The following is a 211,107-nucleotide window of genomic DNA, read 5'->3' on the forward strand; positions in this document are numbered from 1 at the left end:
TTCTAATTTGTTTAGAGTGAATTTGTGGGGTTTTTTTTGTTAAATGTGAGCCAAAATTATCACAATTAAAATAACTAAAGACTTAAACTACTTCAGTATGTGTGCATTGCATTTATTTTAAGTTTCACTATTTGAGTTGAATTACTGAAATAAACAACATTCTAATTTATTGAGATGCACCTATACAGTGATTTTTTTTTTCTCCTGAAGATAATGTGGTTTGCATCTTTTTTTGCCCCTAAGACTTTTTAATCTCAGAAAAGCATAAAAGTGTTTCAAACATATGATAGTGTAGAAACATATAATCTAAGGAGGAGAATGGGGTTCCTCTTATGGTTCTACATTTGACAAAGGTGCTGTATACTGTAGGTGCTATAGCACTTAAAGTGGTTCCCCCATGATTACAAACCAATTAATTACTTTTAGTGCTATTCAGCACCATTGTGTAAGATGTGAATTGGCCGGTTGTACCAAGTAAAAATAATTAAAAACATATATATATATATTTTTTAAGTGTAGATTTTTTTAATGGAAAATAAAACATGATGTTTTCAGTGAACATACTTGAACACAACATCAACAGTGGTTGGTTAGTTTACATGTAGGTCAAACAGTTTTTTCCTGTTTGTCTTAGCCTGCAATGTTGATTGTTTAGTCAAAATTTAGACCAGAGACCAGAACATAATATCAGTCCTGGATAATGCTATAAATAATAAATAATAATAAATATATTAGCGTCCATACCAACGAACTGTAACATTATGTTTATTGTAAATGCACAATGTCGGTGTAGATATTAAACTTTTAAAAATGGTGGATTCTGATTGTTTTTTAGTGTGTTTATTGTTCATCATATAAAAAAAAAAAATGTATAAGTGTGCTGTGGACGTATTCTCACAGAATATTATTTTTCTCATTCAATTGCAAATTGACTGAAGTGCAGTCAATAGTCTGTTGACAACGATACACATTATGTTTTTTCTGCAAACTGTATGATGTTGACGTCCTTCAAGAATCAAAAAGACCAGTTACTCTCTATTTTGGATACTGTCCAGATAGCTTGTAGTATTACAAAGAGCATCTGTGGATTGTTGAGTGTATCCTGTCTGGAAGATCAGCAGGAGTCTGTCCGAGTGAGCCATTACAAACGCAGCACTTTATCAAACTGATGCCTTCTTGGAGTTGGTGAATGTGACTAACTCTTTTCTGCAACATTAAGGCACATGTCCGACTGAGGCCGGCCGCTGGGAATATGAGAGCCGCCCACACTTTCTGCTCTATTGCCCTGATACTGGAGCTTTTCGCATCCCCACTGCTCTGAGACACTAATGACAAAGTTGTAACTCTTGGTGACTCTGTAAAGGGGCCAAAATAATTTTAAGGATGATAATGTACCCTGAGAGCAAAATCAAATTATGTTTTCTTGTCAGGCACTTTCTTGCCAATTGATTTTTTTGTACTAAATTGTACTCAATTAATCCAGCACTCCACAATGAAACTCTCATTAAAAAATGTGCCAAGGCCCTTTGAATAAAACGTATCATTAATTGAGCTGTCATAGAGCTGGAACACTTATAAAACACAATAGCTTTTGCTGGAAGGCCTCCAGTGACAGAGTTTGATGGGAAGTGAAGTTTTTTGGCATATGTACTCTCATAATAATGAAATTCAACCAACAATTCACCTTCATTTATCTAGTAGATATTACAGTACACTGTGCCAGACAGTGCTGCAAATCTATTGATCCAATGGGGCAGGATTATTATCGTTCAGTTTTTATTTCTGTGTATTTTTAATTTGTCTTTTCTGTTTAGTTTTCATAAGTTTTCAGTGTTCAGTGTTCATTTTCCTTTTCTAGTTGCAGTTTGTTTAGTTTTTATTTTAGTTTTAATATTTTTAAGATCCAAAATTAAGCTTAAATTATATTTAATTTTAAACAGCTAAGGTTTGTGTACAAGGGGTACATTTTCTACCAATTGTCACCCGTTCAATTGGTGACAAAACACATCTGGCTTTTGCTTTCTCTGTATACAGATGTCAATTTGAGGTCATACTTTTGTCATAGTGTCAGAACACAAAAAAAAGACAATCAGCCTACATCATGTCGTCTTTCTGGGTCCACAAAATTTCGTCCACATCGCATGCGATATCCTCCAGTCCAAGGCACCGGGGAAAATATCTCCTTGAATGCCGTATCCAGTTCTGACATGATGCATGGTCAATATCTCCACATGCCTCCTCCATTGCCTGTAAAAGGGCTACCTGTTGATGAGGATGACGATCGTACACTTTCCAGCACCAGGCAGAGAAGAACTCCTTGATGGGATTTAAAAATGGAGAGTATGGAGGGAGGTTGAGTGCCATGAAGGATGGGTGGTCTGTAAACCAGTTGCGGACCAAAGCAGCCCTATGGAAACTAACATTGTCCCATATGATGACATATCAGGTATGCTCTGGTCTCTGAACAGTGAGCATGTCATGAAAGGTGTCCAGGAATGAAATAATGTGTGCAGTGTTGTATGGGGCTATGGTTGCATGATGGTGAACAACATTTTGGCTTATAGCTGCACACATAGTTATGTTGCCACCACGTTGTCCTGGGACATTGATGATGGCATGGTGTCCAGTAATGTTCCTGCCACGTCTCCTATTTTTACTGAGGTTAAAACCGGCCTCATCCACAAAAAGTAGCTCATGTCCCATGGCATCTGCTTCTAGTTCACTCCATCACTCTCTGGACAAGACAAAACAAATGCAACACATCAGGCCCATGCACAGCACTACAGTTTGCACTTCCAAATTCAGAACCAATGACACTATAGCTTACCTGCACATAGTCATATCACAGTTACTTTACAGGTTCTGTGCTTCTCTCGAAAGGAACTCTGTAAATTTGCTTAATTCTTATTCTGTGGCACGCAAGTACACGACTTAGTGCAGAAATGCTTACACTGTGTATATTTTGAAAGATGATGTCATTATCAATTATGCGCTGCTGTATTTTGCGCAGTCTTATCGCATTATTGGCAATCACCATGTTCACTATATGGGTCTCTTTCTCTGGTGTGAACATTCTTCCTCTTCCCCCAACATCTGGACGTCTAGCAATTCTGTAAAGTAACAATTTCAGTATTTTTGCATGTATGGTACTGTTGTGTTTCTCATTAGAGTATGGCAGTACTACAAAGTACTTACCGATTCTCATTTCGAAATGTCCTAATGATGCTTGCCACAGTGTAGCGGCTCAAATTAGGCTGAACCCGTTGGCCAGCTTCCCTCAGGGTCATCTCTGATGTCATCAGTTATTCTATTTCTTACTCTTCTTACCCTTCCTCTTTCACCTCCTCGTCTTCTTCTTGCTCCTTCTTGTCCTCTTCCTCTAACTTCCTCTAACCCTCTTGCTTCTTCAACTCCACGTCCTCTTCCCCCAACTTCTTCACCTCCACGTCCTGTCCCTCGGCCTCCTCTGCCTCCTCTGATTCTCACTCTTCTCACTCTTACTGCTCCTTCCATTGTACTCAGACAGCTTACCTGTGGCTTATTTATAGTGCTTAGGCTGATTGCAAAGTGAACTAATTATCTAAAACAGTTTTCACATGTGAAAGTGTGCCAGACAGTTGGCAAAATAGTGTTAATGATAGCCATACATGTGTATAATTTTGCTAGGAGTGTGTTGAAAATTGAGTGTAAGCAGTGAGTTATGTTTAAAGTTCTGCAAAAAGAGTGTTGTGCAGTGAATTGTGCCTACAGTTTTGCAAAGTGTGTGTTACAAAATTGCAAACTGAGTGCAAAGCAGAGTAGATCCCGCCCCATGGAATAAGGCACGGAAGGAGAGCACGCGGGTGCAGGTGGGAGAAACTGAGCCAGGACTGCTGGGTTCTGCTTCAGAGGAACCGAACGAAATTGTGAGACTGATTCTCTCGGAGCGTGATGACTTTCCTCTGGAGCAGTCTCAGAATGAGACATTAAAACATGGGTTTCAACAGGTCTGCTCCATCGATGGCCAGCCTCTCCAACCTGCCCTCCCGCTCACCTATCCGTATTTTGCCATTTTAAAAGATCAGTTGTATCGAGTGACCCAAGACGCTCGGACAAAAGTGAATACAACCCAATTGTTAATTCCGAAGAGCCGCAGGGAACTGATTTTCCATGCGGCTCATTCTAATCCAATGGCGGGCCATTTGGGACAGGCAAAAATGGAATCAGTGATGTTGGCAACGGTGATAGGGGGGAGGATGATCTCGGACCAGAGGCGAATATCAAACCACAATTTCTCGCCCTGGCTCCAGGTGGAGATGACCTCTCGCCTTCCCAACTCACTGATTTAACGAAATTACAGGCAGAGTTTGCCAACGTCTTCTAGCCCCTTCCGGGCTGTACTAACCTGATTCAGCACCATATCGAGACCGAGCCAGGCGTGGTAGTTCGCAAAGTTCCGAAAACGGACGGCTCAGTCCGGTTCTGTGTGGATTACCGCAAGGTGAATGACGTGTCGGCTCGTTTTTATTCGACATTGGACTTAACAAAGGGTTATTGGCAGATCCCCTTGTCTCCATTATCCAAAGAAAAGACAGCTTTCACAACGCCGTTTGGATTACACCAGTTTGTTACCCTTCCATTTGGGTTGTTCGGGGCACCAGCTACCTTTCAGCGCCTCATGGATAAGATTCTGCGGCCCCATGCTGCATATGCGGCTGCCTACATGGATGATATAATTATATTGAGTAATGATTGTCAGCAGCATATGCAGCATCTGAGGGCTGTCTTGAGGTCGCTGAGGGGTGCGGGGCTCACGGCCAACCCAAAGAAGTGTGTGATTGGGCGTGTGGAAGTATGGTATCTGGGCTTCCACCTGGGGCATGGACAGGTGCGTCCCCAAATTGATAAGACAGCCGCTATTGCGACCTGCCCACGTCCCAAGACCAAAAAGGAGGTAAGGCAGTTCTTGGGGCTGGCGGGATATTATAGACGGTTTGTTCCTAATTATTCGGACCTCACCAGCCCTTTGACTGACCTTACTAAAAAGGAGGTGCCAGATACGGTCCAGTGGACGGAGCCGTGTCAGCAGGCCTTTACCCAGGTCAAGGCTGATCTGTGTGGCGGGCAGTTGTTACACTCTCCTGATTTTTCTCTCCCTTTTCTGTTGCAGACAGACACGTCGGACAGGGGGCTGGGGGCAGTCCTGTCCCAGGAGATAGAAGGGGAGGAACAGCCAGAGCAGTACATTAGCCGAAAGCTCTCGAAGAGAGAGGCTAAGTACAGCATCATAGAGAAAGAGTGCCTTGCCATGAGAGGCCGTCCTCACCCTCCGCTATTATCTCCTGGGACGGGAGTTCACCCTCTGTTCGGACCACGCTCCGCTGCAGTGACTCCACCGCATAAAGGATACCAACGCGCGGATCACTCATTGGTATCTAGCTCTTCAGCCTTTTAAGTTCAAGGTGATCCACAGGCCGGGTGTTCAGATTGCGGTGGCTGACTTCCTCTCCAGAAATGGGGTGGGGCGCTGAAGGCCGGATGGTTCCCCGGCCTGAGATGGGCGGTGGGGGTATGTGGCCAGGGGCCCCCCAATCATTTTTTTTTTTTTTTTTTTTTTTTTTACATTTAAATAACTTAAACAAGTGATATAAATGAATCAATGAATAATGAATGAATACATTAATAATTCAAGATAAGAAAATTCTTATTTACCGAAAACTGCTGCTGTGTCTGCTAGCGTCTGAGTCATGCGCAAATGCGCATAGACACCTCGCATGCATTGACAATTCGCGCCGGCACGCAAGTACGCGTCACTGTAATAAATGATAAGCCAGGTCACAAAAAGGATGTATCCCTCTGGTGCCGAAAAGAGAAAGAAGAAAGGGACATAAAAGTGGCTTGACGTTGGACGTTCGAGATTCTCAAATTTAGGGACCGTCTCTAAAGTTACATGTGATATTGGTATACACTTTTCTAACGTCAGTAGCATTTGAGGAGAATGACTTACAGTCATAAAAACAACTGTAATTGTTCATCTAGGTGTCGGATATTATGCACAATTGAACATAATGTTTAATATTTATTAAAATAAACTGTAAATCATATGTAAATTATGCTACTTTTTCCCATGGGCTCAAACCATATTTGAAGCTTAGTAGCATTTGAACACAGTAGCAAATTAACCATGGTTTTGTTACTTCAAATAAGAATTTACAAATAAGAATTAATATACTGTAATCGTTTTTGTTGTTGTTTTTGATATAAAAACAGACCTATGCCATCAATATCCTTTAAAATTACTTAAAATGCATTATATTAAAAAAAAACTATGATGCAATAATGATTGGTTAATAATAACACTGTTAAAATACATAATGTAGGCAAATACAAATAAACAATTTATCTACATGTTATTACAAATGCCTGCACAGGGAGCCAAATGCCATGTAATTGCTGCTGCTACATTTTTGCCATAGATGACACAGCATATATAATTTCTTCAACAAAAAACGTGCATATAACAACCCTTACAAAATAAAACTTACAAAGTAAACTTCTTAATTTCCTTTTGCATGATTTCTGAATGCTTAAGACTATGAAATAAATTAGTCATAATAAAGTTATAGCCATAGGTAAATGTTGAGAGCTACAATTGTAATTAGTAAATAATACACTTTATTCATTTATTTTTTTATTTTATTAAAGTTCTATTTCCACCCCTATAGTAGGTGTTTTTTTTTCCATCATCATATTTGAGGAAGGGGGGCACAACAATACAATCCTGCTGTCCCGATGTCATCAGTGACTTCGCCTCCTGAAAAGCTAGGACGGAACAATTTTGAGGTCATTGTTGTTCAATTTTCAATGTTGAATCCTAGCTGTTCTTATGTTTGCTTTCATTATTTAAGTTTTTAACTATTTGTTTTAACATTATATTTTTTATTATATTAATGTTTGTCTATTTTGGTTTAATTTAAAAGATTGCACATTTAATGCACATTTGCAATTTATTTATTTCATGTTTTGTGACAGTTTGTATTCAGAAGTTTAAGAGTAAAGTATGTTAAGTATTGATTTTTATTTATTTATTTTGTATCAATACATAACCTCACTGTATTCATTTATAATGTAACATTATAGCGTGACCTTTGTGTCAATAATCTTGATGCACAGGTGACTCCGCGTGGTGGGAGGGGGGGGCCCAAATCAAATTCTGCTTAGGGCCCCCAAGAGGCTCGGGCCGGCACTGTGTGGAGGGCTGGGGGTGCACATGGTGGATGTCTTCTATTGCGCTGTTGGCTAGTGGTACTCTTAGTCTCAGTAAAAGAGCAGCTTCCTCTGTCTCTGATTCACAAGCGTTGGGGTTATTTAGAGAGCAACACAGGGCGCTATCCTTTGCCACAAACCAAGAAGTTGTGAATGCAGGACACCTTGCCTCCTCACGCTCTCTTAGCCAGAACACTATGGGATTAGGGGAATCAGGTAAGAGTTGAACCACACTCTCTGCCGCAACAGAGCCTGTCCTTCCAGTTGAGATGAAGTCGGGGATTTACAGCCTTTACTTTGTCATTCCCAAGAAAAGCGGTGGGTTGCAACCGATCTTGGATCAGCATGTTTTGAATTTTGTCTTGGCATGATTGCTTGACAGCATCTGTTTTGGTATCCTCGTAACACAGTTCCTGGTTGTGGTGCTTATGTCACTGTTGATGTAATATTGAAAGTGACTGACTGAACATGACTGACTGAAAGGGAACGTCTTGGTTATGTATGTAACCCTCATGTCCCGAAGAAGGGAATAGAGATGTTGCATCCCTTGTGCCACAACCTTTAGCTATCGCTGATTGACTGGGGCATCTTCTCAGCTCCTTACAAACACAAATATTATTTTGTGTTCAAAAACAAATGACCTAACAACAAAACAAAAAACAAATGTGTAAATGGAATAAAATTAATAAATGGGGTGTACCAGATCAATCCTATTTGTGAACAAATCATTCTGATCGCATTTAAAGTGATTTGTTTACAAATTGGACATCTCACCAAAGATATCATGGGCGGATGACTGGATTTTGAGTAAATAACGAATGATTGAGTCATGTATACTCTCTCTCTCTCTCTCTCTCTCTCTCTCTCTCTCTCTCTCTCTCTATATATATATATATATATATATATATATATATATATAAAATTTTTGTTACACAGAAGAATGCATACATCTTTGGAACAACATGAAGGTGAGTAAATGTTTTTTTTTTTTTTATTTGTTTTTTTTAAGGTGAAATACATTATCCCTTTACCCATGAGCTACTTTTTGGTGCAATTATTGTTTGAGTACCTTAAATCCAACATGCTCTTTTACCCTCTACTCGACTGTGTCTTTTTTTGTTTTTGTACCTCTAATGTTTACACTTGCCTAAATGTGTTCCTGTGTGCTGAAAACAACTCTCTCCTCACTTACTCATATGCTTGCCCATTTAGAAGATTCAGAGTTCCTCTGATTTTCTGGTTGACTGCAGCTAGTCCTTCCTCTCAACTCATGCTGGAAGTGTAATCACTAAATTTAGCCCTCCTGTTTACGAAGTGCTGAAAACTGAACCATTATTTAAGGATCTCATCTTGTGTGTGGCAGAGAGAGAAATAAGTGTTGACATACAGTTTTCCCTGGTTAGTTTCAAAGAGATTATCTGTATTGGGATCCCCTTGGCCTGTCAGTGAAGAAAGGAGACATGTTTGTGTGTTTCCTTTTGTGTTTTTGAACAAGTGTTTTCTTCGATAAGTTTCTGTATTTGGACACTTAATGAGACAGTTCACATAAAAATAAAAATGTCTGTTATCATTTACTCACCTTTATGTTGTTCCACAGTGGAAGACATTGTTCTGCAAAATATATTTTTAAAAATGCTTGTTGTTTGTACATACAATGAACATCACTAGACAAAGTCTGAACCAAAGCTTGGACCAAAATTTCTTAATTTGGGTTAAAAATTCTTGCCTTTATGGTTGCATAGATATTAAATAAACAAACCTTCTCATTATAGTGCCACCTAGTGTCAGACAGATGTGTATCTGGGCACTTGAGTAGTGAGGGTCTCTTGACAACTTACAGTCAGTGATGTCCAGATATTTGTAAGCTTATGATACATGGGGCAACTTTTTGAGCAATGTTGGCACTTTCTTTTTGAGAATGGGCAACACATTTCTGGTTATTTTAGAACGGTCATAGGCTGTGTCTCACCTGTTTTTCTGTTGATGGCAACATTGCTCAGCAAAATTGCCCAAACATTTTCCACATGTATCATCACATTTAAAGCTGAAAAATATTAAATATTAAAAGAGTACAAATGGGTTACAGCATCCTCTGTGTTTGGTGCCCTAAACAAACTCACAACACACAATGCAACACAGCTAAACAAAAAGTGCAATGAAAAACAAACAAAAAAAATATAAATAATTCAAAGATAACGAAACAAAATACACAGTAAATCAAAAAAGCAACAAAAAGTAAAAAAATAATAATACAATTCTCACCTGTCTGGCCCAGCAAAACAAAAAACCATGCAACACAAAACAAGAATCACAACTCAATTAACGAAAACAAAACAAAAAGCACAATGCAACAAAACAAAATAACAAAACAAAAATCACAAAATGAGAGACACAGCAAAACTAAACAAAAACAACACAATGAAACAAAATGCACTACACAGCAAAGAAAAAGAAAAAAGCAACACAACGAAACAAAACAAAAACAACATCACAACAAAACAAACAAAAACACAACACAAAAAAACATGCAACAAAACAAAACAAAAATACAAATCAAAAACAACAACAACAAAACCCACAGTAGTACAAAACAAAAAACACAATGTAACAATGTAAAAATGTACTCCGTTACTTAACATAACCTCAGTTCCCTGATATATGGGAATAAGTACTGCATCTTCCTAGACACATATGGGAAAAAGCCTTTGTTCTCCTGAACTAAAGCCTTTTCATTCATGCAATGAAACTGTACGGCCATTGGTTCGTGCACTGCATAAAAAATGAACAAATAGCTAGGCAGTGGAGCTGCATGAGCCTATGGGGACGAAGCCCGCCAAGCCTGCCAAAGCCCACCAGAATGGGTGGGGCACTTTGGCTGTATAAGTGGGCTTTCGCCAGAGGATTCTCAGTTTACTTAGACTGAAGTGATGACTTAGTCATGCAGCTATATAGCATGGCTAGCAACGCAGTACTTATTCCCGTATTTTAGGGAACCGAGGTTACGTTACGTAACCAGGTATGTTCCCTTTTTGGATACTACACTTGTACTGCGTCTTGCTAGATGCATATGGGAAAAGTACAATCACGCCCGTGCTAATGAAGTGGAACGATTACGATATCAAACTTCCATGAGCAATCCATTTCCATAGAAAATTTAACAATAATCCAAGGCTAAGATGGGTTAAGCTCCTTTAGGTCACACCCGGCCTGGTTAATTGTTCCAAAGTACTCCTGTCACTTCGACATCCACAGGCCAAGAGGTGACAGGTGAACTTATGCCAAAGACCTTGAGCGTGATACAGTCAAAGGATCTCTGTCAAATTTGTTTATGCACCGTGTGTCACTTAGGTGGAAAGGACCCTGGCCTGTAAGGCCGGGACTTCTAGGTAATAAAACCTTGCAAATGTGGACGGCGTGGCCGAGTCGGCCACCCCACAAATATTCACAATGGTAACACCACTGGAAAATGCCAAATATGAAACAATGCCCCTAGTCAAGTGGCTCTGTACTCCAATGGGGCATTGAAGGCCCAAGGAAGATTATGCTAGTGAGATGGTGTCTGCCATCCATATAGAGAGTCTTTGTTTTGTGACCGGGAGCTCTTTGGTGCGGTTACCGAAGCACACAAAGAGTTGTTCCGACTGCCTATAGGTGGTGAAACCCTCAATATAGATTGTCAGAGCTCAGAATGGGCAGAGGAGATATAGCTCACTGTCCTCTTCAGAGTGAGGATGCGTGGAGAGCATAATGACCTGTGCTTTGAATGGAGTGGAAATCACTTTGAGTAAGTAACGCAGTCTTCAGCGATAGCAACTGAATGCTTGCAGACTGTAGCGGCTCGAGGGCGGGGACCTTCAGGGCCCTCAGCAACGTGAAGAAATCCCATGAAGGGACCGTAGAAGGAAGAGGCAGATTCAGTCTCCTGTAACTCCTTAGAAAGCAGATGATTGCACTGTGTCTGCCCACAGATTGGCCCTTGATAGGGGCACGAGAAGCCGTTGTGGCCCCACATAGACTTTGAGTGTGGATGGGGAGTGTCCCTTATCCAGCAGCTCTTACAAAAATGATAACACCTCTTGTCAAATTGGTAGTCCGAGGGTCCTTGCCACAGATTAGACAGCAAGCATAGAAAATAAACTACTTTAAGGGGTAGAGGGTCTCACAGAAGGCCACCGGGAGAACCTTATGTTTCTGTTTCCTTACTCGCCTGATTACCATTAGGATCAGAGTGATCGTGGGAAAAGCATAAAGGAGGTTGGGCCAGATGTGGGCCAACACATGATTGGTTTTTAAGAAATAAACTGTCCATCTATAAGCATGGACAGTCATCCTATTTGGTTTTTAAGAAATAAACTGTCCTTCTGCAAGCCACCCCCATGACCATGCCCTGTTCCTTCCAATGGGAATTCGTCCAGGGGCCCAGGGCTGTTACACAGGCTTGACTCACCCTGATGTACAGGTGGCCGTGGCGGCATGCATGGGATGGAACTCGTGGTTTCAACCAATACTGGTGAGGCGCATATGAAGCAAACCCAACTGTAGCACTGGCGATGCTGCTGCTATGAGGCTTATCATCCTATGAAACACTTTGAGGGGGAGAGTGGACCTGATTTTGAAGGAAGTTGCCAGCCCCGTATAGCCAGAGCCCATTCCATCGCGACTACAGCTCTCATTTGGGATTAGCCGAAAATTGTTCCCAGGAACAATATTCACTGGCTGGGGAACAATGTGATCTTAGCAAAATTTACCCTGAGACCCAGGTACTCCAGGTGGCTAAGGGGGAGGGTCCTGTGTGATATTAATTCTGCCTCTGATTGGGCCAGAAGGGTTCGTGTTAGGATAACCTGCAAACTCGTTGTTGCGTCCTCCGATGGTAACTGGGAGGAGAGAAATATTAGCGCAGGGAGGCATGGCCGACTTCCATGAATAAACAAGGGCAGACTGCTTTCGTCATAAAAGCAGCCCGTCTGTGAGCACAGCCATAGTGATACACAAACACAAATTTGTAGCTGCTAGAGGCAACATCTGCTCTGATCTACTTTGGAGGACAGAGCTGCTCAAAGTAGGATGGACATTGATCCTACGTGTGAGACACAGATCAAAGCACAGCAAGGAGATCAAGTATGCAGACTCTGTGTCGGCATGAGCTCACTCAGAACCGGTTGCAAAATTCCCAGGCTTCGCTGTTTCTCTCTCCTAGGCTTGCTGAGATATGAGAAACTTGAGATTGGGGCTGTTGAGTAAAAGGCAGACCACGAGTGGAGAAGAACGAGAGTCATGCTTGAGTGAGCATTTCATTTCAGTAAGTGCATAGCTCACTGTCCTTCTGCGGCAGACCCGAGAGCAACAGAGAGAGAGCTTTCCACTGTTCCTCTTTCCGAGGCTCGCTGAGAGTGGAGAAATGGGAGGGTCTGCTTTCAGTGAAAAGCGGACCATGAGTGTAGAAGCAATATTCACGCTCGAGTGAGCATCTAGCCTCAGTAAGCCTAGCCATTGGTTCGTTTTTCAATACAGATTCACTGCGTGAATGAAAAAGGCTTCAGTCCAGAAGAAAAAAGTATTTTTTTCCCATATGCATCTAGCTATATTGCATCAACAAGTGTTCCCAACAGCAGTAATGACTTTATGAACTACTTTACTTCTAAGATCGATACTATTACAGATCAGATTGTAACCATGCAGCCATCAACTACAGTATCACATCAGACAGTGCACTATAGATCCCCCGAGGAACAGTTACAGTCGTTCTCTACTATAGGAGAGGAATAATTTTATAAACTTGTTAAATCATCTAAACCAACAACACATATGTTAGACCCTATTCCATCTAAGCTCCCGAAGGAGGTGCTTCCAGAAGTTATAGATCCTCTTTGGACTATTATTAATTCGGCATTGTCATTAGGATATGTCACCAAAACTGGCTATAATTAAGCCTCTCATAAAAAAAAAAAACCACACACAAAAAAAAAAAACACCACTAGACCCCAAAGAACTAGTTAATTACAGACCAATCTCAAATCTCCCTTTTCTGTCCAAGATACTAGAAAAGGTAGTATCCTCACAATTACATTCCTTCTTAGAGAAAATTGTATCTGACTGGAACACTGCACTGGCTCCCTATTAAACATTATAGTATAGATTTTAAAATCTTTCTTATTACTTATAAAGCGCTGAATGGTTTAGCACCTCAGTATTTGAACAAGCTCTTGTTACATTATAATTCTCCACGTCCGCTGCGTTCTCAAAACTCTGTCAATTTGATAATACCTAGAATATCAAAGGCAACTGCGGGCAGCAGATCCTTTTCCTATTTAGTGCCAAAACATTGTTAGGTAGTCAGATACACTCATGCAGTTTAAATCTAGATTAAAGACCCACCTCTTTAACCTGGCCTCCTACTTCAAGTTACGCCCACTTCAAGTTACGCCCCCGACTTGCAGTCTGCAGACAGACCCTTCTCATCCACTAACGTTACTCAAAATCATTTGCCGGCTTTTTTTTTTTTTTTTATCGTCGACGTTGTCGATAATGTCGAGTAATTGTTTCAGCCCTAGTGTAACGTTATATATATACTCAAGTCAATACTTTACAGAGAGTAAAGCTTTCATGCGCTTTCACATCTCCCAACCACTCAAAATCATCTATTAACGGTGCAGTAAACTGATTACACAATACAAGACTGCAAAGCAAAAGCACCCCAAAACAGGAACTCTAAGAGAAATTAAACACTTTGACTTAACACAAGAAAAACTTTAGATTTTCTTACCTGACTGGTACCTCTTGCTCTCCTCTGCGCCGTCATCAAATGCGTTGGAAATCGTCACTTCCGGTTTTTTTTGAATTACGAAATTAAACACTTTACGACAGTTTAACGATTGATAATTAAGTAAAATTGAAAATGAAACAGTTTAAGTTGATTAAGCACAATACAATTGTGTTTTGGCGGAAAACTAAATATATTTGTGTCTTTTTTAACAAAACATATCTGTGTAAAACGAACAGTGCCACAAATCCATTTTTTTGAGTGTGGTTGGAAAAGCAGCTATGCTAATTATGTCTCTATTTGTTTCTCTGGTAACTAGGATATTCACAAACTTCAGCCTGGATCCAGAACACCTGAGATGAGATGATGCCAACCCCTCAGAGGACCTCTGAACCCTGAAACAACATACAGAACTTCCAAATTTTGCTATAAGTTTGAATGCTGTTAATAATGTTCATTCTCTTTTTGATTATGTACTTAATAGTTTTTTTTCCGTACATTTCTGCCATATGTACATGAAGGATGAGTCACCACTGATAAGCTACTACTAAATATTATAGAAACATTCTATGTAAAGTTGCTTTGCAATGATTTGTATCGTAAAAATAAATATACAAATAAAATAGAATTGAAAAAGTACTGTGTTAGATCGTTCTCCCTGTAAGTGAACATTACACCATTACAGAACCCTCCCTATGTAATACTTCCTAAGCAAATCTATAGGAAACATCTTCACATATCACCTTCCCTTTGGGTAGGATGTGGTCTCTGTAGTGTTCCTTGCTCAAGTGAGGAAGTGAATCCTTCCCAACATTAACAAGCAAGTTCACCAGATGCTGGATTTTTATCAAGATTCTATTATAATGAAATGGCACCCAGCTGACATGGCCTCTTCCATATGTAATACGATATTTGACAATTCTTTAAAGATTAGGGAGAAGGTAGGTCAGTCCCCAGTGTTGGAAGGTTAAAGGAGGGGAGGTGCATTTGCTTCACGCAGGTCTTGTCAGCATTTGTGCCACCATGAACTTGTAATACAGTTCAGCCAGTTGTGGCGTTTAGTATAAGGACCCCTAGTATTGAAACACAACATCAAAGTGACCTACTAAGAGGGAACATCTTGTTACGTTTGTTAACACTTGTTCCCTGAAGGAGGGAAAAGAGACATTGTGTCCGTTATGCCAAAAATGTGAACCACCACTCACTGGGATGAGATGCGATCCCGACTCCTCAAAACAAAACAAGTGTGCAAAAGCCAAACTGGCCTATTTATCCCTGGTGTTCCAGGGTGTGGCCACCTATGCAAATATTGGTCATCAATTTAATTGCCCTTTTCTCAATGATGTCAGAGGTGTTTGTGCTCCAAAGTGTGACCAATAGTGTTGGAACTTCGACACAATGTCGCTATTCCCTCCATCAAGATGAGACATTTTGTAGAACGTCTTCCCTGAAGGAGGGAACAGAGATGTTACATCAGAAAGAGTGACTGAGCAGAACGAGCAGCTCACATTCAAGTCTTTGTTGAGGAGCCGAATCATTGACCCGGCCATTCAGCAGAACAGCGATGTGGCAAGGGGACGTAACATCTCTGTTCCCTCTTTCAGGGAATGAGGGTTACATACTTAACCTAGACGTTCCCTTTCAGTTGGTCACGTTCAACATTACGTCAGAAAAAGACTGACGAATTGGATCCCTACAAAATGTCTTTCAGTGACCCTTGTGATAGCACCCCGCCGTGAGGCCAGCACGTGTAAGGGCCTATGCCAGACACAGAATGCACTGGGTAGCATATTCCATCCAGACATATGCTATCAGGCTGCCTGCTTGCTGACTTACAAGGGCAGGTACCAACCGCATGTCAGTGATAGACATGAATTTCTGAGGTAACCAGCCCGCAGGGTTGCACATGGTTACACATGAACTCTAAAAGGAGTGGTGGGAACTTTGGGCACGCATCCAGGCCGGGGTCTCAAGATAATTTGAGAGTTAGCCGGCCCCTAATTCCAGGCATGCTTCGTCAACTGAAAACTGACCCTGCAGGTCCACGACCCTCTTAACCAAAGTCAAAGCCCATTCGTCAGTCTCTTTCTGAACATCTCAGGTTACGAAAGTAACCATGGTTCCCTGAGCAGGGAACGATACACTGCATCCTCTAGCTCCCTGTCATGCTTCGGACGCAAGCTTCAGACGAAGAAGTGAATGATGTGTTCTCCCGGTGCCTGTTTATAGTCGTGCCTGTAGTGACGTCAGAGGCTGTAGCTGGCCAACAAGTTGGGTCACGATGAGGTGTTCCCCCATAGCGCCCCTAGAGGACGCAGTTCGAAGTTCCCTTGAAAGGGAACGTCTCAGGTTACGAAAGTAACGATCGTTCCCTGAGTAGGGAACGAGACACTGCATCCTCTAGCTCCCTGCCATGCTTCGGACGCAAGCTTCAGTCGAAGAAGTGAATAATGTGTTCTCCCAGTGCCTGTTTATAGTCGCGCCGGTAGTGATGTCAGAGGCTGTAGCTGGCCAACAAGTCGGGTCACGATGAGGTGTTCCCCCATAGCGCCCCCCAGAGAAACAGTCTCTCGTTCCCTGCTCAGGGAACCATGGTTACATTCGTAACCTTAGACGATTTTCTGCTCTTATATTTTTTACATTATTATTATTATTATTATTATTATTATTATATAAGTATCTAGGTGGAAGACAGTTCTATTCTTTGAAGAATAGAAAATCACTCATACACTCTGACCCTAAACATTAAAAAAATTATTTAGGCTTTATAGGAATACTGATAATCACGAAAAGGGAGGGAAACTTGACCTCTATAACTTATTTATTTTGCTATCATAACTAGCCACGATTGCATTGTTTTTTGTTATTGTTGTTTTTGTTGTTGTTTTTGCATTTAGAACAGACCTGTGACTGTGAGCCATTTTGGGTCATAACCCACCAGCTGAGTGAGAACCACTGCTATAAAGGAATTTCTGGAAATATTTTGCGTGAAGCACCTTTTTTCAATTCCCGCCCATTTTATTCTGCCCTCTTTATTAACATGCTATTAAGTCTTGAGAAAGAATTTTCCATTGGCCTTAATAAAAGAGAAGAAAGACAGAAGGACATGAGAGAGAGTGAATGTTTGAATTCTTACGGGGTTGGGGGTGGGGTGTTGCAGACTACGTTCATGAGAGCCTAGTTTATTTAGTAACAAAAAATACAAAAGTTCCATACAGGTCGTAGTACACCACATTGTTACAAGATTCTGTTCAGGGCAATTAGGTTTTATAGACTGGACTGCCAGAGCTCCAATGCCTAAACCCAAACTCTTCTGATAATGCATTAACATGGTTTTCTTCAGCATGTGAAATGCAGAGAAACTGATGGGAAAGTGACAGGGGTTTTGGTTTATCACTAACACTGACATTTAATACTGACCTTTGCTACATGAGTCGTACAGAGAGAAGAAGGCATGTGGGTTTGAGGACACAATGCATCGCTCTCTCCTAAATAATGCAAAGATGAGTGGGAAAAAGCTGTAAATTGTTGGTGTAGTTCTCGCATAATTCTCAGACTGCTGGAATTCATAGTGTTAGGATTGGCCAGACACCATGTCTTGATGTTGCTGGATGGGATATTATTATTGCAGAGATTCATTTTAGGCGGATGGCAGTATAAAAAGTATTTAATGTGAATATGTGTGGAGGCATGTAGGATTGGAATTACAGGAAATGTTCATACAGGAGCAGAGGAATGTGGAGGTCAACGTGACATTTAAAATGCATATGATTATCTACATTTTCCAATAATACATTTCATTTACAAAGCATACATTATCCTAAAAGGCATTCAATTCCACTATAAGTTATTTGTATAAATGTTGATATGTTCAATATAGACTGACATTATCTCAAATGACGACATGTTTAAAGTACATACACTTGTACTTTAGACGTGTACAAATCTGTACTTATCACATAATTTATATGATACATATATTTTGTGTAGTTTATTTATTTATTTATTTTACATATCTATATATGTCTCAATTTCAATGTTTCAAAGATAAAGAAAACTCAAAAGTTTCCAACACAGACACAGGATATTCAAGTCCATGTAACAGTGTGCAAAAAGCACAAACAACAACCAACAATCAACAGAAAACCAAGTGGATATGAAGGAGGTGGAGAACCAGGCAGAGCTGCATAGCTTGAGAGACCAAGCAATGTCGAGGATCCGGGAGACTAAGGTGGAGCTGCGGTAACAAGTGGGCTGAGGTGGAGCATGAGTGCGGAGGACTGCAGTGATGGCATTTTGAGTGAGGAAAGAGGTGGGGCCGGAGAGAAGGAGGAGCCCAACAGAAGCCGAAGTCAATGGCAAGAGAGACGCAGAGGTGGAGCCCGCAGGACGAGGGATTGACGGGCTTGGAGGATCGAGGCAGAGCCCAAGTGTCAACTCTACATGGTGGAGCTGGGGACCGGAAAGCCCACGGCAGATCAGGGATACTTGACCAGGCTGATGATGGAGCTGAGGGACTGAAGGGAGTCAGCGGAGGCAGAACCAAGGGAATGACTGGCTCTGGAGGACCATGCAGGAGAGGCTCCAAAACACAACGTGATGGTGGGCTGGGCTTTGGGCCTGGCTATGGCTGTGTCATGGATCAGGGTAGACAATCTCCAGACACCTGACGACAGCCTCCCTCCAGTAAAGTCCTTGGGTGTCTGGGAGGTCTACTTGATGGTGATAATTTGCCCCAATCCAAAAGAGCAACATTATTTTGTGTATTTGGTGTAATGAAATGTGTTTATGTGGTTTAAGGTTCAAAAAACATTATTTTACATTATTGTATCTCATGTATGCCCTCCCTTTCTGAAATGCATTGATTTTTACAAAGCTCATCGGTCTGATAAACGAGGTGTATGCTGATTAGCCAACTATCCAGTGTGTTGTGATTGGCCGAATACCTCAAGCGTGTGACAGAAATGTTATGCCCCTTAACACCATGATGCCATGTCCCGTTGTATAATAAAATACAAATAATGCTACCTATCAGATTATGGTACCAGCACTGTATTTATCCTACTGTAAGGGTAGTTTAATGTAGGGGTATATCAGCAGTTCTCAATTCCAGTCCTCGCACCCTCCTGCTCTGCACATTTAGCATGTTTCTCTTATTGCTTTAGACGTTTGTTTTATTCGAACATAAGTGCCCTGTGAAAAGGATATCACAGGATATCCCACCATGATTCCAGTTCAAAGGGCACGTATATGTTCTAATCAAAGTACACTGAAGTGTGAATATAAATTGTATTTATTTACAGAGGTATATGATGTCATAATTGAAGATGTTGCACAGTGCAAATCCGTGAATATTTGTTCCGAAGTGAGGTAAACTTTGACAGATTTCCTCTGCTCAGGTGGTAGGGAGCAATAAACACTGTATGGACCATGTCAATGGGAACACAGTTCATGCATGGAGCTCACTTAACGAACTGATTATCTGAATCAGTTGTGTTAACAAAGAGAGACATGCAAAATATGCAGAGCTGTGGTGGCAGCAACAAAAAAGTAATGCCTCAGTATTTTATTTACATATAGCTGTCCTACAGTTACTCATAGCTGTCCCACAGAAAACAAAACAAAAATAAATGATTAAACAATAATTAAATGATGACAGAATTTTGCAATTTAGTCCTGGAAAGTGACATAATCCTTTACAATGACTTAAATATGACACCAGAAATAGTTAAAACGTCACAATGAAGTAAAAGCTTTGGTAACACTTTATTTTGATGGTCGCTTTTGAACATTCTGTTGAAATTAGTAATGTTTAACCTACATGTCTACTAACTCTCATCAGAGTATTAGCAATCTGTTTGCTTAATATCTGCTAAATCATCATGGTCTCCCAACAGACATTCTACTGATTATAAGTAACTTTGCAATTACATGGCAACTTATTATAACCCTACCAGTCTACTAATACTCTAATAACACTCTAATGAGAGTTAGTAGACATGTGGGTGCAACACAGTCAACAGAATATGTTAAAGGGACCATCAAAATAAAGTGAAACCATTGCAGTAAATAAATGTGATGCTATTTAGCATAATTCATTAATTGTATTGATTAAATGAAATATAAAAATGTATTTAATGTATAATTCTCCCAAAACTGAACATTTGCTAAAAATGTGTTCACCCTCAGGTCATCCAAGATGTAGATTAGTTTCTTAATGGGAACAGATTTTGGGGAAATTGAACATTTCATGACTTGCTCACCATTGGATCCTCTACAGTGAATGGGTGCCGTCAGAATAAGAGTCCAAACAGCTGATAAAAACATCACAATAACCCACAAATAATCCACACCACTCCAGTTCATAAATTAACATCTTGTAAAGTAAAAAACTGCATGTTTGTGAGAAACAAATCCACCATTAAGCCATTTTTTTATTATTTAAATTATGAGTACCCTCTTATATTACTGTCTCCAGAGAAAATATACCTTGAGAGAGAAAAATGCATTGACTAAGCATTGTTTACACTTGAACATTTTCTCCAAATCTGTTCCCACAAAAGAAACAAACTCATCTACATTTTGGATGACCTTAGGTTGAATAAACTGTTTGCAATTTTTCATTTTTTTTTTTTCTGAACTAATGTGCTATTGTGTGTTAAAACTGATTCCATTTTATATTCTGGATCTAGATGATGTTCAGGCTTTATGTTCCTGAGTCTATATTATATATATATATATATATATATATATATATATATATATATATATATATATATATATATATATATATATATATATATATATATATATATATATATTGTAAATTTTAATCTAATTAATTTTGTTCATTTATTACATGTTTAGCCGTGGGAAATAATTTCATTTGTTGAGAACAGATGCTTGGCTGGTGTAAACAAATGTGTTTTTGATCAACAACTGTGTGACATGAATCAATTATATTGCTGCCTGCTGTTATTTCTCAACAAACAAACAAACAGAAACTTTCACCATGTTCTCGGGTTGCACAGAATATATTTCACTGAAATTACTGTTTGAGAAATAATTTCATTTCTTACATAACAGCCATTTCTTTGCTGAGTGGCCAAGATTTTCAGTCCAGACTGTCAGACAAGGTCTGATTACACTGAACAAGAAATCAGGGATATTTTATGAAAATTGATGAATACTGCCACTTGAGAAAAATTTTTTTTCTTACATACGTAGAGATGTAGTTGCAAAACATGGCTCTTTATTTGTTATTTTATTCATTTTTAACCAAATCAAAATGCTTTCAAGCCATACATATTATTATTATGTACTTAAAAAAATACATACGTTACGTATATATATATATATATATATATATATATATATATATAATACATTTATATTTATTACTTATATTTACTTATTTATTTATTTATAATAATAATTATAATAATAATAATAATAATAATAATAATTATTATTATTATTATTATTACTTTCCAATCTTGAAAAAAGTGTTAATATTACATTTTATACTGATCTGCCTACACATTCTAGTTCTGCTTAGAAATACATGTTTCTGGATCTGCATTGCTGTCAAAGAAACACTTTCCAACCCCTGTCCCAAACCCAAACCATCGATTACGGCTAAAATCAAAGGGAAATGATAGGTCGATAAGAATGTTGTTGAAGCCTCAACCTCAGCCTTAAACCAACCCAGCAGTTAAGTAGTCCCAAAATATTGTTCCAGAACCATCAAGGATGTTGTCCTACTGGACTAAATCACATTCACCCTTCTCAAACATGATAGGCAGACATTAAGGCCTAAAAATACTCCATACATTCCTTACATTACATTGCAGTTTTCTATTTTAGCACTCAGTTTTCCTCGCTCCTGCTTTAATGCCTCCCACCTGTATCCTGCCTGTAATGTGCAGAACAAGCCCTGACTTCCCACAGGAGCATCTGTACTGCAGTGAATCCTGAAACATAAGCCTGTGATCAGTATGGATTAATGAGCCTTAGCCTAGAGGAGTGCCATGGAACGTGCAGTACAAACATAGCACAAAAATGGTTTTACTTCCATCTATCTATCTATCTATCTATCTATCTATCTATCTATCTATCTATCTATCTATCTATCTATCTATCTATCTATCTATCTATCTATCTATCTATCTATCTATCTATCTATCTATCTATCCCTCCATCCGTCTTACGATTTTAAATATGAAAGAAAAAAACTTTCATCACAAAAATATTTGTGTGCTGATATTCCTGAAAAGTGAGTGATTTTGAATGTAAAGTGCTCTCTCAAAACATTACTCTGTTTGAGCGTCCCAGCTAGCCCAACACAAGGACTGTCTGTTTGTTTGTTTGACCAACAGCAGAAAGTGGGAGTTTTCAGCAAAACCTGTTTCAAAACAATTAATTATTATTGTTATTATTATTTTAACAAGACACTTCCCCATAAAATTCCTTTGATAATTGCAGCAAATGCATGATAAGTAGCATCATGATATCATTTATATGCTCAAAACCTTGACATTACCAATTTTTCCTCTGGGTCCTGTGGCTAATTTTACACAGTGATTACAAAATGTGTCAATTTTTTAAAAAAGTTTTTATTTTATTTAGTCAGTATTGATAATTAAACAATATTTTGCTGAATGGGTTTTTGTGCTAGCACCTAGGCTGGTTTAGGACGGTCATGGATAAATAAATATGACAATATAACTGCCAATAGGTGGCAGCAAGTCCTTTTTTTAAAAAAATATTTATTGAATCATTAAAGGTGCCATCAGTCATGTCTGGCAAAAAAAAATCAAGTCATACTCCACATTCCATACCAGATGGGACCTACATGCATCTTTTGATGCGTGTAGGTCATGTTATGGATATTTTTACCTAAATTTTTGCATATGGCACCTTTAAAATCAAACAATTTGTTCAAAATGGCTAATTCAGTCAGAAACGAAACAAGGGAGTCCATCTGAATGGATTGTTGAATCACTGACTCAGCCAATTCATTCAAAACAAGATTAATTCAAGGAACAGAACACCATGTTGCCCTGCACTGTTGTATAAAACTAAATCTGATATTCAGAAAAGAACATTGCTTGTGCAATGAATATGAAATAAAAATTTTCTTTTTGTTTCATTGCTGAAAAGGGCATTGAAACTGCATTTTAATGGGATTCATCACACGGTGAATGCTTTTGGACTCTTTTTTTTTTCAAAGTTGAATAATGTCAGCTCTTTTATCATCTCTTAGTCTCTCACAGTCTTACTGAACAATAACATCATGTAAGGGGAATGTCTTTACATTTTAATCAAAAGTAATACTTTCTGTTGTCTTCTTTTTAAAGAACTTCAAAAATTGACAAATCTTGCTTCAAGCTTGTGGGCAGCTTGTTAGAGTACCAAGTTCTGATTGGCTAATTGCCATCAATACTTGATCTCTGTCCTCCCTGACCTTGCACAGAGTCTGTGCTATAAGGTTTACTGGGGTAAAATGCATACTTTCATAAGTCCCTGGGTCAGCTGTGCATCCGTGCTGAGAGAACCCTCGGTCAGTCAATACCACAGTGGGCACTAAGTGGATTACAGCGAGGCAAACAGATCTACCTGTGCCTTAACGAATCAACTCCAAATCAGCTGGACTGTCTGGGGGTAAAGACTCCACTCTTCTTGGAGTGAGACCTGACATGAGAGAAAGTCAATTACATGGCTGAGCTCCCCCACCATAACATGAAATGGTGGGCCAGTTGTGACGTACGACTGGAGCGAACATCACCCTGATTGTTGATATAGCCCACTGTCGCTGTGTTATCTGTCCGGACCAGCACCTGCATGCCCTAAATTAATTAGCTAAACCTCATCAGGGCCAAAAGCATTGTCAACAACTCTTTGCAATTAATATGCCAATGCAACCAGGTGCCTGTGCAGACCCTGGAGGCTGCAAGCCTGTGGCACATGGCACACCAGCCTGTCTTGGAAGCATCTGTTATTACAACAATACATCTGTACACCTGTTCTAAGGGAACCTCTGCCCGTAGAAAGGATATGCTCTGCCAATGGCTAAAAGTATGGCGAAACTCTGGTGTGACTCTCATTCAATGTGTGCCACGGCGCCATGCCCATCTCAGGACTCTGGTATGAAGCCAGTGCTGAAGCGGTCTCATATGCATCAACCCTAGAAGCGTTCGCAAACCAAATCTTGTGAGTGAGCAAAAATAAGCCTGTCATTGGGACTTCCCTGAGAGGGGCAAAGGCTGCCTCCATGACTTTCATAAAGACACAAGGAGACAGAGACAGCGTGAAGGGCAGAACCTTGTACTGATATGCCTGCCTTTCAAAAGCAAACCTTAGAAGCTTCCTGTGTCTTGGAAGGATCGAGACATGAAAATATGCATCTTTTGCCTATAGGTCTATTGCCGCAAACTAATCCTAATACCTGACACATGTTAACAAGTGCTTTAGGCTAAGTATTCTGTAAGGAAGCTTTTGAAGGGCCCAGTATAGAACCCTTAGGTCAAAGATTGGCTTGAGTCCCCCACTTTTCTTGGGTACAATGAAGTATGGGCTGTAAAATGCCCTACTCATCTCAGCTGGGGGAACAGGCTTTACTGCGATGACAATCTTCGTTCGAAGAACAGCAGTATCCTTGCCTCTTACAGATGAAGACAATGCCACTGAACTTCAGTGCTTGGTGAACTGAATCACGTAGCCGAGCCTAACGGTCCTTTGGAGCCATCTAGAAGATATGGGTAGCTGTAGCCAAGCATCCAGAAGCCTCACCAATGGCCTAAGTGCAACTACATTTGATATACCTTGCAGGACAAAAGGAACATCAACAGAGGATATGAGATCCTTCCAGGGCACTTTGCGTTTTGTCCACCAGGTCTAGCTAACAGACCACCCATGTATGCTAGAATTTTGGTTTTGTATAAATAAACAATAAATAAAAATGTGTATTAATCTGGAACAGTAGATTTATGTACAGATTTGTACATTATTTACTCTATATGCAGCTGTGTAAATAAAGAGATATGCATATGTATTTACATAATACTTAAGAAAGAGGCAATAATTAAAGATGTATAATGAACTTACAGAAATGAATTACAAAACACAGGTAATGATTCATGTGTTAGCTGTTTAAGCTGGAGATGGCATGGGGGGAATGGCTGTTTTTTATGCCTAGATGTTCAAGTGCACATAGATCTGTAGTCTATGCCTGAGAGAAGAAGTGCAAACAGGTTTCGTCCAGGGTGGGAGGTTTATTTTGATGATGTTACCTGCTCGTTTCTTCACTCTGGAGTTGTACAAGTCCTGAAGACAGGACAGGTGCACACCAATGATCCTTTCTGTTGTCTTAATAGTCTGTTGTAGTCTTCTTAAATCTGATTTTCTGGCTGACCCAAACCAGGCAGTTATAGAAGAGCACAGAACCGATTCCACCACAGCCACAGTGCTGTCCATGATGGTGAGGGGGGTTTCTCCTGAAGTCCACTATCATCTCCACAGTTTTTAGCGTGTTCAGCTCCAGGTTATTGTGACTTCACCAGATAGCCAAATGCTCAACATCTTGTCTGTAAGGAGACTTGTCATTGTCCTGGATGAGGCTGATGCATGTAGTATCATCTGCAAACTTCAGGAGTAGTGCAGTCATGTGTGCAGAGGAAGAAGAGCAGTGGGAGAGAACACAACCCAGAAGAGCTCCAGTGCTGATGGTGCATGTGTTAGATATGAGTTTTCCCTGCATTACTAGCTGCTGCCTGTCTGTCAGGAAGCTTGTGATCCACTGATAGATGGATGTGGGTACAGAGAGCTGTGTCAGTTTATTCTGAAGGATGTCCGGGAGGATGGTGTTGAAAGCAGAGCTGAAGACCACAAACAAGATCATTGCAAGTCCCTGGTTTGTCCAGATGTTGGAGGACGTAATGCAATCCCATATTGACTGCATCATCCATAGACTTGTTTGCTCAGTAAGCAAACTGCAGGGGGTTCAGCAAAGGTCCAGTAATGTCCTTCAAGTAGGCCAACACCAGTCTCTCAAATTACTTCATGTCCACAGATCTTAAATCAATAGGTCTGTAGTCAGTAAGTATAGTGATTTTTGGTTTCTTGGGTACAGGGATGATGGTGGAACATTTGAAGCAAGTGGGGAACACACACAGCTATGCTTTCAGTCATCAGTCACTGATGTAGAGTCATTGCGTGAGAGCTGTTTTTATTAGCCTTTCAGATGAGTTTAACTTTGCCACTCGTGTCTCCCTATTCAGTGTGTATTTGGCCTTTGTGTACAAAGCTTTGTCTCCACACCTGTAAGCGTCCTCTTTGTCCTGGCGAAGCTGTTTGAGTTTTGCACTGAACCAAGGTTTATAGTTGTTGACTGTTAAATAAGTCCTTGTGGGAACACACATGTCCTCACAGAAAATGATGTAGGGCGTCATGGTGTCAGTAAGTTCATCCAGATCAGTAGCTGCAGTCTCAAAAACACTCCAATCAGCAATTTCAAAGAATGCCTGTAAATCATGCTCTGCTTCAACATTCCATCTCTATACAGTTATTACTACAGGTTTGGTAGATTTTAGTTTTTGCATGTAGGCTAGTAGAAGATGAACCAAACCGTTATTAGAGATTACCAGAGATGCTCATGGGAAAGAATGGTATGCATCATTTAAAAAAGTATAGCAATAGTCCAGTATATTGCTGTCTCTGGTGGGACATGTGATGTGCTGTCTATATTTAGGAAGTTCACGGGTGAGATAAGCTTTATTAAATTCCCTGAGAATGATAATGAAAGAGTCCGGATAATGCTGTTACCTGTTTGTGCTGAGATAATGCCATGCTAGACTATATATGCCAAGATATTCGGGGCATGCCCAGCTATGCAGCTATGCTCACCAATTATCATTGGCCTTTTCTCAGTGATGTAAGAGGCATTTGGGCTACGAAATACAAACACAACGTCGAAATGACTGACTGAAAGGGAACTCCTCATATCTTCTTTTACTCTGATCATACACAAAATGTTTTTTGTATGTTTAGTAGTTCCCTTTGAACTCAAAAGAAGAATATTGTAAATTTAAGTAATTGTTTTGACGTTTCAAACCAAATCAAGCACTTTTAGGCAGGTTTGAAGGTGTGACCTATGACCTGTAGTTACTCTTGGTGTTCATCAGCCGTTCTCTACAATTAGTACATTTTAAGACGTGCATATGATGAAGTATGATTTTATGTGGTTGAAATGAGCAATGGCTTTTTGACTGCTATCTGTACTGATATCTGATTAGTGAGATCGCTACTGAGTGAGCCACGCCCCTAAGCAGGGGGTTTTGACACTGTTCGAGTGTTCAGTAAAGTTCAGTTTCGTACCTGCTATGCTGTGTGATCAGTACGCTGTCTCGGCTCATCCCTGAATGCAACACTATCTGGTGGCTTTTCAAATATCCAGGTCAACACTGATAAAACTTTGGGATTATCTTTGGTTACCTACTTTATAATCTGATTTATCAACCTGGTATATGCCTTCTACAGTATATTACTCGTGTGTGTGTGTGTGTGTGTGTGTGTGTGTGTGCACCTTAAAACAGGGATAGATGACTTTAAGCATATGTAGACTGCCAGCAGTCTATAATGTGGAATGGCCGGTGGATTGGACGAAGGAGCGTCCGGGGGGTTGCGGCAACCACATGTGATGACCCCGGCCTGGACTCTGCTTCGTCCAAAGTGAATGCTGATCCAGAGATCCACAGCGCGAGGTTGATGTATTTCCTCAGTGACCAGCACGGATCAGCTCTAGGCATGACAAAGTGGATATCATGCTCTTCTGGAAGGCCAAACAAAGTAGTTTTCCTTTCACATTGAAACATAAAGCTTCTCCACGAAATGGCGGCAACAGCAAGAGTGAAAGGTATGCCTTCTTTCTTTGCGTGAACATTTGTGTGATGTTGTGTCACGTTGGTGTCGTTTTGTCATGTTGGTGACGTTTTGTCTTCCCACACTGTGACATAGAGATGTGGGGGGGGGGGGGGTGTTAAAATGAGCCGTTTTAGGAGGGTGTGGACAAGTCTTAACTTTTATAAAGAATATCTCTTTGCAGTGGTGGCTCCTGCCAATTCTCTCGGAGGGGTGTGGGGGGGATTAATGAGGATAGGTCACCCATTCAATTGATATATTAACATCTAGTTAAAGATGTAAAGATGTCTGAACTACTATAGTATTAATTAAAAATAAACTGAAATTAGGAACCAATCCCTTGTTCTTCGTAGGTTTCTATATGCTTGTTAACAGTTCAGCAGCAAATGAAGACTGACATCAGGATGTGGTTTTTCCCAAAAAAAAAAAAAAAAGTTTTACTTCAATTTCAGTTTAATAAGAAATAGTTAAAGTCACATAAATCACTGTTTACACAACTCACTTATATTACACTCTTCATTTGTATTACACTGCTCGCTTATCAGAATCAGAATCAGAAAGAGCTTTATTGCTGTTAAATTGTTTGTGACATAAGCTTCCAGTACACAGAGATGACAACACACAGACAAAAAAACTAAAACTAAAAAAAATAATAATAATAATTGCAAATAAATAAGTGTATAAACAATTGTTCTATAAATGATAATGGAATAGGATTGAGTAATATATCACATTACTCACATTACACTGCTTACGTAAATTACTCACTTATATTGCATTGCTCCCTTACATTACACTGCTCCCTAATATCCATATGCATCTTTGTTCTTTCATGTCTTTTTACCTTCTCTGAGAGATGATGCATGTCGGTGACACCTGTAGTTGTCCATGCGATGTCCGTCACGCTCTCGGGATGGAACAAAATGCAGCGGTAAATTAGCAGAATAAAGCGTCAGCTACTTCGCAGCCTTAGAGCCCCTTTCTCTGCTCAGACCAAGTCCTCTAAAATACTTGTTTATACAACTTCCCTCCATTTGTAGATAGTTTTTTGATGTTTAAATTTGGACTTGGTGGTCCTAATTCTTTAATTGCCAATTTGTCCTTATTGCTACAATGAATGAATGGTATTTCTTTCATGACACGATAGAATTAATCTGCACTGAGGTAATGTTCGCCGTGATGTCGATCAAGTTCAGCTGGGCATAGCTGACGCCGTCTCTATCTCTATCTCTCTTTTTTATCCGCATTTGATAAAGATATTAAAAATAGTTTTAAATTTTTTCTTGTTGATAAAATTCAAAATAGTTTTTAAATATTATTGGATGTCACTGTTCCCACAAGCCGTTGCACAAGTTAAGGTTAAGCACAATGACGAAAGCATGTTAGGTCTAGCCCTCCCAGAACTCAATTGAGATTGCAGTTCAAAAAAATCGCCTTAAAAAGAGGAGATACTACACAAAACGCGACTCAACGCTGATTGACTATTTAGAGGCAGAACAAACAGTCTAGAATAGTGAAAGCTAGCGTAACACTTGGTTGAATGTAAAAGAAAAAAATCCCTCCCTTTCATGCTTTGGTGGTGCGCAGAACTGACAGAATTCACAGAACAGACCTCAGTCAGGGTAGCCCCATATTTAATTTTTGACTGGAATGTAAACGAGACAGTGTGGGATAGAAGCACATTGTTTATAAACATTTACAAAAAAAAAGTTGTAAGCTGTGAAAATTACATGTGACCTAGGACCTTCATATAGTGCATGCAATTTTAAGTCTCTGTTACAGCCTTACGAATAAAAGAAAAAGTATAAATATTTTGTTTCTTGGGTCAGTGACATTGGGTCCATTTTTATTTATTTGTTTATTCTTGTATGTATTGATCTATAGATAATGACACCTCTTATTTTATTTTTTTAACTTTTTAAGGGAAAAATAAGGAAGCACAACTGTCCTGATTTATTTATAAAAAATGCAATGTACAATAATAGGAAAAATATAACAATAACCATAAAAAAATAAATCTTTGTTAATCTCTATTGAAATAGAATAACGTGCTGCGTTAACGTGAGACTCTTATCGGGCGATAAAAAAAATATCGCCGTTAATCTATTCTCAAAGTTGGGTTTTGAGCTGGGTCTATACTAAGCAAGCTATGATGACTTTCACCTTGATATTTTATATAACCGCCTGGCCGAGGCCCGCCTAAAAAGATGCTCAGGACAGCTACACTGAACCGAGCTCTCTTCTGCGAAGTTCTCCTCGAAGTCCCTCCTGCACCCGAACGAACAAATACAAATCACAGTTTGAACAAACAAAAAGATGTGAAAGAGCCCAATTCAGTACTTGCGGTGTTCTGGTGTTGAGGGCTCATGCAGAGAAAGGCGTCTCAAAACACTTGAACATCGAATTTGCTTATTTTTGCTTTTGTGCCGACAAATACATAAAAAATATGTCAAAATATGCACCTTGGAAATTATGCTCGAAAAAAAAATGTTGAGGAAAAAAATTAGATGTGTATTATGTGTCTCTTAAAGTGACCGCGACTAATTTAGCTACTGGCTGCTGTAATGTTAATCCAAGAAAATGAAAATCACTCACTGAATCTCACATATTCTGAATGCCTTCGGCAGAATTCGAATGAGCCATTTTAATCTAGATTAATCTGGCCTTTATATATTCTAAAGACAACCCATATCAGTGGATTCAAAGTGCTAAGATATGTGTAAATCCTTTTGAACTGTAGCACCACATGACATTTTCATAGTCATTACATTTAAAAATGTTGGCCACTTTTTGTTAATTTCAATACAATTTTATGCTCTAACAGTGCATACTCGTTGAGCACAGTACAATCAAGCTTAAATGGCCCACATTTTTCAAAACTATGTGAAAGTTTAAGTTTAAAGGAATTGTCATTATCTTCATCTAGAACACTATCATTGGTCGATTCTCATGTGATCCTAAAGCCCAGTTAGTCTGTAATCAAAATCTTTACAGGCCATTGATAGTGACAACAACTAAATATTATTATTATTATTATTATTATTATTATTATTATTATTATCTAATTATTATTATTATTATTATAATAAATAAATAAATATATATATATATATATATATATATATATATATATATATATATATATATATATATATATATTATTTTATTTATTTATAATAATAATATTTTTAAAGGAAAATATTTAAAATTGGACCCACTCCTCACACAATGCTATCACATGACCTCAGATGACTTGGAATATGAGTCAAATGCAGCTTCTGCAATGTTTTTGACCTGTGATTAATTGTGTGCTACCTCTTTAGGTGAAAGCTCCCAGCATTACCCTCTGGAAAAAGCAATCTCAGAAGCTCTGAGCGCCACACCTAATGGAGCAGGTTTCACTACAAACAACAGTATGAAAAAAAAGAGGCAAATACTGAACAAGCAAAACAGAAGGAAATGGAAGGAATTCTGTAGAGTTCTGACCTATGTACTTGGGAGAGGCTGGCCAACTACCCAGGGCACATTCTCGGTTTGTGCTGCACAAGCGTACATAATTCTTTACATTGTGTTCAACATCCCCCCTTGACTAATATTATTCACAACATACAATGAGTACATCCTTAGTGATGCTGCTGTGTTTGTTGGTGTGTTGTCAGGGAGTGCAATGATCTTGGGCAATACGGAAAGCCCTTTATTTGCCTTGGCTGAAGAGGAAGCAGGTAATAATACAGAAATAACACAGGAGTATTGCGTTGGTCCCCAGTTCCACCTCAGTGTCACTGTACCTCTGTCTTATTGTACTAGTGTCTCAATTTACCTTTCACCCACTCAGCTTGTAATACTCAAATCCTTGTTGCGTGATTGTGCTTTTGTATGAATACATCTACTCTATGTATTTGGATGTTGTCACTGATTACAATGAGCCTGCGATGTGTCATAAAACATGAACGAATTTCCACAATGATAGCAGTTTATGTGGAACAGTTTGGTCATCCGCTGATGATCATTGCTCTCTGGGCTAGCTTATTGTGTCAGGGGTATTCCAGCTCATGAGTTATTATTTGCATATTCTGTCATAATATGAGAGTTAAATGGGAAGTAAGAGAGAGAAATAAAGTCAGGCAGATTGTAAGAATGAATATGTCCAGAAAAAGCAAATGATTAGTAATTCGGTCAATGCCTAATATGACTGTACATTATAAAGAGATTCTTTAAAATTTCTACTATATAAACTTTTTTTTATTTTCATGTTATCTTTGCAGTTGGTTTCATGTGATTTTTGGTAACACTTTATGATAATGTTTATTTTGTTAACACTTGTTAACTACATTAGTTAACATGAACAATACTTATACAGCATTTATTAATCTTAGTTAATGTTAAGTTAATTTTGCCATTTGCCCCCCGCCATTTGCCATTTGCACTGGCTTCCAATAGCTGCTCACATAAAATTCAAGGCATTGATGTTTGCTTTACAAAACTACCACTGGCTCTGCACCCATTTACCTAAATTTGTCACTTCAGACTTATGTGTCCTCTAGAAGCTTGCGTTCTGCAAGTGAACGCTGCTTGATTGTGCCATCCCAAAGAAGCACAAAGTCACTTTTACAGACTTTTAAATTAAATGTTCCCTCTTGGTGGAATGACCTCCCCAACTCAATCCGAGCAGTCCTTAGCCATCTTCAAGAATCGTCATAAAACCAATCTCTTCCATCTTCTAAATCATACTCTCAGGGGCACAGAAATAAGAATCCAATATATGGTGCAATAATGCTAAAAATGTAATTAACATTTTAAATTATTTTTGTTAAAATATATCTGCCGACATTTGGACTGCCAACCAATCAGCAAACCGCAGCTGACTGTGATCCCAGCAGTCTATGATATAAACAGATAATTTTTTATTGCACATTGCTAGCTAGCAATATGTCGCAGAGCTCCTTTCTTAATTTTCTTTAAGCAAAAAATCTTGGCTTGATGGACAGCCGGACACAAGGCCTAACCTTACACCTGATGAGGATGTTTCTCCCTCCCCGGGCCCAACATCAACAGACAGTGTTGCCAGATTGGAAATGTCCAAGTATTGTACCAGAAGTTCAAAATTATCGTATTTGGAAGAAAATTATTACATTTAACAATTAACTACATTTTGACACGACCTGCAAATTACCACTAGGAGTATGGTTGGACGGAAGCAGTGCGACAAAAATTATATCCCATAATTTTGCACAGTAATCTGACAATAAATGTGGCACACCCAGATTTTCATATGCACACCCAGAGTCTCTTTTCTGGCTACGCTACTGATCTAGTCAAAAAGAATCATGAGCAGAAACATTTTTATTTTGGGTATGTCATTTCTGTCTCCATGCCTAAAATGTGGGGTGACAAATAAAAATAAAGCCTATTTTGTTTTCTTTTCAAATGTAAAGGGTTTAATTTGAAAATATGATTTTACCATCACTGTCATTGTCAGAGAGCACTGATTCATATTCATGATCTTAACCATAATCACCAAACTATTGTTTTCAACATCTTCAAAATTAATATTTTGATCGCTGGCAACCTATTCACCACATCCGCCATCAAATGACATTGAAATGTAGATTTCATTGCGTACAATAATTTCTCTGCAGGAAAGCAATTCAAACCAGTAAAATTTTTGCTGATTATTTTGTTAATGCTTGTGGTAATTATCAGTGAAGCATCATGTCATCATTGTGTATTGTATTGCATTTAGTCATCAGATATTTAATTATTGTTGTGCAGAAAAAAAATATACTTAATGATTACATAACTGCTGTTGCTGGCAATCCTATATATTTATTTATTTAAATTAATGAATTAATGAATTAATTAATTAATTAATGTGCATCTTTGTGTAGACAGCGAATTTATAAAATCCACAGGTTTTTGATTCAATTCAAGAAAATTTTGCAAATTCAGAACGATTCAATTAGATTTGATTCACAATTAAATTAAATACGATTCGATTAGATATTAAATTCAGCATTCTTTAATACCATTCATAGGATTTTTTAAATGCTTTTAATGCTTAGCAAATTACACAGCTGCATTTATGGTTACAGAATCATAGGTTAGAGGGAAAAAAATACTCGTCCATTGCTCGATGTTAGTTTAATTACGGTATTGCATTATATGGCATATGAAGAAATGTATGTAAGCCAAGATAAAAAATAAAATAAATAAATAAATAAAATAAAAAAATCCTTTAAAAATATTATGTATAGGCTAACATTTTGTCACAGGGGTGTAGCCATTATTTCAGAAATGAATGTCAAATAGATATGTATATATAATTATTTATTTTCATTTTAGTTATATTATTATTCTTTTTTTTTAATAAGGAATTATTTTCTTATGTCTTACTTTGGATTTTTCATAAGAAATCAAATACACAGCTGTATAGTAACCAATAATTTATCTATCTTTTATTTTTTTTTTTTACTAATGGCAATTTTATCATGGTTTTATATACTACAAAAAAATTGTATGCACAGAATAAGGTAGAAACTATACTTTATCGTTTCTTTACTTTAATAAATGATATATCAATTAGCACTGCATCATTCATAAATTTCCTTTATTTATTGTGTTTAATGACTTAATGTTTCAGTTCATTCTGCTTTTTATACAAATATAGCCTGGCATGTCTTAAGTTCTATGAGCACAAGATTACTTCTCTTTCAGTGCAAAACATTTTTTGTCTCACTTTCATAGAATAAAATGCTATTGTATTTAACTTTTCCTCTTCATCGGCAAGTGATGATTAATTTTTGAAAGAAAACATTCCCAATGCCTGTTTGCTACAGCAATAAATGCTACTTTCTAGCATTTGATTATCAGATGATAAACCTTGTGCTCTTATTTCAGTGTTGTTGTTGGTTATTTTAAAAGTTTCCTTCGTACATTTGGTTCAATGACACTAATAAAAAATACATAATTCAGTGGAACTGTGCGTATGCTTTAAACACTTAAATTTTTACTCTGTCCATGCAATAAATGTGCAGCCTTTAACTGCTCAGGTAATGTTGTCGTAACGGCCGAGAGTCAAATAAAAAATACAGAAAAGTAAAACTACATAATTTTAGCATTACTTGGCACAAGTACTAAGGTGAGATCAAACATCAGCTACTCAATGTGTCAGTGAGATGAACGGAGCACAAGAAGGATCTTGTGACAGCAACAGTTGCTAAATAGTGCAGCGTGTGAAGACAACAATTCACATTTAATTTAGTTAATTAAAGTTGAAGTTCTAAAATAACTCAAACTGGAAGAGCTCATCAAAATGAATTTTTAACTCAAAAATAAAACATGCCAATCATAAAATGTGTACCTAAATCATTGTATTAATATAATGATTGCATTTTAAAATTATTTTTACTTAAATTTACAATGTCATTGCATTAGATAAAAATCTAAGATATAGCAAATTGCTAACATGAATACTTAGTAATTAGATAAGATGTATTTTGATATCATAATAATCTAACATTTTGCATGCACTGTACCATATATACCAGGGATGTCAAACTCAATTCCCGGAGGGCCAGAGCCCTGCAGAGTTTTCTTCCAACCCTGCTCCAACACACGTACCATTTAGTTTTCAAATAAGCCTGAAGGGCTTGATTAGTTGCTTAGTTAATTGATTAGTTAATAAGGTGTGTTTAATTTGGGTTGAATCTAAACTCTGTGGGGTTCCGGCCCTCCAGGAATTGAGTTTGACACCCCTGATGTATGCTATACTACGTATGATATATTGTCATTGTAATTAAATTGTGTCCATAATATTTTATCTAATAAAATTCATACACGTTACAGCATGGTTTTCATACCCAAAAACGTTCTGGTGCCATTGTACTGTATGTGCCTGTTTGCAAATCTGTATGACCTACAGTAGTCATCCCAGCAATATCCATATCACCATGTTTTACATATGAGAGGGTTTAAGGAAGAGTGAATCCGTGTCAGAGAATGTACAAGGTAAATGAGCAGGAAGAGAGAGAACGTGGGTTGACATAGGCATAGAAAATCTCAGATAAATGTAGTGCATCTCTCTATCTCTTTCCCTCTCAATCTGCTCCATATAGTAGAGAGTGTGGTGTAAAACTCAGGGACAGTAGATTAAGGTTTGTGCTGTGCTGGGGGTAGGAATGGGTTCATCTCAGGGGTATTCTGATCATAGAAAATTGCTTCAACAAAACTGCTCCTGCAGGCTAATTCCCTTTTCCTACACACACCTGCTGCATGGAAAGCAAGATTTGCCAGTTAAGTTTATAACAGAAAGTAGTTTCTTTATGCCCTGTGTTAAAGGATGTATGCCACAAAGTTACGTCGTTGTTTATAGTTAGCATTTTATGTAACTGGGCAGCATTTAAGGCATCATCAAAGAGGAAGAGAAACGTAGCTTCATGCTGCCATCTATACGTTGTTTAATTTTAGATCAGCAATGCATGAATCTTTTACGGCAACGGCGTCCCATAATGCAATGCGAGGTGAGGGACTACATAGAGTGTCAGTGCTTAATTTGTAAATTGTGAGGTCCTGGAACAAAACAGGGTTATGGATCCGGCGTTTGATTAGAGGAGGGAGAGGTAACAGAGTATTCGTGCAATCACATTATTGCTGAACCAGTTTAAGTAATTAATCATGCATCAGTTGCTTGTATTAGGGTTCGTTCAGTCATAACCTGGAAAAGATTTTAAAAGAAAAAATTTTAAAGCTGTGATTTCATTTCACAAATCTATGTATTATAATATTATATTTAATCAGGTCCTGAATTTCAGTGGTGGATTGTGTATACCACATAGTTTTACTCATTCCTGCAGTTTTCAAATTTAAAATAAAGGATATTCAGATGAATAAATAAATCCACACAAAAGATATTTAAGATAAAATCAGTCATTTGAAAACAGCGTGAGCGATTAAGCCGTACCGCGTCTTCTCTATTTCACTCTCTCAAATCAGCTTCTCATTGATGCATCTCATCTGCACCACAAAATCTGCTCCACACTGTGATTCAAAACTTTCACTTGCATTCTGGGACAGTTCACAGAACTGTCACTTGCCTAATTGGGTCATTGTTGCATGACAAAAATATACAAGTATAATTTGCTCATCTTTTTTTAAGTCTTTTTAAGCCATTCGATACTCTGAATAATACTTGCTCTCTCTAGAGTGAACAGATAAACTCATCTACTTGCTAGTCACATTCACAGCCTCTTCGGGGCTATAAACAGTCTTGCAAACTATTCTGACGCAAATTTTTAATGCAAATGTTTTAAAATAAAAACTAAAAGAGCTATCAGAGGCTTACTGATGTGACGTTTAAGTCATGTGACTAGGATGGCTGTTTGTTTATAGACTAGCTTCAGCTTTTTCAGTCAATTGTATTTAGCCTTCAAAATTGATAAAAACTGTGTTCATTGTTAATCGTGATGATTATCATGATGAACAAAATGTGTAAGGATCATGAAATTTTAATGACCATGGAGGTTTATTTTCTGAAAAAAATAAAAAAAAAATAAAAAAAATTATATTGTACAGGAAATCAGAGAGATGCAAACTTTATGGTTGTCCTACAAAACTTTTTTAATATTCAAATCTTTTCTTTAGGCTGCATTAATTAGGAAAACCAGAACCGGGAACACTTCCCATAACACACAATGTCTTTACTACATTGTTTGGAGAATGGCATCTACGCTAATATTAGTCTGTTTCTCTCTTTCGAGGTCACCGTAGCCAACAAATCCGGTCTGTATCCAGATCAGAGGGTCACTGCAGTCACCCAGATCCAGTACGTATCCAGACCAGATGGTGGATCAGCACCTAGAAAGGACCTCTACAGCCCTGAATAACAGCAGGACAGTCCAGGACAATTAGAGACCCAGAGTTGCCATTTGTAACTGACTCAGAACAGGGACACTTCTAGGGCCAAATCTGGTAGCAGTAGTGATTGAGTGCTGCCAAGTTCAGCAGCTGCAAGCATCCATGGCAGCCAAAGTTGACAGTAACTGTAAGAACACTCCTACCTTGCCAGGATACTCCAAAGCCGAACTCTGTAAGTTCCAGGAGACCAATGCAACTCTTAGCATGTTTAGGTAATTCTGGATCCAGAAGAAAAAGCCAACTCAGAGGATATAGTTGTACAAGCAAGTGCTGTCCCTATTAAAACAGTGCAAGAAAATCAAAGAGAAAGATGGACACTTGTATCGTGTAGCTGAAAATGTTCACACTAGAGAGTGCCATCAGATGCTGTTACCTGCATTCTTGATGGAGCAGGATCTGAAAAGTGTATGTGATCAACTAGGGCACCAGGGCATAGGACAAACACTTAGCTTGATAATGTACGATGGTACTACGGTATGTACAAGGATGAAAATTTGGGTGAAAAATTGTCAGAGGTATGTGTTGGCGAAGGTGCCTCAGCCTAAGATCCAAGCACCCTGGACCCCGTTCTTAACTTCATGACCACAGGAAGTTATTGCAGTGAATTTTACTACTAGAATGAGAATGTCCTTGTGGTGAGAGATGTATTCACCCAATTTAGTCAGGCATTTTGTTCCATAACCAAAAGTGTATGCTGAGAGAAAAGCAGCCAACAGAGTGGCACAGCAAGAAGAAATCGTGTATTGCCCAGCAGTGGAGGTAGAACAGTATGTGTTATCACATTATCGACAGATTGAAGGGATGCACAGATCTAACCTCAGTATTTACATGAACGCTAAATAAAGAATAACAACAACTAAAGGATAAATAAAGGAGCCAGCAACTGTCAATGGTGGAGTACGCCCACAATTCGTTACCAGTACCAGTACCACGGGCCTATCTCTGTTTGAGTGTAAAGCCTGTGTTTAATTCCCATATTAATCCGCCTGTCCAAAGGGGATACGGATTCCAGTACTTTGTGGACTGGGAGGGTTACGGTCCAGAGGAGAGAAGTTGGGTTCCTGCTAGAGACATCCTGGATCACTCCCTTATTGATGATTACAATCGACAGGTAAGGAACGCCAGGAGGCGTTCTTAGGAGAGGGGGTACTGTCACGGTTCATGAATTCACTGGTTTCTTCGTGTCCCATGTATTTGTTGTTCTGTGTGTTAGTGGGCGTGACCGCTCATTACTGCTGATCAGCAAGCCAGCAGATCTCATTCACTGCACCAGCTGCTGCCAATTCACTCACCTACAAAAACTCATCGCACTCTCCTCTCTTTGTCAGATCATTGTTTTGGTGTCCACAGTGTTTGTTGTGTGCTGTTCCAGTCCTGTTCCGGTTCCTAGTTCCTGTTCTTTGTCCTTGTGGTATTCGTCGTCTCGTCTGGATGTTCACCGTCACCTGTCTTCACCAGCACGCTGACCATCTAGTCCCTGCACCACCAGCCCACCCAAGCTCCAGTACTTCTCTGTGTCTTATTCTACTCGTGATAAAGTGTTTACTTGCATTTTTGCTTCTGCCTCTTGTATCATGACACCCTGTGCATGTGCAGTACCTTCCATTTTCAATTCGATCAAGTATTTACATGTTCTTTCACACCGATTACAAAAGGAATAAACCACCCCTTAAATCTGATCAACATTTTTGTTGGACCTGGCCAGTTCAATCCAAATTACGTGGTTACATGTGACTTATTTTTTTGTTATTGTGCTTCTAGTCCTATTTGATTCTAGTCCCGATTTGATTGGTAGGGTCCATCTAAATGCAGCTACTGTTGGAAAAGGAGGTGCTGCCACTGGATGTAGAGTGTGTGCTGGTGGGAGGGGCCAATCTCCAAGAGAAGCACCAGTCTTTAATGCTGTCCTGGAAAGACCAGAACCACCCATTGTTTAATCAGAAAATAGTACTGGAGATCAGAGGGAGGCAATGTATGAGGCTCCTTCTCCAAGATTTGAGAGTGGAGAGGTTTCTAATGAAGCTCTTGAAGCAAAGCCAGAGTTTGTTGGATTAAAGTCGGAAGGTATTGACTTACCTGTGGAAGTGCCTATGTTGAAGCCTATACCTGTACCTAGAAAGAAAAGAGAAAGTAGTACCCAGTTAAATGTATCAAGTCTTGAGCCACAAAGGACATGGAGAATAGAAGCTGGGATGCCTACTAATCCTAAAAGGTTACCTATAGCTGCGTTTACACCACAAGAACTTTACCCAGGAACCTGGGACTTTGGGCTGGTACTCGGTATGTTTCCACCGCAGGAACCAGGAACTAAGTTCCAGGTAAAAAAAAATGCCCCTCAGAAAGTCCCTGGTGGCGAGGTAGTACTTTTTCAAAGTTCCGGAACTTTCGGGGGCGGGACTTGGGCACTAAACATGATGATTGGTTGGTTTCACGCAGCATTGGTTGGGTTCAACCACCATTATTCAGATCATTTTCAAAATATTACTGTTATGTGTCATGAAATATAATTTTAAAAGTATTTCATGCAATAATGTAGTTGTTTAAAACTCAAATCTGCGGTTTATTTATAAAGACAGCGCCTATTTAAAAATGTGTTTCGCCAGTTTTGGAGATGGTCAGCTCCACATGATCAACGGGAGCTCAGTGCTCATGTATCCACCGAAAGCAGTCTCTTGTGCTTCTGACATTTGCTGCTGGCTCTGACGTCTCTTTAGTGGTTAAACATAAAATATAATTAGTTTTGGGTAAATCTAACAGGTAATCTTTGGTCTGTATTAAATTTTTCTATATGTTAAAATAAAAATAAAGAGGCAATTGATATAATATCTTGTGTAATTGTAATAGTTGTACATATACACATTTCCCTAAACTAAGTACATTTCTGTGGCTATTATTATGTTTAAATGAAAAATGAGAAGAGGCAGTAGTATTTGATATCCTTTTTAATTTTATTGTAAATATACAGTGAGGAAAATTGCAGTGGTCAAGGTGAGCTGACTGATGTTATCAAGTACGCTGCTGTTTGCAGAATTACCGGATTTGCATCATAGCAGACATCACACTTCTGAGTTGATTGCGCAAAGTCTGAAATACAGAGGATGCAAGTCCAAAATCAGTATACTTTGTATTGAGGAGCGTGTCTTAATCTTCCCGGTACTTTAAACAGCGGTGGAAATGCAGAAAGCAACATGTTTTGGGGGTTTTAAGAGTAAACTGTGTTGGTAGGCACTGAGGACATTGACTATCAGCAGGGGAGGGGAAAATTACCTGATATGTAAATGTTTAAGATAAACAACCTTTCTGATTGGCGCATAACTTTGCCATCTGCTTCCTGGTATGTACTATGGTATGTAAATACGGTATGCATACATTTTATTCTATAAAGACAATCCTTAATACGCACCGTTTTTGAAGAGTGTGAATATGCATAAATGTGACCCGTCACAGAAACCAGTGACACAAGTCGGCCGCACAACTTTCGAGCAAAATGAGAAAGAAGCGTTTTTTTTTTTTTCTAAATTGGTGATTTTCATATTTTTGCAGAATCTGTTAGTTGAGATCACAAAGAAGCCTCTCCGTGTTTGAGATAGCAGTATTCGTATATTTAAAAGCGTACAATTTGAGGTTGAAATCAGGTTGTTTGTCGGAGATTCTAGCACGCAGTAGGGGCGTTTCATTGTCTGTATGTATTTCCATACTGGATAAGCCGGCTTTTGTTTCTTTTGTTATTGCCCCCGCCCTCCGAGGGAAGCGTGGCTACTTAGTATGTGTAGCACACCCTGCGTCTGACTAGAGGTGCTGCAGTAAGTTTTCTGTTTAAATAAACAAGGAGAGACACAGTTTTGCTGCTTTTAGTCATGGAGTCGCTCTTGTAATCATTTATTATAACAAGTCAAAGATTGTATCATTTTTCATATATTTGTTGTATAATTTAATCACAATATCTTAGGTCACCTTGCATGTGACTCAACCCAAACACTAATAAACGTGTTGCATAAGGCTTGTACAAGTTTTCTTACACTCAATCTGTATTTCTGTCATATAACTCAGTATCTCCTTCCTTTACATCACTATACATTGCAGTCTCCCTTGTATGTGCAAAAATGTTATAAGCCACTGTATAACTAAAAAGTTGAGCGAACCATTAATTGCACAATATATAAACATTGAAACTGAATTACTATATAGAGCAAATATACTTAAACGGAAGGAAGATCATTAAAACATCATATCAAAACAATAACAGCATATAATATTTAAAAGGTATATATAGATATTTTAACATGTATGGCAATTGCTCAATACATCACTTTACATGCTACAAACTCAATTATAAGACTATAAACACAATAAACATTACATTACTTTGGGTATTCAGTGTGTTGGAGCCTCTAACAATTTGGATGGTCTTATATTAAAGGCCTAACGCAAAACACCCACGAATGAATCAGCTTTTTCATAAACACAAACAATGGGCCCTATCACGCATCACCATTAACCCTAATAACAGTAAACAACTTTATAAACAGAAATTAAATAATTAAACATATGGGAAAATAAAACAAATTATTCCTGTGACTACAAGTACAGGGTGTCACATATGCAGCCGGCTGTAGCTGATGTCAAAATTCAATGAAGATGTACCCCGCAAAGATGAACGCAGAAGAGCTGAACCGTGGCCATTACACCGAAAATGTTTTGAAGTACTTGAAGACAAGCCAGATGCTTATAAACAAGTGCTCACTGATTCTGAAGACGATCTGAGCGACGATGAAAGCGGCATAATAAGACTGTAATATCCCTAATCTACAACTGAGCGAAGATGATGACGAGGAAGAATGTATTGGACTGGCATCAGACGAGTTGGACCGCAAGATATCAGAGGCTATATCGATAATAACATTCAATGAAGATAAAGACAGAGAAATGGGGAAAATCTATAACATTTAGAGGCAAACAGACGCACAGTGCAAACTTTGGAGATGGTTACATCCACAAAGAAGACCCCGTCAAAGAGAAAGTGTGCCCGAACGACTAATTTGATTGGAGGCATCGAGATCTGTGAGAATACTTCTGTTTCTTATGGGGTGAGTTTCCATAAACATCAAAGTTTGTCGTTTTGTGTTCATTCTAAAAACACGTACACGTTATCTCATTATCTCATATATCTCTTCCCATATCTACATATTGTTATAAGCTAGCTCATCGGTTATCACAGAATCCTGTTAAAAAAGTCCTAATGCTACACAATGAAATTAATTCACCAAGTTTTATGTAGAAAACCAGCAAATAACAAATAAAATTAGCATCAATATCTTTTTTTTTTATAAAAAGATAAAACTCACATATTTCAGCCTCTAAATCATTTTTATAAAAGTCAAAAAAGATAAATTACTGACATTTACAATGCACATTCTCCTTTATTATTAATAGTATGCGGTCTGATTTTTCCTGTTGTGTCTGTCGTTGCTATGCAGGGGGTATGGCTTATCTAAATGAGATGTAAATGAGCCCCATTGTGATTCGCAGCAGTGAGAACTGCACAATCTTCAGAGGCTATTTTCTGCTTTTTGAGCTTTTTTGAGTGCTTACATTCAAATGGCCACAACTTCTCCAAATATTATCAGATTTCCATGTGTTACACATCGTTGGAAAGCTTGGAGACTACACTTTCAGAATCTGCGAATAACTCAAAATGCCCCAGAACCGACTTGTGTTTACTTTCCGTGATTGGTCTCAAATGCCTAAGGCAACCACATAGTATGACGTAAGAGAAACCCTGCGATGAATCAAACATAAAATAAAGCGAAATGACAGGAAACAAAACATTAGTCATCAGGTGCCATGTTTAATACAGCAGTATCTCAAAGATGTTGAATCAATTATTTAGAAGTTATTACTCCACCACATGTGTGTGATGTCATTTACAAAGGCCCTAAATTGTTGATCTAATGTGGTTCAAATGACGGATATGTGACCGTGTTTGGGAAACAGTCATAAATGGCTAGTTAGTTTCCACAACAACACATTGTACTATGGTGGTTAATCAGTGAGTTACATCATTGTACGGGAAGCACACCACAGTATGGTTCAGTACAGTACGGTTAGCAAATATTACCTATTCCATTGTCAGAAGTTGTGAATGTTTTTAAAGTAGCAAACTGTAACGTACCACATTTTTGGGGCCCTTCCGTTGGGGTACACAGCACAGTAGTCTGGTATCTAAATAGTGGAGCTAGACTCACCGTAGAATGTTGATTGGTTGACAGAGAATCTATACTTGCACATGCTACAAGGGGAATGAAGTGTCTCTTTTACTTGTTCTGCCATGCTGCTCATGCATATTCTTAATGCTTGAATGATGTTGTTCGCTACTTTCCACCACACACTACGCCTATCAAGTAAGGGTACTATTGGTGGTGGAAATACAAGCCTTATCATGGTGTACCATCCCAAACCATATGTGACCCTGGACCACAAAACCAGTCTTAAGTCGCTGGGTTATATTTTTAGCAATAGCCAAAAAATCATTGTATGGGTCAAAATCATTGATTTTCGTTTAGTCAAAAATCAATTATATCTAATTTTACATTTTGAAAAATTTACACTTAAGACTGGTTTTGTGGTCCATGGTCACATATTGTCCTGTACTGTACCATACTGCTCAGTGGAAACAAGGCTTAAAGGGGGGGTGAAATGCTATTTCATGCATACTGAGTTTTTTACACTGTTAAAGAGTTGGATTCCCATGCTAAACATGGACAAAGTTTCAAAAATTAAGTTGTACGTTTGAAGGAGTATTTCTGTTCCAAAAATACCTCTTCCGGTTTGTCACAAGTTTCGGAAAGTTTTTTTTCGAGTATGGCTCTGTGTGACGTTAGATGGAGCGGAATTTCCTTATATGGGTCCTAAGGGCACTTCTCCCGGAAAAGCGCGCGCTCCCGTATAGCAGAGCACTGAGAGCACAACAGACTTCACTGATCAGAGCGAGAGCATCGCGAAATGTCACAAAAGAAGTGTGTTTTTGGTTGCCAGGGCAAGACAACCCTGCACAGATTACCAAAAGAGAAACAGCATTAAGGGACCAGTGGATGGAGTTTATTTTTACAGAGCATCAACGGAGTTGTGCAAGTGTTTTTGTTTGTTCCCTGCATTTCGAAGATGCTTGTTTTACAAACAAGGCCCAGTTTGACGCCGGATTTGCACATCGTTTATTTCTTAAGGATGATGCAATCCCAACGAAAAAGGGCCACGATCGTGTGTTGGAACCGCAGGCGGTGAGTAAAACTGCTTAAAATATTTCTGCCTCCTTGTTAGGCAGATATCTCTGCCCTCCATGCCTGAGACCCGGGTTCGAGCCCCGCTTGGAGCGAGTCGTTGCTGCTGCTGCTCTCGTTCAGTTTCAGCCTCTGGATCTGATTCTGGATCATAAATAAACGCCTGAATCTGACTGTAAGCAATGGTTTGTTTTGAATGATGGGTTTTCCCTCACGTAATGTCACAGCTTCCACATGCTCTCAACGCAAAAGCCTATTCGCGCTCGTGATTCTTTAGCTCCGCCCACACGTCACGCCTCCAGCCGGTCGTGTTTTTCCGGGAAAAATCGGTACAGACTATCTTTCTCTTATGAATATAATAAAACTAAAGACTTTTTGGAGTTATGAAGGATGCAATACTACTCTATAGGTACTCAAGATTAACAGGATATTGAGTGAAAACGAGCATTTCACCCCCCCTTTAAGGTACTAATATGCACATTTTAGAGACAAATAAGGTACAATGTTAATAGCACTGTAATAATGTAATAGCATAAGCAATAATTTTGATGTTACACAATTGCAAATGTGATATGAAATGTATACAACAGTTCAGTTATAGTTAATATTAAGTGATTTGTTCTAGACACAATATTGTCTAAAATATTGTCCAAACCTCCACTCCATTTCAATTCCAACTCAACAGCTGTTTTATTTTTTTTAATTAAACTATTTATTTATCACTATTTATTTATAGCACATATTATGCATAGGTTTTTAAAAAGTAAAAGAAAAATACACCTTTGGAAGTAAAATCAAACAATTCATGTTGTATATTCATGTTGCAATTCAATTGTCATGTTGTTTCAAATGTCTTAAATTTAGATGTGATCTATATTAACCCTTTAAATCAGGATTGTTTGTCATGTTATAAATATACACACTGACATTAAGATCTGAGGAGTTTGTGTCTTACCAAGTCTTGTTTGTTAGGGCTTAGCAATGAAACATCCAACATAGTTATATTTTGTTATATAGTGTCATATTTTGTGCTTAAAGGGATAGTTCATCCAAAAATGAAAAACCTCTCATTAATTACTCACTCTCATATCGTTCCAAACCCATACGACCTTCGTTCATCTTCAGTACACAAATTAAGATATTTTTTTTATGAAATCTGAGAGCTTTCTGACCCTGCAACAATTCAACTACCACGTTCAAGGCTCAGAAAGGTAATAAGGACCTAGTTAAAATAGTCCATGTGATATCAGTTCAACTGTAATTTTATGAAACTACAAGAATACTTTCTGCGTATTTTCTTTCTGCAAAGAAAACAAAAATAATGACTTTATTCAACAATTTTTTCTCTTCCTTGTCAGTTTTCAACATGCTTTTATGACAGCACTATGATGCATGATTGTCCATTTCTCTGCTTGTAAACAAGGCACAGCACATCCAGGTTCTATGACAGAATGCCAACTCCTGTGTCAACAGCACGGCACCCATGCATTATCATCTTTGAGTGCAAAAGGTATTCTTGTAGCTTCATAAAATTAAGGTTGAACCATTAATGTCACATGGAACTTTTTAATAATGTTGCTACTACCTTTCTGGACTTTGAACAAGGTAGTGCCCTTGCTGCCTGCAGGGTTAGAAAGCTCTCGGACTTCATCAAATATATATTCTTTTGTGTTCTGAAAATGAACAAAGGTCTCATGGGTTTGAAACAACAGGAGGGTGAGTAATTAATGACAGAATTGTCATTATTTTGAGTGAACTATCCCTTTAAATTCTTCATGTATCAAATCTGGATTTTTTTTTTAATGATTTAGTGCTTACTTTTAAACCCAAATTATGCCCTTAAATTTTGTCTTTAAAAATGTGAGGAAACACAAATATATCCTCATTATTCAGGAGTCACATTGTTAAAGAGAGTTTGAATTAAGCCCTTACTAAAGTAAGTAAAGAGGGAGTCAGTGTTTGTTTGTATTATACAGTAAATGGGAATTACTGCTGTCTATAATTGTAATCTCACCCTAAATTACATATGTTAGGACCTATAAAACCCCTTTTAGCATATTGCATGATTTACTTTGGTGATAATACTTTGGTGCTATTATCATTCTGTTGTGAGCTCAGATGCAGCCTTCTGTATTTCTGTCATTGATCGGTCTGGCAAAACTTGGTTCCCATTAGTGCACTGCGAGATGGAAATTTCTTTGGTTTCATCACGCACTGTCTTCAGAAAGGTGATGATCCCTGACCCTCCAGTACCTCTTTCCTCCAGTGCTGTTGGTGCTCTTCTGATCGCATCCAGATCTTCGGTCATACCCTGCTTGTTGGCACGGAGCTGTTTGGCACGGGAGGCCGGGATAGTGATGAAACGAGTGACAGTGTTGATGTGGAAATTCCTAAAGTCTACCAAGCGAGCCACACACAGATCAAATGCGCGTGTTAGACCTTCATCCGCTTGCTGAAGCACAAAGCTGCGCAGAGATGGTTGACTAGAGATGTTTTCAATGAAATGCTTATGAGAGGGCGGCATGTAGTCCCTCATTCTTCTCAGGAAGGCTCCTGTTTTAAACATATTTAAATATAATAAAAATATTCAAATACAATGGCATGTCTTGATGTATGTAGTAGTAAAAAGCAAACATTCATTTTAAACCTCTCAGTTACATATGTAACCCTTGTTCCCTGATGGAGGGAACTGACATGTTATGTCGAGGTCATCGCTGTTGGAGAAGGTCACCTTACCGTGGAAGAATACATATATGGGATTACCAATAGGGAATCAAGCCATATGGACACCTAGCCCAGTACAGTGGCTGACTGGATTCCCGACATGCTAACACCAGTACTGGTTCTGGCGTCAGACTGCTCCGCCAAGTCTGACTGCGGGGGGTGCTGGAGGATGTTCAACTAGGGTTTGGCAACCAGGAAAAATCTACTGGAAGAAGAAAGGTGCTCGCATCCCCATGTGAAAGGGAGTCAGGTAGAGCTGAAGATCTTTGCCCGTCGGGTTCAGGCTTAATTTCTATCATCTTATGCGGGCTCGGGCCGGGCTCGGGCCGGGCTCGGGCTTGCGCTCTGGTTTGCGAGGTAAACGAGCGGTCATGTGATGTGTTTCGATTAGCGCGAGAAAGATGCGAAAATGAATGCTGAGCAACTGTGACGGAGGCTTGCCTCTGGTGATTATGTTTTGGTTGCACCAGCAACTAAAGAAAACTCCGAGGTGTGGAAGAGTTTTGACCATGTTTATAATGAGAATAATGACGCACCATCAGTGAGCGCAGGAGCGCGCTGAAGACATCTACAGTGGATTCAATAATTTTCCTCCACAAAAACATGTAGACCTAGCCTAATCTCTGCGAGTAAAGGTTTTTTCAAATGATAACTAAATATTAATTGAGTCTTAAATGCATAATGTTGACAGAGTATTTACGCTAATGTTGGCATTATTCTTTTATTAAATATCATCTGCTAGTGTGAAGCACATCCGGCGGTGCCTTTATCTTAATTTCGTTATTGCCAAATACCCATCTTAATTTAAAATGTATCTTAATTTTTTTTTTTTTTAAATTACTCGTTTTTATTGGTGCATTGGTCTATTTATAGGTTAAATGAGCCTATGTTTAGAATGCTGAGATGTTACGATGTCACAGAGGACTTATTTTATATCTTTATTCCAACTTCCAAGTGGTCTTGTTTACGTTAGTTATGAGTACATTGTTTTAAAACATGAATAAAGGACTCATTGTTGACAAAAGGCAAAAGAGCTGTGTGCGTGCGCACATTTGAATAATGTCGGGCTGTAAACGGGTTCGGGCTTTAAAAAAGCTTCCAATCTAAATGTACTTGTCGGGCTCGGGCCGAAACCTGTCGTGCTCGGGTCTTGTCGGGCCTAACTTTTAAAGCCTGATTACAGCTCTAGAATCAGGTTCACCACCTGATCTCGGAAGGGAGTTGTGGGAACCTTGGGCACATATCCAAGCCAGGGTCTCAGGGCAACGTGAGAGCAGGCTGGCCTGAACACAAGGTACTCTTCACTTACCGATAATGTTTGGTGGTCCCCGACCCTCTTGATGGAAGTGAGTGTGATCAGGAGCACAGTCTTGACCAGTCTTAAGAGACAGGAAATATGGCTCAACTGAATAAAGTGATTTAAAGGGACCCCTCTGAAGTCCAGCCAGGACATTAGAGAGATCCCAGGAGGGTACCAGAGGTGTCCTAGAAGGATTCAACCTTCTGGCACCCCTCAGGAACCTTATGATCAGGTCATGCTTTCCCAGGGAACAGCCGTCCACTGCATCATTATGTGCTGTGATATCAGAGACATACACTTTCAAGGTGGAGGGTAATATTCTAGGCTCCAAAAGCACAACTCTAATCTCTGGGGGTCTTCTTGGTGAGAAGAACACCAATTCAGGAACATACTCCACTTCAAGGCATAAGCATGCCTCGTAGAGGGAGCTCTAGCCTGAGTTATAGTGTATACCACCAATGGTGGTAGGTTATCTAGGTCTGCTGCATACCATACAGAAGCCACACATGGAGGTTCCAGAGTTCTGGACGTGGGTGCCATATGGTGGAGCCAGCCACTGAGAAAGGAGGTCCTCCTCAAGGGGATGCAACAGGGAGGGGCTGTCGCAAGGAGCATGCATTCCAAAAACCAGGTCAGGGTGGGCCGGTAAGGCGCAACCAAGAGGACATGTTCCTCATACTCCCTTACCTTGCACAGTGTCTGTGCGAGCAGGCTCACTGGGAAAACGCATACTTGCATAGAGCCCGAGGCCAGCTCTGTGCCAGTGCATCCACTCCCAGCAGGGCCTGGGTAAGTGAATAATACAAATGGCAGTGGGAGGACTTGTGGGAAGCAAATAGGTCTACCTAAACTCCCCCGAATCGGCTCCAGATCACCTGAACCATCTGGGGATGGATGTGGAAGGTGTGCACTGCAGGAAATTGAGCTGTGTCAGACTCCAGAGGAGTCGAGTTGAGATATGCAACGTGATCGTACACCCCCCTGTCAGTTGATATTTTAAACAGCCAACACGTGCTTGTCTAGAAGCAGCGGCCAGAACTTCCGCAAGGCTAGATGCACTACCAGCATCTTTTTATATGCCAAAGCACTCAAGGTCCTGTCCAGCACCCCGAAGCTTCCTGCCTGTTGCACTTAGCACCCCAGCCCATATTAGAGACATCTGTCTTGACAACGACATGCCTGGACACTTGTTCTAAGGGCACATTGGCCGGTGGAAAAGCAAGGGTGTGATGGTGACACGATGTGTACCGTGTATGACACAGAAAATGATTATACATTCAATTGAAATAAAGATAATTTATACATTATACAGGCTGAGTAAGGACACTCATTTGTCCTTTTCCCTGGCCATGCACACCATTTCATCCTGAGGGATCCCAGAGTGTTCTGAGGCCAGCCAAGAGATATAATCCCTCCAGCATGTCCTGGGTCTGCCCTGAGGTATTCCCTCAAGTTTGACATGCCTGGAACCCCTCCACCAGCAAACATACAAGAGGCATTCTAAACAGATGACCGAAACACCGCAAATAGATTTTAACATAGATTAAGTAAGATTAAACACCCATTTAAAGGCCTCTTGGGTTTGAAAAGCCTTGAAAAATGTATATTGCAAATGAAATGATCCCCTGGTTCTTTAAGAATGGACTCCACAAGTTTGGGAAAAAACCTGATGCTATCCAACATAATCATTACTGTAACTATAAGGCAAAATTTTAAACGGGGAACGATCTAATCACAAGAGCAATTACTGGTAGTTTTCTTACCGCTGCTGCCTTCATGTTGGACTCCCAGCAGCTCATCAAAGCAGTGTAAGATACTACTCTGAGCAGCACTGCCACCTGAAAACTCCATTGGCTTCTCCTGAACTCCCTCGTACACGAGACCGTCTGGCATTGATGGATTATCTTTCCATCTAACATACACACACAGAAGAATATTTTCATAGATTCAGAAGAACTCTGAAGGAAATTTAAAAAAAGCAATGAATGAAACCCCACAGTATGACTTACCCGGACAGATAGATCCTAATAATGCCATAGAATATGGAGGGATCTACATATTCTGAAATAGTGAACATTTATTTGCCACTTGAAGTATTTAAACTATTTGAATAAAAATGTTTTATTTTCAATTGAAAGTATTACCATGCATTAGTTTAAAGGCCTGTTTCATGCTGTCTATGGCCTGACTGACAACATCCAGAGCTTTGGTGACCATAGCAACATCATTATAATGGATGCCATTGATGACATCAAGGATAGACTGTGAAAAAAGAAACAGCTAATATAACCAGGGTACAGTGATGTAATAAATAATACGACACTGTAAAGTTATTTTCAAAGTAAATTAAACAATAATGATTGGAGTTCAGTGCAGTACTATTTAAGACTTTCTACATCAAAATGTCATGTCTGATTCAATATGTCACTTGCCATTTTTTTGTAAATTTTGAAACGTAATAGCAATTTCTGAGTGATTGTTTTAAGCCTCTTGTTAAATGTGTATTCAGATTCCATGGTACTGTACACCAAAGTAATGCAATAAATACTACCATATGAAACAAATGCTTGGCTATTATGTTCTGTCTGTGAACTGTGTCTTTTGTAGGGGTGTAAGACCTTCAGGCCAGGAACACCTGCCAACTCCACCAGCAGTGTCACCAGAAAAAATCCTCTCACACTTTCCCCACCAGGCAATGTCAGCAACAACTCCAAGTTCCTTACAGGAAGCAAGAACAGTCACCGTGAAGGACAGATCAATGCTTCAGAAGCACTAGCCACAACTTACATCAACATGTGGTTTACAACGTATTGCAAAGATTATTATTATTTATTTATTTGTTTGTTTGTGGTGTCTAATTCGGCAGAAATTGCACATGCACTAAAAAGGAGTTCACACAAAGCATATTTACATATTCCACACTGATCATAATGAGCTGGCTCCCTCTGCTGGTTCTAAACATCAATAACATTTTACACACATTTCTGTTAATTCATTCATTCAAAATACTTACTCCATGGAAAATGGTCTGGGAACAATCCGTGTCCAGTTATTGGTGAAAAAAAAAAAAAAAAAATTACCATTAGCAGTTAGTTTCCTTTATAATACACATCACATTTCAAATGTAGCTGTTTTTTTTTTTTTTTCTAAATAATCTTTTTTAACAAACCAAACCCTGACACCTTGATACGACAGTATATCATTAGGTCATCCATGTAAAGTGAAAATGTGCAAACTTTGTAGTATACATATTGCAGAAATAGTAAGCTTATGCTGGTGTGATGACCAGGAAGAGGTCATGGCTATGTGTGTTTTGTACAGATATTGTAACTACACTATAACTACAGTATACAATATTACATTTTTATTTGTATGTAATGAAAGACATAGGTTGCACTACATATTTTGATCTATTTTAATCCACATGTCATACTAAATCAGAAACTATTTTTCTAACCACAGGATGAGAGCTGCTGTTCCAACCACACAAGTTTGTGATGCAGTTTATGAATGTTCGTTAGAAATATGGTTTCAGGAATCACCAAATAATTGAACTGTATTAGTAACAACAGAACTTGGTACCATAGCTGGTTAACTTTACTTTGGGAAAACAAACCACTGAGCAACCTTGGGTAAAGTTGGCAGATTTGAATTAAATTGTAGTAGTACTAGGGGTCCTGCACCAGCATTGTGATGAATAGAAATGCCTACTGATAGCTGGTATTGATCCTAATTAAATAATTATTTCTTAGTGAAAACAGGGCACGGGAAAAATATTACCACATATCATAACCCAATAAATTAATATGGATCAGTGAGTTTACCCATCTGGATCTCTTTTCCTCCAGTTGGCGAGGACTGTGTCAGCGTGGATGAGAATCGGGGGCAGACCCAGTCTCTGAGACACCTCACAGAGCGGCACCGACAGACTCCGCGGAAGCACCTGGAGGTTCATGACAAACATAAAGAGTCAAACAGTTCATTTCGGCAGTTCAGTCCTATTAGTGGTATGGAATGCATAAAAAATGATTGTTGTACTTTTACTGTTTCTCTCTCTCCCTCCTGCCATACATAACCCATAGTCATCATGCTCAAAGCCAGATGGGCCAAACGCAGCTCACAATGTGTCCGCAACAAATGAGTCTCCAACAGAGGCATCTGAGAACACAAAACAATCACAGGAACAATCGTAATTGGATTATTAACCTTTTTCAGACCCTGCATCCATTCTCACCATCACCATTTCCTAGTGTTGAATTATTACCGGGTACCTCACAAAAGATTATTAAACTGGATGTTAATAAGTCAGTCTCACAGCAAAATACCACACTGTAGAATTTTTGTTTTAAATCAAGAAAAATAAATAACAATAATTTATTTAAAATTAGGCATGATGGCATGTGTCACAAGGCTGAAAAATATAGCAGAATTGATACTTGTTTAAAACTATTTAGATAATCTTTTTTTTTTTTTTTTTATAAAGCTAAAAGGTGACATTAGTTAGTACACATTAATCATACACAGTTTAACTTGAGTTATATGCTTCCATCAATGAAATTCAAAAACATTAAACATTCAAAATAAAAATAAAAATGTTTTATCTATAATTAATTACATTTACATTCTATTGATTTAAATTAAATTCAATAAAAAAGGATTATCATAAAAATTATATATTTGTGTAAGTGGAATATAATTTGAATCTGAGAGGGTTAAATGATAAAATCCCCATATAGGCTTTGTGGTCCCTATAAATAAACTTAAAGGAAAGAAAGACAGAAAGGAAAATGAAAGTATTTTGTTTCATAAAATTAATATATAATTAACTAATATATACTGTAACAATAGCACAAAACAGTGAAGAATGGTTATATTCTGAACTGAAATGCAAAATAAAAATGTTATTTTGTTGCTTATGACTCTTTCTCTGTGTAGGTAAGACTCTTTCATGACTGTATACTTAGTATGAAAAATCATACATTATGAATACGGAGGCGCAAAGAATGGGAAGAGATGAGATCTGGCATATTTCTGGCAATGTCCATCCAGGGCTTGTAGTATAACGGAAGGTCATTCTGAAACACAATGTAGATATGAGTCCATAACACAGTAATATATATTCTTGATCATTTTTCATTACATTCACTGTTATGCAAATGTGCTTTCATTTAAGAAAATCCTGCACATACTGCATATTCAGTTTACAACAAATTTTATATATATATATATATATATATATATATATATATATATATATATATATATATTCATGCTTTTTCTAAGCCAAAGAGTTAAATACAACAGGGTACAGAGTCCAAAGGTGTCTCTTGAGGTGGTTTCAGAGTTTTACACCAATCACTGAAAGAGAAGCATGACCCCAGATACTACTGTAAATGTGAGTCAAAGTTAACAATTCACTACCTTTGAAGCTAAAAAAATAACTGCACTTGACACTAAATCTACACTGAAATCCTACTAAATAGGTCTAGATAGTTTTCTAAGATCCCATCCGTCTTTCTTGAATATGCACTGCTGATATGATGAAATAGCGTCTTTCGGGAGCAAAGTTTTATATTAACCTATTTACCATTAAAGCAAATAGATGAAGGTCACTCAGAAAGCAAACAATGTTAAAGTCTAATGCTTCATTTACAAACAATCAGTCTTACTGTGTCTAAATATATTGACTGTATATGAGTCCAAATGAATAGTTTAAAAAATGTCGACCAGCTCAGTAACTTGGACGCTTTCAGTATGTTACTAACAAGTAATGAAACAAACTGTAGCTTTACTTGAGAGCAATAAATTGCTTCTTTGTCTAACATTTTTACAAATGCATATTGTACATTGCACGAAACTAACATTGTACTAATATTAGTCATATTATATTATATAAATCATATTGTACATTGCATAAAACACCAATATAATACTTTCTTATTACAATGTTTAAAAACAAAACAAAAAATGTATTAAATCTTATACAGTAAGTGCGATGACTTACCAGAGGTTCAGGAAGAATAAACCCATAATCCTCAGAGATGTGAAACTGCTCCAAGGACATTGGTGTCTCTGTATATTTCCCTTTAGTGTCCATTATTTTCAGTACAATACTAGTGACTTATATTTTGTTTAAAAAAGCACCGGGCATATGCAACTGTCAGCGATCTATGCTAAAAGTGGAATGAACCTCATTTGTCAAGCAACACAACTCTCTCTCTCTCTCTCTCTCTCTCTCTCTCTCTCTCTCTCTCTCTCTCTGTGTGTGTGTGTGTTTCTGTTCTACCGTTGGTAATGACCTTTCCTCACTTCCCCTATCAGAAATCATACGTGTATGCATGAGTAAAAACCACAGGTCGCACACTACAGAAACAGTTGTCATAAACTTCAATGCCAGGGTAATTCTGTAACTGCACTGTGCCATCTTAAGCTAAATAAAGACATTTTTATGTGCGATGGTATATAATCACACATTCAGCAAGGTAATAGGGTTGAGTGTTATACAGTTTAATTTGACTTCACAAGACTTGTGCTAAAGGTGCTCAATTGGTATATTTTATCTTAATTCCATTTTCATGCTGGGTCTCTGCCTAGTTTTGCCAGAGGAATCCTGTTTACCTGACTTCTCCTATTTTAATATTGTCTTGGTACTAATTCTGGCTCAGATATCTGATCTAGTCGAAGTGGACTGTTTCCTGGTTTTGACTTCTGCCTGCCTCTGACCTAGAAAATGAGCCATCTTTGGGTTTGATCAGACTGTCTCTCTGGGTTTGACCCTCACCTGTTGATTTTCACGTTTTCATTGTCAAGAACAAGGTCTTTGACAGAACTGTCTTTTAGTGCCACTTTGTCAGGGCTGATCGTCAGCAATGATCTATTTCTCTATGCCATTCGCCTGGACCATTGCATGGATTTGCGTCACAGTACAATTTAAATACACAATATATTTGATCATAATATGCATAATTATATATAATTTATTAAAAAAGAGGCTTACATAAAAGAACAGGCTTTTGTGTTGATAAAGAATAATTAGTCCAATGTTGCATTACAAAGAGAGAAAAGCTACTATTCTTCTTTTAAATGTCTTATTCCAAGTAATACTGGATTTAGAGGGTGACAAAGCAGCACAACCAAAAGGGCAACTATGGCAAATATATCAGGGGACAACATATAGGGCACTTGAAGATCCGTAAAAGCATTTGACATCAGAATACATTGAAATTTCTCAAAAACAGTATAAAATCAGATGGCTTTCAGACTCACTGAATGGTATCCAGATTCAGCAGTGGCACAGGAATTATTATTTCATGTCTCAGAAAGCAGTGGTAAAGGAGCAGTCAGTAACCTCACATTGTCAGGAATACACAGGATTCAATTGCTGGTAACAAAAAAATTTTCGTCCTCACTGGGCAAACAGGGAAACGTCAACGTCAAACGTGATGCAACATCAAAGTCACATCAACCAGAACGTCATTGGGAATGCAACTAAAGGCCCACCAAACTCAAACTATAGAGTGCAGAGAGGAGCTGGAGTCAAGTCTTGGGGGATCCCAACAGGAAAGAGATGCCAGGGCCGGACGCAAACCAGTCAAGTCAGGATGAGAGGAAACAGTTCCAGATAGTGATGTGACATTTGAACCGAGGCGTCGGAGCTTGTGTCGAGATAAAAGGGGCGTGCCAGATGAAGCCGCGATGCGAGGCTTGTGTTGTTGACATGGAAATCACGTGACTGATGACAAACGAGGCCTCGGTTTGTGTGGACACGTCATCGGTTCGGTCTGAGTGTCTGTTCCTGATAAAGGGGGTTCCAAACTCACACCACCTTGTGGGTGTTGTCAGGAGTAGATGAATCAATTGTAGAGTCAGCGAGTCAGAGTTAGAGTTAGATAGTTGTGTCGTCATCGTTATTGTGTCACATATGTGTTAGGGCTGTATATTATGAAATTATATCAGGTTATATTCGTTATAGTATATTGTTATTATTAATTAAAGTAGTTATGTTATAGTATTGTTATATTAATTAGATAAGATTCTTTGGATTGCTTTGGTTTTTTGGATTTGGACTGGACTGCTTTTTGATTTGGATTGCCCTTTTGGATTTGTTTGCTTTTTGTGACCTCTTCCTTTTTCCTTGTTACGGAGCCAGCAAGAAAGAGGAAATCCTCCCCTGTCTGGGAGTTTTTTGAAATGGTTGGTCACAATAAGGTATGTGTATTATTTTTGTTTTACTGTCCTGAACTTATATTTCATGTCTATTCGTTTATGTTTCTAGGTGAAATGCTCGCTGTGCCTAAAGGAGCTGACATACAACAGTAACACCTCCTCCATGCTCAGGTATTATCGAGCACTGCACGAGCATGCACAGACTACTAACAATCTTTATCAGTCAAATCAAATCAATATTTATCCGAAGTGATTCTCACAAGATCTGAGGATCCACTAGTATATTGGGCTCAACATAAACATCTGTATCCTCATTTATACCAGCTGGCACTGACATTCCTCTGTTCCATGCGAAAGGATCTTTTCCAAGGCTGGAGAGGTTCTGTCCAAAAGGAGGAATCATCTAAGCCCCAACACACTTGAAAAAATAATTTTCCTCAATAAAAAAAATGTGTGATCCCTCCTTTACCCACCCCAAACTGCAGTGTTGCAGTTTGTTCCTCTAAATCCATAGTCCAATAAGCACAACACTGCACTAGTAACAGTTTAATGCACAAAACACACCAGAAACAATTCTTAACCTTTCCCACCGCACACTTTTCTGTTGCAATTTGCATTATTACACTCCCTCCACCATAAGAACTACACTCAACACAGTCTCGCTTTTGTTGTTCCCACTGTCACTATCCAAACAATTTATGAATAATGAATGAACTGTGTGTGACAGTTGTTTCTGCACAAGTAAATTCAGACAGACAGAGAAACATATTTTATTTTATACCCAGGCAATGGACAAATGTCTGCTCAGGTCATTGATTCAGTATGTTTTTATTGGTCTGCTATTTCTTTGCACAGTAACTAGGTGTCACTATTGAGCAATAATGAATGAAGCTTCGAGTAATGAACCTTTTGGTGAAGCAATGGGCTGCGAGGTCTCAGTGGTTCAGGAAGCCTCATTTTGCCATCACTAGTTCCAGACAAAAAAAACAAAAAACACTTGGAGCCTAAGACAACATAACATGGCAGGACTAGGCAAACAAGACAAGCCGGTCACCAGCAAAGCATTAAACAACTTACAACGGTGTGACAAAAGACAGAGCACGAGAGGAACTAAAATAGAGGAGAGCTAATGAGGAAAGAGTGGCTACAGGTGTGACAGAACACAGAGTATTAAGGATAACAAGTGGGGGGGGGGGGGGGAGAAACAACACTGACAGCAGAACACATGAGCTGCCAAAACAAAACCCATGTGTTCAGAGACTAGGCACACAGACAAAAGACAAAAACACAGCAGCACAGACCTGAGTCATGACACAAATGATCCCGTTTAAGGACCTTTTATTACTTTAACAGTAGCAAAAGGATGGAAAAATGCTATCAGGCTGTAATATATAGATGATATTAGGTATTATTAAGTTTAACCTAGGAATGTCCAGGAGATTCTCAAAAGTCAACTTATTTATCCATAACAGCTCTCATGTGATTTCAGAAACCAGTGGGTGAAGACATCAACCAATGTTGATAACAGTTTTGTACAAATTGTTTTCAGGATTCTTTGATGAGTAGAAAGTCCAAATGTCTTTTGTAACATTTGTAACGTCTTTACTGTCACTTTTGATCAATTTAATGCATCCTTTCTGAATAAAAGTATACATTTCTTTAATTTCTTTCCACCCAAAAAAAGAAATACAAAATTAAAATTCTTACTAACCCCAAACTTTTGAACGGTAGTGTATAATATTACAAATTAGATCTTTTTCAGATAAATGTTGTTCTTTTGAACTTTCTATTAATCACAGAATCCTGAAAGAAAAAAATGTTTTCAACATTGATAATATTTAGAAATGTTTCTTGGGCACCAAATCAGCATATTAGAATGATTTCTAAAGATCATGTGACACTGAAGACTGGAGTAATGATGCTGAAAATTGTTTAATATCGTATTATTATTATTTTAAATTGTAATAATATATCATGATATTACTGTTTTTACTCTATTTGGGTCAAATCAATGCAGGGATGGTGAACAGAAATGACTTTTGAACAGTAGTGTATGTCCAACAGAATAATTCTAGCATTATTTACAAATTTATTATCTTCCCTAATAACAACTGGATGATTGAAACTTTGTGATAATAATGTTTGTTCCAAAAGGCTTGTTTAAATACATGAAGCTAGTTTATTAGATATTAAAAATATAAATAGTGACAAGCCTGGCTGTCAGTCTGTGTGTCAACGATTTTAGTGTAGTTTTCATAGTTACGTCCATTAGGTGGCAGCAAGGGACTGTTATGAGTGAGTCTGTCAGTCAGCAGACTATTCAACCATTTCAGTTCAAACGCCTGCTTTATTCAGCAACTAACTATGGCTATCAATATGTCAATCATAGCTATGTCAAGAGTGAGACCCATTTTTCTTTTAAATGTTAAATGTATCATATGATGTTGCTATAAATGAAAATTATTTTATGTATTTGGTATAATGAAATGTGTTTATGCGGTTTAAGGTGAAAAAACAACAACATTATTTTCCACATACTGTACATGATTGTTTCTCCTGAAAAACAAGATGCGCTCTGATTGGCCAGCTATCCAGTGCGTTGTGATTGGCCAAATGCCTCAAGCGTGTGACAGTAATGTCAAGTCAAGTCACCTTTATTTATATAGCGCTTTAAACAAAATACATTGCGTCAAAACAACTGAACAACATTCATGAGTAAAACAGTGTGTCAATAATGCAAAATGATAGTTAAAGGCAGTTCATCATTGAATTCAGTGATGTCATCTCTGTTCAGTTAAATAGTGTCTGTGCATTTATTTGCAATCAAGTCAATGATATCGTTGTAGATGAAGTGACCCCAACTAAGCAAGCCAGAGGCGACAGCGGCAAGGAACCGAAACTCCATCGGTGACAGAATGGAGAAAAAAACCTTTTCCTTACCCCTTACCATATTGTGTTGTGTCCTGGTGCGACGAGACAAAAACAATAAAACCCATTACATACAAGGCATTTGTTGCATCCAGTGGGGATATATTTACTGATTATAATGACTTATACTGTGTTTTACACGTTGCGTTGCATATCTCACTGTGTAAACATAAAAGCATGCCTGCATTTGTGATCGGAGAAACGACAAACAACAAGTGCTACGTTACTCTACACTGCTCAAAACTTGCGTTTGAATAATCAGTGGCAAATTCTTTAAATATGAAAACATACCTGTGAGTCAGGACAGCCGGCAGTGTAAGTGACTCTCTCAGGTTCAGGAAACAGTCCTCCGTAAAATGCGCTGCACACATCTGAATATTTGGGTTGAACTGTTCTGGAACGGTTGTAAATACAACTTAACCACTGATTTCTAGTTGTGTCCTCTTTTGGAAGGCCAAACAAAGTATTTTTGAACAACAGCGGCAGAAATACTACAGCGAGAATCAAAGTTACACCTTCTTTCTTTGCATGAACATTTGGGAGGTGTTATGCAAGTCTTCCCACAGAGGCGTTTTAGGAAGGCATGGACGATCCTTAACTTTTAAATAAGAATATGAAGTCTTTGCAACTTTAGGGATTTTTTCTATTCACAAACAGATTGTAACCTTCCAAAGAGAAAGGAAAACTTGAAATCGCGCATAATTTGACCCATTTAATGAGCTCTGCTGACACCGCTCCTCCTTTCCAACCCGTTCTCTGAGGGACTGTTTACTTTAGCTAATTAGCACATTATAAGGAAAGGTGATTTGCAATGATTCATTAAAAACCTTATAATCATTTCTTCTGTTGTTGAAGCTGGATCATGAATGATTTACACGAACATAGACATATTAAGGTACTGTAGATTGGGGGAGCATTCCCTTCAAAAACAAACATAATCCACTGCGTCTGTCACGATACGTGTTGCTTGAAACACGGCGAGAGAACCAAGTGCAGGTATGTAAGTTTAATAGGGGTAATCCAATCGGGTAAACAGTCCAGGCAGGGTCAAAACCAGAGAATCCAAATCCAACATAAACACGAAAGCAAGACAAGAAGACAAGGCAAGGCAAGAATGACGGACAATGATTAACACTTGACATTAAACAAGGACTTCCGTAACACAGACTAAGACAGACTGGGTATAAGTAGACAGAAGGATAATGAGGGAACAAGAGAAGGGTGGGGCACAATCAATTACATAACAAGGAGGAAGGTGACCAACAGGAAGTGATCTGGTGACAGACACCGTGAGAAAGGAGGACATCTAGTGGAACCCCAGGGAACAACAACCCAGACACTGTGACAGTACCCCCCCTCTACGGAGCAGCTCCCAGACGCTCCATGACAAGACACAACACAGAGACCAGGAGGGAGGCGGACAGGTGGAGGCTCAGGGGGAGGGACGGAGGGCCGGAAAAGAAAAACATGGGGAACAAACACCAGAAATGTAAACATAAAACAGGGAGACCAGGAGGGAGGAGGACTGGAGGAGGTTCAGGGGGAGGGATGGAGGGCAAGACTAACTTAGGGGAACAGACAGAAACAAAACAGAAACCAAGAACACAAAACAAAGTCCAAGAAGGGCATGTTGAGGCGGCCACCAGGGCGGAGCGGATGACCACCACATCTTTGTGGTCGAGGCCGGAGTCCACCAGGGCGGAGCGGAAGACCACCACAGCCATGTGGTCAGGGCGAGGGCCCCCCAGGTCCAAGCGGAAGACCACCACAGCCATGTGGTCAGGACGAGAGCCCCCCAAGGCAGAGCTGACCTCTGTGCGGCCGTACCAACGGGACTACGAAACTCCGGTAACCCCCTGGTGTCTTTACTGGACTCCAGAAGATAGGTGACCTGACCTCACTCTGGAGAGTCAGCGGTGACTAGCCCTGACTCCGGAGAGTCCACCAGAACCTGACTCGACTCCTGAGAGTCCCCCGGAACCTGACTCGACTCCTGAGAGTCCACCGGAACCTGACTTGACTCCGGAGAGTCCACCGGAACCTGACTCGACTCTGGAGAGTCCACCGGAACCTGACTCGACTCCTGAGAGTCCACCGGAACCTGACTCGACTCCGGAGAGTCCACCGGAACCTGACTCGACTCCGGAGAGTCCACGGGAACATGACTCGACTCCGGAGAGTCCACCAGTACCTGACTCGACTCCGGAGAGTCCACGGGAATCTGACTCGACTCCGTAGAGTCCACCGGAACCTGACTCGACTCCGGAGAGTCCACGGGAATTTGACTCGACTCTGGAGAGTCCTCCGGAACCTGACTCGACTCTGGAGAGTCCACTGGATCCTGACTAGACTCCGGAGAGTCCATGGGAATCGGACTCGACTCTGGAGAGTTCACGGGAACATGACTCGACTCAAGACTGTCTGTGGAAACCTGAGACGCCTCGGCTTCGGGCACTGCCTCTGGAATGGCCTCAGACACTGCATCGGGAATTGCCTCGGCATCAGGCACTACCTCGGCCTCCGGAACAGAATTGGGCACCGCCTCGGCATCGGGCACCGCCTCGGCCTCCGGAACAGCATCGGGCACTGCCTCGACCTCCGGAACAGCATCGGGCACCGCCTCAACCTCCGGAACAGCATCGGGCACTGCCTCGACCTCCAGAACAGCATCGGGCACCGCCTCGGCCTCTGGATCAGCCTCGGGCACCGCCTCGGCATCGGGCACCACCTCGGCCTCCGGAACAGCATCGGGCACCGCCTCGGCCTCCGGAACAGCATCGAGCACTACCTCGGCCTCCGGACTAGCATCGGGCACCGCCTCGGCCTCTGGAACAGCCTCGGGCACCGCCTCAGCCTCCGGAACAGCCTCGGGCACCACCTCGGCCTCCGGAACAGCATCGGGCACCACCTCGGCCTCTGGAACAGCATCGGGCATCGCATCGAACTCCGGAACAGCATCAGGCCCCGCATCGGGAACGACCTCGGGCACCACCTCGGCCACGGCATCGGGGCACTGCCTCGGCATCCGGAACAGCATCAGGCACCGCCTCTGCATCGGGCACCATCTTGTACTGTGGCGCTGGACTGACAGACATCTTGTGCTGTGGCGCTAGGCTCGCGGCCATCTTGGGCTGTGGCGCTAGGCTGACGGCCATCTTTGGCTGTGGCGCTGGGTTAGCGGCCATTATGGGCTGTGGCGCTGGGCTGGCAGCCATCTTGTGCTGTGGCGCTAAGCTGGTGGCCATCTTGGGCTGTGGTGCTAGGCTGGCAGCCATCTTGGGCCACGACTCTGGACAGGCGGCCATCTTGTGCTGTGGCGCTAGGCTGGGGGCCACCTTGGGCTGTGGCGCTGGGCTTGCGGCCATCTTGGGCTGTGGTGCTGGGCTGATAGCCATCCTGGGCAGTGGTGCTGGGCTGACGACCACCCCGCCGGAAGAGACAGGAGTGGCTGGGGCATCCCACGGACACCGATGTTGCAGGTAGCGCACGAATTCCCAGAATTCCAGTGTCTCTAATTGCACCATCTCATCCTGAGACACTGGATCATCCAGCCCATCATTAAAATAGTCCTTAAGGACCGCATCGTTATAGCCCATGCCCTCGGCCAGGGACCAGAACACCTGAGCCAGGGCACCCACTTCATTGCCCTCTTGGCGGAGGGCGGTCAACCTCAGATACTTGACTCGCCTCTCCGCCATCTTGGCTGGGGAACGGAAAAACGACATACCGCTGGTTCTCGTGTTGACGGAGTCCTTCTGTCACGTGCGGAGAGAAGGAACCAATTGCAGGTAAGTATGATTTATTTAAGGGATAATCCAGAGGGGTAAACAGTCCCTCCGGAGAGTCCAAATCCACATAAACACGAAAGCAAGACAAGAAGACAAGGCAAGGCAAGAATGACGGACAATGATTAACACTTGACATTAAACAAGGACTCCGTAACACAGACTAAGACAGACTGGGTATAAGTAGACAGAAGGATAATGAGGGAACAAGAGAAGGGTGGGGGACAATCAATTACATAACAAGGAGGAAGGTGACCAAATAAGGGAACAGGAAGTGATCTGGTGGCAGACACCGTGAGAAAGGAGGACATCTAGTGGAACCCCAGGGAACAACAACCCAGACACCGTGACAGCGTCTTCAGCGGCTCAGATGTCAGGAGTAAATGACTGCTGCTATGTTCATTATTACATCCAACAACAGAACACCTCAATCGCTTAGGACACATTCTTGTCTACATCTGCTCCGGCGGTGAAACAATTGAGGACTGATGACAGGTAAGCTAAGGTAAGACACCAGTCCAGTCTGTGCTGTCAATCAAACTACTGTGGGACTTGGAGGGGCCTGCTTTTGTGATGTCACATAGACAGGCATCTGAGATCAGCTCGATTTGAGAAATGGGTAAAGATTTTACACTGACAACACACATTTCAGTTCAAAAAACTTGTGAAAGTGCATGTAGCATCCGATGACTGTGTTTTCTCTGATCAGATAGTTGTCTTATTGTGAAAAGAGGTGTAAATGCCCTCTGAAATGCTTTCAAGATGGATTTAAAACCATTTCTGACAGAATATTAAAGGTGCACCAAGTGATAAAAAACAAAAACAAAAAAAAAAACGGTTTAAACCACAATGTTAGGTTGAGACCCAAAACACACTCGCACCCAAAAAGCAGTAAGGGGTTTGTCTAGTAATGACAGAGAAGAGGAAGCTCAGGATGGATATTAGAAGATCAACTATAGATAGTGAGAGATGGCAGATAAAAAAGAGAAAATTTTTGGAGGAACAAAACATAAAAAAAAGGGTTATGGTCAGGCAAGATGTAGTATCCACGTAGATATCAGAGCAGCTTTCCAGTGGTGGAGAAACCCAAGGAGCAGGAAAGAAATAGGATGCTGAGGTCGCTTTGTTTCTTCTTTATAGGTGAATTACGTTGAATTAGCTTTTTCACACAACTTCTGTGTACTGGCTTTGTCTTGAATATACTTAGGCATAGCAGATTCCACCATTGTCGCTGCCAGGGTTGTTTATGTACGCGTAGTTTGGAGTTATCAAAATAGGGGCAAGTTCCTGTTGGGGTATGGGCTGTTTGTTATGGTGCTTTCAAATATTAACATAATTTGGCAAAAAATGCTCAGTACACCTTTAAGTGATTTACTGTTCTTGTTCTAGTTTGCAAATTGTTCCTAATCCACAAACTTTCCTGTGAGGGTTAGGGTTAGGTGTAGGGCCATAGTCCATAGAATATACAGTTTGTACAGTATTAAAACCATTACGCCTATGGGATGTCCCCACTTTTCAAAACAAACGTGTGTGTGTGTGTGTGAGTGTGTGTGCGTTTGCGTGTGTGTGTGTGTGTGCGCGCGACTACAGTGAATGAGAAGTAGCCTACTGCTGTGTCTGTATGTGTGCAGTGAATGGCCAGAGCTGTGTTGCTGTGCCTGTGTTGTACAGTTCGTACGGTAACTGAGGAACATCAAGAGCAGTCTGTCCGGCCCCGCTGCCTGACAGCCACAGCGAAATTCAACGATTCACCCGATGGCGTTTGAGAAACAAAGAGCAGTTTCTCTCGTAAGCGGTTTGACTGGCGGCAGCAATTCCAAGCCGTGCATTACTGATCCGAAAATGAAGTTTAGCTCCAGCTTTCGTCATTCTCCAGCCACATCCGATGCATTTCTTCTGTCGCTTCCCCAGATCGGCCGAGCCGATGCAGCACTTCCCTGTGATGCGGTAAGAGCAGCCGCAGCCTGTGTGTGTCTCTCTCAGTTTACTTACTGCTTTATGAGGACATCAATTCGCTGTTATTTATTAAGACGACACTTAAAGTGTCATTTGTAAAGGAAACATCAGCGGTTACATAATAGCATGTAAAAAAAAAAAAAAAAAAAAAGAGGCGGCGAACGAACACAGTGTATATCATTCAGAAAATCCAATCGATGTTGCTTTGCAATTTTTCTTTCTCGTAAGAGTTATCAGAAATAAATGTTGTTTATGGCAGATACATAAGTTACTACTGTAAACGGGATAGACCAGATCATTCAGTAGGCTATATCATTCGAGCGAACTAAAACCTATTATGTATCATTAGTAACAGTGGTTTAAGTTAATGTGTCCATCACATACACGTTTTATAAATAAACTCAAATAATTTTTAATTGGTAAAAATACATATTACTTTAATTATTTCAGTAGCCTACATTTAAATATATATATATATATATATATATATATATATATATATATATATATATATATATATATATATATATATATATAAAATATTACATATTAGCGTACTTTCTTTTTATATTTAAATATTTGATGTTTTATTATTTTTAAGTAGCATATTTTAATAATATCTAATAATTATAACCTAAAAATAACACATAATCAAATTAATTTTGTACATAATAATTAAAAAAAAAAACTCAACTAAATAAATACAATTGTTTAAGTGACCACCCTTTGGAAGTTTGACCTTACTATCTTTACTAGCAAATAGTCCTATCGTAAATCATTAGGTAACACTGTGGTAGCTACTTCATAATATATCCATTGAAAGGCGTAGCGATTCAGATGCACTTTGAGGGAGAAGGACAGTTTTCATCCGTCACCGGACTGAGTTTAAGAAGATGCTCCTTCATTATACGCTTTTATGCATTTATGTTGCGATTATTGGAATAACGCGGCATTAATAACAGGGGCTCATGGTACATGAGTAGAGGAGTAAATTCCGTTTCCTTGGAAACCAAAGACTGTGTCGCTATACCAGCCACCTCCATTTTCAAGATACGAGGTAATAATACACCAGCATCTGTTATATAACTTCATATTATTTGTATGTATTTGAATACTTCTTAATGTAGTCTATCTTCGACGATTCGACGTAATCTAGAGTTTGGAATGCTTGTGCCTGCACTATTTTACGGTGATTGTGACAGAAGGCATTAAAGCTGAAGAATAATGCGCTCGTGATTGAATCATTATTTCAGTCACGTGAGCGTGTACCATTGTAACTTGATAACTTTAATGACGAGATGATTAACTGTTTTAATAACACTGAGCGATGGACTAATGCATCCATACTGATTATATAGCTAGCCTATATTTACATTTACATTTATTTATTTACTTTATCCAAAGCCACTTACGAATGAGGATGATAGAAGCAATCAAAACTAACAATATAAGTGCAAATGCAAATGACATGTCTCTGTTAGTATATATGTTGGTTAGGTATACACACACACACACACACACACACACAAAGAAAAACAAGTATCTAGGGGAAAAAAAATAGAAAGCTAGAGTTGGGGGTGCTGCTGGGATTGGGCAGGTCATTCCACCAGGAGGGAACATTTAATGAAAAAGTTAAAAAGTCTCTTTGAGATGCTACAATAATGCGTCGTTTGCTGGTTCAAGCTTCTAGAGGGCACATAAGTCTGAAGTAATGAATTTAGGTGAAGGGGTGCAGAGCCAGAGGTTTTGCAGGCGAAGATTAATGCCTTGAATCTTATAAGAGCAGCTGGTAGCCAGTGCAAAGTGATAAACAAACGTGTGACGTGCATTCTATTCAGCTCATTAGAGATTAATATTTATTTATTGTAGAGGTTGGATAGAAGTGGCTGGAAGTCCTGCCGAGAGAGCATTGCAATAGTCCAGTCTGGACAGAACAAGAGCTTGAACAAGGAGTTGTGCAGCTTGTTCTGAAAGAAAGGGCTGATCTTATATTTTTTACCATGATTTACTGAAGACACCCTTCTAGGCCTTTGTCATTCAGTTGAACAATACTTTCATATACTAAAATATATTTCGAACAAGAATCATTAGATGACATTAAAAGACTCAATTTAAGGACTTAATTAAGGATCACAGTGAACATTTTTCATTTACATTTTAATTCTATACCAATCTTCGCCACTATCCTTCAAACCAATAGGTTTTACCCATTTATCAGCAATAATTTTTTAATCATTTAAAATATGATCAAATTTAATATATACACTTTAATTTATATATTTTATGTAAATACTACTACTATGACTGCTAAATATTATTATTATTATTATTATTATTATTATTATTATTATTATTATTATAATTACTGATTGGTTTATAAAAGGGGTGTCAAACTCAGTTCCTGGAGGGCCATGGTCTTTCAGAGTTTAGATTGAATCCTAATTAAACACACCTGATCAAACTAATCAAGTCCTTCAGGCTTATTTGAAAACTGGATTGTGTGTGTACTGGAGCAGGACTGGAACTAAACTCAGCAGGGCTCTGGTCCTCCAGTAATCCAGTTTGACACCCCTGGTTTAGTAGAACAAGAGAGTGAGTAAATGATGGCCTCATTTTCATTTTTGGATGGACTATCCTTTAGTATTCTACTTTGAGTATAGTACTCAGCCATCTAATGTGTGAAATATAAGGTTATTTTGTTATGCAACATCAGAGTCCAATAGCCCCGCCCCCTTCAGTGGGTAATTACTAGTGTTCAACATTCCACAATACAGTTTTTTTTGTTTAATTATGCATTTAAAGTGCACTTTTATACTTTTTCTTTTTCTTTTCTTTTTTACATTTGAACACACTACATATACTAATTATACTAAAAACTAACCAGAATAGTGCATAAGTATATATTTGGGATGCACCCTAGTTTAGGATGAATTTAGTGGGACAAAAACAACAACGGCAACATCTCATCCCAGCTGAAATTTATCATAAGCATCTTGTCTTCTGTTTTTGTGTTCACCCAGCTGGTAACCCCGTCAGCTTTTTACCTCTTTAAAACCTCTGTGATGGTGATGCTGCTAACAGCTTAGAGTCTAATTAAATATCACTCACTTGTAGTTTACCTTAAAATGAAACTTCTGTCATCATTTACTCATCATATATCATTCTAAACTATTTTTTTTTTTCACAACATTATTATGTCTGTATATCCTGTGCACTCATTTCAATGTAGGCTTACTGAATATGAATGATGTTGTTTTTACTTTTAAGGTTACATTAACTTACTGACCTTAATGAACTCCTTTTATGTGACGTTTTTTTGAAATATTTTTTGAAAACCTACTTTGTGCCTATTTGTGTTGCTGCAAGCGTTTATTTTAGTTGCACAGAAGTTAATAATTTAGTACACAACTGAAATGAAGCCCACTCAAGGGACCAGTGTACCTTACCAAGAGCTTTCAGTGCACTCAAACACACAGGCAGCTAACTTTAAAAGGCTCTGAAGCCTCATTAGTTGCCACTGGCAACAATACAGAGACAGTGGGGCTGTAGTTCCTTTATTGATTTCATATGTTGCCAATGTGATTGCGCAACATGCTAAATCAGGTCGGTTTGAAACTCCACAATTAAAGAGATCACTTTTAGTGGGGTGAATGGAGGAAGTAAAGAAATTAAAATAACTGAGAGTTTGCTTATGGAAGTTATTAGATTGATTTTTTTTTTTTTATGTGACAGGTTCTTACAAAATGTAATTTTTGTATTCCTGGTTTGGTTGATTTTTTATTATATAAAAAAATCAAATATATATTTATAAAATAAATATTTATATTTAAACGTTATGACATTTATTTCTTAAACATTTCAAAGCATGACATTTTTAAGAAAATTTACATTTTGAATTTACACATTTTTTAAATTGAATCAGTATAAAAATGTAATTGCATCCAAGAATTACTTTTTTTTTTTTTTTTTTTATTAGATTGACTGACAAAAAGGACCAAAGGAAAATAAAAAATAATAATCACGTCACTGAGCTGCTTATCAATGATACAATAATCAACCAATATTCACATATCTACTGTATGTCTTTGTGTCTTTTAATAGTTTCTTGGCAATCTTTTTTTTTTCTATTCATACATTTTTCTAAATGTTATTTCAAAAAATATATTATTTAGCTTAAAATATTTTAACATTATATTTAATTATTATTTGTGTGTGTGTGTATAAGGCATCATTTTATGGATTCTGACATGGATTATGAGAGGCCAAATGTCGAGACTATCAAGTGTGTGGTGGTTGGAGACAACGCTGTTGGAAAGACCCGGCTTATCTGTGCCCGGGCCTGTAATGCGACGCTAACACAGTACCAGCTACTTGCCACACATGTGCCCACTGTCTGGGCAATAGATCAGTACAGAGTCTGCCAGGAGGTGAGGAAAGACTACTGTCATATTGTTATTCATAAAAAAAAGTATATGAAACACGTGATGGATGCAACTTTCTACAAAATCCCTGATTTATAATCTGATAAAATTTTTAAAAAAATATGTTATATGCAGTTTCTTGGGTAAATCTCCATGCATGTGATAGGTTATGTCTCTCCGGCCAGGTTCTAGAAAGGTCCAGAGATGTGGTGGATGATGTCAGCGTGTCCTTGCGTCTCTGGGACACATTTGGTGACCATCACAAGGATCGCAGATTTGCGTATGGCAGGTGAATTTGGATTACCTCTATTATTCACTCTATATATATATTTATTTATTAAGTCTTTAATTTATGTACTCTTATGGTGAAGAAAAAGTACACACTTTTGAGTGTGTAGTAGAAGAGTAGGCAAGTTTTGGGATATACTGTCTCATCAAACAATTGCATACAATTATAAATATATATGTTTACCACACTAAATGTTGATGAGTAGTAACTCAATCCTTATTATCAAAACCTCTCTACTTAACTATCGGTCGCACACCACCACCATGTTTAATTCCTCTTCATTTTTAATGCGGTCCTTTTCTCCATATACTTTCTAACTTTTGTGAATGTTTTTGAAGTACGGAGCCCCACACATGGCATGCAGGAAAAAAGTAGGCTAAATAATGTGCGCGATTTACTATTTAGTTCCCTCCATTTATAAATTGTCTGCACGATTTACTAATTCGTTCCCTCAATTTGCTAAATTGTGTACACATTTATATATTTATATATATATATGTATATATTTATATATAATTATGTTTTTTTTTTTTGTTTTTTTTAGCTTTTTACAACAGTACCTTCATTAACATACTATTTTTTTTTTCTGCAAACATGTCAAATTCCACAGAACTGTATCAGATTAAACTTTGCTCTCACTGATAAGCTAAAATTGTGCCGAGGTCAAAGGTGACCCAAAAATGGTTACCAAGCAAAACTGTTTTAACCAGTTAATGAGTTGTGTCTGGTTTCTTAACAGGTCTGATGTGGTGGTGTTGTGTTTCTCCATTGCAAACCCGAACTCACTCCACCATGTGAGGACAATGTGGTACCCTGAAATCAAGCATTTCTGTCCCAGAGCTCCTGTTATCCTTGTGGGCTGCCAGCTGGACTTGCGGTACGCTGACCTGGAGGCAGTGAACAGAGCTCGACGCCCACTGGCCAGGTAAATTACCACAGCAAACGCAACTATTGGAAGTCATTAATGCTAGAAATGCAACAGTTGTATGTTGCAAACCAGTGTTTCCCAATACTGTTCCTTGAGGAACTCCAACGGTACACATCCTGCATGTTTCCCTTATCTGACTCATCTTTTTCAGGTCCTGGAGTCTTTGCTATTTAGCTAATAAGTAGATTCAGTTGGGTTTGTTTAGAAGGAGATTGAATATAGATGTAGACCGATTGTTGTATGACATCAAAGTACCGTGAGAGCTATTGAGAGCAGATGGCTCCTTATGCTTTCTAATCACTTTAGTGGTACTTTGATGTCATACGGCGATCAGTCTGCACACACAGTCCAAAACACCTAATGTGTTGGGGTGCCTTAAGGATCTGGGTTGGGAATTATATTATTAAATTGTCATTATATACTTACCCTCATGTTGTACCCTCAACTTTTGCATTGTATCTTTACATGTCATATAAATAACACATGAATATGATTTTTCGAGCAGTGGAGGAGGATTTTCAGGGATTATTGACTAATATTATAGACTTTTCCTCATGAAACTAATATTATATAACTTATGTGGTGCATGAGAATGAGTAAGGAATAATTATTTTGCTATTTTAACAGTGCTATCTTGTAATATTTGAAGCATCCCAACACCTATGCCAGGGGTGTCCAATCCTGCGCCTGTATGGAGGGCCACTGTTTGGAGTTACTTTTGATTAAATGAATCAGTGTAACTGAGTTATCATTATATCACCGCCACAATGATAAATGACATGAACACCAGTTGACTGAGTAAAGACAGCTGTCCATTGCTGTTTTCATGCAGGTAAGTGTAGATTAACCTCGAGTGAGCCGAGAAGAAAGCATTTATGATAGCCAAATTCTCTTGAGACATATGCTTCCTTTAATTTTTCTTGAGGGAGAGTTTAAAAACAGAAAACACAAAGCGCTGTAAGAAACGGTGCTGAGCACACGTTATCTTCTTGTCTGTGTTTGCACGCATTCTTATTTCTTAACTGAAATAACTCAGACTGAGGAGCCTACTTTCAACCGAGCACCTGGATGTTATTGTTTTTCTCAACAATAACATGTGAAACAATATAAAACGTATGCGTCTGTATTTGGCACAGTCTGTTTTATTTTTATATAATTATATGTATATATGTATGTTTGCACAGGTTGTCAACTAAAATAAAAACTTTAGATATAACATAACGTTGTTATAGAACATTTGTTGTGAGCAATGCCTACTCGGTAGACAGACAGATAATTAGGATTCTGAAATTGCATTTCTATCTCAGAATGAGCAGGCTGCATTGTTTAGCTTTTGGATGCAAAAATGAGAAACTTACAGACAGGTTTTATTGAAGCTTGTTGTAGTTAAACTCTGCAAGATGTTGACCTTTCAGGAGCAGGAATTGACACCCCTGGCCTATGCCACTTTACTTTCTTTGCATGGTAAAGAGTAAGTATTTTGGTTTTCCACAAAAGAAAGCAATCAATGCAGGTTTGTAATGACATGAGGGTGAGTAAATGATGACTGAATTGTCATTTTTGGGAAAGCTGATTCTTTAGTGTCATGCTGTTTTTTGTTTGTTTTTGTTTCAGACCCATTAAATCCAATGAGATATTGGCGCCAGAGAAAGGCCACGAGGTGGCTAAAGATCTAGGTGTCCCTTATTATGAGACCAGCATAGTTGCTCAGTTCGGTGTTAAGGACGTTTTCGACAATGCTATCCGTGCAGCCCTCATTTCTCGTCGTCATTTGCAGTTCTGGAAGTCGCATTTACGAAATGTTCAAAGGCCACTTCTCCAAGCCCCCTTCCTTCCCCCTAAGCCCCCTCCACCCATTATCACCGTTCCCGCCCCTCCCAGTAACATAGAAGAGCACCCTAGCCGCCTGTTGGAGGACCCACTCTGCGCCGACGTCATCTTAGTCCTCCAGGAACACCAGAGGATCTTCGCTCACCGCATCTACCTTGCCACATCTTCCTCCAAGTTCTACGACCTCTTCTTGACTGAACCTCGGGTTCCTGAGGAGACCGGACAGGAGAGAGAACGACTCCGAGGGCCACCGCTTTCTGGCCGCGATTTGCTAATGCGCGCAGCTAGTTTTGACGTTTGTGAAACTAGCGACGATGGAGATAGAGCAAACTTGCGTGCCTGTACCAGTGATGGAACTCTAAAGGGTGATGGTCGCGGTCGTCTGCTCCCTGCCTTGAGTCGTGCTTTTATTAGCATCCAAGAAGAAATGGTGGATGACCCCATCACCATCAACCTTAGAAAAATGACTGTTGTGCACATGGACCCTTCAATGCAGCCCGGTCCATTTCGATCTGTGTTGCGGTACCTGTATACAGGTAAACTAGACGAGCGGGAGAAGGAGCTAATGCAGGTTGCCCACATTGCAGAGCTGCTGGAAGTGTTTGACCTGCGTATGATGGTGGCTAACATCCTGAACGACGAGGCCTTCATGAATCAGGAGATCACCAAGGCATTTTACGTGAGACGCACCAATCGAGTGAAAGAATGTTTGACCAAAGGGACCTTCTCTGGTGAGAGGCATGTGAACTGTATGTTTGGCTGGTACTGTAGTTATTAGGGATGGGCCAGCGTGATAGTCAAGTCAACCACAAAGCAACTAGTTGATTAATGTGGTGGACTAGGGGTTTTATCTAGTTTTCCATGACCACTTTTACATGAAATTACTGTTTTTAAGAGTACATTTCAGGACTGTTGAACAAATGGAGTTGCTCTGAAATTGGTGAAAAGCTTAGAGGCCATTATTTCAACCAAACAGCTATTCAGAATATCAAAACAAAATGTTGCCATTCAAAATGTTACATAAAAAAAAGAATGGAAAATTGGAGTAAAAATTTAAAGCAATGCCACACAGAAATTTCATAATCATTTTTAAATGATCTTAATACAAACAAATTGTTGAAGCAAGGTTTTGAATTAAGTCATTGAAAATGACAGTTTGAAGTGATTTGTCAAAAAAAGAATCAAATACTCTAGGAAACCTAATTGTGCATGAAAATTTCACATTATTCAAGATGCAGCAAAATGATCACAAATATATAATGAGTATTCAATATGATTCGTCTGATCGAATCACACTTGGAGTGGTGTTAGTAGAACTGGAAGGGTTATATTGGTGCCGTGACCCTTGTGGAAGTGAAGTTTAGTTTACGGGGTAAATGTAACGGAGGTAAACTTGTAAGAGCTGTGTGAATAAACCTCACTCCATTGGCATCCAGAGTTGCACTAGCAACTGAAGCTAGGAGCTTAAGTCTTTACCTTCCTTATTAGCATGCCCACCTCCCAATCCTGAGATGTTGGTTTGAACCCCACTTGGAATGGTACGAATTGAACTTATTTGTTGTATTTCTGTCAGTTACACCTAACACCTAGTTGTGACTAGCATTCAGACAACTGATGGAACTCATTTTGCTGTGCTTTTGCCCTTTTGCCCTTTTTCCTGTAAATGTCCCTATTTGTCACCACAACCTTTCTGTGTTGTGTAGAATAATGTCCGCTGTATTCTGAAAAGCAGACTTCTGCGTTTTGGGTATTTGCACATGCTGGGTGTACAGAGTACATCCTAGCGGAAGGTCGCCCAGCATTATTCATAACCAAAGCAAATTTTTCTCAAATGTGAGATGCTCTCAAGCAGAATGTCCCTTCAAGCTATTTTCCTCCTACTTCAGCTCAAATATTCACCCTCAGAGAAGAAAACAAGCCCCCATATTTTGGCAGCTGGATTTCAGTTTCATAATCAGTGCTCTTCTGGTAGTGAGAACCAGTGCGGATGTATGGTGTTTTTCAGCACTCTCAGGGTTTGGAGGACATCAAGCTGTCTTACAATGCTGACCGAGCTTTTCCCTCTCCAAACATAAACACTGAGCATTTCTATTTATTTATCCTTCACTCTAGCAATGCGATTGAGCTTTAGTGGAATGGAATATTGAGGGTGTCATAAAGTGGCTTTAAGTTGTCAAGATGATATTGTCTGAATTTAAGATTGCGTCATGTCCACATAACAAAAGTGGTAGTTGCCCTTGTGTCAGTTTCAGATCTAACAAGGGTGTATTTTAGTGAACTTCAGTAAAATATTATAGTAAATACTGTCAACTTCATTTCAGTGTCGGAATCACGATGTATGCTGGTTTACCAGAGAGTGAAAAATGTTTATGTGAGATTGATATATCATTATAACAGAGATTTGAAAAGCTAAACGTTTGTCTGTTCTTTAATGCAGATGTGGTGTTCAGATTGGATGATGGCACCATTATGGCCCATAAACCACTGCTCATCTCAAGCTGTGATTGGATGGCAGCCATGTTTGGTGGCCCATTTGTGGAGAGCTGTACAAAAGAGGTACAGTGCACTCACATGTCATCTAAACCATTGGGAACACTGAGCTTTTAAAGATTATTTTTGTGTTGTATATTTTAATGGTAACACTGTGTACAATTTCATTGTTTGTCATAAATCTATGGCGTTAGTTTTGTGCCTCAATCCTGAGCGAGTAATTGTACATTTTGAACACAGAGAACTATATTTTGCAAGCATATTACATTATATTTTGAACATTATATTAGTAATGACCGCTTTAGGGGTCATTACTGCACCTTAATATGGATAATGGCAAACAAGCAAATACATTTATTGAGCACAGAATCATTTTTTTCTTTGCTCAAGCAAATTTTTTTTTTTTTTTGCGATTGTTAATTTGTCTTCAAAATATAATGTAATGTGCTTGCAAAATATAGTTCTCTGTCCTCAAAACGTACAATTACTCAGGATAGAGGCACAAAAATAATGCCATATAAATCCAGGTTCCCATCAAAAACTATAGTAATTAATATGTATTGAAAATTGGAAAGAAGGCAAGGAGGCAAATCACTTAGTGGGCAATTTAATTTTGTAGTATCTGGAGCAAGAAGTGATGATGGGACATTTAAGTGATGTTGAACTAAAACAACTCATCTCACATAAAATAAACAATTGTATTTTTTTAATAAAATAAAATGAACCCTTAAACTTATTTTATTTGAGCTGTACCTTGATACTGAAATGACACTAAAATAACTAAAACCCAAATAAGACTTAATAAAAATTAAACGGACAAAACCAAAAAATACATTAAAAACATCAAAATGAAAATATTAAGTAAAAATATGAAAAACTATAATAGTATCTCAGTAATACTGAAACAAAACGTGTTGGACAATCTATTGACTTTTTTTTTTTTTTTTCTAATTAACTTTTTTTGAGAGACAAGCAGAATATTCCTCTTAACGTCTGGATTGATGTAGTTTCAACCCTTCGTTTCTAATGCTGCATATAGTAATCCAAAATAATAATTAAGCTTACCAAGTATGAGAAATCAATAAATTAAATTAGTATTCCCAACATAAATGGGGCCCAAATATCTGTGGCATTGATCATGTTGTGGTCAGATGGTTTTGCTTCCATTGGATCGTGTAAGAATGTAAACATGAGGGTTTTATACAAACTTGATACTTAAACATTTAAAAGATGGAGTGCTAATGAAATCCTTTTGGACTCCCATTGTACAGTATGTCAAAATGTTGACATAAATTATCTACAGAATTCTCAAAGTTGGACTTTAATAATGAACAAAGCTGATTCTAATTATACTGCTCTTGCATGGTAGTGTAAAACTGAGTCCGCATTCCCCGTTTTGAGATTGTTGCTGTGTTTTTTCAGGTGCCGTTTCCAAACACTACGCGGAGCTGCATGCGTGCTGTGCTGGAGTATCTCTATACTGGCTGCTTCTGCTCTCGCTCAGATCTGGATGCCATGGAACTCATTGTGCTTGCAAACCGTCTTTGTCTGCCTCACCTGGTAGCGCTGACAGGTACACAAATAAACCTGCACACACATTGTTTTTGAGATGATGATGCACATAACAGCCTGATCTCCGCAGGCAACCAAATCCTGTGTAAATTTAGACCTTTATCTAGCGCTGAAGAGTGAGACAGTGACTAAACACTGAAGAGTGAGACAGTGACTATAACACTGCGTCCTTTTGTACTGAAATATAATGCAAGTCTTTTCAGACTGCAAATTACAGAGATTCCTTTCATGGAAATAGACTGGCTTTTCTCAATGGCCTACCTGTAACATACATGCATGTACATTTGCCATACAATATCAGAAGTCTTTCAAAAAAGTGACTGCATTCAAGGTATTGTAAAAATTTTATATAGGTTTAGCAGATCTCGTTCAAAATTGAGTTTTTTTTTTTTTTTTTTTAAAAAATAAAATAAAAGCCTGTGGTAAACATAACTTGATGATACTTTGACATTTTGTTGTACAGCGTTTACTGCACACACTCAATTTTAAAGCTGTTTTGTTTATTTTTTTAAACTTGATAAGACAGTTTGGGATGTCAGTTTGTGCAATTTATGTTGTAGAACAAAACATCACATTTTGACAAGTTATGTTTACCACAGGCTTAACTCTGTGATTCTGACGTCATACCACTCTTTAGCTTACATGTTTGTGACAGTTGTGTTATAGGACTTTTTTTGGTACATTGCAAAGAGAAAATACAGTTGACTGATGGTGATGACTGATGCATTTGCACATGGTTTGTCTTTAAACATTAAAACACCAGACACACAAGCAAAGAATATTAAATATTTAATTTTCACAACATGGGGTGTTTCTCTAATGTTAAAAAATGGAACATTTTTGTAAAATGTTAACGAGTCATTTATTAACAATGGATGCAAACATATTCAGTTGTTGTTATGAGTGTTGTGTGTCTGTCCTAGAGCTGTACACTGTGAAGGTACTGACCGAAGCTGCCATGATGGGAGCTGATATAGATGGAGATGTTCTGCTCTATCTGGACATGGCCCAGGTAAACGTACCATTGACTGACAGAATGAGAATGCACCCATGTCAAATTAAATCCTATCCTCTTTGCAATTTTATATATATATATTAGTGGTGGGCATAGATTTTTATTTTTTTATCTAGATTAATCTAGATTAAAATGGCTCATTCGAATTCTGCCAATGGCATTCAGAATATGTGTGTTACCCAAATAAAATTGACGAACAGTAAGTCTTTGAGAAGGGGTTTATCAAGCTAGGTGGTGCATTAGAAAAGAAATCTCCTGTTTCCAAAATGCATCACAAAGTGCTTGAAATTCCACATCGCACAAGGTGCAAACAACATTACGCCTGTTTCACACCAATGTTTAAGTTTTTTTCAAGTTTGTAGCTGTCAAGGTACAGAAACCAAATAATTAAATGTAAAATAGCACTGGATAGTCTTCAATGTAAAAATGAAATATACAATCAAACCTACATTTATTCAGACAAACATGTCTCACATTATTACAGTTTTGCTATATTTATCAAAAATTATATCTGGTGTCTGAATAATTTTTGGTTTGACTGTTAAAACTAAAAAGTAATTCAGTCAAGAGCAGTGAGTGATTTTCTTTTTCCTTTTCTTGGATTAACATTACAGCAGCCAGTAGCTAAATTAGGCGCGTTCACTTTAAGAGACGATGAACGCATCCAGTATAATTCACATCCCATTATTTTCCTCAACTGTTTACTTTCACTTAAGAAATAACTGACAGTTTTTTCGAGCATAATTTCGAAGGTTGATATTTTGACATATTTTGTATGTATTTGTCGGCACAAGAGCAAAACTAAGCAAATTCGATGTTCAAGTGTTTTGAGACGCATTTCTCTTCGCAGAGAGCTCGGTTCAGTGTCGCTGTCCATGATACGCGGCTCTCTCTCCGCGTGCGAACCGAACACAGTGTGCGAGTAACCAGTTACTCTGTTCAGCTTTTCCGCGTCTTGTTTTTGGATGTTTTAATGTTTAAATCGACAAGCGGTAAGGCATAAAAACGTGAAAAAGATCAGCTTTTGTGACGATGCGCAGCAGTGGCCCATCAATTGTCCTGAGCATCTTTTTAGGCTGTCCTCAGCCAGTCGGTGATATAAAATATCGAGGTGAAAGTCATCATACCCAACTTTGAGAATATTAACGGCGATATTTTTTGTTTCGCCCGATAAGAGTCTTGCATTAACGCAGCATGTTAAAGCTGACAACGGGCCGCCACTAATATAAATATCTTTCACTTGACCAGTGTGTGCCTGCTATGCTTTTTTAAGCATTTCACCCCCCTTTAAAAAAATAAATAAAAATCACATGCCAGTATCACTGCACAGGACTATGTAGAGCATGCATTGGTAAACTAGCTAAAAAAGCCAAACTAGACTGTTATTATTGACCTCAATAGACCCGTCTGCTACAAGCAACAAAAGAAAATAATTAAAATTGTTAATTTATAAGTTATGGCAGGCCACTTCTTTTCAACCTCCCACTATGTTATACACCGCGGGTGTGGTAAATATTTACCATCACGGTGTTCAATAGTGCTCTGTGTGTGCTCCCGTCACATCACTCCTTACCTGCCGGTTAGCAGTATTTACGTCATCGTATTTACTTCCGCATTGCAAAATAAAGTGGATACTGTCAATAAGTTTATCCAGTCCTGCGGATATATAAAGTTTGGTACAACTACTGTCACACATCGACAGAACTTAAGTAATACGGGATTCATGACATCTAACACTGAGTGCACAAAGTCAGCAGGTTTGCTCTGATTCTGTGTAACTTGCAAATGCTGACTGAAAACAGGAGAAAACATCTGTAGCTTCTGTATGGGATAACGTACATTCAACCAGACACATTTCAAAATATAACATAAAGGGGTTTATTTTGCATCAGTGGCTGGCTTAATGAATGGCAAGAGAGAGACGGTTTAAAAATGTGATATTTGATAATAATAATAATAAAAAAAATGAACTAACTTACCCTAACCTTAACCCTAACCCTAAGAACTAAAAGGTGAATTGACAGTGTGTAAGTAGACAATGTAACATGAATAAAGAATCTAAGTTTTAGAAGTGATTAAGAACCAAATAGACTAGTTGTTTCAGGGTCCAGGAGGGGAAGCATCTCAAAATGTCTGATTTCTCTACAGTGTTTTCATCTGTGTGCTTGTTCCCATTAGTTCCACTGTGCTCATCAGCTGACGGACTGGTGCCTCCATCACATCTGCACCAACTACAACAGAGTCTGTCGCAAATTCCCTCGGGACATGAAGGCCAAATCTACAGGTAATTTGATTTGCCGTCAGATCAGTAAAACTCTTCAAAATTAATATTGAAACATGACAGTCCATAAAACTGATTAACTTGATTATTATTATTATTATATTTTTGTCACTCTTGAAAAAAAACGAATTTTAACCTAATAGTTATCTCAGTTTTGAAATGATTTCTGCATTAAGCTAGTGTCATGGTCTCATTCTGTCCCACAGGAAACCTGGAGCACTTTGAGAAACATCGCTGGCCTCCGGTGTGGTATCTGAAGGAAGAAGATCACTATCAGCGGGCGCGCAAGGAGCGGGAGAAGGAAGATTACCTGTACCAAAAGCGTCAGTGTAAACGCAAGTGGCTCTTCTGGAATCTACCCTCTTCTCCTTCCTCCAATTCTCCGTCTTCTCCTGGTTCCTCTGCAGTCATCTGATTGGCTCTCAGGATGCACGGCCAACCAAACAACCCTAAATGTGGGATGTAAACACACCACAAGGAATGATAGCCTTTTTCAACTCTATAAGATTACCCGTTCACACTTTCTGTTAAGCAAAATGCTCAAGCCCTGCTTTTAGCTGCTGAAGAACAAGCAAAAATGAAACCGGATGGAGAACATAATTAAAGGAAACACACGGCTTTGACTTAAAGCACATTGTTGAGTCTTTCTACTTTACTGGTTGGATATTTCATCAAATCACATCAGCTTTGACGCTCTCCTGTGACATCACTTCCTGCGGTGGTAGACTGCTGCTCAATTTGCTTTATTAAGGGCAATCTTCACTCAGCATCGGTTCCCCAAACATAACCATATCTTCATCTGTATAGAAAAATCCATGGCAGGACTGCACATATTCCTAACTAGAAATGTTAATAAGTGCTTTTCAGCTCTAGAGGATGAGAACACAGGGACGTTTTAGAGCAACCAGCAAACATGAATTCCTCATTGTTTTGGTAATCTACAATCAAACCATTTTAACAGACCGACATTCTCAACACTCAAATGGTTTAACATCCAAAGGTATTATTAATGTGGCATTTAAAGGGCCGCGTGTGGACGTGACTCCACAGAACTGGATCAGTCCGTAGCCATGTTGCAGGTTCAGTGTGAGTTAAGCTCCATTGATAACATCGGACATAATGCTGATTAACACAGTAAATGATAATTGTTGGTACTTTCAGGTATTTACAATGGAAATAGACAGAGCCAGGAAATAAACATTAAAAATGCACACTGTATGAAAAAAGTACATGACTTAAAGTTGCAGTGAAGTAGCAACAGATATTTTCTTCTGTATTGAGACACATATCTGAGTGAAATGGATTATAAAAGTAGAGCAGGGACTTGGTTCTGGGCATTGGCTATTAATTGGATGGAGGCAAATATTCATGATGATGTTGCAGCAGTAAATCTTACAATATGAGATACAAGATAGATAGATAGATAGATAGATAGATAGATAGATAGATAGATAGATAGATAGATAGATAGATAGATAGATAGATAGACAGACAGAATTTTTACATACACTACAATTCCAAACCAGAAGCTCATCCATCTAGAAAAGTTAAATCATCACAAGAATAATTATCTATGAATTGCTCATACAAGTTCTTCAATAATGAACTTTAGATTTCTTCACATTTGCACCACCCGCCCCAAAGAAATTTATTTTTTGAATCAGCAAGGATGCATTCAATTGATCAAAATTGACAGTAAAGTACATTTATAATGTTCCTAAAGATTTCTGTTTTAAATAAACGCTGTTCATTTGAACTTCCATAAAATAAATGTAAAAAACAGTTTCCAAAAAATAATAAGCTGTACAAAAGTTATTAACGCTTATATAGTTATAAACTAAAATGTTTCTCGAGCAGCAAGTCAGCATATAAGAAAAATTTCTGAAGGATCATGTGACGTTGAAGACTGGAGTCATGATGCTGAAAATACAACTTTGAATCACAGGAATAAATTACATTTTTACAAATATATTTACAGAATACAGTTATTTAACATTTTAATATTTCAGTTTTTTCTTTATCAAATAAATGCAGCCTTGTTGGCAAAAATACAACTAAACAAGCCCAAACATCTGAACAGTCGTGTATTTTCTGTGCTATTCAGTATTATGCCTGTCAATACAGCTTAACTTGTATTGAACCCACTGTGTCTCTTTATACATGATTAGAGCACTTTGCTCTTCATCAGTGTGCATGCTGAATGTTACTTGTGCACAACAACAAAAAAATAAGTACTTTGAGACTCTCTGTTTTTCCTGCACACGGTGTATATTTTTGGCTATATGTTCGACTGAAGCAGTCTATCTTCTCTATTTCTTCCTCTCAATAACTGTAACCTCACATGTAATTAACTGACAAGTATGGAGATGAAAACATTCAACATTCAAATGATTGTAAGTTTACACAAAATCAGCATTTACTGACACAATGTCACGAATTTGTGCTACCAACAAGAAGTAGTCCAGGTTTACATCAAGACTGAAAAAGCTGCATTTTTGTCTCGATAACACTATTCTGGAAAACAGTAACAACCTGTGATATGATAACTAGATACTTCAAAACAGGATCCCGGGTGAACAGTCACACCGCGCTCCTCTACAGGGAATATAAAGAGTGCCTGAACACTGCACACATTCAAAGTGAGGGCACCAGCTGCTGTCTTTACCAAAGTAAGCTCACTTCTGCTTCATAAGGAGGATGACATCGGTCTACCGCGCACAATACATGATTTCAAACTGTCCCAGCTTTCAGATGAGCTTCACGGGCAGGCCTGTGACAATCCCATGATGCACCGCAGTTACATTTAAGCAGTTGTAGAGTGTTTCCTACACCTGCTATATTTCAGTATCCCATTCTGAGGGACGCTTTAGGGTCATATTAATATCTAGTAGTAACTTAGGGAAAAGTATTTATATGACTATTCTAGTACTATAAGGAAATCAATTGAAAAGATAATAATGCAAGACAGTTTCACAATTTACATTGACATAACTATTTAAGGTGCAATGCCTCGCCATACAGGAGAGGAAATCTCACAAGCATGGTCCATATAGACTTAAACCCTTTCCGATTTGAATGTTTCTTATCTAGCACATGCGATAGCCAGAAGCGAATAGCACCTTATATATAGAATGGCTTGTTATAAGGCAATACAGTAGTTTTTATAGAACCAGATTGACCTCTACAGTACAAAAAAGGGATAATAAATCACACTATGAAGAGTGAAAAGCAATCCGCTATGTATTTTCTGCCTGTTGTAAACTAATTAATATTTTTCTGCTTCAATAAATCGGATTAAGAGCTGACTAGCATGTGTAAGGCTGTTGTAGCTGGCAGCAAGGGAATGCTGAGGAATATTGTTTTAATTTAGAAACCCAAAAATATATGCTGAGCTTTGAATGATGGACTGTTAATCATTCAGTGGGACGAGTGGAGATTTTTCTGAATCTTACTAAGCATTTGTAATAGCACCCAGAAACATTTGCTGATGTTTTATGAGGGTGATGAGGTTTTATCGTAAAGAGTAAAGTGTTACAAGAAGTTTGAAGAGAATTTGGTAGAATTTAAGGATGGTCATTGATCATTTATACAAACGTCAATCTGAGGTTTCTACCAGCCATCCTATAGATCCTAAAGACGAGTGTTTAATTGGTGTACATTTCACAGACAATTTCATCATCCTGTTAACATATGATATATACCTTTTTTCAGTTTTTAGTTACCATTATAATAGAGCATTAAGTGTTACATAACACATTTATACAAAGCAAGATGGGAGTGATGATGCTTAATGAAGTTCTCTGTGACACAAATGTATCTGCTAGAATTAAACCGATACACATTAGACATGTTTTAACAAAAGGAAGTGAGATACTCAGAACATTGTAATCCCAATCGGTTGCTGCAGAGAAGATACCCCATGCCTTAATGTAAATTAAACATGTAGAAACATTGCTGATATTCACTGTTTGTATTTGAAATGAAATGACTCCTGTATGTATTATATGTGTTGTGCAACAAAAAGTTGCATAATGTGTGAAATGTGTGTCATATTGTTAGTTTGATGGTTATTTGTCTACTTTAGCCCATTGTAACCATGTTATTTCCACGGTGTTTGTCTCTGTGTTATGTGAATGTGCTAACATACATTGCCAAGATGATATAGATTGCTGAGTTCTTGAATTAGTGTGGTAATCTGTACCACAGATAGAGAATATGGAATAGTATGATAAAAAAAAAAGTATGTACCGAAATGAAAAACAATCAGTGCACATTGTACACCTTTTAAATCTTGAATACCTTGCCATGCTGTGTGCAGGAAGGGCTAATGTTTTGGTCTGCTATAAAAATGGTAAAAAACAAACAAACAAACAAAAAAATAAGAAATATCTATTTTCTTGGGGATGCTATGCACTATGCAGCTTAATATACTGCAGTGCCCTCCAAAGTTATCATGCACTACCAAGCTGTTTCAGCCACTGAAGCATGACTTTTATTTTATTTCACTCTCAGATAAGATACATAATCAGGGGTTAAAGCAGAAGAATATAAGTTAAGAATATAATTAAATAATTTAAAATAATTGCTTTTACTTCCTATAGGAGCCCATTTTAATGAGCTCAAGGTCCTAGTGCCACCACTGCAAAAAAAAAAGCACAAAGGCAGCACCATGATATGTTGTTTTTGCTGCACAATTACAATAATGTAGGGCCAGTGCAGCAAAGAACCCATTGAAAGCCCTAAAAGCGGAACTTGAATGTTCTCTCAGTATTTCGAAGCCTGATGTTGACCATCTGTGTGAGAAACAGGCATCATTTCCGTGAGCTGGTATTGGGGAGGGCGAGTTTGTATTTTCAGGAAACCTACAGCATGTGTTCTTGAAATGTGTAAATAGTGTTTAATAAACGTTAACAAAAAAGTTTGTGGTTTATATTATTACTATTATATATATATATATATATATATATATATATATATATATATATATATATATTTTTTTTTTTTTTTTTTTTTATTATTATTATTATTTGAAGCCGCCCCCTCTTTCTGTATGATGTCTGATCTTTCTTGAAATACACCATGTGCTGTGTGTATTATAACACACAAATTGATTTCATGTTGAGAAATTAATCATCTCAATTTAAAACCATTTTACTTCCACTTAGGCTACCTAGGTCCTGATTGTTACATCAATTTAGATCAGATCTCATTATGAATTGCAGTTTAAATCCATTCTCAGTTCAGTTGGGTGTAATGAACACAGCTCACCCTCCCAAATATGCACTGTAATTATGAATAGTCTCATCATGAATCGTGTTCGAAAGAGAAGGTTTATTGACTTGGGAACCATTCGGGACGATTTCGGGCTGATTTTTCGTTCGTTTTCAGTACATAAAGATACATCTTTTCATTAAAGAGAGACGCAGTAAAAAACAACAAACATCAACAACAAAAAACACACTTTTTTGACACTGATTGATTGACAGATCTTTAGACCACTAAGGTGTCTGCTTATAGCAGTGAAAACCAATGGCAGCCAAGAGGGGGCGGGTTCTAATGTGATTCTCGATTTAACTTTGTAGCCTAATGATACTATTAGCTTACTATTATAGTCGACAGCTAAAAACTGTTTGAAGGTCTAGCTCAACGGCTACTAATATCAAGGGTTTGTCGAGAATTTTAAGTAAATGATACATTTTGCATTCTGCAGGTAACAATTCATCATGTTGTCATGTGAGAACTTCATTGTGACCAATATCGTATTATGATTATTAAAATCTCTATGATAATAGCGTATGTGTGTGTTACTATAGTACTGAACAATAATGATCTGTGTCAGGGCAAAATGTAATTGGTTTAAAATACTGGACATTCCTGTCTGTTTAGCTAGTTATGTCAGTTCCAAAATCGACCAGCATTTTTTTTTTCCTCTTAACATTTTTTTTTTTTTTCTCAGTGAATGCAAAATACAGAAGTTCTATCCATAATCTTAAAATAACTTTCAAATTACTTTGGAGACACATCTCTCTAAATATGTCAAAACACTGCTCTCATTTAAAGCAAATGTGTGCATGTATCTCTTTGCTCTAAGAAGGCTGTCACTATAATAATTACACTGTAAATTGCTATGGGTAAAAGCATCTGGGAAATGACATCTGCTATTTACTGGTTATATATAATTCTGAGAATCTGCGTTATATTTAACAGTGTCTTAATGTAAATATGCACTGTAATTACATATGTAGATTACAGATGTAAAAACAAATCAAAAACATTAATTTTGACCCATAAGTACTGTAAACTATGGGGATTCATTATTTTTAATATATAGTAGCATACTTAATGTGGTATGAATAAAACCCTCTGAATGCTCGCTTAAAGTAAATAAATAAATAAATAAATCACTATAAAAAATGAACAACATGTATACACGAAAATTCCTTCTAATCTCTTAAATAGGTATTTTATCCTGCTGGGATTGGTTCATTAGGATTCCAGTAGGAATCCAGTACAGATGTCTTTTAGCGTTCCTTTAGGAGTTTTGGACTAGGGTTAATTTCCGAACCATATTTCCTTAAATGAGTTGATTTCAGAAGTCTGGCTTGTAGGCCGGTGTGGGATGTGTAGGACTCCCTCGGAGCACTGAGTCATGGATGCTGAAGCAGCCGGTCCCACTCGAAACCCACACAGCAAGCCTTACAAATCTAACAACTTACTCACTAGTTCAACTTCCAGTGGATTCATGGGCTATTTACAGTTTATGACCTGTCATAGGAAACCATTGAGTACTAGACGTGTTCACTTATTCGTAGCTGCATTTTTACATTTTAGGGGAGAATTAAGGGAGATTTGCCTTGATCTGGTTGTTGACAAATGCATGATCGTCCCTCAGAGGATCAGAGAGAAGATCAGGAAGGAGTGGAGGGCACCTCAGTTACAACTGTCAAGCGCTGATGAGGTTAGAGAAATTCACTCCTTGACCTCGTTCTGACCTCTTTCTCACTCGGTCAACTAGTGTTCATCATCATGACCAGACTCACACAGCAGTACTGCCTCAACGGCAATGACACACTTCAGCTTTGAAAGGTTGGTGTAAATTATTGTGTTTCAGTCAAAATAGAAAGGTCTCTAATGCTAATTAGATCTCTCTATCCACTATCTTAAATACTAAGGAGATTCTTTGAACTGTGTTTCAAATCATATTTTGAATTTCATGTCATTCTTGTGTGATGTTATGTATTGTGTCCAGAAGATGGCGCAGGTGTTTTGTAACTGAGGCATATTTGTGCTGAAATTAATTCATGTGATAAAAACCAAACTCTTTTTTAGTATGACATAGAAACATCATGGACATATTTTCTGAAATTATGATTTGTTTTTTTGTTTTTTTGTAAATTAATGTCAGTACCATATCAGTGCTGCAGTGCTTTCACACACACACACACACACACACACATATATATATATATATATATATATATATATATATATATATATACACATTTTAAACCCTTACTCAGTATCATTATTAGTTTTTATTAACTTAAAATCAGTATGTGAATGCAGTCTATATGAATCAATTTCCCACAATCCTGATCATATTCAGAAAAATATATTTGTTATGTATGTTTGCATCAGAATAATTACAGTGAATGGTGATATTTGCATTGGGAACTATTAGGTTTGCCCCAATATCCTTCTCCACAACTGAAGTCTAACTTAAAAAAAAGCTTTCTTTTGAAATCAATATATTGAAATCAATCATATTTAATTATAACTAAACCAATAGTAATAATGATAAGAGGAACTTTGTTTTTAGGCAAACACGTTCTGTTAAAAACTAATTATAATAATTGTTTTAAAATGAATTAATATCATTTAATATCGTCTTTTAAAGGCAACCGTTTCAGATAAAGTAAGAGACAAAGAGGCCATCAGTATGACCGAAGCACCGTTGGATAGCTGTTATACCTGGCAAACTTTAAGTCGCTAGATTGGTGTATTTGAGTTTAGAGCAGCGATGCTGTGCCAGTCATTCTGGCAAAACTTGAAATAGAATCAACTGTAGTGGAGAAACGCAGCAAAGTACCATGCCGCATCTGTAAATTGGAAAGCCACTTCAATTTTAGGAGCTAGTTTATAAATTCCATAGCTAAGCAGTCTGGCTGGAGGATGATCTATCGCCCTCACGTCTCCCAAACCCCAACTGATGTATGGTCGTATTATCTATTATGCTGTCCTACATGATTCTCTTTTATTGCTGGACTTGGTGTCAGACAGCAAAACGGATTACACGTGAGGTCAAATCAATACCAACTTTATTTACCGGCCTTTCAAATGTAATTCCCCCTTTTGTGGTCTGCCTCTGATAGAAACATATGGCAGCTGGAGGTCTGCGCTGGGAATATGAGCAGGCTTTTTCGGAGAGCGTACGTGTGAGTGCTCGTTCTGTGGTCGCTCTCTCCCCCGCCCCCTTGACCCTGCCAATCGACACTTCATCAGCACGGAAATGAGAGGCCAAGTGGCGACGCAGTGGTCACTGGTTGTCGCTTTACCCCCGCGGTGACACCCACCTCACCACCTCCTGCTGGAGGCATGCTGGGTAATTGAAACAGAGCGAAATGGGCAGCGGTCCAGCATGTCCGCCTCTCAATGGGCTTTCATTACCCAAAACAAAAGCAAAGGGTCATGCTAAACAACAGATTTCCCTCCGTCAGCCCTCAAAGTAATGACTCAACCCTCAGCTTGACTTGAACTTGATTTTCACTCAGACAACCATAATGCTTTCGTGCCATTGCCGTCGAGATGTCTCCAGAAGTCATAACGCTTCCATCAAAGTAAATGTGTTTGAGTGAGTGTTTTATCATTTGCATACGGTAGGGATAACGGCCTTTTAGGAATCTCATCGTTTGTTGTGGCGTTGAGGGTGCACATGTATTAGAGTCTGCAGCGTGCACTGTTGTTTACTTCTTCACTCCGCCATCGCATACTGAGAAATTTGGATCTCGTTGTCAAAAATCTTGTTGACAGTCATTTGAGCAATTTCTAAAGCTCTTGTAATTCAAATTATTTTAATCTCAGGCCATTATGGAGATAATTACATGTTTGTCTGGCACTTTGGGTTGCTGTGTCAGAAATAGTTTGTTTACAGTAATGGTTGATGGAGCCGGACTGTTTTTCTTAAAATTGGCAACAAGTTTTCTAATGATCTAGCATATTAATATCAATATTAAAAAAAAATTATATATATATATATATATATATATATATATATATATATATATATATATATATATATATATAATATTAGAATATGAAATATATATAAATAAATATTATTAGATGCTGGCTTTGTTAAAGGAATGACATTTCTGTCATTATTTAGTCAACCTCATGTCATTTCAGACCTGTAAGACTTCTGTTAGTCTTTCAAACACAAATGAAGATATTATTAATCATACCTGAGCATCATATGGCCCCTCCATTGAATGTCCAATAAATCAAATCATTGATGCTTCAGGGAGTGAGGTTGTGAAAGAAAAACACTAATCTCTTCAGAAGACTTGGATTAAACCGCACATTGTATGTGGATTGTAGTATCTTTATGCACCTTTTGAACCACTAAAGTTTTGGTGGATTGGAGTTTCAGTAAACCATTCTTTGTGTTTCAAAGATGAACGACATGAGGGTGAGTGGTGAACTGTGCCTTAGAACCACACCTTATTAGAACTAGCCTAAATCAAAAATGGTTTACAGGCAATAATAGTAGAGCAAAAATGTCCCCTTTAAAAGATGAAGTAATCTTGACAGACTTCATCTTGAATGCCAGTGCGCTTTTTAAATGTATTTACTCTAACTCATGCAAAAAAAGGAAGTTCAGTTGGATTTCATAAATGGTCTTTTATAAATGGGATTTGTTATGTAGGGAATATTCTTTGGTTTCTCTTGTAATGATACCACATGTTCTCAGTTTGGAGAACAGACTATTGGCAGCATTCTGTGTACCAACACTTGTGTTGCAACGCTTGTGCCATTTTCCAGACCCACAAATATCCTTGATTCATGTACATCATCAAAAATGATTTCTTATCTATGAAAACGAGGCTGTGAGGGATAGAAGTACAGTGCGGTTCAGTGGATTGTATAGTTCTTTAACAACATACTAAATGTTTAGCTGATGAAAAGTAAAAAAAAAAAAACCTGTATAAAAGTTTTGAATGGTCTAAGTTGATTAAAATTGTGTGATTTACAGTAGGACCTTAATATGGTGCTTCCCATTGTAAGTCTGTCCCTCATAGCTTCATTTTCATGTATATTAAGTTCAATATAGCATCAGACCAGATTAGGGTCGTGACGCGTGTTCCAAAAGAAAAAAAGAAAAAAGAAAAACTGGTCGCACTCCGAGAGAAGGTTGTTAAAATAAATTTCCTATTTTCGTTTTCAAAACTTGTGTTGGTTGGTCCAATCGATTCGTGCAATAGATTTTCGACAGTCGACACGGTCACGGTTTTAGACTAGATGGGAGAAGGGATAGGAAAAGATCTGGCCATAGTTTTTCCAGAACTTCGTGCCGAGTTAAAGCAGTGTCGAGCTGTTTTAATGAATTTTTTTAGATGTATTATGGTGCCCAAACCCGTATGACTTTGAACAGTGACCGCGAACATTTTGTTTACTGCAGCCGCAGCCATCATTATACCAAGCGTGAACCGTTGACTCTGACTGAGAGTATGAGACGAAGAGAACGCACAGGCCATAGTGTGACATCCGTGTAAACAGATGTCGTCACAGGGGTTTTTTCAAGGAAAGAACGTAGCCTTCCTTTGTATTTAGGCCTTGGCAATTTATAGTTTATAAGTCATTTTTAAAATATTTACTAAAATATAATGAATATTATTTTATTGCCTTTGGATTAGTTGTTTGAAGCGTAAAAAAAAAAATTGGTCAGTCTTAACGCAAATGTATAACCGGCAAGTCAGTCGGAGTCGGTGCTAAATTGACAGGGTCGGTCGGGTTACGGCAAACAAGAATATTTTTAAGGATGCCCCAATGTATAATTTTACATGAGATATCAAATCAAGTTTTGAAGAAAAGTTTCTTAACAGCGTGTCCAGAAACAATGGATCTTTTTTCAATACCTGCAACTTGATCAAATCACAGCCAATCAGAACAAATGTGAAGTTTAATGTACAGGTATGGATCAATGCAAGATTTTGGATCAATTTTAAGGTGGGTGCAGCTACCCAGCACAAAACCACAGAAATAGAATCCAAATGATGCTTGCCGTTGCAACTTTTCCAAGAGTTCTTAAAATGTGTAATTTTTTATTTTTTTTTTCAAATTTGAAAAGTTCCTTAATGGAGATGTTGCAGTGATTCCATATAGAAGAACCACATTGGGTTCCCAAAAAAACCTTTCAGTGAACAGTTTTTGTCATTAGAAAAATATTTAAAGAAAACAAATCCACTTCATAGTGGAACCATGGATAGTAAAGATTCTTAATGGAACCATTAAGAAACCATTAAGTCTTTTTAAGAGTGTCTGTTACCTGGTATATATATGAGTTGGAAATGATCCCCAATGCTATTCCAATATCGACTGATACTAATTATAAGGTCATCGATTTATCACACATTCTTACATTTAAAAGCATCTGTGAGACTGTGTTTGGCATAGACCAGTCGGTGATCTCCAACATGCTGCATGTTCTTGCAGATATCTGGAGTGTAGATGTTTATTTAAACGTCTGCATAATCTTGTATTCAGGATGAACGTGAGATCCGGCACACCTTATTTGCTGATCAAGAAGTATTTCGCATACTAGGAATTTTCAGAACTTCTCAACTCCATCCCATTTCCCCGAGCTCTTATCGGGTGGTATTCTAGGACGTGACTTATTCCTCAAAAATCATGTTAACTTTTTAGTCTGTCGCCCCCCGCAGCTGTCGAAAGTCTCTTTGGCATAGGAAAGCAGTGCTGTGGTTCATAAGGGGACTTCTACTGTTTTATTCGGTGCTTAAGAGAGATGAGCATGAGGTTTCTAAACCATTACAGTGATAAGAAAGCGCCTGGATGTGATCTCCTGAGCTAGCTTACTGCGCCGCTAATATCTCTTTTTCTCCCGCTCTCTCTGTGAGAGTGATTTTGTACGCTGTGCTTAAGACCGTGCGTGGGGGCGTCAAGAGAGGATTTCAATGTGAACCATCCCTCCCTACTTCCTGCTTTTTTTTGGCTTATTTCGGCGAAGCTCTCTGTACTTTTCTGTTAGCTGCCTGTAATGACGAGAGGGGCGGTATCTTCATCGCTAAGCCTGGCAGTGCCCACGGCTGCTAGTCGTCTCAGCTCAGCGCTGCCCACTCACCCACGCTAGCCTTGGCACCAGCGCGCCATAGCAGCGTGCTATTCGACATCTGAAGGTGGGGTTCCTTTCCGGAAGACCCTGAGTGTCTTTCCCAAGGAAAACCCACTCGTCCACCCATGCAGGATTCCTGAAAGGTCTTTCGCTGTTGGGCCTCTTGTAAGATGGAGGAATAGAGGGGGTTTAGAGTTTGCTTTTTATACTTGCAGTGGGTGAACCACTTTTAATTTGTTTGTCTTTAAGAGGAAATGCTGGAGACAATTCATAGAAATTCTCATAACTGCTGTAAGTGTAGTTTTTAGGACTACATTTTGTACTTTAGTAATAAAATGCATTTTCACTATCACGTTTAACCTGGTTGTCACTGTAAAAGAAATAATAATAATTGCAGATTTAAAAAGAAATAATTGTAAAAATGTTTGATATTAATATGTATATTAGATATGTGTGTGTGTGTGTGTGAAGTTTCATTTCCATATAATTGAACATAAGTTTATTACAGGCCTACAACTCTGGTTATCATCCATACAACATAAGAAAGAAAAGAAAATTACAACATTACTTATATATATATATATATATTTTTTTTTTTTTTAATGCACAAAATGTGTATGCAATATACACATTATTATATGTAATATATTTAAATGTAACATTTAATGGACAATGAATCAACATTTTACTAATTTATTAACATTTATTCTAAAATAATTATTTAAAATGAAAACAATTAACATGAAGCAGGCTTACAGATTGAAATTAATTAAAACATGATTGAACGTCTTAAATCTTGGTCTTAAATGGACCGCCTAAGAAGGTTTTAATATAATATTATTTTGTTATATTGAATTAATATATACTTTTATTATAGTATATTATATTTTTCATAATTATTTTCCTTTAAAAAAGTTTTTTTTAATTAACTAAGCAAAAATGTGATCTAAATAATAATAATAATAATAATAATAATTATTATTATTATTATACATTAAAAATATTAATTAATTAAGTAAGTAAGTAAGTAATGCATTATAATTTTTAGAAAAAAACTAATTGCAACTAAACTTGACAGCCTGTGATCAGCATTTTCACTACATAGAGAAGAGCAGCTATGACTTTTTTGGTATCTTGTTGTTTCACACTCATGTGATTTTGGAATGACAGCGTGGTAACAGTTCACAGCAAATTATCTGCAGAAGGTGTGACTCAGATGGATAAATAGAATTTAGCCTTATGAATGTGTGATTTCTGCTTAAGAATTTTTTGTTGTTACCTTTTTTTTTTTTTTTTTTTTTTACAAAATCTTGCATTTCTGGGTGTGGCCAGCTCTGGGAAACTGAATTGCCATGCACTGGAATGGAGCCAATTTTCAAATTCCCAAATTTGCCAAACCCTGCCACTAGATGAGATCCACTGCATGAATGAAAGAAGGTCACTGTTGTCTGTTTAATAGTAAATCTGCCATAACCAGGTGGGCGTCTCGGCCGTGTAGGATTACAGGCTCTTATTCAGGATAGAAATGAGGTTTCTCCCTTTCTCCCCAGTGGATCTGTTTGTCATGATAACAAGCATATTGCTTTGACACTGGACCTCATTTATACAGTCATCATCAGGCGCTCTTACACAATGCCTGTGAATCACACCGGGGATCTGACACTGCCAACATCTGCTGCTAGTCTTTACTAGAGGCGAAGGATTGATATGAATATTCAGTTGAACACTGAGAGAGGCAATAAGCCACATAATCCTGGTTTCCACACACTCCGATGATTTACATGTTGTATAAGGGCTCTACACGGCTCTCAGACTGGATACGTCATGAATGTACAGATTCCATAGTGAGGTTCAGGAAGCGGATCCCGCGGGAAGGGTCTGTGAGGCGCCAGGAGCTTCTGAACTTTGACCTCATAGACATTATACATCTCCATCTCCATGGGCTTCTCCATATACTTTCATTCTGTTTCATTCTGTTTCTGTCTTGCTTTAACTTGCTTAATTTTTCTAGATGTTATTTAGACTTCCGTTTTAGGATTATGGCAAATTTAAGAAAATAAAGTTGCTAAAGCTGTTAGTATAATCAGTATAAAATTATTATACTAATAATAATATAATTAATGTAAAAAATGTAATTAAATAGCATCGAAATGTAGCAATAAATGCAGTCTTGATAAACATAAAATAATTCCTTCAGAAATATAAAAAATATTGAATGTTTACAAACTTCTGAAAGGTTGTGCGTTATTTTTGAGTTAGTATATAACAATATTAGGCCACACGTCCAGTTGCATTTCTATTTTACTATATTTACTTATTAGCTCACTGATTGTTCAAGTTACTTATCTTTCAGTTTTTCCATCAGCTAATTTAAATTAAATTAATAATGCTTCTTTATTAAGATTTTCCAGAATGGCATGCTACTTCACCTTCATTAAAATATCCGCTTTACATCAAACCTAGACCTCAGCAGAGACAGAGAGACATCAGACGAGAAGGTATGGGATACGCATTTGGAAAGATGAAATTACGCCATTAATCTCTCGTTTGTCACTTACAAATCTCATTAAAGTCGAGATTCTACTTTGTGCCTTTTCCCTACATTGACAGATATTTTAAAGTTCAAAGATGCAATAATCCATCAGGCTCGGGAATATGTCTTTGCCGCAGAGGATGCCAGGATAAACATACAGAAATGAAATTTCTATTTATACGAAGCCTGGAAACCGCCGAGCGTATTTTGCCGGAGAATTGATGCTGCACGGAGCATCGGAGGCCAGGCTCAAGCAGCTAAAGTAATTAGCCTAACACTTGTGTTAACTAGATGGTGGATCATATCTGGCAGAACCGTTGCTGAAATGGGGACAAAATGTCACTCGGCTGCAAGCTGTTTAGAGGGATCTGCCCAATCCCATTTGAGGAGTTCTGCGTGTAAAGGCAAGCCTGTCAGAAATATGTAATGCTATCTCTAATGTGAATTGTGAGCTGATATTGTTGCAGGATGGTGTTACCGGGTGTCTGTTTGAGTGGGTGTCTCGTTCACTTAGGTGCAAAGACTGTGACATGCCGTTACAGTGCATTTGATGCCCTGCATGCTGTGCCTTTTCAACAAAAGGTTGAAGTAATGTTGCCTTTTTGGATTTTGGGCCTTCTTGAAGTTAAATCTAGATTAAAGACTTATCTCTTTAACCTGGCTTACACATAACATACTAATATGCTTCTATTATCCAAATCCGGATAAACCGGTAAAACCGGGAACACTTCCCTTTAACACCCGATGTACTTGCTACATTGTTAGAAGAATGGCATCTACGCTAATATTAGTCTGTTTCTCTCTTGTTCCGAGGTCACCGTATGCCACCAGATCCAGTCTGTATCCAGATCAGAGGGTCACTGCAGTCACCCGGATCCAGTACGTATCCAGACCAGATGGTGGATCAGCACCTAGAAAGGACCTCTACTGCCCAGAAAGACAGCGGAGACCAGGACAATTAGAGCCCCAGATACAGATCCCCTGTAAAGACCTTGTTTCAGAGGAGCACCAGGACAAGACCACAGGAAACAGATGATTCTTCTGCACAATCTGACTTTGCTGCAGCCTGGAAATGAACTACTGGTTTCGTCTGGTCAGAGGAGAACTGGCCCCCCAACTGAGCCTGGTTTCTCCCAAGGTTTTTTTCTCCATTCTGTCACCGATGGAGTTTCGGTTCCTTGCCGCTGTCGCCTCTGGCTTGCTTAGTTGGGGTCACTTCATCTAAAGCGATATCACTGACAAAAAAATGCACAGACACTATTTAAACTGAACAGAGAGGACATCACTGAATTCAATGATGAACTGCCTTTAACTGTCATTTTGCATTATTGACACACTGTTTTCCTCATGAATGTTGTTCAGTTTTTTTGACGCAATGTATTTCGTTTAAAGCGCTATATAAATAAAGGGGACTTGACTTCTTGACACCTTCGTTTAGAGAGGACAGGAAATGATGCGAGGAGGATGGATCGGGAAATGACGTGAGCCGAATTCGTCCCCGCACCCTGACGACGCGTGCTACCCACTGGGCTGCGGCTTCGACACGTTACGTTGTTTAATGATCATCGGCGAACGAATTTAGAACATCAGGGCGGTTCATAAACTTCTTTTCCCTCAGTACTTCTATAAGAGTTTTCAAGTTTGAAAAAATGTAGGATTTGCATTCATTTTACAGGAATTAAATGCATGTGTTTCTGAAGATTCGCCATAATTCTTCCCTGCCGCCCCCTCCATGCATGTCTGTCCCAGCCCACTGATTCACCTGGTCCTGAAAGAGCCCCGGAGCCTTTTACAAACTTTCTCTGTCTTCCCGCCATCCCCCTTTTCTCCTGGCAAAGATATTGTTTCCACAGATAAACACGAGAGAACAAGAGAAGCTTGGCAGATCCATAGTTCTGTGGGAACTGTTAGAAAGAAGGGACAGTGTATTTAATGAGACGTGCGTAATCTTCTTTTTTGTGAAACTGCACTTGCAATTTTCTAACTTTTGCAACTTTTGAAACTTGATTTGTCCTTTTTAGTGTTGTATGTCCATTTTACTCAATGAAACTAGAATGGAGAGAAGTGGAGAAATGGAGCATGATACAGTCTAAACTTGAGCTCAAACTTGAATTTCCTGCATGAGCACCAGAGCTCAATGTGTCTGGTGCTTATGCAACTGACAAGCTTTGTTTTTGGAATATTCTCATCAGTGAGTAATAAGATCGAAGTGTGGACCTTTTTTAAAAGTGTTAAGGAAATGTTTACTTTAAAATTAATTAAAAACTAATTTAAATTAATTAAACCTATTTGCAGAAGATACATTACAAATATGATTATTATTTATTTGTATTATTATTTTGTAGATGTAGCGTAATAATATATCTTTTTAATTGCTGCAAAAAATAAATAAATAAATAATTATCAGGGGAGCTTCTTCCTTCCTTCCCACTTTCGTTCTCATTTCCTTTCCATGGTGTTCCTTTTTATTTCATTCTTTCCTTTCCCCTTCCTTTCCACTTTTTCCTTCCTTCTTTCTTTCCTTCCTTCCTATCTTGGTTTCCACTTCTTCCTTTCCTACTCCCATTCTACTTTCTGTATCCATTGTATTCCTCTTCCTTGTCATTTGCTTCCTTCCTTTCTTTCCACTCCTTCCTTTCCTACCTCCATTGCATTTGTTTCCTTTCTTCTTTTCCTCATCCTTTCCACTTCCTTCCTTCCTTGCCTACTTCCTATATTGCTTTCCACTTCCTTTTCTACATTCATTCCACTTTCTTCATTCCTTCGTTTCCTATTTTCAGCTTCCTTATTTCCTGCTTCAATTACAATCTTCCTTACCTACTTCTATTTCACTTCCTTTACAGTTTATTTAATACTTCCATTCCATCCCATTCCTCTTTCTTCATTCTTTCTTTTCCTCTTCCTTTCCATTCCTCTCCTTCTTTCCATCCTATATTGCTTTCCACTTATTTCCTTTCCTATTCTATAACACTTCCTTCCTATTTTCTTACTTCTATTCCACTTTCTTCATTCCTTCATTTTCTCTTTCTTTCAACTTCTTTCTTCAATTCAATTCAATTCAAGTTTATTTGTATAGCGCTTTTTACAAAATAAATCGTTACAAAGCAACTTTACAGAAAATTATGTTTCTACAATATTTAGTAGTAGCTAGTAGTTTGTGCACATTTGACAGGATTTTAGAAAAAATAAAAATAATAATAATAATACAAGACGTAGTCAGCTAGACGATGAACTATCAATATTATTAATTAAGTTATTATATGATTCAGTCACACATTTAGCAATAATTGTTAGTTCTGTTTGTTGATTCAAGGTAGCATCATCTGGGGTCCTCTGAGGGTCAGCATCATCTCTTCTCAGGTGTTCTGGATCCAGACTGAAGCTTGTTTAAATCCTAGTTACCACGGGATGTAAATCCCGTGGCGAAACATAGAAACAGAATACAGACATCATTAGCATAGCTGCTGATCCAACAAAGTAAAATTAGTTTAACCCAAGTTAATGAATAAAAATGCACCTTTGAACAGATGCAACTACACTCACAATTAAAAAGATACATTATTCGAATGCTTGGTGAAAGAGATGTGTTTTTAATCTAGATTTAAACAGAGAGAGTGTGTCTGAACCCCGAACATTATCAGGAAGGCTATTCCAGAGTTTTGGAGCCAAATGTGAGAAAGCTCTACCTCCTTTAGTGGACTTTGCTATCCTAGGAACGACCAAAAGTCCAGCGTTTTGTGACCTTAGGGTGCGTGATGGGTTGTAACGTGGTAGAAGGCTAGTTAGGTACGCTGGAGCTAAACCATTTAGGGCCTTATAGGTAAGTAATGATAATTTGTAACTGATACGGAACTTAATAGGTAGCCAGTGCAGAGACTGTAAAATTGGGGTAATATGATCATATTTTCTTGACCTGGTAAGGACTCTAGCTGCTGCATTTTGGACTACCTGTAGCTTGTTTATTGACGAAGCAGGACAACCACCTAGAAGTGCATTACAATAGTCCAGTCTAGAGGTCATGAATGCATGAACTAGCTTTTCTGCATCAGAAACAGATAACATGTTTCGTAGCTTGGCAATGTTTCTAAGATGGAAGAATGCAGTTTTTGTAACATTGGAAATATGATTTTCAAAAGACAAATTGCTGTCTAATATAACACCCAGATTTCTGACTGTAGAGGAAGTAACAGTACATCCGTCTAGTTGCAGATTGTAATCTACAAGATTCTGTGTAGTGTTTTTTGGTCCAATAATTAGTATCTCTGTCTTATCCGAATTTAATTGGAGAAAATTGTGTGTCATCCAATCTTTTACATTTTTAACACACTCTGTTAGCTTAGATAATTGGGAAGTTTCATCTGGTCTCGTTGAGATATATAGCTGAGTATCATCAGCATAACAGTGGAAGCTAATTCCGTATTTTCTAATAATATTACCAAGGGGCAACATATATAATGAAAATAGAAGGGGACCTAGGACGGATCCTTGTGGCACTCCATATTTTACTGATGATAAATGAGATGACTCCCCATTTAAGTAAACAAAATGGTAGATATCGGACAGGTAGGATCTAAACCAACTTAGAGCCTGCCCTTGAATACCTGTATAGTTTTGTAATCGATCTATGAGTATGTCATGATCTATGGTGTCGAACGCAGCACTAAGATCAAGTAAGACTAGAAATGAGATGCAGCCTTGGTCTGACGCAAGGAGCAGGTCATTTGTAATTTTAACAAGTGCAGTTTCTGTGCTATGGTGGGGCCTAAAACCTGACTGAAATTCTTCATACAGATCATTTTTATGCAGGAAGGTGCTCAATTGAGCAGACACAACTTTCTCTAAAATTTTAGACATAAATGGAAGATTTGAAATAGGCCTATAATTTGCCAGTACACTAGGATCTAGTTTTGGTTTCTTAATAAGAGGCTTGATAACCGCCAGCTTGAATGGTTTTGGGACGTGTCCTAAAGTTAACGACGAGTTTATGATATTGAGAAGCGGTTCTTCGGCTACAGGTAACAGCTCTTTCAGTAATTTAATGGGTACAGGATCTAATAAACATGTTGTTGGTTTAGATACAGTGATAAGTTTATTTAGCTCTTCCTGTCCTATGGTTGTAAAGCACTGCAGTTTATCTTTGGGTGCGATGGATGAAACTGAAGTGTTCGACGCTGTAGAATCTACATTCGCTATTGTATTTCTAATGTTATCTATTTTATCAGTGAAGAAATTCATGAAGTCATTACTGTTTAACGTTGGTGGAATATTTGAATCAGGTGGCATCTGGTAATTTGTTAACTTAGCCACTGTGCTAAATAAAAACCTTGGATTGTTTTGGTTATTTTCAATGAGTTTGTGGATATGCTCTGCCCTAGCAGTTTTTAGAGCCTGTCTATAGCTGGACATACTGTTTTTCCATGCAGTTCTAAAAACTTCTAAGTTAGTTTTTCTCCATTTGCGTTCAAGACTACGAGTTAATTTCTTGAGAGAGTGAGTATTACTGTTATACCATGGTACAGGACGTTTTTCTCTAACTTTTTTCAATTTGATTGGGGCAACAGCTTCTAATGTATTAGAGAAAATAGTGCCCATGTTGTCAGTAATTTCGTCTAAGTCGTGTGTATTTTTGGGTACAATTAGCAGTTGAGATAGATCAGGCAGGTTATTTGCGAATCTTTCTTTGGTGGCTGGAACAATAGTTCTGCCCAGACGGTAACGCTGCGACATATAGTTAATATCAGTTATACGCAGCATGCACGATACAAGGAAATGGTCTGTAATATCATCACTTTGAGGTACAATATCTATAGCAGTAAGATCGATTCCATGCGATATAATTAAATCTAGTGTATGATTAAAACGATGAGTGGGCCCGGTGACATTTTGCTTGACTCCAAAGGAGTTTATTAGGTCAGTAAACGCAAGTCCTAATGTATCATTTGCATTATCAACGTGAATATTAAAATCTCCCATGATTAGCGCCTTATCAACTGTAACTAGAAGGTCTGAGAGGAAATCTGCAAATTCTTTTAGGAATTCTGTATACGGCCCTGGTGGTCTATACACAGTAGCCAGAGCAAGAGATACATTAGATTTATTTTGCATGTCTGACAGAGTAACATTTAGCAGAAGTATTTCAAAAGAGTTAAACCTGTATCCTGTTTTCTGGGTAACATTGAGAATATCACTATATATTGTTGCAACACCCCCGCCACGACCAGTCTGACGGGGCTCATGCTTATAACAGTAGTTTGGTGGAGTAGACTCATTTAGACCAAAATAATCATTTGGTTTTAGCCAGGTTTCAGTCAAGCAGAGTAAATCAAAACTATTATCTGTGATCATTTCATTTACAATAACTGCTTTTGGTGCGAGTGATCTAATATTTATGAGCCCAAACTTTAAAAATTGTTTTTGTTCATTTACTTTACATTTTTCTGGTTTAATTACGATAAGATTTTTTCTAGATCCTACATTATATTTATATTTTGACCTCACTATTCGGGGAACAGACACAGTCTTAATAGGTTTTACAGCGCAAGTACCTTTAGCATTTAAGCGGTTAGAACAAAACTCATCATAATGGTTATTTGAGAATTGTCTTACTAGTCACATGGAGCGAAGTGTCCTGGAGATGTTGTCAGAGAGAAGCTCCGCTCCAATTTTGCTGGGGTGTAATCCATCAGCGCGAAACAGTCTAGGACGCTCCCAGAAAAGATTCCAGTTATTAACAAATAGCAGTTTCTGTTCTTTACACCATGTCAACAACCATTCATTTAAAGCAAAAAGTCTACTGAACCTTTCGTGTCCTCGTCGATACGTGGGCAGTGGTCCTGACACGACGATCGTCGCCGCGGACGTCGTGCTGCGAACCGTCTCGATCAGGCTGCTGAAGTCCCTCTTCAGCGTCTCCGTCTGCCGCAGCGTGGTGTCGTTAACCCCGGCGTGAAGCACGACCGCTCTGGGGCTCTCGCCGTCCTTCAGGATCGTGGGTATCTGCGCAGAAACATCGAGAACACGAGCACCAGGCAAACAATGAGTGTGCACTTTACCTTCGGCTAACGTAGCACTTACGTGTCGGACGATGGAGTCTCCGATGATCACAGCGTCGCGTCCTGTCTCGCGGAGGGGAGCGAAGCGGTTCTGGATGGAGATCTCGAAGGCAGGAGGGGGAGAAGTCGTCGCCCGGGACCCAGCTCGCGTCCTCCGCTGTGGATGCACCCAGGGTCCGTGGTGTCCCGGCGTCGCAGTGAAGGACATCTGGGAAGATCGCGTCCTGGGTGCACCGGGCCTGCGCAGAGAAACACACGGAGTAGACGTGGTGGGACTGTTAACAGCACGCTGTATACTTACCCCGGACTTGTGAGCGTCAGCCCGGGATGATTCCAGCGCGGCTCTCCGCTCTCTCAGCTGGGCCTGCTTCTGTTCCAGGTCGCGAATCTGCTTCCCCACGGCCTCGAGCTCGAGCTGCAAAGAGTGGAGACATTCATCCGCCATTAAAGCAAGTAACAGTGAGTACAGCAGTGGTAATGTGTGAGAATAGAGTATTAGCAATGTAAGCGCAGTTAGCAGCAACCACGCTTGCTGATGCTAACTGGCTAAAAGCTAATAGCGGACCCGGGAGATCAAAATAAAACTAGTGATAGCGAGGCGCTCTGATTGTTTTTGTTGTAGAATACAATAGAGGATATATTCACGCGTTATATAAACGGAAACAATGTTGTGTAAAATTGATTTTTAAGTTAAAAATAGTCAATGAAAAGAATATAGTGACGGAGCTCAAACGTAGTACAGCCGTCAACAACAAACAGGAAGTGAATTAATCTGATTCTTCAAAATCAATTAAATTTTTCCTTCCCTAATTCCATTTCACTTCCTTTATTGTTTTCCACTTCCTTTCTTTCCTACTTCCACTCAACTTCCTTCCTTCCTTTTCATCTGTCCCTTCTCCAGGGTTACCATTTTCTCTTTTTTTTCTTTTCATGCATATTTTCTATTGTTAGATGATTTTTTTTATTACTTACTGGGCATGATGTTGTTGATGTTTTGTGGTCATTACAAGCTGAATCGGATTTTCATTGACAGCAACCCAACTGGTTAGATACTGGGTCCCATATCTTACACCCGGCCCAATGCGGTGCAAGGTGCGGCACAAGTGTCTTGGCTAGTTTCAGCCCGACGCAGTTCTTATTTTCCCGTCCTGCGCCATTTAAAGAGCACGTTGATAATATGCTCCTATAGGCGGGTGCACAATGTGCATACACTTTGCTTATTACACACACAGGGACGAGCAGGAGCACACAAACATTATTAAAGGGGATGGGACTCTGATTAATTGCACGTTATGGCCACAAAACACCATTACTCATTAAGAGAATAGGGACAACCCGTTTAGACCATGTGCCTGGGAGCGACGACCTTTTTTCCGTCATTAAACTAGCAAAAGTGGATTCGGACACACTCTGAGTGCACCTGCGCCATGCGCTTTAGAAATATGGTCCATTGTCTTTTTGATCAGAGCAAATAAGCATACTAGTAAGCACATGGTACATATCACACTTGGAACATAACTCGATTGTATTTCAGATTATTGTGATATCACCTCCTGTGCATTTTACCGGGTGGTTGGGACGACAATTCTCAGTATCTTTAAAAAAAGTGAAGGGAATGTGAATTCAATAAACATGTTCATATGCTTCAGATTTTGGATCCCAGAAGCAAGCTGAAGTGATTCTCTCGATGGCTATATCTTAAAATTGTGAAATTAACTGTGATTGATCTTGACTAGCTTTGTGCCTTGAAGAGAATGTGGTTGACGATAAGACTCAGCCAGTCATCACGTCCCTGTCATGTCACTGATCCTGCGCTTTGGAAGTAACAGAAATATTATGCAAATCATTTCTTAATCCTTTTATGTTATTTTGTTCCATTTCTCTCTTTCATTTTTCACACTCTCATATTTTTGCAACGGCATCTGTACATTTTTAAGCAATGTTCTACCGTCACACAAACTTCAGCCAGTTGCTGCAGTCGCTGTCATTTCGTGTCCTCAAGAAATACGTTTCGTTGATTGCATCACCAAGAAAGCTCACCTATAACAAAACCCTTGATTTGTTACATATAACATGAGAAACAGTAGTATAGTTAATGCTGTATTCGACAGGCTGCGTGTGTACTTACTTTCACAGGAATATGGCAAAAGTAAATCAGAGCTCATCGTCTTTAAGACCTCTTTGACAAAAGCTGAAGAAGACAACCAAGCCTAATTCGGGAGAGAGCGTGGAGATAGCAGATTGTGACCTATGTCTGCCGGTAGCTTTTTGTTGTCCTAAGGGTTGGTGTTTAGAAATAATAAGAAAGAAGTGGGACGGTCTTACATCCAAGAAGCTTAAAATGCTAAATCTCGAGTAAGCCCAATTTTCCTCAACCAATGGCGTCGCGTTTCGGAAAGGTTTTTGTGTTGATCATCCCAAACTGACTCACGTATATCCAACCCTCCCCTCGGAAAAATAAAAACACTAGAGGTTTATGTGGCTTTTCAAAAAAATGTATCTAGACATTTATCCACTTTAATCTTCTTAACATATTAAAGTCATTTGCATTACCCTGAAGTGACTGAGGTTTTTCACCGCTTCTCTCCCCCACAATACACAAGGACTTGGAACACCATGTGGACATTTTGTCTGTGAAAAGAACACAAGTGGGCATACGCATAAGTCAACTTGCTGCCATGTGCAGTTGCCTTGTCCAGTTGGGGAACTATTTTTTAGCGTACAGTATTGTAACCTTCTAAAGTGTTCGCCAACTGTTGCGCCATTTTTTTTTTTTTTCGTTCATATTTATCATGCATGTTGAAAAAAATATATGCACTAGGACTGGATTTTAGCTGGATATTTATATTCACAATAGAGCATGGCTTCATTTTTATAAAATCCATGCTACACAAGAAAAATATTTAAATATGGTGTATCATGTTTTAGCACTTGGAATGCTTTATTGACCCATCAGAAGTCAGGAATGGAATTGTCCGTTTACAGTGTATTAGTTAAAATCCCTGCCACCTACCTGTGCATGATCTTCATATATTTAGACTCTGATTATATTTTGACCAACATTTGTGGTTTAACTGCAGGTCATGGTTTAGCTGTTAGAATTAGTGTCATTTCACATGGTAGAGACGGTGTCTTCTGTTCATTGAGAGAATCTTAAGTGACAATAATAATATGTTTGTGAGGGCTCAGGCCTTTTGTGCTGACAGCTAAAAGGACAGAGTCAGTCTCAGTAAGTGTTCCAGTGTCTGCTTCGCTCAAACTGTTGCTTCAACTTACCAACTGTCGCCTAACCGACTACTTTAATATGCTGAGATTGTTGCACTTTGACTGTGTGTGTGTGTGTGTGTTTGGAGGAATTGGCTTGGTTGCAGAATACCCGTAATTCTCCATAGATTAGCATATTTAGCAAAAACAGTACATGATGTTTGTGAATCACTGTTCAAATGTAATCTTAATGACTGCGTCTTGGAACTTAATAAAGCATTCCTGACACTCACGGTCTCTCTCGCTCTCTCTGCAGTTACAATCAGTGAGTTAAATTAGATCCGTTTTCTTTAATGATCTGCTACATTGTGTTTTTAAGGGCAGCAGACACATTTACAGTAGCAATGTCTGATACTCAGAGTCAGCACTATTCTTTTATCAAAGCCTGTGTTATTAAATAATAGCGAAAAATGCCATATAAATATAACAGCTCTATAATATGCATTTACTCATTGGGAAAACGAGTAATGGGATCATTTAAGACAATATAAAATGCCATTTCCTATGCCATATATTTTGATGTCCCTATCATATAATATCACCTTATGCTAGACAAATAAAAAAGTCTACAATTGTTAACGTTGGAAATCATATTACTTGATTTTCTTTTATCACACCCTATGACAATTAAGTAAAAGGCTATATTTTGAACTATTTCAGCATTTTGGTTTTATTGTCGGTTTTCATTATAGTTGTGTCCCTGGGGTTTCTGCAATTTCTGACTTAATTGTAAAATTGATAATTAATAAATATCAGTTATTTTGATTTTAAGTAATTAACAGCTAAAGGATAAAGATGAAGGAAGCCTTATGCTTGGAGACTTTAGCTAAGTTGTTATGCTTGATTTTATTATCAAACAGCATTCATTTTGCATTCTGCTTGCCTAAAAAGTGTTAAAGAAAGCCACTGAACCAAGAACAAAGTACTAGAACTACTACTCTTGTGTTTGCTTTCCTCGCCTTCAGCGCAAGTCTGCAAACTTGGTCTGGATTCGAAAGGGTTCAGGAAAACTTGATCACCTAAAACGGATGCTTCTTTTTCACACAACTATAATGTGAAGAAATCGATTGCCAAAAAGGAGCTCTTAATTTGATTTCCAAGACTTTCTCTGTTTCGCACAAAAAACAAAACAAAAAAAGTAAGGAAGACGGAGGGAGAGGAAAGATTCCCTAGCACTGGAGAAGGAACGCAAGAAGAACCGGATGGTGTTCTGTGTGTGCAGGAATGTGGATTTCTCCCTTCCGTAAAATCCTAATTGTGCCTGGAAGGGCTGCTAGTATGTAGGGTATCTCAGCTCAGCTTGGCTCAACAGGATTTGTTCTTCTCCGTGTGTATGTTGAGCGTTTTCTTTCAGCGCGAGATGCGGATGTAACCCTTTCACAGTGCGAGGACTGGAGCGCTTGTGTTTGCCGCTAGGCTGATTCCTGGCTCTCTGCTGTTTTGTGCCGAATGTATTCAAACTCTGCTTTTAAAAACACATTTTTACCCTGAGAAATGTGGCTGAGGTTATTGTCCCGTAACTTGCCTTGACAGAGAAGCAGATCCCAGATGCTTCAGAGAATGCAGAGAGTTTATGGACCTCAGGCGTGTGTTGAGACCTTTCGAGAAGGATGAGAGAGAGCCGAGAAACACGAGATGAGGGAAAGCGGTCGCTCTGTTGATGGAGCGGCTTAAAGGCTGCACCTGTGTGATCACACAGCTACATAATTGACTTCGGGCTTTTGTTCAAAGCATTATGAGAATCTCAACATGAGACCCAACCAACAAATTCAAGGACTAAATGCAGAAAACGTGGCTGTTTGGAGTCGGATATATTTCTGGTTCACGTTGCCAATCAATAGGTGTGTCCTTTCAAAGACCTGTGAAGTAATGGCCCTTTTTTGTCTATGTAAATCCCACTTAATCCGGTATCTGGCTGTGGCACAAAAAGCGTCACGTATGTCATGTTTATTTCACTCAGGTGGTTCAAAATGGGATTGTGGCTCTGAGCTGTTGGGCTATGATGGATGGGTTTATATATACAGGATATTGTGTACAGACATACAGCATAAAACAAATCAAAGCTCAACCAGCAGCGTGTTTAAATACTAGCCATTTTCCAGATCAGTGTGATAAATCCAGAAATGTTGCATTAATACGATGTTAATCTAATGCGCCACAGTGGGACCTTCAGCTGCCAGGCCAAGCATGGTTTTGAGCCAGTCAGTTCAAGATCAAGATTCAGAAGTCCTTCGGATCTCATGGAGAAGTAATGTTTCACTCAGGACCCCCTCTATAGGCTAAAGCCTAATAATTGTTCAGAGAGAAAACTGAACAAGTATTTGACATGTATTCCATTTTGGAAATAATATGCGCATCTCTTCAATTATAAGATTTAATATTGGGTCATTTTATGAGATCGGAAAAAATATGATATTTCAATGCATTCTTTGCATTCCCGAGAAACTTTGCATTTGCCCATAAAACTTTTGTATGAAATGTTTATTTTATTTTTTTCCCTGTGCAAGTGATCTTCTTTTGCCGTTTGGACTTTGAATCTGATTGAATGAATCTCATTGAAGCCATTGTAAAATAGCCAACGTACGCACACTAAGATTGTGAATCAGTTTAAAGCGCAAAATGCTAGGTTGTTAGGTTAGTAAATATCATTACTTGGTGTATAAGTTGTTTATGGTAGTTGTTATTTGATTCAACAAACTGATCATAAACTAATGAACCAAATTAGATCCTTCTACTCAAATATCTGTGAGATTAGAGGAGAGAACTACCCAAAAGATAACAGAAAGGCCCCGGAGGAGGAAATAACCCTGGGTGTGGTCAGATATGTCAGCATTATTTGTAGCATATTATCAGCTCTGAAGGCGAGCGGGTGTCTTTACAGCGGTGAAAAGGACAAACCCTGTGACCAGAGAACCCGCACAAGTGCTGATAACACTCACTATTGTGACATCATTACCGCCAGACCACATTAGGATATTTATATCCTCTTACCTACTACTTTCCCATTCTCTTTCTCCATGCCTTACAAACCTTTCCCCCTGCTCCTCCCACTTAATTATTATGATTTTTTATTTCCTTTTTTTGGATCTGCACTAAATAAACAAATCTTGAGGTGAGTTAAAGTCATTTCATTTCAATAGGATAAAATATACTATGCCTGGTGTCTGTTAATATTTCTTGGAGCTTTATGTTTTCAGCGTAATGTAATACAAAGGGAATAATTACAAAATGTGGAGATATAACTTGATTGGATTTGCTCAAAAGTTGCTCTTCCATATAGCTCACTAGGGGTTAATGACATATAAGAGGTTTAAAAATCTATTCTAAAACACAATTTCCAGGTATTTTGCACTTTACATTCATGTGTCATATTGTTTTGCAATTTCAATTTAAATACTTTGAAGCTACATTGACGTTTCAAAGTAATATGTTCCTTGCACCTTCAATACATCTGAATTATTATAGTTTTAAAACTAAATTAAATATATATTTTTCAAAATAAAAGGTGCATTAATTTATAAATTGAGGAACTACACCAATGACATTTTACAACCACAACTAACCTTGCCTTGATAAAGTCAGTTTATATGACATTGAATAATAAAATTATAGTTGTAATAATTATTGTCCTTGACACACCATAATGGAGGTTTTCATGTTTCTATTTTATTTTATTTTTTATTTTAAATAATAATAATCAATCAAAATAAACAGTAAAGTAATTTTTCTATGAAATAATATTTAGAAAAATTTCATTACAATATCAAGGCAGTTGCATCACCATTGTATCTCTGTTTAAATCCACCTCTATCTAGAAGCAATTGAGACGTTAATGAGCTCTAATTTGAGACTTTTCTCTCTTCTGTGTGAAGTGCATGTGGGTACAGCATGTTTCCCAGGCGGGTAAATGTATGCATTCTATGTTCTGTGAACGTCCATCTGTTCTGTTTGAGTCTGGGCTGAGTTGGCTGTGAATGATGGCGATGGTGATGGTGTTTCTGACGTCTTGACTAGGGCTGAGTCTCAGCGAGTCGAGAGGGCTCCCTGACGCTAGCTCTCGCGGATCAGCGAGGTGCCGTTTGTCAGACTGGTGGGCTGGTGAGAGCGGCACACAGACGGCCCTCATCTGCTGCAGATACGTCAAAGAGAGCCTTGGAAGCTTGTAACCTTGCATGTGTTTGGACCCCTCCAATGTTGCCATACTAGCACCTTGCGCGATCTGCTCTTTATATTCATGTTAATTGTATATGGTTTTAAAAATACCTTCTAAAATGTAATGCAGCGTGACCATTGAGTAAAAAGTACTAATTCTATATTTTCTTTACAGCTTGAAAACATATGACAATTTACATAAAAATATTTTCAATATAGATTTTTTTTTGCAAGTATCTTTAATTATTAATTTATTATTAGATTCACACTTGACATTTTACAACCCAAATCATCCAATCTTATGTGTCGCACCACATGAATTTGATTGGCCGCACTGACCGTTTGTATTTGTACTATAGTAAAATATAGGACTAAATCACTTATTTAGCCGACTGTAAAGTTTTTCTTTCAAGAATGTCATCCTTTTAATGAGGCTTTTTTTTATTCATTATAATATCAGGACTATTGTATCACCCTGACAGTTTTAACTTTGTGTGCTCCAAAATATATGGCGTTTCTTTGTCTGCTGAGGCAGTACAGATGTTCCTCTTGTTGATAGCAGAGGAGCGGATCCAGCGAAAGCTTGATGGGGCGATGCAGAATGAAAACGTTTTTCACAAGTCGCGGCAGTAGAGGCAGCGCAACAATAATGTGAATAATCCCACTCTCTCTAAAGCAGTACTAACCTGCAGTTAGATCGATGTGGTTTTTTTTTTTTTTTTCATTTGGTTTATTTTAACTATTTGTCAAAAAAACTGCTGCTTTAATGCAGGTGCAATAAACTGCTGATGATTGAATTTATTGTTACTTAATCCCAATATTTATTTTACATATTCAAAAATATAATTTAATAGAAAGTGAATATCAGTATTTTTATAGTATCGTTCTTGCACATCCAACGCTATCTCACGACCAATTTGTACGTATTTTACGAGGTGGCTTATTCGTACGAATTTGTACGACCTCACTCATACGACCTCACTCGTACGATTTTATACGACCCCAGTGACGGTTAGGTTAAGGGGCGGGGTTAGGTGTAGGTCATTCATACAAATTCATACGAATTGTGCAAATCGTAAAATACGTACAATTTGGCAACAATCATATGAATTTGTATGAATGTGGTCGTACGAATTCGTACGAATAAGCCACCTTGTGAAAAATGTACAAATTGCCGTGAGATCGGGTTGGCACATCTCTTCCTACTCAGTAATTCTGTTATCTAGCTATAGTAAATAATAATTGTGCCTGTCTTTGTTGGCGAACACATGAAAGTCTATTAACACAAATATTAACATAAGTTTGCTTCAGACTAGCATTATCTTTTTTGGCAGATGAGAATGATAAAAGTCTCGGGTCAACTCAAGGCTTTCAAGCTAAGGCTTCCTTAGCCAGACCATTTTCATCTGTTATGTTGCACTGGCAAACCAAATCAGAAATCTCCGGCTCGGCCCTTGCCAGTGGGAGAGCCATTTTGGTGGGTGTCCACGAATGGCGTCAATGTCATCATCCCACACAGAGGAGTGCAAAGAGGACATGACTATGAGTGGCAGTAAAAATGTCCCTTTTATGACAGTCATTCTCACGCGCAGCCAACATTAGGAGCCATAATTAATCCTGATAGGGAAGAAATTCATGGAAGGGATGTGTTCTGTGGTGATACATGCAGTGCCTGTGAATGCTTGTGTTAGCGTTAGCGCTGATGGGCTAACAGGAGAGGTGTCAGAATCAGTTTGAGAGACTTTCTGTGTTTCTGAGGACAGCCTGGCAATCTGGTACTTAAGATTCAAACCATTTCAATGAGTCTGCTTCCTTTCCACATGAAAATGCAGTGAATTAGCGTATATCACTAGGTGTATAAAATGAACATTATCTTTAGGCTGAAGGTTGTGTAAAGTGTTTTTTATTATTTAGGTGGCTAATTTTACTTGAGTTCACCGTACCATGAACGGAAACTGCAACTTTCAGAAATCAAAACTTCTTCCCAGTCTAAAGAGAATTTGGAAAACAGATCCTTGGGATTTCTGACAGAAGAAACCTAAATTCATAAACCCATCAAAAAAATAATGTGAGGTAACAAGGAGGACCTAGGATCAGTATTATTCCTAAACTCCTAAAGATAAACTATTGGTAAACTGTGGGAAAGTCTGTCAAACCTTGTGCTGTTTTGATGTGTGTAGCACCTCCCACTCTGCAGATGCTAACAATGTCATGCTCATTTCAAAATGATATCGACAATTTGGGTGGCACCTTTGTTTTCTGAGTTTGTAATGCAGGCTTTTAAAAGATATTTTAATAAAATGATGGAGGAGCTCAAACTATGTCAAGTCTTAGGATCAGAGATCAAAACAACAGGCAACATTTCCATCCGGATGAAGACTCCTTTTGTTTTTCTTGGTAATCTAGTGAATTTTCCAGCTACATTTTCTTCTTGATGAAGATGAGAGAGCCGTTAATGTAATTGCTTATGAAGAAAGATAGATTAATGAGGACTGCTCACTGATTTGAGACGACTGTAGCATTAGTTTAATTTCTGTCATAATGCAAAGTGACAGCAATTAGTGTATCTGTAGTATAATTACAGATCTTACAGAAAACTAAGAAGTGAGATTGAAAGGCTTAATCGTTTCCTTTAGAATAGAAGCAGAAACGTACACGACACATATGGACTCGTTGTACTTTAGCATATATTTCAGCTGCAGAAATATGTTTCTGCCTCTGAGCCAAAACACTGAGAGCTGACCAGATTGGAAAGGTGGGTTACACTGAACTGAAACGCATCTCACTATTAATTATCTGTCTGGAAGTTCCGCACTTACAATGTAAATGCGCGTCTTACTCTATCCCATCCATTAGCACAAACAAAAAAGTGTTGCCTTGGAGACCACATATAGCTGCCTGAAGTCAAAATAAAATCCCATTTCCAATATGTGTTTATATTTAGAATATTCTCTCAAAGGGAGCTGCGTTTCAGATGCCTTTTAGAGACCTCGTTTAATTGTCTTCAGGCGTTTTTGCGCTTTAAGATCGTAGTGTTCTTTGTAATGCGCAACTCTGGGAGAGTGGCGGAGAAATGGGCAGCCTTTTGAATGCATCTTTTTAGCAGCGCTGTGTGCGAGTGAGTGTTTCTGATGATTTGTGCTCGTATGTCAGTCGGAGTGTGTGTGTTTCCATGTGTGTTTGGGTGTAAGCGTATGCGTGATTTGTGTCTATGATTGTGTGTGTGTGTGTGTGAGTGTTTCTCTGCAGATTCTTGGCAGTGCGAGTGTGCTGAATGTTTGGCAGTGTTCAGGATTAGCATGATTATCGAGTAGTCTCTGTTCTCTTACATATATTATCTGCCTGTGTCGATCACTCAGCTTACCCAACCAGCCGTGTCTCTATCTAGTAGAAAAAAACAGTCCATCTGTGCCATTTGCTTTTTTGTTACACACTTTATAATGCCAGATTTATTGTGACATGCTATTCATACAGTTTTTATCTCAAGCAAATCACAGCTACTTGTACATTTGCTTTGATCACAAGATCTTAAAAAATGTGATTTATGATCATGCATTCCAACATACTATATATATATATATATATATATATATATATATATATATATATATATATATATATATACACACATACATACATACATACATATATATATATATATATATTAGATAATGTCCATATTATAGTTTTTATTAATATGTTATTTATATTTTTAAGTTTAAATTTAGTTTAAGTTAACTCAAGCAAATCTATAAAAAAATTTATATATAAATGCAATTTTAATAAATACATCATTTTTTTGTATTTATTAATATTATTTTATTAACTAATAATAATAATTATTATTAAATTGTATTTTCTTTTATATATATATATATATATATATATATATATATATATATATATATATATATATATATATATATATAATGTGGCCAGTTCCCAGCATGCTTTTTTATTTTTCTGAGATTTAGTTAATTGATGACAAGTTAATTTTAGTTTTTGCTTCAAATATAGATATAACAAACATTTTAAACTAATTCGCTGCGTTTTTCATTCAGCTTCCCCCATCAGGGCTCTATTATTTTATTTCAAAACTGCTATGTCTGTTTCTTGAAGCGTTTCAGTATTAGGGTACTCATATCATTTCACTGAGAGTCTCATGCTTGTCTCGTGCATTTTCCTTGTAATTCCACACCAGTAAATCTTTTCCAGTCTTCTTTTTACTGAATTAATTCTGTAAACCTTGTAATTGTGCAGTAACCTTTGAACTGTTGAAACTGGTTGTTAACTGTTTTCAGAGCCTAAAATGAAGGTTTTGGGATACTAAACACCAAGCCTGGTGAAATACAGTGCACTCTAAAATTCAGCCCGAACAAAATCTAATTAATACTCTACTAGATCATACTTAATTGAAGCAAGATTAAACGTGACTTATTAAAAGTTATAAAAAGAAAAACTTGCTAAGCTATCCCTGCATATTGCAGATAATTCATTATGATGTTTAGTAGTTATAATTTACATTTGTTAGGATGACTGTAAATGAAGTGGCGTAGACATAGGCAAGATTTAAGATGGAATACACTGAATATCTATTGCCAAGAAAATACATTTTATTTTATTTTAATTAACTTTTATTACTGCAAAAAAAAAAAAAAAAAAGTCATTTGTGAAAAATTGTTATGCACACAAGTCTTTTCTGAACTAAGAAAATAATGTTGTTGTAGAAACGTTTCTCGATAGTAGCTTTAGTTTCGGAGCCATTCTGCAATGACTTCTGATCAGCTGGTGTCTTGGTCATCATTCAATCATCTTTCCTTCCTTCCTTCCTTCCATAAATCAGTTCTCATCAATTTAATATTGTTATAACATTTCACAAACAAAAATGTGAGATAATCATTTTATCATTTTAAACGTACAATTTGTATTATTATCATCTGAAAAGTTTGCTTTTTCTTAAGCTGTGCTCATACTGTGAGCATTAGTGCTCAATACTGATTTATTGCTCAGATCAGACGGCTGTTCACATTGTCTTTTGTTAACGAGGACAAAATCTGATTACAGTGTGAATGAATGACAGTCCTGAACTGACCTGCATGTGTGAAAGCACAATAACAAAACATCATGAAGTGTGCTGTCATACTGAAGTAAACACGGAGGGCACTGAAGTAAGCATTTATGCTGTTCATTTATAAGCTGACGTGTCGTGGAAGCCACAAATTTGTGAGCAGGTGATAAGGAGGATGAAGATGAGGAGAAAGAGAACAAAGGCTTTAAATATTTACTGTAGATCTCTTAAGTTTAGCACAGTTCAAGTTACTCACCGTTAGGTATAACAGTTTATGACTATGTCTGCTAGGATACTCACCAAGACAGGCATTTTAACAAAATTTTTGTGTGAATTTGACTTAAGCATGGCTTGAAAATGAACTCAATATTTGCACATGTTCTGAGACTCGGGTTTAGCACTTCAAATGAGCGTGCGCACATATCGTCTCACAGCACGCATGAGTTCTCATTCGCGTCTTCTGGCTTTTTAATATTTAAACTGGCCATGCTTAAATTTATTTAGTATAAATGTGTGCTGTTCAGGTCTCACATGCATGCGTGCGCATGCTATCAAAACCCTGGTGATGACGGCATCAATGACTGGTCATATTCCAGCATACAACACTCGCAATGAAAAAAGAGTGACAGGAGTTAGGGCTGTGCAATTAATTGCATTCGACGGTCGTGTGCATCTTGTGAGTAAAGCCGGTCCTTCCATCACCTGCTTTCAGATGGAGCGGCATTCACTGCAGAGGTTCACTGAAAAGCTATGCGATATCGCATTTCAAAATCAAACGTGATTAATATATGATTTCGAACTTAATATTGCCTAAGTGTCAGTGAACTAAGACTCTGTACAGTGAATGTGCTCCGTCTGAATGCGATTAATTGCACAGCTCTATTTGGATTGACTTCCGTCAATTTGTAATAATGATGAATGCTGATGCTGAGAGATTTAAAAGTCGCATATTGTTTTAAAATTTCCGATATGGCCGTTCAGACAATGCCGCATTGTAATAACATCTGACCTGTATTGGACTTAGGACCACATATGAAAGTTTAACAAATCAGTGGTTTGTGCTGTTTGCCCTTTCATGCAATAAAATGATTTGAGTCAATTGTGAAAAAAAAAAATATATATATATATACATTTTCCTGCTACGTGAATGCAGCCTTAGATGCCATTTGGCTTGATATTTTTGTTAAGTAAGGGATTATCCACATCCAGCCAATGTTATCTGCCATCTCAGTCCCCATGAACTTCTTTCTGAAACACGTCACTAAAATGAACCAAAACTCGGCAAATACTGCACATACACAAGTAAGAAATATATAGAAAACTTAAAAGAAGCGTCTACTTATAAAATAACCATTTAAAATTGCATATTCATATTCTTGGATTATGTAATCCGTATGAAACTAAAGCGAGGTACAGACTTTTCCAGCTCAGAATTCATTATCTTCAGCCATACCTGCGCACATCCACTAGATACACAAAATAGGGGGAAGAAGATTTGAGGAATTTTACCTCAGAAGTAGGCTAAAGCACGATCTGACATGACTTTATTCAGTGGAGGAGATCATTTCTGTATTATTTAACGTCTATTCTGAAACATGATATGCATTCCAGTATATAGGCATATAGGCTAAATGTTATATGTAACGAGGATATACATTTTTTGCTAACATATGATAAGTATATGAGATATAATACGAAATAGATATAATGTAATGTTTAATATTTACACTGCGGCATGATGAATGTTCCAGTCTAGGAATGTTTAGATCAGTGTTCACTGATCTACTGTCAGATGTCAGTGTTTCTATAGTGTGCTAAACAATAAGAATTTACCTTATGAATATCAGAATGTTGCAGACAAGGCAAATGTAAAATGGATGAAGGACAAAATGCGATATGCGATACCTTGTTAAAAATGTGATATTTGATATGTGATACGATATTGCTTACAGTGTGAAAAAGTCTATTTAAATTATATTTTAAAATATTTAAAAATGAACATTATATCACCAATTTGATTCACATTTTTTCTTGGAAAAGAAAGAATCACTACAACTTCTGAAAGTGACCATCGATGCACAGCGCAAGCAGACTCAAACAGAAGTAGAAAGGACACAAGGTGTGTGTTTATCAATAGATTAGGGTTAAGATTATAATATCTGTGAATACAGTTTACAAAAGTTCACGAGGGAGCAATTGGTTTCCCATCTACTGTAAAGTTTTCGCTGGGTTCCCGTCCCATATTTAATGGTAAAATTATGCGTCCCATATCAAATCAAAATGTGACATGATTTGTCCCGTATTTTACATTAGACAAAAAAAAGTTTGTTAATAAACAAAAAGTATTCTGCACTATTTATGATGCTAATAGCAATCAGAAAGAAGTATTAGAGAAGCTCATTTGCACGTTATTTTGACGCCTTTGTTTCCATAGCGACGGAATCTCTAAAGCGCGTGCTGTTAAAGTCCTTTCACGCAAGCGCAGCATTCGGTAAAAAAACCTGTGCAGTTTAAAACATAGGGCCCTATCAAACATCCGGCGCAATGCGACGCAAGGTGCAGCGCAAGTGTGCTTACTCAGTCCGGTGCCATTCGCATTTTCCTGTTCAGCACAATATCGTTTAATTAGCAAAAGAATTTGCGCTCAATTGTGCACCCATGGGCATGCTGGTCTAAAAAATGGTGTTAAGGCGCATTGGTGGCACAATGATATTTTAAGGGGCTGAAAATAGACTGTGCCATAGACCAACTCAAACCTGGTCTAAAGTCTGCCGCAATGTTTTTTCTTTGTTATTTAAAGAGCGTACACGTTGCTTATTATATAGAGGGATGCACAGCAGCACACAAACATGCCAAACATAAAAAATTAAAGAATTGCATTTATATATATATATATAAATGCCTACATGTCATGATGGATAGTCATTGCATGTATTAGAATTTGGAATCAGAATCAGAATCTATTTGCTCACACACAAGCAGCTGCGTTTCATCTCGGAGACGCGTTCTGTCTCTGCACTTGCCAAATTCCTCAGAGCAAATCCGTCATGGCACGGGCACAACTGTCTCTTAAAGGGAATGGAAGATGAGACTCTGATTGGTTTATTGACCGTTACGCCCAAAAATCACCCATTACTCATTAAGAGAATAGGGACGACCCGTTTAGACTGTATTTCCGTCGTTAAAATAGTAAAAGTGGATTTGGACACACCCTGAGTGTACCTGCACTGTTCACTTTACACTTTGCGTTTAGATCTTTAAAATAGGGCCCCTAGAGTTGACATCTGCCCTTTCAACACAAGACTCCAGATATAGGGCTGAATGGGAAAAGTTATCAATTCGCTGAAGGTGGCAACCCTAGGCTCATCACACCAACACTGTTTCCTCCAGTGAAAGTATAGCCCTTAACACATATGAACGCATACTTTATAAAACGATCATGTTGATATTTTTATTAGAAATTTTAATATTTAACATAAAACATATCACAGTGCATGTGGCGTACTACAGTCATTCACATAACTGATTGAAGACACAACACTCAATTCACAATACAGAGATACAGTAGAAATATTATGTGTAGTTTTGGATTTAATTTTGTTTTGTATTAGCCTTAGAGTAAGGGGAGCACAACTCAGGAAATGAGAGCATCAGAGGAGCATGTAAATGCTATGTTTATTTGTTCTTTAATGTTATTCATGTGTTTTTTTGTTTTGTTTTCTTTTTAAGTGTTGGTTCAGGCACCAATTAGGCACCGGTATCGTAGAGAACCCAATTGAAACCCAACCCTAGTAACTTCCACATTATCAATATTTGGCTGATGATCACCATTTACAAAATCATTATACTGTAGTAACAACTGTTTAAAATCTAGTGATCATGGGCTGTCTCATATAGGCTATTGCATATACTGTAGTAATGTGACCGTATTAAGTTTCTTTTTTTTTTTTTTCATAACAAGCAGACTTAAAGTGAAACATGAGTGGATACTGTGGATACCTATTTATTTACTATGCTCAGTAATGTAAAAGAATGCTAGACATAGCATCATTGTTTTTATTGGTTTGTATGAAATAGTCTAACCTAAAAAAATGACTTGTGGATGTATGAGAACACCAACAAATGGGAATAATGCTCAGACTTTCTTGTGGATTAAACATCTCCGATCAGTCCGATGACGTCGCCATGGAATGATTTTATCAGGTTACAAGGAAAGGTAGGATATAGATTTAATTGTGAACTGTTAGCAGGGTACTGATTGAATGATTGATGATACTAGCTACAGAATTCGAGTCCACACGCGTCCAACTAGAAGTGATAGCCTGATGAACAATCTGTATTTCAAGAAGAAGAAAAAAAGAAAGAAATGATTACGTTTTGCTGCCAAAATATCTGGTCTTATCCGGTGCTTTATTATATGGAGCTGTTTGGTAGATCGCGGTCCATCTAATTTGTTTGTCTACACCGTAATTAAAATGTGACAGACTAAAATGGACAGTAAAACAAAGGCAGAACACTGTATAACTCCAAACCGGCACTGTAACTTCATAATGACGTGCGGCTAAACAAAGTCAGAATGAAGGAACTCAATTAGAGCGTTCCAAACAAAGTGAAACAGCGGTAACTGGTGTTATACGGAGCTCTGCCTTGGTTTCTACGGGGCTTTTCGAAGTTATGAAGTAACCTTATTTTTTGGGGGGGAGGGGGGGGGGGGTAACTTGATTGAAGAAACTTATAAACATGATAAAGGATGTCTTGAATGTCTCAAAAATATCAATAGCTAATTTTCGACAAAAATCCTTTATTGCCTTTGCACGTAAGTATTGACATAATTCTGTGTATGTAATTTCTGAAACGTATCTCTGTGTGTGTGTGTGTGTGTGTGTGCGCACTTTGCAAGTGACTGAAGAGATGCTGTTTGATATGCTGTTCGAGATGTGGCTTGTGCGCGCACTTCAGATGTGAGTCAGACAGCAAGACCAGATGGCAAAGAGTTGTTTTCTGCAACTTAATACGTAACTCTTTTTAATGTCAAGCAATTATTTGCTATATGCATCAAACTAAAACTTTGACCTTTTTCAAATGTTTTGATTGAAAAAGCCTATTATGAAAATTATTAAGAGCGGTATTCTTATCGCAATATTTACATTTGTGATATTTCGATAATTTCGATATATTGTGCAGCCCTCATTATGTCACATGAAATATGGTACTAACTGCTTTGAAAAGTTTAATGCTTACAGCTTGATGCATATACCCCTGGTTTCACAGACAAGGCTTAAGCCTAGTCCCAGACCAAAAAGCATTGCTTAGCTGTTTTAACTGAAAGAAACTTGCACTGACATACCTTTAAATATTTCAGTTCCATTGTTTTTCTTTTTTTTTTTTTTTTCAAGATGCACCAGTTATGTTTTCTTCTGGTACATGTACAAAAGTTGATTAAAACAGAGTAATTACATTTGCTAAGTACAGAAGGTCACAATTTTATTAAAATGCTGGTCCCACTTTATATTAGGTGGCCTTAACTATGATGTACTTACATAAAAAAAATAAGTACAATGTACTTATTGTGTTCATATTGTATTGTAAAACACTTTTGCTGCTATTGAGGTGGGATGGGGTAAGGTTAGGGAGAGGGTTGAAGGTATGGGTAAGTTTAAGGGTGGGTTAAGGTGTAAAGTATGGGTCAACAGTGTAATTATAAATGTAATTACAGAAATTAAATGCAGATGTAATTACATGTAGTTTTTTTTAAATATAAGTACAATGTAAAAACATGTATGTACACAATAAGTACATTGTACTAAATTATTAATTAAAATGTAAGTACATAGTAGTTAAGGCCACTTAATATAAAGTGGGTCCAAAATGCTTAGGTATTGCAGTTGTTTTAAAGCTAAGAAGCTAAACTATTCCATATTTAACTCAGACTGAAAGAATTAAGAGTTTAATTTCTATGCATCGATGTTTATATGGTTTTATGAAGTAATGAACAATTTGAACAATTATGTTACTTTCTAGACAGAGTAATTAGAAAAGTAATTTAAATACAAAATTGATAATACATTTCTTTTTAATTAGTAATAAAGTAACTTACACTGGCGATAATAACCAGCTGGATGTACATTATCCTGCTTTTTACACGCCTACATGTCACATATGTAAATAATTAGTAAAATATTTGAACACAAAACTTCCGTGAAGACAGCAGTTGCAAGCAAGCCCCAAGTTCAAACTAGACTGACATTTAAGGGAGAAGGTCCAGTCATACCACTTATTCCACAACATTTTTCCATAATTAATTAAGACAATGAAATATATTGTTTTAAAATCTTACCAGTTTGTTCGTAATCTTATAATCATAGACATAGTACAAAAATGTCAGCAGCAGCTGCATTTGTATGAAACAATAGAACGAGTCTGTGATACCAGGAAGACATAATTAAGTAATTGTACACATAATATTGAATTGAGTTTTAATATTTTATTGTAATTTTAAGATTTATTAGCAAAGCTTCCACAAAGAAAAACTGTTCCTATCAAGAGTATAGTGCAGAATTCAGTTACCTGGATGAGCCTGTGTTATCAGCTTTTACTGTTTGCTATCGAAGGATAACACATTGCGACTGACGAATCAGAATTAAGTGTTCCCAGAGCAATGTAATAATATGCAATGACAACCAGTGTTGGGGGTAACGCATTATAAGTATCGTGATTACTTTTAAATTTACTATCAAATATCTGGGTTTCTTTTGCAAATATGTGACACTGGTTACTTTGTTTTCCCATTTTTTTCACTGACCTTTTCCTGTGTTAAGATCAATTTGGAGTGAGGTGCAGAGACACTTTCTTCAGCTGGAGGCGTATTAATTTCATTTTTGGTGTGAAAAAAGGTGGAAGTCCATACACCCTTGATAAGTGATAAGTGCAAGTCCACTGCTTTGTAGATTACTCCGGTCATCTTGCATGAATAAGCTGCAGCGTGGTTGTAATAAAATTATAAACAATGGTTTCTTTTTTCCCACTGATTAAAAACAGACAAATAAAATGTCCACTTGACACAGGTTTTTTTTTTTTTTTTTTTTTGTAGACACGACCTCTCTGGTTTAGTAACACTGGTGTTGGATCAGCAATAGTTTAAACAAGCTTGTGCGAATTTTGTGCTCTCAGGCCTCTGCCAAGCACTGGAACTATGATCAGATCACATTGTGACGACTGGGTGAAGGAGGAGCTGGAAACAAGTGTGAGTTTAATGAACAATAAACAAGAGTACACTATGCTTGGAAGACGACAATCCAAGATGGCGGTGAGGCGGTAAGTAATCCGGATGGTGACAGTGAGAAGGCAGCAAGAGAGGATGGCACAGGAACTGCAGGGAATAGAGCCGAAGGTAAGTTGTGATGCTTTGTGAAAGTGCAGAGAGTGGATGAGGTTCCGGGGGAAGACACGGACAGAGACAGAGGTTCAGACATTAAACAACGTTCTCACAAACACAAGACATGAGACAAGCCAATATATAGGGAGTGTGTAATGAGTGACAGCTGCTGATGATGACAATTAATGGAGACGCCCACAAACTAATCAGTGCAGACGCGAAACACACAGACTTCACCACAAAAAACCCAGAGATCACAGTTTACCAACCATGACACACATGGGCACATGGAGACAATCAACATAAGGGTGTTAATGTACTTTTTTTAACAAAAGAACAATATTTCACATAGCTCTGTGATTTTTATCGCTCTTGAATCTGTTATTTCATTTTCTTATCATAGTCCAGATGGCGTCTTCTCTACTGGATCCGTTTGAGAACTGTGTGTTAATAATAAATTGGCTTCGCTTTTCTTGAAGTATCTCAGTTTAGTGTTTTTAACAACAATATCCACTATCCCCCCAGAAATTGTATGCATCTATACTCAGGGTGTGTGGGCTACAGAATGGGATAAATATAGTTGTCTTAGGGCTGGAGGGTGAGGTTAGCCCTTGGGAGAGGCTGAGAATCTTAAATAAAGCAGTCAGAGTGAGAAAAGACAAAGAGAGAGTTTGCATATGTGATGTCTGCATGAATTTCACCATGTGTTTTGTAAAGAACTAAATATGCTACAGTTACTTGTGCCATAAAATGCCCACAATAAAGATATTTCTCAGCACATTAGATGTAAATAAATTAATAATGTAAAAATACAGAGTGAATATTACAAAAAAGATTTTGCTATAGCAATGAAATTGCTATAATATTTCACAATATTTGTCTGGGTCTGGATATCCACTATAACATGAAAATTAATAATTTTTGTTATATTGGTCTAAAATTCCATTTCGGTTTTCAAAAAAAAAAGAAAAGAAAAAAAAAAGTGCATTGCGAACTTATATACTCCTTGTTTATCCCCTGCTTCCCACAAGGGTTTTTATATTACCCATTTCATGTTTCCAGGCTAAAAACATGTTTGTTTCTGCATTACTAACCCTTCACTGTGGCATCTGTAATGTTGACTGCCCTATGCGTCCACTTCTGCCCCTGCCATGCCATAGCAGGAAACGAACACTTAACGAACCACACGCATGTCACCCACAGCCATTCAGTAATAACTGTAATCACTTTTCGACGTGCTGCGTTTGCATCTATAGAGCGTTTTTGCTCAAGATGATATGAAGTTCAGGTTACAGCAGTGGGTGGTGGCACGGCAGGACATCTGTTTATGAAAGCCCATGACCATTCACTCTCTCCCACATACACACAAGAGCATTTGCAAATGCTAAAATCATGCATACATGCCGCATACAATCTGCAACTGTCTTTGCAAATGTGGACAATATGTATGACTGTCAAGATTTTGGTTTTTCAAAGGGAAACTTTGTATTTTGGGAATGGATTGTGTAGCCTAATGGTTAAATCTCAAGACTAGATACCCAGAAGGTTTCTGGTTCACTATATATATATATATATATATATATATATATATATATATATATATATATATATATATATATATATATATATACATATTAGGTTTGAAATTAACTTTTTCACTCACCTGCCAATTTGGCTATTAAAGTTAACAGCCATTCATAACATCAGAGCTTCATATATAATTATATTTATTATGAAATCTGAATACCTGCATAATTATTTACATCAAATTTAAGACTTTTTAAGACTTGCACAAATAAAATTAATCCCATTATATACAGTTCAGTTACAGGTTTTCACATAAGAAAAAAGTTTTCAGCACACATTTTAGCCTTTAATCCATTTTTAAGGAAAGGGATGAGTGTAATCAAATGTATCAAATGTCAATTATTACGTTAATTTAAACAATTATTACCAATCAATTATTATATTGATGAAATAACATATAAATATATCTTAAAGGAATACTCCACCCTAAAAATATATATATTTTTTTTTCATTAATGACTTACCCCATGTCGTTCCAAACCCCTAAAAGGTCAGTTCATCGTCAGAACACAATTGAAGATCTTTTGGATGAAAACCTGGAGGCTTGAGACTGTCCCTTATACTGCCAAATAAATAACTGCTGCTCCAAAAGCATCATCTGCTGGCAGAGGAAGAATCAGCATTTTCAACAAGCTGGTGGATCAACAAGAAGAAAAATGAAGACATTAAAGGGTTTCTCCACCTCAAAATGAAAATGTTGTCATTAATCAATTACCCCCATGTCGTTCCAAACCTGTAAAAGCTCGGTTAATCTTCGGAACACAATTTAAGATATTTTGGATGAAAAATGGGAGGCTTGAGACTGTCCCATAGTGCAAGAGGTGTTGATCCACCAGTTCACATTTACAACTAAGTGTTTGCTGCGTAAAAATATGGGTCGAATTTTGCATTGGTCTGCACAAAAACAGCAGAAGAGCTTGTTGAAAATGCAGATTCATCCTGTGCCGACAGGAGGTGCTTTTGGAGCAGGAGAACATAGCAGTTTCCATGGTGAACGTCTTTACAGCAGCATCTTACTTTGAAATGTGCGGCGATCATATTTATTTAATTAAAGGTGCTGTAGGGAACTTTTGTAAAAAAAATATTTTTTACATATTTATGAAACCTGTCATAATTTCCTGACAGTAGAATATGAATAAAAATCAAGCTCCTCTGGCTCCTCCCAGTGGTCCTATTGCAATTTGCAGAAACTCCATCGCTCCCGGTAAAAAATAACCAATCAGAGCTGCAGTCCCTAACTTTGTTTGTGTTCAAAATGTAGAAAAATGTATATAATAAGCGAGTACACCATGAATCCATTTTCCAAACCGTGTTTTTAGCTTGTCCTGAATCACTAGGGTGCACCTATAATAAGTGTTTATATTCAGACTATTTTAGATTGCTTCGGGGGTACCGCGGCGGAGTAACCCAGTACCTTTGTGATTCTTCATGGACATAAACAGAGAGAAGTAGTTCCGGCTACGATGTTCTTCCACAAGACGCAAGCAGTTCTGTTCATTAACCGCTAGAGCGTCAAAAGTTCCCTACCGCAGCTTTAAATCAGAACCTTTTGGAAATTAACCTGTTAACATGCACCTGGACGCTGGTGCACTGAATGTTTTTGAATAGATTAAATGAAAAGGGACATAATTAAACTTAACAAACTATTTATCATTCTAAAGGTCTAAGCCTCAAGCATTGACGATAGATCACTGTTTTTCGACGGAAAGCTTATAAGGAATGTATTTGCTAAATTTGTGTTAGCAGTACACATCAAAACATGCATAATAAAAATGCAGTACATACCAGATTCATCATAATAACGAGTCATAAACATATATCCACTGCTGTAAAACAGATCGTTTCGTTAGACAAGACCCTTATTCCTCGTCTGGCATCATGTAGAGCCTTTTGAAGCTGCACTGAAACTGTAATTTTGACCTTCAACCATTTGGTAGCAATTGTCCACCACTGTACAAGTCCACTGTAAGGAGAATAATCCTGGAATGTTTTATCAAAAGCCTTATTTTCTTTTAAAAAAGAAAGATGTAAACATCTTTGATGACATGGGGGTGAGTAAATTATCAGGAAATTGTTATTTGAAAGTGAACTAATACTTTAATTTCAGACCCAATTTCAGAGATTTCAGATAATATAAAATACATGATGTTATTTTTATATTACTTTTATTGGAAACTTTATTTCAAGGTTTTATCCCAGAGCCTTGAAAATATTGCCCTTCAGCAAGACACTTCGTACAAATTTTCCAGAATTATTAACTGCTCTTTTTCATTCAAGCACTTTTATGTGAAGCACAGAGCATAATTTTACATTTCATTTACATTTCAATATTTTTGCCAAAGTAAGAATATTCTTTAAAATACATTGATTTCAAACCTGGCATAACATCTTTTGTTTTGACATTTTTGAATGATTACCAATTAAACTTGACAGCTGTGATTGGTTATTGTATGATAAAATAATAATAATAATAATTGTTATAATAAAATAATGGATCAAATGGGACATTTAAAAAAATAAATAAATAAATAAAATAAAATAACTTCCAAAAACGAAATTTAAAAGAATGTGATATAATTTGAAGTGGAAAATGATACGGAATTCTGAGAATTCACTGTTAATTTGATGATTCTTTCATTGAAATAACTGTTTCTTCTTAGCCTTTTGTTATCAGCTATGCTCATTTTGGTTTCGTGTTATGTCTAATGTTGTTTAAGTAATGTTTATTGCAGTTTTATTGCATTTATTGTTATGTTATCATTATGATGTTTAGTATTTGTATGTATGAAAAGGAGCACCTTCTATTATTTTATTTATATTTTATATGTATATTAATATTTATTTAAGCTAGTGAAAAAGCTATTTGTGGTGACAAAAATAACTGCATACTGGGTCTGGAACAACATGAGGGCGATTGAAGCTGCTGAAACAAATTTCACTAGCTCTAGTTTTGAGATTTAAATAATATATATATATATATATATATATATATATATATATATATATATATATATATATATATATATATATATATATATTAGTGCTGTCAAAATTAGCGCGTTAACGCATTCGATTAATTTGAAATATTTAACGCGTTAAAAAAAAATAACGCAATTAACGCGGTTGCAGTTTTTTTATTTCCAGTTGTGGCCTATGTGTGTTCAACGTGCAAAGAAATATGGATAAGACCAAGGAAGGACTTTTAGACGGAAAGTTTCAGTATAAAACTCTGCCGGATTACTCTTCAGTCTGCCACAAGAAACATTAATCTTCATTTAGTCTGCCACAAGAAACAGCAACATTAAAATCATGAACTCAAATGTCATTGTTTAAAAAAAAAAAAAAACAATGACTGTAACAGTGCGTAAATCAGACCTTTCTGTAACGCTAACGTTAATAAGCTTAAACGAAAATAACGAAATAATTGTGTAGCGGAGTATTTTTTGTACACAGTGCCGCGAACTGTCAATCACTCCTGTACGCGTGCATCACTGTCCTCCTCAGCTGCAGCAACTTGCGCTCTCTCTCTTCATCAAGCTTTAAAACAAAAAGGGGACAAAAAGATCATATTGTCTTTGTGCATAGGCTATAGATTAATTAGATAAATGAATATCTAAATTTGCGCCTTGCCGTCTACGGTATTTTTTTAGAACTTAGAAAAAAGATGCTGCAGCCAATGAACAGCCAGCGGGGGCTGCAGGACGACTCAACCTCCGCAGACAGTTTTTAATGTTTATCAGACAATAAATACTCAAGATTTTGCTTTAGTATAACTCACAACGAGTTTCACACACCATCTCCGGCCACGTTGAGTTGTTGACACTTAACAGTGGGAAAAGCGACACATGCGCTATTCACTTGTATAACTTAAGGGTGAATGGGTAATGTAGTTTCTGCTCTGGGTGGGATGAATTAGGAAGCTTGCATTGTGAAGGACGCTCTGAAAATCGGCAGTGCAGGTAAAAGATTAAAACCTCTATTAAAACAGATGTCCAAATGAGTGTACCAGTACGCTACAAGCACTTTCTGGGCGCAGGAGAGGTGGCGGTACGCTCAAGAGCTATATTTGGAAGTGGCGGTACTGAGTACCTGTGCATACGGGCCCACTTAAAGCACTGGCAATGACTATACTTTGGAATTTTTTTGCAGTCCACTTAGAATTCAACATGGAAATCATTTTTGTTTTTTATTGGCATTGATTGTTTTGAAATTCAAATGGTACTTACATGCCTGTGTTTTTATTTCTGTAATAAATATGGCTTTCAAGCCAACAGTTAATTTGGAGGATATTGATGGTTTATTGCAGGTATGTTGTTTACATGAGAAAATCTGTGTTACAAGTTAAACAAAAATTCCAATAAACAATCATATTTTGAATTTAAATAGTTTCTTTGTTTTGAGTTTACATTAATTATTTACATTTACATATCCAAAAAGTTTCAGTCTTTTAATTGCGATTAATCGCGATTAATCGCGATTAGTTTTAAAAAATTGTGCGATTAATTAGTTAATTTTTTTTAATCGATTGACAGCACTAATATATATATATATATATATATATATATATATATATATATGATATACATGAGAATAAATAGAGTTCTACAGTAGATTGTTGTACTAAGCGCAGTAAAATTTTTATTACCTCACTATAGTTATAAGTCAGCCAATGTTTTGCTTTTAATAGATGGAGCACTTCCTGGGTTTAGGCTAGGTTTTATTCTTTAGTCACAAATTAGGCAATATACTATAAGGTATACAGACCTGCACTTGCAGTAAAGGACATGTTAACTAACCCAAAACATTCTCTTTTAGTAAGTAAGTAAGTAAGTAAGCTTTATTTCTATAGCACTTTTCACAGACAAAAAAGTCACAAAGTGCTTCACAAAATTAAATTAATTTTAAGACAACTATGTGTGAGTGTGGGAAATGAGTACAGAGTTTAACAGAGGTGTTTACTTGTGTGTGAGTTTCCTGTCCCAGTATAATCTTGGCATTTCCACTGTCCCTTTTTCCACCACAAACTGGATTCAATTACTGCCCCTGCTCTGACCTTAAACCACTGTGACCCCTGAGACTGGCCCCATCCCCTGCCCCGATAGCAACCCATACCAGCCTTCCTCACCGAACCTCTGCTTTTCTCTCCTGTCCTCTTCCTTCGTCTTTTCTTCTTCTGTCCTTTTATATGCTTTTGTATTTTCCCCATACTGTTTACTTAATTGTCTTCTTATTCTATCTTTCTTCTTTTAAATTCATTGTTCGTGTATGTGATTCTTCTGGATTAATCCAGTTGTTTGACCCACTGGGGGTACGTGGAGCAGGAGAGGGGCAGAAACAAAACAAGTCCAAATATATGCCAATGGGTGAGTGGAGGGAAGGAGGAGCCAGGGGGAGGCCAGTTGCATGAGGTGGCAGATATATAGCCAGAGCCCAGCCAGAACAGTGGCCCATGGTGAAGTCATCGGAGGCAGGAGCCATGGTGAAGTTAGGGCTGGTGACACTATTGGGCCCAAAGCTCCATCCGACCTATTGGTTATGGCATTCTGAGGGTGAGCTGAGGTATTTTCAGGGGCAAGCAAAGACAAGGTTGATGGACTAGCTGGCAAGGACCGAGGAGGGTGGGAGGCTGAGTGAGACCCTCTTTGAAGCTGGAGATGAGGAGTTGGCAACGAAGGAGAGCTGGGCAGAACCAGTGGAGATTCAAGAGATGAAAGAGAGATGGGCGGGACCAGTGGGGACAGGAGAAGTAAAAAATCCTCCTCATTTAGCGACAACCTTCAAAGGTGGTAGTGTGGGCTGGGTCCAAACAATTAATCTCCACGAGGACTCCCACAGTAATATAGGTGTTGCTGGCTCACTCACCTGGGCAGACGTGTCTTGAGGCTCTGGCTCTGGGGAGGTGATCTGCTCTGTTGATATTGTTTGCAATAGCTCATCAATTGGTAGCCCCACTCTACATCCAGAGACCAGCAAGACGTCATCCCGCTGCACGGAGCAAGTGCCTGACCCCACTGCTGACAGAGAGCCTGAACTTGCCGTGACACAAGAGCCAGTGCATAAAATAGCGACTGAGCCGATCATCGCCCTGTAGAACCTGAGTCTGAAGTGGCGTCTGACCAGGTGTGTGAGCCAGCTACACCGCACATACATGAGGGAGTGCTCGTGAAGTTTTTGGGCTAGGAGGGAAGCCCAATCCACACTCCGACCGCTGATGGTGAGCTGCAACCGGTCACTGGAGAATATTATGAGGAACTAATGGACTGTTTTAAAAAGGACTTAATAGACTTGTTTGGAGAGGTTGTTCCTAGTTCCCCTGAACCTCCATTTTATCCTGGGTCTCCACTGGTTCCATCCAGCTCTCCTATGTCTCATAAGCTCCCTGTGACTCTTAAACTCCCACCCAGCCTCCCTTTCCCGCCTCCTCTTAAGACAGCCAGTTCCTCAGCCCTGTCTCCACTGGTTAATGCCATTCCCTCAGCTCACCCTTAGTCATTGACATCTGGGCACTCTGACTCACCTCGGAGACATCCCCTGTCTCCTCCTCCAGACTCATAGTCCTGGACTCCACCTTGGTTCTCCGATCCTTTGACTCCACCTTGGCTCCTAGCTCCCTCATCTCCACCGTGGCCTGTCATCCCACTGGCTCCACCACGCTCCCTCATCCCTCCGGCTCCGCCTTGGTCAATCATCGACCATCCATCGCCTCAGGACTCCACTCCTCTGGTTTTGCCTCATCACTCCATCCTTCTGGCTCTGTTAGGCTCCTCCTTCACTCTGGTTCTGCCTTCATCCTCAGTCACTCTGTCTCCACTGCAGTCACGCTCTGCCTTGGTTGCCTGAGCCGTCAGCTTCACCTGTGCTCTCTGGACCTCGGGTGTCATCCAGGATCTCCATCTGCTTGGCTTCACCTGGGTCTCCACCTCCAAAGGCTCAGTCTCTGTCTCTTATCCCAAGGGTGTCATCTAAGCCTTCTCCACCATGGCTCTGCCCTCCCTGGGGCCTCATCCTGGTTGGACTCTGGTTCCTCCTGCACCTGGCTCCTCCCTCCATCTTCTCCAACATGGTTACTTTATCTCCTTCTCCCACTCCCTATCATTCACATACTCTTCTTCAGTCTCTCAAGTTATAATTTATTTGAGCACATTTTTACAAAACAGCATGATAGTAAAGGATACAATAAGAATATTGGTTGCACCTTGTTATTACAAAAATGTAACATTTTAAATGCTGAGTCTTGTCAGCCTCGCCAACACAGTCTAATGACAATTCATAACTATTTTAAATTTTAGCAAATTGGTGGTGAATTTATAAGAATCTGTAAAATTTTGCAGGCCATTTAATCAGGCCCTTTGTCTTCATGATCTACTGATTTGTGTAAAGGAAAACCAGTTAGTTGATTGACACATGCCCTATGAAATGCATTTTATTTATTTATTTTTTGTCTATGTCTCAGAGTCTACAGCTGCCTAAATAAACAGCTCTTTTTGGAATAATTGGTGCATTTTAACAATCAAATTGGGGTCTAATTGCTGTCTAAGTTTGCTAGATTTTGAGAACATGTAAACTTGCATGGACAAGCATGAGTTTTAAGTTAGATGTAATTGTTCTCCATTTTTGAGATCTGTATTCACCTGGTGCTCTTTTTATTGCACCAATTTCCCCCTGTTTACTCATTGATTGGCTAGCCTTGCACTAAGCTATAGTCGATTATTCTTAAGCTTTCTATGTATCTTAATCACAACACAAATACCTGTTAATTACCCAACCAGTTCAAGTGTTTTCACTGCTTAAAGGGATATGGGATTGTTTGCGTTGTGTTAGCTGCTGGCCCTGTGTGTGTGTGCTCATGGTCCTCTGTGTGTGTCTGTGGAAAGAGAGGAAGGATGAAGCAGAATGGAAATTTATAGACTTTTAAATGGACAACATGGCTTGGTATCGGGTCAGGGATAAACCTTGAACTTATGAACTCACACTGGGGCCTTTTTTTCTCTGTAATTCTTTTATCTCTTAATTTTAGCTACTCTTTCTCTTTCTGCTTGTTTTCCCATTTCTTGATTATCTATTCGTTTGTCACAGTTTGTTACTGTAATAACCCTGTTTCCATAATTATTGGCTTTTAAAAAGTAATGCGTAAGTAGTGCCCATGTGCAAAGATGGCAGAATTGTAATTACATTCGTTAAGATAGGCCCTTAAAGCAATCCCACAGTTTCAACAACTATTTTAGAATATCATATTAATTACATATTTTTGGTAGAAGCTATTGATTTAAATTTTCACAATTGAATAAGTGAGAGAAATATCATAGATTTGAGATTGCAACATTGCACTGACTGCCATGACTAAAGTCAAATAGGTCAGGCTACTGTTCATGTCTCAGACGCAGTGCTGTATGTTTCAAGACAAACCTGCTGTGTTGCACATTCTATGCTCCATAATTGCTGTTTCTCACTATAACACGTGCACATCAATCAGCTCCTATCATACTGTAGTCTTTAAAAGACCTCCAGGCAGAAATGAGAACCCCTGATGTGAGCTTTCATTGGTGGTCTGGTGTGATGCCCAAATGTGAACCCATAAATGTTCAGGATTGTCTATAGTACTGTAAAATTGATTTTGATAAGTCTAGTACAGTATTGTTCAAAATAATAGCAGTACAATGTGACTAACCAGAATAATCAAGGTTTTTCGTATATTTTTTTATTGCTACGTGGCAAACAAGTTACCAGTAGGTTCAGTAGATTCTCAGAAAACAAATGAGACCCAGCATTCATGATATGCACGCTCTTAAGGCTGTGCAATTGGGCAATTAGTTGAATTAGTTGAAAGGGATGTGTTCAAAAAAATAGCAGTGTGGCATTCCATCACTGAGGTCATCAATTTTGTGAAGAAACAGGTGTGAATCAGGTGGCCCCTATTTAAGGATGAAGCCAACACTTGTTGAACATGCATTTGAAAGCTGAGGAAAATGGGTCGTTCAAGACATTGTTCAGAAGAACAGCGTACTTTGATTAAAAAGTTGATTAGAGAGGGGAAAACCTATAAAGAGGTGCAAAAAATGATAGGCTGTTCAGCTAAAATGATCTCCAATGCCTTAAAATGGAGAGCAAAACCAGAGAGACGTGGAAGAAAACGGAAGACAACCATCAAAATGGATAGAAGAATAACCAGAATGGCAAAGGCTCAGCCAATGATCACCTCCAGGATGATCAAAGACAGTCTGGAGTTAGCTGTAAGTACTGTGACAGTTAGAAGACGTCTGTGTGAAGCTAATCTATTTTCAAGAATCCCCCGCAAAGTCCCTCTGTTAAAAAAAAGGCATGTGCAGAAGAGGTTACAATTTGCCAAAGAACACATCAACTGGCCTAAAGAGAAATGGAGGAACATTTTGTGGACTGATGAGAGTAAAATTGTTCTTTTTGGGTCCAAGGGCCACAGGCAGTTTGTGAGACGACCCCCAAACTCTGAATTCAAGCCACAGTACACAGTGAAGACAGTGAAGCATGGAGGTGCAAGCATCATGATATGGGCATGTTTCTCCTACTATGGTGTTGGGCCTATTTATCGCATACCAGGGATCATGGATCAGTTTGCATATGTTAAAATACTTGAAGAGGTCATGTTGCCCTATGCTGAAGAGGACATGCCCTTGAAATGGTTGTTTCAACAAGACAATGACCCAAAACACACTAGTAAACGGGCAAAGTCTTGGTTCCAAACCAACAAAATTAATGTTATGGAGTGGCCAGCCCAATCTCCAGACCTTAATCCAATTGAGAACTTGTGGGGTGATATCAAAAATGCTGTTTCTGAAGCAAAACCAAGAAATGTGAATGAATTGTGGAATGTTGTTAAAGAATCATGGAGTGGAATAACAGCTGAGAGGTGCCACAAGTTGGTTGACTCCATGCCACACAGATGTCAAGCAGTTTTAAAAAACTGTGGTCATACAACTAAATATTAGTTTAGTGATTCACAGGATTGCTAAATCCCAGAAAAAAAAATGTTTGTACAAAATATTTTTGAGTTTGTACAGTCAAAGGTAGACACTGCTATTTTTTTGAACACACCCCTTTCAACTAATTGCCCAATTGCACAGCCTTAAGAGCGTGCATATCATGAATGCTGGGTCTTGTTTGTTTTCTGACAATCTACTGAACCTACTGGTAACTTGTTTGCCACGTAGCAATAAAAAATATACTAAAAACCTTGATTATTCTGGTTAGTCACATTGTACTGCTATTATTTTGAACAATACTGTATATAGTATGAGAGGTAATTTGCTTGGCATTGGGTGGTTCTTGGCCTCCACATTGTGGATTAAAATAGTTTTTTTTCATCCCTTACATGTGTGTATGTATATATATAGTGAAGTAGGGCAGGGGCGGTTGAGCGAATGTCTCAAATCCGATGGAGGAGCTCTGAAAAGATGCTTTCTGTTACAAAATCAATCACTGAGGGTACTTCTGAAATTAGTAAGGTTGCTTTAGCTTTCATACAATTCTATTTTGACATAATATTTTGCCCAGTCCATTGTTATGATTATCACCATGTCAATCATGCAATTTCAAGAAGAAATCCCCCATTTATATGTAATATGTTTCTATGTTATATGTTCACCACATTGGTCTTCTTAGTAGCATGAAAAACAAAACTTTTATTTAAATTCTGAATGGATTATCTCCAATATATAATCTAATCACTGAGCTTTATCAGTAATAATCACTGAGCTGTAACTCATTTCAGTTTATCACAATTTCAGAAGATCTCAATGAATATCTCTACACTGCACAATAAATCTGATTGGCCGTTGCATTCAAGAAATCAACAGATATGTCTGTGATTGGCTACAATGTTCAATGCTTGTAAAACACGTTGTAAATAAAATTATTCTATGCTTTCCAGAGTGCAAACACAGAGAGACAGATACACACTGGAGTCCGTTGTGGGGTGGATGCAACTTACTTTCATATTGTTGTTATTGTTGTTATGTTTATTTTGTTATTAAAGTTATGTTTGCTGGTTCCTGCTTCCTTGTAGTAACCTGAACCTTGGACTTTGTTACACACATGTATACATTTTCTTCATCCTGGCAACCCATTTTTTTATAAATTTTTTTTAAAGGTGGCATACACGGTGGGATTTTTGCTGTCGTACGAGTTCGAATGCGATTTTCTTTCAATCGTGTATGCTCGTATGGTCGCAGCTCGTATCATGTGAGAGGAATTACGAGCCAAGCAGAGTTCCTTACCAGAACTTCCCGACCTCCCGATCATTTTTAAACATGTCTAAAAAGTTTGTGAGCTATCGGTTTGAATTCGTGACATGTGGTTGAACGAGCCGAAAAAACACAGAAGAAGAAAGACGAAGACAGCAGCGCCAGGGTAAATGTGGACTATTGACCAGGAAGATAAACTCGCTGAACTCTGGAAGGAACAGCGAACGCTGTATGAGGTTTCTAGCAGCGTGTGTACAGGGCACAGGAAGTGTCCTCATAAACCATGTTTGTAATTGTAATAAAGCCACGTTGTAATACCCATGTCATTATAGACATTTGTGTCCCCATAAACCATAACACACACACACACTAGGGTGACCAGACGTCCCTGTTTCCTGTTGCTGAAATAGAACCAGTATAGCAAACAGTCACGGCTCGTATCAATATTTATATGCAGTTTTGAGAGAGGGAGAGCAGTTATATTAACTTTGTGCGAAATCGGCAGGTAGTAAAATCGTGTCGTATATCACCTCGTCCGTACAGTTTTCAGATAAACTCACTCGTGACATGTGCGTGAACATACGATCTTCCGACCATCCGAATTCGCACTGTGTATGCCCGCCTTAAGTGTGGCGACCCCGGGTTTAAAAAAACAACAGCTGTGCCTTCACTTTTTAATGCCACGTTCACATCAAAATCCAATCAAAAACGATGCATAGAACCAGGTCCCCATCCTACATTTTCTTGTTTCTGAAAATCTATTTCACTCATTTATTTCACAATTTGGAAGAAGAGATACTACTTCTGCTTTTATATATATATATATATATATATATATATATATATATATATATATATATATATATATATATATATGACTCAGATACTCTTTTTCATTGAGACTGCTGCTGGAGCCAATGCCCAACATAGAATTGGGCTGTGGTTGTACACACAACAAAAACCCTGCACCAGTCTCCAAATCCAAAACCTCAAAATTTTGCTGGCCTCGAACACTGGAATATTATAGAATATAATATATAAGTATAGAACATCACATAGTTAAATCTCTTAAAGTATATCACAATCAAAGTCACTTTAACTTTGTAAATACTTAATTTTGAGCATTGGTCTTTCTTCAGAAGGGTGATGTGGAAATATGTTGCTGTGTGATGCGTGTTACTGTGTTCTGAGTGATTTCTAAGGCATGCTGGTCCATTCTGGTTCAAGTCTGGTAAATTAAACATGGATGATATCCACCAACGGTCAGAAGTTGTTAATGAAAGACCACAAATATGATGTTGTTTTTGAGTAAACCTAAGACATACCCTGCCCCAGCTGGTGGGGGGAAGACTGCATCTCTTCACACCTTCCCTCCCTGTTCTCTCTTTCTTCTGCATTTGCTTCCTCCATCTGTCTAAATGAACATTAATTATACACATACACACATATATTCTCTACCCCAGCGACACACACCCACATACTGCATGTGCTTTCTCCACATTTATTAGGGGAAACACTGAAAATAGGTCCTAATGTCAGGAGTGTATTGATGTTACAATAATATGATTGTTGAGACCAGAATAACAAATAAAAGTTTGGACCTGTTCACCATCATTAAAGTTTTGAAACTATACAAAAGCACGAATAATGACGCATGAACATTGAAATACTCAACTCAAATTATTAAAGGAATATTCTTTATTTTAACATTGGCTCTATTAGCAGTATCGTTGGCATGCTGTCACTTATCACAGAATATAATTACAACTTGTCAGTCAGTTTGTAAAAAGCAATTAAAGACACATTTATAGTAATGCACTGCTTACAATTAAAGTTTAGCAGACAAGTGTGCAGCAATTTAAATAAAAATATATATATTTTTAAAATATGCAAGTATCCCACTGTTTTTAAAAGTAAATATTACATGTGTTGTCATGAGACTGAATCTGACCTTACCTGCATACATACTGTAAAGTACACTCAGAATGTACAGTATATAGCTAATTAAACTGCTTGATTTGACTGCCTTATATAATTGAAAAAAGTAAATATATAGCCTTATATATAATGGTGTTGTAATAAATTCAGGCATTTCTGGTACCTGCTGCTTTCAAATGCGTTTTTACATACATATTTACTTGTTGGAGCTTTGAGTATTTTAGCCAATCACAGCCGTTTTTGTAGAGCATGTGAACGCAATGAACAGTCAGAGGCCATTTAAGTCAGAATCTTATCAATACAACGAAGTTGGTTGTGTATTCAGGATTGAATACACAATTTGTTTCAGGATTGATTAACGTATTAAAATGTGTGACTCAATCTGAAATTGCGATAATTGACAGTGATCTTTTAACCGATCTTTGTGCACGGGCAGTCCATAGTAGCGGTTCTGTAACAAGGAGTCAGAGACGTTCGGATCCATATGCAGTGGTTTAATAAAGAGAATGGTGAAACAGGCAATGATCAGAGAAAACAGCAGGGATATCCAGAATCAGCAACAGTAACAAGCAGAGGTTGGGGCAGTCCAAATCCGAGTGCGATTGTTCCCGCCGCCGCCCACAGATAGTTGTATCGAACCCATATACGTTTGCAGTCACCTAACGTTATTTAATTTTAAACAATTTAATTTTGACTTTTAGGAGTGTGTGGAATCAACCTCGGCTCTCTCATGTGTTGAGGAAACAATGATATCGACAGTGTTACACATGCGTGGGTTACTTTTACTTCCTGAACAAGTGTGCACCCGAGTCCGTGTTGCTTGCAGATTCACGCGAACCATGCCACAGCTCGGCAGCAACCGAACTCGTACCACCTTCTCCAGGTAATCTCGAGTCCGATGATGGCGTTCACATTAGTGATTTTTCATTCAAACCGTGCCCCGTTCCGCACTAAACTGCCAGTGTGAAAGCCCCCTGAGAGTCCAAACACAGTTTATATAGGGGAGTCGTAATGGGGAACACCGGGTAGTGATTTACCCTAAGCACGGGATTCTGGGTAATTAACCTCCTGTACCTCCGACCAGAACCCACTGTACCTCCGACCAGATAACAACTCATATATTCACCATAAAGATGGTGTGATGCATCTCAAAGAATTACATGGCTTTTTCTCACAACTCGAGATTCTCATAATGTTGTCATGTTGCTGTTTACCTGCAATCTTTTATAGCCATATTAACAATCTTATTTCATTTGTTTTTATTTGCCACAAACGGTGAGAAATATTTTGTTGCTCTGCAGCCTGAAATGAAGATGGACAAAGTTTTTGTTTTATCCAGCTTTATTTACATTCCAACTTATAACATTCAAGTAAAAGATATAAAATCAACATGTCAGAGAAAAAAAAAAATACCCCCTCCTAAAAATGACTTGTTAACTCAGTCAGGTGTAGCTAATCACCTTCTTAATGGCAAACTAAGGCCCAATCCCAATTCTACCCCTTAGCCCTTCCCCTTTCCCCACGTGAAGGGGTAGGGGTGTATCGATTCTCTTTTGGTTGGAGGGGTAGGGGACCTGGTAAGGGGAAGGCCCAGATAGCCCTTCAAACTAAGATTTTTCGGGACCACACTTCAAACGAAGAGGTATGAATTAGCTCAACATGAAAATAGTTTTCCTCATGCTCCAGAAGGAAACACAATGCATTAATAGCCTGGGATGTAAACTTTTGAACAGAATTAAGATTTGTACATTTTTCTTATTTAACCTAAATATCTTTTAATTCTTTTTTTTTTTTCTCTCATTTAGTACTGCATTAACATTTGAACCTTCTGTAATATTTCCGTTTAGACCCTCATTTGTCCTCAGTGTGAAAAGAATGATCGCAAAATTATACAGGGAAAGGGTCCAAATACACAAAATGCTGAAAAATCAAAGAATTTAAGAGACCTGAAGGATTTTTCTGAAGAACAGCAGGCAGTTTAGCTATTCAGGACAAACAAAGGAACTAAAAAAAAAAAATATGTGGATAATCAAGGTCACAACATTATTAAGAGTCAAGAATATGTAAACTTTTGAGGTCATTTCAACTATCAATTTAACTATATTTTTTTATTGTGGACTATATGCAAACGTCTTTTATGTGAAATATCTTATTTAGGTCAGTACTAAATTGAAAATAACATGCATTTTGTTGTCACGCCCCTGGACTCTTTCAGTGTGTTTTTCCCTCGTGGTTATTGTTATTTTGGTAAAATAATTAACATTTTGCAGATTCTTCAAGGAGTATGTAAACTTTTGACCTCAACTAATTTTATTTTATACTTTTATATTCACAATGTAATCAATATTCTATTTATCTCGGAGTATGAATCTCACCAAGTTAGTGTTTTTAAACATTTTACATTTATTCCTAAATAATAACTAAAGGCAGTAACAATTTGAACAATATGCTTTATTTGTGAACATGTTCAGCTTTTCTTTTTAATAGTTAAAGTGCCCCATTATGGCATTGTTAAGGTTCCTAATATTGTTTTGGGAGTCTCCTACAATATGTTCACATGCATGCAAGGTCAAAAACACTTTTTTTCTAGAAACATGCATTTAATATCACCTTATTTTCCAACGATTCTCACATGGTTCATTCAAAGCAGTTCTAAGATTCAGATTCTCTAAACCCCTCCTTTCCATGTGCCTACTCTGCACTGATTGGTCAGATGGCCCAGTCTGTTGTGATTGGTTTACCATGTACAGTGCATGTCAGACACAATACACCCATTGCCATAGTTCCATATTTTGAATGCTCGATAGAAAATATAAACATCTATTATTTATCAAAAGTACAGGTTGTGATTCAGTGGAGCCAGCTGGCCCAAATAAACTGCGTACTGTGCCGTCTTTCAAGAGTTTTATGAATCCCACATCGTGAAACTCCCTGAGATTTTAGAGAATCAGTCATCAGTAAAATAACGGGAACACTAAAAAAAGGGGGTTAAACTGTTGAGGTACAGTGAAAAAAATAAAATAAAATAAATCCACTGATTCTTTGCAGCTCATCTTTCACAAGTGATAATAACGCAAATTTATTTACACAGTTCAGAGTATGTTGATTCTTTCTTTTGGGAAACACTAACTTTATTTATTGTGCACTTTAGGGTTTACAACTTTGCAGATCACATTCAGATTTTACATGATCACATGTACTGAGATTTACTTCATATTTCACTAAGCTTATTACTAAAGTATTATTTTGATGTAACAAAGTGATTATGACTGTGTTAGTTGCTTGCTTACTTTTTAAAATAAGTCATCCCATTAATTACATTATATTGTTCATTCAGACTGATTTGTGGAACGTGCACAAAGATAAGAGGTTAGATTTATCACATTAACCCATCATAGCTGAATATAACCAGTCACATCAGATCATATCGCGTTTTCTCCTCTAATGTGACTTTCCCCTGTTCATTCTCAATTACCCCCCACTAAACTCACTGCACACTTTAGGGGGTCTGTAAAAACTCAATGGGCTCAGGGGAGGTGAAAATTTTAGATTCACACTGAGGGCATCAAAACTATGAATTAACACATGTGGAATTATATACATAACAAAAAAGTGTGAAACAACTGAAAATATGTCATATTGTAGGTTCTTCAAAGTAGCCACCTTTTGCTTTGATTACTGCTTTGTACACTCTTGGCTTTCTCTTGATGAGCTTCAAGAGGTAGTCACCTGAAATGGTCTTCCAACAGTCTTGAAGGAGTTCCCCGAGAGATGCTTAGCACTTGTTGGCCCTTTTTCCTTCTGTCTGCGGTCCAGCTCACCCCTAAACCATCTCGATTGGGTTCAGGTCCGGTGACTGTGGAGGCGCAGCACCCCATCACTCTCCTTCTTGGTCAAATAGCCCTTGATGCCTTCAGTGTGACTCTACAATTTTCATAGTCATGAAAATAAAGAAAACTCTTTGAATGAGAAGGTGTGTCCAAACTTTTTTTTTAATGAAAAACAAATGATTTATACACTTTTTAATTTTAGAATTGGTAATATTGGTATTGTTTTATTTATTTTTTTACTATACATTTTTTGGAGGAAACGCCCTTGACATACAAATATGTCGCAAGAGTGTTAAGTGTAAGCAAAATAAGCCTGCCACTTGTTCTTTAAAACCTGTATTGTTTTTTTTTTTTTTTTTTGTGTGTTTTGTTAATTTTATTACAACATTTTTATCTTTTTAATGCAGTGTTGTTATACTTAATTTAACAATATTTGAAGGTTGTATGCTATTGATGTATTATTTACTTATAATGTCTACTTGCATTAATAATAACTTATTTATTTTTTGTAATTTTTTAAATACAAAACAAAATAAAAATTATAAAATGGTAACACTAGTTTTTGTTATAGTACCAAAATTCGTTCAGAGATCGGTGAAATTTTACTGGTATTGATTCAGAATACTGAAATCACAACAATCACACAATCTGCTTACTGCACTATAAGGCATTAAGATATTGTTAAAAATTTGAAACAATATGTATTGTGTATTGTAAATTTAACTTGAAATGGTGTGAGAGAATCATTTGGCAAATTGTTCTGCTAATGTTTTATCTAATGCTTCAAGTGATGCCATGATTGTCTAAACAAATAAACCCAGTTACTTTTACTCATTCACTACCCAGTGACATTACTATCTGTAAAGCACTGTTTAGATGTAACTGAGTTCTGCAAATTCCATAACCCGGACAAGCCCCCAATAATGGTGCGATTATAGGTGCATGTAGTGCAACATTAAACACCTGAGATTTATTTAAGTGCTGGTTTAGCATAGTAATCATTTATTCACCTCCAAAGTTTCACGTGCCCTTGATCATGGCAGTTAGGGTCGAGTCACATTTTCGGCAATAGGACTGAGGAGGGTGTTTAATCTGTCCACGGGGGGTCAGATCAGTGAGATCCAGTCAGGGTTTACTCTGACAGCACGTGGAGGAGGCAGCATTGTTCTGCCTGTTCGGATAATGCCTGGAGCTGCTATCACTTAAACTTAAACATCATCCGATTATTAGGCTTATGGTTGTTTGAGCTTACTGCTTTGTGTCAGGTGAGCAGAGGATTTAGACTCTAGAGACCTTAGAATATCAGGGATTTTTATTTTCAGGCTTTAGTTGCTTAAACATAGGCTTGTCTTATTAGAGTTGATTAGAAATTGTCCTTAGGCTGCAGATGACATACGATGTTTCCTGGATTGGCAAAATCTAAATAAAATTATTTAATAAAAAAAAAACAATAATGAAAAAACGTATGACCTCTGTTTAGTATTATACTTTATTTTAATCTATTTAATTTCTATAATTATATATATATTTTGTGTGTGTAATTATTATTACTGTTTTTATTTTACATTTAATATAATTTTGCCTTTTTTATAATTAATTCCTTTCTCTGTATAAACCATACTGGTTTGATTAATTTCAACAGTGTTTCACTTTTGTCCCCATCTTTGTCTTGATGTTGCGGGGAGGGACTATTGTCGCATGGCAACAGTTGTGATTGACAGCACTGTTTTCTTGAGACAGGCGTATAATAGTAACGCTATCATATGGTCTGGCAGATTTTGGGCTCGACACCAGGAATGACAAATGTGCTCATGCAATAATTCAATCTGCTCTCCCAGTTCTTCAACTTTAAGGGGACTTGCGAAGATGAGTAGTTATGGAGCTATTAAGTTGGTCAGTCATTGTTAATGTGTAGCACCCAAAATATCTGCCAAGCTGTTTATGGAGAAGTGTCTTTCATAAAGAGAGAGAGAGAAGGAAAGTAAAGAAAACTTCGCAGACAGATTGGGATTTGGTGAATGTGTGAGAATGGAAGGTGGTCTGAGAATATCAGTAACTAATTAAAGTTTTCTTCTGTACGTCACTTGCTAAAGATGCTGGGATCTCAAGAATAGTTAAAGTAACTGATGTTTCTGAAGGAAATAGCCGGAGGAAAGGGGAACTTGATGATGAGAACAAAAAGCAAAACCTGTAATGTAATTATTTTTAATGCATTTTTATTATTACAATTCTATGATGTAACCAAACTTCAAGACTAACTTTATAATTGATTATATTATATTATATTATTATAATGTTTTTTTTTTTTTATATTGATGCTAAACTGTATGAGATTTTTCATCACATAATTTCAAATAAATTCATTAATTTGTTTATTTATTTTAGAATTATTCATTTGTAATTACTAAGTGGTAATTTGCCATTTATTAAGCAGTATTATAATTAGCTGTCACAATGTAAAGTGTTTCTTTCTTTCTTTCTTTCTAGAAGAAGAAATACACTTTATTAATGGTGGATCCAGATGTTCCTAGTCGTCAGAAACCTTCTCGCTCTTACTGGAGACACTGGTTACTGGCTGACATTAAGGTACCTCACATCTCCCTGGAAAGTCTTTGAAATGTCTCCACCAGTTTTCGAAACTTGTTCTAACTTCATGAATGTTCTTCTATGATATAATGAATCTTCAAGCCAGTTAATACAAGTCAGTGTATTCCATCTGAATATTACCAAGAACAATGCCTTAAAATAAAGGTTGTTTAAAGCAGCGTTTTGGCACGGACAATCCTGGACATAATGTGCAAAGCAAAAGGTGTCAGAAACACTTTGGTGGGCAAACAATTCCTGGATTGCGTGGACCGTATCTGCACCTTCCATGTGCTTCACACTTGTGCTGCGTTTCCGATGAGTTACATAATTACTGAGTAAAAATATCATGTTAGTCATCAGCGCTCCGCTCCGGCGGGATCTAAAGCAGATTCATCAGGCTGTGCATGGGGACGCCGTGTTTAAACAACCGGGGATGAGACGCACTAATTGCTCAATATTAAGTCAATATTACTTCCTCCTTTTTTAATCTCGCAAGCTATTTTTTTCACGTTTAGTTTTTTTTTTTGCTGTGGTCCTGGTTCACAGGGGAGCCCAAAGTTCGTAACTACATCTCATAAATAAATGAAAAATTACTGATGTCTCATATGCAAGTTAAAATTTGTTGTTGTTGTTGTTTGTAAGAATGGCTTTTTTTTTCTTGACATGTATGGGTCTTTGTGGCAGTGGTGTGGGCGAATGGTTCTCCTGTGTGGCGGGAATGATTTCACGTCAGTTCTCCTTCAGACAAGAGAACTAAAGACAAGAATACAACAGGCCTTCTACAACTATTGGCCTCTTTTTTATTGATTTATTTATTACACCTGGTTTTACTGGAAGACTCGAATAAAGGTTCCATTGAACTTCAGTGATTGAAGATGTCTTGATGTGCACATATCCAAATATGACATGGCAGGATACATCACGCCAGGTTTGAGTAATGCCAATGTCATTGGTTTTGAGCAGTGTTATAAATAGTATTATTTAAATATATTAAAATATTATTTTAATATATATTTATAATATATTAATATTTTGAATTAGCTTTTTTTTTCTTTTTTTTCTTTTTATGCGTTAGTCATTTTTATTTCCGTTTTATATCCACTTCTTTTTTAGTTGTTTACTTTTCATTTTTATATGTTAAGTTTATATTTTCATTTTACTTTGTGTTTTGGTAATTTTATTATATATTTTTTCATTTCCATTTATGCTGTTCTTTTTATATTCCCGTATTAAATGTTCACTTCCTCTTCAGACACTGTTTTATTTTATTTTATTTTATTTTATTATTTTGTTTATTTTAATTTTAGCTCAAATTTGAGTACCTCTGTGACTTTAGTTCTTCAACTTAAACCAAGTTTTTAAAAGTTTTTTACAATTTCCAACTAATATTTACATTTATTTTTATTTCAGATTTAATTTAGTTAATGAACAATATTTGAATAGTTTCAGTTTTAGTTAACAATAACAATGCTGATTTTAGGTGCCAAATGCGATCTACAAACCACACAAATGACAGATGTATCTGAGAACTAAGGACTACTTTTTAAATATTTTCGGGTCATCTTTGAAGCCCCAGTCCCCATTCATTTTCATTGTAAGGAAAGGAGCAGCTTCTGACATCTTAAGTTTGACCTAACGCTGTGTAAATTATAACAGACAGAATTCAAATTTTTGGATGGACTGTCCCTTTAGTTGTACCATTTTAGTGTGTTTTCGTGACAGGATATCTATAAAATACCACTAAGGATGATCTTACAGCTACAAAAAGCAACATTCCGTCATTCACCTTTAGTGCAGGCGTTTTACTCATAAATCATCATACAAATACATTTTCTAAAAGCAGCATATGATTACAGTCCCTGGAAGCGAGGCCGTCTTCAGCACTAGTTCAGCCCTGCCCTCCTCTCGCAGGGAAGAGACGAGCCTCCTCCCCGTCTGGCCAGGCGACACATTGTGAATAAACAGATGTATTTCAGGTGCTCAGATAGACAACCTCTCAATACCCTGTCACTGTGTGGGTGGCGGCATGCCGCCTGTCTGCTCCCTGATTGGCCGTCTCGTTGCGCTGAGTGTATGATGAGGAGCCGTGGTTGGTCAGAGGTTTAATGAGGCTGGTGGGAGGTGAGTAATTGCCGCGGTGACTTCCTCTAACCTCGCTGAAGTTATAATAACATCCTGTGTGAATGTGTGGAATTATCTGTCCTGGAATACTCCTGGGCTTCAGACTGAAGCAGGTGCCACACAAATGAACAAGTCCCCTCTCACTCCATCACCAAATTTAGATATCTGCCCTGTAATTCCTTTTTTTAGAAATTAAATTACAACCCTGATTTGACTTGTTTACTCCCCCATACAAGCAAACGTAATGTCTTTTGCGTATTGCATGCAAACACGATAGGAGAGCAAAAGTTGTTTTTCATTTTCACTCTTCTATCCAAACTCATGCCAGTATTGTTTTCCATGCTTACCTGGCTTTGACTCATGGGATGTCTAAACATCTGTCTTAGTTTTTATGAGAAACTAAAAATGGAGGTGCATTAAAAGCAAGAAAAAATCTCATTATCTGCCGTGCAACTATAATGAACTTCAGTGTGTAATCTAACTTGGTTATGCCTGTATAGATTTTGCTGCTATTGTCTATAGTTATATACAATAATTTTTTCTGTGTTTGCTGAAAAATGGCACAGGTAGGATTTACTGAAAATTGTGTTTAAATTAAACCTCTGCTGCAACTTGAGTAGTTATTTCTTGGAATATGTCAAATAGATCTAAAGTTTTTCTTATCAGTGATTCATATCCAATACCTTAATTCAGTGCGTCCTGTTTATGTCCCCTTCCAGAACTCTAGATTAATATTCACATTTAGAAGAGACTTTTATTCAAAAGTGAGAATTTGTCATCGAGCCATCAATATACAATACCACATGTATTACAAGTCTACAGTTGGTATAGAAAAGCCATATTTATTCAGTGCAACTTATAACATGAAAGTGAAGATATAACACCAACATGTCAGATATAAATAAATAAATAAAAACAGAATCACTGAGTTAGAAAAAGGATCACCATCTTGTGTCAGTATTTTGTTGAACCACCTTTTGCTTTAATGACAGCCTTTAGTCTGTTGGGATATGTCTCTGTCTCTTCTAACTTTGCATGTCTAGACTTTGCAATATTTATCCCACTCTTCTTTGCAGAACTGCTCAAGTTCAGTTCAATTAGATGGTGATCATTTGTGGACTGCAGTCTTCAAGTCCTTCCACAGATTTTCAGTTGGCTTTAGATCATGCAAGGATATTCACCTTTTCCTCCTTCAACCAGAAGGTGCAGAGGTTTGCTGTGTGCTCTGGGTCATTGTCATATTGGAAGGTAAAACATCTTCCCGTTGACTACTTTCTGGCAGAGGGCAGCAGATCTTCCTCAAGAATTTGATGGCATCTTGCCCCATCAATCTTTCCTTCATCTTTCCTTCTGTTCTGACAAGTGCTTCTGTCCCTGCTGTAGAGAAAATTGACAAAAAGTGAAAGTGACATAACATTCAGCCAATTATGGTGACCCATACTCAGAATTTGTGCTCTGCATTTAACCCATCCAAAGTGCACACACACAGAGCAGTGAACACACACACACACTGTGAACACACACCTGGAGCAGTGGGCAGCCATTTATGCTGCGGCGCCCAGGGAGCAGTTGGGGGTTCAGTGCCTTGCTCAAGGGCACCTAAGTCGTGGTATTGAAGGTGGAGAGAGAACTGTACATGCACTCCCCCCACCAATTCCTGCCGGCCTGGGACTCGAACTAACAACCTTTCGATTGGGAGTCCGACTCTCTAACCATTAGGCCACGACTTCCCTTAAACACCCCCACAACAGGATATCACCACCTCCATGCTTTACTGCAGGAATGTTATTTGGATGGTGAGCTGAATTGGATTTCTCCCAGACATATAATTTGGTGTTGAGGCCAAATAATTACATTTTAGTTTAATTTAATTAATCTGCCCGCCAGAATCTTCAAGGTGTGTTTTGCAAAAGCTCAGATGTGACTGCATGCGGCCTTTCTTTAGGAGTGGCTTTTTTTTTTGCAACCCTCCCATACAAGCCACATTTGTGGAGGATTTGTGATATTGTTGTCACATGAATACAATAGCTGTGTTTACATGGACACTTTTTGCTTCCATCGAAATGAATTAATTCTGATTAACGAATCCGAACTAGTGTTTACATGGATGCTAAATAAAGTGATGGGGTTTGATATGCACATTTATGTGTTACAAGCTTCTGATCGTATTTACTCTTTTGACATGTGCACAGTTTACGAATATACATAATTTAAAAAGCACACATGATATGTATCTAATTCGGGTCCTAATAAGGTGACGACCAGCACATGAACTGTTGTGCAGTACTGTTTACTTTATAAAGCATTAAAAGTGCCCCTACCCGCACCCAAAACCAGCCGTCCATTCATAAGAGTCCTAAACAAGGACTGGTGGGACGTTGTCCTGTTCCACTTCACAGACGCTGAGAGAAAGGGGAGTTTTATAATAACGGGATACTTATTTATGACACTTCATTCACCAGGAAGAACAGCTCATTCCACGCGTCATGCGTTATTACACTATTTCTGTGTCACTGCATATGCGCAGTATGTTCTAGTTTTCGTAAAATGTTTCGTGAAATATTTTAGTATCCATCCCTTGACTTGTGCCTGTTCTTTAACTTTATCCCGGAGATCTTTTGACAGTGCCATAGTGGATTGTTTGTTTCAGTTGCACTACTGAAGCCCCGTCCACATGGAGACGTGTTTCACTGTATTGGCATACATTTTGTATCATATAGGCTTTTTGTCTACACAGATCCGGCATTTTGGGAGAGTGAAACCGATAATTTTTTAAACCAGGTACCAGAGTGGATATATCTGAATATGCCGCCTTTGCATTTTTGTGTGGACAACGAATCCATATAGTTTCTGAAATGGTGATGTCACCGGCCCACATCTCGCACATAGTTAACAAAAACATGATCAAACACTGAACAATTGTCTTTTTATTAACCAACATTAACATATCGTTCCATGTTCATTATACGCATACCGCACGCAAGATTTATGCGAATAGACCAAGTCTTCTTCTCTGTTTTTGGTGCATCTCTGTGGCAGAATTACATTATATGTCTTTGTTTGCCAAGGTGAGAAGGTGATCAGCTACACCTTTTAAGGAGGACGTGGTCCCTTTTTTATGGTAAGTGCATTGGTTTAAAGGCACAATATGTAATACACAATTTTAAACTTGCTTTACCACGTCATGATGGACTTGATTACAAACTTGAATGATACCTCAAATTGCTTGGTCACGTTTACCATTGATCAATGACATTTCACAGTCGAAATCTTGCATTCAGCATTTTTGTGCGAGAACGTTCCCCATGCAGATTTCACTTGTGTTTAAGTTGGTACCATGCTAACCATTAGGAAGCTGCATGATTTGTAATGTTGTCTGTGCGATTGGTGCTTCATGCATTTCTACACTATTTCCAATGAACAATGGACCGTTTTTTAAACACAAAATTGTGTTTCTTTTGAAAAAAGACCATTCCTGCTGATCAGACAGGACAAAAATGCAATGTACCTGTATTCAAAACCTCTCAGAACATCTTAGCAACCACAGAGAAATGCTCTAGCAAGTACTTAAAACACTCTAGCACTATGGCAGTGACTTTTGCATTGACAAGCATTATTTATTTCCAAATCTCGTTCATTCATTGATTCATTCACCTCCTCTGGCTAACATACAGTTATTTATATATTCTCTTGAATGTAATGTCTTATACAGTACTGTTAATTAGTGATTTTGTCATCAACACTCATTCAAGTTTTGCCTCAACCTTTGTCCGTCTGAAGGAGGTATTTCTAACACTTTATTGGAACCATATTTAGTTTGTCATTTCCTCTGTTTGGCAGCATGTGTGCAGATGGACCCTTCCTCCAGTACCTCTGCCAACTCACCACTCGCAGTCAGTCGCCATCTCCAGTCAACACTCGAGATTTCTGGCACTCATCGCAAACCAGAGAGCCCAGTCCACACATTTGTGTCATTGTGCGGGGCATCTCTTTCTCAGTAACACATCATCTTATGCTCTTCGGCTCTTCATCCAACAGTTACCATGCAACCGGTCTGTGCTCGGGCACTTGAACTGTTCCAGGCTCGGGCCTGACCAGTCTTGCTTCTTCCAACCAGCCATTCATGTCTCTCAAGATCCTCTTAACAGTTGTTAATGGGAATTCAAGAGCTCTTGACTGGCGTGATTGTTTCATAAGTGCAAGGCTTTGGATTGTCACTTTTGATTACAAGATAATGATTATATTTCTTGTAGCGTTCCACTTTTTTTACTGTTGTTTACAATTTTGTTCTTTTCAGTAGAAGATCTCTTAGTTTGCAATACTATTTACTTGTTAAAACAAGCATCTCAAATACTATTGCCTATACTTAACACCAAAGTATCTACTATATTTCCATAGCGAATGCCTGTTGATTTTAGTTTTTTTTTTTTTTTTTAAGGAAGCCGATGCAGATTGAATTGGTAATGAAGTTATTAATTCTGTTGGAGCAGATGGTGATGGAAGAGGGGAATGGGAGCTGAAATGCCCCTGTAGCTGCGCACTCAGCCCGCCTGACCCGTTCTGTCTCTCAATTCCCTCCTGCTCATGGAATACTACCAAAAAACAATCCCCAAACAGCTTGTTCTGCCTCAAACAGACTTTTCCTCCAGATCACAATGCTCATATGTCTTGCTCTGTCTGATTTTAGTATCTCTTTCTCTCACACTCTCTTTCTCTGCACATAAAAGCAGATGTTTTGTTTGCTCTGCCGACAGAAACAAAAGACAGAGTCATTAGCGATAGAGAGTACAGTCGTGGCCAAATGTTTTGGCAGTGACATAAATTTTGTGTTTTGCAAAGTTTGATCCTGACACAAAATGACAGGCTAACATTAATTGACTAGTCATATCAGCAGCACATGTGAAAGTGTGAATGAGTACCAGTCAGGTAAAATCACTATCATACTAATTAAGAGCAGACTGATTGCTATAAAAGGAGGGAAGAAGCGCTTCCAATCATTGCGTTCTTGTTAGCAATGGTTACCTCCAAAGAAACTTGTGCAGCCATCATCGCTTTGCATCAAAATGGCCTCACATACAAAGACATTTCTACAAAGAATATTGCACCTAAAAGAACCATTTATTGGATCATCAAAGAACTTCAAGAAGAGAGGATCGACAGCAGTGAAGAAGTCTTCAGTTCGTCCCAGAGTGTCCATCAAGAGCCAGCAATGAATCGTGTCTCCAGCAGTGCAGAGCTTGCTCAGGAATGACAGCAGGTTGGTGTGAGAGCATCTGCATGCACAGTGAATCGAAGACTTTTGGACAGTGGCCTGGTGTCAAGAAGCCACTTCTCTACAAGAAAGACTGAAATTCTGCAGAAAGCACAAGGATTGGACAGCAGAGGACTAGTGCAAAGTTGTTTTCTCTGATGAAGCTCCCTTCTGACTGTTTGGGACATCTGGAAAATCGATTGTTCAGAGAAGAAAAGCTGAACGCTACCATGAGTCCTGTGACGTGACAACAGTGAAGCATCCTGAGACCATCCGTGTGTAGGGCTGCTTTTCAACCAAGGGAGTGGGCGCTCTCATAATTCTGGCCAAAACACTGCCATGAATAAAGAATGGTATCAAAACGTCCTGAAAGAGCGATTTCTTCCAACAATCCATGAGCAGTTTGGTGATGATCCATGCATCTTCCAGCATGATGGAGCACCATGTCATGAAACTTTTGAAAATAATCCGCTAGGAGAAAAATCCTTATTTACTTTTCACCCAAATAGTCCACCCACAGATTGCAGTACCACATCACCCAAGAGCAGTTGGTGAATCAAACAATTATTTACGGTAATCTTTCAGAGGAGTGTTGCAACATTATAATTATTATTTAAAAACACTTTAATTGATTTCAAGTTCTTTTCTAATCCAAAAAATGATGTATCAGTCTCTTGACTTAATTTCATAGAATGTCTAAACCTGCAAGACATTAACGAGGGCTTTAAATAATAATAATATGATGATCATTTTAAATGAGATTCAAAATGCATTTGTTATTTATTTGCAGATGTCACTTGCTTTGATGTTTTATCTAATGCAGAGCCATCCAGACATGTTCACACGAGTGTCACACAGAAATCAATTTCAAATCAAGCAGCTATCTGTTGGTCATCGTGATCAACTTGAACCTGTTGTGAAATCTGTGTGGGGAATTCCTTCTCCCTGAGATGAAATTCCCAATGACGGGATTTGGCCAGTGAAAATTAGCCAAACAACTGTAAATGTGACCACACCTTTAGCCAGTTAGGGCTATGCTAATATCATATGTTAAGCTGTTGCTTCCTAACTGAAAATAGTGAGAATACCTAAGTGTCCAAATAGTTCTTGGGGCCACTAGCTGTGTGGGCCTGACTGGATGTCATTGTCAGTGTTTTTCCCTTCAGAAGGTCCAAACTGAGCCTGACACACCCGCATAGACTCATCTCTCTCTCCCAGTCACACACCCTCACATTCACTGTTCTCCTTTTAGAGAGCCGGACACGAGTGAGTGCAGATCTCAGTCACAATGGAGTGTTCTGACAATTCATGCTAATCGCTAACAGACAGATATTAAAAGAATGCTCTGGGTTCAATAGGAGTCAAGCTCAGTTGATTGCATTTATGTCGTAATATAAATTTTCTTATTTGTAATTTCAATTTTAGTGTGTTTTTTTTTTTTTTTTTTTTGAAGAAAATTGTGGTGAGAAAAAATGTAACGAAACTGGCAGGGCAGTAAACATTAAAATATACACTGTTTATAGTCACAATACATAGATATTATTACATTTGCTTAATTATTTCGTACAATTACATTAGCAAAATTTCAGCTAATGTTTACTGGCAAAAAGGTCCGGTGTTTATTCTCTGTTTGTCAGTGTGGCAAATGCATGACCAACTTGAACCCGTTGTGAAATCTGATGTAAAATTTCCAAATGTGTAGATTTCTATTGATATGGCTAATGAAAATTCGCAATACAGCAGAAAACATAACAGTCCCATTATTTAGTTAGAGCATTGCTAAACTGTATAAACTGCTAAAAATACTAAGCAAATAGCAAAATGTTTGATTTGAGCATTTTTAGCTTTAGCGATACAATGGAATATGTCATGTTAAAGACAGGGATTAAACAATTTTCACCCAAAAATGTAAATTCAGTCATCATTTACTACAGGTATGTAGCCATATAATTCCATAGTATTTATTCATTTACTATACTACACTATAATATACTAAAGAAGTCAATGGATACGGTCAAGTCTTTTTGTTTATTTTTTGTTAGTTTTTTCTTTTTCGTGTGTGTATGTGTGTGTGTATTCAGCAGAAGAAACAAACTCATACAAGTTTACAGTATCCTGAGGGTCAATAAATAATCACATGATTTAGATTTTTGGTTGAACTATCTTTGTACAATTGATTGATTGATTGATTGATTGATTACGTTGGTTTATATATATAAGATTATTCTTTTTTTCTGTGGTAATCAGTGATGTTTGCCAAATGCTGTTGATGGAGCCAAACCCTCTTCCATCAAATTTGATGCTGGAAGTGGATTGTGTGTGATGGAAGTATGAGACACTGGAGGGAAATACCTCAGCATCCAGCCACTTTAAAGCAACATGACTCTCAGCAGAGAACACACTTCTACAGACAGAGAAACTATTGTAATGCTCTCGAGCAGCTGTGCGTGTTTGTCTTTCGAGTGCCTTTTGGGACGCTCGGCTCTGCCTGTACTGCATGTCCTTTGACTGCTGACTGGATTACATTTCTTTCCCTCAGAGGACTGCGCTTTTCTGGAAGTCAGCGTGTCAAGCGCAAGTGTTTTGTCCTATCCCCGTGTGTTTATGTGCGCATCTGTGTTGAAGAAGCTGTTGAGCTCTGTTAGTGACTCCCTGCCTCTGTAGGGTCACTAAGACAGCAAATCTGTAGGAGTTTGTTATGCCAAGGCAGAGCGGATCCTGTTTTATTATTGTCTAACAGAAATCAGTGTAAGGTCTCAGGAGCCGGCAGTGTATTATTGTCTTGAGAGAGCTGTGTGTCCCATTGCGTAAAATACTTTCTTTTTTTAGGTTTTAAAGTCAATATGGGATGGCATTCCCAAACTATTTAAATTATGTAATCTGACATATCTGATATACATAGCACTTATGTTTCTCAGTGCTTTGTTGCCTGTAACTACTTTGGGCACACCACAACTTCAATTTGGCAGACAAAGTTTTCAAATGTTTATAATGTTTAACTATTAATCATTTTCAAATTGCTACAATTGCTTTATGAAAGAAATAATAAAATAAGATTAGATTAATAATTTAAGTGTTTTTTTTTTTACATTTCTGGATTTTCGGTAAATTTCTGGATTTTTGTCTTTTTTTGTCTTCTGTTCATCAGGGCTGAATTGATTTGATCAAAAATACAATAAAACAGTAATATTGTGAAAAATATTAACATTTTAAAAAAGACTGTTTTCTGTAATAAATTCATGTGATGCAAAGTTGAATTGTCGGCATCATAACTCTTTCAGAAATCATTGTAATATGCTAATTTGATGCTGAGGAAATATTTATTATGATGATAATGAGTGATGCCGAATGAAGCGTAAAATGTGTGGAAGTGTATTATAAATAGTTCTTTTCGGTCATTTAAATAAATTTGATGCATCTTTGTTGTTGTTTTTAAGCCCTTAAAAATGACCTCCAATTTTTAAATGGTAATGTACGTATAAATTGCATTTTTTTTTTTTTTTGATTAATACATCAATAGATAGATCAAAAATTGAATGTCATGTCATCAAATATTGTTATTATGGTTGCACTTTATTTTACAGTACGTGTACTAACATGTACTTATAGTGTACAGTCTATTTATCTAAGAAAGTTCTGGTAACACAAGGTAACTTGGGGTAGGGTTCGGTTAAGGGGTAGGTTCAGGTTTAGTACCTAGTTTTTACATAGTTATTGTAATTACTATAATAAGTACATAGTATGTACATGGGGAACAGGACTGTAAAATAAAGTGCTACCGTTATTATTATTATTATTATTTTTATTATATATTTTTTTATTTTTTTGCTATACATTTTTCGTTAAGTGAATACATTAATGGAGAGGGGAGATAGTGAAGGTAAAACTAAAGGTTAAAGATATGACTAGATAGCTATTGGTTAATATTGTAATGTAATATTGATGAAATATATTTTTTTCAGTGGGATAACACATGCACTGTTTAGTCATTCACAATAAGTCCAAGAACGTGTATTTAGGAATTAAATAGGGTCAATTGACTTTTTCCACTCCATTTGACGTGTTATTGTGTCCAAGGAGACCGACTGTAACATATAATTTCCCACAATCCAGTTCAGTTTGACAGACGTGTCTCCTCGGGTACTTTTCACTCATGACTGTATTTACTCCGTAAGGACCTTTTCAGACTGAAAAAAACAACAACAACAACTGTTATTTAGAATTACTCCTCTGTTGTACGCTTAGACAACTGTTCTTTTATTTTATTTTTTTCCTGCCACACGTTTTCTCTCTTGCCCATGTCTCTGAGCTTCACACCTCTCCGGGGAACATCTGTGACGGCTGGGGGTGCCGATGGGGTGCAGGTACCCGAGTGCATCTCATCCCCGTTAATGATGAGTGTTGCTGCCCTTTCTCTCAGCTACACGAGACATCGTTCGCCACCACTGTTCCGCTCACTTCTCCACGAACACCCAGCCCGACAGATTTACTGACATATGCAGTGCTTGTTGTTTTAGTAAAAAAATAAATAAATCCAGTGAAGTAGTTCATTTGCAGACGTGCGCCACTAACCTTACAAGCCACCTGTATCTTTCCAAGAGACGGTGGGCGCCGCACAGGAGCCTGTTTTTCTACCTTCTTTGTCTAATGTGATTTTAATTCCATATTCAGAGGATATGTAAGGTCATGATGTGTTTGCGAGGTTTTTCCAGAGCTGTGAAAATAAAATGCACGTCAACATGTCGTCATCCATCACTCTCTCTGCAAATGCTCGGTTGAGTCTTAATTAGGATTTATCAGGCGCAGTGAATCCCAATGAGCTCTTGGTGCATTGCATCACATAAGTGCATCCAGATTTACTTCTTTATAGATAGATGTACTATCAATCATATCTGGTTACATTTCCAGAAGGTTTCATTATCTTAGATTTTAACATGAAGCAAATCATTTAACATGAATGTTGGTGTACAGTAGATATGCTCCGCACATCTCTCATTCTCAATTAAGCTGATCAGAAAGTGTGCAGATAAATTCATCTTGTAGATTGTGATCTGGTCACCAAGAAATCACATTTCTAGTGTGCATTATTTGTATAAAGTTCAGTTTTTAACCTATTTTTTCAAACATACATTACAATATATCACAAAATAAAGTCACAGATAGACAGACAGACAGACAGACATTAAATAGATAGATATATAGATAGATAGATAGACAGACAGACAGACAAGACAGACATATAGATAGATAGATAGATAGATAGATAGATAGATAGATAGATAGATAGATAGATAGACAGACATATATATAGAGAGATATAGAGAGAGATAGATAGATAGATAGATAGATAGATAGATAGATAGATAGATAGACAGACAGACAGACATTAAATAGATAGATAGATAGATAGATAGATAGACAGACAGACAGACAGACAGACAGACATATAGATAGATAGATAGATAGATAGATAGATAGATAGATAGATAGATAGATAGATAGATAGATAGATAGATAGATAGATAGATAGATAGATAGACGAACGGACGGACGGACGGACGGACAGACAGACAGACAGATAGAGACAGACAGACTGATAGACAGACGGATGGACAGACAGACAGACATTAAATAGATAGATATATAGATAGATAGATAGATAGATAGACAGACAGACAGACAGACAGACAGACAGACAGATAGATAGATAGATAGATAGATAGATAGATAGACGAACGGACGGACGGACGGACAGATAGATAGATAGAGACAGACAGACTGATAGACAGACGGATGGATAGATAGTTAGATATTAAATAGATAGATAGATAGATAGATAGACAGACAGACAGACAGACAGACAGACAGACAACTACATTTTTTATTTTTAGTTTTAGTTTAGTATAATTAGTTATATATAAACATAAATTGCAAAATAACTAAAAATGAAATAAAAGTCAATCTTATTTCAGTGCTCAAGCTTTTTAACCTTACATAAATTACAATATGCCACAAAAACTGAAATATATAAACTAGTACATAAAACTAAACTCAAACTTAAATGTAATTCAGAACCTTTTAACCTTATTCTTTTTTAACATAAATTGCAATGTATCACAATAAAATGAAATGAGTAAATATAATCTCAGTTTTTAATTCAGAGCTCAAACAGTTTGCAGTTTGTTTTCTATAGTGAGGCTAGGATTGTTGGCTCCCCGATAGGTTTGCACTCAGATGTGTCTATTTATGCAGCGTCCCTATTGGATAGTGCAAGCTGAGCTGACAATAGGTCTTTAACATGTGAGGCCATCTGGAGCTGCTGCTGGAGGGGGTCAGTAACCCGCCACTCCTTCCATATGCACACCTACTCACTCACACACACCGAGGTCAAGCGTGCACAGGCCTTCTCCAGCAACTACAGCATCCCCCTGTCTGTCCATCAGCGCTTCATTGGCTATGTATAGGTTATAACACAATTAAAATATATAACTTTTATTACATTGCATAACATCATATCATAGTTAATTTGTATGTTTTCACATACAGAATTTTGAATGATAAGATCATTTATATATTGTTCAATATTAAGACAAAGTTTTGACACTGTCTGGTTCTCAAACATTAGCGCCTCATGTTCATATACAGTATATTTGGTCTCTTTTTAAGTTGAATTGATTTTATCTGAAGACTTTTTAAGGCCACATGTCCACATGTTTCTCTGCGTATAAACGAGTGGACACTTGAAATGGCTGTTTGCGGTCGTGTATTCATGTGTGTGGAAGTGTAAGGCGTATGGGGAGGCTGTGATCTTGTCATTGTTAGCACACGTTGCTTGCCCTTGTTGTCATGTGGGCTGCTTCGGTTTCTATGATATCGCTTGCTGACTCTCTGTTTGTGTTTTATGTAACAATCCTCCTCTCCGTCTTCCATCCACGCTCACCATTCACTCGCCTCGCTTACCCTTCCAACCTTCTGTTATTGCTATAACAACCACTTTCCTCTCAACCAAAAGCCTGTGTGCTAACCGAGGTGCCACACAGGAAAGGACTTTTGGTACCCCGCTCTCCCCCTCACGATGCAGATCATCCAGCCTGATCTCTTCTCACTCAGACTTACAGCATGTGTGCTAAAAGATTAGTATGCAGATATGTAATGGATACAGAAATCAGTGTTATCTTGCTCGGTGGGACTTTTAAGTCAGTGGACTTTCCAAACTGCTTTGGTAGAATATATTGTGTTTTGAATATAGCGTAATATCATGCTTTTTCTCATGTTTTTATACATACAGTGCCACTGCATTTATATTTTAGGAAGGGGGCTTCTTGCATTTGGGGTGAAAAGGTTTGATAAGATATATATATATATATATATTTTTTTTTTTTTTTTTTTGTAGAGTTGGAATATATATACTGGTTCACACAAAACCTAAGACTGGAACATTGATATACAAAATGTATGGAAACCCATTTCCGCCACTAAATAAAAAATAAAACAAGTTAATTAAAAAAAAAAATAATTTCTCAATTGTGAGTTATAAAGTCAGAATTGCATGATATAAACTCACAATTCCGACTTTTTTTCTCAATTGTGAGTGATACAGTCAGAATTACGTGATATAAACTCACAAATCCGACTTTTTTTCTCAATTGTGAGTTATAAAGTCAGAATTACATGATATAAACTCGCAAATCTGACTTTTTTTCTCAATTTTGAGTTATAAAGTCAGCATTACGTAATGTAAGCTTGCAAATCTGACTTTTTTTCTCAATTGTGAGTTATAAAATCAGAATTGCATGATATAAACTCGCAATTCTGACTTTTTTTCCAATTGTGAGTTATAAAGTCAGAATTACGTGATATAAACTCACAATTCTGACTTTTTTTCCAATTGTGAGTTATAAAGTCAGAATTCCGTGATATAAACTCGCAATTCTGACTTTTTTTTTTCTCAATTGCGAGTTATAAAGTAAGAATTGCATGAAATAAAACTCGCAATTGTGAGTTATAAAATCAGAATTGCGTGTTAAAAAGTCAGAACTGCGTGTTATAAACTCGCAACTGTGAGAAAAAATGAAAGTCTGAATTAAGATAATGGAAGATTATATCATAATTATATAAATGTTTTATCTGATGTGTGGACTGATTCTGAGTGCTGCATGTGCTGAACATTTTTTGTAATGAGAAGTGTTTATAAATGAACAAAAGAGAAGTTTCCCTGCAGTTTTCCACCGAAATAAAATCTGTTTGAAAACCAAAGAAAAAAAAAAAAACGTCCATAAATGTTATAATTGTATTGTTGTTATAATAATAATAATAATAATTATTATTATTATTTAAAATTACAATTATGAAAAACATTAGTATATTATAAATATTTATTTATTGATCATTTTAATTTTAAAATTTTATTAAATAATAGTAGTAGCAGTAGTAATAATAATAATAATAATAATAATTGCAATTAGATGAAATTTGTTCTGCCTGTTAATAAAATATTGCACATTAAAATATTTCAGGATTCATTATACAGCAGATGAACAATACCTGGCTTGCATCGGCTGAGATTCTTATGCAGCTGCTGGAAACTTTGATCCCTCATAATGCCGTGGGATTCAAAGTTTGGTTTTAGCTTTTACACTTCAGGCCTTGAGCAGAGCTGTAAGATCTTCATCACATTCAGCTCAAGTACAGCAGTTCAAATGCAGCTATGTTTATCGGCTTTGAATGCAAGGTGCCACAAGTTTGTTCCAGACCAGTTTTACTCCTGACCATATCACGGTTAACAATTTTGCATGAAAGTGTTAGCAAATAGCAAATACTTTTCTGGCAGCAAGGATGCATTAAATCGATCAAAAGTGAAAGTGACGGCATTAATGTCAAATACATGCTTGTCTTTATGACTTTCTGTTCTTCAGTGAATATTGCATGACTTAATTACATTTTAAAATACAATAAATTAGAAAAGATCATATACAATTGCATTACTCTTTTTGATCAAATAAATGCAGCATTAGTGAGTACTTAAGCAAAATTAATCTTATTGTGTTCGTAATTTCCAATACTTTTTTGGAAAAATATATACACTAATGCATACAAGTATAAAATCCATATTTTAATCGATTTTTTTTAAAGCCTACACAGAGATCACACACTTATGAAATGTGTTGTCCATCACATGTCTGTCTGTAGCATTATCTTTCAGTTCGTGAGAATGAGAGATTTTTATTCTGAATTTGGTTATCATTTTGAGTTTTTTTTAGGATGCAATAGAACTTTCAGAATGGCTTCTCAAGTCATCCGTAACAAGAGCTGATAGGAAGTGCCATTCTGTTTAAATGCCTAATGCCTATTATCTCCTCAGCATTTGAGAGTCCTCTTCCCTTGATCACAGCATTATCCACAGTGAACATCCTCTCCATGAAAACAGCCAGAGATAGGGAAAAACCTCTCAGCAATCCAGACAGCGCAGACAAGCTGACTGAAGCTCATCCACAGCAGGGCTGGAGCTTCACACATTAAGACACCTCGTCTTTGTAAGATTTGCCCTCTTTCTTTACACCCACAACCATTGTACTCCAAATCCCGTTCTACCCTTGAGTAGATTTCCGAGACGTCGCTGCAGACAATGTAACCCCCTCACAGGCTGTCCTTTTTGTCTCTCTCTCACACACACACACACACACACACACTCACAAACAAACAGTAGTAGGGAGAAGAGACTTCGCCTGGATGGTAGGGAGAAAAGCAGAGAAGTATATAGTCATTACTTAGAGGACATGAGTGGAATAAAAAGTGAATTGGTTGTTCTTTCTCGGTTCAGGACACTTAAAGGACTTCTGTGAAAAATGTATCTCAGCTGTTTCACATCGCTCATGTAACACAGCATTAATGCAGCAGCAGGCTTACATTCAGCTTCTGTACTGACAGCATTTGTGCTGAGCATAGTCTGAGACATTATTGAGATCAATCTGAAACTCCAGAGGGTTTGCGGTGGTCTTTTTCTCAGGAGAAGCAGTAGATGTTCCTTTAAGAAAACATTTTCATCTAACTCTCCATTTGCAGTCTTGGAGAAGCAATTAGGATGTTAATAGGGATTGTGATGGCAGCAAATTTCCATATCCCAATTTGTGCTGAAACATTTAGATTATACAGTATTTTCGTGGTACAGGGTTACATATATATGGAAACAGGTTGAAAAGATAATGTTATAAGAAGATATGTATTCCTCTAACTTTTTTTTTCTAAATAATAAAAAGAAACTTGAACAGACAATATAACAGTACGCCATAAAAAAGATAAAACAATGAAAGTGCGCAAGAAGACAACTATAATGAACAATGATAAAGAAAAAAAATAAAGAAACAGATAAAAGATCAAATGTAACAGTATAACAAATCAATATTTATTTCTTAAAACATTTATTAAAACACTTCTCTGTGAAAGCGGGTGTTAGGAAAATAAATTTGCACTGTATACAGCATGTCAGCGTGTTTAATTTACAAGTTGTAAAGAAAACAGATTATCGGACTAGATTTTACAAGTTTTAGTTTTTCTACATTCAAATTTAAATTCAAGTTTGATTCAGTGTTTATTATTTATTATATTTTTTCTGGTTCTGGTTATTTTATTAGTTGGTCTGATCAGTTGTACAATCTACCAGCAATCTTTTTGAGTGAATAAAATTTCCTCCAAATTATTATTATTTTTTTTTATTCTTTTTTCAAAAGCGCCACCTACTGTCAGTGAGTGAAGCGCATCTGCTGTTTTTGTTCAGACCAATGCAACAAACAAACAGATTTTGCACACAGCAAACACGGAGCGATTAAATAAGCTAATGTGCATTTAAAAAAATCTAAACAATTTGAATTATGTATCTACAATTATTAACAGCACATGATAACAATATCATTCATATTCATTTCCACAATATACCATTTTACAAAATAAATAGGCTGGGTAAAAAAAAATCACATTCATTTATTTTTTTATTTTTTTAATTAATCATTACATCTGAATGACTCCGATATGGACTCCTCTGTTCAAAATATTTCAGATGTCCAAAAAAGGTGCTGTGTTGCGAATTAGATGCAAGAAGCATTTTAATTAAAAAAGATGAGTTGGAAACATTGCCCATAAACAATATGTACTTTATATATATATATATATATATATATATATATATATTAGGGGTGCTCCGATCACGATCGGCCGATCGTTAATGTGCATCTCGTCAGTAAAGCCGGTTCTCTAATCAGCGGTTAATTCCATCAGGTGCGTGATTTCACATAGAGCATCTGTTACTACACAGAGCCGTTGTTAACTGAGAAGATGCGCAAATCCACGTTCATTTTCAGCGTTTATTGGCGCATCTTCTCAGTTAACAACGGCTCTGTGTAGTAACAGATGCTCTATGTGAAATCACGCACCTGATGGAATTAACCGCTGATTAGAAAACCGGCTTTACTGACGATATATATATATATATATATATATATATATATATATATATATATATATATATATATATATATATATATATATATATATATATATTGCCAGTTAAATATAAAACAAATCAGATCAAATGTATTCAAAAAATTTATTCAAAAGCTTATGAATAGGAATCACAGTGAACCAGGAAATCTGCATTAATACCCATTCAGCCTTATTTCCTATCATTGTAATATGGAGCGGGTGTGGGTTGAAACTTGCTGCCTACCTCACATATAGGTAGAGGAAGTACTCTTGACCTATGAAAGGAAAGAAGAGAGCGCTGCTTGCTGATTCAGATATCTGTGTTTCAGAACTACACTTTTTTATTATTATGTTTAAGCCAACTTGTATGTGTTTTTTTGCCCTTTTTATTTCTGCACAAATAAGAACCACTCCTAGCTCAACAATTTTTGGGCAGATGAAGCCTCAAATCAGATCTGAACTGCAGGCCGTTCAAATCAGAGTTCATTGCACTTGTTTATGCTGACGGCAAAAAACATAAAAAAAATATCAGAAAAATCAGACAATAAGAAATGTGAGCATTTTAAGTGAGTGGAGAGGGTAAGATGTGTTTATATGTTTCAAAGGAATCAGAAGGGCTCTCATGTTTGGACAATGGACACTGAATTCAGACATATGAATTCATGGAGGTATCTTTAAATGAAAAGAATTCCAAAAAAAAGTATTTCACAGTGATGTCATAAAAGAACCATTCTGGGTCCACCAAACAAACTTTAGTGAACAGTTCTTTAAAAAAAACAAAAAAAAACAAAAAAAAAACACCTTTTTTACTCTGTGTAATGCAGTCTGGAGAACATTTTAAACACTTAGACTTTTTTTTTCTAAAATGTGCACTGAAGAGTTTCTACGGATGTCAAATGTTCTTCATGGAAGCGTCAATGCCAATGAAGAACCTTTATTTTTAAAGGTGTGGATGTTAAAGTTTCTTCATGAAACTTTAGGTGTCAATAAAAGCCTTTAGTTATTGAGATCTATAAAATATTTTTTTGCATGATTTTGAATGATGCTATTTAGCGTCAGACCACTGACCGTCATGAACCTTTTCTCACTGTCTCGTTTTGAACAGCAACAATTAGTCAAGCAACTAGCTTTTATTTTCGCCTGTTGCATTGTTTTTTTTTTTATCTCCGTCTCTCTCTCTCTCTCTCTCTCTCTCCCACTCTATCTTGCTGCTTCGGTATAGATTTCTCACAGCTGATGAAATTAAAAAGACAGCACATTGTGTGTGGTGTTGCCCATGGCGACGAGTTTTGCCTGCGAGTTCACGATACGGGGTTCAGAGGGGAGTTCCTTTGGGGGGGATTAAATCGCTCCCCTCTTACTCTTCCCCCTCCTCTTCTCTTTGCTTCCTCCCCTGCAGCCCCTGCCTCTCTCTCTCCCCTGCTCCCCTGCCTGTCCGACAGTCAAGAAACATAAACAGCTCGCAGCTCTAGATGATGAGGATGTTACTCGTTTAAAAGATAAAAAATGATTTGTTAGCTGCAGACGCAGCAGCATCTCAGGTAAGAATAACACAGGAAGGCAAAGGTTAAGAGAGGCGTTATGCAGCTCAAACGCTAGCTGCACGTCCCCAGGAGATTCACTTCATGTACAGAGAAAAACACTGTTTTTACAGTGATAAACAGAAAGCAAGCAGCCATCACGGTCAGATTGTTAACACTGTGCTGTTGTTATACATATTGTTAGATGGTTTATTTTTATTGTTATAATTATTTGGATTTTAATGTTTTGCTTGTTACAAGTGCAGGTCTTTTGGACAGAAATCTGAAATACCAAAGTTTAACTTTGGTGCACGACTTGCATTAGTTGTGTTCTGTAAATGAATAATGGCTTGTTGGGGACAGATGTTCAGGATTTTTTTCTAAGTAATTAGATTTGATATTTCTTTTAAAAAAATGGACTAATAACCATCCACCTTACCTTAGCAACACATTAAAAGCACTCACAAAATGCACCAAAAAGGCAACAGCCGCTGGCAACTGCATGACAGTGATTTTGCATGGCCGAGCACTTTCAGAAAATATAAAAAAATAAAAATAAAATGTATTGTATGTTTGTAATTATTCATCCTTTCTTTGTACACTTAGAATTTTCCTTTAATATTAAATTTATCTAATTACATCAAAAATAGGCAGATATATATTATTATTATATATTATTAAAAGGTCAGGTACAGTATATATGCCTTTTATGGTAACACTATAGAATAAGGTTCCATTAGTTAATGTTACTTAATGTATTAATTAACATGAACAAACAATGAATAATACATTTATTACTGTATTTATTCATCTTCGTTCGTTGACGTTAGTTAATGAAAATACAGTTATTCATTGTTAGTTCATGGTAATTCACAGTGCATTAACTAATGTTAACAAGCACAACTTTAGATTTAAATAATGCATTAGTAAATGTTGAAATTAACATGAACTAAGACTTATAAATGCTGTAGAAGGATTGTTCTTGCTTAGTTCATGTTAACGAAAGTAGTTAACTAACATTAACTAATGGAACATTATTCTAAAGAGTTACCCCTTTTATATATATTTACATTTGTATTTAGAATTTTTACAGCTCTGTGTTGGCTGTTGCAACTTCCCATAACACCCTATGTACTTGCTACATCATAAGAAGAATGGCATCTACGCTAATATTAGTCTGTTTCTCTCTTATTCTGAGGTCACTGTAGCCACCAGATCCAGTACGTATCCAGACCAGAGGGTGGATCAGCACCTAGAAAGGACCTCTACTGCCCTGAAAGACAGCGGGGACCAGGACAACTAGAGCCCCAGATACAGATCCCCTGTAAAGACCTTGTCTCAGAGTAGCACCAGGACAAGACCACAGGAAACAGATGATTCTTCTTCACAATCTGACTTTGCTGCAGCCTGGAATTGAACTACTGGTTTCGTCTGGTTAGAGGAGAACTGGCCCCCCAACTGAGCCTGGTTTCTCCCAAGGTTTTTTCTCCATGCTGTCACCGATGGAGTTTCGGTTCCTTGCCACCGTCGCCTCTGGCTTGCTTAGTTGGGGTCACTTCACCTACAGCGATATCGTTGACTTGATTGCAAATAAATGCACAGATACTATTTAAACTGAACAGAGATGACATCACTGAATTCAATGATGAACTGCCTTTAACTCTCATTGTGCATTATTGACACACTGTTTTCCTCATGAACATTGTTCAGCTGCTTTGACACAATGTATTTAGTTTAAAGCGCTATATAAATAAAGGTGACTTAACTATTGTATCTCAACAAAAAAGAATTATGCGTACAGATTTATTAACTAATTTTGAATATATTTACAATTATATTTTGTACTTTTGCTACTGGTATCTTTAATACTTATATCTACAAAACAAAGAGAATTGTTTTAAGTAAATAAATCTTATGACATTTAATTTTTATATTTACATTGACATTTAATAATTTAGCAGATGCTTTTTTCCAAAATGAATTACAAATGAGAACGATAGAAGCAATCAGACCAACGAGAGAACAACAACAGTATACAAGTGCCATGACAAGTCTCACTTAGTCTAGTGCAGTACACATAGCTGTTATTTTATCTTATAGAATTGAACAGAACAGAACAGAACAGAACAGAATAGAATAGAATAGAATAGAATAGAATAGAATAGAATAGAATAGAATAGAATAGAATAGGTATGTGCTAGTATTAGTTGGTCAAGTGCTGGTGAAAAAGATGTGTCTTTAGATGTTTTTTGAAAATGACTAAAGACTCAGCTATTCGAATTGAGATTGGGAGGTCATTCCACCAGCTGGGCAGTAGGCACAGTCCAGAAAAAGGTCTGTGAGAGTGATTTTGGAACCTCTTTTGGATGGCACCACAAAGCGCCTTTCAATTGCAGAACTCAAGCTTCTGGTGGGCACATAAGATTGAACCAGTGAATTTAGGTATATTGGAACAGTGACAGTGGTCATCTTGTTGGCAAGCATCAGGAGAGGAGTGTCGTGAAGATTTTTGGCTCATTGAAGACAATTCTAACTGCTGCATTCTGGATCAGTTGCAGAGGCTTGATAGAACATGCAGGAAGGCCCACCAAGAGAGCATTACATTAGTCCAGTCTGGAGAGAACAAGAGCTTGGACAAGAACACATAGAGGTATAATTAGCGTAGCTGCTGTTCTAACCATGCAAAATGTATTTGTTTAACCCAACTAAAGAATAATAATGTGCATTTGATCAGATATAACTGCAGTACAATATTATGAGATGCATTATTGAATGCTTGGCCAAAGAGATGTTTTTTTTTTAATCTACTGTAGATTTAAACAGAGCGAGTGTGTCTGAATCACAAACATTATCTGGAAGACTATTCCAGAGTTTGGGAAGCAAATGCAAAAAAGCTTTACCTCCTTTAGTGGACTTTGCTATCCTAGGTGCTACCAAACGTCCACAGTTTTGCGACCTTAAGGAGCGTGGTGGATTGTAGCGTGTTATAAGACTAGTTAGGGACGTAGGAGCTAACTCATTTAGGGCTTTGTAGGTACAGTAAGTAATAATATTTTGTAACTGATATGGAACTTAATAGGTAGCCAGTGCAGAGACTGTAAAATTTGGGTAACATGATCATATTTTCTTCACCTTGTAAGGACTAGCTGCTGCAGTTTGGACTACCTGTAGCTTGTTTATTGAAGATGCGGGACATTACAATAGTCCAGTCATGAATGCATGAACTAGCTTTTCTGCATCAGATTCAGGTAACATGTTTCGTAGCTTGGCAGTGTTTCTAAGATGGAAGAATGCTGTTTTTGTAACATAGGAAATATGATTTTCAAAAGACAAGTTGCTGATTAATATAAGAACCAGAGTTTTGACTGTAGAGGAAGTAACAGTAAATCTGTCTAGTTGCAAATTTTAATCCAAAAGATTCTGTGTACTGTTTTTTTTTTTTTTTTTGGTTCAATAAGTAATAGGAGAAAATTATTGGTCATCCAATCTTTTACATTTTTAACACACTCTGTTAGCTTAGATAATTTAGAAGTTTCATCTGGTCTTGTTGAGATATATAGCTGAGTATCATCAGCATAACAGTGGAAACGAATCCCGTATTTTCTAATAATATTAGCAAGGGGCAACATGTTTATTGAAAATAGCAGAGGTTTTAGGACAGATCCTTGTGGCACTCCATATTTTACTGGTGATAATTGAGATAATTGAGAATTTAAATAAACAGAGTGGTAGCGATCGGACAGGTGGGATCTAAACCATCTTAAAGTTCCAACTGTTGCTTGTTTTGGGGAGTTTCTGTCTTTAGTCCCCTCTTCAGCTGGTGAAATTAATGTTCAATAGGATTCAAATTTGGAGATTGATTCGGGCAATCTAAGACATTTCTTTCCCTGATAAATCTCTTGACTGAACTGGCAGGTTGTTTTGGTTTATTGTCCTGATCCAATATGAAGTGCTTTCTAATGAGTTTTGTTTCATTTTCTTGAATATTGGTAGCCAAGATGATTTTGTACCCTTCCAAATTAATTCTTCTACTGCCATCATACATTAAGTCATCATTAAAATGAAGGGGTCCTGTTCTAGAGACAGACATGCATGCCTGTGCCATGACAACCACCTTCACCAAGCTTTACAGATGAGGTTGTATGATTAGGATCATTTGCACTTCCCTTTTTCTCCACACCTTTTCTTTCCAGTCATTTAGATAAAGGTTCATCTCTGTCTCATTGGTCCATCAACTCAGTTCCAGAACTCTACTGGCTCACATTTGTTAAGAATCTTGCCTTTCTATTTTTGGTGCTGATCAAGGTTTGCACCTCGCTGTGTAGCGTCTGTAATTCTGAGTCAAATTCTCCTGTTGACTGTAGATTGACAGAACATCACCCCAGCTTTCTGGAGGTTGTTGGTGATTTTACAGACATGTATTTTAGGGTTCATTTTCACAGCTTTTATGATTTGTCTGTCATCAGCTGTTGTTTTTCTCAGCCGATCAGGTCGTCGTTGGTTTTTGATGTTTCCAAACTCTTGATTTCTCCATGCCCTTTGTTTTTCCTATAGTTCTGATTGACTTCCTCTTTTCTTTTAGCATCAAAATTACTTGCTTTCTTTCAGAGTCGGCTTCCTCGTCTTCATCCTGGTTTGTGTGTGTCATCATCAAATTCAAGACTTAGAATGCAGAAGCAATGGATATAACTGATAAGACACATACCTTGATTTTAATATCTGAAGAATTAATGAAACAGGACACAGCTGATCACTTAGAAAGACCTGTGAGGCAACTGTTAGAATACTTCTGCTCACATCTTTGTGTTGAAACACCCAATAATAAAATGTGACATTCTGTAGTTTTGTCTCATATTCATCTCTTAAACATATCTACAGATTTTTTGACTCCACAGCAAACAGAACAATTTGGTCTTTACTGTTCCAATACTTATTGGGGGCACTGTATATATGTATATTACTGAATTGTACACAGCTCTTTTCAATATATTTTCTAGCAAAAGTTAGATGGTTTTTATTTGATAGAGTCTGTCAAAGTTCTCACTTCTCTCATGATTGAACAGTGTAGACCCCATCGATATAATATGCAGGTAACTTTTTCATTCATTGCATAAAACATGTAATATAGTGTGTCACTCACACTTCTGTATGTTTTCATTGTACGATTTCCATGAAAAAAGGGGGAATTAATGAAGAAACATTTTGCCCCTGTAATTACCGTCAAAACAATTATGTACTTAGTTTTCTTCCAACAAATGCATTCAGCAGCATTGTTTTGCCGCAGTGAGCCGAGCGCTGCAAGACTAAAAACCTTTCATTCCCGCAAAGGCCGTTTTCTGGTCACCGTCAATAAAAGCATAAAAGCATTCATTTCCCACGTTCGTCAAATTAACAGCATACTCCATCTCCCAGAGGGCTGCGGGGTTCGTTAACCTCTCCATGAAGTGCTCCTGGTTCCCCAGCAGTTTCTATAACCTCTGAGCTGCTTCTATCTCAATTATAATACAAGAATTAAACAGCCACTGCAGTGATTCACTGAGTACTGCCTCTTTACAGAAAGAGACATTGCATGAGTCGATCCAATTTAGTCCCTAGATTGGTGCATTTTAAAAGACTGTGTGGTGTTATAGTAGGAGTCTTGTTGAAGTGTGATATCCTAATGTCATTTGAAGTTTTGGATATACAGTACTGTACTGCTCCTAACACCACTTGAATTCACATGCTAATATTAGAAATGCTAGTTTTGCTGAAAATTTCTGCTATTTTGTCGAAATCCTTATAGTTTATTTAATAACTAATTAATGTATTTATTGTGCCATTTTGGCACTTTTCCAGGTCACTCATCCTAAAGTTCATGAATAAAGAGAGGCTATGGCTGAACAAAATCACCAAAACCTCCCACAGAGTTCGTTCTTAATGTCCTTTGAAGCTCCTTAAGACATCAAGTGACCTTGAGCTAATTAAGGATTATTACATGCCTGTTGAGTCCTCATAATAGCTTTTAATATGGATTTAATTGCTATTCATTTTTAATTGGCTGGACCTAACCATCAATTTTTTTTCTCTTTTCAACCTCATCCTCCTCCACTTAAAGAAAAGAGGCTGAAGAAATCAAATTTCCACAACTGTACTATGTCAAGTCAAGTCACCTTTATTTATATAGCGCTTTTAACAATACAGATTGTAACAAAGCAACTAAAGCAAAAAGGCAGTTCATCACTGAATTCAGTGATTTCATCATCCAGCTCAGTTCGTTTTAAATAGTATCTGTGCAATAAAGTCAATGAAATCGCTGGAAATGAAGTTTCCCAACTAAGCAAGCCAGACATGACAGCGGCAAGGAACCAAAACTCCATCGGAGACAGATTGGAGAAAAAAATCCTTGTTCAGCTTTGGTTCCCTCATTTACCAGGCATATTTATAGTCCTGATTCTGTTCTATCCTCTGTCAGTTATTATCTTGCATTATGTTAAGCTGTGTGCTCCTTCGCAATTCTGCCTGTGTTTGAAGGTTATTATTTATCTAAGAAAGTTTGAACAGCACCTGCTGTCTTCATCTGCTTTCCTACGACACAACCGTGGCACTGTGTTTAATACTGAGTTAATATAATTATGAGTATTTTACTTGATTACTGTACTTAAGTATTTCTTAAACTGATACTTGATTATATTTCTGAAGTAAAAAAAAACAAAAAAACGTACAATTTCATTTTGACTGGAAAAGTACTTGTTAAATTTTTTGCTGATTATTTTCTTCAATCTTATGCACATCATATATGGTAATCTGAGTAATGTAATTTTCACACGATTCAGCCTCAGTTTTAACTTCCATCAGTGAAATTTCTTCTCTTTTAATACCGTATTTTCCAGACTATAAGTCGCACTTTTTTTCATAGTTTGGTTCGTCCTGCGAATTATAGTCAGGTGCGACTTATTTATCAAAATTAATTTGACATGAACCAAGAGAAAACATTACCGTCTACAGCAGCGAGAGGGCGCTCTATGCTGCTCAGTGCTCCTGTAGCCTCTCACTGAAAACATAGAGCATATTCTCGCGGCTGTAGACGGTAATGTTTTCTCTTGGTTCTTGGTTCTAAATAAATGCGACTTAAAGTCCAGTGCGACTCATATATGTTTTTTTCCTCATCATGATGTATTTTTGGACTGATGTGACTTATACTCAGGTGCGACGTATAGTCCAAAAAATACGGTATTTTTTTTTTATTTAAAGCTACATTTTTACTCAGTATTCACCCAAGACATTTGTTGTTGTTGTTGATGTTGTTTTTGTAATTTTTTTACTTTAGGGGCCCGATCTTTGTACGTCGCTTATTACATCCGAGTTCAAATGACACATCCAAGATGATATCATTGTGCTAATCCTGATCCGGCTAATTGGGTTCTTCGAACACACCTGTTGTGTATGATTAGTATCGCTGGATTGAGTTATCTGAGATAACTGCGCGTTCATGTGTTGGCTTAAAAGGGGATATGTATCGATACTCGAAACCATGATCAGCAGTGCAGCGATTGGCTGGTGGCAAGACTGCAATGTATTGACGTCATATAATTTAAAACGACACCTGACGAAAAACTTGAAAAATTTCTGGACTTTTATAAGGAAACAGCCAAGCAAACAAAACTACATAAATGTTATAATAGATACATGAAACAGATAATAGATGCATGTTTTTATTTTATTAGAATTTTTTTCATGATTCCCAATTATTTAGATTCACAATTTATAATAGTTGTGCAGTCTTTACATTTTTATTTCAATGTAGAAATTATCTATTCATTTCATTTTATATCTGGACAGATTTGTTACGTGACAGCATTAATGAAAGTTTCTTAAGGGTCAATATCATGTTATCTGCATCTCCTGCACTCCATCAAGCCCCGCCCATAATATCATCATCACTCAAAATAATGCACGACTCTATTATCTGTATAGCATGTGTGTAAGACTCTAAAACAATTATGAAGTAATAATTTATGACAAATAAATATTTCAGTGAGTAAAACTGGCTGTCTATAGTAGGCTGTTATGGACTACACAGCATTTTTATATTATTTTTAAATAATTTCTTTAATGATTATTATTTAAAATTATTGTCCCTGGATCAGTACGATACTCTTGTAATAAAGTAGCGGTGGTAGCAGACACATTTTGAGTATCAGTTCTGGTTGAAAAGAAGCGATCTAATCCTGTTTACATGAAATAAGCTGCTCCCGAGCAGGTTTAAGCTAACGGACCTGTTGCTACGACAGCAGCTCCGGGATGAGCTTCGAAGAACCAAATGATTCAAGATCACGCCAAATCGTCAACAATCAAATCCAGCTAACTGAGTTAGCGATGTACGAAGAACAGGCCCCAGGTAATCAAATGTTCTATACACACTTGCAGACCACTTGAACACTTTGGCAAATTACGGGAAATATAAAATGCAAGTAGGCATGTGATCAAAGGCAAAAATCGCAAAAGAGGTTATTGGGGCAAAACCAATGTAGGACAGGACCTTGGTTCAATCCTGTGATTGTTGATTGGATGGATGAAGATGTGAACAAGTGCTTTCAGTTGATTGTAAGATATATATATATATATATATATATATATATATATATATATATATATATATATATATATATATATATATATATATATATATATATATTCATTGGAGATCAAAATTAGAGAACAACCTGCAATTTGGAGGTCACTGCTTAGTCATATTTGAAGTTATCCTAACAGGATTATCAGTGTTTTAAGCATATTCCATGATATAAATATATTCTGAAGCACAGCATAAAAAGCTTAAATGAGATATTTGAAAAAGAACTAGAAATTAGAGAACACTTTCAGATACCTCCCAGTTACTGGTGTCGTTCTAAAGTGACTGAATCCCTATGACAGTAAGTTGTCCAGATGAAGGCCAATAGCAGTCTTAGCAAGAGAAGTTTGTCATTCCAAATCTGTGATTTCTTGAACAGTGCAGCTTTATGATGACATTAATTCATTCAAGTCCCCCAAATACGCTAGTCATCCATGTAAGACAAATACATGAGAGGACAGGATAATGAGCAGACTCTCCATTAGGGTTGGGTACCGATAGGGTTTTTTACGATACTAGTGTATTTGAGTTGTGTGTGTATGTTTTGCACTTTAATATATTTTAATGTTACAAAATAAAACAAAGCAAAGAACAAGTTTCTTATCATTTATTATAAAATGCTGCATTACATGACTTTGTTGTCCGTGACAAACAGTTGTTCTTCCAAGGTACAAGACCTTATGGAGATTGAAAGAATGCCATCTTCTGTTCAGTTGTCTCTTTTTTTGTAGTTTTAAATAAATGGTCTGGATCTGTATCGGCATATCGTGTCTCGACATTTATAGGAACAATATGTACGATTTTCGTAATAAAATTTCCAAAACCACTTGCACGGTGTTAGATATTTCGTGCACTTGCATTATCCCAAAAGTTCCCAGGGATTCGTGAATCCAAAGGAAATATAATTTTAAATAATGGCTGATCCCGATTCATTGTCACCTATCAATGATGTAATATCTGCGCTATTGGTTCCCACTTGTAGAAACTATGGCAACACACATGGAAAAAAAAATGCTGTAGAGTTAAATTAAATCCATTAAAATGAAATTATAAGTGCTGACTGCAGCATTAAAATTAAATCAGCTCAATGTGTGTTTTTACTAGGAGTGACCCTGAATAGTTGACGATTTGGTGCTTTGATTCGAGGAGCCGATTCAACTACCAATCTCAGCTGAATATTCATGGGCTGTTGGGATTATGTCCTTTTGACTAAATGGGGGAGCTCAAATGTCTGATTTCACATAGAACAAGTGGTTTTCTCCAAGTAAGTTAATATACAGCCTATTATGAAAAAGCTGTAAATACTAATATGAAAAGAAAGAAGGTTCAAATAAATAGTTTAAAGAGCGTGAATATATCCAAACACCCCTACAGATTTAAGTTTCACTTTCCATAACCTGTGACTATGAGTCCTGGTGAGTCCTGGCTAAAACACTAGAGTTGTTCAGTCCGTGCTTGATGACTGAGTTCTGCTCTCTCACAAATTCTCTTATCATAATCAACAATGTGCAGCTGCACATATGATCAAAACAGTGTATAGACTGCTTTACTGATTAAAAGGGGAGTGCTTAAAGGGATAGTTCACCCAAAAATGCCCTCATGTCATTCCCAACCTGTATGAATTGCTTTCTTATGTTGAACATAAGAGAAGATATTTTGAAGATTGCTAGTAATCAAACAGTGTGGTTGCCATAGACTTCCATAGTAAGACAAAAACAAATACTATGGAAATCAATGGAAACCACCAACTGTTTGATTACCAGCAATCTTCAAAACATGTTTTGAAGAATTTTCATTTTTGGGTGAACTATCTCTTTAAACTCGTGCTAGACATCGGTCAGTTACTGTTCCTTGACAATGTAAATGTTCTTTGCTTACTCTCTCTGTATAATTTATTCACTGTTTGAATAACTTTGGAAGGTACAGGTAATACAAAAATTAAAAACATTCATTTGGACTGAAAGCGCACTCTGCAATGATCAAACCTCTTATCAGAAGAAAGAATCAAAAGCCTAGACTCACCTTTGCTGAGGAGCACGTTGTGTGGAGATCACTTTAGTGATGAGAGCAAGTTTGATTTATTTGTGTACGATGGAAAACAGTTTGTTCTTCATCAAGCTGGGGAAAGACTGAAGCTTGAGTGTGTAAAGAAGAAGAAGTGTCGTGGTTTAGGAGATGTTTTCTGCAGCAGGAGTTGGACCTCTTATACAGCTACATGGCAGGTGAATGCAAATGTGTATCAGCTCCTGTCGCAACGTGTTTTCTGCAAGATGACACCAGCACAGTGTGAGAAAATAGTGATGTCCTGTGGCCGCAGATGTGCTGAAGTCACTCAAAGAGTGACTTAAAAGTCACACTTAAAAGTCTGAAAGCTATGATGGTTTGTCAATGTTCTTAAGTGTATCCCAATTTTAACGCCTCCTCCACCAATCAGAGCTCATGTGCCTCGCTCTCTTCCTGTTAGTCAGCAAATGCTTATCAGTGTCACTCCACAGCACTCTCAGCTTCACTGTATCGCTCTTATCATCTGTGCAGGTATGACTCACACACACACACACACACACACACACTCAGGGTTTCCCCTGCTGCCTAGGGGATGAAATGCCAGCGTGTGAAGGACAGTGTGTTGCAGTCGTGTGGGTTCGGTGTATGTGTTTGTTTTCTGATGAAGCCGGGGGTGTGCAGGAGTGGGCAGTCGCAATGTTCCAGGATTCCCTCCAAATGAGTCAGGCTTCAGTCGCCCCCCGCTCTGCCCACTCTCCTCAGGGTTACCTAGGGAACTCGGACCGGGGGCTTCCCTCATCAGCACAATCATCTCGTTTTCTCTCCTACAGCCATGAAACAATTCACAGATAACAGCTACAAGACAGAACAAGAAGGGGCGGCATATAAGATGATTACATAAGTGTGGATAGATTTTGCAATGTGTTCTCAATCGTTTTTGAGACCTTTTAAATGCACACAGGCATTTCCATGTGACAGAAAGGATGTTTTACAGTTAAAAATGTGAGATGTGGGCAGTTTAATGAGGGGGAGATTCGAAGACTTGAGAATTTGTTTTTTAGAACAGAGTATTGGCTGAAAAAAATGAAAACTAATATATCGATAGAAAAGACACAGCAACTTATATTTTGAGGAAGAAAAGAGTTGGAGTTTGAGAACTTTTGCAGAGATTTTGGAGTTGCATATATATATACATGAGCGCAACCGTCAAATATGTCCATCTAGTGTATGTTTACATAAGGAAAACTATGGAAAAATAATGCAGTGTAATGTAAAAATGCATTTTATGTGAACAGCCCCTTAGTTTTCTGCTAGCATGTTTTAAGAACAATTTGAACGGTCCCAAACTCCATCAAAAATTATATGTTTAGTTATTTTTTCTCTCTTTCAGGAAATTCCAATTTGAAGTAATAAGCCACTTTTTGCTTGCAGGATACGTTTATAAATATAAATGAGTTCTTAACTTCTTATATGCTTAGGATATAACATTTATGCATTTAGCAGATGCTTTTATCCAAGTGATTTTTACAGTGCATTCGGGCTATACATTATTATTATTTTTTTAACCCCAGTATGTGTGTTCCCTGGGAATCAAACCCACTACCTTTTGCGCTGCTAACACAATGCTCTACCACTGAGTCAAAGGAACATGTTAAATGGGGAAAAGGTGACAATGGCATTTCAACATCAAGGACCATTTCTTTAAAACCAAAATGTGTATAATTAAAATAAGAAGGCCCATTTTTAGATTGAAATTTGTGTGCGTGTGTATTTAAAATTGTGCTAAGTAGTAGAGAAAGTAAAGGTGGCAATTGAACAATTGCATATTAACATCAAGGATGGTCACTCTTATCAAAAACTTCTTGTCTTCTTCACACTCCCATATGCAATTGTATCATCATTTTCAGCAAGTGTCAGGGACATTTTCATTATATTTATGCAATACAATTGGGATTACAGTATGCATGTCTGCATCAACCATTTAATCTGTAGCAATTCAGAAAAGTGTTCATATATATTTTGTAATATAACTAGAGTGCTAGAGATATAGGGATCAAGATTGGTGCGGCACCACGAGAGCCTAATTAGCATTTATTGAATTTTCACAATCATGATCCTCCCCCACCTCATTGGCTTCTTTACTAGTAACTCATTCTCAATGTTCTCATTGCTCTGAGTCCAAGCATATCCTGCCTCCTTCAGTTAAGTAATGTTTCGGCATTTAGATTAAAATTAATCCTGCTCAAGTGGGTCATGGGTGATTGTTCCTTCAGCTAGTATGAGTAATAAAGTACCTTTTGGGTTAATAATGAGGCTCACTCAAGCCTGGCCTACAGATATGTGTGTGGGTTTTGGGAAGTGTCAACCAGTCCAGTGCTTAATGTTCTTACTTAAAAACTCACTTCATGAAATGGACTGTTTGCATTATCAAACTCATCTTATTACCCACACTAATTGACTTTTTCTGGCCACAGTAGATTAGCTTATGTGGTTTGTTCAATTCAATTTTAGTTTATTTGTATAGTGCTTTTTACGATAAAAATCATTGCAAAGCAACTTTACAGAAAATTAAGTTACTACAATATTTAGTAGTAGCTTATCAGTGGTGACTGTCAGTTTATGTGCATGAAACATTAATACAAGATGTAGTCAACCAGACAATGAACACTATTAACAGCAATTATTATATGATGCAATCACACTTGTAGCAATATTTGTTAGTTCTTTATGTTGTTTCAGGGTTAGCATCATCTGAGGTCCTCTGAGGGGTCAGCATCATCTCTTCTCAGGTGTTCTGGATCCAGACTGGAGCTTGTGTACACCTATTTATGGCAAAACAGAGAAACAAATAGAGACATAATTAGCGTAGCTGCTGTTCCAACCAAGCAAAATTAATTAGTTTAATGCAAGCTAAAGAATAATAATGCGCATTTTATCAGATGCAACTGCAGTCACAAATTATGAGGTGCATTATTTAAATGCTTGGTTAAAGAGATGTGTTTTTAATCTAGATTTAAACAGAGCGAGTGTGTCTGAACCCTGAACATTATCAGGAAGGCTATTCCAGGGTTTGGGAGCCAAATGTTAAAAAGCTCTACCTCCTTCAGAGGACTTTGCTATCCTAGGAACTACCAAAAGTCCAGCGTTTTGTGACCTTAGGGAGCGTGATGGATTGTAGCGTGGTATAAGGCTAGTTAGGTATGCAGTAGCTAAACCATTTAGGGCCTTATAGGTAAGTAATGATAAGTTGTAACTGATACAGAACTTAATAGGTACCCAGTGCAAAGGCTGTAAAATTGGGGTAATATGATCATATTTTCTTGACCTGGTAAGAACTCTAGGACACTGCATTTTGGATTACCTGTAGCTTGTTTATTGGATGCAGGACAACCACCTAGAAGTTTATTAGCTTTTCTGCATCAAAAACAGGTAACATGTTTCGTAGCTTGGCAATGTTTCTAATATGGAAGAATGCTGTTTTTGTAACATGTGAAATATGGTTTTAAAAGACAAGTTGCTGTCTAATATAACACCCAGATTTTGACTGTAGAGGAAGTAACAGTACATCCATCTAGTTGCAAACTGTAGTCTATGGGATTCTGTGTACTGTTGTTTGGTCCAATAAGTAATATATCTGTCTAATCTGAATTTAATAGGAGAAAATTATTGGTCATTTTTAACATTACATTTTTAACACACTCTGTTAGCTTAGATAATTTAGAAGTTTCATATCTGGTCTCGTTGAGATATATAGTTGAGTATCATCAGCATAACAGTGCAAACTCATCCCATATTTTCTAATAATATTACCAAGGGGCAACATGTATATTGAAAATAGCAGAGGTCCTAGGACAGATCCTTGTGGCACTCCATATTTTACAGGTGATAAATGAGATGACTCCCCATTAAGATAAACAAAATGGTAGCAATCAGACAGGTAGGATCTAAACCATCTTAGAGCCTGCCCTTGAATTCCTTGTATAGTTTTGTAATCGATCAATAAGTATGTCATTATCTATTGTGTTGAATGCAGCACTAAGATCAAGTAAAACTAGCAATGAGATGCAGCCTTGATCTGACGCAAGAAGCAAGTCATTTGTAATTTTAACAAGTGCAGTTTCTGTGCTATGGTGGGGCCTGAAACCTGACTGAAAATCTTCATACAGATATTTATTTATTTTTTTGCAGGAAGGAGCACAATAGAACAGACACGACTTTTTCTAAAATTTTAAACATAAATGGAAGATTTGAAATGGGCCTATAATTTGCTAGTACACTAGGATCTAGTTTTGGTTTCTAAATAAGAGGATTAATAACCGCCAGCTTGAATGGTTTTGGGACGTGACCTAAAGATAACGACAAGTTAATGATATTGAGAAGCGGTTCTTCGGCTACAGGTAACACCTCTTTCAGTAATTTAGGGGGTACAGAATCTAATAAACATGTTGTTGGTTTAGATACAATGATAAGTTTATTTAGCTCATCCTGTCCTATATTTGTAAAGCACTGCAGTTTATCTTTGGGTGCGATGGATTAAACTGAAGTATTAGACGCTGTAAAATCTACATTCGCTATTGTATTTCTAATGTTATCTATTTTATCAGTGAAGAAATTCATAAAGTCATTACTATTAAACATTGATGGAATATTTTAATCAGGTGACGTCTGGTTATTTGTTAATCTAGCCACTGTGCTAACTAAAAACCTTGGATTGTTTTGATTATTTTCAATGAGTTTGTGTATATGCTCTGCCCTAGCAGTTTTTAGAGCCTGTTTATAGCTGGACATACTGTTTTTCCATGCAATTCTAAAAACATCCAAGTGAGTTTTTTTTCTCCATTTGCGTTCAAGACTACGAGTTTCTTTCTTGAGTGAGTGAGTATTAGTGTTATACCATGGCACAGTATGTTTTTCTCTAACCTTTTTCAATTTGATGGGGGCAACAGTTTCTAATGTATTAGAGAAAATAGTGCCCATGTTGCCAGTCATTTCGTTTAGTTCATGTGTATTTATGGGCACATGTAGCAGTTGAGATAGATCAGGCAGGTTATTTGCGAATCTGTCTTTGGTGGCTGAAACAATAGTTCTGCCCAGACGGTAATGCTAAACCATATACTGTAGTTAATATCACTGATACACAGCATGCACGATACAAGGAAATTTCCATTTTATTTTTGTCCATGTAGAAGTCTATAGTAACCAAAATTATTTGATTCCCAACATTCTTCAATATATTTTCTTTTGAGTTCAACAGAAAAAGAAACTCATACAAGTTTCGAATGACATGAGGGTAAGTAAATGCTGACAGAATTTGGGCATGTGTGTGTGTGTGTGTGTGTGTGTGTGTGTGTGTGAACTATTCCTTGCTTAATGTTTGAAAACGTTTGCAATTCTTTTAAATTGCCCACCAGTTTTGCTTTGTGAATTCTTCGTCTGCATTTCAAATATGACTGAATGAAATCTGCTAAATAAATGTGCTCTAATGGATTAAAGAGCCAGTGAGGTGAGTAATGAGGTAATGGTTGTAATGATTATCGCTATAGTAACTGTTGCGGTCCTGGTTCGGGAGGTCACATGGTCGGGTTGCGAGTGGATTAAGACACCGGGTGAGTTAATTTAGAGACATGGAGAGTTATTGGAGCATAAGCTCACACTGAACTGTTTCACAGCGTGCACTTGGGCCTGAAATGGCACTCATTTCAATTACCGCTGCGAAAACTGCACTGGGTTCAGTCTTCATTTAATACAACTGCTTCGAAAATATAATGATTTAAAGTACGCAGACTTTGGAAGGCATCGTATTTGAATGGTTTTGAATGGTTTCCTTGCCAAGATAACATCTTTTGACAAAAGCCAGATAATCCTCTAATAAACCCAACAGAAAGAAGATGTAAGCTATTTACCAGCACAACACTGTGATGCCTCTAACCTTTTTAAGAACTGAATTAAATAAATGCCAGAAAGCTTATTTTAACAGCATGTGCTGGGATTATGTAATTTAATCACATGACCTACATCTACGAGTGACTCTACAACAAAACCCAAACGTTAAATCCGGATGAATGGAAGAATGGTGGCTTTTTGGAATAGATTAAATATTGAGGCACAATGGCAAGAAAATGAGTGTCAAAGGGAGACGAGAAAATGTCAGAGGTTCTGAAGGCACGAGTGAGGGAGAGCGGCGCGTTTAGAAAGAGAGAACTAGAGAGAAAAATGACGAGAGGGGAGCGGGCTCATGGTGAAGGTCCAGTATCAGAAATAGAGCTGTGAACACCATCTGCCATTCTCTCTCTCTCTCTCTCTCTCTCTCTCTCTCTGTCTCTCTCTCCCGTCTGTTACGCTGTTGCCCCAGCAGGACCTCTTCTCTCTCGCTGCTCAAGAACTGAACAGGAGACTCGCTGTTCTCGGGTGAATCTCAAGAAACCTGTCAAGAACATGTCCGGGTCATATTTCACCCCTAAAATGAAAAAAAAAAAAAGATGAAGTTTTGCTCAATGAAAATGAAAACTATTTCATGAACACCAAAAACTGAACACATTAATTATGAATTTGGAGGTTGGTGGGGTCTAACATTCTAACTAAGGCTTAAAATCCCACAATTAAAACAAATGGTTTAGTCGACTTAAAAAAATCATATTCAAAATCAGATTTAATCCTGTGTATTTCATAATGGAATATACAACAGTGCTTTCAAGTGTTTTCGGAATCATATGTTGTAAGGCATTTGCAGATCAAGCCGTTTTGTAGCATTTTCCTTTAAATGTTAATGATCTCTGCTGGCCCCGCCCCTCTCTTCTAAGCTGCTCTGAGGCCATGTGCACACGTGCACGGGTATTTTTATAAACTACGTTTTTCCTTCCGTTTTTAAATAAATCTCTGTCCGCATGAAAATGCAAACGTATGCTGACGCACTGTCAAGAGCGTGCCAAACCAACAGGTGCCAATATAATCATAAACATATAGCCATGTTGCCCAATCAGAAGCCTGAAAAAGTTTTCCATAGGCGGAAATAACAGCACTGACACCGATGTCACAAGCCTAAACACCGGTTTCGCTGTCTACACGATAACACTGCAACAGGAGTTTTTTGAAAGTCTTAACCTTGGCAGGCGTTTACAAAAATGTTCGGTTTCAGTGACCTGGTGCTGCGTTTGTGTGTGGATGAACAGGCAAACTGCGTAGAACAAGCTGCAGTTTTAAAAATAACTGAGTTTGTGTGGACAGGGCCTCAGAGAGACCGCATTCATCGTGAAACTTGCTAATTACCACATTATCAGGAAAGGCAATTTCTAAAGATTCATAAAAATAAAAAAAATTCTTATATTCACTTTTTCTGTTGATTGAGCTGGACCACGGATGAACAACAAAACACCTCAATCGCTTAGGAGTCATTCTTGTCTACATCTGCTCCGGCGGTGAAACAATTGAGGACTGATGACAGTTCACTCAGGACGGGTCTAAGGTAAGGCCCCAGTCCAGTCTGAGCTGAAACACTCCTGTCAGTCAAACTATTGTGGGAGGGGCCTGTCTGTGTGACATCAGAAAAACAGGCCTCTGAGATCTGCTGGATTTGAGAACAGGCTAAAGATTTTAGAGGATTAAAAAAAAAAAAGATTTTTATCGTTATAGGGTGGTTGTGTACACACACTGACCACACACAGTTTGCCAGGCTTCCTCTGTAAGTCCATTGTAGAGACATATCAAGGAAAACGTTTGCATAACGTATACTTTGCAGACACTTTTATCCAAGCGAAGTGTGTGAGGAAAAACACATGCCACATAAAGTCAATTTCAACATCAGTCCGAGGGAGCTGCTTCACTCCTAAATGAAGAATGGATAGTGGAAAACATTTCAGAGAAATGCTTCCTTGTTGTCTGTGTAACTTTAGGTACAGTAGTGTGCACTCAAACAGCTGTTATCTCGTGAAAATATTTCAGCATCTAGTGTTTTCTGATCACAGTGGCAGCAGATTACATCTGCACTCGTCTGCCTGCTGGATCATCACACCAGTAATTATTAACTAATTAGTCAAATAGACTAACATTCATTATGTAGCTATATTTATCACTACATGCCGAGTAAAACACAAGCTGGTTTCAGCAGGTGTGATTTCTGAGCTGAATCGGGCTGAGACTGAGAACAGGAACAGATTTAGAGTTAATGAGACTCAAGCCACGTGCACAAAATAAGACTGAAACTCTGTGCATATTTAAAGACTGCTGATTTCTTGTTTTCTGTCATGTTTATGTGCACTTTACACAAGCAGTCATTGATTACAAGCTCACTCTCCTCCCCAGCTATAGCTTTAACCTCAAATGTCATTCTCACAGCAGCTCCGACCAACTGGAGAACTTCTCGCATCCTTCAAAAAGAGCAGTTCACTCAGGAACAACACTTAATGGAGTCCGTAAGTTTCAGATTGGAACTTTATTACTGGAAGTTTGTTACAGATCCTAGACAAAAATGGTCATTTAGAGACTCCAGTTTGCTGAGGCTGAAGCATAACCCCCCTGAGATCTTCTGGGTACGTTGCCTTGTCTTTTAAAGCACCGCCTTCTTGTGAATTTAAATGTCCTGTAGGACCTGCTAGATCTTGAATGGCAATTGTTCTGAACTATATCATAAACTGTTGTACAGTATGTACTCCTCCTGCACTATGTGGGTTATTGTGATGTGATTAGTAAGTTTATTGTTTTAAATGACGGTTGATTATAAAAAAAAAAAGAAAAAAACGAAACCAGACGTTAGACACAAGAATAGAGAATAGAGGGCCAATCAGCAGTGACACAGAACACAATAGCAGCCGCATAACAACTCTAAAAATCATGCCTTTTTTTGGTAAACCTTTGCATCAAAATCTAAACCAGCACTGGAGTTTTTATTCTCGTTATCTTTAAAGACATAGTTTTTTTTTGCTTTGGATGTGAGCTCCACACATGATCGATGGAGGGTGAAGGACGAGACGAGGCTGAGTTCTGATCAGATGCACAATCAATCTGGTTGTTTTCCTTTCAGTGCTTTACAGGATGCTGTCTCAGTTCATTCTGCGAAAGAGTGAATATTTTCTTTGTTTAACTGGAAGTGTAACTGAAGCCAGTGATATTGAACTGCGCCAGCAGGAATGAATAGAGGCCAACTGAGGCAATATCAGACTTTCAGAACATGGATTTAATGTCACTGACTGCTCCCCTCACGTCTGAATAAAAACCCTCTCCTCAACCTGTGAACCAGAACAGAAGATCTGACTAACCGTACGGGAGTAAGACGTCTGCCCCGGTGCCCTGCTGCTTTGTTGAATATGTGTGTTTCAAATCTTTTATGTTCACAATCTGGCGATGTGCTTTTATGTTGCTTCGCTGTGGAGCATTTTAAGAGTCCTCAAAAACACGTACTGAGCGCAGTGACTGAAGTAGATCCGCCGTTTACTGATTTGTAAAGTCATGCACTTTATTCATGATGTGAATGATTCCCCAGTGCTGTAATTTTGATTCAGATCAACTATTATTGAGGATACGTATACACTTGTGTTTGTGTTGGTGTTGTTTATATTCACTGTAGCACCGTGTGAATGGCTTTTATTTGAAACGCACACTGCCATTGGATTCACACTGTAGTTTTAATCCAGATTAAATGTGTACTGTATGTAATAGGTCCTTTTAATTAAACATTTCCCCCAATGTATCAATACTTTTAAGGCAAGACACTACATGCAAAACTTTTTTTTTTATCCACTGGTAATTTTTATATATATAAAAAAAAAAAACATTTTTTTTTATTTTGTCCTATTTTGCTTATACATAACTTTTCTGATTTCTGAAGCAGTCTGAAACTATTAAAAGGCATCTTGTGAATCTTGAAATACAGAGTCAAATGGGCCACCTTTTTTTATATAATTTAATGCAGATTTGACATTTCAGTCTGTATTCATTTTCATAATATGAAAAGAGCAGCTAGGACATTCTTCCAATATTCTCTTTTTCTGTTTCACATAAGAAAACGATTCATACATATTTGTGAGTGATTCAATTACAGAATTGCCATCTCGTCTAGTCCTTGGAGCATTCATAACTCGATGAACAAAAGTGCTCATCTAAGCTTTCAACATCTGATGAGAACTGACGTTCGAGTTCATCTGGACTCCTCAGTAAAGCTTGACTACATTCACTCAAATTGTCAGCACTTGCAGTTCCCACATCACGTCTCCTCCAGGTGTAAATGTCATGAAAAATAGGTGAGACTCTTTTCCCTCCTTCTCCACTGATGTGAGGCTCAAGCGGGTCAAGCACATTCTGGCTGCCCGAAATCTCCAGTCTCAAACGTCCCCAGAGACTGTAACGCTCTTCCAGAGGTATAATGCAGCAGGGTTTTAATGATGTCCGGCATCCTGAAATGGCTCTTCGTGCTAGTAATGTACAGTAGCATGTTGCCATCTGTGCACAATATGTCCATCAGATCACTGATGTTTAATATTTCTTAGCTTGTTGCAAAGTGTGAATATCACTCTCCCCAAAATATATCCGCACAAAGGAGCGTTAATTTTCTGTAACGGGGCGAGTGAGAATATTTCAAGCAGATCGAGTGGGAAACCAAAAGGAGCGCTTCACCCTCCCTGCACTGTTGACGACCTGTTGCCATGACGACGGAGCTCGAGAACACTTCGGGATTTCTAAATAAAGCTGCTTCTTACTTTGAATCTAATTGTTGCAAATGAAGCAAAGTGGCTTTGTGAAGTTCATTGTCTTTGACAGTGTTTTCGCACCGTGTCTCATTTCCTGAAGGTCATTATGAAGCATCACCTTACACATGCTGCACAGTGACCTTCATTTGCATTTATAACTAGATGCAATACATGTACAACTCATATTTATGTTCAGATGTAGTGTGTGTGTGTATTTATCAGTGTTATTTCAGTTTATTATTATTTTATTATATTATTATTATATAGTATTATTTTATTAAAACTATAATTAAACTATATATAACTATAATTTACAGTTTTAAAGTTTTAGTAATTGTTTAGTTTTTTCTTTTGTATTTCTACATTTCTTACTTTTTTCTTTATATTAAATTTTTGTATCTTTTATATTTACTTTTAATTGTAAACTCTATACATCTTTATTTTAGTTTGTGTTATTTTAGTACAGAAGTTAATCAAAATCAAAATGAGAAATAAGAATATGAAAAAAATGATTTTTGTATTTTCTTTTCAGTTAACATTATTTTTATTTCTAGTAACACATTTTTTTTTATGTTTCATGTTAAATGTTGACTTAACTGTCATATAGACACCACTTCACTGTCCAATCAGTTGATAAAATCAACTTTTTTTTTTTTTTCGCATGCAAATGCATCAAAATACAGAAGTAAAATGCATTGCCATTAAATCTTAATGAGCCTAACTTGATTAAATAGTTTTAAATACATAAGTATAGCTTTGGACAGTTGTTTTACTGTACATCATTCACAAGAGACAAATTCTTGAAGCACACAACATTTATTATACATATATACATTTATACATATATAAAATGTAGTAAAGAATATTTCATAATGTTTAATGCATAGGCCCACATTTATAAAATTATGATGTGAACAACAACTGAAAGTGGTACAAGTACAGTATTACACCTAATTTATTGAATCCCGATCCGCCTGAAGTAGGTGCGCCCTGTCCGTGCAGTTCCTCGGTCCTCCTGTAGGGGGCAACAGAGAGTGGTGTGTTTCAACAGCAGAGTCTGCTTGATTGACAATAACAGACTGCTGACACTCTGACAAACCATGCTAGGTATTTATCCGCGGGGACTTCCCGTTGGAAATTGGTTTTGAGTATAATCTCAGTGTATTTTATTATGCTTCTTTATGTTATTTTGTCTTTTATCTCACAGGGCTACTTCATGAAGCAAAGCAGTCTAAACTACAGTAATCTACAGCCTCGGCACAGATGAATCAGATCCATTAGACATTCCAGTGGGCTATTTACAAACTGTGCGGCATTAAATCTGCTCGAGGATATGGGTTTAAACAGACAAATATAGGAGTGCCCTTTGGGGGGAACAACTCAACTCATAGAGAGCTCAGATTGAATCTCTGTTCCTAGGCAACGGAAACTTAATATGCAATTAATAATATGCTATTTTGAAATACAATCACTCACTTAATTTGCCTGGGAATTGGCTTTGTCTGAGGATATTAAGTCCCGTCATCGACAGGTTTAAGCCGGGTTCGGTGAGGGTCCTAATCCTGAGCCACTGTGAAGCTGTGTGGCCCTCGGTGATGAATGAAGGAGGAAATCACAACACACTGGTGATGGTGTTGAACATGAGACAATGGTGCGTACAGCAGTGTCTCTCATGTGTGTCTTTCTTCAGGGGGAAGCTCTAGAGAGGGGAGATGCCAGCGCTGTTGAACTATCCGGTCAGTGTTTCTTTCTTTTGCATGTACAGTTATTGCAATTGCATGTTTCAACTAACCTCTAATCCTAAATATTAGACTCAGGATCTTTTCAGTTTCGAGTAGCCATAGCCATATCCTGTGATAATTTCCTCTTTAAAAGTGCTTGTTGTATCAGCCTGGTACTTTGTTTTCTCAGCTGATTCATTAAGAGCCTATTTGTCCCTAATCCTGGAAGTTGTGTGAAACCAGCCTAGCAGATTCAAGTATACAGAATGAATATGAGGTGCATCAGAGGAACAGTGAGCAGACTTTGGGCGACCCGTCTGCGGGGTGTGCCATCTGAGGCTGGGTGTGCTCAAGTAACATCCCAAAAAACACCCTACTTTAGCATGTGCTGGAGAAGCACTGCTCTCACATGTTCTTCAGCCTGTTCTTCTGACGTAAAACATTTGAAAATAGATTTTAGTAGGTTACAATTAAACGAACACTCATTAGGAGTTCTGAAACAGATTTGTTCTTGTTTTTTTTTTTTTGGTCTTTAGTATACACCCGTCCCACTCCACCCCAAGGCACTGGACTCCACCGCTACCAGTTCCTGGTATTTGAGCAGCCTGAAGACCAGAGCTTGTCCCTCAGCCCACAGGAGAAGAGCTCACTGGGTAATCACACACACAACCCACACACGGGGTCATCATGGGGTCATTTGCTCACCCTTAAGTCATTCCCGATCTTCCTTTATACAGTAATACACAAAAATTGTGCTAAATGTCTGCTTTTATGTTCAGAAGAAACAAATTCACATGGGTTTAGATTTTTTGGTGAACAATCCCTTCAATATATCACCCTTAATTTGAAATACAAGTCTATAACACACACACACACATACAAACACTTGCATACTGTGTGACCAGCTATTTTTGCTTTTCCTGAAAATATCGGTCTTGCCATTCAGCGTAACTTACAATTAACATCTCGACGTGAAATGACAAATACCACGGCGTCAAGACATTGACGTCTGCCTCTAATTTATATTTTATGTAATTGCACTGTAATTTAACATTTATATTTAAATGACGGATCGCATTAAATGAGGTGAATTGAAAGGCGCCAATAATACTTAAGGCCCAAATACACCCAGCAATATATTCTTACCTGTTACATTTCAGCACACCACAGTCTATTATTATTATTATTATTATTATTATATGCATCATACTGCTTTTCACAAAAAGAATGCAGTTCGCACACTTAAAGAGACACTTACTTTCATGACTGGCATAATCGAATGATTCTTCTCTCTTCTCTTGATGAGCAGAGCTACATCAAGTCAGATTTGTCAAACAACACCATTTGTCACATTCAGTACTTGCACCCGCCACTACTTGAACTAGTTTTCTTTGTTACTAATTATGCTTTTCCACTGGTCTCTGTACCTATTGAAAGGTTCTGTAGGTTTCAGCTGCCTATGTGGCTTCCTGCACAGATGGCCTCATGAATTATAGGACGTGTTTGATCTTTGAGAGCCAAGACAGTTTCCAAAGCTTATCGCTCTTAAGTGAGTCAATTTAATCAGGGAAATGTAAATGCATTTGGTGTGTCTGCTTTAGGAACTGAGTTTCAGTGTTTATCCAGCAGCACACACCTGCCCTTCCACTTCTGCTACCACAACTATTCAGTGATGTGTATGCACTCTTTTTAACGGAGGGTTGTTTTAGCTACAGGATAATTCATAAATAAATAAATAAATGCGACTTTGTATCTGACAATTTTGCATTTATTTAAAAAAATATTTGATGCATTTCGGACTTTTTACCTAACTCTGAATATATCTTGATGTAGAATTCAGAGGGGACAAACAATTGTGAATTGGAAGAAAAAAACATCGTACAATTCTGACGTTTTTTTTCTTGCAATTCTGAGAAAAAATCTGAATTGATTTTCAAAAATGAGACTGAACAAAGTGCTCTGCAGCAGAAATAGAAACTTAAGCCCTCGACACAAATTCCTGTCTCTTGTTGCTTTTGCAAAACATAGATTTCCGTGTAAAAGATGACTTTTATTGAGTGCTCCCTTGAGTCAGTTGTGGTTAGGAGACAGTGTTACCCCTGTTTTACAGTCACAGCTTTTCTCTTTGTCTTGATTTTTACTTTTAGTGCTTAACCTTCACTGTGCAGAGAAAGAAAGTAATAAAAGTCCTTTGGCTCTGACTAAACAGTGAGTGGATATGATATGAATATAATCTTTCGGTTTCCTTGTGATTGGCTCGGTTCGACGAACCAATCAGGTATTTAAGTTTTTGTCTTTGATTTATATTTGAAAAGTTTTTCAATAGTGTACAAGAAAAAATTCAATCATTCCATACATGCATACAAATAAATAAATAAATAAATTATATATATATATATATATATATATATATATATATATATATATATATATATATATATATATATATAATTATTTATTTATTTATATATAATAATATAATTATATATCATTTTTTTTGTTTGTCTGTTTGTTTTTTTTACTTTTTCTAAGTGGAGAGGACAGAAAATGCTTTGTAAAGAAAGTGTAAATGTTAGATAGAACTGATCTTGTTTTTCTCATATGAGCACTGAAGCGTCATGTGTTTGTGCACATGCTAACTGCAAGGTATTTTTGTTTATTGGCCATTTGGACTGAATTACACATAGTATCTCTAACGGGATCAGGACATGATGCAGACTGGAAGTCATCCTAATATTAATTTAAAGCATTGGGCTCTTTAAAATCTCCTTTCATTAAGTGTCCTTTGTAGAATCACAGTATTTAAAACTAAAATGTGCAAACAAATAATATTTTGTTGTTGTTGTTGTTGTTGTTGTTCTAATCCCGTCTGAAATCACGTCTGACTTTGCCAAAACATATATCGTTATCTTGATGCCTAATTTGATTTCCTAATCATTTTCTCATTAGTAGTTTTCATAGGCTCTGATCAGGCCACAATGATGTCATCTGCGGACCCCTCCAGTCATTTCCTGTATGTCTTCTGTATTCTGATCAAATTGATGCAATGGCCTCTTTGTATCAGCCCTAAAAAGTTAAATTAGAAGATATTACAATCCCTACTCGGGCATAATGTATACTAATAATAATCCTGCCCAGCGATCTTTGTTTTTTTCTGCAGTCGACCTGAGATTATAGTATTATTCGATTTTTGTCATTGAGTAGAAAGACTTGTGTGTGATGTCAAAATTTTAACTAGATGTTTGCAGAAGATATGAATGGTTCTTAACATGTGTGGTTCCTCACTGGCTTAAGTCAAGGAGTTGTTGCTCCTTGAATGTAAAATCGAAAGTAAAATTGTCTTCTTTTTTTTAGGTTTCATTGTATAGGCCAAAATATCAGCTGATTGCTTAAAAAAATTCCCAGTTTCCAAACAAACCATATGATTTGAGGAAATAATTAAAACCATGAGCAGTGTGCAACATGAAGCAAGATTCAAGATGAAGAAAAGGATTCAGATTACCTGGGGTTCGAACCATTTCATTTGTGTTTACCCGGGTTAACCATTAATCCTGGATATTCATAAGACTGCATTTCACACTGTGCATTCTTAAACCCTGAGTTAAACAGACTGTATTTTTAAATATTTTGACTGTACTAAAGCATACACATATCATGATATGTTTGCAAGTTCACATACTTGTTTCTTGAAATGTTTTGTGACGAGTGGGGCGGGGCCAAGAGACGTGGGGACAGGAGCGAGGCCGGTGGAGTGATTGGGAAATGAGCGGCACCTGCTCGACCCAACGGTCTCGAATCCCATGGAGGAGATGGAGGGATATAAAACTGGAGCGACGACAGTGACAGACGAGAGAGGACCAGACCTTGACTTTATTTTGTGTTTGCCTTTTATTTGTGCGCAACAGTCATCCGCGAGGGGCTGTTGCGCTGTTTTGTGTTTATTTTTGATTTTAAAGTTTGTATTTTGATTTGATTGTCAGCCAGTTCCCGCCTCCTTCTTCCCGATGATTACGAAGGTTATATTATTACATGTGTTTTGTGTCAGAATGTCTGTTTTTGCCTGGTTTGCCAGTTGCTGGAAAACACATCATACGACCTGGGTCAGCAATCACACATTCTAGCTGATGTAAAAAAGCCTCGGCATCCAACTAAAAAACCTGAGGCATATTAAAACATGGATAAATCAACTCATTAACTTACAGTTTAAAGCTGTGGTCGCACTACACTTTGAGCATGGAAAATTCGCTCAGACATTGCAACGGTCGGGATGTGACGTCATGCTCTGCAGTGTATTTTTTTAAAACGGAAGTTCAACACATAAACAATAATAATACACCTAAAATGTAAAAACAAACAATCTACTCCGCTTTTATATAAATGAATATTCTTTTAATTCAGATAGGAGGTGATGCTGTAACGTATTGATCTGCCATTGGTCACACAGTGTCACGTGATGCAAATTCAAAGGCCAGAGCTCACAAACTTTGAACTGCAGTGAAATGCGAAAAACTTTATGCACGGGCTTGCGTTTCCAGTCTGACGCATTCACATGTGTATGAATGGAAGTCAATGGAACGAAAAGTCAAGTGTGACAGTATTTTGAATTTGGACTGAAGTACCTATTTTAACTGTTAGCTGCCAACATGGGCGACATTTAACTTTTGAGTCAGAAAAAAAAAATGGCTAAAAAAAATTCTCAAAAAAGTTTTTGAGATAAGTATCAAACCAATGTCCTACCTTATTGCACCACATCAAAGCAGTCAATACAGCATAGTCAATAATAACTTGAAGAGGTTGCCAGAGTTTACTAAACTATGGACTAATTTTGACTCTTGCTGCTAATTTGAATGGTGATGCAATGTCCGTTTTGACTCGTTGACACCAAATGCGAGACAAGTCAAGAAGAAGAAGAAAAAAATATCGGTAACACTTTAGTATAGGGTCCAATTCACACCAATAATTAGTTGCTTATTAGCATGTCTATTATTAACATATTGGCTGTTTATTAGTGCTTATAAAGTACATATAACACATGACATCCCTAATCCTACCCAATACCCTAAACTTAACAACTACCTTATAAACTATTAATAAGCAGCAAATAAGGAGTTAATTGAGGCAAAAGTCATAGTTAATGGTGAGTTAATAGTGAATATTGGACCCTAAAATAAAGTGTGACCAAAATATCAGATGTGGGACTATTCAAGCCAGTCATATACTGCTGGAAATGAAATTACTGGTTAATGTAAACAGATCTTAATAAAGTTTACACACGTATTTGGTAATTTGAACTGGATCTCGCTCTGAACACATGCTGTCTGTAGAGGTCTGGCCAGGCACAGCTCCAGAATTAAATAACTGCACCTGATGAAAAACTCTGATCAACTACAACGGTTCTGATTGGTCGATGCATTCAAGAAATCAACAGATACGTCTGTGATTGCTATATTGCTTAATGCTGCAAAAAATGTTGTAAATAGTAACTTTTGATACTGTCCAGAGACCAAAGACAAATACACATGGGATAGTTTGCCAGATCTTCAATTGATCCTTCGCAGTGAGTTTGATTGACAGGGGATCTGACCAATCATACCGCTGAATCTGCTATTTTATCTGACACTCGTTCCATATTACATTGGGGATTCTATGACTACTGATATGGACGGAGGCATCTGCCCTCCTTGTCCTTGCTGCTTATTAATAGTTAGTAATTAAAGATTGCATAAAATTAAAATGGACTTTATTTACTATACTAGCACACATTGCTAGTCTTGATGTGAAAAATAAATCTGTGCAAGTTAATTTTTTTTTTTTTTTTTTTTGTCTTGGTAATCTTTAACCAAAATCTGACCATTCGCTTCCGCTCTGGGATGGCGTTCCTTTTCTGATGATGTCAGTTTGACGGCTCGGGCAGAATATCCTTAAACACACCCCTCCACCGTTAGGTTGCTATGAGTGAGAGACAGAGAGGAGGAGCGCAAAAATAAAATCACGCCCTCTATTTAATATTCAGTTTCATCTGGAAATACAACACTACACTGAAATAAAGTCAGCAATAACTTCTGGACTTGAAATTTTAGTATGGGGTAGGATTAAGGGATCTTAAAATACAGTCAAGCAGAATAAAACATTAATATGTGCTTTGTACAACCTCTCCTCCAACCAATGTACTCGTATAGGTCGTTTGTCCAAATCCCAGAAATACGACCCATCAGAGCGTATACTACAATTGCGCCCCTATCGGCAAAAGGTCGTTTTCATATGGACGTTTTGTAGTCTTTTATTTGCCCTCTGGTTTGCGTTTCGTGTAGCTCAGTTGGTAGATTATTACGTTATACCTTGATATGTAATCATGCTATCATGGGTTCGATCCCAGGGAACGGACGTGCACGAAAATGTATATGCTCAATAAATCATAATTTAGCATGATTTCTGTGAGGGTTAGGTTTAGGGCTGGGGTTAGGTGTGGTCATTCGAACGAATCAGCCACCTAGTAAAATATGTAGGAAATACTGTGAGATCGGTGTAAAACGCCCACACATTGCATTTAAATAAACGTGCGTTTTGATTGGTAATGACGTTATACGTCATTTCATGACGAAAGACGCAAAGCAATACTGTCATTATTTTTACGGCCGCTAGAGAGCGCTTAACTTTAAAACGTAAATATAGATCGTAATAAGGTGCACAAATGACCTATATGGTCGTTTTTTGTTGGAGGACAGGCTCGCTTTGTAAGTACCAACAAACAGCCGGTATGCTAGTAATAAGCATGCTAATAGGCAACTAGTTAATAGTGAGAACTGGTCCCTAAACTAAAGTGATAGCCTGATATTTTACTGTTCATTGATGTGAAGCTATTCGGAACAATCTGTAGTGTATAAAAATGTATATAAATAAATGACTAGTAAAGGTGATGCTTGCTTTAAAAAAACTCCACTAATAAGTATTAGCACTGAATGCATCTGCATCCATGTAGTGGTCCCATCTAGTCTCAAAAGTACTGATGTCAGAACTGAAATTTTACAAATGTGACGATACCAGCATTTCCGGCTGCCATTTTGAGTGCTGTTGAGCGGATTCTTAAACCGCTCTGATTGGCCATTGTGTTCTCGCGCTCAACAGTTATGTCTGTGATTGGCTATGATTGATCATCGGTTCAAAAACTTGTTGTAGATACACGTCTTTCACACTCTTTGCCGAACACTTCCACAGGTACACACAGAGGTGAGTGTTTGAAAGCTGTGTGAATCAGAGGATCCACGTTGGTACTTCTGACTGTTCACTGGTCCCATCTAAATAACGCTTGTTTGATTTGCGTGTGGCCTGTAACCGGTCCCCATCTTTCATGTTCTGCTGACATTCATTGACTAATTGATCTAATTGGAGGGTTTGGAGCATTTGACTGTGGGTGTGGAGACATCTAATGATCATTTCCCACTTCCCCGACTCTTCGCTCGACACACAGCGCTCTAATGGTGATTCTTCATTTCCCCTGACGCTGAGCTCAACTCAATTTCAGCTCGGGCTTTGATCTTCAAGCGTACAGGGAGAGGTGCACTTCATGCCTGCTGTGCGGCCTCTGCTTTGTGTTTGTGTGTGGGTAGGAAGAGAAATGTGGGTCACGGAAAGGACAGTGACAGCTGGTTGTTACACAATTGGCGATGGGTGGCATGCGGGCGGCAGTGGGCATGAGAGATGTGTGTTGGTGGGGAATCCCCACGCCTCCTCTGCGTCCCGTATCCTGCTCAATAGCCGTCTCGGTGCCAGGGGTTTCACAGGCCACGGGTCAAGCCAAGCGGAGGTGGCAAATGGGCACGTAGGGCCCAGAGTCATGAGCTGCCAGCTGGCTACGCCAGCGTCTGTTCACACACTTTTACCCGTTGGCCTTCAGACTCAAACACAGGGCGTACAACCCACTGCTTTGTACTGTCCCTAAACACCCTCCCACCCACATACATTCACTCTCTCACGCTTCCCACACACACGCATGCTGGCAGTGTAGTTGTCTCAGAGAGAGGGATATTTTTACTGTTTCTCTCGGCGTTGAGTGTGTGGGAGCCCTGCTTTCATTCAGATGCTTTACCTGTGACACATGAGTTGTGATTTGAAAGATTACGAACTTATGAACTCTTCGTTGAAGTGTTGGGTTCTATTTTAAAATGGCACACAGCTGTTCATAATAATGGCAAAATAATTGTTTAAAGATAAGTTTACTCACTGTACTTGTGAAGAAGAGCTAAAGTAATGTTTCATCAGCAGATTTTTTGTTTGTTTTCCCCATGTGTGTTTATCTATACGTTATTATTGGAATTTATAGCAAGTAAGCAGGAAATCCGCTCGGCAACAGCAAAGAATATGACCACAAGTAAACTGAGGGGATCAAACCACCTTATATCTGTGTCATTCTGTTTCATTTAGCTTTCAGTTATCATTTATAGAAAACAAAGCATAATTAAATGAATGAATGAATAAGAAAGAAAGAAAGAGAACGAAAATAATTAGGGGGTGACAATTTAATGTTCAGATAACATATCTTTAATGTATTATTTTAATTAATATGACATTATTAAAATATAAAGTTATTAGATATTAAAATACTAAAAACAGAGCTACTGTATTTAAAACTAATAGTGCCATATAAAAAATGTTAACTACAAGTGAAATTAAATTAATAAAACACATATCTATCTATCTATCTATCTATCTATCTATCTATCTGTCTATCTATCTATCTGTCTGTCTGTCTGTCTGTTTTTTTTATTTATTTATTTTTATTTTTATTAAATTATATGTTAAAGGCATCTAACATAAATTGTCAATATAAATATATATAGCAGTAGCCCTTTATTGTCACTAGTCACAAGTACCAGCGAAATTAGCCATCAACCTGTCCACACAACATACATACAATGGGGTAGACAGAACAGGAAGACAGGGAATTGAGGAAGAAATACAGCATAACATTGGGAAAGTGAGGATAAAAAAAAGAACGAGTCTTTGAACCTGTGTGTATGCCTACTGTGAAATGACCACATCAAACGTGACGTGCTAACATGGATGCAGCTAAGATGCAGCCGGGATTGCTTCAGGGATTTTTTTTTTTTTCTTAAAGAAGCTTCCCAATGGAAACCTCGACAAGACACACGCCTGTTTCACACATACTCCGTCTGCAGTGTGTACGCAGTCCGTGTGCGTTTCGTATGTGGTGCAGAAGCAGCATGGACTCATACTAATTGTGCTTTCACACAGGACGCGTTTGCAGTCCGCTACTCGGTACGTAAACGATCGCTGCACTGCTGCAGACGCAACGCTCCTGGAACGCACTGACAGACCACAACCGCGTGAACGCTAGAATCCTTTAACATAGGTCCATAGAAAAATATGCAACGCATACGCACTGCAGACGGAGTATGCGTGAAACAGGCGTAATGTTGTTTGCACCTTGTGCAATGTGGAATTAGTTTACAGCTTTCTCAAGCACTTTGTGGTGCATTTTGGAAACAGGAGATGAGCCCCTGGTCTAATGCGCCACCTGTCTTGAGAAACCCATTCTAAAAGACTTACTTTTAGTCATTATTTTATTTGGGTAGCACACATATTCTGAATGCCTTCGGCAGAATTCAAATGAGCCATTTTAATTTAGATTAATTCCAAGATTACAGTGAGAATAATCTATATATATATATATATATATATATATATATATATATATATATATATATATATATATATATATACACATATACACATATTTTTTTTAAATATAAATTATTTCTGTGATGCAAAGCTGAATTTTCATCAGCCATTACTCCACTCTTCAGTGTCACATGATCTTCAGAAATCATTCTGATATGTTGATTTATTATTAGAATTACCAGTTGTGCTGCCAAATATTTTTTTATATTTGAAAACTGCGATACCTTTTTCAGGATTCTTTGATGAATAAAAAGTTAAAAAGAACAGCATTTATTCTTTTCTAACAATATAAATCTTTGCTATCACTTCTTAACAATTTAACTTGCTGAATAAAAGTTAGAATTTCTTTCAACAACAAAAAATAAATAATAATAATAATAATAAAAATTTACTGACCCCACACTTTTGAACAGTAGTGTATATTGTTATAAAATATTTCTATTTTAAATAAATGCTCTTCTTTTTAACTTTTTATTCATTAAAGAATCCTGAATAAAAGTATCAGTTTCCAGTACTGATAAAAACTCGGCATATTATAATGCTTTCTGAAGGATCATGTGACACTGAAGACTGGAATAATGATGCTGGAAGTTTAAAATGCCTCGCTGGGACTTCATAAACACTTGATGCTCATGAATCGCTGAATCTGTGTTTTGAACTAATTCATTTGAAATATACAATATAGATTGTCAAAGCAGATTTACAGTATTAAACAGGAAAATAGTGTCGATAATGCAAGAGGACAATAGAAGATACTCCGTTTTTCAGTTTAAAGCAGTTAATCATTGATTCAGTTCAGATCAAATAGCGTCTATGCAATCAAGTTAACAATATTTAAAGAAATTAAGTGTCCCAACTAACCAAGACAGAAACTATGGCGGCAAAGCACCAAATCAGTGACTGAAATGGAGGAAAAAAAACACGATTTTAAAAAATGATTTTAAAAAATGATTTTAACTTCGCAAATATATTACTATTTCCACAAATGTTGTGTAAATCATTTAGTTTTAAAGCTATCCTTCATTAGAATCTTAGCCTAAATAATGATCCTTAATATTATAGCAAAATTCACAATGTTGTTTGTTATCCTAAATGTCCAGCTCCCAAAGTGAATTATGTGAGTGCAGTGACGTGTGCATATGTTCATTACACTTCATGAACTCTGTGAGGATATATTAATCACAGCTACAGCGGAGAACACAGGCTAAGACAATGAGAGCCGTGTGAAAGCCAAGCGCTGGAGTGCTTCAAAAGCGTGAAGTCGGTCTGTAATCAGTGCAGCACATCTCAGAGTCAGCACTTCTTTGCTGCACAGATCATGGCCTACACACTGACTCAGATCTGTTCAGAGAGGAGGACTGGGAAACTGAGAACATCTGTGTGTATTGTACGTATGAAAATGTGACAAGACATTCATACATCATTGACTATGCTAACGACTATGCTAATGTTTGTGTCCTACTCATAAATTCATTTCAGGGGACAGGTATTACACAGCGTGGGAGAGAATTTTACTTTCAAAACTAACATGTAACATCACTGCTGAACTCCTGGTAGCACTTTATTTTACAGTCCTGTTCCTCATGTACATACAATGTACTTATTATAGTAATTACAATAACTATGTAATAACTAGGCACTAACCCTGAACCTACCCCTAAACCTAACCCTACCCCATGTAGTTACCTTGTGTTACCAGAACTTTCTTAGATAAATACACTGTAAGTACACTATAAGTACATGTTAGTACACATACTGTAAATATATGCAGAGTCTTTATATGTTTGGGGTCAATATGACTTTTTGATCTTTTTTTCTTTAAGCATCATATCTGTTTTTCTTTATCAGAATGCATGACAATCTGTATGGCATGTATCTGATTGGATGGCAATCGATAGAGAAACAGGCCACATTAAGGAAGCTGAGGAATACTTTTCGCCTCTTGACCATTCGTTGCGATGTGTACTTCTAGATATAAAAGAAAAGCACAGGTCTGTAGAAATCCACCAGAGACGAGGTATGTAACTGTAACTGGACGTTTGGATAATTCATTACCAGTTTCCTCCATGGCTATCTTCAGTCCGCTTCAGCAGAAATGTGTGAGCTCAGCACTAGTTACCAGCCTGTAATTGAAGCCATTAGCAGTGCTGCAGTGTAGTAATGGACTCATATGAGTCTTCCTCCCACTAACTGATTCAGTCATTAATCAAAACCTCTTTGACCAGGGTGCGACGCAGCGTCCCCATGCGATCCATCAACACCTGCGATGCCACACGCGACCTGTGCATGTGGGTTTCCCGTTTATTTCTTATTCATTCAGTGGAAATAAATCAAAGTGTTGGAAATAGCATTAGCCCCTGCTGCTAGATGCTGTAACTACACCACAAAGCAGATTTTCTCTCTGACAGCCATTAAATACGGTTTGTCTAAAGTCGCAAATATATTCAAATGTATTAAATGATGGAAATTTGGTCATATAAAATTAAACAACGAAAGTTTTAGGTTCAAAAAGCCCCGGTTAAACTGTAAAAAGTTATTATTTGAGGTTAAATAAAATAAGGATTATTGGAGTACATTTACAAGAAAATATTAACTACTAATTTCATGTTTAATTCAGTGTCACTTGCCATTTCTTTATAACTAATTGTGAAATGTACTGTCAATTTCTGAGTGAAAACTGTTTACACCAGTTTGATATTTTTCAGTGTAAGATTATAATTGGGCTGTAAAACGTTACAAAAGTGCAGACTATAGCCTCTCTCATTTGACAGCCCTTCTTGTATTAAGATTGATGAGAAGTGACGATGAGAGTCGGCAGTGCTGGTGCGGATCGCTACTGTTATTCGTTTTTGACAAATCTCTGTATACATTAGCATTAGCTCTGTATACATTAGCAAGAACTCCTGAATATTTTCTCACAAACGCACACAGATAGACACCTCCTGCAAGCATGTCAGTATTGCAGGCTTCAGACAGGGTAATGCCCACACCAGAAATACCACAATACTTTATTTCAGCCCCCTTTACAAAACACACACGCACACACACCCAGAAAGAAGTCTCTTATGCTAAACAAGGCTGAATTTAATCAAAGAAACAGTAAAAACTCTAATATTGTGGAATTTCATTACATTGTTATTACCGCTTAGCGCCCCGGGGAATCAGGAGGCCCCATATGATATTGGGAAAAAAAAAGTCTTATATGGCTTTAGAACAGTATCAGGTTGATTAATAATTTTCTTATGTTATGAAGAGGTAAATAAACTATAAACTATGAGAGAGAGAGAGAGAGAGAGAGAGAGAGAGAGAGAGACCAAAATAAGGGTTAGGCATAAAAGAGTATTCTTAGTCAGTCTATTGTGTTGGGGACCTATACCTGAAATTTTCTTAGGGCCCCCAAATCAGTAAGTTCACCCCTGGTTAATATTATTAGTATTTTTGTTTGTTTAAAATGCCATATTCATTATAATTAATATTAGGAGATTAATAAGGAAAAATGTAAATATGCTGAAAATGTACTTACCATCCGGCCTGTAGACGATGTAGATTCGTTTATTTCTTCATCAGATTTGGAGAAATGTTACATTCTATCAGTTGCTCACCAATGGATGACCTGCAGTGAATGGGTGCCGTCAGAATGAGAGTCCAACCATAGCTGATGAAAACATCACAATAATCCACACCAATCCAGTCCATCAGTTAACATCTTGTGAATTGAAAAGTTGCGTGTTTGTAAGAAACAAGTCTACCATTAAGACATTTTTAACTTATTAAAATACAAGCAAATCCATAATTGACCCTTCGCAAAAGACCCACCCCCCTTAGTTACTGTTGCTTCGTCTGACAAGCCATGGCTCTCTCACGCCACTCATCATGTTCTCACGCAGTAAAAATGTAATTTTTTTTAATAATTCAAACTATACAGATTGTTTTAGCGTCTCAGTTCAAGCAGCACGTGAACCGATCATCTCTTCCTCGTTCCTAATTCTAATGAGAAATAAACATGAATGAACATCTGAAGGTATCTTGTTTCAACTGCAGGAAGACATCAGGACACAGCATGTTTTTCTGTTCAAGTCCATCGACATGAATCTACAAATTCACCAGTCTGGTTTGTTCGTCGCATAAAATGCGTTATGATTGGTCAGATCACCTGTCAATCAAACTCCCTGCGAAGGGTGAATTACACTTCCTCCAGCGAAAAAGTCACGTTGTCTGAATCAGGAGAGAAATATGCAAAGATCAAGCACAGTTTACAACTGAAAACAGTTCACAACTGTTAAAATGTTGGTGGATTTTGATGTGAGAGACAAAAGTGGCTGGACATTTTCACTGGGGGAAGAGTTATTATGGATTATGGACTTCTATTTTGGCCAAAAGCATTAGTTTCAAGTTAAAACTTTAATGAAGGATTTGTTTCTTAAATTCACCTTCTTGTTTCACAAGGCATTAATTGATGGACTGAAGTGGTGTGGATTAATTATTGTAATGGCACCCATTCACTGCAGATGATTCATTGGTGATCCAATGCTGAAATTTCTCAAAATCTGTTACAATGAGGAAACAAAGTCATCTTGAATAGCCTGAGGGTTAGTACATTTTTAGCAAATTTTCATTTTTGGGTGAACTATTCCTGTCAGCAGCGCATACCGTAAGTGTGCCTCACGAAACACGGCTCCCTTCTGTAACAAAGATATCTTACCGAGCTTACAGACTGCATTTCCTGAATTGCACAAATCATAAGACAGACAAGAAAGGGTGGAGTCAAGTGGAGGAAGAAAGTGCCGCATCACTCCCCACTTCCTATCTCCGTTTTCCATGAGTCGACAGATTGAGGAATGGAAAGAGACCAAATTAACCCAAAGACACAGAAGCGGGCTATTTTTAGAGCGATTGTAAATCAGCACATTAGCCAACACTCTCCGCCCCCTTTACTCCATGATGACATCGAGTGATAGCTGTCAACAAGCAGCAGAGGCCACAGGACAAAACTGATGGTCTGTTTCCCCAGTTAACCTCAGCTTACTTCGGGGATTCCCCGCCGGCCGGTTTTTGAGTCCTGAATAAACTGTGAGCTGTACACAATCAATGATGTCTTGATTTTTATAGCAGCGCATACACAGGTCAACCAAACACTTGCCTACTCGCTGCATCCAACTGATGTCACTTTGTCGTAATAAAGACATAGTTTAGTTGTGACTCACTGGTTGTGGTTCAGTCCGGTCGATCTACATCTGTCTGGATTCGCACTGTTTGCTATCACTGCCATACTAGGGATAGTATGAACTCATCCCGCATATTTTTGTCCTAAAAACATCAAATGTACAGTAAATGAACTGTGTTTGTTGAGGAGGCATTTGCTATTTCTATTTCTTTCTTTTTTTAATTCTCACCTAAACAAATGTCTTTGGAGTATGTTTTACAAGAAAATACTGTTTCAGTCTTTCTACTACAAAAAAACAACAACAAAAAAAAATGTTTAATTCTATATGTTACTTGCAGATTCTGTGTAATTGTTGAAATCTGTAGGCTTCTCTGCATGAGGACTGTTGAGAATGTGTTAGATCTGATGAGAGTCTGCTAGTGGCCAGGTACAGGTGTGTGTGTGTGTGTGTGTGTGATGCCCTGGCTGTAGTGGGGTCAAACAGGGGTTGTGATCTGCAGAGGCGGGACATTATCTCCTCATGTTCTCAGGTCCAGAGGCCTAAAGGTCACATGACCTCATAATGCCGGGTCACTTTACTCCATTTCTAACACTCAATTAGAGAGAAACCAGACATCCTCACACACAAGCGCACACACACCTCTCTGTCTTACAATCCGCACATCAGTTTCTATTAGTTATGGACAAATCTTAAAGGGATTCGAAACCTCTATGTTTTTCTTTCTTGAGTAAAACATTAAATATATATTTGGTAACCAAACAGTTTCTGGTCCTCACTAACCTCCATATTACCTTTTCTCTTCATACTGTGGAAATCAATGGCTACCAGGAACTGCTCGGTTATGAGTATTATTTTGGGTTTGGAGGTTTGGAACAACTTGAGGGTGAGTAAATGATGACATATCTTTCATTTTGGGGTGAGTTTAAGTTCACAGCAGCCAAATTTTGGGGTCACAAGTTTAATTTCTAAGGAACAAACTTGCTAAAGCATATATACCTTGATCTTGTTTTTGCTAAATGCATAAATGTAATGTTAAATGCATATAGTTGTTAATTTGAGGTGCATGGTGGGCTATAATGTAGCCGCAACAAGCAGTGGAAAGCATGATATTTTCCTTTAAAATCACACTTGCATACTCTCACACCCACTTGCATTCAGACATACAAACAAGCATACACACACACACACACACATTTGATCTTTCCAGGATGTGGTGCGCTGTGCTGTGTGCACGGACGGGGTTTCCCTCCACACCACTACAGCATTTCCGCCTCGGCCGCGTGCTTGTGTCTGCGTGCAGCTGCGGAAGAAATTGCTCATTTAAATGGGCTTTGTTGCTGCTTTGCTCTTGTTCTGCATTATCATTTTTAATGGTTGGAGGGTCTAAGTATATTATTTGATTTATCTATTTGTTTGTTTTAGAAACATCTCTAAATAATAGCTTTAAAATGATATCACCAGTTGCGGTTTGCTTGATATACACGAGAACAATTAAACAGCCTCCAAATTCAGAACTTTAAATTTTTTTTTTTATTTTTTTTTTGGTCTTGTGTTTGGCGCTTTATTCCAAATGTGATTTCACATTTGCTTTTAGGAATGTGGTTATTGCCGGAATTGGAGAAGTGGTATTGTCATAGCAGCCGGAGTTACGTCTGGTATTTATCTGGTTGTCCTGCCAAAGCACTCTCTCTCATGTTGCCACCTCCAGCACTGTGACAGGCTGCGTGTTTTATTTCGAGATGAGACGCTCGCAGTGATTCACGGCCCACCAAGGCCCTGAGACACGTGCGCCGTTACAAGAGTCTTCATCAAACACGCTCATTTACCATTTGTAACAACTACAGTAAAAGGTTTAGCCGGAGAAGCCATGTTAGATGATAGTGAACGGGACTTGTGTTACACGTGATGCAGCTGACAGTGGCTTGAGTTTTGTGACAAAAGCCAATATCAGAATAAAAGTTATTATAGCGCCAAATCAGTTTTCTTATCATTCATGAATTGAAATCGATTCACTCTGTTCTATTTATTTTTTTATTTTTCTGTGTGTGACTGTGTTTGTCTGAATTCTGTTTAATGGTTGTTATGTATTTTGTACCGCACAGTGGTCCACAGTAGTTGTTTTCAATTGTGCTCTATAAATAAATTGAAATGGAAAATGTAAATTAGCTGACACTTATTAAAATATTTCCTTTAAATCACATCATATATATTTGTTTGTGTCTGTTTTATTTTTGCTGTTTATTGATTTATGTGCAGCAATAAACAAGTAATGATATTACCAATAATATGATGTTAATAATAATGTTTATTTATTTAATTTACAGCAATAGAGAAATCACTAATAGTAAATACCTGACACTATATATTTAGTTTGTTTAATCCCAGGTATGTATTTATTTGTTTGTTTATTTATTTTATTAACAGTTTAATCATTCATTTATGTTTAGCAATAAAGAAACAACAAGTAATAGCAGTAATAACAATGTAAATAACAAAAAAAATTTTTTATTATTTACAACAATACATAAATAACATTAGCAATAAAAAATACTCTGATTTATGTACATCAATAAATAAAAAAGTAAAAATAATAGTTATTAATGATTTATATAGCAATAAAGAAACATGATAGCAATAGACCAAATAGATTCATTCGTTCATTGAAATTAATTATGAAATTATACATTTTAGGATACATTTTTACCAGGTGTCACATATGTTTGAAAGAACTCGTGAGCTGTGTTGATTTTTTCATTGAAAAAGGATGCTGGGCTGGGTCATATAGAAAGGTTGTTGTTATTTTCATGTATGCAGTTTGTGACAGCGGGTCAGAAACATTCAGTCACAGATGAATGTTAAGACCGTCTTTGTTCTGGGTTTTCTAGGTAACTGGGATCCACAGGCGTTTGTTGAAAACTTTGGTCTGGCTAGACCAGTGGCGTCACTCCAGTTCCTCACCCATAACCACAAGGACTAGAGGACACCTCCAACCTACCTGCCACTCAACTTTGACCTCTGGCTTTCGTCACTCCATGGCTTGTTTTTCTCCCAGTATCCAGAATGAATGTATTGCACCTTAGTATTTAGGTGAATGTTAAAGGGGGGGTGAAATGCTCGTTTTCACTCAATATCCTGTTAATCTTGAGTACCTATAGAGTAGTACTGCATCCTTCATAACTCCAAAAAGTTTTTATTATATTTATAAGAGAAAGATAGTCTGTACTGATTTTTCCTTTTTGCCTAGAGGCGTGACGTGTGGGCGGAGCTAAAGAATCACGAGCGGCAGTAAGCTTTTGAGTTGAGAGCGTCTGGAAGCTGTGACACAGATCCAGAGGCTGAAATTTAACAAGAGCAGCATCAGCAAAGGCTTCTCTATGTGGTATGTACTGAAACTGTATATATTTGCACTTTAAGTTCCACTTTATGTCGTCTTTTTTTTTTTTTTTTAAGCTGTACATGTGGAAAGTGCAGTTTGATGACAACATCGCATGCTGTTTACTTGATGTGCTTACGCGCCAATAGCTAAGTTAACAACACAGAGATATTTGAAGCAGTTTTACTCACCGCCTGCGGTTCCAACACACGATTGTGACCCTTTTTCATTGGGATTGCATCATCCTTAAGAAATAAACGATACGCAAATCCGGCGTCAAACTGGGCCTTGTTTGTAAAACAAGCATCTTCGAAATGCAGGGAACAAACACAAACACTTGCACAACTCCGTTGATGCTCTGTAAAAATAAACTCCATCCACTGGTCCCTTAATGCTGTTTCTCTTTTGGTAATCTGTGCAGGGTTGTCTTGCCCTGGCAACCAAAAACACACTTCTTTTGTGCCTTTTCGCGACGCTCTCGCTCTGATCAGTGAATGTCTGTGCTCTCAGTGCTCTGCTATACAGTAGCGCACACTCTTCCGGCAGAAGTGCCCTTAGGACCCATATAAGGAAATTCCGCTCCATCTAACGTCACACAGAGCCATACTCGAAAAAAACTTTCTGAAACTTGTGACAAACCGGAAGAGGTTTTTTTGGAACAGAAATACTCCTTCAATCATACAACTTAATTTTTGAAACTTTGTTCATGTTTAGGATGGGAATCCAACTCTTTAACAGTGTAAAAAACTCAGTATGCATGAAATAGCATTTCACCCCCCCCCCCCTTTAAACTAATAAAATATTATTTTTTTTCCTCATGTCTGAATTATAACATGTGATCCACAAATTAATTGCAAAATTGTACCATAATATTGTATACTTTTATAATTTGTATGTATTTACGCAAACAAGCTCATATTAAACAATTCCAGAGAGAAAAGGCGAAACTTGATTGGTAACTCGCCACACACACACTAAATCCCCTTCTGAATCCACTGAACAGACACATACACATAAAATCATGAGACAATCATTCAGCTAAACACAGTCAGTTATGTCTCGAGTGAATTAAAACGGCTGAGAAAGAAATGGGATGTGATGTGTATCATTATATCAGATCCGTGCATCAGGTCTTAAAGGGACAGCGGCCTATAAATACTGCCGCTGTCATTAATGATCATCAAACAACAAAACAGCTGTGCTAAAAATCAATATAAAATGTATTTTTCCCTACTACATTTCTGTATTCTGTATTCTGTACTACCAACCTTATTTTATTTGTAACGTATTATGTTGTACTTATCTATGCTTGTAATTTGTGTTCTTATTTTTACTCTCTTCTCTCTTTAATCGTGTTTAATCTATTTTAGTTAAATCTTGTAGTATTTGCTGTGGTATTAAAGAAGTACTTTGCATTAAGTAATAAATGGAAAGCAAGTTGAATTGAAATATTTCTCTTTTCTTGCCGATTCGAAAAAATGATTTGATCCGTAGGTCGAAAACCGTAATGTGGTCCGACCCGTGCGATTTGGGATCCGTTGGATCACTATCTCAAAGGTTCACAAAAAAAAATCTGATGAAATTCATATCATTTCAAGACTTATTTTTCTAAATGTGAGCAGAAAAATATAAAATGTTTATAAAATGTTTAATTGTTAATCGGAAAGAAAACGTACTTTGAGGGGTGCAATGAGCTTGTCTACCTTATCTTTTTTTTTGTCTGCGTACAGTATGTGTAACGTAAATTTCGTCATCAGCATAGTACAAATGCAGTCAGATATTTCTAACCTGGTGTACAGCTTACACTCAGCTCGAACAAAGTACACTCACACATGCATCTTGAGGTTTTTTTGGCACTAATTACTTTGTCCACAATGTGGCAACACTGTCCCGAACAAGTGTGCCACACACATCCTGAAAAGTGAAGTCAAAACATTGGATTGGTTAATAGATTTGTATAACTTACAACATCTGGAAAGAAATAGACTGTGTCAAGCATCGATGTATGTGCATGCTATCATGCTATACACTTTTTTAAAAACGCCTTGGGTTTTTTGGTTTGACGGGTCTTGTTAAAAACTGGCCGACCAATGATATTGGCGCTTATGTTCGGATGCCTGGAGCTGCTGAAGTTACAGTAAAACACGACTTGGTGGCGCTCAAGCACAAACTGGTCTTGCCAAACACACATGCAGTAATCCTCCCGGAGTGTATGAGGCCTAATGGTACATTTTTAAAGTTGTCCCTTAAGGGGTATTGCCCCAGTAACAAGCTGTTGTTCCCTAAGGCCGTGACACACTCGGTCAACACTGAGCCATCATTAAATATGTGTTAATCACCACTAATCTGACCCCTCTGGCTGAGAACATACATGAAGAAAGTTATTGACATGAATAATATTCAGAAAGGTAAGCAAGATGTGCTTTGTTTACAGTTTGTATATCTGCAGTTTTGGTTGTCATTTTTTAAATGATGACTATAGGCTACTGCCACCTGCTGGTCTGGAGGGTTGTTTCCCTTCACACAGATGCTAGCTGGCCATTGGCTGTAATCAGTGTGTATCAAGTGCAACATTTCGGCCAAGCCATGTTACCAACATGTTTGAGTGTTTAATTAAATATAATCGTAAGGTTAGGTTTAATGTTTTGCTTACACATCCCAAATATGTCACAGAAACACAAAATGCCAAAAATGTCTCGCATTAGGGCAATGCACCCTGCATTGTTTTCTCCTCATCCACCATCTTGGATGGAGTTTTTGTGCAGTGTATTCTGAAATTGGCATTTCCTCAAAAGGACATGTGATGCAAGTCTTGGGTAAAATGAGGAAGCAATGTCCAGCCTTCAAACTTTCAGAACAGCCTTTTATGTGGACAATACAACTATAAAACTATCGCTGTCTAGGTAGGCAGCTCAGTAGCTTTTTAGACAGAACTCAATACCTCCAGATCACAAAGACAAGATACAATCAAATCACGTGTGCACACACACAGTCTATTTCTCTGGCTTTCTTACATAATCCACCCTCACTTACAAACCGCCGTAGTGTTGCATTCCTGTATCTTGGCAGTGAAAGCAGGCCCGGACTCTTCCAGACCACCACACAAACGCTCTCTGGCCGCTCTGAGGTTAGACGTGCAGTGCAGTTGAACATGATGACTTCATGCATATTTGCATGTGAAAGATGTAGAGAGATGAACAAGAAAAGATGGACAGAAACAGAGGTGTGAAAGAAGCTGCAGCGCTGTCACACTTCAGAAAGAGTGTGTGGAAAGGCAGGCAGAATGGCAGGATGTACGTCAGGGGCAATAGAGGAAGTACAGGGGGGGTGGGGGTGTCGAGGCCACAACTTAACCGGAAGCCGCAGTGGAACTACGACCAAAATACTCTCCACGTGTTACTTCAGGACAGACAGAAGGGGCACTGGTTCACGGCCAGCCCTTTTTTTTTTTTTTTTTTAGCTTATTATTATTGTGGTTTTACATATGCACACATTTACAAAAGAAAAAGAAACTTCTCTGTAACTTCACTTTTTGTAACAGGTTTTATCTCGCCTGGGTAATTTTTTGTTTATTTTGGGGAAAGCATTTTCATAGAGCGTTATTTCTGAGCAGACTTATGTAATCATTATAGACATGCAAAACAAAGGCGGACAATTCCACAAAAAAAAAAAAAAAATTTTAATTGATCACAGACAGATCACATATATATATATATATATATAGCACAACACTTCCCCCCCACACACACACGCATTTACGTGTTACTGTGTGTAGTGTTCATATAATAATAATAATAAAAATAAAATACAAATCAAAGATTACATATAGTGCTAAATAAAAAATAGTATTCATTCATTCAATTTATTGATTTTCTTATATAATTTATTCATAGAATGATAATAATCCCTCTCCACTTCATTTGTTAACGACTTTATATATAAAAGTAATAGTTAATGTCCTGAGCCATCTGTTACTGCAATGCTCAAATCACTCTTAATGGTTATTAATTGTTGTACTGAGCATCATAATACATCATTACAATGCACTGCAGAGCTGTATTGTGTGAAGTCTCCACTGATTCAGAACGTCTATAGCATGTAATCCCTCTCAGCTTCACTACTGGGTGTGTAAGCCTGGGTCACAAAAGCTCCTCTCTGAGAAAAACACTATAGGCTGCAGTTGAGCATTTCTGTCCCAGAGCACAGGTTGATATCAATACACCAGATGTCTGGAAAAAGGGCCGGGATTTAGAAAAGGTACTTTGATGTGGATATGATCAATGTAGGTTAGTGGTTTAATCGAGCAGGCATAGTGTCTCATCTGACACACACACACACACTCTGGCACACTCTCACATGCATTCATACTTTCACAGACGGACAGATCATTTCTCTCACATTCTCGACCTGGAAGTGCCACACACACACACACACACACATGCAGGTCTTTGTGCCGCGGCTGGTTAAGCCAGTCTTTGGTGAGTCTCACCATGTCCCCTGCATGAACTCAGAAGAGCATTGATCAGTTTGTCCTGTTTGCATTTGTTTGTTTCCTCAGACTTCAGTGGTCTCTCACACACACACACACACACACAAGAAGAAGAAAGAAAAGTCCTCAGTTCCTCAAGCTTCTCGAGGATCGGCAGCAGTGAAAGGTCAGGCATGCTGCACTAGCCAAATAAGCAAATATTTTTTTTATTAATTAATACTCTTAAAGGTCAACAGGTAGTGAAAGTAGATCAGCCATGAGATATTTTGTTACCACAAAGGTTAAAGGTCAAATCGTAAAGGTTAGAGGTTCTGGAAGTGGATTTTATCAGTTTATTCAGCCTACTTATCGATTGAATAATATACTAATAGTTTCAATTCAAGTTCATGTAATATATATATATATATATACATATACACACACACAAATTACATTCAATTACCAATTGATTTGCCCATACTTCATATATAAGGCTCAAATGGTTTTGAATTAAGAGACACTGAACTGATTTTAAATATATGTAATTGAAAATTAATAACATAGATGACTTTTTCCTATCTTTTTTAATGTGTTCTATATTTCACACTCACTTGTACCATAGTTTTGCATGCTGTCCTGACAACAAGCACTGTACAGTACAGACTGTATTGTGCCATCTGACAGTCCCTAAATAAGTGTTCCCTTATTTATATGAATAACCTTCCCATCAGCCCGTAGGAATAAGCCTGGGCTCTGGGATATAATAGCAGTGAGGAACAGCTAACAGCCTGGAAAGACACTAACCTAATTTGATTATACACTCGCCGCGGCCTTGTATCTTTCCACCGCATATTGAAATGAGTGAGATCAAGATCTAGGATAAGAGCACGCTTCCCTGGAATCCCTACATGCAAAATGCATGAGGGGAGTCCTTTTCAGCCCATAGCCATTCCATAGTCAAACTCTAGTCAACAATAGCGGTGGAAATAAAAACACAAGCGGAGCTCGACAGGTGTTAGGCAGTTTTTCCAGTCTGGACTCCATGAAAAGGCTTCCCTTAGGAAAGTGCCCTGACAAACCGTACTTTTCCTATGCAAAGGGAACTCCCTCATCGGTTTTGCATCCCTGGAAGAACTGTTGGGATCAGGCGCTGAGGAGATAAGTGTGGCCAATAGCAGGATGATTTTCCACTAAAACAGCTACGTAAGGATGCAACGGTTGGAGACATTTAGAAAGGTCAGAATGTATTTATAATGCTTTTATTTGTTTAT

The 211,107-nt window shown here is 37.8% G+C and overlaps 3 protein-coding genes across 4 annotated transcripts; 2 read left to right on the top strand and 1 right to left on the bottom strand.

The window, feature by feature from the left end:
- Positions 1 to 43,665: 43,665 nt before the first annotated feature.
- LOC128018248 (indoleamine 2,3-dioxygenase 2) lies at positions 43,666 to 55,338 on the bottom strand. The gene is made up of 10 exons (XM_052603641.1): positions 55,143 to 55,338; positions 54,118 to 54,213; positions 53,177 to 53,296; positions 52,963 to 53,081; positions 52,152 to 52,166; positions 51,757 to 51,856; positions 51,283 to 51,400; positions 51,148 to 51,199; positions 50,902 to 51,050; positions 43,666 to 47,667 (listed from the first exon to the last, which is right to left on the bottom strand). Exons 1-10 carry the CDS (start codon positions 55,233 to 55,235, stop codon positions 47,213 to 47,215), a joined length of 1,317 nt encoding a protein of 438 aa, XP_052459601.1. The 5' UTR covers positions 55,236 to 55,338; the 3' UTR covers positions 43,666 to 47,212.
- Positions 55,339 to 65,562: 10,224 nt separating this feature from the next.
- Positions 65,563 to 84,104, top strand: LOC128018249 (rho-related BTB domain-containing protein 2). 2 transcript variants are annotated; one of them, XM_052603642.1, is made up of 10 exons: positions 65,563 to 65,964; positions 70,199 to 70,400; positions 70,580 to 70,683; positions 71,423 to 71,608; positions 73,226 to 74,172; positions 75,879 to 75,997; positions 77,354 to 77,504; positions 78,427 to 78,515; positions 80,697 to 80,802; positions 81,006 to 84,104. In XM_052603642.1, exons 1-10 carry the CDS (start codon positions 65,903 to 65,905, stop codon positions 81,212 to 81,214), a joined length of 2,175 nt encoding a protein of 724 aa, XP_052459602.1. In that variant the 5' UTR covers positions 65,563 to 65,902; the 3' UTR covers positions 81,215 to 84,104. The 2 variants fall into 2 exon arrangements, with proteins under 2 accessions (XP_052459602.1, XP_052459603.1); XM_052603643.1 differs by lacking the exon at positions 65,563 to 65,964 and adding an exon at positions 66,721 to 67,030.
- A 3,037-nt stretch (positions 84,105 to 87,141) lies between these two features.
- LOC128018105 (phosphatidylethanolamine-binding protein 4-like) lies at positions 87,142 to 205,193 on the top strand. Its single transcript, XM_052603477.1, has 6 exons — positions 87,142 to 87,146; positions 87,631 to 87,757; positions 143,651 to 143,749; positions 187,101 to 187,146; positions 187,668 to 187,784; positions 204,881 to 205,193. The coding sequence occupies exons 1-6, from the start codon at positions 87,142 to 87,144 to the stop codon at positions 204,970 to 204,972; spliced, it is 486 nt and encodes a 161-aa protein (XP_052459437.1). The 3' UTR covers positions 204,973 to 205,193.
- The last annotated feature ends 5,914 nt before the right edge of the window (positions 205,194 to 211,107 follow it).

The sequence above is a fragment of the Carassius gibelio genome, chromosome A8 (genome assembly GCF_023724105.1).
Source record: "Carassius gibelio isolate Cgi1373 ecotype wild population from Czech Republic chromosome A8, carGib1.2-hapl.c, whole genome shotgun sequence".
NCBI lineage: Eukaryota > Metazoa > Chordata > Actinopteri > Cypriniformes > Cyprinidae > Carassius > Carassius gibelio.

Bases quoted from the DNA above. Each gene is read 5' to 3' on its own strand.
- LOC128018105 (XM_052603477.1), top strand. The intron at 143,750-187,100 runs GTACCTCACATC...GTCTTTCTTCAG, and splicing joins GGTTACTGGCTGACATTAAG to GGGGAAGCTCTAGAGAGGGG. The intron at 187,147-187,667 runs GTCAGTGTTTCT...TTTGGTCTTTAG, and splicing joins CAGCGCTGTTGAACTATCCG to TATACACCCGTCCCACTCCA.
- LOC128018248 (XM_052603641.1), bottom strand. From the start codon at position 55,235: ATGGACACTAAAGGGAAATATACAGAGACACCAATGTCCTTGGAGCAG. The intron at 51,051-51,147 runs GTAAGTCATACT...TGTGTATGTTAG, and splicing joins ATTAGGATCTATCTGTCCGG to ATGGAAAGATAATCCATCAA. The intron at 47,668-50,901 runs GTAAGAAAACTA...TGTTTAAAACAG, and splicing joins CCAACATGAAGGCAGCAGCG to GAGCCTTCCTGAGAAGAATG.
- LOC128018249 (XM_052603642.1), top strand. From the start codon at position 65,903: ATGCATTTCTTCTGTCGCTTCCCCAGATCGGCCGAGCCGATGCAGCAC. The intron at 71,609-73,225 runs GTAAATTACCAC...TTTTTGTTTCAG, and splicing joins GCTCGACGCCCACTGGCCAG to ACCCATTAAATCCAATGAGA. The intron at 78,516-80,696 runs GTAAACGTACCA...TGTTCCCATTAG, and splicing joins TCTATCTGGACATGGCCCAG to TTCCACTGTGCTCATCAGCT.